The sequence below is a fragment of the Adiantum capillus-veneris genome, chromosome 11 (genome assembly GCF_014529385.1).
Source record: "Adiantum capillus-veneris isolate H3 chromosome 11, ASM1452938v2, whole genome shotgun sequence".
Classification (NCBI taxonomy): Eukaryota; Viridiplantae; Streptophyta; class Polypodiopsida; order Polypodiales; family Pteridaceae; genus Adiantum; species Adiantum capillus-veneris.
The window spans coordinates 133,236,979-133,525,336 of record NC_140941.1 but is presented as its reverse complement, the minus strand read 5'-3'; the positions used below and the strand labels follow the sequence as shown (position 1 = coordinate 133,525,336).

At 42.8% G+C, this 288,358-nt stretch overlaps 1 protein-coding gene and 1 pseudogene across 3 annotated transcripts; one reads left to right on the top strand and one right to left on the bottom strand.

Moving 5' to 3' along the window:
- Nucleotides 1–64,568: 64,568 nt before the first annotated feature.
- LOC147448039 (tRNAse Z TRZ4, mitochondrial-like) lies at nucleotides 64,569–211,245 on the bottom strand. Of its 3 annotated transcripts, XM_086523931.1 has the most exons (16): nucleotides 211,089–211,194; nucleotides 177,255–177,292; nucleotides 176,385–176,503; nucleotides 176,118–176,266; nucleotides 158,054–158,143; nucleotides 156,484–156,528; nucleotides 144,930–144,984; nucleotides 144,803–144,846; nucleotides 133,071–133,472; nucleotides 132,735–132,982; nucleotides 132,506–132,635; nucleotides 131,053–131,100; nucleotides 66,292–66,457; nucleotides 66,011–66,206; nucleotides 65,300–65,936; nucleotides 64,569–65,192 (listed from the first exon to the last, which is right to left on the bottom strand). In XM_086523931.1, the coding sequence occupies exons 2-16, from the start codon at nucleotides 177,284–177,286 to the stop codon at nucleotides 64,893–64,895; spliced, it is 2,661 nt and encodes an 886-aa protein (XP_086380057.1). In that variant the 5' UTR covers nucleotides 177,287–177,292; nucleotides 211,089–211,194; the 3' UTR covers nucleotides 64,569–64,892. The 3 variants fall into 3 exon arrangements, with proteins under 3 accessions (XP_086380057.1, XP_086380058.1, XP_086380059.1); XM_086523932.1 differs by lacking the exon at nucleotides 177,255–177,292 and having other exon boundaries at nucleotides 211,089–211,245; XM_086523933.1 differs by lacking the exon at nucleotides 211,089–211,194 and having other exon boundaries at nucleotides 177,190–177,292.
- On the top strand, nucleotides 121,231–130,107 carry LOC147448040 (uncharacterized; annotated as a pseudogene).
- Nucleotides 211,246–288,358: the final 77,113 nt, after the last annotated feature.

Here is a 288,358-nt window from a genome sequence, read left to right as displayed (position 1 = left end):
CGTGGCGGCCGACATTGAAGAATGAGATTTGAGCAGTGCTCCATGCTTGTGCATGACACATTGGCTGTACATGCTATGCTCGTCTCATTGGCACATGCTCATCTCACTGACTCCCACCACTTCGATCAGAGGGAGCATGTTGGGGAGATTTCTGTAATCAATCCTTTTTATAAGATGTGTACCACATATACCACATATTGGGGAGATTTGAGTAATCAATCCTTTTTATAAGATGTGTACCAAATATACCACATATTTGATAGCCTTCATATTTTCTTGCACCGAATCTTCCTCGATTCCTTCACTGTCTTTTGGCAGAGATGCACAACAAGAATACGATTGCTGCTCAGATTCGAGCTCAGGCAAGCCAGCTTCTCTTTGCGAGCACTAATCGCCTTGCCCATTCTCGTCCATTTGATTTCGTTGTCAACAGCCATCCCTCAATACTTTGAATTAAAAAATAATAATAATAAAAAAATCTTGCAACCCCTCTTGGCCCCTCATTTAATCGCATGGCAACTAACGGACTACATGCACACATAGAAGTAATTGACAGGCGACGTGAGGAGCACCAAAACTGACAGGCGGCGTGAGATGCAATTGGCACGATATACTCTTTTTTTCCTCCTTGTAAATCATAGGCACACAACACTGCATCTTCACAGTCTATATAATTGACAATTTAAAAAAAAAAAATTGTAGGCACATATTGGAGCCTAAAAAAAAAATAAAATTGTTTTGTATAGCGTGTTGACGAGCAGATTCTATATCGTCCTAAAATTGCTAGAACCAGTCCGCGCCAGTGCAAAATGGTTGCAACAGGTTTCAGTAGTGCATGTGCGCGCGTGCACACACACACACACACACACAACTACACGCATTGTTGGCCATGGTTGCTTATCTACCCTCTCCCCTCTGATTTGCCATGTAGTACGACTCTGACCGACATTACCGAGCTCTGAGGAGCTCAATTGCTCGTTTTTTCCTATGATAATTGTGCCTATGTATGCGATTAACCTGCTGGCTAAATATTATTAAATGTATAACTTGAATGCAAACTTTGAAGATTGCAAGCACACCGTCACTCTCTCTCTCTCTCTCTCTCTCTCTCTCAAACAGACATACACAGACACACGCGCATGCCCTCACACATTATTATATCTGACGTTTTCAACTTCCATCTCATAGCCGTTCTGCAAAGCTGGTGCTACTGGGTGCTCTAGTTATCGGATGGCATAGCTGGAGATTTAAATGAGGACCCATCATATAGCACCACTTTCTTCAACTGCCCAACTCAAGCAACCATCTAGAAACGTGCACGCACGCGCACTCGCACACACACAGAGGGCCCCGTTTACTCTACATCGTCGAACAGCTTGCTTTTGCCTATAACAAGGACACGAGAGAGAGAGAGAGAGAGAGAGAGAGAGAGAGAGAGTGTAAGTAGAATGGTAACATGACTATTGGTATAGATTATTCACGCCATATAAAGAAGGAAGTAGTAGTAGCAGGAGTTGGAGAAGATGGCGACTCAGGGTTTGGAACAAAGCATCTGGGACTTGAGTTTCAAACAGAAGAAGAAGAATGTTAGATTTGGATTATAATTGCCACAACCATCAGTAGAAAATTGAGTGAGAAAGTAAGAGAGCCCAGGCCATGCTCGTTCAAGATGTAGCCGGTCTCTCCCAATGTCAAAGAGGACAAAAACACATACACACATAGATCTCTCTCTTTGGGTGTGCCTGTGTGTACCACAAGTACATTAAAGTTGCAGTTTGCAAGTTAAGGGAAGTTGACTGCTCGTCCTGGCTCCCTCGATGGCGATTGCTAATAAATTTGGCCTACATGTCCCAGTAAAAAGAACATGCCCATTAGCCTCAAAAAAAGATCCATCATGTCAACCTGTAAAGCCTTTGAGGTTCTAACATGCAATGCTTTTTGGCACATTGCATATAGGCAAGGCCACCCCTTTATATAGAATAAGAGTCTTTTGAATTTCCAATTGCAAGAATTTTTTCATTTTCTACACCACTTTTTGAAAGATGTTTTGTTTTTTTCCAAATTGTGGAGACCTAATCACTTTGAAATTCTGACATTTGGTGAAGGGCTTTTATTGTCAATTTCTAACAAATCCACACACAACTTTGCACAAAGAAAAATAAATAATATTAACCAAGAAACATATAAAATATTAAAATATGTTGAAATACAAATTTGGAAAAAAACCAAAATATCCCTGAAATTTGTGGATTTTCTCAAAATACCCCTCAACTTTAAAAAATTCTCAATATACATTTGCATCCTTTTGGGATGGATTTGCCCTAATTTTTGCATAGTCTAATGTTTATAACAATGGAGATCTCTCCGTGAGCATCTTAGACAAAATTATTCACCAATGAGCTCACAAATAGAGGCACACATGTTAAAAAATGATGAACAATTTCATCTCTGAAGAGGCCTCAATACCATATGAAGTCCTAGTTCTATCATCTTCCATTGAGGAGAAGCAATCTTCCAATGACGAGTTGCAAAAAAGAAATGTTTTTAGAGATATTTGTGAGGTTAATTAGGGGCATTTTGGATTTTTTTTGCAAAATTGAAGGACATTTTGGGAATTTTTTGGCCAATATGAGGGGTACATTTTGGAATTTTTGAATTTTGATGGGTAGTTTGGGAATTTCCACAAATTTAGGGGTATTTTGGTAATTTTTCCTAAAAACTCAAAGTTTTTTATACTAAATATATTAAAATCTTTTGATGTTTTCCCTAGGTGCTCTCTATAAAGATGCTTTCTCTTTGCTCTTTGTCTCTCATTTGATATGAGAATGGAAGTATCCTATGATTTTTGGCTGTTCACTTAAAGTTTTTTTTTTTTTTTTTTGGCTTACCTAAGGCCTTAGCAAAGCGTTGAACTCTTCAAAGCAGCTATGGAGCATTGATAAAGCTTGTTGACTAGTGCAACATGCCAAGTTAAATCTTTATGATTGTAGTCACCATGTTCTACTTTATGCAGTCCATTTGTAAAACACCTTTGTACGATGTGTCTTTATGAGTGTATTGGTCATGTTCTACTTTATGCAGTCCATTTGTACCATTTGTACAATGTGTCTTTATGATTATTGTCGTCATGTTCTAGTTTTTGTAGTCCACTTATACCACACCTTTGTAACATGTGTCTTTATGAGTGTAGTCACCATGCTCTACTCTATGCATCCATTTTTACCACACCTTTGTATGAGGTATCTTTATGATTGTAGTCGGCATATCCTAGTTTATGCAGTTCACTTGTACCACACCTTTTGTATGATGTATCTTTATGAACAAAATATATCTGCACTATGTTGTCAAGTTCTTTTTTTCAAAGAGTGTTTTATAGTTTTGGTTGAGTTTCTCTCTTTTATTTTCATCTCCTAATAAAATAGTTCCAAAATTAACAATAAACCCACATGTTGCTGTGGCTAAGAAGAAGCAAAACCGAACTCTATGGAATAATCCTTCGTCAACTTCTCCCAAGGTGGAACATGTGCGACAAACATTCTCTATGCATCCATAAGGTAGTGCCAAGTATATTCTTGGATGCTTCATTATTAAATGCGATCATCTTCCAAAGCTTTGATAAGGAAATTCTAGCTAACTACCAATAGTGACATCTCGTGTAGAAGAATGGAGGAAATGGCACCTCTAAAAATACAATTTAATGAAGATCCACCTACCACATCAATCTTTTTACCTCATCCCTATAACTTTCTTGAAACATAAAGTAATTGATGAAGGATGACTACTTATGGAAGCATCCTAAACGAAGAGATAGAACACCGCTGCAGGTGGTATGCAATAAAGCTACTTAACAAGAGATTGTCAAGGAGTTCCATGAAATTTGATGGGCAGGACATTGAGGTGTATGTGAAACTTTTGCCAAAGTAAAAGAAAGGTATTGGTGGAAAGCGATGTATAATGATGTAGCTGAGTTTGTGGAGTCTTGTGTGACATGATAAATGTATTCAAATGTACGGCATTGTGATGGGCTACATCCTACTTATCCATTGGCCATACATTACAAATGGGTTGTGGGACTTTGTCACAATGCCTTTGGAACTTTGGCAAATGAGGTATTTGGTGCTTGCAAGAGAAGATTTGTCTAATCAAGTTGAAGGGAGTGCATTGCGGACAAAGGATACAGAAGTTGTATATAAATTTCTTCTTAAAGATGTGATTTGTCATTATGGATGCATCAAAATAATAACTGCAGATAGAGGAGAATTGGATGCTCATGAAGCAAAGGAATTCTTCTCTAGGATGGGCATCAACCTTGTGCTTATAACCAAGAGGTCAATGGAAAGAGTGAAAGAGGGCATCCTCCAATAACTAAAGTGTTGGCTAAGGCTTGTGAAGGTAAGCTTGGAGAGTGTCCAATGTTACTTCCATTTGTATTATGGTTGACCGTACGACACATAGTTCAGCCATTGGCTATATGCCTATTGAGTTGATGTATGGTCAAAAACCTGTGATGCCAATTGAAGATGTCGTTCTTCAATGGAATATATTGCTATAGGAAGATGGAATGAGTAGAGAAGACCTTCTTGCATTGCGCATATGAAAATTGGAAATAAGGCCTGCAGACATTGAGCTTGCAAAAGCTCGACTAAAGGATGCAAGGTTGAAAAACAAATACTGATTTGACAAGAGACATAGGCTCAGACCAAAAGCCATTGAAGAAGGTGATTGGGTATTGGTGTATGATAGTAACCTTGAAAAACAACACTCTACAATAAGGAATCTTGCAAAGATATTGTTTGGACTTGTTATGTTGTCAAGCATGTTCATGGAAATGGAACTTATACCTTGCGTGAGGTGGATGGGACATAAATGAAAAGTCCCATTGCAAGAAAAAGAGTTAACCGCTCAAAAGAAGAGGGAATAGTGATCCATTTTATGAAAGACCTAGTGAAGAGGATGAAAGGTCTAATTATATGAAAATTGAGGATGAAAGTGACGATGTGGTGTCTGACCATGAGTTTTAATGCATAACAAATACTATTGTGGCCCATACCGGAGAGTGTGCAAGTTCAAAGTGGGCGAATGTTGTGATGTAGCATGTGCAAATGTAAAATAAAAACATTCACCTCACTTTTGACACCTTTTAATGCTTGGAAATAAAAGTAGTCATGTACATATTCTTATATATGCTAAAGCAGCTACTGCGATTGCTATCATGTATGTATCTATTTGGGGAGTTGTGTCCCTAGATGTCTCACCGTTGGGGTGTTTTTCCACTTTTTAAGATGCCTAATTTGGTTTTATACAGTACATATTCCAAGTGTTTCATGGTGGCACACTCATCTTTCCTACAAAGATTGAAGGGAGCAAAAACTGCCAAACATAAGAACTAACGGGTGTTGTTGTAAAACTGCATGGAAAGTGACCCAAAATGGAATATTAATGAAAAATGACACATATCTATGCTTTTATGCTTATGCAAGTGATACCATAAATTTAGGGACTTTTTGACTGCGTTCGAGAATTTTCACATAAAAAATAGTCTTTTTTGGGTCAAAAGTGACCTGAAGTTTTGGTTAAAAGTAACAAAATGGCCCAAAAATTGACACATCAGCTCATCTTTTCGTGGGGGGGGGGGGAGAGAGAGAGAGAGAGAGAGAGAGAGAGAGAGAGAGAGAGAGGTATTTTTTAATGAAAAAACCTACAATTTTTTCCATGGGTAAGAGAGAAAAAACTTGCAATTTTTCCTTCTATGCAATTCACTTCATGGTTGCTCTATGAGTGTATAGTGTAATCTTGTCTCTCTGCTATCTTGCATCTGAGCTTGTGAGGGAGTGAATTAAGGTTTTCCTTCATCAAACTGGTGAGTGGGCTTCAATATGGAAGCTCTTAAATCTCTTCAAAAGTAGAAAATGGTTGTCGTGAAGGTGGAAGGTCGTGTATTCCCTTCGACTATTTGAAGTTATGACTATGTAATTGGGGGCGAAGCTACATGATTCCATGAAAGAGGTTTGGGTTTTGAATGGGATTTGTGCTTGTATGAGAGTTGGAATTTCATCTAGTGAAGAGGATAGAGAGAGGAGACTTGGTCTAGAAGAGCCCTTTGTGAGACTATGGCTAGTCGTGTTTGCATAGCTTTTTGTGAGGGTCGTTGCATGAGGTTCTTTTGAAGCCGAGCACTTGGGGCCAGGTTACCAAGTGTGAGTTGGATTAGGTTGTTGGAGATCCCCATTTGTGGCCTCACCATAGGACATGTATAGATAGTGCTTTGGCACCAAGTTGGCAATCTTTTGACAGTTTCTTTGAGTAGTATGTGCTAGTTGATGCCCTGTCAACACTCTGTTGGATTATGCACTATTTTTTGCTCAGTTTTGATTGAGATTTTAATGTCTGTATAGAGGGGACACTATCGGATATTTTCCACGAGTCCTCTAATTTGTCTACATTTCTCTTTTGCATTGGCATGGCAATGGTTTTTGTTGAGGTTCTAGGTGAGATTTTCATCTCTGAATAAAGAACACTCTAATATTTTTGAATTTTTTTCATAAGTTCTAGCATTGCTCTCTTGTAGTTAGCTCTTGCCAGTATGGCTAGATCTTCTAAGAAAGAATATTACTACATTAAGAAATTTAATGGCACAAATTTCACTATATGGAAGCAAAGAATGCTTGATGTGCTAGTAAAAAAAGGACTTGTAGTGCCATCAAACAAGCACAAAGAGGGTTTTTAAATTGATTATCAGTGGAAGAAGCTTGATGCTTGTGCCATGGAAACTATTAGGTTGCATCTTGGTTAGTCTATAATCTTCACAATTATGGACAAAACCAATGCTAAAGAACTGTGAGAGTCTTTATCCTCAGCATGGGATGGTAAGAGTGCATTGAACAAAGTGTTTTTGATGAAGAAGCTTATGTGTCTTAATAAGAAAGAAGGTAGCAATTTCAATTCACATATGAACGAGTTTAACAGTGTGTTTACTCATTTGAAATCAAAGGGGATTAATTTTGATGATGAAATGGAATCCATTTTCTTGCTATGTTCTTTGCCTGCATCATGGGATACATTTAACATTGCCATTAGTAAATATGTCCCTAAGGAGAATCTTGTTTGCAGTGATGTTACTAGTGCTTTGCTGACATAGAGATTCATTGTCAGCCTCTTGACACTGGTGGGCAGCATGGTGATGCGTATATGGCAAGTGGAAGTAGCCAGAGGAACAATCAAAGAAAGAGAGATCATAGTCGCAATCGCGGTCATTCTCAAGATCACAAGAATGCACGTAGCAAGAGCCATAGGCATGACATGAGGAACATTGAATGCTACCATTGTCACAAGAAAGGATACATAGAAAAGGATTTCTATTTGTTATAAAGAGAGAAGGGTAAAGCCATTGTCATAAGTTTTGCACCTCCTTAGAGCAGTGTGAAGATTCCGAAGCTCAGTGTCATTGAATTTCACATGCTGATGGTGTTCCTAACATGTCGAAACCATCAAATATACTAGAATTCACTTTTGATTTGAGTCCAAAGGCTTTGTTAGCTCTTGATGAATGCTATGCATAGAATTGGATTATTGACTCGCTAGTTTTCCTGTTACTCCTCACAAGGAATGGTTCTCTAGTTACGCTTCTACACATGGTTCAGTTAAGTTGGGCAATTCTCATCAGGTTGAGATAAGTGTCATTGAATATGTGAAGTTTTTAATGCATAAAGGTACCAAGTTCATGCTTCAAGGTGTTAGACATGCGCCAAAGCTAACTAAGAGCTTGGTATCAACAAGACTACTTGATGATCTTGGATACACTACAATGTTTGGCAATGGTTCTTGGATGATTAGAAAGGTGACTTGTTCATGCTCAAAGGCCAAAAGCATCACTCATTATATTCATTGTATGTCTCTTTTGTGGACAAGAATTCTATATATGTAGCCGAGTTGCCTTCTATTGTGTTGTGGCATAGTCCACTTGGTCATATGAGTCAGAAAGGAATGAAGCAGTTACAACATTTTGGCTATATCCTCGTGTTAAAAAATTATGATTTCAGTTTGTGTGAGCATTTCATATACAAGAAACAAACTATTCTTACCTCATCACCATTGGATAGGAAGTTGGGGAATCCACCATATTTGGTCCATACTGATCTATGTGGGCCTATGCCACATAAGTCCTAGGGGGGGCATTATATTTCTTGACTTTCATAGATGATTGTACTTGAAAGGTGTGGGTCTACCTCTTAAATAGGAAAGACAAAGTCTTTTGCGTCTTCCAAAAGTTCTAGGAGAGGTTGTTATGAAAGCGCTTCACATAATCAATAGGTTTCCTAGTACACCTTTGAACTACAAGATAATGTAGGAGATGTGGACAAGCGGGTAGGCTACTTATGACAAATTATGCGTGTTTGGGTGTGAGGAATTCTCACATGTGCCTAAAGATCTTAGAAAGAAGCTGGACCCCAAGTCACACAAATGCATTTTCATTGGCTATGGTGCAGATGGAGAGATGGGTTATCATCTCTAGCACTGTGGATCTTGAAGAGTTATTCATAGGTCACAAGTGATATTTAATGAATCAAAGATGCATAGACAACCCATGAAAGAGGTTATCATAAATTGAGATCTGAGGACGTAGCCTCCAGTCACACAAACAACTCAGTCTACTAGCAATGTAACTACCACTAATAGTGCTCTAGAGAGAGCTAGTAATTCTCCTAGGAGAGCAGAGTCCAGTAGTTAGGAAGTGATGAGATCTACATGTGTATCTTGTGCCCGTGACTGGTTTCAACCAAGATTAGACTATCTATTTGTCATTGACTGTGGAGAGCCTACCGGCTACCAAGAGGCTATTGAGATAGAAAATAGCATGAAATGGGAGCAGGCAATGCAATTTGAGAATAACTCTGTTATTATAAATGAAAGTTGGGAATTTAAAGAGTTGCTAAAGGGAAAACAAGCCTTGCCTTGAAAATGGGTGTAAAACAAGAAGTACACGATAGAGGATTTCGAGCCTAAGTATAAAGCTACATTGGTTGTTAAGGGATTCAAGTAGAACAAAAGAACGGACTTTAATGAGATTCTCCCTCTAGTAGTCAAGATGACTACATTGCATCTTGTGCATGGACTGGTAGCCATTGAGGACATGGAATTTGTCCAAATGGTTGTGTAGGCAACACAGAGGGATAGGAACGTGGAATACTAGAGTTGTCACAGGAAAAATATATCCACAAAGTCTTACAATGTTTTGAAATGCAAGGGGGAAGGCTACATTGAGTACCCCAATGTAGGCATATGCAAAACTTAGCAAGAAAGATAGCCTTGGCTTCTTTCATGTCTTGGACTCAAAGGAGTGTCATCATTTTTTGACAGTTGAACTATAGCTCAATCATTTCTAGGTTTTCTTTAATGTCAAATCCTTCTATGATACTCATCAACACCGCCTATATTCTTAGCTTAGGAGGGGACATCTCTCTTCAATTGGTCCTCTTGACTTTGGCAAGTCTCTACCTCTGTTTGTGTTTGGTGTTGCTTCTCAAGATATTCTTGCTCTTCCTCAAGGAGGTCTTGGTCTTCTCGCTCATCTTGAAATCCCTTTTCTGTTGATCAATAGGAGGTGGAGATGGTGGCTTTGGGGAGACTGTCTATCCTATTTTGTTTTCTACCTTGGTGGTTGTTGTTTCTTTAGATGTCTCCTCATGCTGAGACTGCTGACTGTGACCAAAATCCAAAATTGAATCTAATTTGGCTATTTTCTATCTCGTAGACTTCTCCTTTTCCCTTTCCTTAGCTTTCCACTTTAGTACTTTATGGATTATTTGTTGGGTGGATCCGGCCAATCTAACTTTGGCTTTAAGTTTATTTCTTCTTTCTTCTTTGAGATTCTCAATCCTTCCATCTAGCTCTGTATCATTTGACTCAGATGGAGAGGAAACCTTCTATGTGTCTTCTACTTTTCCTCAGCTCTCTTTGTCAGCCTCTCCTCTTTGAGCCACTAATATTCTTTCATACAACGTTGCACAAATAATGGGACTTCTACCTCCTCTTTTTTAGATTATTGATATTATGAGGGGATGTCCTCTCTCCTCTTGATTTCCTCGTGAAGTTGAAAATCTGACTCCGTAGGTTCACTATCAATTGTTGGTACTCCAAAGCTTGTGCCACGTGTTCTCAGCCAGCGTAACCGCAAAACATTTCAAGGCCGAAACGTTTCACCCTGAAACGTGGCGTTTCACCACGAAATGTTTCAGTCCAAAATGAGAGCACAGTGAAATGTGAGACCAAAACGTGCGTTTAGCGACTTTGAAACTAAAACTATGGTAACTTGTTGTTAGTGAAATGGCTTGTGTTTCACTTGGTGAGCAAAAAGTTTCATGGTGAAGCTATTCTCATCTTGGTGGGTATTGTCAAATCACTCCACATAGCTTTGATTTTGTGCTTTGCCTTATGGAAGAGATCCAGCTGTGACTCTGCATCTGGTAGGTCTTCAATCATAACTAGGGCCTGATAGGCAATTTGTGTGAACATGGGCTTGACAAGTTCATGTAAACTTTGTTCTCGTCATTTTTCTTTAGATTAGCTTCCACAAACTTCTCAAGGATGTAATTGCAAAGATCACACTTGATGTCCCGACGCTCTGCAAGCCCATTGCCATGACCACCGCTAGGTGTAATGATGGTTCTATGTAGCCGGGTGGCTTCTGTACCTAAAGGTGTTGAGAGGTTAGTCTTAGGGGTATCTCTATCGCTGAATATATCAACTCTTTGTAAGTCAACTTGTGCCCTTTTTTCTCGATGAAAGCTTTATCATTTTCTATGGACTTGTTCTTTAAGAGTAGGTTGTGTGGCGACTGCCACCTGGTAGATGGAGTACTTGTTGTCAAAATGATGGTGCTTGTTATCTTCACTTGTACAATGGCTCCATCTTTATCTGTTAGTGTTGCTTCACCATTGTATTGAATGCTTCTCATAGCTCATGAGTTCTCATGAAGTCTATTCCCCATGGCAATAGCCTAAAGAAACTATCCAACTGTAGGTGTCTGGCACTCTCTCCTCATTAGCTCATGAGTTCTTTGGAAGTCTATTCCCCATGGCGGTAGTCTGAAGAAACTATCTAGCCGTAGGTGTCTAGCACTATCTCTTACCTCTGGCTTTTGATGTAGGGTCTAGAGCTCTTAGGGAAGAATTGTAGCTTTCACCTTGGTGTTGTCGACTACTTGAAACTTGCCGATAAAGATATTGACAGGAATCTACTCTAGTTCCTCATCTATGACATTTGTCTTTTCATTGGATGAGATGTTGGCTACCTCATAGGGAGCTACTTCCCACTTCTTCTATAGATTTTAGTGAGGCATATGCTACCTAAATTTTTGCTTATTAGTGTCGAGAAATTGATCAAAACATTGTCAAAAAAGTTGCTTTAGTGCAAACTTGACCATAAATTGAAAAATGAGCATAACTTAAGCAAAAGAGATCCAAACTTGATAAAACTTCACTAGTGTGTCTAGGAAAACTATAAGCACTAGGGCAAATTAGTTTGAGTCAATTTTGGGCCAAAGGTACATGGATCGTGATCCATGTTAGAACACATTTTTGAGTGATCTTTGCACCACCTGATTCAACACGATCAAGGGATGCTATGGATGCAAGCTTTTGTGATTTGGATCTATGGTTTGATCATCAAGTCAATTTTTGCAATGTTTTTGTAGACTTAGAGAATTCGGGGCTCTCACAATGATCTTGGTGTTCAAATGGCTTGAAAATTTAGGTTGGACTTCATATGGCATGTGGGTCATGAGGGCTTGGTCCTGGTCCTAAAATCTAAAAAAGGTACATGGATCACCATCCATGTTGGGTCAGTTTGGGTTAAGACTTTATGGGTATGTTCCTATAGCCTATCCTAGTACATTGGTGGAATCTTTTCAAATTCAAATCTATATTTACTAAGTCAACCCAATTTCCCAGTTCATAACCTTTGTTTTCTCGACTTTGACCATATCTACTTTTTAATCCCACTTTGGAGCATTCTTGTAGTAAATAGATGTTGGTTTTTGTGATTTTGATGCTTGGATATTGATTAACACCTTTACTTCCACCTGTCCTTCAAATTTCATTGTCATCTTACTCTGAATGACCTTGGTGGCCTTGCCATCAAGTTTTGTGGCTTTTCCAAGCTTTATTTGGTTAGACTTTGACTCCTAGAGCATAAAAACATATCCAACTATAATTTAAGGTCTTTCCTCCCCTGAACTCTAACTTCTTGCACTTTAAGACTCTGAATTTGCAAATCTCTTGGAATTTGAACCAATCTTGCACAATTTCGTCATTACTCGATGCTTCTGGCACTCCAATATACTTGGGAACCAAAATCTAGCACTTTAGCATTTGGGAACCATGGATCACGATCCATGTTTGCAAAATTTGTGGGGAGGTATCTAGGCATAATCCTAAAGCATTTGTTCATCAACTTTTGAGGCTTTTGCAACATTTTCATTTCCTAGGTCAAAATGATCATTTGTAGAGTGACTTCTTTAGAATTCGGGATTTTTAGGTCTAATGGTGTCCATTTTGTGTCCATTTTCTTCCAAATTTGAGGGTTGACTTTCCCAAGCCTTGATCTAAGTGTGGGAAACTCATGGTTCCATTCTGAGATGTTGGGAACATGGATCGCGATCCATGTTGAAGAATTTATTGTATTTTTGAAAGTTAGTAGACATTGTCTTGGGCATGCTACAAGAGAAACCTTTTTGAATTTGGAGGTTGGGGAGCATGGATCACGATCCATATTCCACCACCAAATCACATTGTGATGGCATGGCCTGGAAGTCCTTGGCTTGAGGAGAATCTTGGCCGGATCTTTTACTTTTAACCCCTCTACTAGCCTTAGACAAATTGCAAAACTCTTGGATTGGATTTGACTCGTGTGTTTTTCCTGGTGGTTTTTGTGTTGTGTTGCTTGCATATATCTATTGAAGGAAGTAAGTAGATCATACCTGTCAAATTTGGTGCCAATTGGTAGCTCCGAGTGTCCGTAGCAAGCAAAAATACACCCATGCTCTAGGTTGCACAAATCTCTCTCTCTCTCTCTCTCTCTCTCTCTCTCTCTCTCTCTCTCAAATGCAAATGAGTCCTCTTTTGCCCTATTTTGTCTTTATGTATCTGACTTATCCAAAATCTCAAGTGCACTCTTATCTTCTTTACCTTGATTGCTCATGGTATATCACCTGCACCTCATCATTTGGACATCTAGTTTGCTGATTGTCCTCGATTCTATGAATTTGACCCTTTGTAAGTTGGCCAAAAACTGATTTGTATCAAATCTTTTGAAACTTGACATGCTGAAAGCTCTTGCTTTGTTGATTCAACAGTTGCTTTCAAAACTTAATTTTGGCTCTCTTGGTTAATTTTGTTAGTTTTTATCCTTATTAGTTAAAATTATTGAAAACTATGATTATTTAGCCAAAACTTAACCAAAATTATTCAGCACGATCATATATGCATGCTCTCCCTCTAGGAGTCATGTTTTTAGAAATCTATCAATATGACTCATTATAATGCCTGATAAGAGGTTAAAAAAGAAGAAGATAAAAAGCAAATAAAAAAGAAAAGTTTAAGCAAGAAAACACACTTTTTACACCATACACATGAATTATCATCATCTTGCAACTCATGATCTTGCAATATGTTGGGCTTATTCCACACACTCATATACACATACTCTCACTCTAGGCATCATGATTATCAAAATCTATCAACACGGCTCATTATCATGCTGATAAGAGGTAAAAAAAATATATGAAAAAGTAAATAAAAAGGTAAAAAATAAGCAAAAAAGATACACTATATACACTATACACATGAATTTTCATCATCTTCACTACAAGAGATCAATGGAATACCAACACATATTGCTGACATCGCTAGCGGACGTTGGTATATACATTGGTAAAACTGGAGGGAGTCTCAAATTGAAAGAAAAAATCAAATTTTAATATACGATCGTGTATATCGACGTTTATCCAATGTGTATATTGATGTTTTTACTGGACAAGTATTTTGACGTAAATATCGACGAGTGTTCCGATGCTTATACCGACGCTCTATTGTAAAATAGAACCCGTGGGCTCATTTTTGTGTTTTTCACTCATTTTTCTCCTCTTCTCTTTTGCATTTCTCCTCTACATCCTCCATACTCGAGGGTCTGTTGAGTTTTGCTTCACCCAACCTTGTATTGACGCTCATACACCCACTAGGGGAACATAGGTATGCTTTTTTTAAAACTTATGTTAGAGTGAAAGTGTGTGTGTGTTTTTGGGGGGGGGGAGGTAACAAATTGTGTCTTTGTTTTTTTTTTGCAGGTTTTGCTCCAATTCTAAAGGCTTTTTTTGCTCACATTATTCAATCCTTTTTTTGTCTGCATTCACACACACACACACACATAATCATACACATACACATGAACACAAATAAAAACACACACACACACACACATATGTACACATAAATTGTTATAATTAGCTATAAAATTTTAAATTAGATTCTTCATTTGTTAATTTTGACAAAAAAATTTACTTAAACAAAGTAATTTAAACTGGTTTAACGTGGATATTTAGTTAAGAAAGAAAAAAATATTGATTTGTTTATGTTTGGATTCATTTAAATTTTATTACTTTATATTGATTTGTTTATGTTTGGATTCATTTAAACTTAATTACTTTATATTTATGTTATTTTATTTAAGTTTAAGTTTGATCGAGTAGAGACATCAATAGTCATGTTAGGCGTAGATTTATGTTGAAGATTTATCATAACCAAATGTAAATTTAATGTTAATGTTAGTGTTAGTATGCTTTAGGTTAGAGATGGAGTTTTAGATTAGAGTGTTAGTAGTCCACTTAGAACTTGCTGCTTAGGGTTGGCCAGCTGTTTCATTCGGCTTAGAGGTAGCCGCTTATATAACTCTTTTGTTGTGTATATTTATAGTACATATCTGTATATACTTTCATATGTGAGTGTGTAGATATGTATCAACCATAAGATCTTCTACCTAAAAAACACCACTTCCTTTTCATATGGATTTAAATTTTGTAACCCAATTGTAACAATATTAGTAGGGTAAAAATCCCACAAATCAATAAGGTACCGGTCCACAAATACGGAAAATGCAATAACCTAGTCCTTATCAATAAATACCAGAAGCATCAAAGTGCCATGCCTTCATCTAGAAGCATCACTAGTAGATAAGATGTTTCAGATGTAAGTAGAGTACCTAAAGGTCGCCAAATTCAAGTACTAAGGCCCAACCAGCAGAAAGAAAATCAAAACATTGGTTTTTTTAAATCTATGAGACCTTACAAGATTGTTCACGATTGTGGGAGATGACATCATGTGGGAGTACTCTCCATGTTGGTTTATGTTGCACTCTTCCTCGCCTCCACATTGATTGGGAGATAGAGCATGGTTGTGTAGTATATGCCCACTTTTTATAGATTTCTAACCCTTGAGTTGTCCATATAGAATCTCTCTACCCTAGCATTCCCATTGAGCAAGGTCTGCTTGCTCTTTCCTCCTCTATACATCTTCACTTTTCCTCCCCCAAATCTAATCTCATCCTCTCCCTAGCCTCCCTCGTTCTTAACCACCACTACATCTCCTTTAATGATTCATGTTGGTATCAAATCAAAGGTACTGCAATGAGTTCAAACTTTGTTTTTGTCTATGCCTGTCTCTTTCTTTGTTACCTAGAAGACAGCATCAACCTTCCTTCCCATCCCTCACTCCTCTACTTCAAAAGGTTCATCGATGATGCCTTTGGCATATGGAATGATTCTCTTCCCAATCTTGAGAAAATCCTTAAACTTAACGATTCCCCACTACAAGAGCATATCAAAATTACCCCCGTCATCTCCTCTATAGAAGCCTCCATACTTGACATACATGAGTCTTCAAAGGAGCCTCTTTCTCTCTTTCAGGGATTTTAGACTCTCACTGCTTTCAAAAATACCTCAACTCTTATAGCTACATACCGTGGCAATCATGGAACCCCACCCACAAAAAAGTCTCTTTTATCATCTTAGAACTTAAAAGATATGTCATTAGAGAAAGCTCTCTAGAAGGCTTCCTTAACATTCGCTTAAATTTCTTCCAGAGACTAAGAGCACGAAGTTACCCCCAAGATCTACTTCAAGCTTGCTTTACCTTCATCTCCTACAATGAAAGACATTCCCCCCTAACCAACAAGCCCAAATCCAAACCCTCCCCCATGGTGGTCATAATACCCTTCTCACCTTTATGTGCAACCTCAATCTCTCTCTCACCATTAATAAACCTCTCTCTCTTTACCTTAAAAACACACCAAAATTTTCCCACCTTCCCAAACCTCTTGTCTGCTGGCTCAATGCACCCAATGTTGAAAACGTGCTAGCCTCCAATTTTTGCACCCCTCCTTAACCTTGGAACCCCCCTTAGCAAACCACCCCTCACCCCTCCCTTTTTATCAAAGAATGTTGTGACCTTCTCTAGCCAAAATTTTCTTTTGTGTCACCATTCTTTACTGTACTTTGACTTCTGCTTTTTTCTCCCCTCTTAAATATCTTTCCCCCAAAATTTTGCACCATATGCCTCTCTTATCTTGATGTTGCTCCCTCAAATTTGACACCTTTATGCCAAAGAAAGGACTCCCCTCTTAAATGTCTTTCCCACAAAATTATACACCATGTACATTCTAGCCTACTCTTATCTTGATGCTACTCACTCAAATTTTTCACCTTCATGCCAAAGAAAGGACTCTATTTATTGCTTTGTACCTAGATACCCCTCTTAATCCTCCCATTTTACCCTTCTTGGGTTTATAACACCCTACCCTCCATTTATAAACACACCCACCCCTTGCAAAAAGATGAGCACTATTGATGAGCTTAAACAAGTGAAGCGCGTTTAGTGTTTTCATCTTTGTGTCTCTGTCCTCCCCTCCCCTCCCCTCCTTGTTCTTTTCTCCTTTTGAATTGCTCACTTAATCTTCTAACAAAAACTATCCAAAAGTAGAGTGGAGTACTTAAGAGACTGAAAAAGGGCAGGGTATATTCTAAGCTTCACGTCTTGGGGAGGCCACATGTAAACAATTAAGTCTTTACAAATGGCATTACCAAACTCATACAACATCCTTGAAGCCTTTAAAAATGCATTCTATGAGGATACTTTGGTGCAACGTTTTAAAAATTAACAACGCGGTCTTATGTGTGATAATAAATGCAGTAATGTATGTGGTAATATTTGGCACTCTTAAAAACGAAAAAGAGCAAGGTATACATCATTTTTGGCATACCTTGCTCAAGTTTCAACACACCATCGCATATGCAAGCCGAAACAACAACATCTCTCTCTCAAGACCCCTCTCCCTTTCTCTCTCTCTCTCTCTCTCTCTCTCTCTCTCTCTCTCTCTCTCTCTCTCTCTCATACACACATACAGTCTAACTTGGAGGAGAATTATCTACAGGCGCTCATTGAAACATCACCGCAACGAAGGAAGGAAGCTCTGCTATCAAGGAAATCTCGACCGCAAGGAGAAGAAAGAAACAGATAAGTTTTTTCTACCCCCCCCCTTACCCTATTGTTTGAAAAGCGTACACACACACACGCACACGCACACGCACACGCACACGCACAAGAGTGAAAGTAAATTATATCTCTTGCATTTTTTCTCTTTTGCTAATCGATTTATTTATCCTTTTTGTGTTGCATTTGTTTGCTTGCTTTGCTCGCTTTCAATGTGTGATTAGAGTGAGAGAGCGAGGAAAAGAAAGAGAAAATAAGAGAGGAAAAGATTAATGTGTCACTAGTATGATTAGTGTGTGATTAGTATGATTAGTATGATTAGTGTAGGATTATTGTATGATTAGTGTGTGTGAGAGAAAAAGAATGCTTGATTAATGTATGTTTTTGTTTAATGATAAGTGTGAGGGAGAGGAAAAGAGAAATTGGAAAAGATTGTTTGACCAATATATGTTTATAGTTAATGGAATGAATGAGAGCTAAGTTTGAAAATAACTAAATTAGGTGAAAAAAATATGTGTAAATGAGAAAATGACCATAAATTGACTAATTGAGTGTAAAGAAAAATCAATCATTAAAAAGAATAACTAAATGATTTAAAAAAATATAAATTTTTGAGTAATTTAAAAGGGAAAAAATGTAGAGAGAGATATTGCAAAGAGAGAAAAGGTAGCAAAAGAACGTAGAGAGAGAGAGAGATGGATAGATTGAATTATCGTCCACGGAGGTCAGATATGACCTATGGGACCAAAAACAAACGGAGAGAGAGAGAGAGAGAGAGAGAGAGAGAGAGAGAGAGAGGGAGAGAAAGAGAGAACTAGAGAGACATAGAGAGAGAGTAGGTAGAGAGAGAGGGGGATAGTGAGGAGAAGAGCGATTGTAGATCGGGTGTATATAACTCTTTTGTTGTATATATTTATAGTACATATTTGTATATACTTGCATATGTGAGTGTGTAAATATGTATGCATGTATATATGTATCTAAACGAGTATGCATGTGTGTGTGCATGTATGTAGGCACTAAGTAATGGAGCATAGCACCCGATGGTTGAATCCTTCATCTTGGGTATAGTCCCTTTTTAATTATGGCATTGCGGTCCTTAATCCACTCATTTACGGATTACTGCAATGTGCCCTTGGTTTTAACATGATTGAGATTGTGATGATATCTAAAGAGGTATCACTAGACTATTGGCACTACTAGCCCCTACTTAGGTTTAATAGTATATGTGTATATGCATATGTATATATGAATCTATGTGACTATGTGTATATATGTATTGTTGCACATACATATCTATCTGAGTGTGTGTGTGTGTGTGTGTGTGTGTGTGTGTGTGTATACGTAATATAACTCTCTTTGTAGAATAGGTGTAGAAAGAGTGGTAGAAAGGTGGATAGAAATATGTCCACTATCTCTCTCTCTACACCTAGTCTACCTCTCTTTGAACGTCCTCTATCTCTACCTTGATTAAGTAGAGAAATAGAGGTCTATATATTAGGTGTAGAATAGGCATAGAAAGAGAGGTAGAAAGATGGATATAAAAATCTCTTTACCTCTGTCTCTACACCTATTCTACCTCTCTTTCTATGCCCTCTAGGATCTCTATCTACTTCGATTAGGTAAAAAAGTAGAGGTGTGTAGATTAGGTAACGTTAAGGTGTAGATAGGGACATGTATATTAGGTAAGAATTAGGTGGTGAGAGAGAATTAGGTTTATCTATAGCTAGCTTCTTGCGAGCATGAGTGTAGAATTTTTTTCTCCATCATTGGCAGATTCTGACATACAACGCACACTATCTTTACACGAGGAGTACCTACTTTCGACGTTGGGATTGTTTGGCCGCTACACTCGACTGCAGATCGTAGTCTATGGTCTTTAATAGTAGACCACACCATGGGGGAGTCAGGGAGGGCCTCCATACCCACTGTGGTCTCACAAGGATGGCATCGGCTTCTACCATACCTTCTTACCAACCCACCCCCCTTCCATCGCAAAAGCACCCATCCCCTTCCATCATAGGGATCCACACCATTCCATTGAACTCTTGCTTCAACTTAGCCGATTTGAATGTCTATACGTGGTCGGCAAACTTCTGTTAGCAGTGCACGATGGTGTTTGTCTTAGAATAGTGAACATCATGAGAGGTAGAGCGGCAAGGGCTCCTATTGGGACGCTTGTTTTGTGGTGGAGGAGAAATGAAGCCAGATGTTTTGAAGTGTGCTTCTCCAACCATAGAGGATGAGGATACTAATGTGTCCATGCCATACACATGCATGGATGCTAATACATGCTCAAGTATAGTGACGAGGTTGACTTTGATACTGCGCAAAGTAGGGCATTTAGGCGCCACGTACAGATTCTTATACACTCTATGTATAAGAACTGTCATATTAATTTCAAAGACCAAGTGCCCGATCATGCAATCTACGTCAAGAAAGTGTTGCATGCTCGATTTTCAAACGCCACCAATGAGAATTTCTAGACACAATGGTTGAAGGGGTATATCAAAATAAATTTTAAAAACAAACAATCAAGTTTACAGCATGCAATAGCCAACCAGGTTGCAAATCTAGAGAGGAGCTATTATGACAACAACATGGTAGATGTAGAGTGGGACTGGGCCATACAAGAAAAGGGCGAGGAAGTTGTAACGGGCTCATTCCACAATCAAGAGTGTACAAGTTTTGTTTAGAAGATATTTTAGCTTATGATTTTTTTTTGTTATTTTTAACTTGGAAAAATAATAGATATTATATGACACAACAAACCCTCATGATTTGTATATAAAACTCATTTGAAATTTTGGCTTTATCTTTAAGTATTTTTATTTTGTGCTTCAAATTATGAAGGTAAGGTGTGCCACAACATATAATTTACAAGTTTATTATTATTATTTTTGTATACTTCTCAAAATGCAATTGATATTTGATATGTTTTATGTAAGTCAAAAATAAAGATGTTGGTTTAAGCCACTCAAATTTGAGCAACCCAAATGAGCATCTTTATTTTTGAAAAGCAATATAGCGGCAATATATGCAGTAATTTGTGTCATCAAATGATTACCACATCCTTTGCAGCATCTATTACCGCTCACACAATTTTTTCTCTTTCTATTTTCCTTTGTTAATCTGCAACAATGCTAATAGTTCTAGATTTAGGCTCTTATAGTGAAAACTCAAACAATGGATGATGTAGCAATGGTCTCTATGCTACATCTTTCATGAAGATGTTTACAACACTACCCTTAGGACTGCATGACAAACAAAGACGGGCCAAAAGGATCAATACTCTTAAGATTATACACACAGGATTCTTAATAATTACAATGCAACTCTGATTGTCACACCAGACAAGTACCAAAGACTAAGCAGCCAATAACTCTCCTAACTGGAGGCTAAATCCATATGGCTTCAGTACAAGAAACATGCTATTCAACTTCCAAAGAGCAATCATGGGTTGCTCGTATGGACATTCAATAGGTTGCTTTCAAGTGCATGCCCAATGTCAACACTACATGGGTGATAGCATGTTTAGGTGGTACCACTTTTTTCACCTTTTGGTGGTACCACCAATAGCACATAGGTGGAGGGAAATTCAACGTTTTTCAAATTTGGGAAAAGAGGGAGAGGGAAATTCTAAATTTGCATGCAATATAATTTATGTATTTATAATCTGGATGCATGCGAGCCATTATGGGGTGGAATGGGTCCGCTTTTTTGAACTTACAGTCATCATGGCCTTTGTCCTCTTTCTCCTTTCCTCCCACACAACTAGCTTGTCACTCGGAATCCCGCTTGTACCTGTGTGCTTGCTCTACTCCCATAGCTCGTGCTCCCCCCATTGCATGTTGTAGCCATCACGCTTTGCCCCCCATTGCACCCGTCACGCTCTGTAATAGCCCTGGTGGATCTATGTCCCCATTGCCCCCGGCACGGAAGCATAAAGACTGCAGTAGCACCCTCTGCAGAGATGACTCCCAAGAGGAACACTCCGTCCAGGAAGCGTAAAAACCCGACTCAGAGCACGGAGTTGGTACAACATGAACCCCCTGCAATAAGCACCACAACACAACAAACCCCCACAACAGCCACCACACAACAGACCCTCGCAACACATGCAACATAAACACCTTCAACAACCATGACACAGCAGTCTCTTGTAACCAACACGACGCTATAGGCCCCAACAACAAACACAACCGTCGAAATTTCCTTCTCTAAATGCATCATTAGGAAAAATATGAACCCTTTAGGGACCCTTTGGGATTAAGGTTAATTAGAGGCCAGCCAATAGGAAGGAGTGGTGGACACACTCTGTTAATTATGGAGCCTTATTTGCCCATTGTAATTTTCTGTGGTAAAAACGCACATTTGTAAGGCCCTCATTATGAGGAGAAGCCATCGTGCGTGAAGAAAAATCACTCGCCGAAAATAAAAATCACTTGCCGGAAACCAAAATTTTTAATGCGGGAATATTCATTTTCGCCGGAATATTATGGCCGGACGGCGGCCGGAAAGTGGTCGAAAAACGACCGGTCAGTTGGCCGGTGGCCGGTAGTCAATGGCTGGTGGCCGAATTCAAAAGCAGACTTGTCTTCCCAAGGGCGGCCACACATGGGCGGATTGGAGGGTCGAATTTGGACTTATCTACACAAGGGCGGCTACACATGGCTGCCTCTTATGAGAGAGGGTAGCCCTTTTGGCCTATAAAAGGAAGCCATTTCTACACACATTACATAGTGTGAAGTTGATGCAACAAGGTGGGTGTGAGGTGGTGAGAGTGAAGCAAGGCGGGAGCTCTATTAAGGGTATAATCCCTTTGTAACCTACTTCTTGTTGAAAGTACTAAATCCATTAAGTGGCTGCTTTTCCGTGGATGTAGCCCACATTGGGTGAACCACGTACATTGTGTGTACTCTCTCTCTCTCTCTCTACTCTATAATCTCTTGTGTGTGTAAATTATCTCTCTCCATTAAGTAATCTACTCAAATATCTACTTAGCTACGTCATATTTCCTAACAACTGGTATCAGAGCAAGGTTTGCTCGTAGCTAAATTATCTCAAGGAAAGGATTCCTTGAATTGAGTGGGAGTTATGGCAGAGGAAGGGAAGCTCAAGATTGAGAATTTCAGCAGCAAAAACTACCAATTGGAAGATGTAGATTGAAGACTATCTCTACCAAAAGGACTTCTATTTGCCACTAGGCGGTCTTGCAAAGAAGCCCGCAACGATGATAGATGAAGCATGGATTGTCCTTGATTGAAAGTCACTCAGAACAATCCGGTTAAGCTTGGCGTCAATGGTGGCATTCAACGTTTCGGAGATGAAGACCACGGAGGACTTGATGAAGTTACTTGACGACTTCTACGAGAAACCATTGGCATCCAATAAGGTATTTCTCATGAAGCGCTTGTTCAATCTAAAGATGACAGAGAATGGTTTAGTTGCAGAACACCTAAATGACTTTAACACAAACATAAGTCAGCTTCGATCGGTGAAAATCAATTTCGATGACGAAGTGAGAGCTCTCCTTATACTATCATCTCTATCGGATAGTTGGGACAGCCTTGTGATGGCTGTAAGTAATTCTATCTCTAACACAAATACTCTTAAGTTTGATGATGTTGTGGGTGTTCTCCTAAGCGAGGAAATGCGAAGGAGAAGCACAGGAGAATCATCAAGTGCTTCATTGTGAGTGGAAACAAGAGGAAGGCCTAAGGAGAGGTTCAAAAACCAAAAGGGTCATGATCGCTTAAGACAGAGCAAGTCATGCACAAAGTCAGTTCTTGAAGGTTGGAAATGCGGCAAGAAGGGCCACGTCAAGAAGGATTGCTGGTCCAAGAAGAAGAAGGAGTCGGAGTCTCAAGACAACAAGCCAACATCGGAGGTCAATGTGGCAGGTAAAGTGGATCAAGATGCTCTAATTCTCTCATTAGACAATGTGTCTAATTCTTGGATAGTCAATTCTGGGGCTTCATTTCATGCGACACCACACAAGCAACATTTCCAAGATTACATCAAAGGTAATTTTGGGTATGTATACTTGGGAGATGATGAAGCTTGTGAAATTGTCGACAAAGGTACAGTTTGTGGCAAAACTACTAACGGAAATGAATGGAAGCTTAAAGATGTTAGGTATATTCCTTCTCTTTGCAAAAATTTGATCTCTCCAAGACAATTGGATGATGAAGGTCACAACATTGTATTCGAAAGCAAACGGTGGAAGATCTCAAAGGGATCTTTGGTGGTTGCCAAGGGAGAAAAGCTTTACTTGTGTATTGGTAATATGCAATCTTCAACTTGTGCAATAGCTACAGAAGTCGACAGTGCAGTGTGGCACTATCGACTTGGGCATATGAGTGCCAAAGGAATGCAAATCCTTCAAACAAAGAACCTTCTACCGGGTTTGAAAGAAGTGGACTTAGAGTTCTGTGAAGATTGTGTTTATGGTCAACAAAAGAGGGTAAAATTTCAAAAATCAAGAAATGAAAGAAAAATTCAAAAACTTGAGTTGGTTCATTCTGATGTCTGGGGTCTTGCAAGTACACCATCACTTGGTGGCTCATTGTACTATGTAACATTCATAGATGATGCGACTAGAAAAACATGGGTTTATTTCATGAAGAATAAGTCCGATGTGTTTTCCATATTTCAAAGGTGGAAAGCCTTTGTGGAGAATGAAGCAGGTACCAAGGTTAAGTGCTGTGGATCCGACAATGGAGGCGAATATTGCAGCCAAGCTTTTGAAAGCTTTTGTGCTAGCAATGGAATTCGGAGGCAAAGGACAACCCCAAGGACACCTCAACAAAATGGGATTTTGAAAAGGATGAACAAGACAATCATGGAGCGAGCACAAAGCATGTGGCTACATGCAGGCCTACTGCTTGAGCTTTGGGCGGAAGCAGTTAGTACGTCTGTGTACTTAATCAATCGATCACCCTCAACGGCATTGGATGGGGGAGTTCCAGAAGAGGCATGGACAGGTAAACCGGTGAACTATTCATTTCTCAAAGTGTTTGGGTACGAGGCTTTCATGCACATAGATAGAAGCCTAAGATCAAAGCTAGATGCAAAGTCCAAAAAGCTAGATGCAAAGTCCAACAAAATGGGATTTTGAAAAGGATGAACAAGACAATCATGGAGCGAGCACAAAGCATGTGGCTACATGCAGGCCTACTGCTTGAGCTTTGGGCGGAAGCAGTTAGTACGTCTGTGTACTTAATCAATCGATCACCCTCAACGGCATTGGATGGGGGAGTTCCAGAAGAGGCATGGACAGGTAAACCGGTGAACTATTCATTTCTCAAAGTGTTTGGGTACGAGGCTTTCATGCACATAGATAGAAGCCTAAGATCAAAGCTAGATGCAAAGTCCAAAAAGTGTTTCCTCATTGTCTATGGAGAAGGTGACTTTGGGTATCGCCTATGGAATCCTGAAGATGGTAAAATCTTTAGAAGTAGGGATGTAATTTTCAATGAACAAAATATGTACAAAGATTACTTGGAAAGAAAACAAACAAAAGAAACAAATGATGAGTACATGGAGCTTGAGGACGGTGAAGACTCAAGGAGTGCAAATGGTGACAACGTGCAACAACGTCAACCAAATGAGGAGCCTCAACCTATTCCCCGAAGATCCACAAGAGCAAGTAGACCTCCAAAAAGGTTTGTTCCTTCCTTCAACCATCTCTTGATCTTAGATTCTGGAGAGCCAGAATCATATGAAGAAGCTATACATCATGAATCCAAAGAAGAATGGATGAAGAGCATGCAAGTAGAGATGGACTCACTACATCGCAACCAAAGATGGGAGTTGGTTGAGCTGCCTAAAGGTAAGCGGGCACTTCAAAACAAATGGGTGTACAAGCCGAAGGAAGAAGAAGGTGGGAAGAAAAGGTACAAGTCTAGGCTTGTGGTAAAAGGGTTTTCTCAAAAGAAAGGTATTGACTTCAATGAAATACTTTTTCTTGTTGTAAAAATGAACTCAATTAGACTTGTCTTAAGCCTTGTGGCTGCTCATGATTTAAATCTCGAGCAAATGGATGTAAATATGGCATTTCTTCACAGTGACTTAGAGGAGGAAAATTTAAATGCTTCAACCAAAGGGGTATGAAGTAAAAGGTAAGGAGAAAATGGTTTGTAGATTAAAGAAGATCTTGTATGGTTCAAAGCAAGAATAAAGACAATGATACTTGAAGTTTGATCGATGGATGTTGGATCATGGATTCACAAGATGCAACTCGGATCACTGCATCTACAGGAAGAACTTGGGAAATGGGAAGTTCATCATCCCAATGTTGTATGTTGATGACATACTGATTGCAAGTGCGAACATGCAGGACATCAAAGACCTAAAAGAGGAGCTGTCTAAATCTTTTTCAATGAAATATTTAGGTGCTGCAAAGAGGATACTTGGTATGAAAATATCAAGGGACAGGACGAAGAAAAAAATAAAGCTATCTCAAGAGGATTACATCAAGAAGGTACTAGAAAGGTATGCAATGCAAAATGCAAAAATAGCTTCTACACCTTTGGCTGGTTACTTTAAACTAACCAAGGGTATGTGTCCAAAGACACAAGAGGAGATAACATATATGTCTAAAGTTCCATATGATGCAGCGGTAGGTTCTCTAATGTATGATATGGTCTGGACAAGGCCAGATATTGCACATGCAGTGGGAGTTGTGAGTAGGTTCATGGACAACATAGGTAAAGAGCATTGACAAGCTGTGAAGTGGATACTTAGGTATCTAAAAGGGACAACAACAAATGCTTTGTATTTTGGAGGAACTGATATTTCTCTAGAAGGGTATGCTGATGTAGATATGGCAGGTGACAAAGATACTTGAAGAAGCACTACTGGCTATGTCTTCACGGTTGGAGGCACAGCAGTAAGCTGGGCTTCAAAGCTCCAAAAAGTGGTTTCACTTTCTACCATGGAAGCAGAGTATGTCGCAATGACGGAGACAAGCAAAGAAATTCTGTGGCTTCACAGATTCTTAGAAGAGCTCGGATTCAAACAAGACAATTGTGTCTTGTATAGTGATAGCCAAAGCGCTATCCATCTCGCAAATAACTCATCCTTTCATTCAAGGACAAAGCACATTGAGGTGAGATATCACTTCATACGCACTCTTTTGGAAGAAGGACAGCTAAAGCTAGGAAAGGTGTATACAATCGAAAATCCAGTAGACATGTTTACAAAGGTGGTCAACAAGGAGAAGTTGAGATTTTGCTCATCTTCAATCGGCATTCAAGAAGGATAAGAAGCCAGGATGGAAAGCAGTCACAGGTTTGGTTTGGAGGTCAGTCTTCAAGTGGGAGATTGTTAAGTATGGAGTCTGATTTACCCCTTGTAAATTTTTGTGGTAAAAATACACATTTGTAAGGCCCCCATTATGAGGAGAAGCCATCGTGCGTTGTCGATAAATTTGAGGTCTTGCCAGGAAAGCACCGGGATTTTGGCTGTGAGAGTTTGTGAGAGAACTCCAGAAAACTATATGAAGGAGTTAAACCATATAGATGCCATGAAGACTAGGGTTTGAAAGGAAGTGCAATCAAAGAAGCCCCACTCTTTCTCTCTTGTACTCACACACAAGAAAGAACACAAAAGAGAATATCAAAACAACACAAAGATGAAAACATCAAGGCTATGGTCATATCGTATCATGGGTAATATGAAAGGGTTAATAGATGAGTTAATGGCGTTCAATCTTTGCCGACCAAACAGGCTACGAATTGTTCTTTGGAATTGTAAATTTGTGCTTACCATAATATATATGTTTTGTCTAGTGATGGGGATTAATTGTGTATACAAATCCTCTTGGTTCATAGCAAGATAACTACGCTTACATCAAAAGAAAAGTTATAGTCTATGAGAGGTAGTATGATGGGATCCGGTGATAGAAGTATTTCATTGAGCCTTTCTTGACCAAAGAGAAACACTATACGTTGTTGAAAGTGTATTTTACGACTAATCCATACATTAATTCCAATAGATCATACAGAGTGAAGCGATGGAAATTATCATCATGTGGATTATTCATCTAGGATAACTCTAGTATGTGCAAAATGTAGATATGAGAGAAGAGAAGGAAAGAAGAGAGTTTCCCTCCCAAGCCCTATTCTTGCCCGTAGGCAATAAGGATACTGCCGGGAGAGATGTACCTGTAGCAAGGAGAACCTAAAATTGTAGAGAGGATGAATTACTAAGAGTGAGAGAGATAGGTTTGGTTAAGGAGATAAGATTAGATATATATATATATGTTGGATTAGAGATGAAAAGGAAAACAACAAGAAATTAACAAAACATCAATGTAGAACACATCTTACTTGACGAACCCTTCGGCACCATTATTGATGGAGAGAGAAGAAGAGGGGAGAATTCAACTTTGAGTGATACGCCAAGTCCACAACCTTCTTTGATTAGAGTTGATCTTCCAAGGATACCATGCAAGAATGGCTAGTCTTCCTTTAGGAGAAAGTGTAGGCTTAGGCTTATGTTAATGGCCAAGTACAATTTGGCATTACTACTCACTCTCTCATGAATTCCTCTCATCAATGGCTTGAATGCTTGAGTGGTTTTCAAGGAAGAAGAGGTCCCCTTTTATAGGTGAAGGGAACCCCCAAGGATTTACACAAGAAGAGAGGAGCCAGTGTGAACAGAAATTGGAAAAGTTGGAAATGAGCTATCTCTGCATGATGTGGGCAGACTGGGGTCCAATACTTTGATCATATCTCCTCAACCGTGGCTCCAAATAAAAAAGTTTTAATATGGGTAGAAACTTTAGCTCATTACCTACGACTTCCTTTTTATATGCATTTTCCAATTCGGATTGGAACCTTGTGTAAAAAAATAATCAAAATATGGTACAGTTTTGGCAGCAAAAGTCTTCTTGTGGTTCCCTTAGCCTAGACTTTTATTTGATTCCAATGGACACTTCATGCCATATGAAAGCATGACATTGCTCCTTGACAAAGTTTTGTAATCATGCTTGCAATAATGCATTAAAATAAGTGTATCTTTGAAATCATGCCACCTAGTGTCCCACTAGGATTTGATTCTCTCCTAGTAGCTATTTAAAAAGAAATATAAGAAAAATATGAAAAATACATAGAATATATATAGATTGGAAATTACCCTAGATATAGGATCTAGATAGGGTGTGAGATAATAATCAGATGGTACAAAGAAAGAATCCATGCTTTTGGCCCCAAGTTAAAGAGGCGGAGCTATTGACGCTTTTCCCATAGTACTTTTTTTTATGGTAAAGTAAGAATACGTTACCCTTGAGATAAATAATAGGATGAGATAGAAAGATTATTGTTATTCTTACATATGCATATGTATATTATAGGAAATATAATTATGTATCTAAAAAGTTACAAGATAGATCTTGTAGCATGTGTTCCCACTATGTACGTGGCACAGCACGACATCCACCCCCTCTAAACTTGCACATCCTCCGGTATGTGCCACATTTTCTCTTTGTTGTAAGATCAGTCCTCTTGTACATCTTCCTTGATTTCTTCTTCACTAGATGATTCCAAAGATTCATCTTCACACGTGTTTTGCTCTTCCTCCTCGTCAACATTTTCTGGATCATTGTCACCTCTTCTCTTAAACATTTTGATCCTTTTTCCTGCAATGGAAATCTTTACTTCTGTACCATCTAGTTCAGACAAGCTGTAAGTAGCATTTTCATACACATGCTTTACAACATACGGTCCAAACCATCTTTTTGAGAACTTACACATGACTGTGTGCTGGTTATCAAGGCTACTATCATACACTAAAACCCAGTCACCTTTGTCAATTGCTTTGCTCCTGAGTCCATGTCGCTTATCAAAGTAGTCCTTGTTTTTCAACCTTGCATTTTTGAGTTGTTCTTTTACAGCTTCAATGTCTCCAGGTCTTCTCTCTAGGTGCCTTATACGTTGTGCAAGGAGATCTTCCCTGCTAAGCCCCTCTTGCCAAGGTAGTACATTCCATGTGGGAATTGTATCTTCAATCGGAATCACTGGCTTTTGACCATACATTAGCTCCGTAGGCATGTAGCCAGTTACTAATCTATGTGTTGTACGATCAGCCCATAAAGCATATGGTAACAATTTTGGCCACTCACCAACTCTTCCTTCGCAAGCCTTGGCCAAAGCTTTAATAATAGGAGGATGCCCTCTTTCACTCTTTCCATTGCCTTCAGGGTTGTAAGCTGTAGTAAGAGAAAGCTTGATTCCTAATCTAGAAAAGAACTCCCTTGCTTCTTCGGCATCCAGCTCACCTCTATCTGCAGTGATCTTTTCCACACAACCATAACGGAAAATCACCTCATCAAGAAGGAATTTGCACACAGCTTCTGTGGTTTTATCTCTTAATGCTCTTCCTTCAACCTGATTAGTTAGGTCCTCTCGTGCAAGAACCAAGTATCTCATTTGCCAGAGTCCTAAAGGCATTGTGACTAGATCCACAACCCATTTATAGTGCATGGCTAGTGGATATGTAGGGTGCAATCCATCACGATGTCGAACATTTGAATACATTTGACAAGTTACACATGACTCTACAAACTGAGATACATCTTTATACATACCCTTCCACGAGTATTTTTCTTTCAACTTGGAGAAGGTTGCCCATACACCCCTATGTCCAGCCCATAGACTCTCATGAAACTCTTGCATGAGCTTTACTTGAGTCTCTTTTTTACATATAACCCGTTGTGGTGTAGCACCCTTTTGTTTAGGATGCTTCCACAAGTAACCATCCCTTAAAAAGTACCCATATGCTTTCCTGCATATCCTCTTGAATTCTTGTTCAGACCAATCATCCTATTTTGTTAGAGTACTCAAGTAGCTTCCAATAGAAAGCCAATCACCTTCATAAAGATCTTTCAAGAACAATTCAAGTGAATTAGTCATGCAGAAATTGTTACCTTTGACATGAGAGATAGAATAGAACTTTGTGCCTACATCATCTCCCTCATCAATCATTTGTGACTCATCTTCATACCTTGCCCTTGATAACATATCTGCCACTGTATTGTCTTTACCTGCAATGTGCTTAAACTCGGGATTTAAGGACTTAATGTAGGGAATCCACCGCAACATAGCAATGTCTAGCGTTGAGCAGCTTGTAATCATCCCAAGAAGTGGTAGACAATCTATTTCTACAACTACACATGCACCAATTAGGTACTCTTTTCCACTTTTCAAGGCTGTAACCATACCCCATAACTCTCTCTTTATCTATGGATAGTTTCTTTGGCGAGCACTTAGTACCTTTGCTCCAGATCTTACCACATACCTGTGTCCTTCTTTGTCATCTTGCCCTATTGCCCATCCAATCCCTGTAGGACTGGTGTCTACTGTCACAATTACTGGCCTTTGACACTCATAGTCTACCTTTCTCAAAGTCGTTGCTGACTGGAGCAACTCCTTTAGCTTTTTCATGGATTTTACATGTGCTTCTGTCCATTTAAACTTTTGATTCTTTCTAAGCAGCTAATAAAGAGGATCAACTACATGTGCATAATGTGGAATCCAAATAACATAGAAGACACATGCTCCCAGAAACCTTCTGACCTCAGTGATGCTAGTGCACGTTTCTTTCATTCTTTGGATGGCATCTACCTTTGTTGGACAAGGTTTCCTACCATATGGCCCGCACATGTGTCCCACAATGAGCACTTCATTGACACCAAACATAGACTTTTTCCCTGACAATGTAAGATTCACTTCTTCCAACCTAGACAAAATTTTATCACAATCATTTATGTGATTTACCACAAACCTGCGACATCCCTTGAGATCCAAAGCTTCATCTTTGTCACTTTCTTCACATCCTTTGATAGGCAAATCATCAATGAAAGGCATTGTGGATTTGAGGAATAAAGTCACGCAAGACCTTATTCATCCCATTCATCATATGTGCAACCAAGTTGGTTGCTCCCTGTGGCAAGGTACACATCCTTACCAAACCCAAAGGTGTCCTCGTGGTTGTCAAGTCTCTGCTTTCGATTGCAAGCTGAAATTGATCATACCCTGAGTAGAGATCCCCCATTGAGTAGATTTCCCTCCCTGCAAACGCCTCTGCAAACTCATCCACAATTGGACCTGTACCTACATTTCTAATTGTCACCTTGTTCACTGGTTTCATATCTTCGATGAAGCGTAGAGAACCATTCTTCTTTGGAACTGTGAACCACCTGTTTGAGTATGGAGCACAAGAAGGCTCCAAGATTCCCATTTTGATTTTCTCATTCAGTAGCTCTACTAACTTTGGCAAATGAGCCTTTGGAACCGGAATAGGCCGCAGATTCCAAGGCACATGAGGTATTGTGAAAATTACCATAGGAGATACAATAGAAGGATCAACACATCCTATCCCATGTGGCTCAAATGCAAAAGCCTTACCATGCTTTGAAAGCATTTCTTTGAAGCACTTTGTCTCCTCCTGTCTTAGAAACACCTCGCGACCAATCTGCAACTCTTGGGAAGACTCATTTGTGAAGGTATGCCCAATATTTTTAGGATTCCTCAAACTTGGTTGTAAAGAAGCCTGCTCAATCTTTTCCCTGTTGTTGGGTGGTAAGGGTGAAGCTACTGGTTTCACCTTCTTTGCTACACTCTTGTATTTAGTTTCAACATGGAATTCTGGGCCAACTGTTTGGCTTTCTTTAAAGGCTTCTATTACTTGATACATTTCCATAGAGCAAACTTCCACAACTTCATTTTCAAGATGCAAACTAGACCCCATTATAGCATCAAGCTCATCCATAGTATCTACAAAAGAAACTTGTTCACACAAACCCAAAACATTTTCAGTAGGCTCTAGCAACCCACTCTTTTTCATGCCTATTTGTACATTATGCACATATTGCCTCTCACATCTCTTCAAATCTTCAAGTTTTGTAAAACATACTGATTCATTCCTTGTTACCAAGGAGCTCGTTGAGAAAGTTTCACCTATTTTTGGATCAAGCGAGATCCTTTTTCTTTCTGTACCACTGCAATCCCGCTTTACAATGGTACTTGGCCAAAACCCATCATTTCTCTATGATCATGAAACTCTTTGCTCACCTTTGGTAGAGGATGTTCTCTGAGGTTGTCATGATTTCTTTCATGGTTTACACAAACTGTGAAAAATTGGACAACTCGTTTACCATCTTTGCTACGTATCCTAGCATATGTTGAACCATCATCCATTACCTTTGTTTCCATTCGAACTCCCACAATGTAGGGCTGTCCAAGGATGAGATGATATGAAGATGTAACCTGTACAAAGAAGTTTTGGTCAATCTTTACATCACCTATTGTCACCTTCACACCTGGACATGCTGCATACAATTCACCGGATGAATTGTTTGCCACTCTTACCATCCAGCCATGATCTGTGTCCATCGGCCATTTGCACTTGTTGTAGAGACTCTTTGACATTATGTTTATTTTTGAACCATGGTCAATCAAGGCAACAAAGGGCTCTTCAAGATCACCTACCTTGACCAAAGTTTCTGTAGTAGCCCTTGCCCAGTGACTTCGTGAATAGTAGCTCCTAGGAATAGCTTCAACTTCTTCATCATCATTTGAGGGGGGGGGGGGGGGGGGGGGGGGGGACCACTTTGACCTCTTTTCCCTCACTTTTTGGCCCGGATTTAAAAATACACAAAAAAATTCAAATTTTCAAAAAAAAATTCAAATTTTCAAAAAAAATTTCAAATTTTCAAAAAAAAATTCAAATTTTAAATATTCCCTCCTTAAAAGATCCCCAAACATATTTCATGGTCAAAAAAGAATTTTTGACCTCTAAAAGTCAAAAAATTATTCTAAAAAATCCAAAAAAATGATTTTGAAAAAAAAACATTTTCCACCCTCCAAAGTCTTTACAAACCTATTCTAAAGCTAAAAAGTGATTTTCTCTCTCTACAAACCCTTTTCCAAGCTCTCCATTGCTACAACAACCACATGCAACCCCTATAGTCCAGCATTATCTCTGTGCTAGCTCTCTCCCACCTCCATTGTAGCACCAAGCAAGCTCCTCCCCCATCTCTTTCCCTTGACCACCACATAGTTTCACAACAAGCTAAATCCTCTCCCTTCTCTCACTTCCATTACAACATGAAACAAGATTCTCCTTCTTCTACTTTCATTCACTCAAACTACATGGAACCTCTACTCCTGAAGGTGGCAAAAGTATGAGCTCACTTGACTTACATACCACAACAGCAAGAGGTGCGAATAGTGCGTGGACATTGCAAGGGTTCATCTCCAACATAAAGATAGAATGGTAAGAAAACTACCCTTATAGCTTACATTCATAGCTTAACATCATCTCCATCTTTAAGTTTATCATGCTGGAGAGAATTAACCTCTTTATGGCTTTCAATGTTTAGGCTTCACACCTCATAACACTCGGTGGTGCTATTTTGTTGATGGCTGTGGTGCACCATCTATAGTTGTGTAGCATGTGATTGAGTCTCACAATGCAAGTAAGTTGTGTTATGTATGGGGAGTCATCAAAGATTTTCCTTCTAATTTATTCTTTGTATAGTTGTCATTAGCTTATTAGAATGATATCATTTTGTACTTTATAACTTTGTGCCCACATAATGTGTTGTTTACTTACAGTGTCAACTTGTTTTGAGAGGACATGAGTAAGAAACCATATGCAGAGATGAAAATCACTCTATTTTTGGTTCGTGAGGAACCTTTCACTACTATGTTAAAATATTTTGATAAGAATAGTAGGATTTTTGTAGAATCTTGAACCAATAGGTACTCCATTAGGAGAAATATGGGCCTTGCATGAGCCTTGTAAGGAATCCTAATTTTTAGGGATTAAGGCTAATGATGTGTAGGGTTAAGGGGACAATGACATTCAAGAAGCTAGTTTTGAGTAGGCTTTTCTAGCCTTTTTTTTAGACATATGTAGGATGTGGACCTAGGAGGTCACCTTCTCTCTCTAGCTTTTTGAAAGTGAAGGGAGTAAAGAGGTGTGGCCACATCATAAAAAACGTTGGTCACTAAGAGCCAAAATTTGACTTTTTTTTCAAAAAAGTTATTTTACTTCTTTTTGACTTAAAACTCCCCCCAACATATATTCATATCAAAAATTTATTTTTTGACCTTTTTTAAACCTACAAGCAATAAAAGTCCATTTTTTCAAAAAAATTCTGTCCCCCAAAAAAAAAAATCTTTGTTCTCTCTTCCTCCTCCCTCCTCTCTCCCTCTCCTCTCCCTCCCTACCCTCTTCTCTCCTCCTCCCCTCTCTCTCCCTCTCCCCCATTGCCCTCTTCTCTCCTCACATGTTCCTCCTTCTCCCTCCCTGCCCCCTTCTCTCCTCCTCCTCCCCTCTCTCTCTCTCTGTCTCTCTCCCCCACTGCCCCCTTCTCTCCTCCCATGTTCCTCCCTCTCCCTCCTCCCTCTCTCTTTTCATCCTTTGCTTCTTCACACAACAACTACCATGGTGCTCACGGACATCACAAATTGTATGCATACATATTTGCTTGTCCGCAATGTTTGCACGGAAGGCCGCATGTGAGGGTGAGCAGAGGTCATCCCACAAATGTCGTACCGTTGGTGAGACGAATGTTGATGGTTCTTCAATATCTAGCCAATAACATCACATATTTAAATAAAACACCCCTTGTGCAAGGTAACAATATACTTCTTACTTTTGGTTGTGTTCTTCTTATCATATACTTTGAAGTCTAAGGTGTTGCCTCTACTTGTTTTGTAGTGCTTGGCACAAAGGTTGCTTTTGTGCACAAATAGTGAAAGGTTGTAGGTTTGAGAGGCAAAGTGTCACCACTTTTTCTCTAAAACAGTCTTCTTTGTTACATCTTGCAGGTAGGTGATTCAAATCCATGCTTATTAGAGGTATCTCATCCTAATGTATATTTTATGATTGTTTATTCCCAGTTGGATGGAAATACTTGCAAATTTGTACAACGTATACTTAACAAGTGTCTTTATTATACAGCTTGCAAATGTTGAATTCATACATAGTTTTGTTACAAGGTGACCTCTTAATATGCTAGTTGAGTGGCGTTGTTTGCAAGAATGGCTTAAGGAACTGGCATAACATGAAGCTTTTACGGTGGCACAAAGCTCTCCTCAGTGTGGCTCCCACTACACCAAAAATCATTATGCTAACATGGAGAGATCCCTAGTAGGACAATGCAACAACTTTTCATCAGTAGCAACGCACCCTTTCCTAACATGAGGGCACTCCTACCAAAGATATTTTTATGTGATAGGTCACCCCATGAGCATACCATGTCATGGAATGGATGTAAGAATTATGACCGCACTACTCTTTGGAAGTTGTTCACAAATGTATGTTTATCAAAGTTAATGAGAAGAAATTTGGACTTTTTTGTTTGTTGATGTGTAATAGCACTCTAGGTCTACCATATTTTAGATTGTTTGATAAGTTAAATAAGATTTGTAGTCATTCAAAGTGTAAATTTGCTTTTCTTTGGTAAGATTGTACATGAGAAGACGTAATAAAGTATAAGAGATCTTGACGGAATAAACCTCGATTAGATTCCTACCATGCACTTGTTTTAACCCTTTGATTTCTATCCCTGTGGGAAGTCCAAGGGTGGTCTATTTTCAAATTTTTAGCAATACCTTTTTTAAAAAGAAAAACTTGGTTATTTTAAAGTTTGTTCACAATCTAGGAGTTCATTTTGGTTGTTTTCCTTCAGTTTCAATTTTTGATCTAGGGCACTCCTTGGAATCCACTTTTGAAGGTGTTAGGGTGAAAATTGGAGAAAGTTTTTTATGTGGGAAATACAGTCCTTAATACAATAAAAAACATTGGTTCTTTGAGTATTTTCACATTCCATGGTTTTAATGCTCGTTCGAGCCCGTAGATTAAGGAAAAAGTAAGAAATATTTGTTTTACATCATTTTTAAAGAAATTGCCAACTTGCACTTTGATTTTTGGAGAATCCAAGTAGGATATGATTTTTTCGCATCACACGATGGTCGAAGAGCGTATTGAGATGAACAAATTTATGTGAGATAAGCCCAGAGAGATTCGGAGCCGATTGGAAACTAGAAGCTCTTGAAAACAGCCTAAAAGTTCAACACTTGAATCATGGCCATGCATTAAAAAAAACTTGAATCATGGCCATCAACACTTGAATCATGGCCATCAAAACTTACCACTTGAATCATGGCCATGCATTAAAAAAAAGCTTGTACTCGCCATTTTAAGGCCCCAGGCACCCTCAACAAGAGGGGCCACAAGGACGCGCAAATTGGCCATCCAATAAAAATTGGATGGCCAATTTGCGCGTCCTTGTGGCCCCTCTTGTTGAGGGTCCCTGGGGCCTTAAAATGGCAAGTATAGGCTTTTTTTATGCATGGCCATGAGATAGAACTGGGCAGTTTAATGCGTTCATAGCAAACTCCCCTCCCCCCTCCAATGGCAAATACCTATACCTTGTATCATGCTTATCAACCATTTTTTACTTCCTTGTGTCCATCCCCTGTTCTTGGAAATATCTTGGTCCCTATTTGTCCCTGGATGGCTATTATGTGCACCCTCTTGTTGAGGGTCCCTAGGGCTTTAAAATGACAAATAGGGGCTTTGTTTTAATGTATGGCCATGAGATAGAGGTGTAGTGCTTGATGTACAAAGTATTTACTAAGTAAAATTTTCCTATATCATGTGCGTTCACCACAATGGATTGAAAGTACCCCTTATAGGCCTTACCTACACATGTTTTTGTAGCTTTATAAGAATATAAATTCCCTTCTGTTGAACACATGTGCTATGTTACATATACTTTAGTGAACTCCCCAGGTCAAAGGCCTCACAAATTTTTTCACTAAACATTTAGCACTAGAAATCAACCAAACAAGGAGCCAATTTTTACTTCCTTGTGTTCACCTCGTGTTCTTGGGAATATTTTGGTTAAGCCATTTCTGGTATTTGAAACCACATGTGACCCCTATTGTTATAGTATCCAACCAAAGGTTTCTTGATTAGCAGTTTACATAGGCTCGAGTGATACATATCTTCTATGTTAACAATGAATGTATCTATAATTTATGTTTACACTTTCTCTACCTAAATAAGCTAGATAGTAAAAATCAAATCTGCAATTTAACAATTAAGTTCACAAGGTGATAGCTATTGGTATGATCTTTAGCAATACCAAAGATATAACTACCAATAGCAACGATGAATAGGGATATTTAACAAGAATTGATACCAAAAACTTGTCAACACTACTCAAAAAGGTGGAAACCCAAAGGCTTTACAATATATGTATGATGAAACACGAATCAATAATAAGTCACCCCTATATATCTACACCTCCATCTCAAGTTGTCATTTCTCTAACTAAGTCAAGCTTGGGATAGGCATAATATGGAAACATTAACATGTTGGAAAGTAAGGATTTAGCTTTCTCAACTTGTGAAATGTTGTTAATGATATATTTCAACATCCCCAAATGAGGACATCTTGACAAAGGTTATGATCCATTTTGAGAGGAGCTATCCTAGTGTGAAACTATGTGGTGGACAAGAGGAAGAGATGTGGGAGAAGCTTGATTGGTGCTACAATGGAGATGGGAGAAAGCTAGCAGAGAGATAATGTTGGACTATAGGGGGTGCATGTGATTGTTGTAGCCATGGAGAGCTTGGAAAAGGGTTTGTAGAGAGAGAAAATCACTTTTTAGCTATAGAATAGGTTTGGAAAGACTTTAGAGGGTGGAAAATGATGTTTTGAAATTTTTTGGAATTTTTAGTGCACGTTTATGACTTTTGGAGGTCAAAAATACTTTTTTGACAATGAAATAGGTTAGAGGACCTTTTAAGGAGGAAAATTTTGAAATTTGATTTTTTTTTAAAATTTAAAATTTTTAGTGTATTTTTAAATCCGGGCCAAAAAGTGGGGGAAAAGAGGTCAAAGTGGTCCCCCCCCCTCCCCCCCATCCCTTTCCCCTAGCCACCTCCCTTACCTTCTCACTAGGTAAGAGACCATTAAGAGGTGTAAGGCTACCTTGTCCCTCTACTTTTTTGAGGTATAGAGTGTGTCCACCACCCTCTCCCTATTGGTTGGCCTCTAATTAACCTTAATCCCAAAGGACCCCTAGAGGGTTCATATTTTTCCTAATGTCTCTAGGATATCTTAGAAAAGCCATAGTACTACTATTTTTCCTAGAGTCATAGACACACAAATACTCAAGTGTAGATGAATCTCTAGATGAGGAAGACAAATACTTGTAAGAGAAGCATAACAACAACAACATTGTCTCTATTTGTAATTATTTTCATGAGGCTGGATTCCTCTATAAATGCAATATAAATATGTTTTTTTGTTAAATGGTGTCGCATTGAGTGAGTATTTAATTTAGATTACTGGAGTTTCATACAGATTTGAGAAATATTGTTGACCTTTATGGAAGACACTTGTTAAGTATATGTTGTACAAATTTGCAAGTATTTCCATCTACCAGCTGGGAATAACAAAAAGCTAGGAAAGCCTACTTAAAACTAGCTTCTTGAATGCCCTTGTCTCCTTAACCCTACACAACATTAGCATTAATCCCTAAAAAATAGGATTCCTTTTACAAGGCCCACGCAAAGTCCATATTTCTCCTAATGTGTTGTCGGTTGAAAAATATGCTCGAAAAGATGAGTTCTACATCGCGTTTTGGTCGTGTCTATGCGCCTCATGGCAATGCATGGCCAAAAATCTTATTTTTTCGTATTGGTTGCAAATCATTTTTCTCCATGGCTTTGCTTGCAACGTCGGTGGAGTATCCGGTACTTTCCAGGTTTTGATGTTCTGAATTGCAATTGCATGAGGAATATGGACTGAGCATGGAGGGCAAGCTGCCCAAGGGTTTAACAGACAAGGACCTGCCACCTGAATAATGGTAAAAAATGTTCAAGATGCCAGAGAAGAAGAAGATTAAGATCTTCCTCTACCAGGTGCATGACCACCTTTACGATACATGTAGACTTCTGTATCAGAAGGTCTACCAGGCTGCCCCCTTTAATGGTGAGCTCATGACGAGGTTTCCGAGAGGGTTTGCATATGAATACTGTGATGCTGCCAAAGCAGACCCCAACAACCATAAGATTGCATGGGCTTTGGTTGGGGATCAAGTATTAGAGAATGTCAAGAGCCAGAAAAGGGGGCTCAATCAGAAAATACAAAAGTTCATGTCCAATTACGGCATGAAGGAAGCCCCCACATTTGAAGGACTGATAGAGAATGTTGTGGACGATCTTACGGCGTCCAGCCACCCTCTACAACACATGTGGATAGCTTCTCAGCCCCTCTACACAACATGGGTGGATAATCTTGCCGATGACCTTGAGCAGCAGGTAGAGGTAGAAGAGAAGGTGAAGTTTGCAAAGACTGTCCTGGCTACAAAGCAAGACTTATGGTTGCTCAATGAAGATACCTCTTCAGCTTGTGCACCCATCACTTCAGAGGTGGAGAGCCTTAGAGAGGAGGTGGAGAAACTGAAAGCCTCTCTAACAGAAAACGTAGCTGCGGGTGCCAACAAGGAGGTTGAAATCGGAGCCCTTACAAGGGTACTCTCCAAGTCCTTTGGATTCAATGATGTCGCAAGGATGAAGGGGGAGGTGTCAGCCATGCAGGTACTCCAATCTTCTCTGTCTTTAAAGTGTATAAAGTACTAGAAAGTGCTAAAAGTGGTTGAGAGTGCTCACCTTTTAAGCACTTGCAAGTACTTTCAGCCACCTACAGGCTCTTTTAAGCACATGCAAACATCTAGAAATGCATGCAAGTGCTTACAGGTGCATAAAAGTGGTTAAAAGTGCTTGCAAGTGCTAAAAAATGCTTGACTAGTTAGCACTTGCAAACACCTTAACCACCTGCAAGCACTTCCAAGCAAACACCTAAAAATACCTGCAAGTGCTAAAAAGTGCTTAACTTTTATGCACTTGCAAGCACTTTGAACAACAATTTGGCACATTAAAGCACTTTGAAGCACTTTCAACCACTTGGAAACTCTTGCAAGTGCTTGAAGAAGATTCAAAGTGGTTAAAACTGCTTCAAAATGCTTTCAAAGTGATTAAAAGTGTTTTTTGCAATCACTTCAGAGCACTTTTAACCACTTTAAAGAAAGAAGCAATTTTAAACCTTGCAAGCACTTGCAAGTAGTTGAAAGTGCTTCAAAGTGATAAAAAGAGCTTCAAATTGCTAGCAAGTGCCTTTCAAAGTGCTGCAAGTGGACAGATTGAGCACCTGCAAGCACTTCCAAGTACTTTCAAACACCTACAAATGCCAGCAAGTGCTAAAAAGTGCCTAATTTTTATGCACTTGCAAGCACTTTGAACCACCTGCAAGGATATTAAAGCACTTTCAACCACTTGCAAAGTCCTGCAAGTGCTTGAAGGTGCTTCAAAGTGCTTAAAATTGCTTCAAAATTCTTTCAAAGTGCTTAAAAGTTTATTTTGCAATCACTTCAGAGCACTTTGAGGCCACTTCTAAGACCTTGCCAGCATTTGCAAGTGGGTGAAAGTGCTTCAAAGTGCTAAAAAGAGCTTCCAAGGGCTAGCAAGTGCCTTTCAAAGTGCTGCAAGTGGACATATAGAGCACTTGCAGGCACTTGCAAGTGTCTACAAGTACTTGAATGTTCCAGCAAGTGCTCCAAGGTGCTTGCAAGTGTCTACTACTAGGGCCTGCATGTCCCCCATTATGGTTGGTTATGCAATAATCTTCCTTTGTTTTTAATTTTGTACATAAAATAGTTCAGGAAATGGCCACGGAGCTTGGTGAGTTCAGAAGGCATGCCTCCTTCAAGAAGGGGTCTAGCAAGTTCATGAAAAGAGAGGGCAGGGCCCTTCTAGTACCTACTCCAGCATCCAAGTCTAAATTTAGTGTGGATATTGTTTTATTGTCTAGAAATTGTGTGGCCAACAAAAATGCATTTGACAGTCTTATCATCCAATTTTTTGTGTTGTGTTTGTGGCATCAAAGAGTGTGCTAAACAACCAAAAACGTGTCTGTGATCAATAGGTGGCTTTCTATCATGCCATGCTTCATATGGAGTCATAGACTGCAAATCTTTTGTAGGACACTTGTTGAGTACATAAGTGGCACACATGATTCCCTCAGGATGTGGCAAAGCTTGACCCTTGACCATACATCTTTCCATCTCCATATGCAACTTGTTCTTCCTTTTAGCTACACAATTTTTTTGAGGCGTATATGGCACTATACATTGGTGTTTTATCCCACAACTAGCCAGAAATGCATTAAATTCATGAGACATATACTTCCCCCCTCGATCGGAATGGAGGGTACCTATAGTACATTTAGAGATATTTTTAGCCATAGCCAAAAATTGCTTGAAGCACATAAACACCTCGGACTTAGATTTAAGCATCATTAGGAGATTTCGGAGGTCTTTTAGAGGGCCTTATTGAGGAGAGAGAAAAGGAGGCGCATCCAATGAGTAGCAAGGCAACATAACGTAGAAAATAGAAGAAATAAATCAAGAAATACAAAAAAATGACGAAACGGGGGTAATATCTTGTTTTTACAAATTTTACGGCATCCATATGTGGACCCGTTGTAAACGGAGTCTGCTAGTTGTAAAGGTACTGAAAGACAGCTACAAAAATATATCATACTCCCACCACCAAAATCTCTTGCTCCGTTAAGAAAGCGTTCAAAACTGAAATTCCCTCCATTGCAAGCAAGTTCAAGCTTTCTTCTTCCACTTAGTAAGAGCCATGGCTTCTTCTTCTTCCTGTCCTAATAGCTCTAGGGATTGTTGTACTCTCTCCCCAGCTAGCCTTACCATTAGTCTGCCAAGGAGGCCAAGTAGCACCATATGCTCTATCACCATCTCAAACACCATCAATATAGATAGTCAATGGAAACAACAAACGATATCCAAAGGTTCTTGGGTTCTTATGCAACTAAGAAGGAGGAAAAGATCCTCTACAGCAATCTATTTTTTTCAACATGGAAAGAAAGAGTGCTAGATTTCAAAGTGGAGGTCCGCAAGAAAACTGTTAAGAAAGTTTGGTTCGGCATGTCTACAGTCACTCTGACGTGATTGCAAATGGCAGAGATGTCTCATTGGTTTATCATCCATGATGCAACTATAAGTGCTTTCTTAGCCTTCCTTTTGTATTCTTCCTTTCAGACCTGGTTGTTCTCTTACTTTCTTAGAACTATATTAAATGAGGTAGATCTATTTCTCTAAAGTATTCCTAAATTTTGTTCAATTGTTAGAATAAGTGGTCTCCTACTTTTGGTTATTGCAATTGCAAATGTCTATCCTTCATCATACAAGGAATAGGAGCCAGTGGTGTGTATTGTAGGTCTCATATCTGTAATCCACACTCACATTGGTGTTTTACATTATGTTGGAAGAACTAGCAAGAACCTTGCAAATGAGGGGATTTTCTTCTACAAGCACTTCTACCAGCTCAACCAGAGAAATCAAAAAGGTACTTTGGTTAAACTCCATCTCCCTACAAGTTGGAGTTGTATTGACTGACCCGTCCTGAACACCACAATGTGTGAAGCTCTCCGAAGCAAGCTGACTAGGGATGTGTAGAGGTCCCTACGAAATTTTCTACCCACCAAATTGGTAAGATGGCTAATTTATATTCTATAAGTCTATTTGTGGAACTATTTCACACATGCTATATACATGTTGCAAAGACAATATTAGTATGTAAATCTCTAGACACTTGCTTTTGTGACAAGCTTCTTGATAGAGGGTGGTATATTAAAGAGGTGGACGACATACATGCATTGTCCACTCTGGTGGACAAGTACATGATCGGCACACAGTCACTTCTCATCTCCTTCTGGTGTGTGTGTGTGTGTGTGTGTGTGAGAGAGAGAGAGAGAGAGAGAGGAGAGAGAGAGAGAGAGCTAACCAAATAGATGACCTCTGCAACCTCCGAGAAGACCTCTACAACCAAGGTGCAAAGCTAATATTGCTAAAGACTCCTTCAAGCGTTTTCAACCAATTGAAGGCATCACATAGGACCATTTCTATCCACGAAGAGAGGTATTTCTAGAGTGTTTGTTGATGTAGTGGGGAGAGAGAGAGAGATAGTGTTTTTGAGTGTTTATTGTGTTTGAAAGAGGAAGACACACACACACACACACACACACACAGAGAGAGAGAGAGAGAGAGAGAGAGAGAGAGAGAGAGAGAGAGAGAGAGAGAGAGAGAGAGAGAGAGAGAGAGAGATTGAGAGATAGTGTTTTTGAGTGTTTGTTGTGTTTGAAAGAGGAAGACACACACACACATACACAGAGAGGGAATACCTAGATCATAGCACGACGCACGATAGACTATGTTCTTTACTCAATATTGAGCCCACGCGCCGTGATACACACACACACACACACACACACACACACACACACACACACACACACACACACACACACAATACAAGATCATTGGACCAAGGCACGTGATAGCCTTTGTTCACTTTTCAATTTTCAGTCTTCGTGCCGTGATCCAGAGAGAGAGGGGGGGGGATAGAAGAATTCGAGCACGGCGCACGATTAAGTGTTTGTCCTCCTCAAATTCCAGCCCGCGCGCCGTGATCCACACAATGAGAGAGAGAGAGAGAGAGAGAGAGAGAGAGAGAGAGAGAGAGAGAGAGAGAGATGATTTTTTCTCATACAGTGGAATTGCAAGAACAAAGGCAACAGCAAGGAAGGCATGCAAAGGACCAAGGCTTGCAAAGAAAGCATGTGGAAGGTCTTAGTAAGAAGAAAAGACCAGGTAAACCAATGAAGATATAGAAGGGACCAAGAATGAAGAATATTCAGAGAAACATGGGTTTATTTAGAGGGATGAGAAAAGCTTATAAATGTATCGAGCTTTGTGTCCCTAGCTACAGTAAGGCAAATTTGCGAGGAGGCATGTGATGGTACAATGAGATGGAAGGCTGTTGCCCTGCTCTGTCTTCAAGAAGCAGCAGAAGATTTTTTACTAGAGTGCTTTAATGATATCACCATTGTTGTTGCTCATGCTCACCGTGTCACAATAATGGACAAGGACAGTGAGACGCTCAGGAGAGTACGTTAGAGATACGATAAGCTCCTCATCCCTAATGAGTTTATTGATCCTAAAATGAAGGATATATTGCTAATACCACCAGGCCGACGGGAGCAAGGGGTTAAGATTCATGAGGTTACTCATGATGTGAACACTAGAGATAGAGCTGAGCAAGAAGAAAGACGTTACCTTGAAGCAGAGAAATTAAAGAGGATACAGACTGCTGCTGCTAATAAAGAGGCACAGAGGAGAAATTATGGACTAGTTACCACACTTAAATGAAAGAAACAAGGATATTTTATATTCCATGAAAGAAGGAATGTTAGCAACCATTCCCCTTGTGTTGGGTATAAAGCCCAATGTGGTCGCCCAGGTAAGTGGGTGGGCCGCCAGGTATGTACACATATTATTTTGTAAAAAACCTAATAAGAACTCACTATGCTTTGTACATTACAATAGAGAGAGTTAACCATATCGTCGTGCTCTTCTTCTCACACTCTCTCGCGTCGCACTTTCGCTTGTACTCCTTCAACTGGTATCAGAGTTCAGATCGAGGCTCGGGGCAGCACTGCAGGAAGCTAGAGTCACCTGCTTAGATTGGAGTAAGATTCAACAGGCGAAGACATGGCCCCAATCCTGTGGGATAGCCCAAAGGGCTTGGTGCTCTCAGAATTTCATTCTGAGGTCATCTCGACCACCGTTCGGCTTCGACAAAGTTCTGCGTAGGCCATTTTTGACTATGTGGTCTCGACGGGTGCAGATCCGACTCTACAAATTTGGGGTTTCGGCCTACCACTGCAGGTGCTGAGGATATCGTCACTCCCAGAGTGCTGATTTGTGGTTGTCTACACATCGAAGGACGGCTCACAGTTCTTGGAGGCATGTCACATACAACATGGGTGCATCTACACACAGACTGTAGGCGACATCCACTAGTTCATCAGGTAGCTTGTGTTTGCTGCTTGATATTTCAGATTTCATCCTGACATTGCAGGTACTTCCACATGGGATGTATTGTCAGAGATGATGTATGTCTGTTGAGGGTTTGCTGGCTGTGAGTCACGCAGCAAACAACCGTCGCAGCGGTTACAGCATACAGTGGGAAATTTGTGGATGTATGACTTTGTGGGAAGTCTATGTATTGTCAGATTTACTGCAGCCTTTGTTGAGGGTCGAGTGAGGTTTTATTGAGCTAGGGGATTCTCGAATGTTGAGATCCTTTCGGTGATACAGGTTCTGGAGCGATCCCTTGAGCACCCTTAGATAGGCAGCTAGGATGTATTGACTGTGAGTTAGACAGTTGGGATTCCATCTTTGCTTTACTGCCGTTGAGGCATTGTCGTAGTCTATGCTTACAAGACAGTGAGAGACAGTACATGTGCAGGACAGGTTTACCCACAGCTTACAGTGTTAGAGAGACAGTGTTTTTTTGAGCTGTTTTTTGGTCTGTTTTTTGAGTACACCAGAGCCATTTTACAAAGGAGACTCTGCTGAAATTTCTGCAAAACCTGAAGCTTTCTTGGTTCATTTGACAGGTTGATATTGGTTCAGAGGTCAGTTTACAAGGGAAACTCTGCCGAATTTTTCCCAGGAAAGTAAACTACTGTGAAGCGTAGCTATGGCTGGATCACAGGACACTGCTCTTTACAATATCAAGAAGTTGGATGGAACCAATTTCCCATTGTGGAAGAAGCAGATTTGGCACGTGTTGGTACAAAAGAAGCAGATAAAACCTATAAAGCTCAAGGGGATAAAACCACAAGATATGGACGAAGATGAATGGAGCGAAATGGATGAATTGGCACTTTCTACCATTATGATGACTTTGACAGAAAGCGTTTACTTCAATGTAGCAGACCAGCTGTCGGCTTATGAAGCATGGACAAAGCCGAGTGATCTTTATGAGAAGCAGAGTGTAGCTTCACAGGTATACTGGCTTAAAAAGCTTGTTGACTTGAAGATGAAAGAAGTGACACCTATGTCCAATCATCTGAATGAATTCAACACCATCTACAGTCAATTGTCAGCTCAAGGTGTCAAGTTTGATGAACCTGTTAGAGCTATGTTCCTATTGATCACATTGTCGGAAAGTTGGGACACTTTTCGCACAGCTTTGAGTAATTCTACACCTCCAGATGGTTTGACCATAGCAGGTATAGAAGGCAGTCTGCTTACTGAAGAAACCAACAGAAAGACAATGGACAAAGGCAAAGGAACAACCTTAGTTGTCAGGGGAAGGACCAAAGAAAAGTACAAAGGTGGAAAGAGGAATCAGTCTCGTAGCAAGTCTCGCAGTGCTAAAGGCAAGAGTGACATAGAATGCTACCATTGTGGCAAGAAGGGTCACATGAAAAGAGACTGCAGAGAATGGAAAGCAGAAAAAGGCAAAGAGAAAGCTGAAGACCATGGTGAGAAGAACAAGTCCTCAGTGAAGATTCAAGAAATAAATGTGACAAACACTGTTGCAGATGATGACAGTCTAGTGTCAGGAGACATCTACTTCTTGAAGAATACAATGGACTCAGCTCTTCTTACAGCATCTGATAGACATGCACTGAGTGACTGGATTATAGACTCAGGGGCATCACTTCATGTGTCTCCAAACAAGGAGCGGTTTACCTCTTATGTGACCACTACAGATCATGTTCGGCTAGGCAATGGGCAGACATGTGAGATCTTAGGTGTTGGAGATGTTCAATTGAAGTTTCAGAATGGCTCTTCTTTCACGCTGAAGAATGTGAGACATGCTCCCGCAATTACAAAGAGCTTGATCAACACAGGTTTACTTGATGATGCTGGCTACGTCATCACTTTTGGACAGAACATGTGGAGGATATCCAAGGGTTCTATGATAGTAGCACATGGAGTAAAGTCTGGAGGACTTTACATGATTTATGTATCAAATGTCTCTAAAAATGTAATCAATGTAACCGAGCAGCCGAACGTTTCTTTGTGACATAGCCGGTTAGGACACATGTCCAAGAAGGGAATGGAAATCTTGTCTCGTTCTGGTTATTTGCTTGGCTTTTCATTTAATGATTTTGAATTCTGTGAACATTGTCTGTATGGTAAGCAAACACAGCAGCCACATAAGCATAGAAGCAGTAGAAGAGATACACAGTTGGCACTTGTTCATAGTGATTTGTGTGGACCTATGCCTAACCTATCTCTAGGGGGAGCTTCTTACTTTATGACATTTATAGATGATTACTCGAGGAAAGTATGGGTTTACTTTCTCAAGCACAAGGATGAAGCGTTTAGTGTTTTCAAAACGTTTGTGACACTTGTGGAGAATCAGAGTGGCAAGAAGCTTAAATGCTTACGCACTGACAATGGTGGAGAGTATGTTTCAAAGGCCTTTCAGGACTTTTGTGAGTCAAAAGGTATAAAACGCGAACTTACTGCTCCTTACAATCCTCCTCAAAATGGTGTTGCTGAGAGGATGAATAGAACCATACAAGAGAAGGTCAGAAGTATGTTGTCTAATGCACAGCTGCCAAATGGGTTTTGGGCTGAAGCTGTATCAACAACTGTTCATCTTATAAATAGATCTCCTAGCAAGGTTTTGCAGAAGGATTCAGTGGTGGCAGAGATGGTATGGTCAGGCAAGGTGCCCTCATACAAGCATCTCAGAGTCTTTGGCTGTGAGGCATATACTCACGTTCCAAAGGAATTTAGGAACAAACTTGAGCCAAAGAGTAGAAAGTGCATCTTTCTAGGCTATGGTAATTCTGGTGAGATGGGGTACAGACTTTGGGATCCCGAATCCAGAAAGATTATCCGCAGCAATGATGTTCACTTTAATGAAGCCAAATATCATTCTAAACCAGAGAGGGTTGAGGAGATTAGAAGAGTTGTCTTCCAAGAAGATGGACCTGCACGTGCAAGACAAAATGTCAGGGCTCAAGAGGAGCAAGGACAGGATAGAGTGGAACCACAAGTTGTGGCTGAGTCTGAGCCACCTATTTTGCATAGATCAGGACGTATCACGCGACCTCCTGATAGGTTTGTTCCATCTATGAACTATGTCATATTGACTGATTGCAATGAGCCTTCATGTTACAAGGAAGCAGTGCAAATGAAAGACTCTGGGAATTGGCAATTGGCCATGCAGTCAGAGATGACAGCTCTGCATAAAAACCAGACATGGAAGCTAGTTAAATTACCACAGGGCAAAAAGGCTCTACCTTGTAAATGGGTTTACAGGTATAAGATCACCGCTCATGATAGTCAGCCAAAGTACAAAGCAAGGCTTGTTGCCAAGGGCTTTAAGCAAGAACAAGGCATTGACTTTGATGAAGTCTTCTCTTCGGTGGTCAAGATGACTACATTGAGATGCTTTCTTGCATTGGTTGCCATATTAGATTTTGTGTTGCACCAAATGGATGTCAAGACAGCGTTCTTGCATGGTGATTTAGATGTGGAAATTTACATGCAACAGCCAGAAGGGTTTGTTGAGAAAGGCAAGGAAGATTTGGTATGCCAGTTGTTAAACAGTCGTTATGGCTTGAAGCAATCACCAAGGGCATGGTACCATAAGTTCCACAAGTTTATGCTTTCTCGAGGCTACAAACGTAGTGAGTTCGATCACTGTCTATATACAAAGAAGGCTAAGGATGGCAGTTGGCTGATCCTTATTTTGTATGTGGATGACATGTTGATTGCTGGCAAGCACTTGGAAGAAATTTCAGCTTTGAAGTCAAAGATGGCAAAATCGTTTGACATGAAAGACATGGGTGATGCAAATCATATACTTGGTATGCGCATTGAGAGAGACAGATCAAAGAAATTGATTTGGTCATCTCAAACAGAGTATATTGACAAGGTTTTGCAACGTTTCAATATGGAGAAGGGAAAGGCATTGAGTGTTCCATTGCCACCATATGTGAAACTTAGCAAACACGATTGTCCTGTGTTTGAGGAAGAACAGGCTGAAATGGATAAGATTCCATATGCGTCCGCAGTGGGTAGTTTGATGTATGCAATGATTGCTACTCGCCCAGACATTGCATTTGCACTGGGAGTAGTAAGTCGATACATGTCAAACCCAGGCAAGAAACATTGGGAGGCAGTGAAAGGAATATTGAGATACCTGAAAGCTAAAAAGAGTATGCGTATATGCTATGGGAGTCAGGAGCTAAGTGTAAAGGGTTTTACAGACTCAGATTATGCACGTGACTTAGACAACCGAAGGTCTACGTCAGGGTATGTCTTTACATTGGCTGGTGGAGCAGTATCATGGCGTTCTAGATTACAAGATTGTGTTACTCAGTCTACTACAGAGGCTGAATATGTTGCAGCATCAGAGGCATGCAAAGAATCAATTTGGCTTAATCAACTAGTAACAGATTTGGGAATCAAAGAAGAGATGCATGTGTTATATTGTGATAGTCACAGTGCTATACAATTGGCTCGCAATTCAGTTTATCACTCAAAGACAAAGCATGTGGATGTGAAGTATCATTTCATCAGGGAAATGCTCAAGGATAAGCAAATTCAGCTTGTCAAAGTTCACACCACAGAAAATCCTGCTGATCTACTTACAAAAGGACTTCCCTCAGAGAGCTTTGCGCATTTTTGCAAGCAGTTAGGTGTAGGGTAGTACATCACTTCTCTACATCTCTTGTATATTAGCTTGTATAGTAGATTCTCTCACACTTAAAGTACCACATTGGACTTAAAGTGGGAGGTTGTTGGGGTATAAAGCCCAATGTGGTCGCCCAGGTAAGTGGGCGGGCCGCCAGGTATGTACACATATTCTTTTGTAAAAAACCTAATAAGAACTCACTATGCTTTGTACATTACAACAGAGAGAGTTCACCATATCGTCGTGCTCTTCTTCTCGCACTCTCTCTCGCGTCGCACTTCCGCTCGTACTCCTTCACCTTGTTGATGGTACTCGGCAATTAGCTCTGGATTCTGTTGATATTGGGATTTTGAAAGATCCCAATGCACAAATTACACTCTATTGTTTATTTATGCTTAAAGTAAGTGCCCTTCTCTACCTTTAAGATCTTTTACTTTTGTATTTGGACTCTAACTAAATCCTTGTTATTGATTGTAGCTTAATAAAGAGCCAACTCCCTCAACAAACACATGTTGAAATACATGTTTTAGATCCACAGTTGTTTGTGCCACTCCGAATAAAAAACACACCTCATGGCACATTAGAGAGATGGTTTGTCCACTGTCCAATGCTTCAAGTCACAACTCTGGTGTTCCATACGAATCAAATAATCATTGGAGCCTTATATGCATTGAACTGGATAAACAAGTGGTATGGACTATCAACTCCATACGAGGAACACATTCAGGGATAATAGTGTGAGTGTTGTCATAACCTTGAGTGTTTATTTGGGCTATGGATGATGACCTCAATATTGTTAATAACAAATAACTTTCACTACTCATAGATGTGTAAAAAGATTACTTCACGTCTATGGAAAACTTTGTGGAAATCATGAACTCTACAGGGCAACCTTTAAAGTTGTCGAAGTGCCTAATCAAACAGATCAAAATTCCTGTGGTTGGAGATGTCTTCTCCACGTAGAGTACATACTACAAAGTTTTTTTGCTTTGAATACATTTATGTCTAAGGTATTCCTTGCTATGGTTTAGAACAACTTGGTGCTATTATTAATTGAAGTATTGACCAAAAGTTAATCTAATTTTGCAGAATGCTGTGGAAAATTATACCTTGGAATATCTACAAAGGTACCGCGCATCAATTATTCAACATCTACTATCTCTTTCAATTCCAAGAGTTTTAGATGCAGAAGACAGTTTTGTCGATGACCATATAATAACTTTAACACAATGACCGGTGATGAGGAAGTCATGCCAGTTTCACCACTGGAAACCAAATCCCTAAAACTGACCCAATATTAGAGGAACAAACATCGGTTAGCTTTGCAGTGGGAGCGACTGAAACAATTGAAAATGCTGATGTAAAATGCTCTTCAGAGCCGAGGAATGCAACAGAGGGTCTAGGCTAAGTAGAGGAGGATAAGGGAGTGCCTATTATTGTGGCACAACATGGGGCACATGATCAATATGAAGGAGTACAAGCTCCAATAATTGCTGATGTGAAGAGCTCTTCAGAACCTAGAGAAGATACAGACCATGCACAGGAGGAGGCCAACGTTGCAAATGAAAGCCAGGAATAGACAATAGAACAAGTTAACCATTCGGCCTTGGAAACACAAGTCTTGTACTGCACAACCACAAGAGGTGGATACCATTGGCAATACAGAAGGGAAAATCGACAATCAACAACAGAATGTCAACATTAGAAATGACCAGTATGGACTCTTGCTTCAAGTAGATATGGTTGTTCCGGTAATATCCATTGTACTTAAATAATATACTCTTTTTTGTTTCTAAATACTTATATGTATGCACACAATGGTTGCAGAGACTAATTATTTTGGATCTCAATGGATTGCTGATGCTACGATAGCCGTACAGTGTACATTCAGAGATCTCCGATTTACGTAGTTTCCGCTTGGCAAATGTCATAGTAGTAATTCGACATGCACAAAGGAATTTTTTAAATTTTTGATTCCACGGTTTAGGGTTGTTTTCTGGTCTTCAATGTAGCCCCAAAACTTGAATCCCCTTGTATTCGTAGTTTGCAGTTTGGCTGGAATTCACAGATCGGATTTTTATTTTGTGTATAGTCAAAGAAATTGTAATACCATAGTGGGACATTTCCACCCAACTAAGGCTAATGTACCACTTTTCTACAAGCCCTTTGAACAGATCAATGTGCCTTATGATGCTCTCAATACTTTGTTGATTGATGACACGCCACATAAGGGTTTACTTAATCCACCCGGCACTACTATTTTCCCACCTTCATTTGAAGGACATCTTCACAATTTTTATCTAGAGGACATTTTGGTCCCATACCTGCAAGGAATGTACTTAAGCCCATTGAGCACATCGGAATTTGTACTTAAAAATGTACTTAGTAATTCATTGTTTATACATTAAATTGATATTGTCTACCTGTCTATGTGTTTTGAATACTGAGAGAGAGAGAGAGAGAGAGAGAGAGAGAGAGAGAGAGAGAGAGAGAGAGAGAGAGAGAGAGAGAGAGAGAGAGAGAGAGAGAGAGTTGTGAGCAAACACTTGATATTAAGATTAAACTAGTCAAAAAAGTCACATTTTGTTGAAACCATTCAGGCTAGATTACATGGGCACAAATTGAATACGGCAAAAAGATCTCCACACAGACAATGCTTCCCCCTTCGTTGCATTACTCTTCGTCCGCCCAACAAGAAATAAACGTTTACGGAGTCAATGTCGGCAGTCTCCTCCACTATGTCATGTCAAAGTTGCAAAAGATTGCATTGCTACCTTGTTGTGATTACTATCATAAGATTTAGGTCTTTGTCCACCACTTCCATGTCTATGAAAACATTGTTTGCCAAACTTGTTGCCTCTTGATCCATAGGCACAGCAACCTTCAACAATGTGATAATGCTTGTCCCAAAAGGAAATTATTAATGTCTGTGTCGCAAGCATATACTTGACAATGAAAGTGTCAAGATTGAATCTCGCAAGATATGCCATTTGTTTCTTTCACAGACACCCTCGATCAAGAAGCTTATCACACAAGAGGGAATCAAATGATTTGCATAGCAGCATAGTTTTAGCAACATGTACATTGCAGGTATGAAATAACTCAACAAAGAGAACAACAGGACAAAAATTTGCAAGTTTCACCAATTTAGTGGGTACAAAGTTTCGGAGAGACCTTTGAACATCCCTATAGAGCCTGCTCCTCAATACCTTACTCATTGTTGTGTCGAGAACGGACCAATCCACGGAGTTCCAGTTGGTTGGTAGTGAAATCTCCTTCACCAACAAACCTCTCTGGTTTGTTGGTGAAGGAGGTAGAAATAGTCATAGAAGAAAATACCCTCATCTGCAAGGATTTTGCTAGTTCTGCCCGCATATTGCAAGACCTCCTTTGATTGAGTTGGTAGAAATAGTCATAGAAGAAAATACCCTCATCTGCAAGGCTTTTGCTAGTTCTGCCCGCATACTGCAAGACCCCAATATGAGCATGGGTAATAGAGATGAGACCTATAATGTACTCCAGTGGCTCCCATTCCTCATATGAGGAAGGATAAACATCTGTGAATGTAAAAGAATAGAAATAAATACAAACATAGGTATAACCTAATTAAATATTTGTAATAAGAGAAGAAAAAAACAGATTCACATTTGAAATGTAAGATAACATTTATAGAGGAGTGCTAAATAATTAACTCAGAGTTGCACCGGGGATTATGCACCATGGAGACATCGCCGCCATTAGCAATCACATCAAAGTGAGTGAAAACATGCTGAACAAAGACCTCTTTCACAATCTTCTTACCAACCTCGACTTTGAAATCCAAAATTCTTGCTTTCCATGCAGAACGAAACATATTTGTTGCCTTCGAGCTTTTTCTCTTTCTTGATTGCATAAGAACCCAAGAACCTTTGCTTATCCTCTGCTCTTGCCACCTATTATTTGTAGTGAGAGAGTTTGAGATTGCGATAGTGCTTATGCTACTACATGGTCTTCTTGGCACACTAATGGTGAGGTTAGTTGGGGACAGTGTAGAGCAACCTCTAGAACTTCTTGGACGGGAAGAAGACGAAGCCATATCTATAATAGAGGGAGAATGAGTTTTGAAAGCATTTCATAAAGGTAGTGGATATCTTTTGATGAAGGGAGAGAGTTAGCTATCAATCAGTAGTCAGGTCTCACCAACTTGATGGCTACTGGTAGTGGGCCCTACTTTGTGAGAAGAGGAAGTTACCTTACGAAAATGGGACAAATCTCAATATTTTAAAATGCTTTCTTTCATTTTTGTGATATTTTCGATGCATTTCTACGTTACGTAAGGTTGCTGCTCATTGGTTGCACCTTCTTTTCTCTCTCTTCAATAAGGACCTCCAAATGACCTCCAAAATTTCATAATGGATGTCCTAATGATACTTGTTAGCCTGCCTTGAATAAGATTCTTCAGCCTTGCTATGCAAAAACTTCACTCTTAATAATCTCTTCCAAGGACTCTCTCTCAACATTGGCATCACTTGATCGTTTGACCAACCAAGTCATCAATGGCTGAAACAGATGACCAAAAGGTGCCTCATATGGAGTCCAACCATTTGCAGTAGAATAGATTACATTAAAGGGAGATGTTGTTCCCACTTGGACTGTTGATCATGCACATATGAAACCAAGACATTGAAGGCTAACCAATGGTAGATTTCAATTTGGTTTGTTAGACTTTGGATGGAGGGCATACAAGCCTTCTAGATTTGTGCCAGAAATTTTTAAGTAATGTATGCCAAAGCAATGAAGTAGAATTTTCATCTCCACTAGAACAATGAAATTGGTAACTCATGTAGTGGATACAAATGCTTAATGAGAAAATGTGCAACATATTGTGTAGTGACATTGGCCTTACACGGTAGATAGCTACAGTAAGCATGTAAATCTTACTATAGCTATCTACAATGTTAAGACATTGAGTGTTATGTAGTACAAAGCTAGGAGGTAGATTAGTACCAACTCCATTGAGATGTCTTCAAATGGATCCTCGAGAATAGACAACGGCATCAAAAGGCTATGTTGATTACCCCAATTATCTTTGACATTTTGACGAACAAAACATCTTGATAAACATGTAAATGCAAGCACCATTGCTTATTACCAAAATTTTAATATGCATGTTAATGCTTCATACTATTAAACAATACTCCCTAAATGGGGAATGTGGATCTTAACTCAATGGCCAAGATCTTTCCTTTGCAACTTAATGAATTTGCAACTAGATTTGATTTGCCTAGAATCTATTCATTCATACCCCCAGATTTATTAAAACCTATGACCATCATGCTTGACTAGCACTACAATGAGCATTAGACATAAATTGAACCCACTTCATGGATAGATGATTTAGTACAAACAAGAAGATTATGTCCATAGAAAAAGTTCTTCCTATACTTGAGTGCATAAATGGCTGACAAAAGTTTTTTAACATGAATCCAATAATTCTTTTCTCCATTGTCCATGTTCAAATTATGCAACCAGACAACTATTTTCTCTACATCAATCTCAAGTTGTCCATTGTGGCTACAAAAATGATCATGACCTTAACACTAGATAGGTAACTTACTAGGACAAAAAAATTGTCTTGTTAGGGTTGTCAAAATAAAAATAAAAATTTCATAAGAAAAATGTTCATGTTGAAAATATTTTCTTTTTTGGCAAATCAAATTCATAAGACACATGTCATTTTGAAAATCTTTTCTTTTTTTGCAAAATCTTTTCTTAACCCTGATGTTAAGAGGATCCTACTTTGGGCACAATGGGTAACCCTCGAAATTCCTCAATTTCTATCATGGTAAACCTTTAAAGTTCAAGCACCACTTCATTTTTCTAAAAGCAACGATTTCTTATACAAGATTGCATACTAGGAAGGCTAGCAACTTTTAAAGACCAAACGTTAAATTCTTTAATAGTTTGGGCATCAAACCATACGGTCAAATGAGCCTCACAATGTTGTTCTGGGACATTTAATTAGTTGCAAAAGTGTTGAATATTTTCCATTTTGCTGACATATCATCTAAATTTATAGAGCCATGCTCGTCATTACCACCATTGAGTACTTAGAGTACTTATTTTCTTAGGGTCCTCGACACCTTTTATGTTTCATAGCCACGTGAGCCTCGATCCAAGAGCTCCTCCTTTACAATAGAGATGGTCAAAAGGGCCATCCGCCACCTATACATCCATGATGAGTTGACCATATAGGGACATCGAGTGAGAACAATTCTTCTATAACTGGCACCACAAAACTATTGATTGCACATGTCTTGAAGTTGAAAAAGAGTTGAATATTTGCCATTTTTTAACATATCATCTAAATTTATGCAGCCATGCTTGTCTTATTACCACCACTGAGTACTTAGAGTACTTATTTTTTTAGGGTCCTCGGCACCTTTTATGTTTCACAACCACCTAAGCCTTGATCCAAAAGCTCCTCCTTTACAATAGAGATGGTCAAAAGGGCCATCCACTACCTATACATCCATGATTAGCTGACCATATAGGGACATCGAGTGAGAACAATTCTTCTATAACTGGCACCATAGAACTACTAATTGCACATGTCTTGAATTGGGATATAGGAGAGGTCTTTTTAGACAAGTGGTCTTGACACACTATCATGCCAATCCACAAATGTGGCAACATCATCAATCCAGGGATGTATGAGGCTATCATGGTTGGCCATACAATGGCCTATTTTGAGTTGTGATAGGCTTTTTTGTCACCTCCAAATCCTAGTATGGCCATGCATGCTCTATATGAGCCGGTGACAAGGTGAGTTCATTATCCACGTGTGTTTTAGAGTTTATTGCTAGCACCATGGTTGTCACAAAAAAGCTTTCATGTAATAAATTATTGCATCCTCTAGGTCTAATTAATTCCACTAATACATCATTAAGTAGCAACCCTTAATCTCATTTCATTTAAGAACAAGCTCCGTGCTTAGTTGCGTTAATGCCTTGGGGATGTACCTTGGGTACTACCCTTCATTAATCAAGGAGTTTTTTTGGGGGATAGCTAGATTTAGTGAATATCTAGGTGTAAGTACTTTATTCCATCCTTCTCTAGCCCAAAGGCAAAACTTAAGGGAAGAGCATCATGGATATGCAACTCCTTGTACATTTCACTCACTTCCAACTTCAAAGTTGAAGCCAAGCTTAGGGCATAGCCCCCCATTGCAACAATCAAGCCAATTAAAATGCTAGAAGATTCAATTTTTGCCCGTTTGTCAATTCATCCCAGGTTCAATAGAGAGCCCGCATCCATCCTATCTTATTGAAGATCTATTTCTTGAAGAGGGATCTTGCCATGCTAAGGACATCACACATAAAATTTGGTGCGGTTCCATCAAGTACACTACACGTTAGTTGCGTTTTTTAGCCGCTACTTGTAGAGGCTCGTTCACTCATATGATGTACCTTCATTTGATATGCAATCAGCATCAAAGATGCAACATCCCTACTTGGAGCCCACCCCCTCAATACATCACACTGGTCAATTGATGAAACCAAGCACCGATTTAGCTCAATTAAGCGGCGTAGCAACCTACTATTCACTCAGATTGCGCATTTGGGTAGATGGGTGAAATTGAACGCAATTCCTCTAGTGGGTAGATTTTCCCTAGTGAGAGCTACATGCCCACCAAATTTCACATAAAGTGGTGCACTACCTTGCACAACACTTCTTTCTTGTTGCAAAGTCCTTCAAGTGGAAGATTCAACACTAATAGGAGAATAAATATTTCATTCAAAAAATAATCTTTCTACAATTGATTCTTTTGCAAAGTTTGGGGTAAATTCTTCAAGTGTTTTGGAGTCCTCGATTTTAACATGCTTTTAAGCTCATGAGTCAACCCATGGATAAACCCTTGTACCTGGTGCAAGTCATCTAAACCCTCCACTTTGAGGATAACAACTGTATAATGTGAGATATATTCAAGAAGTGTCTTATGGTGCCTCATAGAACACTTATCTAAGTTGTTCAGTTTCTATCCTTCTTATTAGTGGAAATAAATTTCTTATGGAATATGTTCGCGAAAGAAATCCATGTATGTGGTACATTGTCCTTCACCTCGAGAGACATCCACCATTTATAGGCTTTGCCTTCTAGTGTCAAGCTAATCTGCAGTACCTTGACCGCATCCGAAGTACGACAAAGTTGGTGAATAGCTTCCCATTTACTAAGAAAAATGTTTATGGTGTTTTTGTTCCGTTCTTTCTCCTCACCTTGAAAGATTGGTGATTTTGTGTTTTTCAACAACTCATCCACCTCTTTTTGAGTAGAGACTGCAATAGATCCGGCTTCGAGCCTTGCTTTGGCATGCCACGATTAGAATTTTCAGGCATTGAGCCGAAAAAATTCTTGGGCGGCTCATTTGTAATTCCCTTGGCCTATTGATTCATGAATTGCACTCGTAGATCAGACAATTTGGTGACATTGTCATTTAGATGCACAAAATTTGCTTTTAACACAAACATGCGTGATTGCAATGCCCTAAATTCATGAAGTTCAAGTAGCTCAATCTAGTTGTCCGTGCCAATTTTCGTGTGGGTATTCTCCATGTGAGTATCCTACTGGGGGGTAACGGTAGACCTAATGGGTGACATATGCTCAAAATCAAAAGTATGATGCATATTGATGTTTGAATCCATGGTACAACACAATTGTTACTGGAAAAAAAATTACCTCATTAAAAATATGCCTTGTGAAATCGTAACCTCCTCGTTGATGGCTTGAAATTTCTAGTCAAGGATAACATACGATTGCTTTAATTTTCCAAACCTGTGAGTTAGCCCACTTCAAATTTGCGAGATTGAAGTCCTTGAGGCTTCAAGATTCAACGCCTCAAATTGATTCCGCAATTTGCAACCTGCTTAAGCTTGGTAATCCTTGAGAGTTTGAAGTGTGGCTTCTCTTGAGGCGAGAGAAGACCTTGTAGTGCATCCAATTCTCGAGACTTGAGGGTCTAAAGCCTTGCCGATCTTGAGGGCCAAGCTTTGGGACCCCTTGAAAGCTTCCAAGGTTAATTGTTGTTAGTGCCAAGCTTGTAATTTTGAACTTGTAATTCAAAAATTGTGAAGCCTTCAAGGATCCAAGGTGGGAATCACTTATGAGGTTGAATGGTGAGAACCCACCCTTATGAAGAGACAAGGCAATTTGTCCTTGGATACGAACCTAAGGCTCCAAAGCTATGGTGATGGTGGCACAAGACGCGCGTGCGCGTGCGAGAGAGAGAGAGAGAGAGAGAGAGAGAGAGAGAGAGAGAGAGAGTTTTTTAACGTCGCATGGCCATCAACCTTGAACCACCCATGGACAAAATTTTGGGGAACCCTTACATCAAGATTCACAACCTTAAACATTGTTTTCCTCACAACAACAATGTTTTCCTTTCCTACTTAATGTGCTTCAATTTCTAACTTTGTTAAACCTATCTCAAGACTATGTTACTTTGCACCAACTTTAGTCCATGCACATTAATATGTTCAGTTTGTTAATGAAAAATGTTTGTTTATGTGAGTGAAGTTTAAAACTTTTGCTATCAACCTATAATTACTGTAGACATATCCCTCAAACCAACCATCACTCAAACCAACCATCAGGACTGAATTGCACTTGCATTTTGTACTAAAGCAAATTCTTTCTAACGTGGCACGTATGCTACATCAACAAGATGCTCCACCTTGCCATCGTACACAAGGGCGAATGCATGTTCTTGACATGAGCATTGGGGTGACCCTTATCATCATTGAGCTCAACAAAATAATATTATAGGGTCATGCACATCCTAAAACCATCCCCATATCTGCTCATGTGATTCAACACATAGTGATCCTCACATTTTGCTACATCCTGAAGCCCAAGTTCAATGCACATCTTTATACCAAATAACCTTTCATTATCCTTATTTACTTCACTTGGGAATGCATAAATATTTCTGCCACTTTTCTTTCTAGGTGTCATTTGGTTCTACACAAGAAATTTTGGATAAACTCTCACAATAATTCCCACATTGTGACTTACCTCAACGTCATGAGCTTCTGTGAGGGAGGCACCACATACCTAGCTAGGTACGATTGGGGGCAAGGGATTGCCGGCCCGGTGGTCCCCTGACCCCAATCATACCTAGCTAAGTATACGGTGCCTCTCGAGCAGAAGCTCATGATGTTATGCATTGTATGAAAAACATTGAAAAAGACTGTTTTCCTACATGAGAAAATTTCTAAATCTTCTTGTGCTACCAATCATCATGTACATCCTTAGGCTTACCATACTAGTAACAATTATGCGTGGCATTTGTTGCCTTCGACTACCATGACCTCTACGATTCCCTATACCTTAGTTTTCGTCCAGTAGTCTAGTGTGTGTTACTAACCTCTTCCACCTATGTGTCTTCTTGACTCTCAGATGGATGTTGCTGATCATTTTCTATTGGGCGACCATTTTGGCCAATGATTGCAACCTCTACTTGAGCCTCTACTTGCATTTGAATGAAAGACCTACTGATAGATCTACAAAAATGAATCTTTTGCAAGATTAGTCTTCTTCATAATCGAGAGGGGTGCTTATTGTGTGAGTGGATAGCCACCAAAAGCTAACATTAGACATCCCTCTCTAAATCAAACACAACCTTCTCAACAAAAGCAAAAAATGGCTAGTTCACAATGCAAACGGACACGAAATCAAATAAAAATTGAGAGGAAAGATTGAGAAGCTCACATGTCTAACTTCATGTACATGTTGTAAAGAAGGATCTTATGGTGATTGTGGGCATGTCACCTAAATATTATTTATCATTGTAAACTCACAAGTCATGATCAAAACATCTTTAAAAAGCAAAGAGACTTTGTGCTCAATTCATTAAAAAAATGGCATCAAGTTTATTGAAATTAATAGAGAATGACATACAATCAATATGCAGGCAATGGATGGACCGTGAATACTCACAATTTAGAGTAAGAAAAGGCATGAGCTCTTTTTGAGCAGTCACGGATCTCATTTGGGTAAGTGATCAACAATGCTCACATTGATACCTAGGGCTTCTGATCTGTTTGTCTTTCTTTCCTTACCACAAGTGTTTTTGATACCATGGAGAGAAACAAATACCGATCACCACTATAAGAGAAATAGATCAGAAGCATAAACCAGGATAATAATAAGTGATAAAATCACGAGGCCCACCCTGTAAAGTATCATGAACCCAACAAAATTCACGTAATCTCTACTAGTCATAGTAACTGCCAAAGTGCAGGACCCTATTGTAAGATCATTGTTGTGCTATATTTAGTAGCTTTTGTGAGTAATACACTGAGCACACTGGGAAGAGCTGTGCTTACTCCAAATGGGAAAACGGTAGAAGCTTCTTGTGACATAAAATATGCATGCACTACATGAAGCCAATGAGAAAGAGTCTATTTTTGTAGATGAGAAAATGCTTGAAACTTCTTATGTTTGTGTGGTAATAGCTCATTGCATGCCCAAGTCCAGTGGCAAAGGCTTGTCAGCAGTATAAAAGTGGTTTGACTGGCAATTGCCTTCCCACAACTCTAGCAATGTAGTGACCCCATACACAATATCTACAGCTTAAACCTTTAAGCAATAGCCATGTAGCCTTTGAAATCGAGATCCAATAGGCCATGGTCCATACCGTAGTGTGAGAATTTGAGAATTTTGACACCAGATTTTTAACGGCCACAAAGCCCTCTAAGGTCAGTACCCCGGTGGACTCTAATAGGATTGAGATTTGGCACATAGGAAGATAAAATGAATTGGTATAAGGTTTTGAAACTCTTCTTGATCTTCGTGTCACTACTTAAGTAGTGGAACTTTTGCTGGCATTCAACCAGTGCAATACCCATTTCAGCTAGCAACAGACTAGGATGCTTTAGCCCACATTTTGAGGTCAGTAGCTACGGGCCTGCTTGAAAAGTGCCCATCTTGTACTCTGAGTTGTCCTGTCTAAGTGTAGAGCTTGGCTCGTTTGTAGAAATTGATCACCACACATCGCATAAGAAGCTCTTGCATTGAATGAAGCTCACGAGGCAAGTTGCACCTTGCAATGCACAGTGAGTGCAGCACTGATGCAGATTGTGCAAAAGCGCCTGGCCGGTTCCCCAGCCATAACACATGACTTAAAAGCCTCCAAGAGATCTGCATTGCTCAATCATGAGAAGCTGATCTACAACCCCACCTGGTATAGTAATTATGACAATCCTCTTCATCATCGCCATCGCCTTCTAGATGCAGCTTGTCTAGACTACCATAGGGTAGGCTTAAACTGGATGAACTTCAAAAGAATAGTTTCAACTCCAGATTGAAGCAGAAGCCCCAAACCCGCATAATGTAAAACTCAAAGGTTTGACGGTCTGAATATTATATACACAATCAAAGCCTAGACGTAGTTCACTAACAAGGCCTCTTACTAACCTGCAAAAGTAATTTGTGTACCAGGAATCGGGTTCTTTTATCAATAGAAGAGCACTACTAACATCAATGTGCATGCAGTGAAAAATTCAAACTGCATACTGTGTGACTCAACTCTGTACTAAAAAGCTTTTGAGCATTACATCATCTGGCTTTGAATAATATGCAGATAGAGTGCTAAATGCAAGTGGGCGCTTTTTTAATGATTGCATCCACCTCCTCTCGTTTCCATGAAGTGAGATGGTTGCAATGGAGGGTGCGAAGGAGTCGAGGATGTAAGCAATGGCACCCCCCTAAGGCCAAGGCACCTCCAACATACCCTTTGCACTAGTTCGCAGAGTGTAACCAGCAGCTAGGGCGCCTGCAACAATGGCAACACATGTGGCATAGCGGGCAGTAGCTAGCAAATCTTGCAAGACATGGTGAAGTCCGGAGAGCTGCTTCTCCCCTCTAAAAATGCTGCTTGTGATTATTGTGTCGCCTTCTTTCAAAGGCGTTCATCTCGCTCTGCAGCCGCAGATCAGCAACACACAAGAGACGGGACTCTGCGGGTCAAAGTGGGAAGACGGGGGCGAATAGGGGAGAGAACCACTAAGCTTGTAGCAGCAGAAGGCACGCCAGTAGGTGCATGGCTCATCACAGCTTGAGCACATGCTGTTGATTTGTATGCAGTTGCGGTGCAAATAGGCGGCTGGTTTGAGACATGCAGCCGCAATACAACGGGGAAGAGGTGTGCACATTAGAGCAAGGTGAGAAAGGGCAGCAAATTAGGTGTATAGATGAGTTCTCTTCTTTGAGGGAGAGAGGCTGCTGTTCATGCACTTCATGGGCAATGAACTGAGCTCATATCAGTTCACGAGATCATGCTCTGGGATTTTTGGGAAACTGAGGGCAAGCCGAGAGCTTGACAAGTGGCGCAAAGAGTATACGAGTGAAGGAAAAGAGGGGGACAGAAAGCCTAGGGTCCATGCAGATGAGGCGACGTCACACTCAAGGACCTGCAAGAGCAACTGTATTCAAATTTCACACTGCGAAATTCGAATCAGCTGGAAGCAAATCGGTCCTGCCAAGCTACCAGCAAAACAGCTGTGCCAGATTGAACTGCTGCAGAGTGTAATAAGACTAAGAAGACTGCCACTGCTCAGTGGGTTCGAAAAATAGAGCCCTCGCATTCTCACGAATCAGCTGAAGCCACCATGAAGGCACGCCTCTGCACATCGCTGAATAGACCTCTTTTCATGATTGAGAGCTGAAGTGAATATATATTGTTTGTCTTTATAATGGGTACCTTCCATGCTTTCATCCAATTAAAAATTTGTGCAATTAAAAAAAAAAAAGACCTCCCCTTTTACATTAGCAAAAAGGGGAGGCATCACTAAGGCCTCACCCCTTTTGAGGTAGGCCAAAAAGGCTCTAAAAGGTTGCTCAATTCTTGCATTGGTTTAGAAGTGGCTTGAGGGTACGACTTCATACTGGCATGCTAGAAAGATCCTGTGAAATTTGTTGTTTAGAAAGATCGTTGAGCCCATCCGGCAATTTGTCTGTGTAAGATGAGAGACTCGCTATGATAGAATTTGATATCCATCTACCCTTCTTAACGCAATTTTTCTATCGTATGAAGGTCAAAATCTTCATGGGTCTGTCAATATAAGGCTTGTTCCAAAATTTCCCTTCTATAAGAAAGGGGAACAAAACTGGATACCTACGCTGTAAGGGGAGTACATTAAAACGCTCATTAATTTAGAACACATGTAAAATAGGAGTCTCAATTAGTGTTCACTTGCTTACAAAATTCTTATGGATTAGTGTTTTGACCCACACTAAGGCTTGTAAGTTGTAAATAGAAATTCTACTAATGTTGTCCACCAGGCGCACACTCCCTTGTATTATTCACCAAAAATGTCGCTAAATTACAAAAATTGATGTGTAATTTTTGTGAGATTTTGTCCTTAAAAAGGCAATATGAAATTACGGCCTTTTATTCATTGCCTATCTTTTGGGAAAATAGGGAGCCCTTCAAGTACTTACATGAACCATAGAGAGAATTTCATGATTGTGGATGAAGAGTGAAACTTCAGATAGGCAGAAAGCCACTGTTGGAGCTGATGTTAGCGAACAAGAAAAACTTTGCGGAGGCTGTGTTGGTTAGACAAAGAAAGTCCGCAAGTAGCAGCAAACTTGCAGCTTTTCATACTCGACCCTTGTGAACAAAATTCGAGTGTGACGCTGAAGACTTCATTAATCAGGGCTATTTCTCATAGCCAATAAGAAGGGAAAATCAATCAATTGAATCATCTTCATCCTCAAGTAACATCTCATCTTGGAAAAGCGTTTTAAGAGCAGGTAACAGCCTTGGCAGCAATAGCAAGTCTGCCAAGTTAACACTCATCATATCAAAGGCAATACATGTCTTGTTGGTGTAGCTCTCATCAAACACTGGAATTTTTGGGTAACGTTGACTAAAATGTGTCAGAATAATTCGATATACTCCAGCTGACATTCCAACCTCTATAGCCTCTTTGGTGATACTGTGATTCTTACTAATGGCTTCCATGGGCATGCTATCATCAAAAGTTGCCTGCCATTAAAAACCATTTGACTGGATTACAAAAGCTTTCATGTTTTTCTCACATGATAAAACTTGCATGGTTTTGATGAATGGAAAAAGACAAATGTTTCACTCACCTCATGAATTAAAACAGTAGCACCATAGGAAGCATCGACTAGTGCCTGGCAAGGCCTTGTATCACCCGAATAAACTAGCTTCCAACCTGGCCTTAAATTGCCCTGTTGATTTCTCTTGGATTCGGAGACAATAACTATTCCAAAAGCGTTGTGGCAATGCACCACCTCTACACTTTGCAAACTTTGAAGCCCTGTACAGCGCAGCATGTCTCTCAAGGTACTCCGTCCTGTAGCATCCACCCCTTTCTGGAAGTGCATGCCTCCCTCTTTTAATGGCTTGTCAGTTTGCTCTGTGGTGGTTACCCCATCGTTCATGGTCGTCGAAGAATCCATAATACCATCTGCTGTTCCGTTGCTCTCACTTAAGGCTTCAGCAGCAGCCTCTGCCGCAGCAGTAGTCTGGCTGCTATCTAAGAACACCATTGCAAGCTCCTCTACCATCTCATAAGCATGTAAGACTGCTCTTAATGGTTTGGGACCAATCACAAGTATAGGTCTATCTGCAGGACTCCCCGCTACAAGCCTCTTCCGCTCTGAAAGCAGGCGAGGAAGTCCTGCATGGTGGTCAGCATGAATGTGCGAGATCCAGACACAATTCAAGTTGCGCAATATGTCATCAGCAGCTTCTGAACCATACCTGACAGAAAAGAATTAGTATTAGAAGCAGTTTTGTAAAGCATGCGGAATAGATGTCGAAAGAAAAAAGCATACCGTCTCTTCAATTGTGCATATGTGCCCTCACCACAGTCCAAAAGGATGCCTCCCTGCTTGAAAAGATGCAAGTATATGCCACTCACGTTTCGGTATTTCGATGGCTGAGAAGAACCAGTCCCAAGAAAAACAATTTCCAGTTCATCCCTTTCACCTTGCAGTACACATTCGGGGACCATTTCTGATTTGCACATACCTTGCATACATGACAAGATAGGTTACACATTCACACAAAGTAGTCTAGTATACAGAACAGCATGGAAACAGAAAGCAATTGCTACCTGAATCCTCTTCCTCGGTCCTGTTCCATACCCGGGAGACAAATTCTTTTGCTTCTAACACATTTTTACAATCCCTTGCAAACTCCTCCCTTGCAGTCAGCACACTAAAATTTTCTGGCACAGAAGAGCTGTCTAAGCCAAGTGCTGAAATAGGCCTTAGACGAAACTGACATAGGAGACCAACACATAGACATTCAGTTCCTTTTACTTGCTGAAGAAAAAAGCCTGAGCCAACAATTTGTAGGGCCACTGAACAAAATGCTCGCTTGCAAAATCAACTTTTACAGTTTGGATTATTCACGAGATTAAGAGGAGAACTGAAAGCAAGATTCACACGTAGATAATCGATAATCCTGCATCGATAAGAATGTTCCGAAGGAGAGTGTTAAAGAAGGCCTGTGCCATTGTAAGTGATAGTATCACTAAAATAACTAGGTTGGTAACTCTAGAGGTCATAAAAAGATCCTTTCAAGGTTTGAAAAAACCCAAATAACTGAAGGGTGTGTAGTTATGAAAGCCTTTAAAAATTCTTATGAAAGGCAAAGAGTTTCAAAGGCTCAAAACCACCATTTTACCAATGGGATAACAACGTCTATGTTTCAGGTATCTCTATCGACCATAGTATGTATGTAAGGTATTTTGAACGGCTTCAAAAAATATATATTCACTACCTACATAGTAACATAGTGCAAGGACACTTTAAAGAGAAAAAAACACTAAAGGAAAAATAAAGGAGAAACACAAATGACGTCTTTATATGGACATAAAAAGTCTTCACCTTCATGTGTCTTTTCATTTCCTAAACTCACCCTTCACTTACGCACTTACAATGTTTTGAAAGGCTTTTTATTTTTCCGAGATTGGGGAGACCTAATCGACCGCAAAATAAGATACATGCTCTAAAGATGATAAGTGCTGCTTCACCATAGGTTGAAATACTAAATAGTAGAATTAAAAACAGCCCTTCATGTAGAGATAGCAATGCCCCTATAAGATAAGAGAGTGCTAAAACTACGCACACAAACAATTGCCTCAAATAATTGTGGCCCCTTAAACCGTTCAATAAAAATCCAAATTTATGAGAAATCGGGCATTTGTGTGACAAAGTGAACAAATTCTTTTCTCATGTTTATATTAGCATGATCTTAACATATAAGATGGGAGTCATAATCACGGTGGTACGACCTATTAGGTGCCACATATACAATACAAGCAAAAAGGTTCTTTTGTATATAAACACTCCTAAGCTCTCAACAATTTTATTTTATCATATAGTAACTTTATAAAAGCATATAACCTCGCTACAGAGAAATGAAATGATATATTAACGTCTACAAAAGGCCAAAATGACCTATGAGACCAAGAAGTTACAAACTGGTGAATCTAATACAAAGTCTGTGTTCTGAAACAAAGACTACCATCCTAAACAAAATGTTGTAGCGAAAGTGAAAGTGGAGGAAAGACTAGAAACTCTCTAGTCAATACATAGGTACAAAATGATGAGGGATGCAACAAACTTAAGCTACTAGGGTAAAGGGGCCAGCTTAGATCAGTAGAAAATAGATGCCAGCATGCTACACTATTTTGGGACTGGATGGGCGAGATCTGAAGAGAGCAGCACCGCCTATCTCCCTTAGAAATCACGCTGCGAACAGAGCTCCGACAGCGATACACGATGGTGACAAAAAATTTGCATGTAACAAAAGTGGTCATGAATGGGAAGCCACACCAAGGGGGTGTAATGGGACATTGCAGCTAGCAAGGCTTGAACCCAAATCCAACGGCATAGATTGCACCCCCCATTGGGCTAACCACCTCACCAAGAGGCTTTTTGTGTCTCGCCTTTGGACCTTTAAGGTCATAAAGTTGGGGGCGTAGGGGTCCCTTCACAGGGACCAAGTTTTTTATTGGCCCCTTTTACCCTAAGAAGGGGATAATCCTCCAGCTCAGAGAAAATCCAGCATTGATCGGTGTCGGATCTCCTCGATGTCCTCCATGGTCAAAAACTTGACTAGGTATCGTGCGTGGCGCGCAAAAATAATTTGAATCCTCCTCTATAATCTCTGTCTATGTTGGGATGCCCTCTGTAATCGTGGACGCCTCAATCTCCCTAGGCCCATCGCACAGTCAATCAGTGTGCCTCTAGAGCAGGTGCGATTCAAACTCTGTTGCAGAACCTGTCTGTCTACTAGCTGTCTAATGGTAGTGGCTGGACTGAATTAGTCCATAACCTGCCACTGAGTCCGTCTCTCTGGTTGAAGCCATGCGCCGTGAACCAGCAAGTCCTATCCCTCCTAATCCTACGACCCATTTTCACAGCTCGAGGTGCCCCTGTGCATTGCCCACTACCCATCCACGCCCTTGCGCTGCTACTCTGGCAATTGGCTGTGTGCTGCAGCTTATACCCAGCCTTGCAAACTCACCCTGCACGTGTCTCCCCCCTTCAGCTCTCATCCTTCAGCCTCGCCCTCGCAACCTCTTCGTCAGCCATCCTGTCGCTATCCCCTGCTTTTTCTCCCCCTCTGGCTCCTGTCACCTGCGACCCTGACCTCGTCTCCCCCGCAGCTGGCTGTTGCCCACCTGCCACCTTGGTTGGGCACCTCGACATCCCGCGTGCTTGGCTACATCAGATGGCCTCAACCGTCCCTTGCTTTGTAGAGGAGACCACTTGGAGGGGCTCCCCGGGCCCACAACAAGCATTACAAGCAAAGGTGCCATACATGTAGTGGTGTTTGTTGGTCCTCTTGGTAATGCTATTGGGTGGGACTGCTCTTTCTTTTGTTTACTCGTTTGCATTTTTTATTTCTTTTCGCTTGCAACTTCTTGCTCTAGTTTATGTGTGCGCACGCACGCCACTACTTCGAATGTCTCTTTAGATGTTGTGAAGACTCGTTGTCAACTTTTGCAATTTGACCCATTCTCTCTCTCGCTGATGCTATGGCGTTAGAGGGACCTTTTATAGAAGAGGAGATAAAGAAAGCCTTGCGTTCGATGGGCAAATGGAAACAGCCTGGCTGGGATGGTTTGACATTGGAATTTTTATTGCTTTCTAGCCCCTTTTAAAAAACCGTTTTTTTAATGATCAATAAAGCATGGGAAGATGAATGCATTCCAGTTTCTTGGAAGCAAGCATTGGTCAAGCTTTCCCCCAAGAAGCATCTATGTGAATCATTTTTGAATTGGCGCCATATCACTGTCATGCTAGTTATTTATAAAGATGTTGGCTAATAGAATTATGGGCTTCTTTCTTAAGGAAAAGTCTGAAGTGTTTCTGTGCTTCCAACACTTTTCGTAAATGGTTGAAAATGTATTTGGTTGTACTATGGGTTCTGATTCAGGAAGGGAGTATATGTCTCAAGAGTTCACTGCGTTTCTTGCAAGTCCTGTGATAAACACCAATGTACAATACCATTTACCCCAAGAAGAGTGGTGTTACTAGAAGGAAGCTTTTCCATTTGTGTTTCTCATTCCGGAATCCCCAAGCCTAGGCCGAAGCATCCTTGCTCCTTCTCCAAGATGGAGAACCTGCAAAACACAAACACGAAAGCAATGAATCGTAGACTGTACGTACAAATTTCACATGTCGCTCCAAGTACGGAAAAGCAACCTCCGTGCTCTGGATTCTCGCGGTCGCTTGGGACTCCGACACAGCAGAGTTCCCTTGTGCTAGCGCTGGTAAAACTGGGAGGCAAGAGAACGCTAGCGATTCTTTTTTAGGCTCCTAGCTGCGGCATGAAGAAAAAGTGAATTTCTCCTAACAATAGCAGGGGCCAAGGGGCGCTGAATTAGTAGGCAGAGGAGAGAGAAAGCTGGCAGCAGCATCTAGAGAGAGGAGACAAAGAGAGAGCTTGTTGTTTTCAGTCTGAAAGGGGCTGCCCACTTATTAAGTGGGTGGCTGTTCACTAAATGAAAAAAATGTTAACCTGTTTAAAAACTGAAAACGTATGCTACATAGCACTCCCCGCGCGTCCTTGGATGCAACCACATGCACAAATGCAATGCAAACATAGGTTTCTTCACAAGAAAGCATCTGCTTTCCCCGAAAGCACTTAAAAAATATCCTCCTTTTTAGAAAAAGCTTCTCAGAACCCATCTTTATTCTTGTGCACTTTTATACATAATGTTTTACCCGGTTTTGATTTCCTACCAGACCAATGGAATATTCCCTATCCGATGTTTTCCATCACCCATCCTGTGACCATCGGGAATACCCATTTTCCAGTCTCTCCCACCGAACTCACGGAATAACACTTTCACAATGCTTAATGTTACCCATCATATGACACATCAGAGTCGTCCGTTCTTGATGGCTTTTATCAGTTCCAGTAGATATACCGTTCCGAACTTTAACAGTTCAAGTGTACACATATAAATATCCTAATTTCCTTAATAGAAATTACTTTGAAAAATAAGAAAATAGTCCATTTAGCAACATTTTGTCCCCTGCTTTTAGTTTTTCCTATTTTCCCATGTGGCTAGTTGTATGGACTTTTTTAGTTCTCAGTTGTTGCCTTCGGGCTAGCTTTGTAACCAATGATGTACTTGCCCTCAGAATTGGCACCATTTGGGCATTCTGAAGGGTTTTTTTAAGTGATAGGAATCAACCTCTTTCTTTCCAAAAAGAAAAAAAAGTATATAGCCTCACTTGTGCCTTGAATAAAAGTTCTATTTTTCCCATTTATTTGTCATTACATGGGTTACAAGTTACTCCAGCTGAATACCAAGCGCCACACATATTCAACCTAAGGTTTCACAAGACTCATGCCTCCACTTGCATGTTGATTGAACTAGCTCGCCACGTGAACTAATGTGCCTCTTGAAACTATGCATTTGCAGATGCTTTCAATGATGATTTAAATCAAAGGGTCAATAGGAAGGGGGAGCAGAAAATCATCTCTTGTAAAAAAACATTTGTTAGCTCTCAAAGTGAACTATGCTCAAATTAGCATGATCTTGAAATATAAGATGGGAGTCATAACCTCGATGGTATGATGTATTAGTTTCCATATATACAATACAAACAGAAAGCTCTCATATTTTGTGTAAAATAGAAAGGCTAAGTTTTTTTTTTCTATGGGGCCATAACTCGTAGCATGACCAAAATAGTTCCTCAAAAAACAAAAATCAAAATCGGACTTCACTATATAGAAGCCTATAGCCTCACTTGTGCCTTGAATAGAAGTTCTGTTTTTCCCGTTTATTGTCTTTACATGTGTTTACAAGTTACTCTACCTGAGCTTCTCCCAAGCTATACAGCGTATTCAACCTAAGGCATAGTTACTAGGAATGGCCATTTTTAGGTCTCCGTTTCCCATTCCCATTCCAACTTCCCGTTCCGAGTCCCCGTTTTGTGTTTCAGACATGAGTATTCGTAACAGGGAATGGCATTCAATGCTTGATTCCATTCGACATCCCGAGTTCCAGGTAATTATGACCTAAGGTTTCCCACATCTCTCCTTGGCAAGCATCCATGTGCTATGAAGGCTCCTCCATTAACAAGAGGGCACTATACAAAGTTATAGCAATCTCCCTAATCTCCTTCACCTCTTAAGCTAGCAAAACCTAGTTTAGGAGTGCACAAGACCAATGATCTCAAAAAGCTCACCTAACACTAGATCCCCACCCTCGGACCAGCAAGGTTGTTGGGGTGAAGGCGGTATGCTTCACCCGGGAGGCCAGAAACTGTGTCCAACTGCCCACTTATCTCATACCTTATTCATTGTAAATATATACAAAACAAACTTTAAGCACTTCAAAACAATTGAATGAAAATAGCTGCATGACACACGAGACACAGAGTTGGCAGAGTTCCACCCCAAGAGAGCACTAGCCCCAAACAGTGGCGCCCCTTTCGATATCCTTATATTGCTTCAGCACAATACATCACCAGTGGCTCTGCTCTACATCTGCTCCGAGAGAGAGATTACCCTTCATATTTAAAGACCCATGGCCATTCCAAAAGCAATACATGAAAAGCTACAAGTCTAAAAGCATCTGATCTCCAAAATCCAGCACTAAAAGTAGCCAGTGCATGATTCGAAAATTTGTACACTTGCCACGTCAACAACCTGTCAACGCAATTTGTGGGCGTCCATATAGTCTGCTGCATCATCAACCAACGGACTTTACAGAACGTCCGTACAGTAGCCACGTCGGAGATTATGTGTGTATGTGGGTGCTTTTATTTTTAGGCCCTGTCAAATGGGGTACCATAAGCTGGAAAAACTTTTAATATTTGGCCCACTCAATGAGGATCTGTAAGTTGGCTAAAGTTAGGCTCGGGGATCCCTAACACGGTCGGATCTTCAATGGCTTGACACGTCAACAATTTGTGACTTCCCCCCTTCTTGAAAGAAGAGTAATCGTACGTGATTACAGTATAAACAACTCAAGTTAACTCAAAAATATCCGAGGGTCATTCTGAGGGACAGCCGATTCTCATTCCATATAGGAGCTCTTGATATTCTGGCGTAGCAAAATTAGCCATCACACCTAGACCACGCTGTTCTGTATCGGGTGTCACGATGCACTAAAATTACATACCCAGTCAATCTCACCCAATTAAGAATATTCAGTGGTTGACACATCACAATGCAACACATATGCATGTTACAAGACACAACGAAGGCCGCTGCTAAGCACTCCTCCTAGACAGACGGTCTTTAGGCATGAAGCTACTCAACGACTACCTCCTCGTTTCCCCGGCAAATAACCTACAAAAGTCCATGCCATGAGCTGAAAGGATTGATACAACCAAACGCTCCCCAGATGCGTCGCTGGAAGGTTTCAAGCATACAACTAAACGCTCCCCAATAGACATCCGGTCTGTGTCGTTTAGAGGTTTTCCAGCATACAACAAAACGCTCCCCAGACACCCGATCTGCGTCGTGCTGAGGTTTCAGATATCATCAAACATCAATTCTTCTCTTCACTACTCCGCCCGAGAGTAATTCACAAATTATTGAAACCAGAATTAAACAATTGTCAAATCAGCACCAAGTCAGGTTTAAAACAAATTCCATTTTAAACAAAATTCGAAAAGTACTTTCTCAAACAAAGTTCAAAAGGTATCTAAATACAAAGAAATTAGAAAATTCATTCAAGGTTTTGGTCAGATAGTCGAACTTTCAAGACAACTGGCTTTGTCCTTCTGCATCAAGGTAATCGTATCGTTTCAGATTAGAGTGTCGCGTCATTCTTGTTGTACCAAGGTATGCCCAAGAGAGCGTAGCAATTGCCCAACGTCATGATGTTGAAATCTGCTTTTTCCTAGTATCCTTGGATGGTCACCACCAGAGCGGTACCACCTTCTAAGTTTGCCCAATGGCTAGCTCGGCCTCTAGTTTTCCACCCTGTGAGTCATAGTCAAAATACATCTGCTTGAGGAGTCGGGATGGATGAAATTCTCAGTAGCTTCCGGATCAAAGAAAATTAGGGCTTTCAAGCCGTTGATTTTTCCATAAGCTCTACGCCATTCATTCAAACTTTCGAGATAAATGTCATAAATATCCAAGACAAGTCCAATGGCAGTTCTAGCTTTCTTAGCCGGAGGAGGTCCTGCGGGTCTATCTGCTCTCAGAGCTGGAGGTTGCTCTGAGGATGTCTTCACTCTCTGACGACAAGTATTGTACGTATGCCTCGTGTGTAAAACATTCAAGACATCGGCCTTCTTGTAACAGGGTTTCTTGTTGACGCTGTGTCAAACGAGCCCTTTGAGGTTGACTTTCATGAGATTCCCGAGGATTTGTTCGTTGTTGACGAGAGTTTCGAGTGTTTGCCATAGTTTCTTCTATAGTAAACTCTAGCTTCATAAGCTTGTAGCCGGCCGCAGCATGGTCCATAAGTTCTTGCACTATTGATTCTTGCTTGGAAAGACAATACTCCTGTAACGGTGATGACAGTCCAATTGTGTATCGCTCGCACCGGTCCTCCAAGGGAATCATCTTGGGAAGGTAGACATTGAGAAGCTTTTGGTTGTAGTCTTCCATGGTCTCCGTGACAAGCATTTTCAAGTTGCCCCATTCTGACAAAGTTTGGACTTCAATCAAGGTTGTCATGTAACTGCGTGTAAAAATAGTCTTGAAGGCTTGCCAAGTCCTTGGAGCATGCGGTTGGGTCGCGGTTGAACTCCACCATTGCATAACATTATCTTTAAGAAATCTTTAATTCTTCTGTATAGTTCCCCAAAGCATAGATGTTGTCGAATTGTTGAAGGAATTGCAAGGCTTTCTTCCAATCTCACAATCCGAAAAAGTGAAAAATTTTACTGTCGTGTTGCCATCCTTGAAATCCTTTGGTTAATTACCCCAGGATGTGGATAAGAGGGATATCCATACGGGCTCCAACCATTGTATCCAAGGGGCAATGGTGGTGGAAGACGTGGTGGCAACGGCGGTGGTAGAGGCCGTGGTACTGTGGATCAAGGTCAGACAGCTGCACCATGTTCCTAAAAAGTCCCGCAATTGGAATAGAAGGTTGCCGGTAAGAGGCTCTTGCACTTTCTGGTGTCGAATGAGGGGGTACCACCTGGGGCATCAGAGGGGGCAATTGTTGAAAACTTTACAACATGGGGAGATTCTGCTGAGCATGCTGCAAAAGTATGTCGCGAAGCTCATCAAGAAGAAACTGCAAGTACTCTGTGGAATCCAGAAACATCATGTTGCAAAAGTATGTCACGAAGCTCATCAAGAAGAAACTACAGGTACTCTGTGGAATCCAGAAACAGCATGATGCTCCCTCTGTTCTTAGTATGATGCTCCCTCTGTTCTTGGTAGGGCCAGTATGCTTTTAGAAAAGCACACGAAGGGAGCTCTAATACCACTATAACGGGACGGCACCACATGCCAACGGAAAAGAATAGATGGAACAAATTTTAAGCACTTCAAAACAACTGAACATAAAGAGATGCACGACACACAAGACACGGAGTGGCGGAGTTCCACCCCAAGAGAGCGATGGCCCCAAATGATGGCAGCCCTTTCAATATTTCTTTATAATGCTTCAACACAGTACAACACCGGTGGCTTTGCTTTGCATTTGCTCCCGCAATAATGCAAGAGAGAGAGTCCACCCTTCATATTTAAAGGCCCATGGCCATTCCAAAAGCAATACATAAAAAGCTACAAGTCTAAAAGAATCTAATCTCCAAAAGCCAGTGCTAAAAGCAGCTAGCAGCGGACATTTGTACCCTCGCCATGTCAACAGCCTCTCAGTGCAATTTGTGGGCGTCCATACAGTCAACCACGTCACCAATTTTTACGCAAGAGATTATGTGTGTGTGGGGGGGGGTGCTTGTATTTTAAGGCCCCATCACATGGGGTACCTTAAGTTGGTAAAAATTTTCATATTTGGCCCACTCGACGAGGATCTATAGGTTGGTTAGAAGTTCATCTTTTTCTGCTTCTTCTAGGATTTAGGCCCCTCAGCCAAGATCTGCAGGTTAGGCTCGAGGAGCCGTGACCCGGTCAGATCTTCAATGGCTTGACATGCCAATAGTTTATGACACTCGGCGCGTGTAGCCCCTTCAAGAGGTGGCTAAGGTTCACTCTGAGTAGAGAATAATGTTTGTGTGAGTGGATAAATAGAGCAAATTGAACAGGTCGCTCAAATTTTGGCAGCTTGACAGCGGTTCAGTATCTTTCCATAACTTGAGGAAGCTCCAATTTAAAAGTTTTTAAATGTGGGTGGAGCTGATTTTGCGATCCATAACTATGTAGAAGAAGTCGACACTTGATTTGAATTGCAGGTGGGCCGAAAATGCAAAACATAGAGACTAATTTTTTCAAGACAGTTTTGTGCACTCTTTTTGCCGGGGGGGGGGGGGGGAGAGATGAAATGAAATGAAATGATATATTAATGTCTTCATAAGGCCAATGACCTATGAGACCATCAGATACAAAGTGGTGAATCTAATACAATGTCTGAAGTACAAGTACAAAAAGTACTGAATGTATAAAATGAAAACTGGAAATGAAGTGTGAAATGTGAAATGTGAAATGTGAAAATGTAGAATAGGCCCTCAATGACACTCTGGTTGTCGTGCTAGGATGCCTCTGATCCTCTGCTGGAGTCTCCGTCGATGGAGTGTGCTCCTGTGTCTCGGTCGTGGTCGTCTCGATCTCCCAAGCTCACTCGCCCTGTCAACGAGGGTGCCTCTGGTATGAATGTGGGTACAACCCTGTGCTGGTGGTTGGTCTCCTGGCTCCCTCGATCCAAAGAAGTCTGTGATCTATCTCTTTGACTGTCGTACTCCATGTCTCCTCAGCAGACTATCTCTATGTCAGTGTAGCTCAAGTATATATAAGCCAAGGCATCTCTAATCCTGATACCTCATGACTCTATCTAGGGGTCCAAAACCCTCCCTGAATAAGCAATGGAAGCGCCCTTGTATCTCATAATACACAGTGCAGTGGCATATGTAGTGTAGCTCTGTCTCTGGCTCTCTATCGCATAGTTGGCATATCCTAGACTCCGGTGGTATCCCTCTGAATCTACCCGTCTCAATCTCCAGCTGGTGTGAGCATGTGCGAATCTGACCAATAGCACATCGCAGACCATGAGACAAATGAGTGTCTATGTAGCTTGGACGAATCACAAACCCATCTCCCGAAAGTTGAAGAAGATGCTCTTTGTAGAAAGCCATCTTCGTGCCCAACTCCTGCATCGGCTCTACCCATGTTCTCCTAATGTCCAACTGTATAAGATCCTGACGCATGAGTCTAGTGATCTCCGTCCGTGTGACTGGCAGGGAGGGTGCATCCAGGGAATACTGAAAAGGAGGCAATCTATCCATGCTGAAACCATGAGGTCATCTGCGCATACCAACATGATGCGTCTCCATGCATCGCTAACTGTCGAGAGGACTCAAGAGCCAATCTAGTATCTCTGCCTCTATGTGTATCCCATAGACTGTGCATAAAGGACACTGATCTGGTAAGAGCCTCAATCTCTATAGGAGAGTCGGCTACCTCCGCTCGAATAATCGCATGTGGTACGGAGGCCTTGGCTCTAATCATCCCGGATATCATAAATACCAAGGGTCTCTCCATGCTCCTCTTTCATGATTCACAGATGGTCCCCAAACCTAGACCCCATAAAGCATAGCTGAAGCAACCAAAGTATCAAAGAGCCATAGCTTTGTTCGTGGTTCTTGAAACTGAACCTGCGAACACATCCTCTCTAGCCCTCCCAATGCCGCATAGGCTCTGGACAGTCTAGTCTCTGCTGCTCTCCTCAGAGTAAACCTCGGTCCCGTGAATACCACCCCCAGATATGTATATTCATCTGTGTACTCCACAGTGTCCTTACCTTATACGAGTGTAGGTGCCGATCTCTTGACACACTGTGGTGTGGTGTCAAACACCATAACCTTGGTTTTACCAAGGTTTACAGACAATCCACTATCCTCTGCAAAGTTGTGCAATGCATCCAACTGTCTCCGCATGCCCTCTGGTGACTCTGATATCAACACAATATCATCAGCATATAATAATAAAGGGATCCATGTCCGTGCTAGCTGAGCGCCTCTGTCGCCTTCTCTGTCAATGTAGTCAGAGACCTCATCTACATACATACCAAAATGTGTAGGGGACAAAGGACACCCCTGTTTCACTCCAATAGTGGAATGAACAATGTTAGAAATCCCCTCAAGAGTGCGTACCCGACCAGTCACTGAGCCGTATAAGCCATGATCCCCCATATGATCTCTGTGGGTACTCCCAACTTCAGTAGCCTACGCATCAATCTGGCCCTCGGCACTGTGTCAAATGCTTTGCGGAAGTCCACAAAGCAACAATACATCCGTCTCCCATGTGCCCGACCCTCCTCAATAATGGCGCTGAGTGTAAGAATATGGTCCAAAGTGGAGAAAGCCCTCCTGAATCCAGCCTGTCCTGTTGCTCGTATGCCCTCATTTTTTGCCCATTTACTCAGTTGCTGTTTAAGAATGGATGCATACAACCGTGCCAATGTGTGCCCTATCATAATAGTACGTTAGTTCCCTGGCACCGTGGGGTCCCCTGCCTTGAAGAGAGGTACAATAGTAGATAATCTCCAAGACTCGGGTAGTCCCTCACACATGACACGGTTAAACAACCGCGCAAGAACCTCTGACAGTAAATCTCTAGCATGTATCAAGTGCTCTGCTACCAAACCATCATATGCTCTCCTAGTCCTCATCCTGTCCATGGCGTCCTTCACCATCTCAATGGTAAAGAAGGTACTAGTGGCTGGACATGGCTCTAGAGGGTCTAATAATGGTGGTTGCCCAGGTACTGTATATAATGATGCTGCATACTGACCCCAAATCTCGGGAGAGGTAATCACTGGAGGAGGTGAGTGCTCATGGAAGAGACGACAGGCCTCACCTGAATCTCGACTCAAAAAGAGCTAATACAAATCACGTTCCATATGGGCTAAAAAGGCCCGCTTCTTCCGTCGCACTAAACACCGAAGGGCAATCCGAGACTGTCTATATGTAATGACTCCAAGTATAAGCTCGCTCTGAATCTGGACTCTCATCTCTCTGCACTTCTCATCATACCAACTATTCTGAGGCATGTTCCCAGAACGTCTTCTCTAATCTGGTTGAGTGTGTGGGTATGCCTCTGCTGCTGCCCCATGCAAGATCTCCGTTAATAGAGTGGTGATCTCCTCCACAGTATATACAGGCTCGGCTGCCCACATCCGCCTGTAAATCTCCTCCACATAAACTGAGTCCGTCTCTAGTGTAAAAGTATATCGTGTGTGTGCAATCCTCCGTGGTGTCTGAGAGGCACTATACTGGAAAGAGACTGAAAAAGTCAGGAGAGCATGGTCCACTGCTACTCCAACCGGTTTAGGTCCCACACTGAGATCCTGAATACTAGAGATGAAGCTCGGTGAAGTCATGACATAGTCCATTGTACTGGCCCCATGTCTGTGTGGAAAGCATGTGAATCCCCCAGACAAAGGAAAAATCTCTAGACCATTAAGTATGGCCAAACCATGCGTAGTCGTCATCTCCATGAGATATCTCCCATACTCTGTGTGCTCTCTATCCTGTGAGTGTCTGTCAAGCCCCATCTCCGATATATCCATCTCTCTAAGCATCTCCTCCGAGGTATCATAAAATACCATTTGGGAGTTGGCCGTCCTGGCATTAAAGTCTCCCAAGAGAATAATATCTCCATCTCTAGAGAACTCCCATATGTCATCATCAAGTATAGAGAAAGGGGATTGCCCTCTAGGTGAGGTATAGACTGATGTGCTAGGGGGAAAGTAGCATATAGCAATGTATAAGAATCTGCCCGTCTCAGCTCTTAGTCTCCCCCACATGTATCTCGCCTGGTCATCTCTACGGACAATCTGTAATAGCGGCTGCAACTCCTCCCTGAATAAGACTGCTACCCCTCCTGAACCTCGACTCCCATGCTGGGATCTAGTGTCTGGCCGACAAGCTGTCTCCCATGAATAACCAGTCACACTTGGCATCAACTGTCAAGATTTCTGATGTGTCTCTGAGTAAAAGACATTGTCTCTATCTCTGAAGCTATCCTCAAAGGCACCCACATCCAGCCTATATGATCCATTACAATTCCATGCCGCCATTCGGAGTGTGGTCCCATATGTCTCGCACCGTCATGTTGTGCGTCTTTCCAAAACCACTACTTTCCCTCCTCTATAAAAGGCAATTTTTCCCTTCTCCCTTGCTGCCTTGATCTTTGGCATCAACTCTTGCATATGTGCTATTTGTGCTAAAGTAAGGTCATCCCCCATAAATATCCCAGTTTTCTTAAGTGCTGGTCTCTTCTTCAGGAATTCTTTCCTTGTTTCCAAAGTCGGGAAACGCAAAATAAGTGCTCTCTCTTTGACGTTTCCCTTCTCATCCACTCCCTTCTTTCCTACTCTCCAAGCACCTGTGTGCATAGGTTCCGCGATGCCCATGCCCTGCAAGAGTTCCTTCACTTCTTCTTCTACATTTTTGGTGTCTTTGATACCAGTAATACGCACATGGAGGGCTCTATTCCTCCTCTTCTGTTCCTCCTCAATGGTCATATTGATGATGGTAGAAGTCTGTGCGGCTTCTGGCATCTGGGCCTTCCCTTTCTTTGCACCTTCAATCCATTTTTCTGCTTCGTCAACCTTCTCCTGTGTTTTAAAAAGGCGCTCCGCCAATGAGGAAGCCTCTTTCGAGTTTTCTTCTTCCCCTTCGCGCAGAGTTTTCACCTGCTCCTTAATTTCTTCGAGCTCCTTTAACATCGAGGGCTGATTTCCCCCCTCCATTTTGGGCATAATTTTGCAAGCTGCAAGTTCCCCTTTAAGCTCTTCAATCACTGCATCCTTTTCCTTCATGCACTTTTCCACATTGGTTTTCCAAGATTCAAAGCTTGCAATTGCCTCATCCAACTTTTTCTGCATATACATTCCATTACATTCACTTCTGCCCGCATTAGAGCCTGCATCTCCCCTTTCACAGATAGATACATCTCATCATGCTTACCAAGCATCGCTTTATCCAATTCTTTCCTCATATCTGCATACATAGAATTCTTATAACTCTCTGCATTTGCGTACATCTCCTTCCTGATGTCATCTCTCATAAAGCTGAGCTCCGATTTAATCATCACTTGAACCCTCTCCATCATTAAATCATCTTGGACTCTGACGGTTTTCCCTTCCCGTAGAGAGCTTGGCGAGAGTATACTATCTCTGTTCCTCCGCTTGAATGTCGCTTTCATTTTTTGTGGGGTGGTGAAGCCACTTGCATCACCATCCTTGGCTGGTTGGTCCATCCGAGAGAGAAGAACAAAGCGAGCATTGAGTCAAGGCCCTCACTAGCTGCCACTGGTGTTGATGTGACAGAGCAATGTAAGTTGCTGCAGAGACACAATGGGCCTGCTAGCTGCCGTAACAGCCCTGCTTGCTTTCCATGTAGTGTTGTTTGCTGTTCGAGTAGCCTCTACCCGCTGCCTCCAAGCCCTCGCCCTCGCCCTCGCCTTGCTGAGATCTCGCCCTCACCCTCGCCCTGGCTGGCCTCGCCCTCGCCACCAAGCCCTCGCCCTCGCCCTCGCCCTCGCCCTCGCCCTCGCCCTGGCTGGCTGCCGGTGATTGCACACACAGAGAGAGAGAGAGAGAGAGAGAGAGAGAGAGAGAGAGAGAGAGAGAGAGAGAGAGAGAGAGAGAGAGCTTCATCTCATCTCCAGCATTGCTGGCCTTTGACAGACACTCCTCGGTTTCAATTTTCCCTTCGCCATTTACTACGACGGCATCGGATTTTTTGGGCACGTCGCTCGGAGGTAAAGATTTCTACATCGAGCTTACAGGCGGTGAGCGTTGGATCATCGGCCCCCCACGGATACACTTCCGGTCGAGGTTATATGCGTGTGCGTTTCTTGGTTTTCTACTAACAGATAGACTCCTGCAACACAGGTTTTGACTATGGTTTTGTCAGAGAGGCTTATACACATGGTTTTTTGTGCAATTCGGTCATGTATGACTTATGAGGATATAGGTTAAGCTCTTCCATTCGAATTTGGCCGGTTCATAAGTGTACAAGGATATTTTGGATAGGTACAACTATCCATAGAGCCGCTCATTCGGGAGTGAGCCACGTTGCCATGGTTTTGGCGGTTTGTGTATGCTGTATGTGGATCTGTTTTTGAGAAACTGAGTGTTTGTTAATGGTTTATGCGTTTTGGATTGCCAATAGATTGTCTTACTTCTCTTCGTGGGTTTCATAGAGCCATATGTTTAGGTTTTGACCAGGTGTATGAGCTCTGTAGATGAGAGACTAAGTACTTGTTTTTGTGCATAGCTTAGTTGGCTTTATACACGTTTGTGTATGCCACTTGTTGTATGCCAATTGTTTTGGTGATTTTCATTTGAGATTTTGCTCAAATTACAAGAGAAACTCCGTCGGATTTTTGTAGAGACAATCTATGAGGCTCGAGAGGATTTGATCACCATTGAGGAGCGGTGCCATGAGTTTGCCAGGCGGGCGACAGAGTTACTTGAGAGTTTTATGAGATGGTGGGTTCCCATGTACAGACCGGTGTTCGCTAGTTGAGGAGACTGGATGGGACGGTTGCCACAAAGACTGAGGACATACGGACGGTAGCTAGTGACTTTTAACGGTAGCTTCTCTCAGTTGAGCCGTAGTCAGAGCGCAAGATGCATGGAGAGATCAGGTGAAACCGGCCTGTTCAATCCGAAAAGGGCGGTAGACTTTACTTTAAACCTTGATTTAGCTTTCACCCATTATTAGTCGTCTATTTTACCTGTACTTTCAAGACACAACAAAGGGGAGAGGGATACATGCTGCTAGATTGCACCTGTATGAGTAGACGGACACCAGATTGGCCCCTAACTTAGGCGCCCCTTTCGGTATTTCTTTATTTTTCAAAAGAGGGAATAAACGCTGTGGTTCCCTACAAGCTGCCCCGCACAAACTCGGCTGAATTTCCACTGTTCCAGCCCGATTTCGGCAACATAACTGTACTAGAACCCTTCACAGTCAGTATTCCCACGCATTGGCCGACTTTCCCGACGCATACGGGCACTTTGCAAAACCTGGCGAGAATCTGCAGCACGTTGAATTCTCTGTTTTAAGCCCCGAAAATGCACCAGATCACCTGTACAACAGCGGTCCCCTTGCGTCCCCGAACCTCCTGGGGGTATTAGGGTCCGTTTAGGGCCAAAACCCTAAACCTGCAAAAATACACAGCAGGCTGTAATTTACTGCTTTGGGCTCCGTTTCGCGTGCCGGTCGCACCCGTAGCAAGTCCTCGAGCTCCCGCAACTGTAGGGCTACTTGCCCTTTGAATCGGACGAGATTTCTGGCGTGAAACCTCTCCGAATTCACCTGTACCTGCGGGGGATTAGCCGCTAGCTAATCCAGTACCTGTACAAGAGGCTCTTGCCTCGGCAATCGCGCATGAACCCACACAACTGTACATTGGTCAATTGAAGAGCCCACTAGAGGGGCATAACATACTGCCAAAGGGGAGAGAGAGGGCAGTGCGTAGCGTGCAGGGCATCACTCCTGGCACCGCACTGTACATAGGAGGGAAAGCAAGCACTCCATAGCTCTTAACCTGTGACAAAAACTGAAAATGAGGCTCTCCCCCTCCTAAATTCAGCGCCACTTCTTGTTGCATGAGGCAAGTGCACCAGAAGGTGCCACTTGTCACATTTATAAGCATTTTTCCGTTTCGGGGTTGCCGCCTAAAAATCTCCCAACCGGCTGCCCAGTTGACTTCACGGCAAAGTAAGAAAATGTTCCCTTTGTCATTCCGGAGGTAATGACGTCAACACATTTTCAGGTCCCAAAATAGCAGTTCCCTAAATTTTAGGAGATGCTGCCATTGTATCTTTCTAGGTCATCCGACCATCTTTGTACACTGCAGCCACACCCAAAACTGTAATGTAGCCTCTGTAGCAAAGGATTCCACTTTGGCTAGTCAATGACCCCACTTGGCTAACCATAGTCCTTGTCCAACCTTAGTGCTCTCTTGCCCTCAGGCCTGGACTCCCTCTGGACAGTTCCACACTAGCTATGCAATGCAGGGCAGTTAGATTTCCTGAGGGGTGTTTCCAAAAAGTGAAAGTAAATAGATAATAAGAAAGAAATCAACAAAAAGGATAGATAGTAGTCGCACGCTGGTGACATACCCCCCTCTTGAAATCTCAAACGTGCTCATTTGCATCTATGTCGTACATGCTTACTGTCAACACTGATGTATTCAACACCTGTCGACACATATACGACACATACATGCTCATTGTCAACCCTGGTGTATTCAACACCTCGTCGACTCATGTATTGCCTGCGTGTGAACCCTGTCCCAATGACATAGTGGTAGCTTCGCATTGTGCCATTGCTTTGAGTCACTAACTTTCCAATGACAAAATGGTAGCTGCACATTTTGCCACTGTCTTATAGTACACGTTGGATCCCGTAACACTTTCGAGCATACCCAAACCGATAGTTTAAGAATGCAGTTACACATGTACTCTTCAATAGAAGCAATCACTGTATCCTTGACAAATTGACAAGAAATACCCACTTCTATAGCACCAACCAATTTTTTGGACATTCCATAAGAGCAATTGCCAAACTGACAATCTGTACAGCTCTAACATTCATGTAACAGGTATTTGATTTGAGCTCACTTTAAATACCATGTACATCATTTGTTTCAGAAGCCATTGTCACACTGACAATCCATGTAGCTTTGAAACTCAAGGGGTCAAGGTAGGTTGCAAATCGAAGGCTTCCAGGTAAAGTGATAACACAGTTGGTGACTCTGCAAGTTCACCTTCTTCCATCCACTTAGCATCCATTGGTGGATAGTTTCTGAACTTTACCAAGTAACGCCTAGCAACCTTGCCTTTCACTTTCCTTTCTTTGTGTGCCAAAATCTGTTCAGGGACCAAGATCTCGTCAAGTTCCTCGACTTCCGGCTGATCTTCAGCTGGCATATCTTCTGGCACATCACCCACATAGGGTCTGAGAAGACTCACATGAAACGCATTGTGAATCTTCCAACTGTCAGGCAATTTCAGCCTATATGCAACATCACTGATTATGTCGCACACTTGAAAAGGCCCATAGTAACGCATGCTGAGCTTTGGAAACAGTCTTTCCTTGCCCTTCATCTTCTTTAACCTTGCCTTTTCAAAGCATAAAAGCACCCAATCACCAAGTGAATATACCACTTCACGACGGTGACGATCAGCTGCTTTCTTTATCTTTGCCTGAGTCCTTTCTAAGGTCACTTTGACCTTCTTGTACATTTCATCCATGTCCTAAACATACTTATCTGCTTCAAATATCTTGTCCTTTGTATGCAGTATGGGAGGAACTTTCTTGCCACCTTCAACTATCTCAAAAGGTGCCTTGCCAGTTGATGAATGCACTGTATTATTGTATGCATACTCCACCAATGGCAAATACTGCTCCCACTTTCCTTTATGCTCTGACACATAGCACTTCAGCAGATCTAGGACAGTAGAATTTGCCTCTTCTGACCGCCCATCTGTTTGAGGATGAAATGACGAAGAGAATTTGAGCGTGGTGCCCATATTCTCAAACAAACCTCTCCAGAACAAACTTGTCATGCGTGGATCACAGTCGCTAACAATCGACTGTGGCATGCCATGATACTTGAAAATATTGCTCATAAACAAGCGTGCCATCTGATTTGGCTTTATCTTCTTCCTGACAGGATTAAAATGAGCCTGTTTGCTGAATCTGCAAATAATGGTCCAAATACCATCGTTTCCTATCTGCGTTCTCGGAAGATCAAAGATAAAATCCATAGCAATACTTTCCCATGGTTTATCTGGAATAGGTAGTGGTTGCAATAACCCTGGTGCCTTTTGCCTGTCAAACTTGACCTTTTGGCATATTAGGCATTCTCGCACAAAGGCATCCACATCCCTTCTCAATGTAGGCCAATAGAAGAATGTCTCAACCGCTTTAACTGTAGCATCGATACCACGATGCCCTGCATACGGTGGGACATGACTCTCTTCCATAACTTTGCGTCTCAATGGCTTTGTGACACACAATCTGCCATGCATCATCATGAACCCGTCTCTAAGAAGATAGTGTTCATGACGTTGTCCATCCATTAGTTGCTCGAAGACCCTTGCAAAATCTTCATCATTTGCATACTGTTCTCTCATATCATCAAGTTCATGATGATAAGGAATTGACACAGCTGAAATTTGTGGCTTCCTTGACAAGGCATCAGCCACAACGTTCTTCTTGCCTTCCACATGCACAATCTGAAAATGGAACATGGACAAGATATTTGCCCATCGCATATGCTTCTCAGATAACTTTGTCTGTGTCAAGAAGTATCGCAAGGTCTGATGGTCCGTTTGGACAACAAAGTCTGCACCTAGCAGGTAGTGTTTCCAACTTAAGAGCGCATGAATCATAGCCAGTAACTCTTTCTCATAGACCTGCATGGTCATCTCTGGCCCTTGCAAAATTCTGCTCTCATAGGCTACTACCCTGCCATCTTGCATTAGCACTGCACCAATGCTACTACCGCAGGCATCACACTGGACCACAAATGACTTCCTAAGATCTGGCAACACAATGACTGGATCTGAAGTCATCTTTTCCTTTAAGAGATTAAAAGCTGAAATCTCTTTTTGTGTCCATCTAAAGGTGACTGCCTTCTTTTGAAGAGCATGTAAAGGTGAAGCAATCTCAGCGAAATTTCGGATAAACCGTCTGTAATAGGAGCATAGTCCCAAAAAGCTTCGGACGTCATGCACCGTCTTCAAATTTGGCCATGACTTGATCGCTTCAACTTTTGCAGGATCCATTCTGACACCATCCTTTGAGACAATGTGTCCCAGAAAGTGAATCTCTTCCAGAAAAAACTCACTTTTCTTTGCATTGATGAGCAACCTATGACTGCGTAGCTCTTTGAACACAATGGCCAAGTGATGCCTATGCTCCTCTTCATTCTTTGAGTAGACTATCATGTCATCAAAGAATGTACCAACAAACTGCTGGTGTGGACGGAAAATTCTGTCCATCATCCTATTGAACGTAGCAGGAGCATTTGTGAGACCAAAGGGCATCACTAAAAATTCGTAAAGGCCAAACGTTGTTCTAAAAGCAGTCTTGTGCACATCCTCTGATCTAATGCGGATCTGATGGTACCCACTCTTTAGATCTATCCTGCTAAACATAGCTACTCCTTCTAATTTGTCCATAATATCATCAATTCTAGGTATAGGGAACCTATTCTTGATGGTATTCTTGTTCAGTGCACGGTAGTCGATGCACATATGCCATGAGCCATCCTTTTTCTGCACCAACAACACTGGAGAACAGAATGGAGATGAACTGGGCTGAATCAGCCCCTTTTCTAACAACTCCTGTACTTGGCCCATTATCTCTTTCTGTTGAGCCGCACTAACTCTGTACGGAGGCTTATTTGGTGGGCTACTGCCTGGCACCAAATCTATCGCATGGTCCTCGGGTCTCTCTGGCGGTAATTGAGACGGTAATGAATTGGAAAAACAGTCACTATACTGTTGTAAAAACATTGACCTTTCTTTATCTAGCACAGATAAATTTGATTCATCACAATCTGACACTTCACGTGCAAAAACCAAGTACGCAGAAAGATGCTTTTTCATTACAGAAGTAATAGCAGAAGCTGATACAGTAGGAATAGACTCTCCTTTAAGCTTTACATCCAGAATGTGAGTCTTTCCCCTGCTCTGTACAGTGATCTTTTTGTTGTAGGCATCCATGATTCCCTGTACACGAAACAACCAAGGAATACCTAGCAACACATCACATCCGTCCAGTGGCATGATATAAAATTCTTCAGCATCTACATAGGACTGGATATATAGACGCAACTTTCCAATGATGGGTGTCACAGCCTCTGTATGGCCAGGACATGCCAAACCTGCCTCTGCTGTATACCCCATCTCTTCAGGTCTGATTCCCAACTTTGAAGCCAATTCTGGGGAAATGAAGTTGGCTTTAGCACCTGGATCAAAGAAGATAAGCACTGTTTGATCCCTGACCTTTCCCCATGCTCTGCAAAGCTCACTTGCATCGGTATTTGGCTTGTCGCCCACCATATCTGGCACTAGACCAGCCATGGGCTTCTTTCCTTTCTTGTCTTCCTTGTCATCAGAATCAACTGGCCTTTTCTTTGTAGGACAATTGTAAGCAATGTGGCCAGGCTGCTCACATATAAAGCATTTGTTCTCTGTCCTCAGGACCTTCTTTTGCTCTTCTGACTTGCGAGGAAAACGTTTTTTCCATTTCTTTGCTGGTCCTTTTTTTGATTCAACCGTAGCTTTGTCTTTCCCTGCGTTGGCTGACTCCTGAGTCCCTTTAGGAGCCTCATTGGGAACGTGCTTCTTGGCTGAATTTTTCTTGCCTGATCCTGCCTTGACGCCAGTGTTAAATTCACAATCTTCTCCCTTGAGCAAACCATTGCCAGTGTTTGCTACCTCGATGAGCTGCGTCAAAGTAGTGACTTTTGTCTTCGTGCAGTATTTTCTCAATCCTTTGGGTAGGCCACAACAGTATTTTTCAATCTGTTCTGTCAATGGCACAAACCTATAGGAAGTTACTGGAAGTAGAGCTTTCCAAAACTTCCGATTGTAATCATCCAGATTTCTGCAAGTGGCAGCATTTAGCTGGTGCCATTCTGTCATGACATCTGCTTCAAAGTCATCAGATAACCATGCTGCTGCAAAAATCTGCTTGAAGTAAATCCATGTGGACCGAGCTTGCCCTTGAAGCAATAAAGTTGTCCACCATTGTCCCGCATTCCCTGTCAAGAAAGTGGCTGCCTTGGGGACCTTTGAAGCCTCTGTAAAGTTTCCCCCTGCATAGGCCTTGTCAAACTGCTGGAGGAATGAGAGAGCCTTCTTCCTGTCATCAAACCCTGTGAAAGTCGTGAATGACACACCTTTGCCACCTTCTTTGTACGGAGTTGGCCTCTCCAACGGCGTTAAATTGTCATATGGAAGTGACTGAAACATGGGAACACTATTAGGGTTCATCTGTGTTCCTTGGCCGCTATTAACTTGACCTGGAAATGCCATATTTGGCTGCTGATTTGTAATTCCAGCCATACCAAAATTTGCTTATGGCATCCCAAATTGGCCCTGAGTGCTCTGAAACCCTGGTTGCATACCCATGACACTGTACATGGGGTTAGGCATCATCGTTTGAGCACCCCCAAACACTGTTCCTGGCGTGTAAAACTGATTTCCAGGTGCATGACCAGCCATGCTCTGGAATACGGATCCACCTCCAAAATAGCCAGGGTGTACTGAAGGTGGTGGGAAGACCTGTTGCATAGCCTGTAGGTTGCTTCCCTGCCCATTAGAACCAGCTATAGGCTGCTGAAAGGTGGCGGGCTGAACTGGTACAGCTTGAAAGACTGGCATCTCAGCCACCTGTTCTTGCACCTTAGGCATAGGTTGTGGAGACTGCATGTTCTCCGTCAAGTGTACAGGTGTTTCCATTGACTGTGCGGTATGAATCACCTGTGCTCGAGCCTTAACAGGCTTTTGAGTATGATCCAGTGACCCAACTTGCTGAGACAGAAGAGAAGGTTGCAGAAAGGCTAAAAACCTCGGATTCTGCATTACTTGTGTGAACCTAGCCACAGCAATAGCCAACTGGGTCCTGAATATATCGTCATCTGTCTGTGGTGGTCTTGAGGACTAACCCACTTCATGTGTCTGTTGACCCTGTGAAGAGGAAACCTCTTCAGTCACATCATCTGGTCTGTCAGCCATAATTACAATTCCTTGTGTCTGGTCTATGATCCCCTGTGTCTTCAAGCCCAAAACTGACCAAGGCTCACTTCTATGGGAAAAAGTGATTTAATCCCGTCGATGGAACCATGAAACCGGCCTGATCAATCCGAAAAGGGCGGTAGACTTTACTTTAAACCTTGATTTAGTTTTCACCCATTATTAGTCGTCTATTTTACCTGTACTTTCAAGACACAACAAAGGGGAGAGGGATACAGGCTGCTAGATTGCACCTGTATGAGTAGACGGACACCAGATTGGCCCCTAACTTAGGCGCCCCTTTCGGTATTTCTTTATTTTTCAAAAGAGGGAATAAACGCTGTGGTTCCCTACAAGTTGCCCCGCACAAACTCGGCTGAATTTCCACTGTTCCAGCCCGATTTCGGCAACATAACTCTACTAGAACCCTTCACAGTCAGTATTCCCACGCATTGGCCGACTTTCCCGACGCATACGGGCACTTTGCAAAACCTGGCGAGAATCTGCAGCACGCTGAATTCTCTGTTTTCAGCCCCGAAAATGCGCCAGATCACCTGTACAACGGTCCCCTTGCGTCCCCGAACCTCCTGGGGGTATTAGGGTCTGTTTAGGGCCAAAACCCTAAACCTGCAAAAATACACAGCAGGCTGTAATTTACTGCTTTGGGCTCCGTTTCGCGTGCCGGTCGCACCCGTAGCAAGTCCTCGAGCTCCCGCAACTGTAGGGCTACTTGCCCTTTGAATCGGACGAGATTTTTGGCGTGAAACCTCTCCGAATTCACCTGTACCTGCGAGGGATTAGCCGCTAGCTAATCCAGTACCTGTACAAGAGGCTCTTGCCTCGGCAATCGCGCATGAACCCACACAACTGTACATTGGTCAATTGAAGAGCCCACTAGAGGGGCATAACATACTGCCAAAGGGGAGAGAGAGGGCAGTGCGTAGCGTGCAGGGCATCACTCCTGGCACCGCACTGTACATAGGAGGGAAAGCAAGCACTCCATAGCTCTTAACCTGTGACAAAAACTGAAAATGAGGCTCTCCCCCTCCTAAATTCAGCGCCACTTCTTGTTGCATGAGGCAAGTGCACCAGAAGGTGCCACTTGGCACATTTATAAGCATTTTCCCGTTTCGGGGTTGCCGCCTAAAAATCTCCCAACCGGCTGCCCAGTTGACTTCACGGCAGAGTAAGAAAATGTTCCCTTTGTCATTCCGGAGGTAATGACGTCAACACATTTTCAGGTCCCAAAATAGCAGTTCCCTAAATTTTAGGAGATGCTGCCATTGTATCTTTCTAGGTCATCCGACCATCTTTGTACACTGTAGCCACACCCAAAACTGTAATGTAGCCTCTGTAGCAAAGGATTCCACTTTGGTTAGTCAATGACCCCACTTGGCTAACCATAGTCCTTGTCCAACCTTAGTGCTCTCTTGCCCTCAGGCCTGGACTCCCTCTGGACAGTTCCACACTAGCTATGCAATGCAGGGCAGTTAGATTTCCCGAGGGGTATTTCCAAAAAGTGAAAGTAAATAGATAATAAGAAAGAAATCAACAAAAAGGATAGATAGTAGTCACAGGCTGGTGACAGCAGGTGTGGGCACAGATGCCTTGCCTCATCACTAAGGAGATGCGTCAAATGCTTGAGAGCCCTCTCCTGCCAGAGGACCTTCAGGAGGCTCTTAGAACACTCCCTCGTGGTAGTTGCCCAGGAGAGGATGGTTTGACTCCCAACTTTTTCTTGGAGTACTGGGAGGTGCTTGGACAGGACCTATGTAGTGCATCCCAGCACATTTTGCACATTGGGGAGATGCCTCACAGCATGAGCGAGGGTTTGATCTACCTCATCCCCAAGGAGGTGGGATCTCTTGAGGAGATTCGGCAGTGGCGACCCATTACCATTGTCAACTCAACCTACAAAATTCTTGCAAAGGATGTGAGTTTGAGAATTCAGCGACTACTTGAGAGCATCATACATGAGACTTGGACGGGTTTTTCCAAGGAGCGAAGTGTCCTTGACAACATCTTCACCTCTTGGGAGGCGATTGCCCTCGCCCGCCTGCGAAGAGAGGACCTTGTGGTGCTCTTTCTTGACTTTGAGAAGGCCTACGATTGTCGACAGAGTTGATTGGGACTTCTTGGAGGGCACTTTACGTAGGATGAGTTTTTCAGATGCATGGATCAGAGGGGTGTTTGCTCTTTACAGGTGTGCTCAAAATCAGGTGTTGCTAACAGGGAGGCGAGGGGAATGCTTCATGCTTACACACTCATTACGGCAGGGCTGTTCTCTTGCCCCCTTCGTGTTTCTTTTCTAAACAGAGGCAATGAGCACGCCTTTAACTTCGCAGAAGGTTGGTTTGTGTGGCCTATAGTTACCCATTCAGGGAGAGGAGCTTCTTGACGCTGAGTTTTCTGATGACTCGGGCATGGTTTTGGAGGGCTGTGAGGCCAACTTGCACAGGTGTGAGCAATCTTTGGAGGTGTTTTGTTGTGCATCGGGAGCATTGATCAATTGGTGAAAGAGAATTGCTTTTGGGGTTGGTGATGCTCTCACGCCTGAATGGATGCGTACAGAGGGCTTTCGTTGGGTCCCTCCAAGGGCGCCCCTTTGCTACTTGGGCTGTCAGGTTGGCTTGGACTTGTCACCAGAGCAGTAGATTGCTCCCCTCCTCTTAGCGATTAGGAGGAAGCTGTTTCATTGGAGATCGGCGAGGCTTTCTATAGCTGGAAGGGCTGTTGTGGCCAACCAGGTGCTTTTGGCCTCCATGTGGTACACCACTTCTTGTTGGATCTTCTCAAGGTCTGGTATCAGGCAACTAGAGAGGCTGATCAGGAACTTTTTTTGGACAAGGAGAGGCACGCAGTCGCCTGGGGCCAAAGTCTCGTAGCAGGTCATCACCTTACACCTTGCTCTCAGGGGGGTTGGGTATCATCGCTGCAGCATGGCAGAGTAGAGCCCTCCTTGGGACGCTCATTGTTGGGGGTCTTCTTCCAAGGGGAGGGCCCTGTAAAGAGCTCTTGCTACATCGGATCAGAGGCCAAGTTCCACAGACGGGTGGACCTTGGAGCCCCTTCACTCATTACATAGAGATGCGTAGAGTGGGTCTGAGTAGGAGATGGGAGGACCGTTTCGCGTTTAGCTTACTTCGGTCTTGGGAGCAGCTGAGGGGGGGACAAGCAGGACTAGCCCACTTGCATTGAGGAGCGCTTGAGGCAGCCTCTTACATGGAACCCTTTGGTCAGTGCGCAGCGAGGTCACATGGTTGGCAGTAGACCCCATGTCTCTTGGGGTCCCATGGCAGAGGGTCCAGCCCGCACATTGGGACACCGGTTGCAGTTTACAAAACTTCCAAAGGAGAGTCAAAGCATCCAGCTATGCGGCATGAGGGAGCTATAGAGCATGTGTCAGGACATAGTCGAGGCTATAACAGCAGAGTGGCACACGCCTTTTGAGCTGGAAGCTCCTAGCTGGATGGGGGCCTTTACTCGCCTTGAGGTCCTCATCACAATTCGGGCCTGCTCCGACTTAGGTCCGCATGTTCTTTGAGGTTCAGTGAGAGGGTCGCCTCCACAAAGTTGCTACTGAGGCACCAAAGGTAGCAGAGTGTTGCTTTCAAAAAATTCAAATTGTGGGCATGAGAGGAGGATTTGTGTGCTTGATCCCCGAACTGACAGACTGAGATCAAACTCTATCTCATTTAAGAAACTTAAAGCACATAACATAGCGTATATGATGCACCACTAGGCACAATGACAAGCATACATCTCTTGCTCCTACAATGTCAAACATCGAACCATCGGCTAAACCACTCACGACATGATGTAATGTGGAAGATTGCATCCTCATCTAGCAACCAATGGGAAGAAATGTCACCTGGGCCAGACATAAGCAAAACGAGCACTAAAGGCAAACGTGACATCAGCGTCACTGACGTACGAAACCGTCTCTCTAGCATGTGCCAAAACCGTCTCTACATCTCTTAGATGTCTCCGTTGTTGTCTCATACGTATGAAGCGACGACGCGTAACGTGCTTTGTGTGACCACAATGTCATTGCATAAATCGGCATGATTGAGATCGCCGTCTCGCATGAGTCGTCACTATCGATTCGTCACAAATGATGTCAAATCAATGAATACGCATATGCATCAAAATGGGAGATCACTCGACCACTACACAGCTCATAAAAAAAATGGCAGCAGATGCAATTTGTAGCTCAGTGTAGGTCTACCAAGAAGTTTATAGAAGTAGTGTCCAAAATCCTTTGATAAACCAAGCAAAAACCGTGCATACGCAAGTGCAAAGAGATAATGCAAACACAAGCGGTATCACTATAAGTAACACAACATAAAATGCATAACCATATGCATAAGTAGAGAGCAAACGCAATGCTCACTACGCATCCCTCAAATCTGTGTACAAAATCAGACAACTATAAGTGACTTGTACCTATAGAACAAAAACGTGTGATTTTCTGTGTATCTATAGCCACAACCAGAGTACAACAATCTTTCCTGCTGCGAGAGTAGATACAAGAACACCAAGCCATGTCTGAAGCTAAAAAAACCTATCAAATTAATAATCAAAACTCAATCACTATCAAAGTGGGAGTAATACTTGACCACTATAGTAAAATGCATCAGGTCCTCCATCCAGGGACTACTTGGGTGCCGCTCTTGCATCCTCTGTAGGGAGGCAATGCCTTGACTGTGGCGTGTGTCGGGGCAAATGAAGCACTGGTTCGAGAGGCCCAAATACTCCACACTCTGTCTGATCCAACCACCACTCACCCGAGGCAGCAAAACCACCTTCCGGAGAGTATGTGTCTCTAACAAGAACCCGCACATTGGGTAACCTTGTGCCTTGGCCACAACTAAAGTGGAGGTGTGAGGGGTCTCCAAGACCGTTCCAAACATGGAGCCAATCTTAGAGAGTAAGGGAAGATACTCCCGCCTCAATCCTGGATAGTCTTCGAAAGCAAACTAAAATGGGAAGGTCTTCCTCCTCCAATACACGTCAAGCCGCCCGAATAACCAGCACGCTCATCGAGATCACTTTAGTTGCCATCTCTGGAGACTTGAACTCTGGTAGTAGCCTCTCCCGAGAATCTGCACATTGACGATCTTGCCTACTTGCGTGAGGAGTCGGGCCTCTAGCAGGTCCCGACCCTCGCCGTTGGTGAGTCTCGTGTCAACAATCTTGCAAATGGCCGAGGTGGCTTAGAGCCGTTCCACCTCGGCCATCCTCTTCTAGTGAAAGAGCAACTTGAAGGGTTGGCTCCGCGGCGTCGGACAGGGGGGCTTTTGTGGAGTCCCTCTGAGGTGGAGCAAGGGCCACCATTCTGTGTCTACTGCTGAAAAGAGGAAGGCAAACGCGATGATGAGTGCTACCGAAGTGTTGAGGGCATCCAACCAACTACTGGCCGCGGGGGGGGGTGTTTCTACGGGGTGCAGCCTGTAACTATGTCAGACTTTGTAAATAATTAATGTATTTACGAGAAAAGAATTATCTTATTAGTTGTGTACACATCAGAATAGATTTAGCACTTCTAGGGCCTCAGGTGCGCCCAAGTTTGGGCCAGTGCACCTCAGGGAGACCCTAGCAGGAAATACCCTGAAGCCCTAGTAATAGGGAAATCGGGTCTTCAATGAAGGGGTAGATAGTAGCCTCAAATTTCAGGCTCAAAAAATTACTCGCGCTAGTGCAAGCACAGGAATGAGATGGGGTCCTTAGAATAATAACCATAAGGCCTAAATTATTTTACGGCCTTAGGATAACTTAGTTAAAGTATTTTTAAATTGTTTATGCCGGACCAAATGACCGGACGAGTGCGAACAGGTAATGCCAGAGCAGTACTAGTACAACATTGCGCTAGGGAGCAGGTAACGGTTTCATTGGATTGCATCTATGTGTGCAGTTGTGGTTCAATTTGTACATTTCATTAATAGTTTGTGAACTTTTAAAAGTGAAAGTTGAAGGGGTTTTAAGTTATTAAGTGTGCCAAGTGGCACACTTACCAATGCAAACTAACTCTCTCTCACTCTCACTCTCACCCTCTCTCTTCCTAGCGCCCCCTCTCCCTAATGGCTATTTAGGAGCCCCCCCTCCCCCATTTTCAGTGTTGGCACTGCTCCTACCCCCCCTATTGTGAGTATGCTCTACGCATTGGAGCCCTCCATGGAAGCTTGAGAGCAGCCCCTTGCGACATATGTGGTGGCCTCGAGCTCCCATTGTCTAGAACAAGGTTTCTCATAGCCATAGCCAGGTTTTGGTGAAGTTTCATCGCGAGAAGTTGCAGTAGGCACTCTCTTCGTAGAGTGTGGTGGCTGTAAATTCTTTGTTTTTCAGCCCTTAATCACCTCCTTTAGGGTGAATTTCAGCAAAATACATATAGAATCTAGTTCTTCTCTACCTACACTACGCGTACACAAAGTTTCGTGCAATTACATCGCAGAAACGGTCTCTATTTCGGCTTTGGAAGGTGCTCAAGTAACATTTTCAGGTTATCTGCAGAAAATTACAGCAAGCATGTGTGCGTGCATTTTGCGTGTTTCTCCCTTGTTTTTGTTGCAGGAATGATTATGCATAAAGGGACTCAGTTAGCGGAAAGTAGACTCTCATTTTCGAGAGCTTCCGTTGAGTTTTGTGGAAGATAGACTCTCGTTTTCGAGAGCTTCCCAAAATCTCATAGCAGAGGGAAAATCCTCTCAGTATTCAGAGAGTAGCTTTCGCACTCTCTCAGTCAAAAGCTTATTATCGGCCTCTATTCTTATTATCGGCGTTTCATTCGAGCCTTTGCCGCTATAGCAGGTCCCCTTCATGACCTGACAAAGAAGCAGATTCCATTCCATTGGGGGTCTGGACAAAAACAAGCTTTTGAAAAGCTTAAGTATCTACTCAACCATGGACCTGTTCTCACCGTCCCTGATCTTCGCAAACCTTTCGAGGTATACTGCGATGCATCTGGAAATTGTGTAGGAGCAGTTTTGAACCAAGAGGGTCACGCCATAGCCTACGAAAGTCGGCGCTTTGAAGATGCAGAGTTGCATGTCTCCATATACGAGAAAGAGCTAATAGCAGTAATTCATGCTCTTTCCATTTGCAAACACTTTCTATTAGGAGCTGATTTTATTATCAACACAAATCATCAAAGCCTTCGCTACTTTCTCACACAGAGAAAGTTATCAGAAAAGCAGATGAGATGGGCCAACTTTCTTTCAATGTTCCATTTTCAGATTTTACACACTTCTGGAACAAAGAATGCAGTTGCAGATGCTCTCTCCAGGCGTCCAAAGATCAAGGCACTAACAACAATTTATCATGAGGAACTAGATTCTCTCAGCGAGATGTATCCTCAAGATCCAGACTTCGCTACAATTTGGGCAGATCTTCAAGCTGGTCACTCAAGGCCACCTTATTCCATTAGGGATAATACGCTCTATCGTCAACAAGCAATATGCATAGCTCAGCCCTTACGTTAGAAGGTGATGGATGAAGCACATAATTCTCCTTATGCCGGGCATCGGGGAATTGCTGCTACTACTAGTGCCCTCGAAAGGTATTTCTTTTGGCCAACACTCCGTGCGGACATTGAAAAACATGTACGTGAGTGTTTAGTCTGCCAAAAAGTAAAATATGACAGACATAAAGTTTATGGCAAGCTTCCGCCACTCCCTGTGCCTAACAGGCCATGGGAAAGTATTGGCATGGATTTTATCACGGATCTTCCTAGATCCAAGAATGGAAATAATGCAATCTGCACTATAGTAGACAGATTCACTAAGCAAGCACATTTCCTTCAGTTAAAGAAGACGATCAAAGCTGATCACATGGCTAGAATATTTCTAGCTCAAATTTTTAAACACCATGGATTGCCAAAGACTATTGTCAGCGATAGAGATCCTCGCATGACTAGTCTATTTTGGCAAGCATTGTTCGAAAACTTGGGAACTAACCTTGATTTTTCATCAGCTTATCATACTCAAACAGATGGTCAAAGCGAAATCGCTAATGCCACTATTTTAGATCTCCTCAAGTGCTATGTTTCGGAACGACAATCCGAATGGGAACAGTACTTATCGATAGTTGAGTTTGTGTATAATAATACCAGCCATTCCTCAACTGGTAAAGCTCCCTTTGAAATTATTTATGGGAAGCCACTCTTACTTCCTATTATGGTTACCAAAGAAAGCATCTTTGCCGCAGATGAATTTGTACGCAATATTGATATTGCCCATCAACAAGTAACGCAAGCGATTCTTCGTACTCAAGAGCAACAGAAGAGAAAAGCAGACAAGCAAAGAAGGAATCTCACTCTTGAAAAAGGACAATATGTCCTGCTTCGGTTTGAGAAATCTAGATTGAAAAAGCACGTCGGAAAAGGGAAAGTTGTCAAACTTTCTCATAGATTTTACGGCCCTTTCAAAATTACAGATAAAGTCAATGATGTGACTTTCAGATTGGATTTGCCCTCTCACTGGCGCATCCATAATGCTTTTCATGTCAGTCTCCTCCGACCATATGTTGGACCTTCTCCAGTGGCGCCAGTACAAGAAGATCCTCCAGCAGTCGAAGAGACTGAGGAAATCTTTCAACCTGAACATATAATACACCACTAGGAGAGACAACCAAAGTCAGGGAGCCTACATCGAAAGTATTTAGTCAAGTTCAAGAATTACACCCCTTTAGATGCAAAGTGGATGACTGAGTCTGATCTTAAGGACTACCGAGACATCTTGCACAGTTATGTTGACGCTCTACAGTTGAGGTCAACTGTTTAGAACCAAGAGGGATGTAACTATGTCAGACTTTGTAAATAATTAATGTATTTACGAGAAAAGAATTATCTTATTAGTTGTGTATACATCAGAATAGATTTAGCAATTCTGGGGCCTCAGGTGCGCCCAAGTTTGGGCCAGTGCACCTCAGGGAAACCCTAGCAGAAAATACCCTGAAGCCCTAGTGATTGGGAAATCGGGTCTTCAATGAAGGGGTAGATAGTAGCCTCAGATTTCAGGCTCAGAAAATTACGCACGCTAGTGCAAGCACAGGAATGAGATGGGGTCCTTAGAATAATAACCCCAAGGCCTAAATTATTTTACGACCTTAGGATAACTTAGTTAAAGTATTTTTAAATTGTTTATGCCGAACCAAATGATCGGACGAGTGCGAAAAGGTAATGCCAGAGCAGTGCTGGTACAATATTGCGCTGGGCAGCAGGTAACAATTTCATTGGATTGCATCTATGTGTGCAGTTGTGGTTCAATTTGTACATTTCATTAATAGTTTGTGAACTTTTAAAAGTGAAAGTTGAAGGGGTTTTAAGTTATTAAGTAAGTGTGCCAAGTGGCACACTTACCAATGCAAACTAACTCTCTCTCAGTCTCTCTCACCCTCTCTCTCTTCCTAGCGCCCCCTCTCCCTGATGGCTATTTAGGAGCCCCCCCTCCCCCATTTTCAGTGTTGGCACTGCTCCTACCCCCCCTATTGTGAGTATGCTCTACGCATTGGAGCCCTCCATGGAAGCTTGAGAGCAGCCCCTTGCGACATATGTGGTGGCCTCGTGCTCCCATTGTCTAGAACAAGGGTTCTCATAGCCATAGCCAGGTTTTGGTGAAGTTTCATCGCGAGAAGTTACAGTAGGCACTCTCTTCGTAGAGTGTGGTGGCTGTAAATTCTCTGTGTTCAGCCCTTAATCACCTCCTTTTGGGTGAATTTCAGCAAAATACATATAGAATCTAGTTCTTCTCTACCTACACTACGCGTACACAAAGTTTCGTGCAATTCCATTGCGGAAACGGTCTCTATTTCGGCTTTGGAAGGTGCACAGGTAACATTTTCAGGTTATGTGCAGCAAATTACAGCAAGCATGGCCAAGGAGTATATATTGGGAGACCTGGATGTTCTGGGCTGAATGCTGCTCGCTGCTGCTCCTGCGCGTTCTCCTCCCCCCCCCACATGCTCCTGCTCCCCCGCGCCATAGCCCCCCCCTTCGCCCTCGCCCTCGCGCTGCCCTCTGCCTGCGTGCTGTCTGTCCGCGCGCGCAACTGAGCTTACACCCAGCCTGCGCGCAGCCCAGCCAGAGTGCAGCCCAACCTGCTGCCCCCCCTCTTGTTCGCTGCCCGCTGCCCTCGCCGCTCCAGCCCCTTATCCTCACGCTCCCCCCCCCCCCCCCCCTCCTCCGAAGGCCTCGTTTGAATTGCTTGGCAGTGGATTCTCAGTTGGTTTCTCCTTGCCGAGCTCTCAAGCGTTAGCCTTCTCGTCCGCCCTTCCCCTTCAGAGCAACAGACACTAATGGAGGCTCATGCTCCACCCCAGAGGGACTCCTCCGAAGCCCCCTCGCCCGACACCGCTGAGCCCACCATTCGACTTGCTCTCTCACCGATAGAGCAAGCGAGCCTAGCCGCAGAGGTAGAGCGTCTGCAAGCGACCTCGGTCATTTGCAAGATTCTCGACACCCGACCCAGCAGAGGAGAGCTGCGTGACCTTCTCCAGGCCCGCCTTCTCGCAGAGGTGGGCAAGATCTTGGATGTCCAGATTCTCGGACAGGGGTACTACCAGATCGAGTTCGAGACCTCCGAGATGGCTTCCAAGGTCATAGCTATGAGTCCACTGGCCATTCGAGCATCACGCGCCCACTTTCGACAGGGGCGACATGGTTTTGACCTGACTTCGGATGTGCTAGTAGAGGAGGCAGACATTCCCATCTGAGTCTGCTTTCCGGGTTTACGGAGGGAGTACCTACCACTTCTCTCCAGGATTGGCTCCGCCAACGGGACTGTCCTGGAGACACCTCGTACGGCAGCATCAGTAGTTGCCAAGGCAGCTAGCATCCCCTCAGTTCGAGTTTTGGTCAGAGATACCCACACGCTTCCGAAGGTCATCCTTTTGCCTCGGGTGAGTGGGGGTTGGTTTAGACAGAGTTTGGAGTACTCGGGTCTTCCGAACCAGTGCTTCATTTGCATACAGATGGGCCACCTAGCGAAGGCCTGTCCACGGAGGAGGCCACGACCTGCACCTCAGCCTCAGCCCCAGCCTGCCAAGGCTGGGCCACAGCCACAGCCAACGGCACAGCGCACAGATTCAGGGTCACCCTCCGAGCCTCGGGCTCCAGCGGAGGAGGGGTGGCAGCAGGCCCGTGGCCGTCGACGCCAGAGGCTACAACGACAGCCTGACACTCAGAGTGGCCCTCAGGTGCCTACTCAGCAGCAGTGGGTTCCCACGGGGAACCGCTTTGGTCCTCTTGAGCAGGAGGAGCCCCCTACGCCAGCCTCCACCTCCGCTTCACCCTCGCCAGCCCCCCCCCTTTCAGAGTTCCCCTCCTCCTCCTCATCCCCCCCCCCCCCTCCGCCCTCTGCTCCCGTCCACTCCCCACCTCACCACTCTACCTCTTTCGCCCCACCCCGCTTCCCCCCCCCCGCTCCCTTCAGCTCCTTACCCCCCCCCCCCCTACTCCAGTTCCACAGTCGACTCACGAGATTGGTCCCTCGCCGGCGGCTAGGAGATCTCTTGGCAGCACCTTTGCCACGAGTCGCCTAGCGAGAGAGGGCCAGCTCTTCTCACGGCCCCCTCTGCAGATTCAGACATCTTCCCTTGTAGCTATCCCTCGTGGTCTGACAAGCATTGACCTCCGACGCCGCTGGGATTTCTTCGACTACGGGTTCACTCGCTTTCTCGGCGATTCCGCAGAAGACCACGAGGCAACATGCTTCAGGGTCCACGCTTTGTTCCTCGCCGCTAGGGGGACAGAGGCCTTGGACTCGACAGTTGGTTTCTCATTCCCCCTCTGTGGTAGGACCCAGTCAGAGTGGTCCCTCGACTCAGGGGTGGGATGGTTGCATACACAGATTCTCGAGTTCTCTCACCACATGGGAGAACTTGGAGTTACAGATTTACTGCAGACGTTCCGGCCACTGGCCAAGTTTGCGGTGACACCCCCAGACTCAGCGGGATGTAGGCACATTGTGGTGTACTTTTTTGCTGATACGCAGTGTTTGCCTTGCTATGTATACATTCATGAGGACTCCTGGACAGAGAAGGTTGCTTTACGCACGGCTCGCTCTACTTAGGCTTGGACTAGGCACTCACTACAGTCTCGCCTATCTAGAGGACGCTCGGATGCGGATTACTCCCCATCCAAGCCAGCCTCGAAGATAGCCCGTCTTGCTGCTGCGGCAGCATCTGTTCTCTCGCTCCCCATGAGGATCGTCTCGTGGAACGTGCAGGGACTAGGTGGGCCCCAGTTTCAGCGACATCGTGGCCGATTGAGTCAGGAGCTTCAAGGTTGCCTTGTGGGAGGAGAGATTGATCTCCTTATGCTACAGGAGCACCATGTGTCTGAGAGCCGCATTCGGCGATGTGGTCAGATTTTGCGTGGACGATATGATACCTTTTGGTCAGCTGCTTTTGGACCTGGAGGCATCCAGGGTGGGGTATGTATGACTATTGCGGACTCATTGCAACAGGCCATTGTGGGCAGAGGGATTAGTGTGCCAGGCAGGGCTCAGTGGATTACTATGCAAGTTCAGGGTGGCCTTGTGGGCTTCCTGACCATCTATGCGCCCAATGTGGCGAGTGCTCGTGCAAAGTTTTGGTCATAGATTGTTGAGTCTTTGCCACAGGCTGACCATTGGTGTGTAGGGGGGGACTTCAACATGTTGGAAGACCCTTCTGACAGGATTGGAGGCAGCCATGCTACTGTGCATGGAGTCGAGTTAGCAACTTGGGAGAGGTTGTGTATGACTTTGAGGGTCTCGGATACATGGCAGCACTCTGGCTTTGTGAGGCCTCCAGAGAGTCTTGCCTTCTCTAGGTCGGACCGCAGAGTGGGTGGAGTGAATCTATCGCGGATAGATCGCTTCTACACTAGTGACCACTTCAGTGACTTGGGGGGATCAGTGGGCATCCTGGCAGGGACATCCTTCTCGGACCATGCACCAGTGATCCTCACAGTGGCAGACAGGCAGAGGAGTGGGAGCACGATGCTTCGCATCCCAGAGCGGGTCTTGTTGGGCTCGGCACTCAGAGAGAGGGTAGAGGCTCTTTGGACAGAGGGCATGGACAGCCAGGCTCTACCTGCAGACAGAGTGGCCTTAGGCCTAGCTCAGCTTAGCCACTTTTTTCTCCAGAAGTCTCTGGCTCGACGGGCTGCAGCGAGAGAGGAGGAGCAGCGTCTCAGACGAGGCATTGCTTCACTACAGAGGATGCAGGAGCAACATCCAGACAGTCCATGGTTGGAGGAGCAGTTACAGCAGGCTCGACAAGAGCTTGCTTGCACAGAGGAGAGGCGTCATGAGTTTGCCTTTCACCGACAGGCATCTCAGTGGACTCAGGTGGGTGACAGAGTGACGGGTGTTTTTTTTGAGACAGTGGGACCTCGGCACTCGCATGCCAGGGTCAATCAGTTGAGGAGACCCGATGGGTCAGTTGTTTGTGAGCCAAAGGATATGCGTGCAGTTGCTACTGACTTTTACCTTGAGTTACTGTCGCCTGAGCCCCAGTTAGAGCGGCAGGATGCATGCAGAGAGCAGGTTTGGGCACAGATGCCTTGTCTTGTGACTGAGGAGATGCGCCAGAGACTAGGGATGCCTCTTCAGCTTGAGGAGCTGCACACGGCTCTTAGGGCCCTACCTCGTGGTAGCTGTCCAGGTGAGGATGGGCTGACTCCCAGTTTCTTCTTGAGGTACTGGGACCTGCTTGGCCCAAATCTTTGTAGTGCCTTTCAGTACATTCTGCACACAGGAGTGATGCTAGATAGCATGAGTGAGGACTTGATTTACCTCATTCCAAAGGAGGGTGGCTCCTTGGATGAGATTCGACAGTGGCACCCCATCACCATCCTCAACTCAGCCTACAAAATTCTTGCCAAGGCTCTGAGTTTGAGGATTCAGCCACTTTTGGAGAGCCTTATACATGGGACTCAAACAGGTTTTGTCAAGAAACGCAGTATCCTTGACAACATCTTCACTTTCTGGGAGGCTTCTGCCCTGGCACAGCTCCGTGGGGAGGACCTTGTGATTCTTCTTCTCGATTTTGAGAAGGCATACGACAGAGTTGACTGGGACTTTCTAGAGGGCACTCTACACAGGATGGGTTTCTAAGATGCTTGGATCAGAGGGGTGTCAGCTTTGTACAGACAGGCTCACAGTTAGGGGCTTTTGGCAAGAGGTAGAGGTGAGCGCTTCATGCTCACACGATCTGTCAGACAGGGTTGCCCTCTTGCCCCCTTTCTCTTTCTGTTCTATGCGGAGGCGATGAGCAGATTTTTGGTGTCATAGCAGGTTGGTCTGAGGGGCTTAGCACTCCCTATACAGGGGGATGATCTTTTGGATGCTGAGTTTGCCGACGACTCAGCCTTGTACTTAGAGGGCCAAGAGGCCAATCTACACAGATGTGCGCAGGCTTTGGAGACCTTCTGTTGTGCATCGGGCGCACTGATCAACTGGAGAAAGACAGTGGCTTTCTCGGTTGGCAGTGCTCCTGTGCCAGATTGGATGCCAGGAGAGGGTTTCAGGTGGATTCCCCCAGGGACTGCAGTTCGGTACTTGGGTTGTCAGGTTGGTTTGGACTTGTCCCCCGAGCAGCAGATTGCTCCTCTTCTCCTGTCCATCATGAGAAAGTTGTTACATTGGAGCTCAGCACGACTTTCGCTGGCTGGCAGAGTAGTAGTTGCCAACCAGGTGTTGTTGGCGACTATGTGGTACATCACTTCTTGTTGGATCTTCTCGAGTTCTTGTATCAGCCAGGTAGAGAGGCTGATCAGGAACTTCCTTTGGTTAGGTCGTGACACTCAGATTGCCCGAGCCAAGGTGGCTTGGTCGGTGATCACACTTCCTTGTTCTCAGGGAGGGCTTGGGATCATTGATCCAGCACAGCAGAGCAGAGCCCTTCTTGGGAAGTTCATCGTCAAAGGACTTCTTCTAGGCGAGGAGCCCTGGAAGGAGTTCTTGCTGCAAAGGCTTCGTGCCAGGGTGCCTCAGTCAAGAGGCCCTTGGCAACCTTCGACCAGATGGATCTTTACAGAGCTGCGCCGAGTTGGTTTGAGAAGGAGACTGGAGGACCTATTCGCTGTGAGTCTACTTCGATCTTGGGAGCTCTTCCGGCGTGGCCTAGAGCAGAGACAGCCAACGTGCACGGAGGAGCGCCTACGGCAGCCCCTTGTCTGGAACCCCATGGTTAGCACTCAGAGAGGCTACTTGGTTGGGAGTCGGCCTCATGTTTCTTGGGGTCCCATGGGAGCACGTCCAACGCGTTCTGTAGGTGACTGGCTTGAGTTCACAGGTTTGTCTGAGGAGGTACAGGGTGTCCAGCTACAGGGCATGAGAGGGGTGCAGAGCATGTGTCAGCCTCTCGAGCCAGAAGCACCCCGGTGGATGGAAGCCTTCACACGACTAGAGGTTCTTATTTCAGTCAGGGCCTGCTCAGAGACTGTCCCAGCCCTGTTCTTCGAGCTTCAAGGTGGGGGACGATTACAGCGAGTTGCAGTAGAGGCCCCGCAGGTAGCAGAGTGCTGTTTCCAGAGGATCCGAGTTGTGGGCATCTGTGGGAGGACTTGCGTCATAGACCCTGACCCAACAGCTCTTGAGACTGGACACTGGAGGCTATGGGCTTGGGAGTGTTGTCCACTGGCACGAGTACAAAGAGATCCTGGTGAGTGGCTATAGGGACCCTTTCTCTTCTGCAGACCGCCCAGAGTCCCCTGCTTTGAGTACACTGTTCGGCTTGGACATCATATACTTGCAGCACAGAGAGAGGCCCGCCCCGCTGCAGCACGTCATTGGCAGGAGGAGGGCCTCACACTCGAGTTCTTGGTAGCCTTTTGGCAGAGGCTGTGGGACTCCAGACAGCCGAGGCGCGTCATTTTGTTCCAATGGCTGGTTGCACACAGAGCCACAGCAGTAGGGAGCTGGCTTGTGCATAGTGGTCTCTCGGCCGCATGTGCAGCCTGTGACCAGTTGGTGGAGAGTCAGCGTCACTGTCTTTGGGACTGTCCCTCGGCCCAGCAGGTGTGGCTACGAGTTCTTCGGCTGATGCCTGCCCTCTCCACGGCTCGACAGTACACTTGGGGGCCTGCACTCCAGCCTACTACTACAGCTTACTCCACAGGAGTGGTGCAGTGAGAGAGAGGAGTGTTGGGAGCTCATCAGTGGCCTAGCTCTCTGGTTCATCTGGCGGGCCCGCTGTTTCCGCATCTTTGAGGCTCGCCGTGTGCCACCAGCAGAGACTGTTCGTGACTTTTGGCTAGAGCTAATCCATACTCTCATAGGACAGCTTGAGGGACTACAGGGCAGCTCCGACCGCATGCGGGAGCACCGCGAGGCTTTCCTTCGACTCTGGTGCCCTGGTCCTTTCTACACCATAGTCCAGGGGGGGGCCAGATGGCACTACTGTCCACCTGTGTGGCTCTTCCCTTCTCCCATCTCTTGATTTAGCCTCATTGTATATATGCTGTTTTTTCATTGGGAGAGTCTCCCCATCATGCTTGTTGTAGCCCTCTTTTGCAGAGGTGGATGTAGCCCTATGGGCAGTTTTCAGTAACTAATAGAAGGATCTTTTTCTCGGAAAAAAAAAAATTTACAGCAAGCATGTGTGTGTGCATTTTGCGTGTTTCTCCCTTGTTTTTGTTGCAAGAATGATTATGCATAAAGGGACTCAGTTACCGGAAGGTATACTCTCATTTTCAAGAGCTTTCGTTGAGTTTTGTGGAAGATAGACTCTCGTTTTCGAGAGCTTCCCAAAATCTCATAGCAGAGGGAAAATCCTCTCAGTATTCAAAGAGTAGCTTTCGCACTCTCTCAGTCAGAAGCAGAAAAGAAAGAATAGAGGACGGGCTATTGCCCCGTTCCTGTGCTTGTAAAGATTCTCCCTTAGTAATAAAGATAATCTCTTTATGGGGGGGGACCAACCCATCTTCTGGTCCCCAATGAAGTGTCGAGCTTTTTCTCTCTTGCTCTAATTCTCTTGAGTATTTGAAGTACAATTAAAAGTCAGTTTACGCTTCTGTATTTTTGTGATAGTCTGAGGCAGGGCACTGGTTGGGGTGGGCGAGGGTTGGGGTTGGGCACAGTAGGGCAAGGGCTGGGAGCCCGGGGGGGAGGGGCCATAGAAACAGGGGACGGGGGGGCGCGGCCCAAATCTACAGGGACGTGGCGAGTGTCACAAGACGGGCACCACGTGCCAATAGGAAAGAACAAATTGAACAGACTTTTAACACTTCAATAACAACTGAACTGAGAGAGAGAGAGAGAGATGACATGCGACACGGAGTGGCAGAATTCCACCACAGAGAGTGTTGGCCCCAAACCTTGGCGCCCCTTTCGGTATTTCTTTATATTGCATCAACACAGTACAAGCCGGTACTCGAGACTTTGCACCTTCGCCAGGAAGCATGCCAAAGAATGAGCCCTAACCTCATATTTAAAGGCCCTTGGCCTGAAAAGCAGTTACAGTGAAAAGCCTTTAAAACTCAAAAGCTTCTAGTCCAAAAAGCAATGCCAAAAGCTGCCAGCGTAAAATCTAGAATTCCGTACAACTGCCACGTCAGCAACAGTGAGCGCAAAACGCGGAAATCCGTATAGCATGCCATGTCATCTGTCAGCGTGATTTTCGAAAATCTGCCACGTCATCAACCAACTTCACAATTTCTAGTCCTGCTTTATTTTAATTCTTTATGTCACTTGGGGCCCCATCGGACAGGGTCCCCATAAGTTGGTATGACTTCTTCTTCTTCTTCTGCTACTTGTTCTTCTTAGGGTTTAGGCCACTCGGTCGGCATCTATAAGATGGCTCCATTCTTTAGGCTTTGACACATCAGCAGTTTGTGACATCTCCCCTTCTTGAAAGAGAGTAATTGTCCGCGATTACAGCATATCTGCAAAACAACTCAAGTAGCTTAAAAATTTCAGCGGGTCATTTCGAGGGACAATCTAGAGTTTGTACCTTTTCCAGGAAGCATGCCAAAGAATGAGACCTAACCTCATATTTAAAGGCCCTTGGCCTGAAAAGCAGTTATAGTGAAAAGCCTTCAAAACTCAAAAGCTCCTGGTCCAAAAAGCAATACCAAAAGCTGCCATCGTAATTTGCGAAAATCCGTACAGCCTGCCACGTCATCAGCCAACGCAAAACACGGAATTCCATACAGCATACCACGTTATCAACCAACGTGATTTTTGAAAATCTGCCACGTCATCAGCAGCTACGCAATTTTCCATGTGGGTGTATGGGTCTTGCTTTATTTTAATCCTTTATGTCACTCGGGGCCCCATCGGACGGGGTCCCCACAAGTTGGTAGGACTTCTTCTGCTACTTGTTCTTCTTCGGGTTTAGGCCCCTTGGCCAGCATCTATAAGTTGGCTCCATTCTTCAGGGCTTTGACACGTCAACAGTTTGTTACATCTTCCCTTCTTGAAAGAGAGTAATCGTCCGCGATTACAGCATATCTGCAAACAACTCAAGTTAGCTCAAAAATTTCCGAGGGTCATTCCGAGGGACAATCAATTTGCTCTTTTTTTTTGTTGAGGAGATAGCTTCTCCTTTCGGCTCTTTTGATCAAGGAGTTAGCTTTTCCTTTCGTCCAGATCAGAACTCTTGATTTCCGGCGTAGTAAAATTAGCCATCACACCCAAACCGTACTGATCTTCCATGGGAGTCTTGATGCATTAAAATTACATACCCAGGCAATCTCATCTAATTAGGAATATTCAGTGGTTGGCACATCACAATGCAACACAAATGCTCACATATGCATGTTACAAGACATAGAAACATAAAGTCGCCGATGAACACTCCTCCCGCATAACCTAACAAGGTCCGGGCCGGGAGATATTCAACGACTCCCTCATCACTTCTCCCGCATAACCTAAAAAGGTCCGGGCCGGGAGATATAGAGGCCTTTTACAACCAAACGCCCCCCAGACCGGAGCCTGCATCGTTTGGAGGTGCTGAGAGTAACCACTGCTCAGACTTCTTAATACTCCTCTCGCATAACCATCCAGGTCCGGGCCAGGAGTCACAACAACAATTATTTTACAAGCATATAACCAAACGCTCCCCAGACATCCCGTCTGCGTCGTTCGGAGGTTCAAACAATAACAAAACAACATTTCTCACTACTCCACCCGAGAGTAAAATCACCGATCATTGAAACCAATATTAAAACCAGAGTCAAACATCTCAAATCGGCACCAAAATAAGTTCAAAACAGATACTTTCCATTTCAAACAAATTTCAAACAAATTTTCAAACATTGCTTTCTAGCTATAAAGAAAAACAAAGAGAGAGAGTTCATTCGAGGTTTTGTTCGGACAACCGAACTTTGAGGACGACTGGCTTGTCCTTCTGCATCATGGTGATGGTTCGGTTCCGAACCTAGAGAATCGCATCATCCTTGTCGTGCCAAGGCATGCCCAAGAGAACGTCGCAATTGCCCAACTTCATGATGTGGAAATCAGCTTTTCCATGATAATCTTGAATAGTCACTGGAAGAGCACCAATGAGCGGTACTAATTTCTAAGTTTGCCCCATTGGTAGCTCAGCTTCAATTTCTCCACCCTCTGCATCATAATCAAAATGCATCTGCTTTAAAAATTCTGGATGGATGAAGTTCTTTGTAGCTCCGGGATCAAAGAAAATAAGGGCTTTGAAGCCATTGACTTTGCCATATGCTCGACACAATTCAATTGTACTCTCAAGGCGTATGCCATAGATATCAGGAACTAGTCCAATAGCGGGTCTAGCTCTCTTAGCAGGAGGTGGCGCTGGGGTTCTGTCGATCGTTGGTGTGGGCGTCGGCTCCTCTGGTCTATCAGTGCATTTGGGACAATTAGAATGATTATGCCCTGTTTGAAAGCATCCAAAGCATCGGCCTTCTTGTAGTAAGGTGTCTCGTTGTTGAGGCGTCAAACGAGGCCTTTGCGGTTGATTTTCACGAGACTCTCGAGAATTTGTTCGTTGTTGCCGAGAGTTGTGGTTAGCGGCCGGAGATTCTTCTGTGGTAAACTCTAGCTTTCCCTTCATCAGTTTGTAGCCAACCGCGGCATGGTCCATAAGTTCTTGCATGGTAGAGACTTGCTTGAATAGACAATATTCCTGCAATGGTGATGGTAGTCCAATGGTGTATCGCTCGCACTGGGCCTCCAAGGAAACAGATATAAAGGACACTGGAAGGTACACGTCGAGAAACCTTCGGTTATATTCGTCCATGGTTTCGATGGCAATCATTTTCAAGTTGCCCCACTCTGCCAAAATCCGGACTTCAAACATCGAAGTCATGTAGCTACGTGCAAAAACTATCTTGAAAGCTTGCCAGGTCCTTGGAGCATGTTGTTGTGTCACGATTGAACTCCAGCATTGCATAGCATTATCTTTAAGAAATCCCGCTGCTCGAGAAATCTTGGATTCTTCTGTATAGTTCCCCAAAGCATAGATGTTGTCGAATTGCTGTAGGAACTGCAATGCTTTCTTGCGATCTCTCACCCCGGAAAAAGTGAAAAATTTGACTGTCGTGCCACCATCTTTGAAATTTTTGGGTTGGTTAGGCGCATATCCCGGGTATGGATAATAAGGGTATCCATATGGCCTCCAACCATTGTAGCCTGGTCGCAGTGGTGGTGGAGGTGGGGGCAACGGCGGTGGCAAAGGCGGTTGCACTGGATCAGGGTCAAATGGTTGCACCATAATTCTGAAGACTCCCCCGATCGGAACAGATGGCTAAGAAAGTTTCTGGTTGGAAGCTCTCGTACTTTCTGGTGCCGGAGGAGGAGGTACCACCTGGGGCATCAGAGGGGGTAACATGTAGTTCAAAAATTGTTGAAAACTTTGCAGCATCGGAAGATTCTGCTGAGGATGCCGCGAAAGAATGTCGTGAAGCTCATTGAGCAGGAACTGCAAATATTCTGTTGAATCCATGAATTCCAAGTATTGGGTTCTTTATGACTTATGCCCTGTAAGACACTGTGATGAAGACGGGAGCGCGCCCGATGCACGATGAAGTAAGGGTGGGAGTGGCTAATAAGTCCGGGTTGGAGTGCGAAGATACCTCAAATAAAATTCCAAAAAGCTATGTCTACTCTTTTGTAGGACCGGTATGCTTTCAGAAAAGCACAAGCTTGATGCTTTGATACCACTATCACAAGACGGGCACCACGTGCCAATAGGAAAGAACAGACTGAACAAACTTTTAACACTTCAATAACAACTAAACTGAGAGAGAGAGAGAGAGAGAGAGAGACGACACACGACACGGAGTAAAATTCCTGACCTTCGAGGCCTTTGTAAAATTCCCTCCCGCATAAGCTGTATCAAACTGCTGGAGGAAAGTGAGTGCCTTTGTCTTGTCCTCGAAACCACTGAAGGTACTGAACTTTACTGCTGCACCACCCTCTTTGTAAGCCTTCGGCTTCTCTAGTGCCCCCAAATTGTCATACGGAATGGTCTGCAACATGGGCACTGTACTAGGCATGATCGGCACGTGTTGGCCATTCACATTTTGCGTAAGAGGTGCGATATCTGGCTGCTGTCCAGAAAAACCAGCCATGCCAAAATGACCCTGTGGCACCCCAAACTGGCCCTGGTTGCCGTGGAAACCTTGCTGCATGCCGATAGTACCATACATGGGGTTGGGCATGATGCCTTGCATACCCCCGAACACTGTTCCTGGCATGTACGGCTGACTTCCAGGCGCATAACCAGCCATACTTTGGAACACTGATCCACCCCCGAAATACCCAGGATGTACCGTGGGTGGTGGAAAAACTGAGTGCATAGCCTGGTATCCAGCTCCCTGTCCATTCAAGACAGCATGCTGGCTCTGAAAGGTGGCGGGCTGAACTGGCATAACCTGTGGAATAGGCGTTCTAGCCACCTGTTCAAGCACGGGAGGAACCTGCTTTGGAGCCCCCGACTCCGCAACATGCGAGTGTTCCCTTTCCTCCTGCGCCTCATGAAGTACCTGGGTGTACACGGCGTAGGTTGCCTATTTTGCTGTTGCACTGGTGGCGCTTGTAAGAATTCCATAAACCTCGGATTCTGAACCAGCTGCGAAAAGACATTCACCGCGGCAACTAACTGAGTCTTAAACGCATCATCCTCAAGTTGCCCTGTCATAAAGCCCTGTACTACTGGAGGGACATTCACGTTGACAGGAGGTACAGACTGACGTGGCCGTGAGCTCTCGCCAATCTCAAAAACCATAGGAATCTCCTGCCTGTCCTTTGGAGAGGAACCCTCTTCCATAATTCCCTTCCCCTTGTCGGCCATAGTGTAATCCCCGTGTTCTTGCACTGTGTGTCTTTACCCTGAACAACCCAGGCTCACTCTTTGAGGAAAAAGTGATTGATATCCCGGCGATGGAACCATGAAACCGGCCCGTAGGGCGGTAGGCGTTGGCTTTCACCCGAAATTCTTTACTTTAAACACACACACAGAGCACTTTGCAAAGAGAACCTGCGACGGGAGTTAACACTTGATCACACACACGGCTCGGAAGCTAGAATGCTCCGAGCAGACGCCGACAACCTGTAGGCCCCAAAATTGGCGCCCCTTTCGGTATTTCTTTATTCTTTAGGAGGGTAAATTACAAGGTAAGGTCCTGGGAATCCTTCACGTGTATCCACCTAGATACCATTTGATTTGGCCAAATTTCGGCAGCGTAACAACCCCAAAACTTGCGCGAAACCAATTCCCCTGCTGGAACTCGCTTGCACTGTCGTATACCCTCTGATTCCTGTCCAAAAACAGTAAATTCAGCACGCTGTATTTACTGGTTTTTGCCCTGTTTTCAGCCCCAAACAGTCCCCTAACTGTCCTTTGCCAGTGGGGCACGATTCCCAATGATCCTGGCGTCCGTATGGCTGAAAAACAGTCAAATTACAGCGCATACACAGCGCTGATTTTGCACCTGTACGGTGAGGTTATGACCCTCACCAGTGCCTGCTTTGGAGTAGCAGTTAGCTACCCCTGTTCCTGCTCAAGGAGGCTCTTGCCTCAGCACAAAAGCATGAACCCACACAACTGTACATCAGTCAAATGAGTAGCCCTCTTGTGGGGCATCACATAACTGCACGTAGGGGAGAAAGAGAGCAGTATGTAGCGTGCGGGGCATCACTCCCGTCACCATACTGTGCATAGAGGGCAAGGTAAGCATTCCATAGCTTTTGTACCTGTTGCAATCCGCCTGTCGCTGAAAATGGCGCCCCCTTTGATGATATGCAGCTCGTTTTTGCCTCCCAGAGTGGCAGAATCGCTCACAAGCTGACACGTCGCCCAGTTTCTGAGTTTGGGCTTTCCCTGCTAAAAATATCTCAACTGGTGCGTCAGTTGACTTCGCGGCAGAGTTGTAAAGTGTTCCCCTAGTCATACCGAAGGTAATGACGCGAACACATTTCGTGGCCCAAAATAGCAGTTCCCTAAATTTTAGGAGATGCTTCCGTTGGGCTCCCACTGGTCTTCTGACCATCTATCCTCATTGGGACCGCATCCAAAAATGCAATGTGGCCCAACTGTCGGATACTTTTGGTTGGTAGTCCCACCTTGACTTTACGCCTTAATTGAGTTCACTTCCTAGTATCCACCAACTTGCTAAGTGCGACGGGAGGACCTATATGATCTTGCTCTGAGCCTAGACATCTTCTTACCATACGAATTCCAGTGCCGACCACTTCCCGTCTGCGGGTGAATCTACCGTTCACATTGGCCATACAATGTCCGACCGTTTGCTACTTCAAGAAGAGGGTCTTAAACAAATAAAATAAACCCCATTGGAAAGAAACCAACAACCAAGGTTAGCAGTTGCCACATCTCTGTGACATGGTTAATAACTGCCACGTCCTCGTGACATACCCCCCTCTTGAAATCGCAAACGTCCTCGATTGCATACCATAAATACACGCCACTGATGATCTTGTGCTATTAACACTCTTTTATCATCGCATGTATCCGCAAGAAAGGTCGTAACATACATAGATACAAATGACTTAATGAGGCCTTCATACTTTTGCCATTTCCATCTATGGCACTGAATTCATATGTACATTTGATGTACTAGCTCTATCATTACCCCTCCTTTGCACACGTTGGGTTGGGGCATAAGTAGGCTGTAACCCAAAGGCTTCAAGGTAAAGCTGCAATACATTTGGTGACTCTGACAGTTCATGCTCTTCCATCCACTTTGCATCCATAGGCGGATAGTTCTTGAACTTCACCAAATAGCGTCTTGCAACTTGTCCTTTAACTTTTCTGTCCTTATGTGCCAAAACTTGCTCAGGTACCAGGATCTCATCAAGTTCCTCAACTTCTGGCTGATCCTCAACTGGCATATCTTCTGGCACATCACCCACGAAGGGTCTTAGAAGACTCACGTGAAACGCATTATGAATCTTCCACGCATCAGGCAATTTCAGCCTGTAAGCCACATCGCTGATCTTGTCAAGCACTTGAAAAGGCCCATAGTAACGCATGCTGAGCTTAGGAAACAGCCGTTCCTTACCCTTCATCTTCTTTAACCTTGCCTTTTCGAACCTTAAAAGAACCCAATCACCAGGTGATAGTAGCAATTCACGACGGTGACGATCAGCAGCCTTTTTCTGTTTTGCCTGAGTCTTCTCCAAGGCAACTTTAATCTTCTTATACATCTCATCCAAGTTCTCAACATATCGATCTGCCTCAAAGATCTTGTCCTTTGTATGCAAAATGGGAGGAACCTTTTTGCCGCCTTCAACAATTTCAAAAGGTGCTTTGCCAGTAGACGAATGCACTGTATTATTGTACGCATACTCAAGCATAGGCAAATACTGTTCCCACTTGCCCTTATTATCTGACACATAGCATTTCAGCAGATCTAAGACAGTAGAATTGGCCTCTTCTGACTGTCCATCAGTTTGTGGATGAAACGAAGACGAGAACTTGAGCGTAGTACCCATGTTCTCAAACAATCCTCTCCAGAACAAACTGGTCATGCGAGGATCACGATCACTGATAATCGATTGTGGCATACCATGGTACTTAAACACATTGTACATGAACAAGCGTGCCATCTGATCAGATTTTATCTTCTTCCTGACAGGGATAAAATGGGCCTGCTTGCTGAACCTGCAGATAATGGTCCATATACCATCATTCCCTGTTGGCGTCCTTGGAAGATCAAAGATAAAGTCCATAGCAATGCTTTCCCATGGCTTATCCGGAATCGGCAGTGGTTGTAACAACCCTGGTGCCTTTTGCCTGTCAAACTTGACCTTTTGGCAAACTATGCATGCTCGCACAAAGGCATCCACATCTCTCCTCAAGGTAGGCCAATAGAAGAACGTCTCTACCGCTTTAACTGTTGCATCAATGCCACGATGCCCTGCATACGGTGGGACATGACTCTCTTCCATGACCTTATGTCGCAGTGGCCTAGTGACACAAAGTCTGCCATGCATCATCATAAAACCATCTCTGAGGAGGTAGTGCTCGTGATGTTGCCCCTCTTGTAACTGTTCAAAGATCCTTGCAAAATCTTCATCAACAGTATACTGTTCCTTCATGTCATCTAACTCATGATGATAAGGAATTGACACAGCTGAAATTTGTGGCTTTCTTGATAACGCATCAGCCACAACATTCTTCTTGCCTTCCACATGCATAATCTGGAAGTGGAACATGGAAAGAATGTTTGCCCATCGCATATGCTTTTCGGATAACTTTGACTGTGTCAAGAAGTATCGCAAGGTCTGATGATCTGTTTGGACAACAAAATCAGCACCTAAGAGGTAGTGCTTCCAACTAGAAAGCGCATGAATCACGGCCAAGAGCTCTTTCTCATAGACTTGCATAGTCCTCTCTGGCCCTTGCAAAATTCGGCTTTCATAGGCTACTACCCGTCCATCTTGCATTAGCACTGCTCCGATGCTACTGCCACACGCGTCACACTGGACCACAAATGACTTCCTGAGATCTGGCAAAACAATAACTGGATCTGAAGTCAACTTTTCCTTTAAGAGACTAAAAGCTGAAATCTCTTTTTGGGTCCATCTGAAAGTGACCTCTTTCTTTTGCAATGCGTGAAGAGGCGATGCTATCTCTGCAAAATTTCTGATAAACCTTCTATAGTAGGAACACAATCCCAAGAAGCTTCTGACATCGTGCACAGTCTTCAAGTCTGGCCATGTCTTGATAGCTTCGACCTTTGCGGGATCCATTCTTACACCATCCTTTGAGACTATGTGGCCCAGAAAGTGGATCTCTTCAAGGAAGAATTCACTTTTCTTAGGATTGACAAGCAACCTGTGACTGCGCAGCTCTTCGAACACAATGGTCAAGTGACGCCTATGCTCCTCTTCATTCTTCGAATACACAATCATGTCATCGAAGAATGTTCCAACAAACTGTTGATGCGAGCGGAAAATCCGGTCCATCATTCTGTTGAACGTGGCTGGAGCATTTGTTAGCCCAAACGGCATCACTAGAAACTCATAAAGACCAAATGTCGTTCTAAACGCAGTCTTGTGCACATCCTCTGGGCTTATACGAATCTGATGGTACCCACTCTTCAGGTCTATCCTGCTGAAAATTGCAGCACCCTCTAAACGATCGAGAATATCATCAATGCGAGGAATAGGAAACCTATTCTTGATGGTATTCTTATTCAACGCACGGTAATCAATACACATGCGCCATGAGCCATCCTTCTTCTGCACTAGGAGCACTGGGGAGCAAAAGGGTGAAGAACTAGGCTGAATCAGCCCCTTCTCTAATAACTCCTCAACCTGGCCCATAATCTCTTTCTGCTGCGCCGCACTAACCCTGTAGGGAGGTCTATTTGGTGGGCTACACCCTGGCACCAAATCTATCCGATGGTCCTCAGGTCTCTCTGGCGGTAATTGCGACGGTAATGAATCAGAAAAACAGTCACTAAACTTTTGCAAAAATGCTGACCTTTCTTTATCTAACACAGATAAATTTGACTGATCACTATCTGAGACATCACGTGCAAAAATCAAGTACACAGAAAGATGATTCTTTATTACAGAAGTGATAGCAGAAGCAGATACAATAGGGACTGACTCTCCTTTAAGCTTTACATCCAAGATGTGAGTTTTGCCCCTATGCTGTACAGTGATCTTTTTGTTGTAGGTATCCAAGACTCCATGCACTCGGAACATCCACGGGATCCCCAACAAGGCGTCACAACCTTCCAGCGGCATGATGTAAAACTCTTCAGTGTCCACATACGACTGAATATGCAGACGCAGTTTTCCAATGATGGGAGTAACACACTCTGAGTGGCCAGGACATGCCAACCCTGCCTCTGCGGTGTACCCCATCTCTTCAGCTTTGATGCCGAGCTTCATAGCCAACTCTGGTGAGATAAAGTTGGCTTTGGCACCTGGATCAAAGAAGATGAGTGCCGTCTGATCTCTAACTTTACCCCATGCCCTGCATAACTCACTGGCATCTGTGCTGGGCCTGTCACCCACCATGTCTGGCACTAAACCTGCCGTGGGTTTAGGCTTCTTGCCTTTCTGGTCTTCTTTATCCTCTGAGTCAGCTGGCCTTTTCCTTTGTGGACAATTGATAGAAAAGTGACCAGGCTGCTCGCATATAAAGCATTTGTTCTCAGCCATTAGAACCTTCTTTTCCTCGAGCGACTTGCGCACAAAAGGCTTCCTTTTCTGTTTCTTTGCCTGCGCTCCAGAAGTCCCAGCTGAATCCTTATCTTTGGTGGCCTGTTCTGACCCCTGTGACGCATCAGGAGCCGTCTTCACAAAGGGCTTCTTCGCTGAATTTTTCTTTTGCTGCCCTCCTTTATCACTGCTCGGAAATCCACTGTCCTCTCCTTTCAACAGGGCAAGACCAGTGTTCGCAACTTCCATAAGCTGAGTAAGGGTAGCCACTCTATTCTTTGTACAGTAATCGCGAAGCCCTTTAGGCAACCCACAACAATACTTCTCTATCTGCTCTGTCAGTGGCACAAATCTGTAGGAGGTCACTGAGAGTAATGCTTTACAAAACCTCCTATTGTACTCCAGCAAGCTCTTGCACGAAGCTGCCGTAAGCTGGTGCCAATCTGTCAAGACATCGGCTTCAAATTCATTTGATAGCCAAGCAGATGCAAACATTTGCTTGAAGTAAACCCAAGTGGCGGGTGCCTGTCCTTGCATTAACAATGTCGTCCACCAGGTAAGCGCATTGTCCTTTAAGAAAGTGGCAGCTTTCCTTACCTTCGAGGCCTCTGTAAAATTCCCTCCCGCATAAGCTGTATCAAACTGCTGGAGGAAAGTGAGTGCCTTTGTCTTGTCCTCGAAACCACTGAAGGTACTGAACTTTACTGCTGCACCACCCTCTTTGTAAGCCTTCGGCTTCTCTAGTGCCCCCAAATTGTCATACGGAATGGTCTGCAACATGGGCACTGTACTAGGCATGATCGGCACGTGTTGGCCATTCACATTTTGCGTAAGAGGTGCGATATCTGGCTGCTGTCCAGAAAAACCAGCCATGCCAAAATGACCCTGTGGCACCCCAAACTGGCCCTGGTTGCCGTGGAAACCTTGCTGCATGCCGATAGTACCATACATGGGGTTGGGCATGATGCTTTGCATACCCCCCAACACTGTTCCTGGCATGTACGGCTGACTTCCAGACGCATAACCAGCCATACTTTGGAACACTGATCCACCCCCGAAATACCCAGGATGTACCGTGGGTGGTGGAAAAACTGAGTGCATAGCCTGGTATCCAGCTCCCTGTCCATTCAAGACAGCATGCTGGCTCTGAAAGGTGGCGGGCTCAACTGGCATAACCTGTGGAATAGGCGTTCTAGCCACCTGTTCAAGCACGGGAGGAACCTGCTTTGGAGCCCCCGACTCCGCAACATGCGAGTGTTCCCTTTCCTCCTGCGCCTCATGAAGTACCTGGGCTTGAGCTTCAACAAGCTCTGTACACGACGTAGGTTGCCTATTTTGCTGTTGCACTGGTGGCGCTTGTAAGAATTCCATAAACCTCGGATTCTGAACCAGCTGCGAAAAGACATTCACCGCGGCAACTAACTGAGTCTTAAACGCATCATCCTCAAGTTGCCCTGTCATAAAGCCCTGTACTACTGGAGGGACATTCACGTTGACAGGAGGTACAGACTGACGTGGCCGTGAGCTCTCGCCAATCTCAAAAACCATAGGAATCTCCTGCCTGTCCTTTGGAGAGGAACCCTCTTCCATAATTCCCTTCCCCTTGTCGGCCATAGTGTAATCCCCGTGTTCTTGCACTGTGTGTCTTTATCCTGAACAATCCAGGCTCACTCTTTGAGGAAAAAGTGACTGATATCCCGGCGATGGAACCATGAAACCGGCCCGTAGGGCGGTAGGCGTTGGCTTTCACCCGAAATTCTTTACTTTAAACACACACACAGAGCACTTTGCAAAGAGAACCTGCGACGGGAGTTAACACTTGATCACACACACGGCTCGGAAGCTAGAATGCTCCGAGCAGACGCCGACAACCTGTAGGCCCCAAAATTGGCGCCCCTTTCGGTATTTCTTTATTCTTTAGGAGGGTAAATTACAAGGTAAGGTCCTGGGAATCCTTCACGTGTATCCACCTAGATACCATTTGATTTGGCCAAATTTCGGCAGCATAACAGCCCCAAAACTTGCGCGAAACCAATTCCCCTGCTGGAACTCGCTTGCACTGTCGTATACCCTCTGATTCCTGTCCAAAAACAGTAAATTCAGCACGCTGTATTTACTGGTTTTTGCCCTGTTTTCAGCCCCAAACAGTCCCCTAACTGTCCTTTGCCAGTGGGGCACGATTCCCAATGATCCTGGCGTCCGTATGGCTGAAAAACAGTCAAATTACAGCGCATACACAGCGCTGATTTTGCACCTGTACGGTGAGGTTATGACCCTCACCAGTGCCTGCTTTGGAGTAGCAGTTAGCTATCCCTGTTCCTGCTCAAGGAGGCTCTTGCCTCAGCACAAAAGCATGAACCCACACAACTGTACATCAGTCAAATGAGTAGCCCTCTTGTGGGGCATCACATAACTGCACGTAGGGGAGAAAGAGAGCAGTATGTAGCGTGCGGGGCATCACTCCCGTCACCATACTGTGCATAGAGGGCAAGGTAAGCATTCCATAGCTTCTGTACCTGTTGCAATCCGCCTGTCGCTGGAAATGGCGCCCCCTTTGATGATATGCAGCTCGTTTTTGCCTCCCAGAGTGGCAGAATCGCTCACAAGCTGACACGTCGCCCAGTTTCCGAGTTTGGGCTTTCCCTGCTAAAAATATCTCAACTGGTGCGTCAGTTGACTTCGCGGCAGAGTTGTAAAGTGTTCCCCTAGTCATACCGAAGGTAATGACGCGAACACATTTCGTGGCCCAAAATAGCAGTTCCCTAAATTTTAGGAGATGCTTCCGTTGGGCTCCCATTGGTCTTCTGACCATCTATCCTCATTGGGACCGCATCCAAAAATGCAATGTGGCCCAACTGTCGGATACTTTTGGTTGGTAGTCCCACCTTGACTTTACGCCTTAATTGAGTTCACTTCCTAGTATCCACCAACTTGCTAAGTGCGACGGGAGGACCTATATGATCTTGCTCTGAGCCTAGACATCTTCTTACCATACGAATTCCAGTGCCGACCACTTCCCGTCTGCGGGTGAATCTACCGTTCACATTGGCCATACAATGTCCGACCGTTTGCTACTTCAAGAAGAGGGTCTTAAACAAATAAAATAAACCCCATTGGAAAGAAACCAACAACCAAGGTTAGCAGTTGCCACATCTCTGTGACATGGTTAATAACTGCCACGTCCTCGTGACAGGAGGCATGCCAGAGAATGAGCCCTAACCTCATATTCAAAGGCCCTTGGCCTGAAAAGCAGTTACAATGAAAGCAATGCCAAAAGCTGCCAGCATAAAATCCGGAATTCCGTACAGTTGCCACGTCAGCAGTCAACGCAAAACGCCGAAATTCGTACAGCATGCCACGTCATTAGCCATTGTGATTTTTGGAAATCTGCCACGTCATCAGCCAGCTTTGCAATTTCTAGTCCTGCTTTATTTTAATTCTTTATGTCACTTGGGGCCCCACCGGACAGGGTCCCCATAAGTTGGTAGGACTTCTTCTTCTTCTTCTGCTACTTGTTCTTCGTAGGGTTTAGGCCCCTCGGCCGGCATTTGTAAGTTGGCTCCATTCTTTAGGCTTTGACACGTCAGCAGTTTGTGACAGCGGGGGACGTTGGGACGGGGACGGGGACGGGGATACATTTTTGAGACGGGGGGGAGGGGGGGTGTCCCTCACAGGGACGAAGGGCGGGACACGTCTCGGGACGCACGTCCCCGGTGACACAGCCGGATGGGACGCGGGCAGGGGGCGGGTGGACAGCGGCGGGAGATTCAAATTTTAAATTCAAATTTGAAACGTCCATTTTGGGGGGAGGCTTTACTATTTCAGAGAACCCAAGGCTCATACCCACCTCAAGGCAACTTCCCAAGTTCCCATTGCCCAACCCTTGCAACTTTGCAAGAGCCAAGTTGCCCTCCTCCCCCCTTGAGTCTCTCGACTCTCAAGTCTCCTTCTCCTCTCTCCCTCTCTCTCCCATCTCCCTCCTCTCCAAGTTGAAGGCTATAGCCTTGAAGCCTACCCCTCTTTCCTTCTTCGAGCTTTCTCTAATATCTAATATCTATCATCAATGGCATCCCAAGATGGATCCGAAGCTTCTCTGAGCCCTCCTGCTTCTCCTTTCTCCGGCCCCACCGCGGCTTCTCAAGCCCCTTCCTCCGCCGACTTCACATGGACATGGTGGAATGAGGTGATTGCTCCCAAGTCCGATGTTGGAGGTGGAAGCAAGCCATGGAAGTGCCGCCGTTGTGGCTACGAGCGCAATGGTTCCGTGAGGAAGGTGCATGTCCACTCCCTTCATGAAAAAGGACATCAAGTTCAATTTTGCCCGCAAACCAACTCGGAAGAGGAGAAGCAAAAGCTCCTAAACCTTGAGAAGTCTCTTGAGGATATAAAAGAAGCCAAGAAGAATCGTACCAAGCGTCGCACGGTGAATCCCAAGGAGATGGCCACAGCGGCTTTCATCCGAGCATCGGCGTCCCCTTCTTCGGCATCATTTTGTGCATCAACCGACACCGACGGCAACCGCCCACCTCCACTCTCTACCAACCCTTCATCGTCATCTTTCCCTCATTCTCGTCCACCCAAGCGGCAAGCAACTCTTGTAGATAGTTGGAAACCGGCTTGGAAAGAGGAGGTAGATGTCGCCGTAGCAAGATTTTTCTACCATGACCATAATGCTTTCAATGCGGCAAGGTAAGCTCTATAGACTTTAACTTCTAAGGCTTGAGCTTTAATTTTTAGTTTATACAATGTATATCACTCATGTACACTTTTTTTTACATAAAAGGTCTCCATATTTTAAAGAAATGGCACGGAAGATCGGAGAGTTTGGACCCACATATGTCCCTCCCTCTTCGGAGAGCTTGCGCACCACTCTTCTTGACAAGGAGAAAATCATGGTGGAGATGGCATGTGCATCCACAAGGGCTTCATGGAAGAAGAATGGGGTATCCCTCATTGTGGATGGGTGGAGTGATACCCGTCACCGCTCCATTCATGGTGTGGTGGCATATTCTCAGGGGGGGGATGTATTTCATTGACTCCCATGATGCATCGGGGACCAAGAAGAGTGCGCAAGTACTTGCATCGGAGTGGGCGCTTACCATTGAGAAGGTAGGAAAGCATGATGTCATTGCCATCGTCACGGATGGAGAAAATAGCAATCGTGCCGCCGGAGCCATCATCGAATTCCTTTATCCTAAAACCACGGTCACATATTGCATGGCTCATTGCCTCAACAATCTTCTCAAAGATATAGGCACCTTGGAATGGATTTCCCCCGTCATTGAGCATGCGAATTCAATGGTTACTTTTGTCAATAATCATCAAAAGGTAACCATTAAGTGTTAACCAATCTCATTTCAATTCGAATCTAATTTTAATATGGATTTGAATGTTGAAACTTGATTTTTCTAAATAGGTGACGGGTGAATTTTCAAAGAGGTCAAAGCATGCTCTTCTTAAATACTTGCAGACTCGCTTCGCCTTAACTTCATTATGCTCCATTGCTTGAGTTCATGTAGTGGGGCATTGAGAGGACTTTTCATTAGTGATAAGTTTTTGGCAATGCCCGAGTCAAAAAGTGTCAATGGAGTGGTATGCCGAGCACGGGCCGAGATGCCGGAATGGTGGGAGTGTAACAGACTTGGACACTCCAAGTCAAGAATCAACCGCGACAGCACCAAATAACCACTTCAAAACAATTCACAGATCACAATAGATTTGCATTGGCCCGGCGGAGTTCCGTGCCTAGAGATATTGGCCCCAAAGACTGGCGCCCCTTTCGGTATTTCTTTTTGTATTAATCAATCATCAAAGTACAAGAGAGCGGTAGGGTTTCACTCTCAGACTCTGCGTCCAGATGCCCCTGAGAAGTGAGGCCCTCACCACTAATTTAAAGGTTACAAGGGATGCCCAAAAGCAGAACCCCAAAAGCTTCAAATCAAAAGCAATTGCTCTCTCTCTCTCACAGAGAGTCAAAACATGAAAGCAAAAGCATTCTCTCTCTCTTTCTCATTTAAGTAGAGAAAAAGCGAAATTTGCGTCGCTCATCATTTTCCAAAAAACAAAAAAAATCCGCCTCCGCAATTTCCGGAAATAAGGGTTTCTGGCAAAAATTAGGGTTTGCAGGAATTTTAGGGTTTTTGGCAAAAATTAGGGTTTCTGTTGTCCGCCACGTCATCACTTTGTGACATACCCCTCTCTTGAAAGCATTGTAATCGACCGCGATTACGCCTGCAAAACCGACAAAAGCCATAAACCGTCTTAGCAAACACTGACTGTTAGTACCTACGTACTAGGAACACACATCTAGCACATGTACAAAATCGACAGTCACATCACATGACATCACCAGACATCACAGGACATCACATGACATTCAACATTCATTCGGATCTTAGACCATGATTTATCGGCAATGTAGCTAGCAATCACATCTAGGTCCAATCGGGACCTCATCGATGTCCGATTGACTAACCCCTATTGCAACCATGTCTATTCGAGATCAATCAGACCAAAATGCTGCAGTCATTTCGGCTATCAGTTCCTGCACTCACAAGAAGTCAAGAACAAATCAGTATCATAATCAGGAATTCCATTTCATAAAGTCATCCAGCAGAATACTATCAGCTCTCAGTATCCCTGAAGCTCAAAGAGACATCAGTGACTTTAGTATCAAAATCGAGGCATCTGTTGACAAAGGAGTGGAGTGACTCTCCTCTTGTGCATCCCACTGCACCAGATCTCCGGCCAAGCTGAATTCTGGGTTCCGTTTGGAGTAGACTATGCTAAACCAAAACATCGAGGTAAAGTTTCACAATCCGAGGAGTATCTGCTAGGTCCTCCTCCTCCATCCACTTCGCATCAAATGCAGAGAAGTTCTTGAACTTAACCAAGAACCCGCCTTCGGACTTTACCTTTCTTCGTATCATTATGTGCCAAAATCTGTTTAGGAACAAGGATCTCCTCGTTTTCTTCCACTTTGGTTTGCTCATCAGGCTCCCCATCATCAGGCACATCACCCTTAACAGGTTTCAAGAGACTCACATGCAATGCATTGTGAATCCTCCAAGTATCTGGCAGTTCCAATCGGAAGGAGACATCATTTATCTTGTCAGTGATCTGGAAAGGTCCGTAGTATCACATACTAAGCTTTGGAAAAAGCCTCTCCTTTCCCTTTTTCTTTCGCACGCGTGCCTTCTCAAAAGTAAGAGCACCCAATCATCCTCCTTCAGTTTCCAGTCGCGACGATGGCGATCTGCTGCCTTTTTCTGTCGTTCTTGAGACTCCTGCAAAGTCTCGCGAACCTTGGCAAAAGCCGTATCCAAGTCTCGCGAATATTCATCCGCTTCAAATATCTAATCTTTCGTGCTCAGGGAGGATGGAACCTTCGCAGCACTTTCAACAATCTCACATGGCGTCTTCCCCGTCGAAGAGTGTATCGTGTTATTGTAGGCAAATTCCACCAAAGGTAAGTTCTTTTCCCATTGAGTCTTCTGATGCGAGATACAAGACTTCAATAAATCTAAAATCACTGAATTGGCAATCTCAGATTGCCCGTCAGTCTGCAAGTGGAACGATGACGAGAACCGCAACCGCGTGCCAATGTTCTCCCAAATTGCCTTCCAAAACAAACTCATAAATCTGGGGTCTCTGTCAGAGACAATCGTCTCAGGCATGCCATGTAATCGGAAAATCATCGTGATCATTCTGTATTCTCGGGAGATAAAAAAAAATGAAATCCATTTCAATATTTTCCCAGGGGCGGGTGGGTATGGGTAAAGGCAGTAACAATCCCTGTGCCTTATGCCTGTAAAACTTGACCTTCTGGCATACCAAGCAACTGCGCACAAACTCTTCCACATCCTTCTTCAGTCTCCGCCAAAAGAAATCTCTCTCTACCCCTTTCATGGTGGTAGCAATGCCGCGGTGACCCGTAAAAGGTGGACAGTGGCAATCAGTCATAACCTTTTCCCTCAACGGCTGTGTAACGCACAACATAGTCTTTTTTATCAAGTAGCCTTCCCGAAGGGAGTATCCAGCCACTGTCTCCCCATCCCGTATCCGTGTGAAAATATCAGCAAAATCTGTATCTGTGGCACACTGATCGACCATATCCTCGAAGCTCCTATGATGTATCGTGGAAATAGCCAGAACCAACGGTTTTCGAGACAAAGCATCTGCCACCACATTCTTCTGTCCCTACACATGGACAATCTGGAAGTGGAACTGTGACAAGATGTTCACCCACCGCATCTGCTTTTCCGAAAGCTGCTTCTGTGACAAGAAGTAGCGCAGACTCTGATGGTCTGTAAAGACAGTAAAATCCGCTAGGTAATGCCGCCACTGAGTAAGAGCGTGGATAACCGCCAAAAGCTCTTTCCCATAGATCTGTGCTGTCATCTCCGGCCTAGAAAACAAACGGCTCTCGTAAGCTATGACATGGCCTTCTTGCATCAAGACCGCACCCAGACTACGACCACAAGCATCACAATATACTTCAAATGACTTCTGCAAGTCCGGCAAAGTCAAAATAGGTCCCGTAGTCAATTTCTCTTTCAATGTCCGACAGGCAGTCACCTCTGTGGGTCCCCACGAAAAAGGTACTCCTTTCTGTGTCAAGGTATGCAAAGGGGAAGCAACCTCTGCAAACTTTTGTATGAACCGCCTGTAGTACGAACACAGTCCCAAGAAGCTTCTAGCTTCATGGACATTCCTCAAATCGGGCCAATCACGGATAGTCTCTATCTTGGCCGGGTTCATTTGCACTCCTGCTGTTGACACAATGTGTCCCAAAAAATGTATCTCTGGTAGGAAAAATTCACTTTTCTTAGCATTAATCACTAATGTGTGATCTCGTAATGCCTGAAAGACTTGAAGCAGATGATCTCTATGTTCTGCCTCATTCTTGGAGAAAACAATGATGTCGTCAAAGAAAGTGCCAACAAATAGCCTGTACTCTCGAAAAATCCTGTCCATCATCCGGTTAAATGTCGCAAGAGCATTGGTTAAGCCAAAAGGCATCACCAAAAACTCAAATAACCCAAAAGTCGTGCGAAAAGCTGTCTTGTAGACATCTCCTGGCGCTATCCTAATCTGATGATATCCTCTCTTCAAGTCAATCCTGCTAAAGCACGAGGATCCTTGTAACCTGTCGAGTATATCATCGATCCTAGGAATCGGAAATTTGTTCTTGATGGTGATTTCGTTGAGAGTGCTATAATCGATGCACATTCTCCAAGATCCGTCTTTCTTCAAAACCAACAACACTAGAGAGCAATACGGTGAAGTACTAGGCTGGACAAGACCCTTTTCCAAGAGGTCTTTCACTGGGTTCATAATCTTTTCATTCTGTACTCGGCTCACACGATAAGGTGGCCCATTCGGTGGCGTGCTTCCAGATATCATATCAATGGTATGATCTTCAGGCCCTCTCAAAAGCAATCGGCATGAGCGTGGAGAAAAAATCTTGGCGTTCTTTTCTTCAGGTCAAAACATATTCAACCTTTATCCATCGTTCAGTTCTCCCAATAGAATGAGTAAGAAAACTGATGTTCATCAAGTACAATCTCTAAGCCCTTCATTTATCAAAGTCGCTTTCTCGGCCCGGTAGTCAACCACGGCGTAGTTCTTGTGGTACCAAGGGATCCCGAGTAGAACGTCACTCGCGTGCCCTGAACACCCCTGTCATTGCAAACGAAGTTTGCCAATGCTCGGTGTAATGGCAACATCCCATCCGGGTGCCAGTCGAACTACCTCCGCCTGTGGCGTCAGTCTGTCGGGCGTAGTTCCAAATCGAGCCGCCAATTCAAGTGAAAAGAAGTTGGCCTTAGCTCCTTGAAAAGAGCTTCCTGATCCTTCACTTTGCCCCGAAAGCGGCAAAGTTTGTACTTTCATTCATTAGATTCGGTGCAGGTCCCACGCCATGTGGTACCAGTTCTGCTTTCCTATCTGCTTTTCCATGTTCCCCGCATTCAAAGCACTTCCCCTCTCTGATGAAGCGAGCTCTCTCCTCAGGAGTAAGCTTGGGTCGTGCATCCTTTTTTTTCTCTGGGTTGCTCTTTTTCATTCTACTTTCATTCCCAGAAGTCTGTTCGGCTCGTTGTGTCATGGCCTCATCTGTGGGGTAGGTCAGACTGCCAGAGTGAATGGCAAAGCCCCGCTTCGCATGACTCATCAACTCCTGAATAGAAGCTGACTTCTGTTCCAAGCAGTGATCTCGGATCTCTGTAGGTAGACCCAAGGTAAACCGCTCAATCTGTTCTCTAAACGAGATCTTCTTGAATGAAGAGGCGGGTAGAAAAGAGCTCCAGAATCTTTCACAATAAGAATTCACTGTATTGCTCTTGGTCATTCGGAGATGGTTCCAAGCAGCTCGTATATCTCGCTCAAACTCTTGAGTCAACCAAGAAGAAATAAAAAGCCTCTTGAATTTCAGCCATGTAGCTGGCACAGTCTTGCTTAATAGAAGCGTGGACCACCAAGTACGAGCATTCCCCTTAAAGTAAGAGGCAGCTCTCCGAATCTTGGAGTGCTCTGAATAGCGTCCTCCCGCGAAAGCGATGTCAAACTGCTGTATAAAAGACAAAGCCTTCGAAGCATCTGAGTATCCTGAAAAGTATCAAACTTGATCGAGTGGCCACCTTCCTTAAACTCTCGGACTTTCTTGCTTTTATCTTCGAGAAAGTCATACTGGTTGGCTTTGTAAAAATTCTTCTTGTTCGTATAAAACTTTCCGTCATCGGAATCTGAGCTGTTTGTAGACGAGTCCTCAGTAGAACTGTCAGTCTCTGGGCGAGATGTAGCCTTCTTTGCCTTTCTCTTGCCCTTTCCAAAGCGTTGCTTCTTGCTTCGCTTTTTACCTTTTCTGTCTTCTTCGCTCGAATCCGAGGAGCTAGAAGAACTGTCAAAAGAAGAAGAAGAAGAACTGGGTAGGTCTTCAAACTTGACGCGCTTCTTCAATTTCTTTGCCTTGTCAAATGTCGACCGACGACCCAAATATGCCGGGAAGTCAGTGCCTTTCTTCTGCTTTTTGCCGTGCTTTTTGGCTTTCTTTTGCATGTCAAAAAGCTGAGCAATCCGTGCATCAACCACGTTCTCCAGTTCCTTCTCCGTATATTTCTTGAAGGCAGAAGGTTTCTTGAGAGCGGGTTTCGGGAGTGGTGTTGTGGTTCTCTGCCACTCCATCTGTACCTCTTTCAAAGAGGTCTGGTTCATATATCTTCGGGTCCTTGGCAAAATTGAGCATCATCTTTGTTGCATCGCCAATCAATTGACGACGCTCCATCTCTCTTTGCTCCGCCTGAGTAGGCCGAGGCGGGCCATACTCTCTGTCTGAATCTTCGTCGTGATCCCAGCCCGCATCTCCAGATGCAGAGGGAGTCGACTAATCATTGCCTGAAGCCATAGGTGCCGCGGAAAAAAAAATTCGAGGATCGGATTTCCCGTAGAAGAGAAATCGGCCGTGATCTGATACCACTGTAACAAACTTGGACACTCCAAGTCAAGAATCAACCGCGACAGCACCAAATAACCACTTCAAAACAATTCACAGATCACAATAGATTTGCACTGGCCCGGCGGAGTTCCGTGCCTAGAGATATTGGCCCCAAAGACTGGCGTCCCTTTCGGTATTTCTTTTTGTATTAATCAATCATCAAAGTACAAGAGAGCGGTAGGGTTTCACTCTCAGACTCTGCATCCAGATGCCCCTGAGAAGTGAGGCCCTCACCACTAATTTAAAGGTTACAAGGGATGCCCAAAAGCAGAGCCCCAAAAGCTTCAAATCAAAAGCAATTGCTCTCTCTCTCTCACAGAGAGTCAAAACATGAAAGCAAAAGCATTCTCTCTCTCTTTCTCATTTAAGTAGAGAAAAAGCGAAATTTGCGTCGCTCATCATTTTCCAAAAAAATAAATAAATAATCCGCCTCCGCGATTTCCGGAAATTAGGGTTTTTGGCAAAAATTAGGGTTTGCAAGAATTTTAGGGTTTCTGGCAGAAATTAGGGTTTCTGCTGTCCGCCACGTTATCACTTTGTGACAGGGAGGAAGTGAAGACAATCTCCAAAATGATGAAGTCTATCATCCACCTCTTGCGGGTGTTGGATTCTGTGAAGCCTTGCATCGGCAAGATATATGAGGCCATGGACACCATGATTGACTCTCTTGAAAACCTTGTGACTGACCCCGATAGGTATTCACATCGCATGAGTCACTTTTAAGTTTTCCCTATGCTTTACAAGTTTACTCTCTTGAGTTTGTAACTTTGTTTTGAATCTTGATAACGTAGGTACGAGGAGATCCAAGAATTGTGTGTGTCAAGGTGGAATGCCTACCATTCTCCTCTTCATGCGGCCGCTTATGTAGTGGATCATCCACAATTCCAACAAGGGAACCAATGGAAGGACAAAGAGGTGATGAATGGTTGGCAAACCATCCTTGCGCGCCTTGTGCCCGACCCAAAGGAAAGGACCGAGATTCGGAGGCAAATCAATGTCTACAGGAATGGAAAGGGAGAAATTTGTCACATGCCTGATACACAAGCATCTCGCTTGATTGGGAGTGCTCTTTGGTGGGAGGAGTTTGGGGCGGGATTGGGCGGTTTACAGGACTTGGCTATTCGCATTCTTAGCCAAGCATGCACTACGAGTTGCTTGGAGCAACTTTGGAGTGTGTATGCTCATGTAGCCTCAAAGAAGAGGAATTGTCTTTATGTGCAGAGAGCCAATGATCTGATAATGTCTCATCAAATTGGAAGATGCTTTCCAAGTCAGACCAAAGTGATGATTTCGCATAGTGGGCACTTGCACAGGATGATCCTATCCCAGAGACAGATAGATGCAGAGGGAGAGATTGAGACAACACCACTTGAGGATGATTCTTTGGATCAAATGGACTATGCAGAGCCAATTGACATCCAGTTGGCACCATGGGCCAACATGTAGAGTCTAAAGTCTAGACCTCTTGAGTCTTGAGTTTTGACTCTTGACTCGAGTCCTTTCCTTTTGGACTCCCATTTATGCTAAACTCTACTTATCCACTCTTCACTTGTTTATCATTATGTTTTGCCCTTTGGCGAGGATGATTGATGCTTGATCACCACACCAACGGTGTACCGTGTCGCGCACGCTACCGCCCTTTGTTATATTTTGGTATTATGTAATATGAGTTCAAAACCCACTTTTTCTTTGCAATCTTGTGCTCTTAGTGTTCACTGTTGTCTCGGTATTGAATTTGCAAAGAACTAGTGTTTTTTAAAGCGCGTTCCCCGTCCCCTGTTTTGCCACGTCCCCGTCCCCATGTGACTATGGGAGGGGGGCTACGGGATGCGGGCTGAGGTAGGGCACTAGTTGGGGTGGGCGAGAGTTGGGCGCAGTAGGGCAAGGGCCCGGGGGGGGGGGGGGGTTCCCCCCCAGGCAGCAACGAGCATTCAGCCGGGTGTTGAATTGAGCCAAATATTACACTATTTGATTATTTTAACTGACAGACACTAGCTAAATGTTCACATACTTTTAAGTATTATTGCAGAAATTGCAAATCACACAACCACTGAGGGAGGGCTTCAGGATGGTTTACACAAGAAAATGTTTTGCCATAATTTCTTGATCAACATTTGTTAGTAGTAGACCATCAAGCTTTCTTTTAAGCCTGATTCAAACCCAACAAAAGATAACAGTGTGCACCTTGAAGTTGTGTTGTCGTATTTCAGACATTTTGTAATCGCTCTCTTGTATCGAAAGCATTATGTTCAGTACAACACCTACCAGATGTATAAGTGACCTAGAATCTTTAAAGCTCCTCTCATAGGATAAAGAAACTGAAACCAGGACTTCCTTGTCTACATATATCAAAAAGACTAAAAGTGACTTAGACAACGATAATCGGATTACCTTAAGTAAATTTTCAGCAGAAACTGCTTTATCCATCTTGCATAAAGACTGCATAAACAGGAAATTTGCGGTAAACAAACAAAGCCCTTCCTCCAGAAATTTATTCATTTAGAAAGGAACTTCAAACTTGAAAGTTCAGAAATAATAAATGAAAATGCAGCAACCAAAATCTTGAAGTTCACACACAGAGTATAGCTCTTTCTGTGATCTCAAAAACAAAAAGTTGCAAATGGAGCTATTTATCACAGGAAACTTGATGTTAATGTCCTGACTAATTTCAAGCCAGTACACTACATTTGTAGGCAATTACTTAAAAGTTATATGCTGCAAGGTCACCACATTTTCCACAACTAAAGCTTTTTAACATGATACAAATCTTTTGTAAAGATCTTCAAAGCTAAGAAAAAGACATGAGGTTCAGCTATTACAATGAAAGAAGAGATATTTCAAGCTATCTCCTTCATCAAGCAATTTAAAGTTGTCTTTATGAATGGTGCTAACCAAACTAACTATGGTAAAACATGGTTAAAAAATCTAAAAGATAGAGCAAGAAATTGGCGTCTTTGAAGAAGCAAGCTTACGGCATGGAACATTGGAAAATTACTGTCAGAAAAGTCTGAACATAAATATTTTAAGGTGGCTAAAAACTTGCACAAAATACAAAATCAAGGCACACAAAGTAATTAGTATGTGTGTTTGCCTGGTGATAAATTCTGTCGCCTTATTTATCGCTTGTCTGGCTATAGCCTACGATGCACTTCATCAAATTGTGTTGTGTGTATGCATTAAGTAAAATGAAAGATGAGACAATCCTTGTTAGGCTAATATACATGTCTTTTCCATAAAGATTATGAAGGCAGTTACTACCAAGGGAGCTAAGTACAGTAAAAGATTAGCCTTGAGTCATGAGTGGCACCTGGTGTCAAAAGGACTAAGATTTAGCACATCAATGCAAGCGTTGGGCCACGGTAAGAGTGATAGACAAAACTTCCTCGCAACAGTTATAAAATCATAAAATCAACTACGTGATAGGATTAGTGTTAAGGGGGGTGTGTATTAGTACCGTTCATGGGCAATTAGTATAATGGATTTAATAACAAGGTAAATAACAAGCGAGCTCGATGTAAATGCAAATGAAAAACAATGCATTAGATTAGAAGGAACAAGATACATAGTGCTTTTATAGCCCAAGGAATTAGGCTTCTAAAGGATAGAGATCATGGACTTTATTTAATGCAGTCTTCATGTGTCATGGATGTATGTATGCCTCATGGAAGGAGGTAAAAGGGAAATCCCATGGCTAGGATTATCCCTACATTACGGGCAAAAGCACTTTTCCCATGATACGAAGTATTTGCGAGGACCACACTTACTAAGTGCAATGAAATATTATTACAAGATCCAATTATAAATTATGGAAATGCTTATGTATTTCAAAGAAGACACAACTTACTTGCTGGACTGTCAGATTCTGATGCTCTGCTTCAAGAAAGCCCGATATTGGAAAAACATCAGGGCAGACGTAATTCAGTTTGGATAATTGGTATGCACTTGACTTGAGAATAGGGAGCCCAGGGTTCTTCCTGTACAAAAGCCACAATTATTGCTCTGAGGAAAAACAGTCAAGGCAAACAGCTCGATACAAAAGGCAGAATCAAGGCAAACAGGCTTGTGTGTAGTACCCATGTCGTCCTGCCATCAAATGATGGGCATCATTGAACTTCAACATCCACTCTTGATAGTGTTCATCATTCGTAACAGAAGGGGGGCTTAAATGCACAATACAGTTTACGGTCTTGCCAGATCCAGAATAATATAGTTGCAAACTTGGTAATGAAAGGAGTGCATGTAAAAAGTTAATGTCTGGACAGTCAACAAGCATTATAATGGGGCCAGGGCTTGCAGGACCCAGAACGTCTTCGGGGTTTACCTGCATTGAAAAGTAGATGAGGTGGAGTGAGTGAGTTTCAATCTGCCAGTGACACTTTCTTCTAAGAGTGGTCTTCAAAGATAAATACCTTTTGCTGGCCATCATCTGACATAACACTCTCTCCTCTCTGTAGTTTCCCATACTTGGGGCCAGGGTTCAGGCCTTTGGCAAGAGCCTTCTTTGGATCAAACTTCCCAAGTACTTCCGTTAGCTCACAGATATATATCACGGACACTCTAGTACTTCCCTTCACTTTAGGCACATCACTGCCGCCATTTGGATGTAAAATGACAGCAGAAATTTTGACCAACTCATTCTCTAGCAGCGCGATCGGAGTTAATGCACCTGCCACTGTATTGACCATTTCCTTGCCACCTATCTCATCTAGTTCACCACCAAAACTGTGTGTATGTAACATTGCAGCGTTTGGAACAAAGCGTCGAATGGCATTTACCAGGTTCTGAAATTCTCCTGGGCCCCAAATTTGGGCCTACATTACTCCAAAAGAGAGTTTTGTGTTAATGTCAGAAAGAAGAGTACACAATTCAACAAAAAAAAAGGATTCCCTCAATTTGTTAAGCATTGAAATCTTTCTGATATGACAACATTCATAAAGGGCATGGTGGTTATCAGTGCTTCATGAAGTTAAAATAGTCAAAAAAACCAAGAAACAAGATGCACAAGAATCGTCAAGTGACAAGTGACAACTAATGTAATGCGAAAAATGCACACACAAGACACATTCAGTCGCACGTGCATGAGTTCAGAGAGGAGAGAGAAGAAAGGAAAAAGAAAGCATTTATTAACCTTTATTGGAGGCCAAAATTGACCTATAGGACAGATCAGATACATCATCATTATGATCCACTTCGGGTATCATGCCAGAGGCATACAAAGGAAAAAAGAAACTAGATTCCCTTGAGCTCTTATGAGTCATAAGGGCTTTTCATTACAAGATACTAATCACCATTTTTATGTGTGTAGTGAGATAAGCTGAGGGAAAGAGCGAGGTCAACAAAAGTGCCCAAGTGCCCTCCTGTTTGCCTATGATTTTGTGCAAGGTTCACTCCAGTTGACATCCTATTCCAACGCCTCTGCTCTTGTGCCAAGGGCTACTGCCCTCTCAAAAGGGTTGCTCATTGTTTCCTACTCTATTTGGTATGTATGTTGATGAGGTGTCTGATTACATTGACAGAGGATGATAGAGGTGCCCAGCTAGCAGGGACGTGGATCCCATTGTTGTTATATGCTGATGATATTGTGTTGATCTCTGACTCACCAGAGGGTATGCAGCGACAGTAGGATGCATTACACAATTTTGCAGAGGATAGTGGATTGTCTGTAAACCTTGGTAAAACCAAGGTTATGGTGTTTAACACCACACCTTAGTGGATCAGGAGATCAGCACCGACTTTCACATATGGTCAGGAGATTGTAGAGTGTACAGATGCATACACTTACCTTGGGTTGTCTTCACTGGGCCGAGGTTTTCTTTGGGGAGAGCAGCAGAGACTAGAATGACTAGAGCTTTTGCGGCCTTGGGAGGCTTGGAGAGGATGTGTTCGCAGGTACATTTCTAGGAACCTTGGACAAAGTTATGCCTCGTTGATACTTTAGTAGCCTCAGCTATGTTGTATGGGGTGCAGATATGGGGACCTTCTGTAGGCCAGGATGGTTGGAGACGTATGGAGAGGCCTTTGGTATCTATGATCTCTCGACTGATGAGAGCCAAGGCCTCTATACCCCACACATCATTCGAGCAGAGCTAGCTGCCCCTCCTATGGAGATTGAGGCGCTTACCAGATCAGTCTCCACTAGAGATAGATATGCTAGACTGGCCCTTGAGTCTTCCAAATAGATAGCTCTTCAAGGGGACACTTCATACTGGTATGCACAGATGGCATCATGGTTTCAGATGCATGGCTCCACCATGGACAGGCTGCCCCCTTTCCAGTACTCTCTTCATGCACCCTCAATGTCTCTTACACGGGTGGAGATTACTAGACTCAGTCGTCAGGACCTGATCCAGTTGGATACCAGGAGGACATGGATAGAGCCACCACAAGAGTTGGGGATGAAGATGGCTTTCTATAGAGAGCATCTTCTCCACCTCACACGAGATGGGTTTGTGATTCGACCCAGCTACATGGACACACATATGTCTCATGGATTGCGATGTGCCATTGGTCAGATACGCACATCCTCACATCAGCGGGAGATTGAGACTGGTAGATTCAGAGGGATACCAGCAAACACCAGGATATGCCGCTTATGCCAGCTAGAGCCAGAGACAGAGCTACATTACATATGTCATTGCACAGTGTACTATAAGATACAGGGCCATTTCCACTGCTTATTCAGAGAGGGTTTCGGTCCTTTCTCTAGGGTCATGAGTTATGAGGATCAGAGATTTCTTGGGCTATATCTACTTGAGTTACACAGATATAGAGACACTTTACTTGGGAGAGATAGAGAGAGACAATCCTAGAGACAGATTACAAATTTCTTTTGACTAGATATGGGACAGCCAGAGGAGCAGCCATCACTGTAGAGCTCGGCCCACACTCATTCGACCACTACCGGCACTCTCATTGACCGAGCACTAGAGCTACGGAGATCCAGACGGCCACGATTGAGGAGAGGGGCTACACAACATCGACGGAGACTACAGCAGAGGATTCGAGCCATACTGTTTCGACATCTAGAGTGCAGATGAGGATGGATTCTAGTAGTAGTATCTTTGTTCTAGTTCTTTTGTACGCAGACATGGTATTAGATTCACCATTTTGTAACAGGTTGGTCTCATAGTTCATTCTGGCCTTTTGAAGACGTTAATATAACATTTCATTTCATTTCTCCCTCTGTGATTGTGTGAATCCTGTCCTAGGCTTATGCCATTGCCAAAGAAAGAGCACATCTTTCTTCTATTGTAACTAGGTCAGACTTTGTAAATAATTAATGTATTTACGAGAAAAGAATTATCTAATTAGTTGTGTAAACATCATAATAGCTCTAGGAGTTCTCGGGCCTGAGGTGCGCCCAAGTTTGGGCCAGTGCACCTCAGGGAGACTCTAGCAGAAAATACCCTGAAGGCTGAAGCCCTAGTGATTGGGAAATCGGGTCTTCAATAAATGGATAGATAGTAGCCTCAGATTTCAGGCTCAGAAAATTACGCGTGCTAGTGCAAGTACAGGAATGAGATGGGGTCCTTAGAATAATAACCCTAAGGCCTAAATTATTTTACGCCTTAGGATAACTTAGCTAAAGTATTTTTAAATTGTTTATGACGGACCAAATGACCAGACGAGTGCGACCAAGTAATGCAAGAGCAGTGCTGGTACGACATTGCGTTGGGGAGCAGGTAACAATTTCATTGGATTGCATCTATGTGTGCAGTTCTCGTTCAATTTGCACATTTCATTAATAGTTTGTCAACTTTTAAAAGTGAAAGTTAAAGGGTTTTTTAGTTATTAAGTGTGTCAAGTGGCACACTTACCAATGCAAACTAACTCTCACTCTCACCCTCTCTCTCTTCCTAGCGTCCCCTCTCCCTAATGGTTATTTAGGAGCCCCCCCCTCCCTCATTTTCAGTGTTGGCAGTGCTCCTACCCCTCCCTATTGTGAGTATGCTCTACGCATTGGAGCCCTCCATGGAAGCTTGAGAGCAGCCCCTTGCGACATATGTGGTTGCCTCGTGCTCCAATTGTTTAGAACAAGGTTTCTCATAGCCATAGCCAGATTTTGATGAAGTTTCATCGCGAGAAGTTGCAGTAGGCACTCTCTTCGTAGAGTATGGTGGCTGTAAATTCTTTGTTTTTCAGCCCTTAATCACCTCCTTTAGGGTGAATTTCAGCAAAATACATATAGAATCTAGTTCTTCTCTACCTACACTACGCGTACACAAAGTTTCGTGCAATTCCATCGCGGAAAAGGTCTCTATTTCGGCTTTGGAAGGTGCTCAGGTAACATTTTCAGGTTATGTGCAGAAAATTACAGCAAGCATGTGTGCGTGCATTTTACGTGTTTCTCCCTTGTTTTTGTTGCAGGAATGATTATGCATAAAGGGACTCAGTTAGTGGAAGGTAGACTCTCATTTTCGAGAGCTTCCGTTGAGTTTTGTGGAAGATAGACTCTCGTTTTGAGAGCTTCCCAAAATCTCAAAGCAGAGGGCAAATCCTCTCAGTATTCAGAGAGTAGCTTTCACACTCTCTCAGTCAGAAGCAAAACAGAAAGAATAGAGGACGGGCTATTGCCCCGTTCTTGTGCTTGTAAAGATTCTCTCTTAGTAATAAAGATAATCTCATGAAGTGTAAAGCTCTCTCTCTCTCTCTCTCTCTCTCTCTCTCTCTCTCTCTCTCTCTCATTCTCTTGAGTATTTGAAGTACAATTAAAAGTCAGTTTACGCTTCCGTATTTTTGTGACAGTGGTATCAGAGCAAGGTCATCTCTCTCTTCCTTAAGGGATTGACGACTCTTAACAGATTGCAGAAATGAAAGGACGCGAGATAGAGTTCTCTCTCCTTCAACAGCAGGTGGAAGAGTTGCAAAAAGCTCTCTCCCATCCAGAAGTCCAAAAGATTCTCCTTACTCTTGAGAAAGGGAAGGAGAAAATGCCGATGGGGTCGGGAGAAATCCCGCAGAACCCAAAGGCATCAGAACCAAGGAAAGATCCTTTGATTGGAACCTCCCGCATGCACGAGAGGCAAAGGAAACCTCCAGAACGTCATGTGCGGTTTAATCCAAAGGTTCAAGAGCAGGATCCCCCTGATTCCCCTCAGTACTGTTTCATGAAGGATTTGGGTGACATAGTTGCTCCGGAAGATATGTTTCTTGACGATCCGTCGCAGCAAGAAGTGCATTCAAGGGAAAGGACTCCTGTCCAAGCATAGAAAGAAGGAGCACCATAAGAAGAAGCACCACAGGCAGAAAACATTCAAGTCGGGAGACAAAGATGTGAAATTCGACACCTACAAGGGACGGCGTGATAATGACAAAGAGTTGACTTTCATCCGCCAAGTCAAAGTTGCATTTGCTGAAGGGAATTTTAAAGAAAGATCCAAGCTTCGCCATGTCCGTATGTACCTGAAAGGCACCGCAAGCAGTTGGTGGTTAACCCTTATCCTGGAAGATCGCAAACCCCAAGATTGGACTGCTTTCAAGAAGGAGTTCTACACACAGTTCCTTCCTCCCGACTATGAGGAAGAGGTAAAGAAAGAATGGGATCGACTTTCACAGTCGAAGAACGAAACTGTTCCACGCTATGTGGATAGGTTTTGGGACGTTCTCTTGAAAGTCACTCCATTCAAGAAGATTGACGATTCGGAAAAGATGCGCAAGTTTGAAGCAAGATTGCATGAAGCCTTGCAAAAGGCTTCATGCAATCCTTGCAAAAGGCTATGAAGCTTTACTCTCGGGGTAACTTGCAGATACTTATGGAATCAGCCCGCATAGCTGATGGAATACATGACAAGGGTACTCCCAAGAAGATGGAGCAAAGCACTTACCATGCCAACCAGAAGGCTCTCCATGAGCAGCCTACCTCTACTTCTTCTTCTCAAAAGAGGAAAAGAACCGCCTCCAAAGCAGAAGCAAAGCCAAATCAGCCCAAGAAAGGGAGATATCTCTCTCCTGCTGAGTTGCGAACCTACATTATTGAAGGAAGATGCTTCAAATATTGACAAGTTGGTCATATGAAGGGTGATTGTCCTACCAAACCTCTGCAACCACCCTCTTCCAATGCAGTCGTAGATGTACAGGGAAATACAACCAAGGATGGAAAAGAAAGAGCTCTTCTCCAAGCATGGGGTAGCATCAACAACCCACGGGCTCTTATACTGTTTGACCCTGGCAATACAGACAACTTCATCTCTACAAAGCTAGCTGATAACCTGAACTTACAGCCCAATCGTTTTGGAGTTTCTATTCAAGCACAATCTGCTTTCAAAGGGCAGAACTCTAACTCTACTTCAATCATAGGGAAGTTGAATTTCAAGGTCGACAACTACAAAGATCAAGAGTCTTTCTTACTAGCTTCACTTGAAGGATGCGATGTTATCTTGGGAATGCCTTGGCACTACAAGATGCATCCCATTCTTGACTATGTTCAGAAAACCTTATCCTTTGCTCATAAAGGAAAGGAGTATCTTGTACTTGCAGATCCAGGTGATTGGCGATATTGGCGTATCCCTATCGCCAATCACATTGCCATCAAGAAAGTAATGAAAAAGTGTGTTTCAGTGTACTTGACTTTTGCAAGAGAGAGAGATGTGTCTGTTTCACAACTTTCTTCCTCTTTAGAGGAAAAAAGACTTATGTTATTAGAAAGTTATAAAGATTGTTTTGCAGATGAACTTCCAAATGAACTCCCACCTTCGCGACCTGAGGATTATACAATTGATTTGATCCCAGGAAGTTCTCCTCCAAATCAGCCCCCTTATCGAGTTAGTCTAATGCAGCAAGAGGAAATTCTCAAGCAAGTTAACAAACTTTTGGAGAAGGGCTTAATAAGACCTAGTACTTCTCCATATTGTTCACCTGTCTTGCTAGTACAGGAAAAGGATGGCACATTCCGCATGTGCATAAACTATAGATCTCTAAACAAGATCACCATCAAGAATCGATTTCCAATCCCTCGGATTGATGACATTCTTGATAAGTTACAAGGAGCAAGTGTCTTTAGTCGTATAGACTTGAAGACCGGTTATCATCAAATCCGCATAGCTCCTCAGGATGTGCATAAGACTTCATTTAGAACAACCTTCGGGTTGTATGAATTTTTAGTGATGCCTTTTGGACTCACTAATGCACCAGCTAGATTCAATAGAATGATGGATAGAATCTTCAACTCATATAGAAGCTTTACAGGTGTTTTCTTTGATGACGTCTTAATCTTCTTAGAAATGGAAGACGAACACTATAAGCATCTCGAATTAGTGTTTGAAGAATTACGCAAACACAAATTATTTGTGAATGCTAAGAAGAGTGAGTTCTTTTAAAAAGAAATCCACTATTTGGGCCATATTGTATCTCTCAACCAGGTGAGAATGGACCCTGATAAGATTCAAGCAGTTGTAGAATGGCCTACGCCAACTACAGTACATGATGTACAAAGTTTCCTTGGCCTCTGTTCCTATTATCAACGTTTCATTGGAGCTTTTGCTGCGATAGCAGGTCCCCTCCATGACCTGACAAAGAAGCGGATTCCATTGGGGGTCTGGACAAAAACAAGCTTTTGAAAAGCTTAAGTATCTACTCAGTCACGGACCTGTTCTCAACGTCCCTGATCTTCGCAAACCTTTCGAGGTATACTGCGATGCATCTGGAAATTGTGTAGGAGCAGTTTTGAACCAAGAGGGTCACGCCATAGCCTACGAAAGTCGGCGCCTTGAAGATGCAGAGTTGCATGTCTCCATATACGAAAAAGAGCTAATGGCAGTAATTCATGCTCTTTCCATTTGCAAACACTTTCTATTAGGAGCTGATTTTATTATCAACACAAATCATCAAAGCCTTCGCTACTTTCTCACACAGAGAAAGTTATCAGAAAAGCAGATGAGATGGGCCAACTTTCTTTCAATGTTCCATTTTCAGATTTTACACACTTCTGGAACAAAGAATGCAGTTGTAGATGCTCTCTCCAGGCGTCCAAAGATCAAGGCACTAACAACAATTTATCATGAGGAACTAGAATCTCTCAGCGAGATGTATCCTCAAGATCCAGACTTCGCTACAATTTGGGCAGATCTTCAAGCTGGTCACTCAAGGCCACCTTATTCCATTAGGGATAATATGCTCTATCGTCAACAAGCAATATGCATAGCTCAGCCCTTACGACAGAAGGTGATGGATGAAGCACATAATTCTCCTTATGTCGGGCATCGAGGAATTGCTGCTACTACTAGTGCCCTCGAAAGGTATTTCTTTTGGCCAACACTCCGTGCGGACATTGAAAAGCATGTACGTGAGTGTTTAGTCTGCCAAAAAGTAAAATATGACAGACATAAAGTTTATGGCAAGCTTCAACCACTCCCTGTGCCTAACACGCCATGGGAAAGTATTGCCATGGATTTTATTACAGATCTTCCTAGATCCAAGAATGGAAATGATGCAATCTGCACTATAGTAGACAGATTCAGTAAGCAAGCACATTTCCTTCCAGTAAAGAAGACGATCAAAGCTGATCACATGGCTAGAATATTTCTAGCTCATATTTTTAAACACCGTGAATTGCCAAAGACTATTGTCAGCGATAGAGATCCCCGCCCGACTAGTCTATTTTGGCAAGCATTGTTCGAAAACTTGGGAACTAAGCTTGATTTTTCATCAGCTTATCATCCTCGAACAGATGGTCAAAGCGAAATCGCTAATGCCACTGTTTTAGATCTCCTCGAGTGCTATGTTTCGGAACGACAATCCGAATGGGAACAGTACTTACCAATAGTTGAGTTTGCGTATAATAATACCATACATTCCTCAACTGCTAAAGCTCCCTTCGAAATTATTTATGGGAAGCCACTCTTACTTCCTATTATGGTTACAAATAAAACATCTTCGCCGCAGATGAATTTGTACGCAATATTGATATTGCCCATCAACAAGTAAAGCAAGCGATTGTTCGTACTCAAGAGCAACAGAAGAGAAAAGAAGACAAGCACAGAAGGAATCTCAATCTTGAAAAAGGACAATATGTCCTACTTCAGTTTGAGAAAGCTAGATTGAAAAAGCGGGCTAGAAAAGGGAAAGTTGTCAAACTTTCCCATAGATTTTACGGCCCTTTCAAAATTACAGATAAAGTCAATGATGTGACTTTCAGATTGGATTTGCCCTCTTACTGGCGCATCCATAATGCTTTTCATGTCAATCTCCTCCGACCATATGTTGGACCTCCTCCAGTGGCGCCAGTACAAGAAGATCCTCCAACAGTCGAAGAGACTGAGGAAATCCTTCAACCTGAACAGATAATACACCACTCGGAGAGACAACTAAAGTCGGGGAGCCTACATCGAAAGTATTTGGTCAAGTTCAAGAATTACACCCCTTTAGATGCAAAGTGGATGACTGAGTCCGATCTTAAGGACTACCCAGACATCTTGCACAGTTATGTTGACGCTGTACAGTTGAGGTCAACTGTTTAGAACCAAGAGGCATGTAACTCTGTGAGACTTTGTAAATAATTAATTTATTTTACAAGAAAAGAATTATCTAATTAGTTGTGTACACATCAGAATAGTTCTAGCAGTTCTGGGGCCTCAAGTGCGCCAAGTTTAGGCCAATGCACCTCAAGGAGACCCTAGCAAAAAATACCCTGAAGCCCTAGTGATTGGGAAATCGGGTCTTCAATAAAGGGGTAGATAGTAGCCTCAGATTTTAGGCTCAGAAAATTATGCGCGCTAGTGCAAGCACAGGAATGAGATGGGGTCCTTAGAATAATAACCCTAAGACCAAATGACCATACGAGTGCGAACAAGTAATGCCAGAGCAATGCTGGTACAGGCATTGCGTTGGGGAGCAAGATACAGTTTCATTGGATTGCATCTATGTGTGCAGTTGTGGTTCAATTTGTACATTTCATTAATAGTTTGTGAACTTTTAAAAGTGAAAGTTGAAGGGTTTTTAAGTTATTAAGTAAGTGTGCTAGGTGGCACACTTACCAATGCAAACTAACTCTCTCACTCTCACTCTCACCCTCTCTCTCTTCCTAGCGCCCCCTCTTCCTGATGGCTATTTAGGAGCCGCCCCTTCCCCATTTTCAGTGTTGGCAGTGCTCCCACCCCCCCTTTTGTGAGTATGCTCTACGCATTGGAGCCCTCCATGGAAGCTTGACAGCAGCCCCTTGCGACATATGTGGTGGCTTCGTGCTCCCATTGTCTAAAACAAGGGTTCTCATAACCATAGCCAGCTTTTGGTGAAGTTTCATCGCGAGAAGTTGCAGCAGGCACTCTCTTCGTAGAGTGTGGTGGCTGTAAATTCTTTGTTTTCAGCCCTTAATCACCTCCTTTAGGGTGAATTTCAGCAAAATACATATAGAATCTAGTTCTTCTCTACCTACACTACGCGTACACAAAGTTTCGTGCAATTCCATCGCGGAAAAGGTCTCTATTTCGGCTTTGGAAGGTGCTCGGGTAACATTTTCAGGTTATGTGCAGAAAATTACAGCAAGCATGTGTGCGTGCATTTTGCGTGTTTCGCCCTTGTTTTTGTTGCAGGAATGATTATGCATAAAGGGACTCAGTTAGCGGAAGGTAGACTTTCATTTTCGAGAGCTTCCGTTGAGTTTTGTGGAAGATAGACTCTCGTTTTCGAGAGCTTCCCAAAATCTCATAAAAAAGGGAAAATCCTCTCAGTATTCAGAGAGTAGCTTTCGCACTCTCTCAGTCAAAAGCGGAACAGAAAGAATAGAGGACGGGCTATTGCCCCGTTTTTGTGCTTGTAAAGATTCTCCCTTAGTAATAAAGATAATCTCATGAAGTGTCAAGCTTTCTCTCTCTCTCTCTCTCTCTCTCTCTCTCTCTCTCTCTCTCTCTCTCTCTCTCTCTCTCTCTCTCTCTCTCTCTCTCTACTGGCACTCTCATCGACCGAGCATTGGAGCTACAGAGATACAGACGACCGCGACTGAGGAGAGGAGCTACACAGCATCGACGGAGACTACAACAGAAGATTCGAGCCATACTCTCTCGACATCCAGAGTGCAGATGAGGATGGATCCTCACCATTTCTTCCATCTTTGTTTCACACACTGTTACATCCAGTTTACCGGGTACCTATTGTATCAGCTGCTACACCCACGTAGTTTTAGATTGTAGTAGTAGTAGTAGTATTTTGTTCCACTTCTAGTTCTTTTCTAGTTCTTTTCTAGTTCTTTTGTACCCAGACATGGTATTAGATTCACTATTTTGTAACTGATTGGTCTCATAGGTCATTTTGGCCTTTTGAAGACGTTAATATAACATTTCATTTCATTTCATTTCTAATTCTCTTGAGTATTTGAAGTACAATTAAAAGTCAGTTTACGCTTCCGTATTTTTGTGACATCTATCTTGGAGCACACCTAGCAAAAGGTACAACATAAATGGCAGCAAGGTCCATGAACAGATCGTGTCTAAGCACTGAATTACCCACCAAAGCTCACGAGCTCATCATCATGAAGGATCTCAAGCTGTTCGGACCGTGCACCAAGAACCCCTAATACCTCAATACCAAAACATACCTAATAGGCTAGTGCCAAACCAAATGGATTTCACAAGGCTCTCAAACAAAAAGGCCCTCTATGAACCCAAGGTTGTGGGCACATAGGAGGAAGAGGGGACCCATTTGTTAGAGTTACAAAAATGTCTTCCTCTTCATCTCTTCTGTGCTAGATAGTGAATTAGCTTAAGATGGCTTTTTCTCTCCTGGGTACAATGCACTTTCCAATAGACTAAGTGAAATTATACAAAGATGTCACAATCTTCATTAAGTAAGAAAGTTCAGATAACATGATCATACAAAAATTTCTTCCTGTTCATTTCTTCCGTGCTAGAGTAGTCAATTCTCTTATGACAGCCTTTCCTCGTCTGTCCAACTCTATGTACAGCCCACTTTCTGGCAGCCAGGCGAAGACAAGAAAGCTAGAGTAGTCAATTCTCTTATGACAAGCCTTTCCTCGTCTGTCCAACTCTATATACAGCCCACTTTCTGGCAGCCAGGCGAAGTCAAGAAATCTATCATTCAAACATGCTATTGCAAAACATACAAACATTGCAGTCAACTGATACAGATGCGTGTGAATCAACATGCAATTGTCAGTACACTCTGCAGACATTTACTGACCAGATTAACTTACAGTCATGCCAATTTCATTGATTCCTGCCAAAGTCAGGAGAAGTCCTGCATTTAGAAAGTCAATGACCAGAATGTGATCAAAAAAGTAAAAAGATCGACAGCCTCCTAATGTCATCTTAAAAGCATACCAGGAAGTCCACCAGCAGTTTCAGCACAAATGCGAGTAAGGAAAATGTGATCAATCTGCAGATAACAAAAGAAAGACATTTAGCTGGTCATATGATGTTTTTCTTGGTGCTTAGATAGACAGTTAATCCAGTGTTAAAAAGGAAGAAAAGCAAGTACAAAAAACCTGTGGGTTTAAAGAGAAAATACATCACAGGCTATATTGGTTAAAACTAAAAATGCAGGTAACATTGAATGAACAAGGAGAGCACTCTTAATAGAAGCTTGTATATGTTTCCAAGAGCACTTTGATGCATCTGAACATGTCAAAAATAGACATACCACCTATATACCTAGAGAAATCCAAGATAAGCCCAGATTCACCCTTAAAGGAAAGTGCAAGGTATAGACCCATGGTAGTCACCCACAAGACAATATAACCATCAGGTCCATCATGCATAGTACTGAAAATACCACGACATCCACTAACGTCGCCAGTGCCCAATAGTGGGTGTAGAACTAGGTACGAACGTATGCTCCCAAATACAGCACACACCACACACGCGCACACTTTTTTTTTGTAAATTTGATTAATTTACAAGTGGGAAGCCTCAAAATGAGGAAAACCAACCATAAAGATGAGATACAAAGGGAGGAACATAGAAGTGTTCTGTAATGTGAAAGCTCTAAAAGCAAACATAGAAGAGCTGTAGGATATGTCCAGGGATATGTCCCCGACATCAAAGGCAAAATGTAAAGATTGCCTAAGAGAAATTCTGAAAGAAGGAAAGGGGTCCGCATCATGCTCATGGAACATGCGTAAATTACATTGGCCCCACAAAGACCATAGTGAAGAAAATCTGATCCATGTGAAGAAGACCGCAAATTGTTGAAGGGAATTTGGGAGAATGTCAAAAGCCCAGAATCGTTTGTAGAAAACTGCCGAGGGAAAGCGGAGGTGCACACATGCTGATATGCGGTGAAGAAAAGCCCTGGTGAAGCGGCAACCTCAAAGCAGAGTCTAACAGTCTCATCATAGGCTGAACATCTGACACAACGAGAAGAGCTGATGTGATGCACACTAAGGAGAGTTCCAACCGGGAGAACAAGACTCATGCCGGAGAAACGCATAAATGTTGCGGGCAGAAATGGCAGCAAGAGGAGTGTCCCATAAAGTCCAATCCGACATATGGCATCCACTGGCCAGTGGCAGAATGGGCAGAAAACAGAGAACATATGCTCAAGCGCACTACAAATCTGACGATAATCGACGCCCAACCCAAAGCGTGCAGCTGCTTGAGAAAAAAGAAGCATATTTCTAGACGTATCAACCACATCATCCACCGTGCGTATGCCTCGGCAAGAAAGGAAGTATGCCTGGCGAGGCGACCGGTCAACAAGAGTAAGAGAGGATACCCTCCTCCAATGAATGCTTTCTAAGTGCAACGAATTCCCATCTGGTTGTCGTTTGCCATGCCATGAAAGATGAGACGTAACAGTTTTCCAAGCAAAGAGTAAACTAGAGGTGACCGAGCAACCAAGGATATGGCCAACCATCTTGCCAAACACATTCTCCTAAAGGGAAGTCTGCCAATGACCAAAGGTAGAAGTAGTAACAAGTTGACATAGTGGGGCAATCATGACTGTCCATGGTTGAGACTACTATGCAAGAGTAGGCAAAAACATGGCCTTCCCTGCTAAAGCGTGGCAACGAAGGTCCAAATTATTCAAATCCCCAAAACGCTTCGGAGTGCAAAGTTTCTCCATTGATAACAACCAGAGCCTTTTCTTTCGAGAATTAGTGCACCACAAATGAGATAAAATATCAGACATAAGCGGCGTGAGGCGAGGACAAGGCCAATGCAGCAATGGCAAGTAAACTGAACATATGCTATCATTATGCACTGGACATGTAAAGGCCATGTGGACAGTTTCCAATAATTCAATTTGACATTCAGGCGTTGCATAACCCAATCCACTTGTCGAGTATTGGTTACCCACTAGCCAATAGGATACCCCAAGTGTCTGACAACCACATGTAGATCAAGAATATCTATGGGCCACAAAAGATGATGCCAGTCATGTGCATTAAGTGGCAAGAGTTTTGATTTTTGGAAATTGACCTTAAGGCCTACCGCAAGACCAAATGTACCCAATGCCTGCATAATCTCTTGCACATCATCCTGATTATTGCGAGGCATGAACGACGAGTCACCAACATAAACCTGCTCAATAAAGTCAGTCCCAAAGGGTAATTGCAACCCATGAAGACGACCAAGCAAAGTCAAGTGATCCAAATGCAACGACAAGGGGTAAGTGACAATAGCATACAACAAGGAACTCCTTGCTTGACAGAGCATCCAAGAGGCCAAGGGTCAATCAGCTCACCATCAAGAAGGCTAGAAGACGTACTATGAGCATACAAGAAATATACAACATTGAATCCAAGGGCGAGCATTGTGTCAGTGATGAAATACCAGTGCATTGTATCAAAGACCTTTTCAATGTCTACCTACATCACGAGTACATTGTCACGATTGTGACTATGTTCCAGTATTACATACACTCCTAGTTGCAGATACGCGAAGTGCCATGCCAAGGAGGACCCCTGCGCTTGGATGGTCACACCCCTTCGCCCAAGAGACGTGCCTCTTCGCCAAAAGCCACACTCCTTCGACGACTGGTCACACCCCTTCGCTCTACGGGTGCAACTCTTCGCCCAATGGTTGCAGCTCTTCGCCGAAAGGATGTGTCTTTACGTTTGCAGTCATGTCTCTTCACCATGAGACATGTCTTTTCATTTGTGTCTCTTCGTCTCCTATATAAGGAGCCTATTGTACTCAGTACCAAGCAGTCATCAATCAATCAAACACAAAGTCTTCTGAGTCTTTCTTTGAGTTCAGTTCAGTTTCTTAAGTCTTAATCATGAGTTTAAGTACTTAATTAAGGATTAGTACCTAAAATCCTTACAATGGTCTCAAAGCAAATTTTTTCCCGGGACTTGAAGGTTGTGAGCCTCTCACCCTCGCCGCTACCCTCTTCCCCCCTTCCGAGAGTTGCATGGAAGCAAAAGAAAGGTCGTACACATGTGCATACGAGCATGAGGTAACTTGAAATTTTTTCTGTTCCAATTCTATAAGTAAAGACAGAATAAAGATGTGTGTGCGCGGCGGACCCAGAGAACTTCATGCACCCTTTCATGCAAAAGGGCATTGACCCGACAGAAGGCCACCCAACTCTCCCTTGCTCGCACCTTTTCCCAAGGCGATAATCCTGTGGATGGTGTGGAACATCTACAGACGCGCAAGTCTCGTCTTCTCCCACACTTCGAGTACATCCATAGGCGGTACCCTACTCCCTGACAAAGTGCAAATTGGACGTAGTCAACAACATTATCTTCCTCGAGTCCCTGGTGCGTGTTTACAGCAAGCTCCTAGTTCCCGGATTACACACCTTTGTCACCCGCTCCAGTGGAGACACCTCCTATCGACGAGGTCAAGATCTCTATGTCGACATCCCAAAGAGAAGATGATCAGCAAGCGCAGATGTTTGCCCTTCTCAAAGCCCAAATGGAAGCTATGCAACAGACTTTCTCAGCAAGTCTTGCTTGCATCAACAATTGCTTGGACCAGTTACAGATGCAAAGCTTTGAACCGACCAAATCGGAGGTTTTGCAGTCCAAATTTTCTCACCCAAAGCATGGTTTCTCAGAGACAACTAGACGCAAAGTACCTTCGTGCGAGCAAAAGTCTCGGCATGAATATTCTTGGAAATGCTACAGTTCTAAGCAACCAACTTCTTATCGAAATCATCGGCAACAAAAGCAGCAATATGAAGCTTCCAAAGGATCATCAGTGATATCAAGATGGGCTTACTTAGTGGCACATATATCCGACCCTAGTCGAGTACTCGGTCGCGAATGCTGCGACGCTGGACAAGTTCCCCCTCGCGAGCCATGTCCTACATTTAAGTCTTTCTTATCTGATGGTGGTAAAGTTGAAGATTTATTGATCCTTTCCTTGTGCAAGAGGATCCTTCAAAGGTCTAAGAGGCAACAACTTCCTCAACCTCCCCCTTGTCAATTGGAAGCCTTAATACCCGCTGAGAAAGCTGAAGATTCAGAAGATTCCAGTTCTTATGTGACAACCAACAAGCACATAACCCTTCTTTCGCCGTGATCCAGGCAAGAAAATTCGCCTCGTCACCGCCCTTGCAGAATATAGTCTTTGTCTCTAAACAGATACCAGATGCTATGGTGAATGATAATTCTTCAAACTTGAAGAATGAGACTTAACAGAAAGAGCTTTGGATGCAGAAGCACAAGAACGATACATTTCTTTCTCCCAGAGTTTCTACAACTACCCTGGGTTTTATTTAAAGAGGGAGGGAATGTCACGATTGTGACTATGTTGCACTATTACATACACTCCTAGTTGCAAATACGCGAAGTGCCATGCCAAGGAGGACCACTGCGCTTGGATGGTCACACCCCTTCGCCCAAGAGATGTGCCTCTTCGCCAAAAGCCACACTCCTTCGACGACTGGTCACACCCCTTCGCTCTACGGGTGCAACTCTTCGCCCAATGGTTGCAGCTCTTCGCCGAAAGGATATGTCTTTACGTCTAAAGTCATGTCTCTTCACCATGAGACAGTGTCTTTTCATTTGTGTCTATTCGTCTCCTATATAAGGAGCCTATTGTACTCAGTACCAAGCAGTCATCAATCAATCAAACACAAAGTCTTTTGAGTCTTTCTTTGAGTTCAGTCCAGTTTCTTAAGTCTTAATCATGAGTTTAAGTACTTAATTAAGGATTAGTACCTAGAATCCTTACATACATCCTGTTGGGTTCATTTAGCACATTCCAATCTAAACATTATATTAGCCAAATTATCCAAGATTTGGCGTCGAGCCGAAAGGATACCCTCAATAAGAGGCTTCTTAAATACGATGTACAATCATTTTAGCTAAGATTTTGAATATAACCGACATAGGTGTAATCGGCGGCCAATGAGAGGATTGCTCACAAAGCGCTTGTTTAAAAAACAATTTCAGCAAGCCCTCTTTCCACGATAATGGCAAATTTTGATTAGACCGCGCAGCAATCATCATGAAGAGTAAAGGCTCTTTTAATCGCTCCCAAAAGGAGATAAAAAATTCCATAGTGCGTCCATCCCAACCACGGGAACGCCATCGGCCGAAAGCAAATAACGTTGAGTGCAATTCATTTTCAATGAAATCCACCTCCATTGCTAGAGCATCTTGAGGCAAGAGAATTGAATGCAACATAGATAACAAAAATTCACATGCATGAAGAATTTTAGCATGAGCCAGAGCAGCAAAGACATTCCCAAAGTGGGAAGCCATGGCATCAGCAAGCTCACGTTTTGAGGCTATCCAAGAGCCTGATCGGAGCATAACCCTCTTGATGGTTTGAGAAGCCCTTGAGTGGCGTAGGTGCTTAAAAAAATGTTTTGAGGCACATCCCTTATCCACAAACACTGACTTCGAGCGTGAGTTTGCCATTTATCTACTTTGCGTTTATCATTATGCTGCAAACATACACGAGCCTAGCAAAGAGTTGTCAATTCACGTTCAGACAATAAACGTGTGTAAGCCAAGAGTTGGAGCTCTTGATAAACATGTTTGGCATCCTCAACATCCCCATGTAACTAAAGCATGTGGTGCTTGCCATAATCCTGAGTCACACATTGCATGTAACGGGGACGGGCACCACGTGCCAATGGAAAAGAATAGATTGAACAAATTTAAGCACTTCAAATAACACTGAATTGAAAGAGATGCACAACATACGAAATGGGGAGTGGCAAAGTTCCACCACAAGAGAACACTGGCCCCAAACGTTGGCCCCCCTTTCGGTATTTTCTTTATAGCTTCGACGTGGTACAACTCCCGTGGCTTTGCTCTGCATCTCCCCCAGGTAGACTACCAAAGTGAGCTCCCATGGGTCACATTTAAAGGCCCTGGGACTCTAAAAGCAGTTTACATGAAAAGCTTCAAGTTCGAAAAGCATCTAGTCCCAAAAGCATTGGCGCCAAAAGCTGCCAATGCGTTTCACGAAAATCCGTACATCTGCTACGTCATCCACGTAAAGCGCGGCAATCCGTACAATATGCCACATCAACAAACCAACGAAAATTACGGGCAGTTCCGTACATGGTGCCACATCAGCAGTTCTTCACGCAAGGGTTATTTGTATGAAGGTCTTGCTTTACTTAACTGTCTTTGGATCACCTGGGGCCCATCAGACGAGGTCCCATAAGTTGGTGGGAACTCCTTTAAAGTTAGGCCCACTCAGCGAGGACTTGTAAGTTGGTGAAAACTTCTTTTGCTGCTGCTTCTTCTTAGGGTTTAGGCCCCTCAACCGGGATCTACAGGTTGGCTCCGTTCGTCAGTGGCTTGACACATAAGCAGTTTGTGACATCCCTCCTTCTTGAAAGAAAGTAATCGTCCACAATTACGGCATATCTACAAAACAACTCAAAGTTAGCTCAACAAATTATGAGGGTCATTCTGAGGGACAATCAGTTTTCTCATTTCAACTTGGAGCTCTAGATTCATAGGTCGTTGGCTTTCTAGAAAATCTCATCCAATAAGGAGTATATTTTCATTCCAAAACGGAGCTCTTGATATTTTGGCGTAACAAAATTAGCCATCACATCCAGACCATGCTAATCTCTACGGGTGTCTTCATGCACTAAAATTACATACCAAGGCAATCTCATCTAATTAGGAATATGCAATGGTTGGCACATCACAATGCAACACAAATGCTCACATATGCATGTTACAAGACACAAAGAACAACGCCTCGAGACAGACGGCCTACGGTATGAAGCTACTCAACGACTACCTCGTCACTCCCCTTCCAAATAACCTAAAAAGATCCGGGACATGAGCTCTGAGGACTGATACAACCAAATGCTCCCCAGACTGTAGCCTGCGTCGCTTGGAGGTTTCAAGCATACAACCAAACGCTCCCCAGACATCCCTTCTACGTCCTTCGAAGGTTTTCCATCATACAACGAAACGCTCCCCAGACATCCCCTCTACGTCGTTCCAAGGTTCAGACAGTAGCAAAACAACATTTCCCACTACACCACCCGAGAGTAAATCACCAAGATGTCTGCGTCGTTCCAAGGTTCAGACAATACCAAAACAACATTTCTCACTACTCCACCCGGGAGTAAATCACCAAGCATTGAAACTAGTATTATAACCAAAGTCAAGCATTCCAAATCCGCATCAAGACAGGCTTAAAACACATACCATCCATTTCAAACAATACTTCCTCAAACAGAGTTCAAAAGTATATAAAACAACTAGATAATTCATTCAGGTTTTTGTTTGGACAGCCGAACTTTGAGGAAGATTGGCTTTGTCCTTTTGCATGGTTCGGTTCCGGATCTAGAGAGTCGCATCATCCTTGTCGTGCCAAGGTATGCCCAAGAGAACATCGCAATTGCCCAAGTTCATAATGTGGAAATCGGCTTTTCCTTGATATCCTTGGATGGTCATTGGAAGAGCACCAATGAGACGTACCACCTTCTGGGTCTAACCAGTGGCTAACTCAACTTCAATTTCGCCACCCTATGGACCATAATCAAAGTCCATTTGCTTCAGAAATTCTGGATGGATAAAGTTTTCGGTAGCTCCTGGATCAAAGAAAACTAGGGCTTGCCGTTGACTTTGCCATATGCTCGACACAATTCATTTGTTTTTTCAAGGCGTATGCCATACATAAATATCTTAGCAAGAGGTGGCCCTGGGGATCTTTCTATTGTGGGAGCAAAAGGTTGCTCTAAAGACGTTGAGGCTCGCTGAGGACATGTAGTGAACCTATGCCCTCTTTGAAAACATTCAAAGCATTGGCCTTCTTGTAAAAGGGTTTCTCATTGACGCTGTGTCAGACGAGGCCTTTGAGGTTGGGTTTCACGAGACTCCCGAGAATTTATTCGTTGTTGCCGAGAGTTCTGGTTAAAGGCCGGAGTTGCTTCTGTGGTAAGCTCCAGCTTTCCCTTCATCAGTTTGTACCCGCCCGCAGCATGGTCCATAAGCTCTTGCATGGTTGAGACTTACTTGGACAGACAATATTCTTGCAATGGTGATGGTAGTTCAATGGAGTATCGCTCACACTGGTCCTCCAAGGGAATGAACTTAAAGAAGGCCACTGGGAGGTAACGTCAAGAAACCTTTGGTTATAGTTGTCCATGGTCTCTGTGGCAAGCATTTTCAAGTTGCCCCATTCTAAGAAGATCCGGACTTCAAAGAGAGAGGTCATATAGCAACCTACAAATATTGTCTTGAAAGCTTGCCAGGTCCTTGGAGCATGCGATTCTGTCGCGATTGAACTTCACCACTGCATAGCATTATCTATAAGAAATCCCGCTGCTCGAGAAATCTTGGATTCTTCTATATAATTCCCCAAAGCATAGATGTTGTTGAATTGATATAGGAACTGCAATTCTTTCTTCCAATCTTTCACCCTGGAAAAGGTGAAAAATCTGACTGTCGTGCCGTCATCCTTGCAATCTTTCCATTGGTTAGGCACATATCCCGGGTACGGATAATACGGGTATCCATACAGCCTCCAAACATTGTAGCCTAGTGGCGGTGGTGGTGGGGGCAACGACGATTGCATTGGATCAGGGTCAAATGGCTGCACCATATTCTTGAAGACTCCCTTGATCGGAACAGACGGCTGGGAAGGTTGCCGGTTGGAAGCTCTTGTACTTTCTGGTGCAGAGGTACCACCTGGGCTTGTCGAAAAGAAACTGCACGTACCCTGCCAAATACATGAATGCCATGTGGTCTTGGGTTTTTTATGGCTTATGCCCAGTCAGACAGAGCAATGAAGACGGGAGCGCGTTCGATGCGCGATGGACTAGGGGTGGGAGTGGCTAGTAAGTCCAAGATCGAACACAAAGATTCTTTATAAAATTTCGTGTAAACTTTGGAAGCGCCAACTTGCTCTGTCTACTCTTAGGTAGGACCGGTATGCTTTCCAAAAAGCACACGCCTAAAGCTCTGATACCATTATACCAGGGAAGGGAACCATGTGCCAACGGAAAAGAACAGACTAAACAACTTTAAGCACTTCAAATAACACTGAACTGGAAGAGATGCATGACACACAAGACAGAAGTGGTCAATATTTCTTTATATCACTTCAACATGGTACAACTCCCATGGCTCTACTTTGCATCTCCTATGGGTAGATTGTTAGAGTGAGAGCCCATGGGTCATATTTAAAGGCCCTCGGTTCTTAAAAGAGCTAGTAAACAGATAGTTCCTTGTTGGGACAAAATGTGGCAAAGAGTGAAAGTAATCTCACAGTAACAGTAAAAATGTTTTAAATAACGCTCTATTAATTATTAAGCTGCTCATTATGTATAAGTACATAATCTTCATAGACTTAACAGCATCTAGCATGTGTTCTGTCACTTTTACCAGTGTGAATTACTTACATAATGACAACAAACATGCGAAATCACTAATCCATGTCAATTGCAAACCTGATAGGAGCAAGCGAAAGATTCACAGAATATTGCTCATGAAATATTAAACCAGGAAACTTATTCTGAGGAGCCTCTCATACAAGACCGCAAACTCAATAGGAAATGATCTGCTAGCCTCACCCTTCCCTAACCTCAAACAAGTCGACTGATTTGTGCTTTCAGGTGCACATGAGCCCAAGAATTCCCAAATAATTTCTCGCAATATTTATGCTCCTCCATGTTGAGCTAGGCCGCCACCCTCTAACAGAAGCGCCCCCTTTTCCAAAGCCTAGACAAAGGCTTCTCTGAGCACATAGCAACACATGGAAGTACACTCGCTTTCTCTGGAATAAGAGATCTGGAATTCAAGAGTCGTCCTGATAGATCTATGAGGTCTCTCTTCAGAATGTTCCGCCAACCTTAAAACTGTGGAGGACTACACAGCATCGCCGGAGGCTGCATCAGAGGATTCGGGCCACTTTGGCCCGACATGCACACCGCACGGTCAAACTACTGACCATGGAGGAGATTGATGAGATCCGCCACCGACCGATGATGGATCTCTTGTGATTTAGCTCTTTTGAGGATTGTACACCCTGCTCATCTTGTACCACACACATACCCACAGTGTGTTATATTAGCTTTCATCCACTCCCCTACTCAGATCCCACACAGTTCCATTTCTGTACCTTTTCTTTTTATTTTTGGTACTCAGACATTGTATCAGATTCACCGTGTTGTAACTTTTTTCAGACATTGTATCAGATTCACCGTGTTGTAACTTTTTGGTCTCATAGGTCATTTTGGCCTTTTGAAGGCATTAATATAACATTTCATTTTCTTTCTCAATCGTTCGGAGACGTGTACAACACCAAACACACCTTCTCGTACTGTGTAAGAGCAATCATCCACCTACTTTCACTGCTCCAAAAGGGTCCTCCTCCCTTCCACAACTACCATGGTTGAGTTCCATTACAAAAGGGTGGGATTTTGAGCCATTTCCATCGGCGATAATTTTAGCTCGACAAATGGAAAGAGAAATAGATGCGTCAGAGGTAGATCTATGGTTGAAGTGGCTGATCCAATGAGGATGTCAGAGGGCTGCAATTACACAAATTGATGAATGCCTTGGAATGGCCACAAAAACACAGCCTATAAAGGCTAATGATGGGGCTGAGTAAAGCACAGATGAATGTGCTGTTCTGGGCGCCTATAACTGAGAGGAGATCACCTATGATAGCTTGTCAAAAAGCAATAAGACCAGCTGAATGCCGACCAGTTCTAGTAAGGATTGGAGCCTAGGGATCGGTTGTGGGGTGATGGGAGGGAGAGAGGGCTGATGCAAAGTGACTCCAGAAATCAGATGAGGCTCCTTTGGCCACTTGCTCTAATGGCTGCCGGGCCCCCTCCGTAGGTATCATAGCCCCAAAGTGATTATTCACATCTTACCTTCGGTAAAGGGTAGCACAAAACTGTAACACATATGTGTGCAACAATATCTGTTGACCCGATCGCAGAGACGTGGTATTTGCATGCTCTAATCCACATGATGACGTAGCAGATGGCCACGAATATGTAACAACACCTTTCTATCTTCAAGGAAAAGAGAGCTATGCATGGTTGGGAACCAACTAATGGATCCATTCCGTCATGTTGTTCCAAGCATGCTCACAAAAGATGCCCGACTAAAATTGCCTATGCTCTTCCAGACTCACCTAGGCTATGTAGAAGGCACAAGCATGTCCACAAGGTACCCTCAATCAAAGCCTTCTTTTGTGTAATCGAAGTTATGAATGCCTCCATTCATAATGTTGGCCACGTGCGATGAACCTTCATTCTTGAGCCGATCAGTAAAAAAACGAGGAAGGCACCTGGCTCCAAAAAGTGGAAGGGACAGAGTGTCCACCTCTGTTTAGCTTTCGAAAAGGAGGCACTTCTGTTGGCAAACCAACACACTGAGGGGAGCAAGAGCGCCACCAAATCAAAGCATACGACTGAAAACTAAAACTAAAGAAACAAACTCTAATCAGATATCGTCTCAATACAAGCAAGATATACCACCTTGGATAGCTTAATTCGATATTCTGTACAAAATCGTTGTAGCCCCTGAAATATCAGTTTAGTAACATCGTAAGCATTAAAATCCAATTATCTTTATTAAATATGGTAACAAGCTAAAAACTCAAAGAAGAGTGCAAAACAACCGATACAACCCAAGGTTGTGCTTTCACCAAAACCAGAAACAACAGAAATCCTTGCATGCTTCTGTTTTCCTGCTGTCTACAGGCATTTTCAAATATCAATTAAAGCTTCCTGTCTGGGGCTTCAAACCCATGCAGAGCCCCAACGTGTCCTGGTCCCTCACTTATCTTTTCAATAGCTCAAGTTTTATTGAACCCGAATAAACAAGGTGAGGACTATTTAGCTAGAGCCACACCGCATGTCTACTGAGAGACTTTCCTTCTAGTTTAAGCTGATTGGCATCTCAAGTGGCTAGTAACTTCATTATATGAATGAAAATTTCTAAAACATGTTTTAATTGCATTGATCCTTTCTGCCTTGTTGTTCAAAGAACCAGAAATTGAAAAAACTTGAAGTGTAGATCCACAAGTTTTGATATCCCGTAATTGTGTGTATAGGTGAAATCCCTGCCCTAAACTAGTTTCTCCAAGACTGTCTGCAGTTTGAATAAGTCAAATGTCTAAAATCACATGTTCAACCGTACTTTAACCCAAAAAAACAAACAAACAAACAAAAACGTATTTAAACGTAAATAATAATGCACATATGATTAGTCCTCCATCCTGCTGCTCAAGCCTTAAATCATGTGCATGTCTAAGCATTTGTAGTAAGGACGTTTATACATCTGGAAACCTTCTAACATTATCCAATAGGAGCTCTTGGAAAGAGTCGCTAGGATTCATGCAAGCACCCTACAGTCTAATTTTTATAAACATTTGTGCCTTAATAGTCATCTACCTAGGTGAATGCAGCATGAGCCCAGATATACGTTTAATTCAAGTGTAAGTTCTGTACTCACACAGTCATCCACAAGGCAATATAGCCAACACTCCATCATACAAAAAATCATGCACTAACATCATCAGTTCCCAATATCGGGTTTTAAACTAGGTATCAACATATATTACCGCACACAGAGACACAAGCATACATTAATACAAAGTTTTGCGTCCTGAATTTACATAATGGCTCTAGAGATGCAAGGAAGACTCAGCCATAATGAAGCCTTCATCTTTGCTACTCATCTTTTTAAAGAAGTGATTTCCTTTAAAGCATCATTTCTTTTTAGGATGATTCATAGACCAACTCTGATTTTAAGATCACTAAAGGATCTATGAAAGCACATTAAAAAAAAAATTGACAGGCCAAGCTAGCCCGACACAATAGTACACCCTTCAATCTAAACTTCTCCAATAAAAGACAACATGCAGAGAGCTAGACAAAGACACAACCTACACACGATACACCCTCACACAATCTCACTTTCCAAGGGAAACGGATGCCTAAATGTCTACACCCTTTGTAGACGTCCCTTTCAGATTTAGAAATGTCTGTGAGATAAAAGGAAAGACCCTTGCATTGTAAGTGAATTTGATATAAAGATGCAAACCTCTCCAACATTAAAAACAAACCGTTGCTGATCAAAAAACAGCAGCACAGTCGCAACCGTCTCACCGGTGTCAGATCCAGTACCATATATCTGCCAGTATCAAATTAAAACAAAAAATTTAGTAATAAGATTATCCTTAAAACCAAAAGGAACCAACAAACCAAACAGTTAAAGCTGGAAATACCAAAAGGGAGGCTCAAAGCAAGAAATTCCAGAACTCCAAAAAATAATGACAAGAAAACCCGTGCTTGCATGGTCAACAAGAGATATCACGAGCGTAAATGACCAAATATATGCAATTATTTATTTGTTTATTTATTATTTATTGTACTTTCTTCCATTTCCTCTTCATACATATGATATCCATTCATACTTGGCGTATTGCAAACCCCCTAGCTAATAAAATATAAAATCAAACACAAAGACTATTTCTTGTCACATCTAAGAGATGGAAAATTCTCCTCACACTCTGCAATCAACACAACAAGAGGAATCTCATCTCTCTTTGCATTACATGTAGGAATAGCTGTAATAGACCAGTATGATTATTCATTTTTGTAATTTCTTCATGGAGTTAGTGTTTCAAGTCATGTTTTAGGATGCCTAGAGTCCATAGGCAAAGTTTGTTGGGATGAAAAAATTTCCTAAAGTTTTCCACCTTGTTGAACACCTGTTTTCCGGGAAGGTTTCAAGCACTTTGCAGTAAAAATTTGGATAAGTTTTGTATGAGCAAAATGTTTGTTTTGTTAGTAGAAAAGTTTGCCTCTTTGAGCGTTTTCTGTTCTATCATTTTGATGCTCGTCTGGTACTCTGTTGAATGGATTAATGTACTTGTAGGCCACTTTACAACTATTTGAAATTGTAGGCTAGATTCTGAGAAAAGGATCATGATTTTGTTTGTAAAGTGTCTCACTGTAGTTGTTAAGTTTCCAACGATAAACGTTTGATACCTCACACGTTAATTCAATTTTCTTTCGTTTCTGAGTTACAAATCTTCGAAAAGGCCATTTTCCATCGCCTTTCATAAAATTAAAAAACCCAACATTATTTTCTCCTCATGTATGTTATTTGTGTCTTGCGCATGTATTTCGGTTAACTTTGGCCAATGATTGGCACGGAGTTAACGATCCTATTTATAGGCTATTTTTGGAGTTCAAAAGTTCCCTGCTTTTCGCTTAACACCCAAGCCGCCTATTCTTGGCAAGGCTAACGTGATTATGATGGTTTTTGAGAGCGAGATCAAGATTGTGATTGAGATCGAGATCGAGATCAAGATAGTGATGAGGAGCCTCCGTCACCTACTCCTCCTGTGTTGTGCTTCCCTTTTCCTAACTCTCCCTACCTCTGACCTTTTAGTCCATGTATTTACCTATGTCTACCTCTCATCACCATCTATCTATCATGTATGCTCTGGACACAATGTGCATCTCATTGGTATCCATCATTGCACCATCTACACTTGATTCGTAAATTTTGCTAATCAGTTCATTGGTGTTGTCTGCGCAATATAATTTTGTGTCTATGATGTTGCTCTTTATAAGTGACACATGTGTAACTTAAAACTTGTCCGTCTCTTTGCCTTTTTTGCACTAACCCGTTCCCTCACTTATGCCGACCCCGACAACCCGTTCCCTATCCCTGTTCCCATTCTTATGCAACTAGACCTCTTCTAGAATTTCTAGAAATTTGACCGTAACCGCTAGACCCTTGCCAAGGCTAGCCAAATCCATCTCGTTTCCAATACGATCTGCAAAAATCCAAAGGACTCCATGCAAGAGCTAAGCTAGATTGGTCTCATCTCACCTTGGACCCTTAACCACCTCCCTTCGAAGAAGAGACAATCGCAATCCTGGGAACAAGTGTCACAAGACGGGCACCACGTGCCAATAGAAAATAACAAATTGAACTAACTTTTAGCACTTCAATAACAAATGCACTGAAAGAGAGAGACGACACACGACACGAAGTGGCGGAATTCCACCCCAGAGAGTATTGGCACCAAACCTTGGCGCCCTTTTCGGTATATCTTTATATTGCATCAACACAGTACAAGCCGGTACTCCACGCTCTTCACCTTCTCCCAAGAAGAGTGCCAGAGAATGAGCCCTAGCCTCATATTTAAAGGCCCAAAAGCAGTTTACATGAAAAGCCTTAAGCTCAAAAGAAACTGGTCCAAAAAGCTGTCAACGTGATTTACAGAATCCGTACAATTGCCACATCAGCACAGCCAATGCAATTTGCAAAAATCCATACAGTTTGCCACATCAGCAACGCAAAATCCGGAAATCCATACAATTCTGCCACGTCATTAGCTCCACGCGCGCGCGCGTGTGTGTGTGTGTGTGGGTCCTGCTTTATTTATATGCCTTTATGTCACTTAGGCCCCATCGAATAGGGTCCCATAAGTTGGTGGGAACTTCAACTTCTTCTACTTCTTAGGGTTTAGGCCTCTGCAAGTTGGCTCAGGTCACATCAGCAGTTTGTGATTACCGTATATCTACAAAACACTTCAAGTTAGCTAAAAAGAAAATCCCGAGGGTCATTCCAAGGGACAATCCGTTTGCTCTTTTTTTTGTTGAGGAGTTGGCTTCTCCTTTCCGCTCCTGTGATCAAGGAGTTGGCTTCTCCTTTCCTCCAGATCGAAACTCTTGATATTCCAGCGTAGTAAAATTAGCCATCACACCCAGACCGCATTGATCTTCCAAGGGTGTCTTGATGCACTAAAATTACATACCCATGCAATCTGATCCAATTAGGAATATTCAGTGGTTGGCACATCACAATGCAACAAGAATGCTTACATATGCATGTTACAAGACACAACAAACAACGCAGGTGACCACTCCCCCAAGACGAACGGTCTGCGGTATGAAGCTACTCAACGACTACCTCGTCACTTCCCCCGCAAATAACCTAAAAAGGTCCGGGCCATGAGCTCAGAAGATTGTACAACCAAACGCTCCCTAAATTGCTACCTGCGTCGTTTGGAGGTTCCAGCATACAACCAAACGCTCCCCAAACATAGATCTGCATCGTTCAGAGGTTTTCTAGCATGCAACGAAACGCTCCCCAAACATCCCGCCTGCGTCGTTCCGAGGTTCAAACAATATCAAAACAGCATTTCTCACTACTCCACTAGGGAGTAAAACCAACAATCATTGAAACCAATATTAAAATCAGAGTCAAACATTTTAAATCGGCACCAAGACAGGTTCAAAACAGATATCATTCATTTCAAACAAATTCCAAATAGGATCATCAAACAAGTACTCAAACACATTCTCAAACAAAATTCAAACTTAAAAAGCGAGTAAGCATCTGCTTTCTTAGAAAGCACTTACAAACATTCTACTTTTATCCAAAGCTTCTCACAACACATCTTTATTCATGTGCTTGCATCTTTACGCGTAATTCTTACTCAACTTGAATTTCCTCCAAGACCAACAGAGCATTTCCTATCCGATGCTCCCATCATCTATCCTATGACGCATCGGGAATATCCATTACCCGGTATCTCCCACCGAATTATGGAACGACTACTTCGCGATGCTTAATGTCACCCATCATATGACACATCCATTTTATACAAATTCCAAACAGTATTCTCAAACAAAATTTCAAGCTCACGATTCTCGTTGCGAAAGAGTGGATACGCAGCTCTATGCTCCCAAATGCATGTTCCTCGCCCCCCTGTTATGTACAAACAAATAGCAAGAGCTTCCAAAAACATTAATTTTACACATGCTGAAATTTTTCTGCAAACACCCTAATTTGCTACTGAAAACCCTTTTTTTTTCAAAATTGTCAAAATCAAAATTTTGGTCGTGTCAATGTGTAGAGCTCATCGAGAGGATCAACTTTGTCTTCTTCCTCATATCCAAATTCTTTGTTGTTGATGAGATTTTTAGAGGCCTTTGCAACACAAAAAAGCGCCAAAAAGCATGTTTTTTTGTGCTTTTTAGGACAAAAACGAACTCGTGTTTCTTTCCCTCCTCCTCCTCCTGTTGTTTTTTCTGCATCCAGCTCCATAACTTCCGTTTGTAGGTTCATGTAGGACCGATTCTCTCTTGAGAAAAGAGAAAAAAATTTGTTTAGAATGTGAAAGCATCATCTTGCTCTATCTGCTCTTGGTAGGACCTGTATGCTTTCAGATAAAGCCACTACTAAAGCTTTGATACCACTGTAACGAGTCGGGCACCAGGTGCCAATGGAAAAGAACACACTTTACTCTCTCTCTCTCTCTCTCTCTCTCTCTCTCTCTCTCTCTCTCTCTCTCTCTCTCTATTTTGCACCCCCCCCCGCCCACTGCTGCCCCTGTGCTCCCGCTTCCTCTCGCCCCCCGCTGCTGCCCTTGCTCAGGTGAATCTCTCCCTCTCCCACCCCGCACCCGCACCCCCTTCGCACCCGCTCCCTCTCTCTCTCTCCCTCTCCCCCTGTTCTGCACCCACCCCCCCTGCTCGCAACTGCTCTGCACCCGCCCTCCCGCGCTCTGCAACCCGCTCCCCGAAACCCTAACCTTTGCTTCCCCCCCCCCCCCCCCCCCCCCCCGCGTAGAGAGAGAATGGCCCCTTTTGCACGAGCGTAGAGAGAGGAGGGAGTTGTAGCGTAGAGAGAGAGAGAGTGGTCTTTCCTAGCGTAGAGAGAGAAAGAAGTTTAGACGTAGAGAGAGAGTGGATGGATTTGAGGGGTAGAGAGAGAATGCGTAGAGAGAGAAAATCCGAGAGCATAGAGAGAGAGAAAGAGAATAGGTCTATCCGCGTAGAGAGAGGAAAAAAAAAGGGGCATAGAGAGAGAAAACCCGCAACTCTGTCCGCGTAGAGAGAGGGAAAAAAAAAAACCGCGACTCTTCCTCTCTCCGGTACCCCCTCCCCCCCCCCCCCCCCCCCCCCCTTGTCGCGGCCTCTCAATCATGAGAAAGCCGAATAGCAAGGATGACCCGGTGGAGGATGCCATCCAAAAATGCAAAGAAGAACTGAGCGAGTCCATCTGCAAGATCAACCGCCACGTCTTAGGTCCTATTAACGGCCTCGACGCACGCGTGGCAACACAGGAAAGCACGATACGTACACTCGAAGATCGCGTGAAGGCCCAAGATGAGGAAATCGCACTACTCAAGAAAGAGCTTGCAAAGGTGCGATCGCAGAATGTCCTTGAAGAGGGAGAACTTCAACCCTTTGTCATTGAAGAGCTTAACACGATCAAGGAACAAGTACGGGCCATCAAAGAAGGTGGGGAGCAACAAAAAGAAATGACGACCTCGTGGGTAGATGTCATCACAAAGACCCAGCAGAAAGCAGAAAAGGCCGAAAAATGGATCGAGATTGTCAAGAAAGGGAAAGGCAAGGAAATAACTCCCACTCCCACACCAACCATCATCAACCTGACACTCGAAGAGGAGCAAAGGAGACGTGTGCGAGCCTTACACGTAAGGGTATGTGGCCTCAGAGACCAAGATAATGTAGACAAAGAGGTGAAAGAACTCATGACCTTGGTGGGGGTCAACGAGCAGACGCATACAAGGGCTTGGAGAGTGGGCACTAAGAAAAGTGGGAGCAACGGAGAAACCTCGAAGGAAAGGGCACTCATTCTCCGCTTCGAAGTGAAGAAAGACTTCTTGAAGAAGAGAGCGACTCTAAAGAAGACGGGCATCTTTCTTGGAGATGACCTCACCCTCTCGCAGATTGCTCATATGCAAGAAGTAATGCCGGAAATAAGAGCAGCAAGGGAAAAGGGGAAGAGTGCCTTTTACAGGGATGGAGGGAAGGTGGTGATATTGGAGCGACGCCCCACATGACGGTGCGAGACCTATGGGACCACACTAAAGATGGCAACCTGGAATTGTGTAACGGGTCACTCCGTCTTGATGTAGGGGCCTTTAAGGATAGCTTTATGGGGAGAGAGATCATTTTCTACTCTGAGACGCATCAAGCACCGAGACAATCCATGCCACAGGTGAGCGGATATAGATGGGAGACAGCCTGCAGACAAGAGACCAGATCGGAGCATCAAGGACGGGGCTCAGGGGGAGTGGTAGTTCTATTCAGGGAGGAACTGCAGCCAATGATATATATAGCACGCAAGGATGAACAGGCTAGGTACATGTGGGTGAGGCTCAGGGCAAAGACGGGCAGATACCTCTCCATTGCTATTTGTTACTTTCCTCCTAGTACGTCAGTATATGCATCACCTAGAGGACAATCCCCCTTTGCTATTTTGGATAATGACATATGGGAGTTTTCCAAGGATGGTGACATTATCATACTAGGGGATTTCAATGCCAGGACTGCCCACCACCAGACAATATTTTATGATACTTCCGAAGAGATGCTCAGGGAGCTGGACGTCACATAGATGGGTCTATCAAGACTATCACAAGATAAGGAATACACTGAGTATGGTAGATACTTGATAGATATGGGGACCGCACACAGATTGGCCATTGTGAATGGCCTACAAAGATTTTCGACAACCGGAGCTTTTACTTGCTTTCCACACCGACATGGTGCAAGCACAATGGATTATGTTATGGCCCAGCCAGGTCTCATCCCATTCTTTCAGGATTTCATGGTGGGCACTAGGCCAGTTGGAGTAGCAGTTGATCATGCTATCGTGTCTTTCACCCTGACCTTTCAGTTCAGCACAGCTCCATTAGGTGGGGTCCCCATACACACTTGGTATACCTTCATGAGGGAGACGGATTCTGTGTATATGGATGAGATATACAGGCAGCTATGCACCCAGGAGCCGGGACGGCCACTAGATGAACTCACTCAGATTTTGACAGAGACGCTCCATGATGCAACATCAGAGGCATACCCCCACAGCCAGCCCACACGGAGACGATCTGGGAACATGCCCCATAACAGTTGGTATGATGAGGAGTGCAAAGAGACGAGGATCAAACTACAGAGGGAAGTGCTCACGGGTATTACCACACATCGACAGTCACAGATTATCTTTCGCCGCTGCCTAGTGCGACGAAAGAAAAGGGCCTATCTATCTCAGCTAGAGCGGGATCTATATCAGCTATTTATAAGTCAGGTCTCAGGCGAAGCATGGAGGCTATTCCACGAGCATTCACCACCACCCGCAATCACCTCCACTGAGACATGGGGGGAATATGCCACATCTCTCTACACAGCATCAAGGCAACCACCTCTGCCGGACTCACTAGAGACATGCCCAGAGACATGTTCTTTCTTTACTGCCGAGAGGGTAAGGAAAGCCATTGACAGGATGAAGACAAGGAGAGCGCATGATCATGATGGTCTGGTAGCAAAGCACTTCATCCATGCCAAGGATATGCTTGTAGAGCTCCTGGCTATGATGTTTAATCGAGCCATGTATGAAGGCTTCCCGGAGACCTGGAGTATGTCTACGATTGTGCCTATTTTCAAGTCAGGAGATCCCATGATTGCCGCAAATTATCGCACCATCATGGTTGGCCACACATTAGCTAGGTTGTATGCATCCGTCCTTGAGCAAGAGCTGAGTAGATGGGCAGAGCGAGAGGGAATAAGAGCACCAGGGCAAGCAGGTTTCAGGAGAGGTTTCTCCACTCTTGACCAGATTCTGACACTCAGAGCTATTATTGAGGAGGGTAGACACCATGGCAAGAGAATCTATTGTAGCTTTGTGGATTTCCACAAAGCTTTTGACACAGTGCCGAGAGCCAGACTTATACACAGACTACAGGACATGGGTGTGCCTACAGAGCTGATATGGGGTATTCTGGCTCTATACAGGACAGTGATGGGACGGGTACGCACTACTGAGGGAATGTCTGACATGGTCCACTCCACTATTGGAGTAAAGCAGGGATGCCCACTATCCCCGACTCTTTTTGGGATGTATGTGGATGAGTTTTCAGACTATGTAGAGCGGTAGGGAGACAGGGGGGCTCAGCTAGCAGGGACATGGATTCCGCTGTTACTATATGCTGATGATATTGTGCTGATTTCAGACACCCCAGACGGGATGCAGCGTCATTTGGATGCTCTGCATACATTTGCTCGTGACAGCGGATTGTCGGTCAATCTGGGAAAAACCAAGGTTATGGTGTTCAACACCACACCACAGTGGGTCAGGAGGTCGGCACCCACATTTATGTATGGCCAAGAGACTGTGGAGTACACAGATGCATATACCTATCTTGGGGTAGTATTCAGTGGACCGGTGTTTCACTAAGAAGAGCATCAGAGACTAGACTGACGAGAGCATATGCAGCTTTGGGAGGACTGGAGAGGATGTGTTCGTAGGTTCAGTTTCAGGAACCGCGAACAAAGCTATGGCTCTTTGACACTCTAGTGACTCCAGCTATGCTCTATGGAGTTCAGGTATGGGGACCCTCAGTAGACCACCATGGGAGATCTGGTAATACAGATGGATGGAGATGTATGGAGAGGCCTCTAGTCTCTATGATCGCTCGGATGATTCGGGCTAAGGCCTCAGTACCACATGAGATTATCCGAGCTAAGCTAGCCGCCCCCCCCCCTCATGGTGGAGGCACTGACGAGATCAGTTTCCTTTATGCACAGTTTATGGGATCTCCCCAGAGACAGATAAGCTCGGCTTGCCCTGGAGTCATCTCGACAACTAGCTCTACAAGGCGATACAGCATGTTGGTATGGACAGATGGCATCATGGTTCCAGTCGCATGGTCTCAATATGGATAGATTACCTCCGCTTCAATACTCCTTGGATGCACCCTCCTTGTCTCTCACACGGACAGAGATCACCTGGCTCATACGTCAGGATCTGATTCAACTAAACACCAGGAGCACATGGATACAACCGACACAGGAGTTGGGCACAAAGATGGCCTTCTACACAGAGCATCTTCTCCAACTCACGGAGGACGGCTTTGTGACTAGGCCACCATACATGGATACACACTTATCTCATGGGATAAATGCGCTATTGGACAGATACGCACATCCTCACATCAGCTCTAGATCGAGACTGGCCGATTCCAAGGGGTGCCGGCAGGAGCCAAGATATGTCACCTATGTAACTTAGAGCCAGAGACAGAACTGCACTACACATGCCACTGCCCGGCATACTATGAGATACGCGGACGCTTCCACTGCTTGTTCAGAGAAGGGTTTGGACCTTTTTCTAGAGTCATGAGATACAAGGATCAGCAGTGTCTCGAATTGTTCCCGCTAGAGCTGCGCAGACTTAGAGAGAGCTTGCTGAGGACATCATGGGAAAGAGTCTCTCAGAGACGAATCACAGAGTTCTTTACACCAGACAGAGGAGAGCAAACGGAGCAGTCATTACAGCCTACTCATACTAGAGGTACACTGCTTGACAAAGCCACTGAACTTGGCAGATCCAGACGTCCACGACCTCGGGGGGTCTCCCACTATCGACGAAGGTTGCAACAGAAGATACAGATCACTCTAGCTCGACATGCAAGACGCCCAACCAGAGTTCTGACCATGGAGGAAGTCGATGAGATCCGACAGCGACCGATGAGAGATTTCATCTAAACCCACAAACCCCCCTCCCTCCCCCCCCTTATTCCCTTTCTCCTTAGTGCCTTAGTGTTTTAGTGTTAGTTCTTTGTAACTTGGTAACTTTGTAACTTAGTATTTCTGTACTCACTGCTCAGACATGGTATCAGATTCACCAATTGTAACTTTTTGGTCTCATAGGTCATTTTGGCCTTTTGAAGACGTTAATATAACATTTCATTTCATTTCATCTCTCTCTCTCTCTCTCTCTCTCTCTCTCTCTCTCTCTCTCTCTCTCTCTCTCTCTCTCTCTCTCTCTCTCTCTCTCTCTCTCTCTCTCTCAATGGTAAAACCAAGGTTATGGTGTTTAACACCACACCACCGAGTCACGCCCGCTCGCTGCTATTGTTTCCCCTTCGCTGCGCCATCGCCCCCCCCCCCCCCCCCCCCCCCCCCCCCCCCCCCAGCGCTGCCTGCCTGCCCTCTCTGCCCCCCTTGCTGCCCTGCTTGTCCGCGCGCTTCCCCACCCCTGCTGTAGCAGCTCGCGACACTGCCGCAGCTGCAGCCCCGCCCGCCCCTGCCGCCACTGCCATCCACTGCCGACCCCCTGTTGCAACCGCTCCCACCATTGCCGCCCCCGCCCGCTGCTGCTAGCGCTCCCGCACTAGCCGTCCCCGCCCGTTGCCCCCCACGCCCGGCCCGCCTGCTCTTTTTCCTCCCAATTGCATCCTGCAAATCGGTACATACAGCATTGACTCCGTTTTGGGGCAATGCTTTGCATGCCAAGTTGCAGATTCCGCCCGCCATCCTCTTCTTACGCCACAGCAGTAGACACAGATGGAGGCTCCAGCTTCGCCACACAGGGACTCGCCTGAAGCCCCCTCGCTCGACCCCGCTGAGCCCACCATTCGACTTGCTCTTTCGCCGACAGAGCAAGCGAGCCTTGCCGCAGAGGTAGAGCGTTTGCAGGCGACTTCGGTCATCTGCAAGGTTCTCAGCACCCGACCTAGCACAGGACAGCTGCGAGACCTTCTCCAGGCCCGCCTTCTCGCAGAGGTGGGCAAGATCTTGGATGTCCAGATTCTCGGACGGGGGTACTACCAGATCGAGTTCGAGACCTCCGAGATGGCCTCCAAGGTCATAGCTATGAGTCCATTGGCCCTCCGAGCATCACGCGTCCACTTTCGACAGTGGCGACATGGTTTTGACCCGACTTCGGATGTGCTAGTAGAGGAGGCAGACATCCCCATCTCACTCTGCTTTCCGGGTTTACGGATGGAGTACCTTCCACTTCTCTCCAAGATTGGCTCCGCCATCGAGACTGTCCTGGAGACACCTCGTACGACAGCATCAGTAGTTGCCGTACGAGGTGTCTCCTCGTACGACAGCATCAATAGCTGCCAAGGCGGCTGGCATCCCTTCAGTTCGAGTTTTGGTCAGAGATACCCACACGCTCCCGAAGGTCATCCTTCTGCCTCGGGTGAGTGGGGCTTGGTTTAGACAGAGTGTGCAGTACTCGGGTCTCCCGAACCAGTGCTTCATTTGCAGACAGATGGGCCACCTAGCAAAGGCCTGTCCACGGAGGAGGCCACGACCTGCACCTCAGCCTCAACCCCAGCCTGCCAAGGCTGGGCCGCAGCCACAGCCAACGGCACAACGCACAGATTCAGAGCCACCCTCTGAGCCTGGGGCTCCAGCGGAGGAGGGGTGGCAGCAGGCCCGTGGCCGTCGACGCCAGGGGCCACAGCGACAGCCTGGCACTCAGAGTGGCCCTCAAGTGCCTACTCAGCAGCAGTGGGTTCCCACGGGGAAACGCTTTGGTCCTCTTGAGCAGGAGGAGCCCCCTACGCCAACCTCCACCTCCGCTTCACCCTCGCCAGCCGCCCCACCTTCAGATTTCCCCTCCTCCTCCTCATCCTCCCCCTTGCCTCTGTCGCCCCACCCCGCTTCTCTTCCCCTCCGCCCCCCCCCCCCCCCCCCCCCCAGCTCCTTCTCCCCCTCCTCCTGCTTCAGTACCACAGTCGACTCAGGAAATTGGTCCCTCGCCGGCGGCTAGGAGATCTCTTGGCAGCGCCTTTGCCACGAGTCGCCTAGCGAGAGAGGGTCAGCCCTTCTTGCAGCCCCCTCTGCAGATTCAGACATCTTCCCTTACAGCTATCCCTCGTGGTCTGACGAGCATTGACCTCCGACGCCGCTGGGATTTCTTCGATTACGGGTTCACTCGCTTTCTCGGCGATTCCGCAGCAGACCACGAGGCAGCCTGCTTCAGGGTCCACGCTTTGTTCCTCGCCGCTAGGGGGACAGAGGCCTTGGACTCAGCAGTTGGTTTCTCATTCCCCCTCTGTGGTAGGACCCAGTCAGAGTGGTCCCTCGACTCAGGGGTGGGATGGTTGCATACACAGGTTCTCGAGTTCTCTCACCACATGGGAGAACTTGGAGTTACAGATTTGCTGCAGACTTTGTGGCCACTTGCCAAGTTTGCGGTGACACCCCCAGACTCAGCAGGATGTAGGAACATTGTGGTGTACTTTTTTGCTGATACGCAGTGTTTGCCTTGCTATGTATACATTCATGAGGACTCCTGGACAGAGGAGGTTGCTTTACGCACAACTCGCGCTGCTTGGGCTTGGGCTAGGCACTCACTGCAGTCTCGCCTATCTAGAGGACGCTCGGACACAGATTACTCCCCATCCAAGCCAGCCTTGAAGATAGCCCGTCTTGCTGCTGCGGCAGCATCTGTTCTCTCTTGCTCCCCATGAGGATCGTCTCGTGGAACGTGCAGGGACTAGGTGGGCCCCAGTTTCAGCGACAGCGAGGCCGATTGCGTCGGGAGCTTCAGCGTTGCCTTGTGGGAGGACAGATTGATCTCCTTATGCTTCAGGAGCACCATTTGTCTGAGAGCCGCATTCGGCGATATGGTCAGATTTGCGTGGATGATATGATACCTTTTGGTCAACTGCTTTTGGACCTGGAGGCATCCAGGGTGGGGTATGTATGACTATTGCGGACTCATTGCAGTAGGCCATTGTGGACAGAGGGATTATTGTGCCAGGCAGGGCTCAGTGGATTACTATGCAAGTTCAGGGTGGCCTTGTGGGCTTCCTGAACATCTATGAGCCCAATGTGGCGAGTGCTCGTGCAGAGTTTTGGTCACAGATTGTTGAGTCTTTGCCACAAGTTGACCATTGGTGTGTAGGAGGGGACTTCAACATGTTGGAGGACCCTTCTGACAGGATCGGAGACAGCCATGCTACTGTGCATGGAGTCGAGTTAGCAGCTTGGGAGAGGTTGTGTATGACTTTGAGGGTCTCGGATACATGGCAGCATTCTGGCTTTGTGAGGCCTCCAGAGAGTCTTGCCTTCTCTAGATCGGACCGCAGAGTGGGAGGAGTGAATCTATCGCGGATAGATCGCTTCTACACTAGTGACCACTTCAGTGACTTGGGGGGATCAGTGGGCATCCTGGCAGAGACATCCTTCTTGGACCATGCACCACTGATCCTCACAGTGGCAGACAGGCAGAGGAGTGGGAGCACGATGCTTCGCATCCCAGAGCGGGTCTTGTTGGACTCAGCACTCAGAGAGAGGGTAGCGGCTCTCTGGACAGAGGGCACAGACAGCCAGGCTCTACCTGCAGACAGAGTGGCCTTAGGCCTAGCTCAGCTTAGCCACTTTTTTCTCCAAGAGTCTCTGGCTCGACGGGCTGCAGCGAGAGAGGAGGAGCAGCGTCTCAGACGAGGCATTGCTTCACTACAGAGGATGCAGCAGCAGCATCCAGACAGTCCATGGTTGGAGGAGCAGTTACAGCAGGCTCGACAGGAGCTTGCTTGCACAGAGGAGAGGCGTCATGAGTTTGCCTTTCACCGACAGGCATCTCAGTGGACTCAGGTGGGTGACACAGTGACGGGTGTTTTTTTTGAGACAGTGGGACTCAGACAGGTTTTGTCAAGGAACGCAGTATCCTTGACAACATCTTCACTTTCTGGGAGGCTTCTGCCCTGGCACGGCTCCGTGGGGAGAACCTTGTGATTCTTCTTCTAGTTTGAGAAGGCATACGACAAAGTTGACTAGGACTTTCTAGAGGGCACTCTACGCAGGATGGGCTTCTCAGATGCTTGGATCAGAGGGGTGTCAGCTTTGTACAGACAGGCTCACAATCAGGTGCTTTTGGCAGGAGGTAGAGGTGAGCGCTTCATGCTCACACGATCGGTCAGAAAGGGTTGTCCTCTTGCCCCCTTTCTCTTTTTGTTCTATGCGGAGGCGATGAGCAGATTTTTGGTGTCACAGCAGGTTGGTCTGAGGGGCTTCGCACTCCCTATACGGGGGGATGAGCTTTTGGATGCTGAGTTTGCCGACGAATCAGCCTTGTACTTAGAGGGCCAAGAGGCCAATCTACACAGATGTGAGTAGGCTTTGGAGACCTTCTGTTGTGCATCGGGCACACTGATCAACTGGAGAAAGACAGTGGCTTTCTCGGTTGGCAGTGATCCTGTGCCAGATTGGATGCCTGGAGAGGGTTTCAGGTGGATTCCCCCAGGGACTGCAGTTCGGTACTTGGGTTGTCAGGTTGGTTTGGACTTCTCCCCCGAGCAGCAGATTGCTCCTCTTCTCCTGTCCATCAGGAGAAAGCTATTACATTGGAGCTCAGCACGACTTTCGCTGGCTGGTAGAGTAGTAGTTGCCAACCAGGTGCTGTTGGCGACTATGTGGTACATCACTTCTTGCTGGATCTTCTCGAGTTCTTGTCTCAGCCAGGTTGAGAGGCTGATCAGGAACTTCCTTTCGTCAGGTCGTGACACTCAAATTGCCCGAGCCAAGGTGGCTTGGTCGGTCATCACACATCCTTGTTCTCAGGGAGGGCTTGGGATCATTGATCCAGCACAGCAAAGCAAAGCCCTTCTTGGGAAGTTCGTCGTCAAAGGACTTCTTCCAGGCGAGGAGCCCTAGAAGGAGTTCTTGCAGCACTGGCTTCGTGCCAGGGTGCCTCAGTCAGGAGGCCCTTGGCAACCTTCGACCATATGGATCTTTACAGAGTTGCGCCGAGTTGGTTTGAGCGGGAGACTGGAGGACCGATTCGTTGTGAGTCTGCTTCGATCTTGGGAGCTCTTACGGTGTGGCCTAGAGCAGAGACAGCCGACGTGCACGGAGGAGCGCCTACGGCAACCCCTCGTCTGGAACCCCATGGTTAGCACTCAGAGAGGCCACTTGGTTGGGAGTCGGCCTCATGTTTCTTGGGGTCCCATGGCAGCAGGTCCAGCGCGCTCTCTAGGTGACTGGCTACAGTTCGAAGGTTTGTCAGAGGAGGTGCAGGGTTTCCAGCTACAGGGCATGAGAGGGGTGCAGAGCATGTGTCATGACATCCCAGAGTCAGTTCCAGCTGAGTGGCTCACGCCTCTCAAGCCAGTAGCACCCCGGTGGATGGGAGCCTTCACACGACGGGAGGTTCTCAGTTCAGTCAGGGCCTGCTCAGAGACTGTCCCAACCCTGTTCTTCGAGATTCAGAGTGGGGGACGATTACAGCGAGTTGCAGTAGAGGCCCCGCAGGTAGCAGAGTGCTGTTTCCAGAGGATCCAAGTTGTGGGCATCTGTGGGAGGACTTGCGTCATAGACCCTGACCCAGCAGCTCTTGAGACTGGACACTGGAGGCTATGGGCTTGGGAGTGTTGTCCACTGGCACGAGTACAGTGGGATCCTGGTGAGTGGCTATGGAGGGACCCCCTCTCTTCTGCAGATCGCCCAGGAGTCCCCTTCTTTCAGTACACTGTTCGCTTGGACGTCATATACTTGCAGCACAGAGAGAGGCCCGCCCCGCTGCAGCACGTCATTGGCAGGAGGAGGGCCTCACAGTCGAGTTCTTGGCAGCCTTTTGGCAGAGGCTGTGGGACTCCAAACAGCCGAGGCGCGTCACTTTGTTTCAGAGGTTGGTTGCACACAGAGCCACGGCAGTAGGGAGTTGGCTTGTGCATAGTGGTCTCTCGGCCGCATGTGCAGCCTGTGACCAGTTGGTGGAGAGTTAGCGTCATTGTCTTTGGGACTGTCCCTCGGCCCAGCAGGTGTGGCTACGAGTTCTTCGGCTGATGCCTGCTCTCTCCACGGCTCGACAGTACACTTGGGGGGCAGCGGCCTGGTCCACACTCACCAGCCCGGCACTTCAGCTTGAGCTATCTTCCACCAGCAGGATGATAGTGATGCAGTGGGGGCGACCTACACTCCAGCCTGCCATAGCTTATTCCACAGGAGTGGTGCAGTGAGAGAGAGGACTGTTGGGAGCTCATCAGTGGCCTGACACTATGGTTCATCTGGCGGGCCCGCTGTTTCCGCATCTTTGAGGCTCGCCCTGTGCCACCAGCAGAGACTGTTCGTGACTTTTGGCTAGAGCTGATCCATACTCTCAGAGGACAGCTTGAGGGACTACAGGGTAGCTCCGACCGCATGTGGGAGCGCCGCGAGGCTTTCCTTCGACTCTGGCGCCCTGGGCCTTTCTACACCATAGTCCAAGGGGTGCTCAGATGGCACTATTGTCCACCTGTGTGGCTCTTCCCTCCTCCCATCTCTTGATTTAGCCTCATTGTATATATGCTGTTTTTTCATTGGGAGAGTCTCCCCATCATGCTTGTTGTAGCCCTCTCTTGCAGAGGAGGATGTAGCCCTATGGGCAGTTTTCATTAACTAATAGAAGGATCTCTTTTTCAGAAAAAAAAAAAAAACACCACACCACAGTGGGTCAAGAGATCGGCACCTACACTCGTATATGGTCAGGACATTGTGGAGTACACAGATGCATATACATATCTGGGGGTGGTATTCACGGGACCGAGGTTTACTCTGAGGAGAGCAGCAGAGACTAGACCGTCCAAAGCCTATGCGGCATTGGGAGGGCTAGAGAGGATGTGTTCGCAGGTTCAGTTTCAAGAACCACGAACAAAGCTATGGCTCTTTGATACTTTGGTTGCTTCAACTATGCTTTATAGGGTCCAGGTTTGGGGACCATCTGTGAATCATGACAGTTGGAGGAGCATGGAGAGACCCTTGGTATTTATGATATCCCGGATGATTAGAGCCAAGGCCTCCGTACCACATGCGATTATTCGAGCGGAGGTAGCCGCCCCTCCTATAGAGATTGAGGCTCTTACAAGATCAGTGTCCTTTACGCACAATCTATGGGATACACATAGAGGCAGATATACTAGATTGGCTCTTGAGTCCTCTAGACAGTTAGCGATGCAGGGAGACGCATCATGTTGGTATGCGCAGATGACCACATGGTTTCAGAGGCATGGTCTCAGCATGGATAGATTGCCTCCTTTTCAGTATTCCCTGGATGCACCCTCCCTGCCAGTCACACGGACGGAGATCACTAGACTCATTCGTCAGGATCTTATACGTTGGACACCAGGAGGACATGGGTAGAGCCGATGCAGGAGTTGGGCACGAAGATCGCTTTCTACAAAGAGCACCTTCTCCATCTTTCGGGAGATGGGTTTGTGACTCGTCCGAGCTACATGGACACTCATTTGTCTCATGGTCTACGATGTGCTATTGGTCAGATTCGCACATCCTCACACCAGCTGGAGATTGAGACGGGTAGATTCAGAGGGATACCACCAGAGTCTAGGATATGTCAACTATGCGATAGAGAGCCAGAGATAGAGCTACACTACATATGCCACTGCACTGTGTATTATGAGATACGAGGGCGCTTCCATTGCTTATTCAGGGAGGGTTTTGGACCCCCTAGATAGAGTCTTGAGGTATCACGATCAGAGATGCCTTGGCTTATATCTACTTGAGCTACACCGACATAGAGATAGTCTGTTGAGGAGACATGGAGTACGACAGTCGCAGAGACATATCACAGACTTCTTTGGATCGAGGGAGCCAAGAGACCAACCACCAGCACAGGGTTGTACCCGCATTCATACCAGAGGCACCCTCATTGACAGGGCGACTGAGCTCGGGAGATCGAGACGACCACGACCGAGACACAGGAGCACACTCCATCGACGGAGACTCCACCAGAGGATCAGAGGCATTCTAGCACGACACCCAGATTGTCATTGAGAGCCTGCTCTACATTTTCACATTTCACATGTCACATTTCACACTTCATTTTCAGTTTTCATTGTTTACTTTCGGTACTTTTTGTACTTGTACTTCAGACATTGTATTAGATTCACCACTTTGCATCTGATGGTCTCATAGGTCATTTTGACCTTTTGAAGACGTTAATATATCATTTCATTTCATCTCTCTCTCTCTCTCTCTCTCTCTCTCTCTCTCTCTCTCTCTCTCTCTCTCTCTCTCTCTCTCTCTCTCTCTCTCTCTCTCTCTCTCTCTCTCTCTCTCTCTCTCTCTCTCTCTCTCTCTCTCTCTCTCTCTCTCTCTCTCTCTCTCTCTCTCTCTCTCTCTCTCTCTCTCTCTCTCTCTCTCTCTCTCTCTCTCTCTCTCTCTCTCATGTAAACACAAAACAGCAAAGAACATGTATGTAGAAAGCAGCTTGTATTGCATATGTGATAACAACTTGCTTTATTGTGCATGCTCTACAAAAGCAACCATTCCCCATGTATCATGAATTGTAAACAGCCAAATTCTTTAAGTAAGATAACCTGCAAAAAGCAATTGTTGCTAGATTGATTGGGAACTGTATGTCTAATGGGCAAATGATGCAATTTCCTTCCAGTTGAGTTCCTTTGTGCACCACAGCTTTTGTGCTCCATATGGAGAGAAGGATCATTTTTGCAAGCTACATAGTCCTCTGGCACAACCAAGAAAATCAAATTAGCCGCCTAGTTACTATTCTTGTCAACGAGAAAAGTTGTCAAGTTGCCCTACAATAGTCATAAGATTGGAAAAAAAGAAAAATTAGCACTTACCTTTAAGACGCTTGGCATCATGTGCCATTGGGGTGGACATTGAGATGATATTTGTAAGTGAGCGGCGCGCAAGCTTCGGACAAACACTAGAAGACGTCTCTGCATACACAGTAAAAAGCCTACAAAACAAAAAAAAACCCTTTCATAAGTACTTCTGCTTCATTAAACGAGATAACAATGAGTAAGGTAGCCTCTATCACATGCCTTGTTAAAAATAACGATGAAAATTGTCAAAAAACAGAGTTTGTAGTCACAAAGATCAATGAAAGAACCTTAAAGAAAAGAGCTTTTTGTGCAGCAAAAGTTGCAAACGATGAATAAAAGGGTACTCTTTAAAACTGGTTGACAATAAACTGCTGTAAAGGTGAAAAACTATTGTTTGCTTGAAAAAGTTAGTCATCCTGATTTAAATTAGCTTAAGCATATGAGCGTAAGTTTGGAAAAATTATTCCAAAGACTAGCGATTCAAATTAAAGAGGTCAAAAGTTGTAATTGATTGGCCTGTGCACAAACATTTTACAGATGCTGTGTAATGTGAGACAAATTAATACCTTGTGTTCATCTGTATTAGAAATTATCACACCAAACTGCACATCATGGCGGACAAGAGAATAATACTTCCATAGAAGATTTGAAAACAATGCTTTAATCCAACAAGACCCAATTGACCTTTAACTAAAGTAAAATCATGGATAGAAAAAACAGAGAGGCAGATTTCAAACGCCGCCTCCAAGACAACAGGTTGTAAAAGATTCTTGTAGCCATTTAGCCTATATGCAAACTATAATATATTTGCAAATCTTACCAATGTGAGGTTTCCTACAACAGTGCTTTAGCCTGCCAAAATTAGCCAAGCTTTTGTTCACTTACTGATGACAATGTTGCCAAGAATGCCGGAACATTTAGTCCTAGCAGCAACATTGCAAAGTTAAAAATTATACATGGTCATACATAAATAACAATGGAAAAAACATTTTCGTCTTGACAAAAATGCATCTAGGAAATTTTGCAAGACAAAAAGCTTCGCCCTCCTACTCTAGAGTCTACTCAAAACTGAATGAATGTTACAACACAAATTGTAGGTCACTTTGTGCACTTTTACCCGTTGAAACATGCGAGCATGACGACAAAAATGGCAACAGTTATGCTGGAACTGGTGTGCTGATCTCCACCCAACCATATCCTCTATAGGCCCTCCACCCATCTTTAGGGACCCCTAAACATACACACCTAGCCAGCCGTACCTAGGACCTTGTCCGACCTAGTCTACCACTGTATGGACCAGGGGGAATTGGCGTGCTGATCTCCACCCAACTCTATCCTCTTATAGACCCTCAGCCCATCTTTAGCAACCCTTGAACACACACACCTAGCCGGCCATGCCTAGGACCTTGTCTGCCCTGGTCTTACCCTTATCTTTACCAGCTGCTTGTGTGCTTGATGCAGCCAAGTGGAGCAAACTTCTTCGGTAGAATTTATCCAACAGGATAAACACCGCCAGAAAGAAGACAAGATTGAGGCTACCTGCTTCACAGAGGCTTTAGCAAACACACACATTTTTAGAGTTTCATGAACTTCGACACACCTATTATGCTTCCCTTGACATAACCCCATGCAATAAAAGGGTACAAAAAAAACCACTATGTATATGTTCGCACTTCAGTCTCCAACTAAAATATTGTTGCATGACTACATCTCTTATAATACCATGATATGGTAGTGATGTTTTGGAGACACTTAGGGCCGTCGGGGCATTTTTTTCCCAAAGTAAGAGGCTTTTTTCCTCTTGACTTGGACACATGCCCATAGCCCTAGCGCATCTCTTATCTTTGTATTGTACATAGTAATACGACTTCCCATGTCATGTGTCCTTGGGCTTCTCCTACTTTTCCAAGCTTTATATGTGCATTCTTGCAACCCTAAATCCAACATTGGTATCAAAGCAGGTTTCAGCATCCCGGGCAACTTGGCCAATACCCTCCTATTGCACCTTCTTTGATTGAGGTGACCTTTAATGAGCGTTCGCAAGGGACATGATCTTTGGGAAATCTCATAGCGCTAGGAGTTCCCACAAAATTATCGAGGTTCATTTGTAGTCTTCTATGGGAAAATAGTACAATGTTACAAACTGCTGACATGTCAAACACGAAAGACGAAGCCAACCTATAGATCCCAACCGAGGGGCCTAAACCCTAGCAAAAGCAGAAGAAGAAGGAGGAGTTATTAACTGAGTGGCCTAAAAAACAGACTCGGTTAGGATTTAAAAATCCTAACCCTAACAACTTACGGGAACTAAGGCCAAGGGGCCTAAACCCTGAAAAAGAGCAGCGCACACACAGTCAAATTTGCGTAGCAGAATGATGATGTGGCATGCTATACGAATCAATCCGTGTTTTGCAGGATTGCATGCTTATGTGGCAACATTGTACGGATAGCCCTATGGTGCCTACTTTTGGACCCACATGACTTTAGAAGTTGTGATTTTCATGTAAACTGCTTTTGGATGGGCTTGGGGCCTTTAAATAAGCCATATGGGCTCTCATTCTCGCATTCTACCCACGGAAGATGCAGAGCAGAGCCACAAAGTTGTACCGTGTTGAACCAATAAAAAGAAACACCAAAAGGGGCACCACAGTTTGGGGTCATTGTAGTCTTGGCATAAAACTCCACCACTCCGTGTCTCATGTATATTCTTTCTCTTTCAGTTCAGTTGTTTTGAAGTGCCTAAAATCTATTCAGTCTATTCTTTTCTGTTGGCACCCAGTGCCCAACCCATTACAGTGGTATCAAAGCTTTAGTAATGTGTTTATCTGAAAGCATACCAGTCCTACCAAAAGCAAACAGAGCAAGATGACGCTTCCACATTCTAAAGAAAAAAAAAATCCCTTTTCTCGAGAGAAAATCAATCCTACATGAACATACAAATGGAAGCTATGGAGTTGGATGAAGAAAAAACAACAAGAGAAGGAGGAAAAGAAGAAACACGAGTTTGTTTTTCCCCTAAAAAGCACAAAAGGACATGCTTTTTGGTCCTTTTTTGTGCTGCAGAGGCTTGTAAAAATCTCATCAACACCAAAGATGACACGTCTGAATTTTGATTCCCACAATTTTGAAAAAAAAAATTAGGGTTTTCAACAACAAATTAGGGTGTCTACAGAAAAATTTCAACATGTGTAAAATTAAGGTTTTTGGATGCTCTTGTTATTTGTTTGTAAATAACAAGGGAGCGAGGAACCTGCATCTGGAAGCATTTGGGAGCATAGAGTTGAACATCCACTCTTCTGCAACGAGGAGAACTAATTTTGTTTAAGAATACCGTTTGGAATTTGATCTATTTTGAACTTGTCTTGGCCAATTTGACATTGCTTGATTCTAGTTGTGATACTGGTTTAAACGATTTTGAGGAAAACCTTTTGGATTACTCATGGCTCAGGTTTCTCAGGAGGAGTATCAAGAGAGAGTTGTGATTTACTCATGGCTCCAGCTTTCCTAGGAATATTGCAGAGGAACAAAAAAACATGTGCTTAATAATGCCTGAATATCTCATTGCTCAGGCTTTCCTAGGAGTATTCATGTTAGTTGTAGACCCTCTAAACCTTACATGCTACGATCAGGAGAACGTTTAATTGAACTCGTTGAACTTCCAAGTGTCGCAAGCTATGGTCTAGGGAGCATTTGGTTGTAACAGACCTCTATATCTCATGTTTTTAGGTTATTTGCGGGGAGAGTGTTCATCAGTGACTATATGTTTTTTTGTCTTGTAACATGCAACTGTAAGTATCTGTGTTGCATTGTGATGTAAGAACTAAATATATTCCTCATTGGGTGAGATGGCCTTAGTATGTGACTTTAGTGCATCGAGACACCCCTTTGAAGATCAGCGCGGTCTCGGTGTGATGGCTAATTTTGCTACGGCATAGATGCGAAATCTGAACAACCCTCGAGATTCCCTCGTAATGACCCTCATATATTTTTAATCTAACTTGATTCTGTTTTGCAAATATAATCGCGAATGGTTACTCTTCTTTCAAAAGGGGATATGTCACAAATTGCTTACGTGTCAAACATTAAAGGAGAACCCACCCTGCAGATCTCAACCAAGGGGCCTAAACCCTAGTAGAAGTAGGAATTATGGACTTATTGAAGATCGACCGAGTGGCCTAAAGACAAAATGGGTTGGGATTAAAAATCTTAACTTCAACTTGTTACACGAACTATGGCCGAGGGCCTAAACCCTAAAATAAAGCAACAAACACACACACAGTCAAATTTGTGTAGCAAAATGTTGACCTGGCATGTTGTACCAATCAGTCCTCCTTTTGCGGAATTGCATACTCACGTGGCAGCACTCTACGGACAGCCTATGGCACCTACTTTTAGACTAGATGATTTTAGAAGTTTTATGCTATTGGATGGGCCTTGGGCCTTTGAATAAGCCATGTGGGCTCCCACTCTGGCATTCTGCCTGTGGGAGATGCAGAGCAAAACCACATAGTTGTACCGTGTTAAGCAATATAAAGAAATACCAAAAGGGACGCCACAGTTTCGGGTCATTGCAGTCTTGGGGTGAACTCCACCACTTTGTGTCTCATGTCAATTCTCTTGCTAAGTTGACTATTTTCTTTCTTTTCCTAAGTAATTTCTATTTGATGAAATTAGGATATTTGAATATGTGCACTTGAATTGTTAAATTAGGAACTGTATATCTACAGTAACTCATAAAAGCCATCAGGAATTGACATCTATGATGTGTCATATGACGGGTGACATTAAGCATCGCGAAGTAGTTGTTCCGTAATTCGGTGGGAGAGACCAAGGAATGGATATTCCCAATGCGTCCCAAGATGGGTGACGGGAGCATCGGATGGGGAATGCTCTGTTGGTCATGGGAGGAAATTCGAGTTGGGTAAGAATTACGCGTAAAGATGCAAGCACATGAATAAAGATGGCTTCTGAGAAGCTTTGGATAAAAGCAGGATATTTGTAAGTGCTTTCGAGGAAAGCAGATCTTTCCCGCGAGGAAATCTATGTTTGCATTGCATCTGTGCATGAGGTTGCATCTGGGGATGCCTGGGAAGTGTTGTGTAAGCATCTCTTTTCAGCTCACAAGTTTTTATTGAGATTTGAACAGGTTCACACTTTTTTAGTAAGTGGTTGACTATCCACTTAATAAGTGGAGCCACTTATTAAAAATAATGCAAATAAAAGGAGGCGCCCCTTAGCTAGCTGAAAACAGTGATCTCTCTCTCCCCTCTCTAGAAAATTGGCCGCCAGCTCTCCCTCTCTCTCCTCCTGCTATTCCAGTGTCCCATTGTATCTGCTATTGTTGGGAGAAGAGCACCGGCTATTTCTGCCACCTCCCGGAACAGATAAAAGCAACTAGGGCGCCTCCACTTCAGCATGATGCGCCTGCACTAGGAGGGGGAGGTTCTGCCACTACAAACCTTGAAGTGCTCGCAACAAGTTGGAGTATGGAGGTTGTTTTTCCGTACTAGGAGTGACAAGTGAAGTTTGTGCATACGCTCTATGATTCTTCACTATTGTATTTGTGTTTTTGCACGAACTCCATCTCAGAGAAGGACCAAGGAGGATTCGGTTCAGCCTATGCTAAAGGATTTCAAAAACGGAATCCATGATGGTCTGCGGATCTCAATGCTTTGAGTGCAGACCAGAAGGTGTCTGAGTGGAGAGCTAGTCTCTCGGGTTCCCCTAACGGAAAGGAAACGACCATCGAGTCTAAGATATAGAACGAAGGGGTTACTCCGGTTCTTGTGCTTGTAAAAAAGATTCTCCTTGAATAAAGATTCTCTCTAAGGGCGGACCAACTCATCTTCTCGTCCCCAATATTGTGTCGATCTTCTCCCTTCTCTCCTTCGGTCAAATTTTATTTATTTTCCGCAATAATTTGCTTGTGTATGCTCCCATTTGTGACATTGGTATCAGAGCTCAATTCCCTCTCTTTTTTAGCAAAGTAGGAAGATTCTGAGAAGGAATAGGAAGAACCATGGCAAGTCATGGGAGAACCACTGAAGAAGAACTTCTACAAGTTCGAATTCAACTCGCATAGCTACAACAACTTCTCATGCTGCTTGCTGTCTAGAAGATTTTGGATGGACTCAAGAAACCGCAAGGAATAGACGACGTTGGGCATCAAGAAAACATTGCCGGTGGTAACAACCCGCAAAGGAAAACGCAAAAAGAAGTGCCATAGTGCACAAGGGATTTCCATATCGGAACAACGGTCTACAAAGAGCAAGGGTCAAGAAAAAGAACTCTCTGTTGAACAAAAGTAAAGATGTTTCAATCTCTTCGTCGTCATACTCTCCTGACTATACTACCTCTACTTCTCATATATTATTTAAAAGACTACACTCTCTTCTAGGAGGAGAATGCCTACTACTTCTTTACATAACACCAAAGATAAGCTCAAGTTCAAAAAGGACAACCGCAAGCATCACCACAAGATGCGGGTTTTCAAATCTAATGACAAGGATGTCAAGTTTGACAATTACACAGGACGTAGAGATATCTCCAAGTCGCTGTAGACAGTTGAAGTTACTTTTGCAAATGGAAACTTCATGGAAAAATCAAAGTTGCATCATGTTGGGATGTATCTCGAGGAGACAGGAAGGAACTCGTGGTTAGCAAAGATTTTGGAAGGTACTCAAGCCAAAACATGGACTTAGTTCAAAGCTGAATTTTATAAACAATTCCTTCCACCTAACTTTGAGGACGACATGCCGAAGGAATGGGACTAGCTCGCCCTTTGATGCGGAAAACGATGTTGTGTGACACATAGTCTTTGAGGGAAAAGGTTTTGACAGAGTGCCATTGTCCACCTTTTTCGGCCACCGCAACATAGATACCACCTTGAAGGGTGTTGAATGTTACTTTTACTGGCAGAGGCTCAAAAAGGATGTGAACAAGTTTGTTTGCAATTGTTTAGTATGCCAAAAGGTCAAGTTTGACAGGCATAAGGCACATAGACTTCTACAACCTTTACCGATACCCTCCCAATGGATTTCATTTTTTAAAAAAAATTCCCACGACCCAAAGTGGGCATGATGGAATTTGGACAGTCATTGACAGATTTAGCAAGCAGGCCCACTTTATTCCCATAAAGAAGACAGTTAAGCTCGATCATTTGGCGAAATTGTTTGTCTCACAGATTTTCTAATTACATGGCATGCCTAAGTCCATTGCTTCGAATAGAGATCCATGGTTTACTAGTTTGTTTTGGAGGGCAATCTGGGAGAACCTTGGCACACGGTTGCAGTTCTCGTCCTCGTTCCACCCGTAGACACATGGGCAATTTGAGATAGCCATTTCAATGGTTTTGGATTTGTTGAAGTCTTATATTTTGGATCAAAAGACTCAATGAGAAAAGTATTTGCCTTGGTGGAGTTTGCCTACAACAACACAGTTCATTCATTGACGGGGAAGGTGCCATTTGAGGTGTCGAGGGTGCTACGAAGGTCCCACCATTTCTGAGCACCAAAGACAAGATAATTTTTGAAGCAAAGTAAAAGCAAGAAAAGCAGATTTTTGAGAAAGTCTAGACGACACGGAAGGCCATCTAGCAATTCAGAGGAGGAGAGCTCGTCTTATTCTGACAGTTACCAGATGAGCAAGATGTCACGTGACACATTCAACCCTATGTGTCCATGGACAAGCTACAGCACGACAAGGGTTCAGTCAGTCCAGTCAGTCTAGATTAGCAGTGATATGGCACCATTGTGAGTCTGTTCACAGACAGTGCATGCCCAGACACTTAGTGTAGATGCATATCCTCTGGTTGCACACAGCATGATCATAAGCATTCCCATTAGAATCCATCAGAATCCTTCAGGGGAATTTTCCAGTGTATTTAGCCTATTTTCCCTATTTTTGACATTTTTCACTTATTATTTTTAAGTGACTTTTGTTGGAAAGTAGGTAGGGCAAATTGAGTAAGTTTGTATATAAGCAAACCTAGACCAGCACTAAATGGCAGAAGAGGCAGCAGGAGCACACGCTCAACCTTCTCAACAGAACCCCCAAGAGGCCTAGAGTTTTTGCATCACAGCAGAAGAGCTAGCGTTTTTGGACAAGAACCGAGATCAGCCAACGTTTTTGCATTTGCATCATCCTAGCGACAGCAGAGGAGAATTCAGCCCTAGCGTTAGCAGTTGCATCAGCAGATCCATAGCAGATTTCTCCAGACAGCAGAATTCAGCCCCAGCGTTTTTGGTTTGCAGATCAACCTCAGAGTTTTTGCAGATCTTCGCGACGGAATCAGCCCTAGACCAGCAGTAGAACCCACAAACCTTGCAGATCTCACCTTCCCGCAACAGATCCTCGCCGCACGGTCAGATCCCGCGAAGTTTGCAGATTCAGCCCGGAAAACGCAGATTTCAGCATCTGCGGTCTCAGCGCGTCGTTGTCGTACCGTCGTCTTCGACATCGTCATCGACATAGAGTCAGAATTCAACAGATAAAGATTTGCAGATTTCAGCCCTTAGCATTTTCAGATTTCATCCCGTCTCGTCGTCGTCCTCATCGTTGTCGACATCGTCGGCAAGTCCAAGCATTGTAGAGATTTGTGCAATCAATAGTAGACCGCTCTCGCCATAGAGAGTGGGGCCTTCGGAGGAGGGTTTGACAACATTCTGGTGTAGTATTCTTCTCTCTCTATCTCTCAGTCTCGGCATCTTCATTCACAGTGTTCATCCACTTTGCTTGTGATCACTTGCACTCTCTCACTAAAGGAACGGAAGGCTCTCCCTTCCCTAAGTAAAAGGAACCTTGAGCACAGTTCGGAGCACTCATCTTGAGCAAAGTTCAACATTCATTCCGCTGCACCTTACATTGGTATCAGACCTTTGGCAGTGTTCTGTATCACTCAAGGAAAGAACCACAAGAACCACATAATTTTTTTTGCTTGTTGAGATCGCACGAACCCAAGTTCACTTGGGCGTGTCGATTCCTAATCGTGTTTTTGAAGAGTGACAGGAATCCCAGGAAAGAAGGGCTTGTCCAGCCTCCCCTTGTGCCTCTTTTCACTCATTGAGAGTGGACCGTGCACTTAGCAGCCGGCCAATCGACGTGAGGTGGGAAAAAGCAACCTTGGTGTGAGCGCAAGGCCGCCAAGGGGTGCGCCCGCGGAAAAGAGTAGAACTCGGGTGAAGAGAAGATCCTTCTCAAACACAGATTGCAAGCGAAAAAAAACCCTCAAGAACCCAAGTTCCTCGTGAACTTAAGAACCCAAGACCACAAGAACCCATGACTTCAGTGGATGGTCATCACTCGAAGCGGAATGGATACTTCGCTTGGAGGTGATGAGCATGAGAGAGGCGAAGAAGAATTTTCCCTACCAGGAGGTTTTTCTGACCCTCCCCCTTCCCCATCTACGTCAAGGATTGCACTAACTCCTATGGAGGAGTTGGAGCAGATGTTTATGGAAAGGAAGTTAGAACACGAAGTAAGAAATGCAGAAAGAATGGCAGAAATGAATCGCAGACACGTAGAAAGAAAAGCAGAAAGAAAGGCAGCCACAAAGCGTGAGCATGAGCAAGCACGACACGTGCAAGAGTTGTTGCCACTCTTTTCTCAAGTGCAGGTGTAACAGACTTGGACACTCCAAGTCAAGAATCAACCGCGACAGCACCAAATAACCACTTCAAAACAATTCACAGATCACAATAGATTTGCACTGGCCCGGCGGAGTTCCGTGCCTAGAGATATTGGCCCCAAAGACTGGCGTCCCTTTCGGTATTTCTTTTTATATTAATCAAATCAAAGTACAAGAGAGCGGTTAGGGTTTCACTCTCAGACTCTGCGTCCAGATGCTCCGAGAAGTGAAGCCCTCACCACTTATTTAAAGGTTACAAGGGATGCCCAAAAGCAGAGCCCCCAAAAGCTTTTAAAATCAAAAGCAGATCCTCTCTCTCTCAATGAGAATCAGTAAAAAGCAAGTTCTCTTTTTCTCTTTCTTTCTCCCAAATCAAAGCGAAAAGCTGAGATTTGCGTCGCTCAAAATTTCCCCAAAATATATATATATATATATATATATATATATATATTCCGCCTCCGCGATTTCCGGAAATTAGGGTTTCTCGCAGAAATTAGGGTTTGCAGGAATTTCAGGGTTTTTGGCAGAAATTAGGGTTTCTGTTGTCCACCACATCATCACTTTGTGACAGCAGGCACAGATGCAAGAGATTCAGGAAAAGGAGACTCTCTCAGTCTCTTCTTCTCCCAAGCATGACACACAGGATTTGCATGATTATGAGAAGCATGATGAATTGAATGATAATGATGAGCATGATGATTTGAATGCCAATGATTTGCATGATGATTTGGTTGGCAATGACAAGCATGATGATTTCTATGATGATCAAGATGTGATTTCTCACAAGCATGATGAGTTGCATGAAGAAGATGTGATTGTTTACAAGAAGGATGATGTGTTAGTTGATACTTTCTCTAGTGAAGCTAACCTCATTGCAGAGACGATCAATCACAAAGACCCGATCTTGGTCCTCGAGCCTTGGTCCAATGAATCCTCACAGGAAGTATTATGTGTTCGCATGATTGATACGCACGCATTGTTCGAGTGTTTCATTCGTGATCGTTTCCTGTATATTAGTTAGCGTCTTTATGTGATCCCTTTTACTAGGCATGACATATTGTACGTTGAGCACGTTTCACTCATAAATGAGCACGAATGTATGCGGATTGTTCATGAAAAGCTGAAAAGTATGCATTCAAGGACGTCACATTCCATGTCTCTTCCTTGGCATTACACATTCGTAGATAGAGCACATGAAAGTATGAGCACCAAGCATGGGCATTTCTGTAGTGAATTGCCAAAGTTGATTGCTCTAGATCAAAAGAGAAAGATTCGATCTCATTGTTTGCGTGTGTGTGGTGAACGGTTTGGCACTCCGTCTATTTGTTCATCTACATTGCATGCACAATCTTTGAGGAAGACAAGATTTTTTCCACTCACCTTACATGGAATAGGTATGTTCATGGTTTTGTGTTGGAAATGGTTTCAGGAATTTTCAGCCATGGAGATTCTTGAAGAAGAAAGAAGCATGACTCTCGACAAAGTTGAAGCATCGAAGGAGCCACAGAAGACTTTGTCGCTTTCGGCGCGGCCCAAAGAAGCAAGCATTGCAGACCTTTATGAAGTTCAAGTACCGCACGACCCACACATCAGAGTGGGCCGGCGAAGAGTCCCTTCCAGGATTCCGGATGCTATTGGCGATCTCCCTCGACGCCATACAGTTTAGTACCAGTACCTCACTTTGAAAAGGAGGGGATGTCACGTGACACATCCAACCCTATGTGTTCGTGGACAAGCTACAGCATGACAAGGGTTCAGTCAGTCTAGATTAGAAGTGATCTGGTACCATTGTGAGTCTGTTCGCAGACCGTGCATGCCCAGACACTTAGTGTAGATGCATATCCTTTGGTTGCACACAGCATGATCATAAGCATTCCCATCAGAATCCATCAAAATCTTGCAGGGGAATTTTCCAGTGCATTTAGCTTATTTTCCCTATTTTTGACATTTTTCACTTATTATTTTTAAGTGACTTTTGTTGGAAAGTAGGTAGGGCAAATTGAGTAAGTTTGTATATAAGCAAACCTAGACTAGCACTAATTGGCAGAAGAGGCAGCAGGAGCACACGCTGAACAGGCAACTTCTCAGCAGAACCCCCAAGAGGCCTAGCATTTTTGCATCACAACAGAAGAGCTAATGTTTTTGGACAAGAACCGAGATCAGCAAGCGTTTTTGCATCTGCATCATCTTGGCGACAGCATAGGAGAATTCAGCCCTAGCGTTAGCAGTTGCATCAGCAGATCCATAGCAGATTCCTCAAGACAGCAGAATTCAGCCCTAGCGTTTTTGGTTTGCAGATCAACCTCAGCATTTTTGCAGATCTTCGCGACAGAGTCAGCCCTAGACTCAGCCTTTTCAGTTTTCAACGTTCAGTACCCGCAGTAGAACCCCCGAACCTCGCAGATCTCACCTTCCCGCAACAGATCCACGCCGCACGGTCAGATCCCGCGAAGTTTGCAGATTCAGCCCGGAAAACGCAGATTTCAGCATCTGCGTTTTCAGCGCGTCGTCGTTGTACCGTCGTCTTCGACATAGAGTCAAAATTCAGCAGATAAAGATTTGCAGATTTCAGCCCTTAGCATTTTCAGAGTTCATCCCGTCTCATCGTCGTCCTCATCGTCGGCAAGTCCAAGCATTGTAGAGATTTGTGCAATCAATAATAGACCGCTATCGCCATAGAGAGAGTGGGGCCTTCGGAGGAGGGTTTGACAACATTCTGGTGTCCTATTCTTCTCTCTCTATCTCTCAGTCTCAGCACCTTCATTCACACTGTTCATCCACTTGTTTGTGATCACTTGCACTCTCTCACTAAAGAAACGGAAGGCCCTCCCTTCCCTAAGTAAAAGGAACCTTGAGCACAGTTCGGAGCACTCATCTTGAGCAAAGTTCAACATTCATTTCGCTGCACCTTACACAAGAAGACCAAGGAGTTCAAGGAAGAGAGTCACGCCGTCAGGTTTGAGACGTTTTCAAGCTACCACAACACCCATCGAGCCCCTGAGTTTGTACAACAGTTTGACGTCGCCTTCTCTGGAGGTCGGTTCACAGAACACTCCAAGGTGTGAAGGGCGGCATCTTACTTGAAGGGAACTACATAGACATGGGGGTCTACTCTGTTGTTACGCACAGAAGCACCTGCGATGTGGTTAAAATTCAAGAAAATTTTCACGTCAACTTGGATATCATATGAATATGAAAGAGATGTCCTCATGGCTTGACATCACTTGAGAATGACTAAGAAAGATACATTGGATGACTACTGCCAGAGGTTTTGGGATACTTATTTGCCAGAGAGACCAGATTGAGCGGTTTTGTTGTGGTTTGCCAAAAGAGATTCGAGACTATTTTCTAAACTAGAAGTATGACTCCATTCAAAGACTCATGGGACATGATAAGAAACGATTTAAAACGCATGCCGGCTCATTGACTTATTCTATAGACAGCATGTATCCACCTTAGTAGGGCAAGAGTCTGCCAGTGAAAAGAATGAATCAGGGGAACCGGATGACAACTCATCACAAGATTCTGGAAAAAAATCAGATGGTAGCACATCCGAAGGTTCCGACAAACTAAGGGAACTTAGATGCAAGTTATTCAGAGGATTTCGGAGAGAAGGAATCACATGATAGTGCATCTCAAGATTCCGATGATTCAAACTGAGGTGCCAATGGACAGGGGAAGCTACCGAAGCTACCCACAGGTCCCAGGGCACAAGGAAAGAAAGGAGAAGGGAATCAGCTGTTAGATCAAAGAATTCCCCAAACCAAGGATAAGATTTTTGAAGCGGATGAGTATAAGAGAGATTTAAACACTGCTTTTGCCAAGGTTCGCGAGGCGCTTGAGAAGTCTCAAGCACGGCATAAGAAGGCAGCTAATAGACATCAACGCGACTTGCAGTTAAAGGAAGATGATTGGGTGCTCTTACGGCTTGAGAAGGCACGCCAAAGAAAACGAAAGGGAAAGGAGCGGATTTTTCCAAAGCTAAGAATGCGGTACTGAGAAGATAAATGATATATCCTTCAGACTGAAGTTGCCAGATACTTGGAAGATTCACAATGCTTTTCATGTGAGTCTCTTGGAACCTTTCAACGGTGAGGTGCCAGTAGACAGGGAGCTTGAGGAGCAACCTGAAGTAGAAGAGAGCGAGGAGATTCTCGTTCCGGAACAGATACTGGCTCACAAGGAAAGGAAAGAGAAAGGTAAAGTGAACGGCGGTTCTTAGTTAAGAACTACCCGGCATTTAATGCAAAGTGGGGAGGAGGACCTAGCAGATACTCCTCAGATATTGGAACTTTACCTTGAGGCTTTTGATCTAGCTTTGACTATTCCAAGAGATCCCGGAGATTAGCTGGGTTGAATCTGGTGTAGACGGGACTCCAAAAGAGGGGAGTCACTCTGCTCCTTGTCACAGGTTACCCAGATGGAATAAAGTCACAAATTTTCCTTTGAATTTCAAGGATACTGATGGGCCAACAGTATTCTGTTGGATGACTTTATGAAAGAAGTACTTCGACATGGGAATTCCCAAAAATGAATCTAATTTATGTGCTCACTCATGTGATTGTGTTGAGTGCAGGTTTGAAAGACGAGTTGACTGCAGCATTTTGGTCTTGAGATTCTATAAACAGGATCGCAATAAGAATTAGTTAATCCAACATTAGTGAGGTCCGGTGTGGATCTAGATGCAATTGCTAAACACGTTGCCAGGAATCATGGTCCTAGATCTCGATGGATTCTATGTGATTTGCTATGAATGTGATTTGATGTTCAATGACTGTCGTCTTTGTGCAAGTGCTTGATTTGAGTCGTATAGTGCGTCGGTACTTAGAGTCAGTGTCTATTGAACTGGTTTATGGCTTATGTCTGATTTTGCAGGCGTAATTGAGGGCGATTACAATTCTTTCAAGAGGGGGGTATGCCACAGAGTGATATGTGGCATGACCATCAGGCAAAGAAATGGCCAAGTGGACAAGAGAAACTGAACGGACTAACTTGAAGAACTTATGAAGCATCGGCCGTTGGGTCCGAAACCCTAAAAGACAAAAGCTTGAATCCTAAAAGGGGTTTCCGTAAAATGTGCTGACATGACATGTCAACGAGTGCTAGCTCAGTTGATAGAGCAAGAGCCTCTTGTGTCTAAGGTATTGGGTTCAAACCTCCTTGACAACTCGTGTGACATGAAGCCCTTAGGGGCTGTTCCCATGGTCCATATGATGGGTTGGCCACCCTTATCCGGCTGGCATGCTCCACCTCACGGAGTCGGGTGTGTGAGTTGTAATTTCAAGTTCCTACTCTCTCTATAAAAATTTTTATTTTTATTTTTTAAAAATGTGCTGACATGCCGAGACGGACGTGGCAAAGCCGTATGAAATTTCTGCGATTTGCGCTGCAGGTGCCACGTGGCACGCTGTACAGATTTCCGCAGCTGGCTGCTTTTTGGGAATCTCCAACGCTAGCTTTTGGGGAACAGAGTTTTTGGGGGAAAGTGCTTTTGAATTGAATGCTTCTAGGACTTTGCTTTTTGGGCATCCATGTACTGTTTATAAGAGCCCTTGGGGCCTCACTCTAGAGAGCATCTGGACGTAGAGTCTGAGAGTAGAGGTCCCTTGGGAGTTGTACTTTGCAATGATTGATAATAAAGAAATACCGAAAGGGGCGCCAAACTTTGGGACCAATACCTTGGGCACGGAACTACGTCGGGCCGTGTCGACTCTCTCTCTCTCTCTCTCTCTCTCTCTCAAAGTTCAGTGGTTTTGAAGTTTCTATTCGTGTGTTGCTATTGATTTCTAGCTTGGCGTCTCCAAGCTTCTTACACTATGCCTTTTAGACTTTTTCAAAAATCTGTCTTTCTTGCTTTTTCTCCGCTCCTTCCGCTTTTTCTCATCCTCTCTGGCACTAGAGGACGACAAACTGTCGGGACACTTTGAAGACGAAGAAAAATTTGGATCATCCTCAAAACGAACACACTTCTTCAATCTGCTTACCACCTCGCAAGTCAACATCCAACCTAAATAATCGGGGAAATACGCTGATTTCTTCTTCTTCCGGAAGTGCTTTAAGCTTTTCATCAATTGGTTTGTCTTCTTTTCAAGAGCTTGGCCAAATTCTTTCTGCGAGTACAATTTTTGCTTTTCTACACTCAGCTTTTCTTTCAACTTCCTTACTCTCTTAAGAGGAAAATGGACGACCTCTCGCCATCTCGAGTGAAGCTCATCAATCGGGCAATTCCTTAGGTGATTCACATATTTCAGGTCTTTAGAGTACTTAATCAATCTTTTCACACATGTATCAACCTGCAATTGACGTTTGTACTCCGCTCTGTCAAGATTCCCTGTCGAAAAGTTGCAAAAATCTCTGTTAGTTTCTTATGTTCCCATGTTGGGCCTCAGCTTTTTTTCATCTCCCCACAGACCAAAGGTCAAAGGGGTGTCGTCTCTGTCAAATTCTCCACGAGAACCCATGTGTATTGCGGAAAGGATCGGATCCTCCGTGGAAGAAGAATCATTATGAGCTCTGATACCACTATTACACACTTTGACCCTCCAAGCAAGAAATCAATAGCAACACACGAAGAAAATCTGCAAACAACTGAACTTGAATAGAGAGAGAGAGAGAGTTGACACGGCTATTGATTTCTCGCTTGGACACTCCAAGCAAGAAATCAATAGCAAACACACGAACAAAATCTGCAAATAATTGAACTTGAATAGAGAGAGAGAAGAGGAGAGTCGACACGGCACGGCAAAGTTCCGTCCCTAGATACATTGGCTCCAATGATTGGCGCCCCTTTTTATATTTCATTATTATTGCTTCGCAAAAATACAATTCCCAAGGGTCCACCTCTCTCCGAGACTCTACGTCAGGATGCTCTCTCAAAAGTGGCCCTCTGGGATCTTATAAACGTACAAGGGATGCCCAAGAGCAGAGCCCAAAAGCACTTGATCCCAAAAGCACTAATCTCCAAAAGCAATGGATCCAAAAGTTAGCACCCAAATCTGCCAAAAACAACAGCAGAAATCCTTACACAGTGTAATGTGGCAGCAGCCAGCACAATTCGCGGATTTCATCTACATCTCTTACGCTTTTTATCAGTAGATTTTAGGCACCTCCGCCCATGCTCCATAAGTTGGTAGGGGTTAGGATTTTAATCCCTTGGGCCTCTCGACCCATCTTCTGGGTTTATTTCCTTGTCCTTTAGGCCAGTTCCTTGGGTACGCTACATCATCACTTTGTAACAGAGGGCGTAAAATCACTGCAACAATCACCGAACTAAACTGACACAGCGAACGCTTGTACTGGAAAGAGAGAACACCCCACAATATACAATAGATACGGAGTGGCGAAGTTCCACTACCGCAAGCACTGGTCCCAAAGTCCGGCACCCCTTTCAATACTTCTTTTTATATTATATAATCCATACAGTGTAACTGCCAGGGAGCCACCCCGCAGATGTGCAACCATGCACTAATCTACCAGAGCTGACCGCCAAGGCTCATATTCAAGGCCCTTGGCCGAAAAGCATCAAATGCAAAAGCTAGCGCCAAGTCTAAAAGCAACTGCTATACATAACTTACGCCCAAAAGCATCTGCTAAAATCTGGAGCACCAAGAATGGGTTCACGCTGTCCAACTTGCCACGTGGCACTTGAGTAAGTTGCACCGCGTTTTACGGCCACTACCATGTCAGCACTTTTCGATCTCTCTTTCTGCCCCAATCAACGGGTCTTGTGCCACGTCATCACTTTTGTGACAATTCTCATAAGGAGCCTACTATGATACAATTTCATTCAATCAATCAATCTTACAATTCACCTAAGTTCCCTCTCACGGTCTGAATAAAGTTTTATCTGCAAGTTTTGAGATTCAAGTCATGAAGCACTAATAAAACACAAAAAATAACCTAAATCCTCACATAAATCACATCCAGAAGCAACAAAACCACTCATGCCTTGACTCTCCTTTCTTCTACAGCTTTCTCGTCCTTTCCAATCAAGCACCGTGCAAAAATATGTCCTTGTTCGTTGCAAGTGAAACACTTCTTTTGCTTAAACGATTCAAATCTTCATATGCATGCAAGTACTTACTATTATTGTATCCTATGGGAAGCAGCTAGCATAGTAAAATGCAACCTTTGTGTTGCCATCACCAATACTATCTATGGCAAATGCATATCGGTTGTGGGAAACTAGAAAAATCCTATGAAGGTTGTTTATGCCCAGCACTGTGTATGCAATTGTGCCCTCCCACAAAGTCCATGCTATCACAAGGACGTGACAACTCCTAACCTTAGTTGTTGATTTCTTTCCAACGATTTTTATTTAATTTTTGGGACCCGCTTTTGAAGTTGCAAATGGCATGACATTGTGTGGCCAGTGTCAACAGCCGATGGCAGAGAGTTTCGCTCGCAAACGAGAAGGCCTTGTCGCCACAAGTTAGTATGGCCGACCGGCATTGGAATCCGAGCAATAAAAGGGTGTCTAGGCTCAGTTCAAAGTCATTTAGGCCCCTCGCTACACTTATAAGTCGGTGGGTACTAGGAAATTAACTCAAAAGAGGCTTAGTGGACACTTGGCCTCAAAAGGTCAAACTCTGCCACCTCAGTCAAGAATTGGTGCAAAATCCACTTTGAGGGTTGCCTCTCTCTCTCATTGTGAGTTACAGTGAGTGTGTGAGTAGTTGATGCAGGTGTTGAAGCTTTAATGAAAAGCTTGCCTTCTCCCTTGCACTATGTAGCGCGATGATTCTGCTCTCGCACATCTCTCTCCCCTTTTGAATACAAAAACGTGATGCCCCGCTCGAGGGCTTTTCATTTGTATGTACAATTGTGTGGGTTCATGCGCGATTGCCGAGGCAAGAGCCTCTTGCACAGGTACTGGATTAGCTAGTTGCTAATCCCCCGCAGGTACATGTGAATTTGGAGAGATTTCGGGCGAGAAATCTCGTCCGATTCAAAAGGCAAGTAGCCCTATAGTCGAGGACTTGCTACGGATGCAACCGGCTCGCGAAACGGAGCCCAAAACAGGGAAATACAACCTGTTGTGTATTTTTGCAGGTTTAGGGTTTCCGCCCTAAACGGTCCCTAATACCCCCAGGAGGTTCGGGGACCCCAAGGGACCGCTGTGCAGGTGATCTGGCACATTTTCAGGGCAGAAAACAGAGAATTCAGCGTGCTACAAATTCTCGCCAAGTTTTGTAAAGTGTCCGTATGCGCCGGGAAAGTCACTTATTGCGTGCGAATACTGTCTGTGAAGCGTCCTAGTATAGTTATACTGCCGAAATCGGGCCACAAGTCATTTTCAGCCCAAATTATGTGGGACAGCTCGTAAGAAATCACAGGTTTTATTCCCTCTTTAAATGCGATAAAGAAATACCGAAAGGGGCGCCAGTCTTTGGGGCTAATAGGTGTCGGCGTCTGCTTGGTAGCGCTCTAGCTTCCAAGCCGTATGTGTTTAAAGTGTTAATTCCAACAACAGATTTTTATTTGCAATGTTTCTCTGTGTCCTAAAGTCTAAAGTAAAGTTTCGGGTGAAAGCCTGCGTGTACCACCCCACGGGCCGGTTTCATGGTTCCGTCACCGAGACAGAATCATGAAGTGAGCCTCGGTTGGTTTTTTGCGAAGACACAAAGTACAGGAACGCGGGATTACACTATGGCCGACAAAGGGAAAGGCATTATGAAAGAGGGTTCCTCTTCATAGGATAGGCAGGCAATTCCTACAATGTTTGAGGTTAGCGAGAGTTCACGGCCACGCTTATCTGTACCTCTTGTTGATGTGAATGCTCCACCAGTGCAGGGCTTTATGACTCGACAACTTGAAGATGATGCGTTGACGACTCAGTTGGTTGCCGCTGTGAATGTGTTTTCTCGACTGATGCAGAACCCAAGGTTTATGGAGTTTGCAAGCGCCACCAATGCCACAGCAAACGCAACAACTCAGACAACAGCCAGTAGAGCCCAATGACGCTCAAGCCAGGTACTTCATGTGTCCCAGCAGGATAGGGAGCACTCGCACGTTGCAGAGTCGAGGGCTCCAAGACAAGTTCCTTTCGTCCATGGACAGGTGGTTAGGACGTCAATTCCACACGTTTTGCCAGTTCAGCCCGCCACCTTTCAGAATCCACATGTTGCATTAAATGGACAGGGAACCAGTTTCCAGGCAATGCATCAGGTTTTTCCACCACCCACGGTACATCCTGGGTATTTCGGGGGTGGATTTGTGTTCCAAAGTATGGCTGGTTATGCACCTAGAAACCAGCAATATATGCCAAGAACAATGTTTGGGGGTATGTAAGGCATGATGCCAAACCCCATGTATGGCAATATCAACATGCAGCAAGGCTTTCACGGCAATCAGGGCCAGTTTGGGGTGCCACTGGGCAATTTTGACATGGCTGGTTTTTCTAGACAACATCCAGATATGGCACTTATGACTCAAAATGTCAATGGCCAAGGAATGTTGATGATCCCTACTACAGTGCCCATGTTGCACACGATTCCTTATGACAATGTGGGGCCACTGGAAAACCAAAAGCTTTCAAAGAAGGTGGTGCAGCTATAAAGTTTAACACTTTCAATGGCTTTGAGGACAAGGCAAAGGCTCTTACTTTCCTCCAACAGTTTGATACAGCTTATGCAGGAGGGAATTTTACACGGGCCTCTAAGGTCAAGAAAGCTGCCACTTTCTTGAAAGACAATGCACTTACATGGCGGACGACATTGTTGATGCAAGGATAGGCACCCGCCACATGGATATACTTCAAGCAAATGTTTGCATCTGCATGGCTGTCAAATGAATTTGAAGCCGATGTCATGACGGATTGGCACCAACTCACTGCGGCTACTTGCAAGAGCCTACAGGAGTACAATAGGAGGTTAAGCATTGCTCTCAGTAACCTCCTACAGGTTTGTGCCACTGATAGAGCAGATTGAGAAGCATTGTTGTGGGCTGCCTAGAGGGCTTCGAGATTATTGTACAAAGCACAGAGTGGCTACCCCCACTCAGCTTATGGAAGTTGCCAACATTGGTCTTGCCTTGTTGAAGGGAGGATAGTGGGTTTCCGAGCAACGTGAAAGGGGGTCAGCAAAAGAAAAATTCAGCAAAGAAGCCCTTCGTGAAAACGGCTCTTGAAGCGTCACCACAGGGGTCAGAAAAGGTCAACAAGGACAAGAACTCAGCCAGGACTTCTAGAGCGCAAGCAAAGAAACAAAAAAGGAAGACTTTTGTGCGAAAGTCGCTCAAGGAAAAGAAGGTCTTGATGGCTGAGAATAAATGCTTTATATGCGAGCAACCTGGTCACTTTCCTACAGGGGCCCAAAAAGGAAAAGACCGGCTAACTCAGATGATAAAGAGGACAAAAAAGGAAAGAAGCCCAAACCCACAGCAAGTTTAGTGCCAGACATGGTGGGTGACAGGCCAAGCGGATGCCAACGAGTTATGTAGAGCATGGGGTAGAGACCAGACGGCACTTATTTGATCCAGGTGCCAAAGCAAACTTTATCTCACCAGAGTTAGCTATGAAGCTGAGCATCAGAGTTGAAGAGCTAGGGTACACGGCAAAGGCAGGGTTGGCATGTCCTAGCCACTCAGAGTGTGTTACTCCCATCATTGGAAAGTTGAGTCTACATATTCAGTCATATGTGGACACAGAAGAGTTATATATCGTGCCATTAGAAGGGTGCGATGCGATGTTAAGAATCCCGTGGATGTTCTGTATACATGAAGTGTTGGATGTCTTCAACAAAAAGATCACCCTTCAGCTAGGGGCAAAACTCATGTTTTGGATGTAAAGGTCAAAGGGGAGTCTGTCCCTATGTATCTGCTTCGGCTATCACTTCTGTAATTAAGAATCATCTTTTTGTGTACTTGATTTTTGCATGTGATGTTTCACATAATTGTCAGTCAAATTTATCTGCGTTTAATAAAAAAAGGTCAGCATTTTTGCAAGAGTTTAATGACTGTTTTTCCGATTCATTACCGTCACAATTGCCGTCGAAGAGGCCTGGGGACCATGCAATAGATTTGGTACCAGGGTGTAATTAAGAATCATCTTTCTGTGTACTTGATTTTTGCACATGATGTTTCAAATAATTGTCAGTCAAATTTATTTGTGTTAGATAAAGAAAGGTCAGCATTTTTGCGAGAGTTTAATGACTGTTTTTCCGAGTCATTACCGTCACAATTGCCACCGGAGAGGCCTGAGGATCATGCGATAGATTTGGTGCCAGAGTGTAGCCCACCAAAAAGACCTCCCTACAGGGTTAGTGCAGCTCAGCAGAAAGAGATTATGGGCGAGGTCAAGGAGCTTTTAGAGAAGGGTCTGATTCAACCTAGTTCTTTACCTTTTTGCTCCCCATTGCTCCTAGTGCAGAAGAAAAATGGCTCTTGGTGCATGTGTATTGACTACCGTGTGTTGAATAAGAATACCATCAAGAACAGGTTCCAATCCCAGGGATTAATGATATTCTTGACCATTTAGAGGGTGCAATTTTCAGCAGGATAGACCTTAAGAGTGGGTACCATCAAATTCGTGTAAGGCCAACGCTTTGCAAAGGACAGAGATCACTTTCAGATGGACCCAAAAAGAGATTTCAGCTTTCCATCTCTTAAAGAAAAAGTTGACTTCAGATGCCGTGATTGTTTTACCAGATCTCACAAAGTCATTTGTGGTCCAGTGTGACACGTGTGGCAATAGCATCGGAGCTATGCTAATGCAAGATGGTCGGGTAGTAGCTTACAAGAGCAGAATCTTGCAAGGGCCAGAAAAGACTATGCAAATCTACGAGAAAGAGCTTTTGGCCGTGATTCATGTACTTTCTAGTTGGAAGCACTACCTGCTTTCAGTCTCTTAAAGAAAAAGTTGACTTCAGATGCCGTGATTGTTTTACCAGATCTCAAAGAAAGTCATTTGTGGCCCAGTGTGACACGTGTGGCAATAGCATCAGAGCTATGCTAATGCAAGATGGTCGGGTAGTAGCTTACAAGAACAAAATCTTGCAAGGGCCAGAAAATACTATGCAAATCTACGAGAAAGACCTTTTGGCCGTGATTCGTGTACTTTCTAGTTGGAAGCACTTCCTCTTAGGTGTTGATTTTGTTGTCCAGACAGACCATCAGATCTTGCGATACTTCTTGACACAGTCAAAGTTATCCGAAAAGCATATGCGATGGGCAAACATTCTTTCTATGTTCCACATCCAGATTATGCATGTGAAAGGCAAGAAGAATGTTGTGGTCGATGCGTTATCAAGAGAGCCACAAATTTCAGCTATGTCAATTCCTTATCATCATGAGCTTGATGACATGAAGGAACAATATGCTACTGATGAAGATTTTGCAAGGATCTTTGAAAAATTGCAAGATGGGCAACGTCATGAGCACTACCTCCTCACATACGGTTTTATGATGAGGCATGGCAGACTTTGTGTCACTAGGCCATTGCGACATAAGGTCATGGTAGAAAGTCATGTTTCACCGTATGCAGGGCATCGTGGAATTGATGCGACAGTGAAAGCGGTAGACATTCTTTTATTGGCCTACTTTGAGGAGAGATGTGGATGCCTTTGTGCGAGTATGCGTGATTTGCCAAAAGGTCAAGTTTGACAGGCAAAAGACACCAGGGTTATTACAGCCACTGCCAATTCCAGATAAGCCATGGGAAAGCATTGCTACAGATTTTATCTTTGATCTTCCAAGAATGCCGACAAGCAATGATGATATATGGACCATTATTTGTAGGTTCAGCAAGCAAGCCCATTTTATTCCTATCAGGAAGAAGATAAAATCTGACCACATGGTACGGTTGTTCATGTACAATGTGTTTAAGTACCATGGTATGCCACAATCGATTGTCAGTGATCGTGATCCTCGCATGATAAGTTTGTTTTAGAGAGGATTATTTGAGAACATGGGCACTACGCTCAAGTTCTCGTCTTTGTTTCATCCACAAACTGATGGACAGTCACAAGAGGCTAATTCTATTGTCTTGGATCTGCCGAAATGTTATGTGTCAGATAATAAGAGCAAGTGGGAACAGTATTTACCTATGCTTGAGTATACGTACAACAATACGGTGCATTTGTCCACAAGCAAGGCATCTTTTGAGATTGTTGAGGTGGCAAAAAGGTTCCTCCCATTTTGCATACACAGGACCAGATCTTTGAGGCAGATCGATATGTTGAGAACATGGATAAATTGTATAAGAAAATCAAAGTTTCCTTGGAGAAGACTTAGGCAAAGCAGAAAAGGACTGCTGATCGTCACCAACGTGAACACTTGTTTTCACCTGGTGATTGGGTACTTTTACGGTTTGAAAAGGCAAGGTTAAAGAAGATGAAGAACAAGGAAAGGCTGTTTCCGAATGTCACATACTGCTGACGTGTCAAGCCCTGAAGAATGGAGCCAACTTGCAGATCCCAACCAAGGGACCGAAACCCTAAGAAGACAAGCAACAGCAGAAAAAGAAGTCCTACCAACTTATGGGACCCCGTCCGATGGGGCCCAAGTGACATGAAAGCATTTAGAATAAAGTTGGACCCTCACACATACATAGCATGGAACTCATGATGTGGCAACTGTACGGAGGCTCTGGAAATTATGTTGACGGTGCTGACGTGGCAAGCTGCACCGATTTCTACGTTTTGCGTTGACTGCTGACGTGGCAGTTGTACGGAATTCCATGATATACGCTGGCAGCTTTTTGGCATTGCTTTTGAGTTTGAAGGCTTTTCATGTAAAATTGCTTTTGGGGCCTAGGGCCTTTAAATATGAGGCCATGGGCTCATTCTCTTGCATGCTTCTTGGAGAAGGTACAGAGTCTGGAGTACTGGCTTGTACTGTGTTGATGCAATATAAAGAAATACCGAAAGGGGCGCCAAGGTTTGGGGCCAATATCTCTAGGGTGGAATTCCACCACTCCGTGTCGCGTGTTGTCTCTCTCTCTCTCTCAGTTCAATTGTTATTGAAGTGCTAAAAGTCTGTTCAGTCTGTTCTTTTCTATTGGCACGTAGTGCTCGTGTTCTGACACCGAAGCTCAGCATGCATTACTATGGGCCTTTTCAAGTGCTTGATAAGATCAACGATGTTGCTTATAGGCTAAAATTGCCTGACACTCAGGCAATTTCAGAAGATATGCCACAGGAAGATCAGCCAAAAGTCGATGAACTTGATGAGATCTTGGCACATAAAGAAAGAAAAGTTAAGGGACAGGTTGCAAGACGCTATTTGGTGAAGTTCAAGAACTGTCAAAGTCACCAAATGTATTGTAGCTTTATCTTGAGGCCTTTCGGTTATAGCCATGTATGCCGCAACCCAACGTGTGCAAAGGAGGGGTAATGATGGAGCTAGCACATCAAATGTACATTCGGATTCAATGCAAAAGAAGTGTGCATCGCTCTTCAAGTGTTAAAGGTATTATGCTCACTTCTATCATAGGTGGAAATGACAAAAGTATGAAGGTCTCATTAAGTCATTTGTATCTATGTGTTAGGACCTTTCTTGCGTGTACATGCGATGATAAACGCGTGCTAACAACACAAGATCATCAATGGCATGTATATATGGCATGCAATCGAGGACGTTTGTGATTTCAAGGGGGGGGGTATGTCACGAGGACGTGACAACTGCTAACCTTAGTTGTTGATTTCTTTCCAATGATTTTCTTTAATCTTTGGGACCCTCTTTTTGAAGTTATAAATGGTCGGACATTGTGTGGCCAGTGTAAAACGACCGATGGCCAAGAGTTTCGCCCGCCGACGGGAAGGCCTTGTCGCCACGAGTTGGTTGGGCCAACCGGCACTGGAATCCGAGCAGTAAAAGGGTGTCTAGGCTCAGTTCAAAGTCATTTAGGCCCCTCGCTACACTTATTAAGTCGGTGGGTACTAGGAAATTAACTCAAAAGAGGCATAGTGGATACTTGGCAGCACCACAAGCCTCAAAAGGTCAAACTCTGCCACCTCAGTCAAGAATTGGCACAAAATCCACTTGAGGGCTGCCTCTCTCTCTCATTGTGACTTATAGTGAGTGTGTGAGTAGTTGATGCAGGTGTTGAAGCTTTAATGGAAAGCTTGCTTCTCCCTTGCACTATGTAGCACGATGATTCTGCTCTCGTGCACCTCTCTCCCCTTTTGAATACAAAAACGTGATGCCCCGCTCGAGGGCTTTTCATTTGTATGTACAGTTGTGTGGGTTCATGCGCAATTGCCGAGGCAAGAGCCTCTTGCACAGGTATTGGATTAGCTAGTTGCTAATCCCCCGCAAGTACAAGTGAATTCGGAGAGATTACACGCGAGAAATCTTGTCCGATTCAAAGGGCAAGTAGCCCTGCAAGTGCCGGAGCTCAAGGACTTGCTACGGATGCGACCGGCTAGCGAAACAGAGCCCAAAACAGGGAAATACAGCCTGCTGTGTATTTCTGCAGGTTTAGGGTTTCGGCCCTAAACGGTCCCTAATACTCCCAGGAGGTCCAAGGACACGAGGGACTGCTGTGCGGGTGATCTGGCACATTTTCAGGGCAAAAAACAGAGAACTCATCATGCTACAGATTCTCGCCAGGTTTGTAAATTGTCCCTATGCGCCGAGAAAGTCACTTATTGCGTGAGGATACTGTCTATGAAGCGTTCTAGTATAGTTATGCTACCGAAATTGGCCCAAAACAGGTCATTTTCAGCCCGGATTATGCGGGACAAATCGTAGGAAATCGCAAGTTTTATTCCCTCTTTGAATGCAATAAAGAAATACCAAAAGGGGCGCCAATCTTTGGGGCCAACAGGTGTCTGCGTCTAGCACGTCTTTTGACAGGCGACTCTATGCACACGCTGCTTCTAGCATTTGCGCACGATTTTTGGACCCCAAGTCTTCAATTGTTGCAGCAACAGGATAGACAATGTAGGAAAAATTCTTGCTACCAAGAGAAGGTCAACCAATGGCTACTTTTTGAACCAACCATGAGAGTGTTTTCAATGTGTCAACTAGCAGTCGAGAAGGAGCAGCCCTCTCGAGAAGGAGCAACCCTCTTATCTCTATTATTCAAGGAGTTGTGCAAGGCTTTCAAGATGCCCCATCTTGTATAGTTTCTTTGGCATTAGGAAGCTCCAAGTTCCAATACACTACCACGAATCCAAAGGATTCTACAAGGAGGGAAGACTCACGTTGGCATTTTAAAACCAAACTACTCATGCTTGGTCGGCCTTCTCCTAGTCACGACGCATACAAATCTTGGCATCAAAAACTTATTGTGAAGAAAACATGACAATGTGCTTAAAGTAATTTGCAGCAAGTGAGATCGAAATGTACAACTAAAAGTAGACTATTGGTAAGCGAGAAACTGTCTTGTCCGACTGTGCGAGGCTGAAGAACAAGCTACAACACAAAGCATGAGCCTAGTTGAACTTGTCATCGCGACATGAGAAATGACACAAACTACAGACCACAGAGTGCAAGATATGCAAAAGTGCCATACGGAAGTATGGTAAAGAGTTGGCATTGTCTCTCCAAATATTATAAAGAATAAAAGCCGTGCCCCTACCCCATAGTCTAGCGTGCAATCGAAGCAAATTCATAGATCTCAAAATTTGGATGCTAATAATTGACTTTTATGAGTTATCAATGGAAAGATTTGTTGGTCACTTTAAAGACATTGCCGCTGTCCAATTTGCAAAGCATGTCATGAATGTAGTGAATGTTTTCGTTGGCACATAAGACGAGAGGTCAAGATTAGAACCAAACAAGGAAGTAACATTATACCGCACTCCTGTTTTTGGTATAGGATCCTCCCAAGAACAATTCAAATCCTTTGCGATGGAATCAAGCATAGTCCTTTGGTGTTGCTCCAATTGTCTCCTCTCTTTGGCTAAATCAAATTGTGTCATTATAGGTCTTTGAAATCACAACGATCTCGATTGCTTATAATTTCACAGGTGACACATAAATGACGCACCTTGCTTGCCCTCTTAAGAAGATTGGTTCATCCTCATTGAGCTCAATTTCAAGCTCCTCTTCAATGCCTTCGTCTTGATACAAGAGTCTGGATCCTCACCAACATAATTGGGCTAATCCTCAAATCCAAGCCTCCTAAAGATATTAGTGTCATGTGACACATCCAACCCTATGTGTCCGTGGACAAGCTACAGCATACAGGGTTTAGTCAGTCCAGCCAGTCTAGATTAGAAATGATCTGGCACTTTTGTGAGTCTATTCGTAGACCGTGCATGCCCAATCACTTAGTGTAGATGCATATCCTCCGGTTGCACACAACATGATCATCGGAATTCCCATCAGAATCCATTAGCATCAGTTAGGGGAATTTTCCAGTGCATTTAGCCTATTTTCCTATTTATTGGTATTTTCAATTATTATTTTAAGTGACTTTCCAACAAAAGTAGGTAGGGCAATTTTGCTAAGTTAATATAGAAGCAAACCCAAGATAGCACTTTCTGGCAGAAGAGGCAGCAGGAGCTTCCCGCTCAACGAGCAACTTCTCAGCAATACCCCCCAGCACCCCCAGCGTTTATGGACTCCATCCTCGCCGGGCAGTCCCCATCCTCAACATCAGCCATCGCCATAGAAGCTTCCCTTTCTTGGCGGTTTTCCCCCAACATGTAGCATCGTCAAAAGGCATCAAAGTCTAGCGTTTTCCTCCTGACCACATCAGCGTTTTTCAGCATTTACTAACGCTAGCCAACAGCAACAGATTCCAGCGTTTTCATTAGCTTCCAGCCTTGGTAAAAACGCAGCCATAACAGGTTTTACAACAGAGGATTCAGCCCATAAAAACGCAGCCTTGACCTCAGATCCTCAGCGTTTTTAGCCTGCGAAAACAGCCCATAAAAACGCAGCCTTGAACTTGGTTGTTCCAGCGTTTTATTCAGCCCTAAGTCCCTCGCCAAAACAGGGATTTTCAGCCGTGTGAAGCAACCCCAATACTACTCAGAACCTCAGCAGTTTTCCCCCTTTGGACAGCAGATAGAAGTCGACCAATTCAGCCCCGAAACAGTCCAAGAATTCAGCATATAGAAGATCCCAGATTTCAGCCATTAAGTCGTCGTCGTCACCACTGTCGTCGTCGTCAGCATAGTCCCATTGCATCAGTCCATTGCATCCGCATTGTACACCTTTGTGCAATCAAAGTAGACCACTCTCGCCGACGAGAGTGGGGCCTTCGGAGGAGGGTTTTACAACCTCTCGGTGTCGTATCTCTTCTCTCTCCTTCTCTCAGTCTCATTCACTTGCACGCACAATATCCACTCACTTTGTTCGTGATCATAGCACTCTCCATAAGACGGAAAGCTCTCTCTTTCCCTAAGAACTAAAAGGAACCTTGAGCAATAAAGATCACTAATCTTGAGAAAATACAACATTCATTCTGTTGCACCTAACATTGGTATCAGAGCTTTGGAAGTGTTCTGCATTACTCAAGGAAAGAACCACAAGAAATTTTTTTGCTTGTTGCGATCGCACGAACCCAAGTTTACTTGGGCGTGGCGATTCCTAATCGTGTTTTGTTGAAGAGTGACAGGAATCCCAAGAAAGAAGGGCTTGTCCAGCCTCCCCTTGTGTCTCTTTTCACTCATTGAGAGCGGACCGTGCACTTAGCGGCCGGCCAATCGACGTGAGGTGGGAAAAAGAAACCTTAGTGTGAGCGCAAGGCCGCCAAGGGGTGCGCCCGCAGAAAAGGGTAGAACTCGGGTGAAGAGAAGATCCTTCTCCAACGCGATTTGCAAGCAAAAGAAACCCTCAAGAACCTCAAGAACCCAAGAACTCAAGAACCTCAAGACCCTCAAGAACCAAGTTCCTCGTGAACTTAAGAACCAAAGATCCTAGTGCATGGTCATCACCCAAAGCGGCATGGATACTTCGCATTCAAGTGATGAGCATGAGAGAGGCGACGAAGGATTCTCCCCACCGGGAGATTTTTCCAACCCTCCCCCTTCGCCATCTACGCCACGAGTTGTCCTCACTCCTATGGAGATGATGGTCAAGTCGATGTTGGACATGATGGCACAACAACAAGAAACGAATCGAGTTGCATTGGCACAACTCACAAGCAAAGCAGAAGAACAAGCAGCAAAGAAACGTGCACAAGAAGCCAAGGACCGCGAGCGCGATGAAAGAAACGCCACACTTGCTACAAGACAAGAAGAAATCGCCTTGCTCAGGAACGTGAGCGCATTGCTCTTGCCGCAAAACAAGAAGAACATCAACTTGCTCTCGAACGCGAGCGCGCTGAACGAAAAGAACGCAAAGCAGAAAGGGACGCCGAGCGAGAAGCTCAAAGGGAGATTCGTAATCAAGAATTTATTTCCCAAGTCCTAGCCTCGAAGACCGAACCACCCAAAGATCGTGGGAGTTCGTCAAGTGACGCAAGCCACGATGCGGATTCGCACAATCCAGTCACAGAGAAGTTTACTTTTAGTAAGTATGACGATAAGATGGATGCTACTATTATTCATTCTTGGTTGCATCAATTTAATGCTTATTTTGCGACAACTAAGAAAACAGGCAATAGCAAAGTTTTGACAGCAACTATGTACCTTGCCGGTGATGCCATAAATTGGTACCCGGCATGGCAAGAGGCACAGCTAGCCGCGCACCTAGAGGCAGCTGACAATTTCACGCCCCTCTCTTTTAGTTGGGCTGATTTCTAAGACAAGCTCAAGGCGCGGTTTATGCCACCTCAATACCTTGCACGACTGAAGGACGATTGGCGAGCTCTCAAGCAAAACGGTATGCCGGTTATGTCTTTCTCTAATCGGGTTTTGCAGCTCGACACTCAATTACGCAAATCGGATGCGAAGCGCAAGGAGGCATTTCTTTACGGATTGGACGAGTATATCAAGTATGATGTCGAGGTACTCGATCCAATCGATCTCAACAAAGCGGTAGCAATTGCTCTCGCCCACGAGATGAAGCACAACAAGGAAAAGCCTAAGGAGAACAAGACTTCCACAAGTACCTCGCAGACTTCTCAGAACCCTCAGAACGGTAAGAACGGTAAAAATGATAACTCTTCTAACCAATCTTCCAACAGTCTCTCATCAAAGAATTCTTCCAATGAATCTAAGGGTAAGGCTAACACAACTGCTAAACCTACGCTTACTCCAGATGAAAAGGTAGCACAAGGAATTGTAGGAGGTTACATCACTTCGCAAGAACAAAGCACTTATACTAAGAAAGGTCGTTGTTTTCATTGTCACATTAAGGGTCACATAAAAAGAACATGTCCTAAGCTTTAATCGAATGAATCTAAAGACCCCACAGCACCTACTACATCTGTCAATGCAATGAATGATAACACGATTGTGCCCAAAGTTTCTCAGGACCCTCCCATTGATGATTCTCTCATTAAATGTTATGGTCGTACGTCGGGGCACCGTTTTGTCATATTGTTTGACCCAGGTAGTATGCATGATGTGATCAGCCCCTCTCTTGTTGAGAGAGTCCGCCTCGAAGTTAGTCCGAGATCTCCTATCGAGGTCTCTGGCTTTTGTCCCGGTATGGACGCTCTCATCATGAAGGAGTGCCTTGATGTGTTGTTTGCAATTCAACAGACTTCCTTCACTAGAAGATTTGTTGTTTCTCCTCTCTCAGGATGTGATATGATTTTAGGCATGAAATGGTTTCGTGAAATAAACCCTCTCGTTGATTGGGAGGCTAACACTTTAACTCTCAATGCCAAAAGTGATTCTCCTACTATCTTTCATAGAGTGGATACTTCTCCTTCTCCATCTCTCATTGCTAATATGCAGGACAAGATTGAAAGAATTCGGGATAAGGAGATTCTCTCCGTCTCTCTTTCTCCACAGCATGACACACAGGATTTGCATGATTGTGTGAACCATGATGATGATTTGAATGATAATGATTTACATGATGATTTGGATGAAAAAGACAAGCATGATGAATTGCATGAAGATGATGTGATTGTTCACAAGGATGATGTGTTAGTGGATGCTTTTTCTAGCGAACCTAACCTCGTTATAGATTCGATCAATCACGAAGAACCGATCTTGGCTTTCGAGTCGAGGTCCAAAGAACCCCCACAAGACGATTCGATCATTTAGGAAGAAGAGATCTTGGCTCTCGAGCCTAGGTCCAAAGAACCCTCACAAGAAGTATTATTTGTTCGCATGATTGATACGCACACATTGTTCGAATGTTTCATTCGTGATCGTTTCCTGTATTTTAGTCAGCATCGTTATGTGATCCCTTTTACTAGGCATGACATATTGTATGTTGAGCACATTTCTCTCATGGATGAGCACGAATGTATGCGGATTTTTCATGAAATGCTGAAAAGTATGCATTCAAGGAAGTCACATTCCATGTCTCTTCCTTGGCATGACACAGTTTCCGAATGAGCACATGAAAGTTTGAGCACCAAGCGTGGCATTTCCATTGTGTTTTGCCACAGTTGATTGATTTCAATCAAACAGGAAAGATTCAATCTCATTGTTTGCATGTGTTTGATGAACGGGTTATCACTCCGTCTATTGGTTCATCTACATTGCATGCACAGTCTTTGAGGAAGACGAGATTTTTTCCACTCACTTTACATGGAATAGGTATGTTCATGTTTTTGTGTTGGAAGTGGTTTCAGGAATTTTCAGCCATGGAGATTCTTAAAGAAGGAAGAAGCAAGTCTCTAGACGAAGTTGAAGCAAGGAAGGAGCCACAGAAGACTTTGTGTCGCTTTCGACGCGGCCCAAAAAAGTAAGCGTTGCAGACCTTTATGAAGTTCAAGTATCGCACAACCCACACATCAGAGTGGGCCGGCGAAGAGTCCCTTCTAGGATTCCGGATGCTATTGGCGATCTCCCTCGACGCCATACAGTTCAGTATCAGTACCTCACTTTGAAAAGGAGGGGATGTCACGTGACACATCCAACCCTATGTGTCCGTGGACAAGCTACAGCATAACAGGGTTCAGTCAGTCCAGCCAGTCTAGATTAGAAATGATCTGGCACTTTTGTGAGTCTATTCGTAGACCGTGCATGCCCAATCACTTAGTGTAGATGCATATCCTCCAGTTGCACACAGCATAATCATCGAAATTCCCATCAAAATCCATTAGCATCAGTTAGGGAAATTTTCCAGTGCATTTAGCCTATTTTCCTATTTATTGGTATTTTCACTTATTATTTTAAGTGACTTTCCAACAAAAGTAGGTAGGGCAATTTTGCTAAGTTAATATATAAGCAAACCCAAGTTAGCACTTTCTGGCAGAAGAGGCAGCACGAGCTTCCCGCTCAACAGGCAACTTCTCAGTACCTCCCAGCACCCCCAGCGTTTATGGACTCCATCCTCGCCGGGCAGTCCCCATCCTCAGCATCAGCCATCACCATAGAAGCTTCCCTTTCTTGGCGGTTTTCCCCCAGCATGTAGCATCGTCAGAAGGCATCAAAGTCTAGCGTTTTTCTCCTGACCACATCAACATTTTTCAGCATTTACTAACGCTAGCCAACAGCAACAGATTCCAGCGTTTTCATCAGCTTCCAGCCTTGGTAAAAACGCAGCCATAACAAGTTTTACAGCAGAGGATCCAGCCCATAAAAATGCAGCCTTGACCTCAGATCCTCAGCGTTTTTAGCCTGCGAAAACAGCCCATAAAAACGCAGCCTTGAACTTGGTTGTTCAAGGCGTTTTATTCAGCCCTAAGTCCCTCGCCAAAACAGGGATTTTCAGCCGTGTGAAGCAACCCCAATACTACTCAGAACCTCAGCAGTTTTCCCCCTTTGGACAGCAGATAGAAGTCGACCAATTCAGCCCCGAAACAATCCAATAATTCAGCATATAGAAGATCCCAGATTTCAACCATTAAGTCGTCGTCGTCACCACCGTCGTCGTTGTCGGCATAGTCCCATTGCATCAATCCATTGCATCCGCATTGTACACCTTTGCGCAATCAAAGTAGACCACTCTCGTCTCTCGCCGACGAGAGTGGGGCCTTCGGAGGAGGGTTTTACAACCTCTCAGTGTCGTATCTCTTCTCTCTCGTTCTCTCAGTCTCATTCACTTGCACGCACAATATCCACTCACTTTGTTCGTGATCATAGCACTCTCCATAAGACGGAAAGCTCTCTCTTTCCCTAAGAACTAAAAGGAACCTTGAGCAATAAAGATCACTAATCTTGAGAAAATACAACATTCATTCCGCTGCACCTTACAATTAGCTACTTAGCTTCCTATCTCTCAAGTGAACTCTTTCTCTTTAGTGGTCGCCTAGAAGAGCCATTTTCATGCTCCTCTGTGAAACCCTACCTCGGTAAACATTGAACAGCTCAAGCTCCTTTGGTTGATGCCCTTTTGAAGAGCTAGGACTTCTATCATCTTGATCTCTCCTCCTCGTTTATCTGCATTCACTATTGTCGTCACTGCCAACATGTTTATTATATCTATCCCTGTGAACATCATGCTATTTGTGAGTCCTTCCATCACCATCCATTTGGCTACAATCCCTTCTATATTTATCCTCTCTATCATGGTCTCTTCGTCTTTCATACTTCTCTCATGTAGATCATGTCTACTGGGATCTTCACCATCGTGGTTGATCATGTCTACTACGATCTTCTTCTCATTTGGGACTTTTGCCATCCTATAAACTGTCACGTTCACTTTTGTTATTGTGTCTATTGCAATCATCATCTCTTCTATGACTTATGCCATCACGTCGACTATCACGTTCACTTTTCTATCATGTTCACCATCACCACCACTTTTGTGTTCCTCTTCTTTCAACAGAGCTCATGATTGTAGATCTTTGATTCTCCCTCCGCTCTCTCAAACGCATCACAAGGTCGGCTTAGTTGTCACAGTCAGTTGGGCATAAATCAAAGTCCAAGAGGCAGGCCTTCAAGTTGCAAGCGTAGGTAAATGCCTTTTGGAGGAAGGCCTTGGCCCTTCCCTTCAGCCCAGATCTTCCTTGCTACAACACTTCATGTGTGTGAGAGAGAGAGAGAGAGAGAGAGAGAGAGGGGGGGGGGGGGGGGGGGGGGGGGGGGGGGGGGGGGGGGGGATGCTTTATTCAATTCATCTCCCTTTGAGCCAGCCACGTCTCGTGCTGTGTGTGTTTGTGTGAGAGAGAGAGAGAGAGAGAGAGTAACCTGGAGTTGCAGTAGGTACTTTATTCAATTCCTCTCCATTTGCGATGGTGTGGCTGGGTCAAGCCGCATGACATTCATCCCGCTGCTTTAGCATAGACTTTAGTTCAAACGCTCTAAACCAAAGAGTTTGGTGCAGAACATTTAGGGTGTGTTTGATTTAATTCAAAGGCACTTTCACTCTTTGGTCTAGACTTGTGTTTATTACTTGGGTTGAGAGTTATGAGAGGATTGACAAAGATCGAATCTATTCGTCGTTGACGAGTCATATCGTGATGCTACTTTCAGGATTTTGTGAAGGCATTTGTCACATATTGACACGCTAGGTCGCATTGCCACGCAGTGGGGTATGTTAGCCAAAGACAAGAGACAATTGGGAACAAGGTTTATCTTTTAACATTTTTTAAGGTTGCAAAGTCCTTTAAGGTCAGTTTTTGAACATTTTTTAAGGTTGCAAAGCCCTTCAAGGTCAGTTTTTCCCTTTAAGAGAAGTGGCAAAATTTTGAGGATTTTCTTACAAAGGGCTATTTTTAAAATTTATCCTTCTTATGGAAAGGTAGACCAAAGACAATGTTGTCTTTGAAGGGCTTTTCTTTTTTTTTTTAATTGTTACATATACATGTGTATTATGTAGCATAATACGATGATCTTCTTCCAAGAGTGAGAGGTTGGAGTTCCTAAGGTTGCTCTTTTATCTATGTGACTAAATACATTTGTGTTTTGAGTTCGGCAATAAAAATTAACTATAGATTTGGCAATTTCTTATTTTCAAGGGCACGAAAAAATGTATGTATCATTTGAAGGGCAAGTTTTTAAAAGTGTCCTTCATAAAGAAGGCCATGTTCTAAGCTAGACCTTCTATAGAAAGTAGAAGGTCACCTTGCGAAAATGAAGGTTGGTTGCATAATTGAGCTTAGTGAGGGTGAATTGGCCTTCTTATGAGGAAACCCATGATACTCCTTTGACGTTTCACTTGTGAACATTGTAGAAGATTTTGAAGATTGGTTCACTTTAAAGAGTTTCATTGACACAAACTGCTTTAGCCAAAGAGAGGAGACATTTGCGAGAGCGGCAACAAAGCAACATGCTTGATTTCATTCTAAAGGATTTGAATCGCCCTTGGGAAGATTGCATGATAGAAGAGTGCCATCACAATTGGTTTGGATCTCTCGATGTATGACATAACGGAGTGAAAGATACATGCATTTTGTAAGGGTCTTCTAAGATAATGAAAATCACTCTTCTAAGCAACCACTAATGAGAATGCATCCAGCTTAGAGGTGGAACGCTAAGCATCTAATAGCAAGAAGGGTCTTAGATGTGAGGAATTATCCCTATTTGATGTTGATGGATCCAGACTCTAATGTCAAAACGAAGGCATTGAAGAGGGGCTTGAAATTGAGTTCAGTGAGGATGAATAAGCCTTCTTATGTGGACAAACATGGTACTCCATTGATGTATGACCTGTGAAAATCATAAGAAATTTAAATGGTTGGTTCATGTCAAAGAGTTGCAATGACACAATTTGCTTTGGCCAAAGAGAGGAGGAATGGTAGTAGATGAGCATGCTTGACTCCATCCGAAAGGAATTGAATCGCCCTTAGGAAAGATTGCATGGCAGAACATTGTCATCTCGATCAGTCTAGGTCTCTCGATGTACGTCATAATGGAATGGAAGACAGATGCGTTTCATAAGGCTTTTCTAGGATGATGAAAATGTCCCTTCTAGGAAACCACTAATGAGAATGCATTCAGCTGAGAGGTGCAAATCTATGCAACTAATAGTGAGAAGGGTCTTGGATGTGATGAATTACCCCTCCTTTGATGTTGATGGACCGGACTATGTTAATGGCCTCTGATGTCCAAGTGTGCTCTTTTCTCATTGTTGACACCAACAATGTGCGCACAGTTCTACTTTTTGTCTTGCACACTAGTGTCTTACAGAGACAACCACGTTCAGGTGGTCTTCTCGCCACCCAACAGATGCTGTCGTATCTTGCACCATTCCATAATTATTAAAGGACAAACAACCACAAACACACCTTTGTCATCGGCTATTGCCAATGCAAGTAAAGCGAGTTGTCTGAAATGGCATGCTTCCATCTTGTTTCAATCAGGGACTTCTAAATCGGATAACCCATATACATGCACATTGGATGGTAGGAAAAGAATAGAAGCGTTCACTGAGGAATCGGTTGTCGACCCATCTCACAATGGCCATAGACACTTCTCCACAACATGTGGTCTGACATTGCTCAACAAATCATTCTTCAAGTCACCTTCTGTATTCTCCCAGTCAAGATGCAGAATCTCGATACACTCACCATCGCTAGCTGCAACAAAACCTTGAACTAAGTAAACAATTTCTCGAAACAACTTGAATAACCATTTAGCCAGTTTTGGAACTTACCAGTTGACGGTATTGTAACTAGTGGTAGGTCTAAGACATGCAATATTTATGTTTCCAAACTCTTGGTGAAGTCAATCACCTCCTCTGCAGACATCTCACTTCTTTTTCCTAAATAGCAAGACACTATCAATAAGAGAGACAATTAAGCTTCTTATTCTTATGAATATCGATAGAACTCACGTTTTTATTTCATTGAAGCCTCTCATTGTGAACCGGAAGCTTCACCGAAGTGTTCTATCTTCACAACAAAACTGAATTGCTTCGTGAACATTTACCGGTACAACGGTGCTCACAAAAGACCCCTTTGAAACCACTTTCTCTGGTACCTGTGAAGTCGTATCAAATCCCTCCCCTCGAGGCATTTGCATACTTGACTTTGCAACTGTGAACATTTGTGTACCTCCATGTGCTCTCTCTTCTCTATCCCTCACTGCATCGTTGTGTGATTTTTCTTCGCTCACAAGGAAGCATCCCTCATCATACTCCAAGAACCAAGGTAGATCCTAGTAAACTCTCCCCTTGAAGTTGCAGGCCATTGTTGGGTTAAGCATGTTTATTTTAGAATGAGGTATCCAACTTTGATCAAGAGAAGTAAATGTGGTGGCCACCTCATTTGTAAGAATAGCTTGTGCTCGATAAATGCAATGAACGGGCAGCCAAATGAGACTTCTTGGACAGGGAAATTGCTAACATCAATTGCATCAGTCGGTATGTTGAGCACCGAAAATGGAACACTTTGTTGCTTCCATTGTGGCAGCAAACCAATTCTTCTTCGAGAGTGTCCATGCATTGTATATTACTCGCACGCTGAATACAACTGTACTCGATTGTTTATCCACCTCAAAAGGCATAATCACCCCGTTGCAAAGGGAGTTTTGTGATCGGTGATTAGACAAACGAGAGAACTTGTCTCGCGTGTGCTATCTGAAACACCATTGGCTGGACCTAGGCATTTGCAATTGAATCTCGCAAAGTAGATGGTTATGGGGGTGGTGGTACGAGAAAATGGAGAGTAGCTAAATAGCAATGAGCTCCTCTCTATACTGGAGGAGATGGAGCCATTGATTCATACACAAAGGTATTGAATTGTTGTCTGATATATGTAGCAATTTTTCTCCCTCCACGAGGTCTAACCTACATATGTTGTTTAAAACTCAGATTCAAACATTGGATGCGAGAAGCCACTACTACATGGATTGGTGTCAATGCAAAGTTCCAATTGATTCAGCTGAAAAACAATTGCAACTACAAGTTTTTCCACGGTTTGCTTTTTTAAAGACAATCCACAGATCATAGCAAAAAATGTCATGTGTTCAAAATGTCAGTCAATGGCCCGGGAATCTGTTGTCAAGCTTGTGAATAGAATACGACAAGAAAAAAGTGGACACCTCCAAAAAAGTTGGGTTTGCTTTGATCACGTCTGTAGGGTAGTAGGGGGAACAACAATGGCAGCCCATTTCTATGACTCTGTGTAAGGCCTACTGGCATATCGTCACTCTACTTTTGCATTTGTTCGTAACATTGGTTAATCATGACAATTTGCAAGATCCAAGAAATACAGAAAATAGCCATCTACGAGATGAAGAAAGAAGACACACAAGCGCAAATCATGTTTTGGGAAATGATGAATTTGGCGTTGTTGGAAAGCGGACACCATCCAACTGATTTTAGAGGATTCATGGCAGATGAGGCTGGGGCAAATTGGAAAGCTATTCAAACTCTATTCAATGGAAAGCTATTCAAACTGTATTCAATGGAGGACCTGACAATACTATGGAGGCAAGAGGACGCTCTTGCTTCTTTCATTGGGAGCAAAGCTTGCACATTCACATCATGCAATACGTGCATAAAAATTTCCAAGATGAGCACAAGCGTATTGTGAACTATGGCAATGTGCAAGGAGCGAGGAGGAGGCAACAAATTTGTATATGACTATTCAAGCTTGGTGGGCTACTGAAAAAGTTTATCGACGGTAACTTGTCACAAATGGATTGTTGGCTCAGCATATGAGACGTGCGTTACCCTCGCTGGCAAAAGCACTTCATTGGGGTAAAACTATGCAAGGCTCTATTTGAGTGGAATATATGTTTAATTCCTTCAATGCATCTACAAGATTCCTATATGTTGCAGGAAGGGCTACACTTGGCAGGCAAGTATGATCTAAGTCTATCTAAGTTACTTTAAGTGTGAGCATGGCTCTACGCAAATAAGTAACTACTAACTTAAGTTTAACTTTCTATTTATTGCTAAAATAGACTTTATTTCTAATCAATAGCTCAATGAACAAAATATATATATATATTTGGGTTTTAGAAATCACCTTTGAGGTGAACTCAAGGCAAACTTTTCACTAAAGATGCCCATAATGGTAAAAGGCTTGCGGAGGATGACTGTATATAGAACATTTTTTTAAATCAAACTATATTTATATTTTGATTGAATTGCTAAGAAATTACATGGAACGATGATTTGGTGGCACCGTATAATATGTCTTTTTAATTGGGAGGGTTATATTGATACATCCAATTAAAGAGTATTATATTTACCCTGTATAACATACAATGCAACATAGTTGAAAATTATAAGAAATTTAATTGTTTTGCCTCAACCAGCTGCAATGACACAATCTGCCTTAGCCAAATAGATGAAAGAGTCATGAGACAAAGATCTACAAAAGAAGCTTGAGCATGAGGCTAAGTTGAAAGAAGAGGAATAATAGAGAAGCAGTCGTGATGGTAGACATGCTAGCAAAAGCAAACATGAAAATCGACACGATGGTGGAAGTTGCAGAAGAGATGATGATGGAGATTATAATAGACATAGAACAAAAGTGAATGCGGCAGGTGACATTATGCAAGAAGTCGCAAAAGAGATGATGATCCACTTTGGGTATTAGAGCTTGTGGACAACATGACTTTTGACATGAAATTTTCTACAAGCTTCTTGGTAGTATTTTAGGTCTTGTTGTGCACTAGGTTTTGAGAATTTTCCTTCAAATTATCTAGATTCTTCTTTCAACACTATGCATGCAAAACATAAAGTAGATGATACATATAATTGTTGATAAGGTAGGGGCATCTTCTACAAAAATGTGCATCTTGCATTCAAAATTGACGTAGATAATTGTCAAAGCTCCTTGGGCCAAATTACTGACCTCAAGAACTTTATATATTTGTCCTTTGTAGTGAATTTCATTTCTACCATGTGCTCCTTGTAAGCATGGTCGTTAAAGGCTAACATTGTTGTTCACCTACACCTTTTATGCCCACTTCTTTGGATTGTGAAATGTGAATCCTAGAATCCTTGATTCATATCTGGTCGCTATCTTTTGTCTCCATACCTTTTCTTTTTTCTCCTCCTTTAAGGGGTTTATATATATACATATATATAAAGAAGATATATATACATATAGATACACACACACACACATACGCGCGCGCACACACACACACACACACACACACACACACACAGAAGGGAGAAAACTCCCTCCTTAAGCTCTCTCCATGAGGGATCTTTCTAGGAAGATTTTTTTATTTTTGGTAGTGCAAGTAAAAATATTAAAAAAGCTCCCTCAAAAAGCTCTCTCCATACCTCTACTCCCTCAAGAGAAACATCCATAAACTAAGAAAAGGCATACCTCAAAAGCTTCCTTGAGCCCAACATTGGGTAGGAAGGTCCTACTAGTTCCTCATCTGGACATCCTCAACCAAAACACCGGATCTGTGTGTAGATCCCAAGGAAAACTCATTAATTGCAACAACTTAGATCACATCAAAGCATTCGAGCACCTATTGAATTCCTCTTATATAACTCATTAGAAGCCGAATTCTGGTGTAGTAAAGCCAAAATTCATTCGGAATGGATTTTTTGCAGCCCAAGGATCCAATTACCTTGCACATCAACAAATTTTCCAACTATTGTATTGCTTTTCCCTTTTGATGAAACTCAAAACACGCGGATCCCACACACCTTTTTAATTAATTGGACAAATATTGGATGTTTTTAGCCTTATTGAAATGCCATAAAGCACACTGTGTAACCCATGTTAGAAGCTATCAAGAAAAACCGTGGCAGATTGAAATCAATCACTTGGGCATGCATCCCAATGCTGTTGGGGTAAAGGCGCTACGCCTTTTGCTCGGGCCGGACGTCCAGTGTCTGCCTGCCTGCCCACATGTGTACACACCCTTATTCTTCATATGAAACGAAAGGGTATGTACACATGTGGGCGGGCGGGCGGACACTGGACGTTTGGCCCGAGCAAAAGGCGTATTGCCTTTACCCCAACAAAAGCCATCCCAAAGACAACAGACACGATCCTTGGAAAATATAAAACTGGTCATAAAGTTCTCATCCGGAATCTGATTGAGATCACTTTAAGTACAAAACTTTCAGCCCATAAACATGCATTTTGGAAGCATCTTCATATCCTAGATCATAGGCATTAAAACTCACCAAATGGTCCCAAATCCAAATTTAGCAGAGACATTCTAATATTTTGATGCCATAGAAAAATCCTCGCATTAGCATAAGGTTAGAAAAATCATAAAATGCATCCAGATCCTAATCTTGCACCCCGTGCCCACAAAGCGGCACAACATCCACCACCCCTGCACATCTTTTGGCATGTGCAAGATGTGTATTTATCAATCCCATAGCATAAGCCATAGACATAGACTTATCTATGTGCAATTACTCTATTTGGTCTTTTGCAAAGATATCTGTGCGAATTGGAAGCCCATATTTGCTTTGTAATACTTGCACGATTCCCATGAGTAGGGGTATCACCCCATGTTGAACCATATGCATGTAAATCACATAGGAAAGCATCAATGATACCATCATCATCTTGTTTTTTCTCTTGCTCATATGTATTTATGGTATCCTATGTAGTTCTATGGTAGCATGTGTAGTTATTAATTCATATCAAGCATCTCTTTTTTGACTCAAACTCTTTACATACCTATATACAATCCACAGACATGGTAGTCCTTTGTGAGCCCATCATAAAACAATGGGCATCTTCATTAAGCTTTGCCTGGGTTGCTAGGGACACATCCATTAGCTTTAGGTATTTCTTAAAAATATTCTTTGGTTTCAATTTTTGGACCTTTAATTTGTGTGACATCTCCCAAAGCATCAATCCTCTTCCCTTGCTTTGATTTGATGGCTCCTTCTTCTTCCTTTTTGTCTTCTCCTTATAGCCTTTCCTCCGCTTCTTGAGATTCCGAGAGAGACAAAGAGCACAAGAGGGATTGTGTCCTTCCTCCCTTTGTTGGTAAGAAGAGAAAGATTTTCCCTCAAAAAAAAAAACTTCTTCCTTTCCTCTAATTTGTATAAAAAACCTCTATTCCAATGTGTAAAAAGAACTCCCCACAAAGCTTTAAAAAATTCCCCCTCTCACTCTCTATTTGATTGTCTCCTCCCAAAAAAGTCACGTGAAAAGTTGTTCTCCTCCCCATTTTAGTTTGATGCTCAACCACTTTAATGTGAGCCACCCTTTCAAGTACAACCACAAACTGAAATGAGCCTCTCAGCCTCTCTGAGTCTACACCCCTTGTAAGTGGCCAAATGGCCGTGGGAAACTTCCCTTAGCCTTTAAGTCAAAATTCTTAGTTTAGACAAAAAGGATATCATTAGCTTGAAAGAGTTTTCAATGTCCACTGTGAGAAGCCTCTTGCTGCTACAAGTTGAAATCCACTTTTCTCCTAGACTGGTAATTAGAATTTATTTCCGAATAACACATTGTGTTCTTTGTCTCTTGCTCTAGAATTTAAGTATAACCATTCTCAATTCTGTTGTGGTTCATGACGCATTGTTTGTGAGTTGAATGCATTGATTTGAAGGTTTAAATGGTTGTTTTTTGATGTTTTGACCATGGATAAGTGTTTCTATGCTTAAGGGGGACCTTTCCGTATAATTCTGTTTCAATTTTCTGCACATTTTTAGTGATGGATCGTGATTTATGTACCTTCCTAGATGGTTGCAAAACTTGGTAGGATTGTGCCCCTAGTTGTTGTAGTACCTCTCCTTAAATTTCGTTGCATTTTGAATCGTTTGGATGCCAAAAAGGTGTGATGACCTAGATTGGACGCATACTAAGTCTCTCACTAGGAAGTGGTTGATTTGCTTTTGTCGTAGTATGAGTAGCTCTCCGAGTTCACTTTGGTGAGATTGACACTCTCATCAAGTCTCTGTGACCCATCCCGAGTCGCTTCCTTGCATATTGACATTATGTTAGTAAAAAAAAGCTATGTTGTAGACGTCCGTCGATCGCGGCGACCCGCTAACATTGGTGCCGTTGCTGTCGGGGAAGTCGATTCTTAGGTGGTGAGTGACTCAGTGTACGAAAAAATCCCATCCAAAGCTTTTGACACCCAATCCGTTTACATATAGACAGTAAAGCAGCTAGGCGTAGGTTTAGTGCTTAGTAGAGACTGGAGTCCGAGACTAGCCAATGCTACTCCTTATGAGCAAAGAAAGTTGTGAGTGAAGTACAAGAGAGTATTTTGTTCTTTGATTTTCCCATGCTTGAAAACGATTGTTCCACCACACACTTCGTTGTCGTTTTTATATTGTTAAATTCATTTATGTTTGTGGATTTATTTCAGTTTATAGGAGTAGGTTAAGTAACAATTTGCATCATCATTCAGGGCCAAAAGGATTGAGAAAAAAACTGTCCAAAACCTTATTTTGGTGTCGAAGACCATAACTCTAAAAAGTTGAAAAATTGATGGTCAGAGCTTCAAAATTGAACCAAACCCAACAAAACCTTCAAAAAGGGGATAGACTAGCTTGTTAGAGACAGACTGTGCAAAAAAAATCCAATTTGCCTGTCCAACATGGATCGTGATCCATGTACCTTTCTGGCAAAATGTGCTAAAACTGTTTCCTTTGCTTAGAACGGGCTCTCAAGCACCAGAACCTGGAGTTTGGTCAGAAATAGAGTGCTAAAAGATCATTTCAATCAAGAAATTTGGTTGAGCAGAGCAAAACCTTGGAAATTGAGAAAAAATGAAAAAAACCAAACTTTTACTTGTACAAATTCAAAAAGGGAAGAGAATTAGGATCAGCTAGAAGCAAGGAACCAGCAGAACCAGAAATCATGGCCAGAGACTTCTCAACATGGATCGCGATCCATGTACTAGGTAGACATTTGACACTGAAATTTGACCAGTGCACAACTTTTCCAAAAGGAGCCATAGCCAAAAAGTGAAAAAACCTGATCAAAATACTAAATACGGAGTTGCTTGCAAAAAATTGTAAAGCAGACACAATATCTTGCTTTTGACTTTAAAAAAGTGGATCAAATCCAAAAAGATTTGGGGAAGAGCATCAATATACCCTTAGTCACCAAGTCACAAGAAAAACATTCCAAAATCTTGCCAAACATGGATCGCGATCCATGTACCTTTTTGGAATTTTGAGCTGATATTGGGCAAGTAGAAAAGTAATAACATTTGAAGTACTTTCTCCTAAGGAACCCTTATCAAAAAAGTTCAAAAAGAGGTCCAAAGGGGCAAAAATCATATCAAGGGGAAAACCACTGGAACAGACCCTAAAACTGACTTTTGGTTGTCCTAAAAAACTCCAAAATACTCAAAAACCATATAGCCAGCATCAGTAGGCCAAGGACTAGCTGTGAGTCAAGTTTCAGTACATTATGGCACTAAGGTACATGAATCGCAATCCATGTTCCTCTGACACATTTTGATAGAAAAATTGCTCCATAGCTAGAGGGCAGCACAGAGAGTCTAGTGGTTTTTCAAAGTTAAATTTGGATACACAAAACCATATCAAAAGCCCAAAACTGGCAGGAACTGTGACAAAGTGACAGAATTGACCTGACTTCCAATCGAGAGGTTCATTTCTAAAAACATCGATACCATAAGACCTCCTAATCATGATGAACTTTATGGTATCAAGAAAAGTCCATTTGGCTTCCCAACATGAATGTGATCCATGTTCCTCTGAGTCAGAACAGAAGCAGAATTTCACTACACAAAGAGATAGTCCACAGGACCGTGGTGGATCTTTCAAAATTTAAATTAGACCCAAATTGTTGATGTTGTGTGTGGAATTGTGTGCTATTGAAAAACCTAGTAAAATTTTGTCGATTAAAAGCCAGAACTAACAGGAACAGCTGTAAGCTCACAACTATCAAGCATTTTTTGACAGATTGCAGGTACTAGAGGATACTACCCACCAAATAGGATGAAACAGGGAATTCAAACCAGCTAATAAGGTAACTTGGTTTGGATTCCTGCAATACCAATTCTTCATTTCGATCAGGAAGATTGTACCATAATAGGAATCCCAGCGTCTTGGACCAAGGGAGCAATCACTCAACTGAAGAAAGCATGAATCAAAGACCACTTCAGCCTTTAGAATCCATTTTAGAGGAGAGCTTCTCTGACACTTCGTTATAAAGATCATACAGCCTCATGACTGAGGATTCTAACAAGTTGAACCCTAAGGGAACAGCTTCCATGGGGGCAGGTCCGCATATGATGTAAAACTACTGTATTTGAACTTTCAATTTGAAAATGTGCTTAAGGCCAAAATCTATAAGGATGGAATGGACCGCTACTGTGTTAAGTTGGAAAATAAGCCGAGCGAGTTTAGAGACCTGTAGATGTTGATTATGACGGGGATAGATATTTCGACAGAGAGGGAATGATGTACCTAGTGGTTCATAACCCTTTTATTAGGGATAAATGGGGGAAGACTGGCACCAAGGACAAGGTAGATCAAGAGCTGGCAGATGAGCCACCCAAGATGGATAGGCAAAACACGATGCTAGCGTCTTAATACAGACAACACGTATGTGGGGCTATAATGGAGACAAACACTCTATTATAGATGTGATGAATCCCACATCAAGGAACTGACTGGCCGTAAAAAACTATATGTTTTTACATACACGGAGGGGAGAAGTATTCAAGCGGTCATAATAGACAAGTATGGCCAAAAGTACTCTCCTATGGATCGTAAGGAGTTAGAGAGATATACATATTTTGGGGGACCACTCCACCAATACTATGTAAATCCAGAAGAGGTGAAAACCACGACTATCACACGAGATCTAAGACTAAGCATGTGAGTCCAGGAGAACTAGAGTGGAAGATTCTTTTGAACATGAACGAGTTCCAAACACAGGGCTTTTAGGATCAACTGGGTCTAGGGCTTCCATGAACACACATAGGGGTAGTACTACTCCTAACGTGACTTACACCACCAGAATCCCTTCGACTATTACACGAGATCGTATAGCAACTAGGATACCACTTGTAGTGCCAAGAGGAGATTATGAACCTAGAGAAATCACACCAGGAGGACCAGGGGTTCTAAGGATGGTTGCGGAAGCCAAACATATGCGACCATCTCAAGTGGCAAAATGTGTATCAGGAGATCCGTATGCTCATGTTTCGATCTTCAACAAGTGTTGAAAGTGGAACTGGTAGCTAGTTTTTATACTCAATATGAAGGTTTTGGGTTGACGTTAGAAGGGACTGCTTTGACCTGGTTCCAACCTTTAAACAACTTGGAATTCTCAAGTATTGAGCAACTTCTCCGAAAGTTCGCTGACAAATTCTCAAAGAGAGGAATCAAGCATGACACTGTCTCCCAGATCTATGCATTTAGACAAAAGGAAGGAAAAAGTGAAGGAAGCATCACTTCATTTCAAGCAATACATAGAAAGATGCCCTGCTCGAGAACTACCTTAGGATGAAAGACTGTCAGTCCTTTTCATAGAAGGATTGCAAAATGACACTCTCAAAAAGGACTTGCACTTAAAGGCATGTGTACTTTTGAGCAAGTCACGAAAGAGGCGTTGTATCTGGTAGATAACTGCAAGGTATATGGAGAGGTGACTAGAGACATATATCAGGGAACAAGTAGTACCTCTTCAACCACTAGTGAGTCCACGATGAAATTGGGTGGGCAAAACCCAAATGTGCCGGACATCAATCCAATGATCGAGGAAGTGATCAGAAGGATAAACCAAGGAAAGAGGACGAACCCAAACATACGACAACCGCCCACCCAAAAATGTGACACTTGTGGAGGAGATCATCCAACCCAATGGTGCAACCTTCAACAAAGGCCAGGAGTAAACATACCGTGAGTAATGAAGTGGTGTGCTACTGAACAAAAATGGACAAACCATGAAACACACGAATGTTTCTATAATCGAAACTATGTTAGAGAGAGACAATACGGACCACATGGAGGGCAACAATTTCCACCTCTTCCAAGATACCAAGTAGGGCCAAGTAACGCAATCCAAGGGCATGAAAAACCTCAACCTGTGTTAGGGCATCAATCTCCTTTACCCCAGGAAAATAGGGCCATGGTACGGATTTCTCAACCTGTAGAAACGCCTTTTGATCAGAGTATGGTCCAGGTAGTTTCATACCAAGAAGATTTAGACAAGATCTACGAAGGGGGTTTGATGGGAATGCATATGCTCCGGAGGGACAAATTCCATGGATAATTCCTAAAGAAATGCCCGAGCCCTCATACATAGCACAACCAACGAAAAACCATTACTTGGTCGATGAAAATATGCTTATGTTCATGGCAAACCAGAACTACAAACCTAGGGGGTATCCTCCTAGAGCAGGACAATCGATGGGGGCTCCGCAAGCTTATCCACCACCTGTAGGACCATGCTATGAATGCAGTAATGATCATTGGGCAAGGATTTGTCCACACAAAGTGGAACAAATCAAACTTTTTGGGTTCTGTGAAGGATCTACAACTGACCATCTCATTCACATTGTCCAAAAAACCCTGATAACAAAGGGAAGGCAACCCTGAGCAAAATCGGAATTGTGCCAAACTCAAGTGGATCAGACACAGAACCAGCTTTAATGATCGATTAGTTATCTGTTTATAAACACATTGTGAAGTCATGAATTGGGAGTGCAGGATTACTTAACCAACTAAACTGGCTTGATAGCATTATGTCCTCAGTGTTACCATATACATGTGGTAGTGATGTGTGTGAACACACTAGGACCGCCGGGGCATTTTTTCCCTCTTTAGGAGGTTTTTTCCCCTGTGCATTGTATATACGCCCATCACTCTAGGGCTGTCTATCTTTCCATTGCACACTAAGTAACACACTCTCTATTGTGTGCCTGGAGCTTCCTTCGTCTTCTCCAAGCTGTGTGCGTCTTCTCCAAGCTGTGTGCGTTTCTCTACAACCCTAATTCCAACACTTAGTTTTTAACTATTACTAGGCAGATTATTGTATGGCTTTCAAATGTCAAAAAGGATTTTTGAGCCTTCTACATTAGGAAAAAAAACATTACTGATGGTCATCAGTTAAAAACAACTTGGGAATTTTACTCTTGTCGTGATTGATGATACACATAGTTTTTGGATTTAACCTTTTGTCCTATTAGTACTCAAATAATAAATATTCTAGAAAGGATATTGTCCTATGAGGACTTACATACATAGAACAGGTTATTAACCGATTACAATCTAGTTTTATGACTAATTGTTTAGCTTATGATACTTTGTTTGTGTGGTTGGCTACCATCTTTGAATGACTTAATGTATCTACAAATTAGTGTATGCAATTGCTTTGATGGAATTATTTTCCTTCTTATTCTAACTTATAAAGGTAAATATACACTCGTAACCTAATGGGACTCAAAACAAAAAAGTAGTTTGTGAAGCTATCTGATAAATGCAAGGTTAAACTATCCTCAACATCTTGAGCTTGTGTGGGAATTCACTCATTATGAAGGTAAGTGAGTCAATTCTGGGAAATCACTTTGAATATTTTATCATGCTGAAAAATCATCCTTATCTAATAATTGTACGATTAAACTATTCTCAACATTTGAGCTTGGGCAGGAACTCCTTCATTTTGAAGGTAAGTATACATTGATGGGAATGAAATCTTGAATATTTGGCTTTTGAAATCATTTCTTATTGGCAATTTAAGAGCCTTAATCCTCATGTGAGGGTCTCAGTTGAGATGGCAATAGATTGGTTTTTTTGAAAATTGGTTCAAATTACAAAAGAGATGATGTCCATTTTTTTCTAAAAAAACAATGATGTAAACATAGTAGAAAATATGGAATCAACGATTAACATAATACTCGATCTATGCTAAGTTGTTAGTTTTTGTTGTAATTTTTGACACCGATAACAAGGGGAGGATGTCTTGACACTTGTCTTCCCAATTAATACCAAGTACTGATAAACTTGTGTGTTTCTTGGATGGTGACAGGTAAGAGGTTTCCTCCTTGGGATTACGACGACAACTGCAACAACAAGGGTTAATTTTATTTGCGAGTTAATCCATTCGTGTTTTTTTGCTACAGGTGATGCTTTTTCGAGTTTATAGAAGCATGGATTCCACTCATATGTATGTTCTCTAAGGTGGCGTTGTGGTATGTTAAATAAGTACGAGGGAAGGAGAGAGAAGAAGGATTAGACGGAGAGAGAAAAACATACTTGTGAAATAGAGATAGGATCGGGGTGTGAGAGTACCGACAACGAGAGAGAGAGAGAGAGAGAGAGAGAGAGAGAGAGAGAGAGAGAGAGAGAGAGCCTGAGAGTGGGAGATGAGGGGGAGAGAGGAAAGATAGGTTCAAAATGAAAAAAGTCCGGCTAAAGTTTGGGCAAGAAGGTTCTCAAGCCGGTTCAAATTATTTCATTTAGTAACTTGGTATAGAATTGTTTATGTGTTGGTTTAATGTATATATTTTATAAATATCCTACATTTTAATTAAGATGAAAGTGGAGTTAGTAAAAGTGGAGTTTTGTTGTGAAGAAGGAGGTTGTGTGTACGTTTTCTACTCACATGTGTGTGTGTGTGTGTGTGTGTGTGTGTGTGCGTGCGTGTGTGTGTGTGTGTGTGTGAGAGAGAGAGAGAGAGAGAGAGTGGGAGATGAGGGGGAGAGAGGAAAGATAGGTTCAAAATAAAAAAAGTCCGGCTCAAGTTTGGGCAAGAAGGTTCTCAAGCCGGTTCAAATTATTTCATTTAGTATCTTAGTATAGAATTGTTTATGTGTTGGTTTAATTTATATATTTTATAAATATCCCACATTTTAATTGAGATGAAAGTGGAGTTTTGTTGTGAAGAAGGAGGTTGTGTGCACGTTTTCTACTCACGTGTGTGTGTGTGTGTGTGTGTGTGTGTGTGTGTGTGTGTGTGTGTGTGTGTGTGTGTGTGTGTGTGTGTGTGTGTGTGAGAGAGAGAGAGAGAGAGAGAGAGAGAGAGAGAGAGAGAGAGCTTTCCTGTTCATATGCGTGTGAAAAGGTTCCAAAGTCGGGTCCACAAATAATGTTTTCCAAGCCCTTAGAGAGGCAGTTTGTGGTGGTTACTCATTGCACTATTATATGCCTATAGTATTCATAGAAGAATAATAATCATAGTGTTTCCCGAGCCCTTAGAGAGGCAGTTAGTGTTGTCTACTCATTGCACTTTTAGATGCTTATAAATCTTATAGGGGAATAATAATCATAGTGACAAATCATGCATATTTTATTGCACACCCCACTTTAAAAGTTAGTGGTGGAGTAGTAGACGATTATAATATTCATATTGACAAATCATGCATATATTATTGCACGTTCCAATTTAGCAGTTAGCATATGCTGCGTGGGACCCCTCATGTCACTAACACATGCCACTCTTCCATCACTATCAATGCTTTTTGAGAGCATGGTGCTTTAGCCTATATAAATGTTACAAGGCAAGCACCATATGCTGCACAAGTGAATCGGAGGTGCTAATCAAGAGAGATTTTTTCATTTTCCCTGTACTTATACAATGCCTATAGGATATGCTAGTACTGGTAATGAGGTAGTTGCAAAAATCCATGAAGAGCTTCACAAACTCCCCCCCAACGCACCCCTTGAAGAAAAGAAGACGTTTACACAAAGAGAGCGTGACACAAACAAGGCGATCCGGATGTTCAACCACCTTAATCACGCTTGCAACACCGGAGACCGGGAACTCAATGATGGCTTTGAGACAATGCGAGAAGCTCTGGGCAAGTGGGAGACATGGGGGTACATAGATAGCTCTCGAAGGGACGCTTTACAGGCGGAGATTGACCATTTGCTTGTCTGCAAACGCACAATCAACCTGGTCGACATCTCTGGCTCTAATGTGGTAGAAGATTGAGGCAAGATTTAAATAATTATGCACTAAATAATATAGTTAAATAAATATGCACTAGCACATGATAAATTGTACTAGTGTGATGCAAGTTGTACTGTGTGTGTGTGTGTGTGTGCAAGTTTGATTCCCTACGTAATCATGTAAACAACTTATTTTAATCATATGATGCTTATTTTAACTATATGATGGTGTTCCACTCTTCAATGCCTTGGCGAGAATAATTCATATGTCTCTGTCTGACTTATTATTATTGAAGTAGCTGTGATACTTTTAATCGGCCTGGTCTACTAACACATCTTCAAGATCTGTCATAATTTAGGGTATTGTTGATATCTTGTAGCTAAACTGAACCGTCAAATGTAACTACAAGCTATTTGAAAGCCAAAAATGTAAAGAAAATCTATGTGAGTTTTTTATATAATGCAAGAAAAAGATGAGCATGTCTTTAGTATTTACCCTACTTTTAGTAGAATATACTTTCCTGTCCATGTAGGTGTTGTTGCAAACAAGGATGAATGCCTAATAAGCCAATTTGAAACTAGGAATCTAAAAAATATTGATGGTTGTACTTGTTTGGGCGAAGACCTCAAAGTAATGAAACACGCATAGACTCTTGCATATAAAATAGTAATTAAGAACACTTTACTGAGTTGAAGAACTGCATACGTACATAAACACACACGTATAAATAACTATATATATTGTATAAACAAGTACTTAAAAACACTTTACCGAGTTGAAGATCTCCTTACGTACATAAACACACACATATAAATAAATAAATAAAAAGATATTATATATATAATATAAATATTATATATAAAACTATATATATTCTTAGACCGATAGTGTAAAGAAATGCTGACAAGCAAATGAAATTTTGACAGCATAACAACGTGAAAAATAAAAATAAAACCATTCCATACTTGCTTCTGTGAAAGCTTGTCTAACTTTTGTTAAGCTTTCCTATTCTATACTTGCTTCCGTGAAGCTTGCCTAACTTTTGTGTATACATGAAACCATGATTATGTTTCTAAACATGAACAAAAAGCATGATTATATTCACAAGCAATCAAAATTTCGACAGCATAACGGCGCGAAAATACAAACAAATTTTTTTTCCATTCCATACTTGCTTCCTTGAAGCTTGACTAACTTTTCTGTATACGTGAAATCATGATTATGTTCTCAAACATGAACAAAAAGCATGATGATATTGATAAGCAATCAAAATTTCGGTAGCATAACGGTATGAAAATTCAAACTAAAAAAATTCCCATTCCATACTTGCTTCCATGCAGCAGCGAATGCTCACGAGAAGAAGAAATTACATAAGCAAAAAAGCATATGTTGGTATATTACAATGTAGGTGTGCTCCGCAGTAAATGTCCGCACAAGGCAGCTAAAAAAAGCAAAAATATGTGTATTTTTACTTTATGTAACATAGTCCAATAACGCATAGTAGGAAGCATATATTCTTACCGAAAGAAGTCAAGGCTACGCTCGGCGGCACCTCTAAGAGCGTGTCCTCCAATGTACTCTCCGTCGACGCGCTCCACCAGTATTCCGGACTTGGCATCGAAAGAGTTGTTGTCCACGCTCTCTCCATCTCGTCGATCGTAGATACGACGTTGACCCTTACGATAAAACAATCCTAGCAAAAGTGTTTCCACCTACAAATTACAACTAGAATGTGATCTAATTGAAGAAAACTACAAGCATGCTTTTCAATCAACAAATAAATTTACTTACTCTCTCAATCTCAATGGTCTTTCGCACATAACCATCAGGGATCAAAATAAGGATGGTGTGCATCATTTTGAATCCCATCTCGATGGCATGGCTAGACACAATGTCAAAGTGATCAATGGAGCTTAGGGTGATGTACCACCCATTGTCTGCCACATACTTTGAAGCTATTACGGCCACTTTCTTACTTAATTTTCGAGAGAATTGATTCCATGGAGGGACCTGCATAATACGCATTGTTAATTTAATTAAAGTTCCAAAACTATCATAGACTGTCCATTGTGGTTTTGAAGGATGCATACCTCGTTCTCTAAAAAAATTTCAACTTTAAAGTTTGTTGGAAAATCCGCAAACAAAAGAGAGGCCACTTCATTGCTCTTTTCCCCATCAACATGGGCTGAATGAAGAAAATCCAAGATCCTGCATACGATCAAATAAATGTATTTCAAACATTCACAACACACACCACACATAGTTAGTCTTTCTTTTCACATGTGTTTACCATTTCTCATTATCGAGAGAAATTTTGTAAACATCGAGCATGTTCCCAATAACGTTCACATCACAATCTATGGAAGGCACTGCATAATCAGAAAATAAAATATTTCATCAAGAATTGTTGAGTAGAAAGAAAGTGACAGCTAGATATCTATACAAGCAAGTTTACCTGTGGAGCCTTGAGCACCTTTTTGGTTCTTTTTGGGAGACTTCTTGGGCTTCTTGGATCTAACAAAATCCAATCGTTTCTTTATAGAGGAGATTGTACTATTGTTTACTCTTTTCGAAGAGGTGGCTTTCTTGGAAGCTGAGCCAATCTCCTCAATACCATTTTCATTTGTTTCAAGAACATGCTCTAAAGCAAACAAAAATATATTTCTCACAAACATAATCTAAATAGTATGAGCACTTTAACAATTTTGTAGTTTTTATAAATGCCAAAAATAACCTTTATATAAGTTTCCTTCATCACGTGGGTAGGTGCCTCGAGTGTAATCTAGCCACCAAGGGCAATACTCAATTTCCCAAGCAATCAAACCATAATCTCTCATCCATAGTGGATACATACACTCCTCACAAGAGAGGACCCTCCAACTTTCAACAGCAATTGGCAACTTCTCCAACAAAGTTTGATCGTAAAGCTGAATTAGCCATCTACATAAAATGCAGTTAACTTTATTTGAGCTCCTTTCCTAAGTGACTTATTTATTATACAAACTCTAAGTAAAAATAGAATAACAACCATAAAGATATCAATTGTATTACCTGAATAATACTCTCCTTGAAGATTCCATAAGCTCTGGAATTTTTTCATCCGACTCTTTTGTGTTGAGCTTACTCCAAAGCTCCACAAAAACTTTATCAATGTGGTCCCTCAATTGGTGATGAAACCATGCTTCAAAGCCCTCCGGCATTTCTTCAATCATTTTCCCTTTGATCCTCAAGCATTGCTTCAAGATACTTCCCCAATACCACTCTTTACGCAAGTACATTCTAAATTTCATTGCACTAATATAACGCTCAGAAGTAACATCATCTACACGGCAATGCATCAAAGAGTGCAATATTTCCTTTTTCCTATAGAGCAAACAATAAACAAACCATAAATGCATTGATTCATTTGATGATTTCATGTGTATTTTTTATCCAAAAATTATTACCTCTCTGGTGATATTTTAGAAGTTGCCAAAGAGTGGACTATGTCTCTTGTAAGGCCCACTTGATCCTTTTCTCTTATCCAATTGAAGTTAAATAATAAAGAGAAGAACCCTTGGCCATTGGCGGGGTTAGCAATGGCCAACATCTATGTTACATTAGCACGAGATCAAATCAAATCAATTTTTCAATCAAATATATCAAATTCAAATGACATGTCAACTTACAATTTTGTAGAAATTCAAACATAAACGGGGAGAAGAGAAAGTGTTTACCTTATAAGCTCTTTCTTTGAATATTTTTTCTACGCTTCCTCGAGCAACCATTTTCTTTTCTGGCAGTGAAATCGAGGGATCATTGATCTCTTGCATCTCTTTGATAAGAGACAAGTCAAAGTCTTCCTTTTGTAGAGCAAATGAAAAAAAAAGTAAGATTTTACAAAATAATGTCAAGCTTTAGAAATTACATAAAAAGTGTACTTTAAGGCAAAAAAATATACCTTCCATATGAGCATTGCTAATAAAAGAGCAGGAGCGTTGTACCAACTCCCTTTAGATGCCTTCTTCTCACAAGCAAGCTCTACCTCTATCCATCGAATCCAATCTTGGGGAAAGTCTTTCATTAAAGAATCTTTGCTTGCCACAGCCTGTTTTTGGAACAAGAAGATCTCCTGCCCAAAATTTGTGCTCACAGTGGTTCTACCAATCCTAAACCACAATATCTTAAATTAAATGGCAGTAGAATGACATCGATAAAGTAATAGCAATAACGTTCAAAACAACAAATGTGCTTACTCATTTTGAGAGCGCAAAGCTAGCATAAGCTCCCCCTCTGCACTTCTATCAACAAAGACAAATTGACATTTCACAGAACAATGTCTCCACTTTATCATTGAAAATTCTACAACAACAAAAAAGAAAATTAGAAAGCATAGAGTAATACAAGTCAACTTTACATTAAACAAAAAAGAAATCACTTACGTGTTTTTATTAAGCGCATCCAAGTTTTCAAACGGTGATTACCATCCTTAACGATAAATTTTTTTCCCCTTAAGTCTTCCCACTCAAGGGGAAGGGAATTATCAAAATCATCGCTTATTTCTCGCCAAATAGGCCCCCATTCATCTTTGTCTAAGTTGGAAACATAATTTTGATCATGGCCTGGCTTCTTAAATGACACAAGAAATGGAGCTCCAAGCACATTGTATCCAGACATCTCAAACCTTTTCACCAAGCCCTCAGTGCCTGGACCCACCGCTCTAATGGCTTCATTTTCCATCAATCTACAAAGAGGAATTCGAGGAGGTTCCCCACCTCTCTTTACAATAAAACCCTCTACAATCTCCTCTAATATTCGACCATGAACATCCTTTCCAAATACTGTTGGATGATCGGGAGGTTTAGTAACAATTGTTGTTGCTTCAGACACGCTGTGAGCCACCAATTCACCTTGTGTAGCATGAATATATATGAACACCTCTTCTTCATGCACATCACTCAATATATCCTCTTCTTCATGCACATCACCCAAAATATCCTCCTTTCGATGGACATTGGAAGAAGCAATGGAAGATCGTGCATTGGCCCTATGCCCTGTAGTGCCATACCTTAATGTGTATCCTACTCCTACAAGCAAAAAACAATAAGAACACAAATAGTTTAGTGAATGTAAGTGTAATATGTGTGTGTCTTTATGCATGATTGTGTATGTGTTTGTGCTATGTATGCAAGTGTGTTGATGTTGTGAATGCAAGTGTTTATATATGTGTATGTGTGTATGTATGCAAGTGTGTTGATGTTTTGAATGCAAGTGTTTATATATGTGGGTGTATGTATGTATGTATGTGTGTGTATGCAAGTGGATGTGTGCATGATTATGTGTGTGTGACTGTAAGTGTAATATGTGTGTGTATGCAAGTGTGTTGATGTTGTGAATAAAAGTGTTTATATATGTGTATGTGTGTATATGCTTGACAATACAAATATAAAATTCTAAATTTCGGCAGCATAACGACGTAAAATGCAAATTACAAAAAAAACCATTCTCAACTTGCTCATGGCAAGGAAAAATACAAATCCACTTTGACATTTGTATACCTCTTCTCTACAACGACCTGTTCTTACATCATTGTAATTGTTACTCTAAGTGTGTTTAATATGTGTGTATGCAAGTGTGTTGATGTGTGTGAATGCAAGTGTTTATGTGTGTGTGTGTGTGTGTGTGGATGTATGCATGATTGTGTGTGTGTGAATGTAAGTGTAATATGTGTGTGTCTGTATGCATGATTGTGTGTGTGTTTGTGCTATGTATGCAAGTGTGTTGATGTTGTGAATGCAAGTGTTTATATGTGTATGTGTGTATGTATGCAAGTGTGTTGATGTTGTGAATGCAAGTGTTTATATATGTGGGTGTATGTATGTATGTATGTGTGTGTATGCAAGTGTAATGTGTGTGCGTATACATGACTGTGTATGTGCTTGTGCTATGTGTGCAAGTGTTTTGATGTGTGTGTATCACTGTGTGTGTGAGTGTGTGTGTGTGTGTGCTTACCTGGACACGCTCGCCTGATCCATCGGAGGAGGTCCAATGGAAGCTCCATTGGAGCTCCTATTGGAGCTCTTGAAAGGCATGGTGAGAAGGCAGCGCGCGCATTGGACCTCCTCCGGTGGATCGGGCGAGCGTGCGCAAGTAAGCACACACACACACACACACACACACACATACTCTCTCTCTCTCTCTCTCTCTCACACACACACACACACACACACACACACACACACACGTGAGTAGAAAATCTACACACACACACACACACAGTACCTTGTCTTCTCTTACTCCTTCTTCTTCACAGCAAAACTCCACTTTCTCTTCACTCCACTTTCATCTCCTTCTTCACAGAAAAACTTCACTTTCACTTCAATCTCAATTAAAACTCCATTTAAACTTCACTCCACTTTCATCTGAACTACTACTTTTTTCACACACACCATATATTACAAAAATGATATTGTGGTATAAACACTCACACACACACATTCATTTATATATATATATGTATATACACACACAAAGATATACACAAAATGGATTCATATATATAGTTTTACTAAAAAAATACTATGTTTTTTACACACACACACACACAACCATATATTTTAAAAAATGATTGTATGTGTTTGTGTGTATAAAAAACGTAGCATTCTTAAAGTTAAGTCATGCACACACACACACACACACACACACACACACAAAATGTAAAAACTATGTGCACAGTTAAATATCTTATGTGCACATACACTCAACTTAAATATCTTAACTTAAAAAAATGCACATACACTCAACTTAAAAATATCTTAACTTAAACTATGTGCACATACACTTAACTTAAATATCTTAACTTAATAAAATGCTACGTTGTTTACACACACCCACAAAATCATTTATACACATGCACAGTAATGTATATAACTTAACTAAAATAATTATATATACACACTACCAAAAACACACACACATATATATAAAATGGCAAGATGGAATCATATATATAACTTAACTAAAAAAATTGCTACGTTTTTTATACAAAGTCAGTCATATAGAATGTTACGTTTTTTATACACACACTCACACAATCATATATATATATATATATATATATATATATATACACACACACACACACACACATACACAAAAGATGAAGACACTATTAGACTGCATTAAATGCAGTCCTTGAACCACCATTTAGAAATTAAATGGCCCCTCAAATTTGATGACATATTCCACTGCACATACATTCAGAACCGTCATATATTAAATGCACTTCTTCAATTATGATTTTCATTATTCTTTGAGCCGTCACAAGATCTTATGCAACTGTCTTTTCGTCTACCTACCAATCTTTCACTTTCAGTAACCTTCACATCTTTCATTAGCTTTCACCAGTTTCATTAACCTTCACTTTATCTTTAACTTTCATTAACCTTCACCACCTTCACTTAATCCACCACAGTTTTCTCGCATCTCCACCCTGTAATCTGTTGCTTGAGAGAATATGTCCAACATGAAAGTAACAATAACTTGGAAGGTTGGTGGTCAGATAGTCAACCGCGACATTCAGTTGAAGGGAAACTCATTGTTGCTTAGTGCTTACTATTTGCAGAGTTTGTTGCCTCCATCTTGCCATTTTCAGTCACTATCTGCTCTTATTGAAAGTGATTGTGGCCTAACAAAAGTCTTGCTGCAACCACAGTGGGATATAGAAGGTCATCAGCATTTCTTAATAGATGGTTCTTTTTCGAGCTTGTTTGAGATGCTTCATTCAGACACATTTATACAGGCAATGAGAAAGGAAATGACAAAGAGATATCTGAAGATGTTTTAAGCATTGTGCATCTTGAAAGTAGTGGTGACGATATAGGACAGCTCAAAACTCAGTCAATCGTCATTTGGATTCAACAAAATCCAGGGGAAAAAAAGTTAAATGATCTGTTAACATTATGTGGAGCTCCTTTGCAAGTTGCTGAACTTCCACAACATTATGATGGAAATTTGTGTTTTGAGTTACCTGCGACTCGGGATAAAACAAAACGAATGACAGGGATGGAACAACGCTTTGATGGTCACTTGTGGACTCGCCCATCTGTGACAACCATGGCAATAGCATGCACAATTCGTCTAAGCCACTGTTTGGGATTCATGCAGTGTAATTATTCAACATGTCCTCATTATATTAAGGAACAAAAATTCAATAATAGAGTTTTTCATGGATATTTGGACAGACAGGTGAAAAAGGACTACCTTGCAATGGAAGAGAATACAACAATAACTTGTCATTATTGTCAGAAGGTTGTTACTTGTGTTGCTGCTTGTCCCTGCAAAATCTATTATGTTTTGCCTAGAGATGGTACAATGTCGCGACTGGCAATACATGTTGGTAAACATTGTCATAATGTTAAGGCAGGAACCTCTAGGGCTGCTATTTCAAGAGTGCGAAAACTGGTAGGTGCAGTACTAAAAATAGAAAAGGGTGGCCCAAGAAAAATTCAAATGTTGGTGGCTCAACAACTTATTCTTCACTCCTTGATTGGTGAGGAAGCTGAAGCTACATCCGATGTACAATTCAATGATTTTTTGGAAGAAATGATGCCACTGGTTCAAACCAAAGGGTAAGAAAACTCAATTTGGTTCCTTGAATTTGTTAATTTTTTAACTATTATAAATTTAGCCTTCTTGTGATGCATCGTGTAGGTTTTCTTCAATTGTTTCAAAGGAGAGAAAGAGTCAAGGTGCTGTTATTGGGGATGGATATGATAATATTTTATTGCTTCAAAAAAAGTGCATGTTTCCTTTTTTTCATGGGAGTAGATTTCCTGGACAGGGTGAAGAGGATGACAAGTGCTTCCTATTTAAAATGTCCACTAAAGGACCAGGTTCTGGGATTGATCTAGTAAATCGGATGAAAAGAACTGAAATTGGTGACTTGAGAAATGCGTGGGTACATTTTGATTTTACCCATAGAATAGATGGATGGGCAACAATGTCATGCTCAGTTTATGATTCAAGGTAATCTTTAAGTATTTAAATATCTCGTATTTTTTTATCATTAAATAAAAGAAATGTGTGAAAATGTTTATGTTGAATATCTTGCAGCATACGATCACTACAAATAATTGCTATATGTGAAACTAAAGAGGAGGATGCAAAGACTCAAGTTATTTTTTGGGAGAGCCTTAATTCAACAATGGAAAAGTACGGACATGGTGCAACTGACTTTGCAGGTTTTATGTCTGATGAAGCTGGTGCAAATTGGAATGCTATTCGAACAGTCTTCAATGGCGGGCCAGATAATATCATGGAGGGACGTGAACGATCATGCCTATTTCATTGGGAGCAGAGTCTCCACAAATATGCTAAAAAGTGGATACCTCAACATCTAACAAATCAACACATTGATATGTGTGAGGACTGGAGAGCTTGTAAGACCATTGTGCTTGCATCTCAAAAGGCACTTTCAATTCAAAAGTGGTGGAGACAACATCTATCTACAGAGAGCATCACAAGAGTGAGCAGATGGTTTAAATGGTGGGAGCAACGAATTTCACAGTAGGGAGGAATTGGAACAGATGTAAGTACCTTTATGACAATCTATATTTTTAGAAAAATTTCTTTTCATACATGAAATTTATAAATTTTAATTCATGTTTTTTTGCATTTCATAGAGTGGTCTAAGTCCATGGGAGCGGGCACAAATTCCCAATGTTAATTTATCAGAAAGTGTACATGCCAGTTGGTTAGCAGGTGAAGGTGGAAAGGAAAAAATATCCTTGTATGATGCATGTGTAACAGATGTTATAAACTCATATATTCAATGTGCAAAGCGTTTGGGATATACTACTGGGCATTAATAGGAACGGGTCCCACAATGGAGACCTTGCTTTCTCGAGTTGAATCTCAGCAAACTCCAACTCCAACCAACGTGGCCCATCTATTACACGAGGCTATTGCAGGGACTCCCATGTATGCGCAGCCAATTTTGCATGGAGACAAAGAAACAGTACAACACAAAAAGAGGGGCAGAACAGGAACAAGTAGCTCCCATCGTCCGGAATATGTCATGGAATCTAAGCAACGAAACCATCGCGGTCGACCAAAAAAAATCAAGTTTGATTCCCAAGGACCAGGTATTTCTAACATTCCGCTGCAAATTAGTGACAATGATGATGATATTGGATCTCAAAAAGAAACAACCACACCTTTGTCATCTAAAACAAACAATGTGTTTGAGAGTGATGTGCCACGCACTCAGTGGGCCCTCAAGAGAATGCCCATTCAAAGTCAAAGAAAATGTTTTGGAACAGTAGGGAGAAAAAATTGTGACAATATCTTGCATAGTAGCTCAATTGGTCTTGTTGCTCCATGTATATGGTCCGAAAGAATGTTCAAGGTTAAAACAATCGAGCAATGGTTATGGTTTTGTAATCATGATATTTTGCATACCCAATCAATCAAAAGACAAGTCAAAGATTTACCTCCTGCTCCAAATGTTTGGCCAGTAGCAAGAGGGACAGATATCTCCACACAGGAACTTGCCGCGCTGCATCAGAGTGGATTTCGGACAGAGAATTCAATGGTAAATCCACAACCTCTTGCTGGCGACTGCAAAGAAGGTGGTGGCAGCTCGAGGAAGAAAAAGTGGAGGCATGGAATCTCTAAAGAGGCCATGAAAAAATTGGAAGCATATAATAGTATGTCAATTATATTTTTGGATGAAGTGAAAAGGTCTCAAGAGCATGTAATTTTCCGAGTTCTCAGTGAAAATAGTTATGAGATTCATATAAAACAGAGTCCAGCATGCACGTGTCCGGATTTTCAGAAGCGAGAGAATACCAACAAATCCTTTTTGGCATGCAAACATATGTACTATGTGTACACAAAAGTGCTCGGACTTGAACCTAAGGAGCACATGATTATTCATCAGCCAACCCTCTCACCAATGGACATCGCTTTTATTCTTGGACAACCAAGGATGATTTCTCCCTCCATTTAATTACAACTGGTTTGGTATGCTTCTTTCACTCAACTAGAATATTGATCTATGATATGAAAGTGTTTTTCTGTATTTATTTTGGTTTATTATACTTGTGATTATTTATCTTGAAAAAACATTGTTTATGCAGCAAAGGATTTCAAATTTCAAGCAAAAGATATGAAGCATCTTGCAAGCTATTTGGGAGCAAATTACTTGCCTTTTAGAGTGACCATTACATTTATGGCGACTATCCTTTTTTGTACTCTAATTTTGATCTTATCCTGTGGTAGTTTTGCGAATGTACTTATCCTCAAACTTATGTTGTTTCAAAAAGCAATTGCTTAGGAAAATTAGTATTGTCTCTATCTGGCATTATTTTTGACTTCATCACATTTATATATGCTGTGGATTATATTTAACTCTGAAATTAGTGTTGTCTCTATTCTGCATGATGTTTTACTTTATCGCATGTTTATATGCTGTGGATTATTTGACTCTGATCACATGCATTGCGAGCATATTTGACTCTAATGGCATGAGTTGTGAAATGGTGATTTTATTTGTTTACATTTTTTCCATCATTATGCCCTCTCGGTCTCTCTCTCTCTCTCTCTCTCTCTCTCTCTCTTTCTCTGCGTAGTGATATACAACTCTATGATTTAACTTTCTCTCTCTAGAAGAGAAGTCACTATCTCTCTCTCTCAAGGATTTATGATCTCTTCTTCCAATGGTAACTCGCATAAATACTATCTCTCTAGAATTTATACTTTCTCTCTCCGTCAACCACACATATATGGAGTCTTATGACGATTGAAAATTACATTAAATAGATACTTTATGCTATGACACATATTTGGTTAAAAAAACTCTAAAGATTGCTAAAATTGTCAAAAAAACTTGAAATGAAAAACTCGCAAATGTTAAATCCCCCAACAACAACATATGATCACCCAGTGTTCAGCTATTTGTATAATTGATTGATAGCCCTTGTATATGCTTCTTTGATAATTTTAGATATTAACAAATAACACTGTATATTTCAATATCTAGTCTATATGTCAAATGTAGTCTTATCTCTGTCATGTTTAAAGACTACTTCTTATCTAATGTAGACATAGTTCTTAGCTATTATATACATTTTGTTTGGTTTCTAGTCCCATTGTGTGGTTCAATAGTTTGTGAATTCAAACTATTGTTAGATAATCGTTCTTAAAACACACACACACACACACATGTTGTTGTTGTTAATACAAGGATTAAACTCCCTCTGGATATAGGAGTGGTTTGTTGCCACGGCCTCGGTGTAATTAACTGGGGATTAACCTCAATATCTTGTATTGACCTAGGAAATCTCTTGGTAGAAAAAGGGGCTTTGTATTTACGAGGTGAAATTCGTAATAAGAAATTTGTGGGTGGTTGGGTAATATATTGTACCTAACACCTAGTGCGTGAAGAAATATAATGGGTTTTTACAAGCTGGCCTAAGTCTATACAACGTGTCCTCATATGCTTGATGACGTGGTGGCTCCCTCTTGAGCGGCATTGGCTCTACAGTGCATCTCTCTCTCTCTCTCTCTCTCTCTCTCTCTCTCTCTCTCTCTCTCTCTCTCTCTCTCTCTCTCTCTCTATGTCTTTCTCACACACTCTCTCTATATACGAGGCGGCGTTGTTGGTTCTTCCCCCTCTTGAAGACGGACCTACCTTGCCCTCTTGAAGACGAACCCGCCTTGCGGCTATGAATGGAATGTGGCTAATGGCAACAAAGCCTATAAAAGGTGAGCGTCCATGCTCACTTAGCATTGGTACAGGTGTGCATCTGTGGTTTGTGTATGTACTAGTGATAGGTTGTATGTACCTTAAGATTGTGAGGATTTAACTCGCAAGGGGGGGGCGGGGTGTTTTTGGCTCTATGGGAGAAGTCAAAGACAAGAAAGCTATTGTGGAGCTAACTACTCCGACCCAATCTTAGGCGACTTGGTCTCCAATATGGACTACTGCCCAAGCTGCTTGGTTCTGTTGTCATTCACCTTTGATATGGTAGTAGAACTCATGCATGTTCTTAACTATACTAAGTCGATGTATGACTGTTACGGGAATAGTTGGCTATTTCTTCAGACCCTTGGTGAGGGTTACCTTCTCAACTATGGTTTTCAATGTTCCATGACTTGAAGAGGGCAGACTTTTATATCTTCAGGCTCTTGATTTTAATACTTGTGTATAAAGACTATTTTGTACTATGAATGGGAATTATACCACCTTTTCATTGACATAGTTTCTAGCGTCTTTTGTAATTTGAAAGGATTCTTTGGTGTATAAGTACTAGTATATCGGTACCAGTATACCAGTACTGCTAGAACCTTTTTTGGGGGCAGCTGTTGTGGTTATATTTCTTTGATGTGGTGCCTCTAAGGTTTGGTATTAAGCTTACCTATCTTACTCAAGTACGGTCTATACTTGTTGATCGTTATGTGACAGATGATGGGCAAAGCTGCTCATGTAGCCGAATATAGTTGTGAATGATAATTGGTTAATAATGGTTATGGCCGAATATGGTTATGATTATGGTGGTGAACGGTGTGAAATGTGGCCGACTATGGTTGTGCATGGTACCTTAAGGTTACCCATGTGGTGGAATATGGTTGCTACAGCTGGATATGGATGCTCATATGGTTAAGAAGGGTTGTGGCTGAATATGGTTGTGAATATGGTTACCAAGTATGGTTGTACATGGTACCTTATGGCTGCTCATATGGCCGAATATGGTCGCTTATTGCATCATTTTCATATTATGTAATGGGCATTGATGATACACTCCCTTGGCGTATGGAACAACTAAGGGACTCTGGAATGTCTCACCGTTATGGGTTTATGGTAAAGGGGATTGAGCATTCAAACTTTCTATCTTTCATATGGTTTTTTGACTCCATCTAGGTGTAGTACACAATTACTAACATTTCTTTGTGTTACAAGTGACTCCAAAGTATAGTTTGACTACACGCATGAGAACTATTATTGAACTAGAAAAAATAGTGACAATTAATCCAAGCTTTCTAAAGTTAAGAAACGTGTATATGTGGCTCATTTCGGGGCTAAAAAACCTCATAAAACTCGTCTCCAATATTATCTCATGAGAACTTGCAAAGCAAAAAGGGCTCCATTTGGTTTCCTTGCAACAACTTGTAAATAAAATTATCTTTGAATATATGTTATGGTTTTTACTATTTGTCTTTGAAAGCAATGTAGTTGGGTGACATCTTTAACACATGGGATACCCATGCATCACCTGCATACGGTGCCAATGCTAACTATGTGTTGTGTTGTTTCCATGGGTGCAGGTGAGGGTTACCTTCTCAACTCTGGTTTTCAAAGTTCCTTAGCTTGAAGATGGCGGACTATTATATCTTCTGACCCTTGATTTCAACACTTGTGTATAAAGATAGTTCTGTACTATGAATGGGAATTATACCATCTTTTCATTGACATAGTTTCTAGCATCTTTTGTAATTTGAAAGGATTCTTGGGTGTATATGTTATATTGTTATTGGAACACACACACATACACACACACACACACACACACACACACACACACACACACACACACACACATTTCCCACTTGAATAACATGTATCGAGTTCAACTCTCCTTGAATGTCTATGAGATTCCATAAGAGTGAACATTAATATTCCACCTACCCCGTCCCTCTCCAACCCCCTCCTCCTTCCTTAGCCCGCTTGAGCACCTCTCCAAAACCACTTCAATGCACTATAGAGCAGACTCTTTTATGGGTACTCAAACACTACTTTGTAGCTAGTCTCTTCTTTTTATGAACTCCATTGAATCTTTCCAACATGTACTCTCTAAATCCAAAAATATCCACATCATTCTTGAAGCATATTCTTGATAAAAGCTAATGCGCGAAAGAGGCTACACACTCCTGAATGAGCCGTGGGTTCTCGTAGATGGAAGAGACTGCAACAATGATATCTGTAATGGCTATGGAAGCTGTGCAACACAAACTACCAAAAGAGGGCTAAAAATTTCAGCTTCTGAACTGTAGCTTGATTGGGGTTTTTGATGGCTCGAATGGCTCCGAAAGTGGGGTAAAACACGAGGACATCTGATGGAAACGCTCTTGAAAAGCTAAATTTGTAGATGTCAAAATCGGAATCCTGTTTGCGCTCTTGAAAGTGCGCACGCGCGTGGAAACAATTTTGGGAATGAGATGGCTCTGATACCAAATGAAGGGGAGGAGCTGGAAGCACAGCGAAAGAGGAATACGCACGCACACACTCACACACACACACACATACTCACACACACACAAACACCACCATAGCCACACACACAGGTTGGAGGGGGAGAGCCAACACGTACTGTGTGCCCCCTTTCTTTCTTCTCTACCTTATTCACTAAGGCACAATACACATTGTACTTAGTGTTAGTGGCTCACACAAGTGTATAGCTGTACACTTAGGGTTAGTAGCAATTAGTGATGGGCGATCGATCACATGGCTATTAAACACCATTGCCACACACAGAGGTTTGAGGGGGAGATCCAACACGTACTGTGTGCCCCCTTTCTTTTTTCTCTACCTTATGCACTAAGGCACAATATACATTGTACTTAGTGTTAATGGCTCACACAAGTGTATAGCTATACACTTAGGGTTAGTAGCAGTTAGTGATGGGCGGTCGGCCACATGGCCATTAAAGCTAACACTTCCTGTAGGCCTTTACTATTAGGCGCATAACTTAATCGAGGCATCTTCCCTGGTTACCTCGGTTGACAACTTGACCTATTGGGAGACCTAAAATAAATTTCATAAGTTAAAAGATGCTTTGAATCCCACAACTAATAACTAAGCAAAGGCAAATGTGAATGCAGCAAGCCCGTCGCGCGCGCACGCGCGCACGAGAGAGAGAGAGAGAGAGAGAGAGAGAGAGAGAGAGAGATTGATCATTCAATCTTGCAAGCAGCTTGCACACGGGAGAGAGACAAAGCGAGTGAGCATGCTGGGGGGGAAAGAGACAAAGGGAGAGAGCACTCTGACTCCCTGCAACAGTCATCACCGATGAGAGAGAGAGAGAGAGAGAGAGAGAGAGAGAGAGAGAGAGAGAGAGAGAGAGAGAGAGAGAGAGAGAGAGAGAGAGAGAGAGAGAGAGTGTAGCTTGCACGTGGCCTATCCCTTCTTGGCCCTTCCCTTTTTCCTCATCTCTTGCCCTTCCCTTTTCGCCCTTCCACTAATGAGCCATTTTTTATTTTCCCAATTAGTACCCCCTACATTCCTAATGGGTTTGAAAAAAATTAAAAGGTATTCTAATTCAAAGATTCCCTCAACAAAAAAAAACGATACGCTTGTCTATAGCACATAGCAACGGGCAATGACGAAGCACGTAGATTTGCAATAGTATTAGCTCGGAAGGATGGATACAACACAGAGAGAGAGAGAGAGAGAGAGAGAGAGAGAGAGAGAGAGAGAGAGAGAGAGAGAGAGAGAGAGAGAGAGAGAGCAAGTAAAACGCTAAAGAGAAGAGAAGAAAACGCTAAAGGAAAAATGAAGGAGAAGAGAAACAGCTCTTTATATGGACATAAAAGGTCTTTTGAATTTTCACCTTCATCTGTCTTTTGACTTTCCACCTTCATCTGTCTTTTGACTTTCCACCCTCGTCCATCTTTTCATTTCCTAAGCTCACCCTTCAATTATGCACTTAATATGTTTTGAAATAATTTTTATTTTATTGAGATTGGGAGACCTAATATACGTCATCTTATGAGAAGTTGAAACCCCTTCAAATCAGTCAGTCCATGGCGACGCGGATTGATTTGGGGGGTAGCAAGTAGGTGGTCCAAATGATTCAGTAGCAAGAATCTGAGAAAAACAATCCCGACGAATGCTGCGTGGAGGGGAGAGAGGGACACATGATGTGAGCAACAAAGTGTTAGGTTTAATGGCCATGTGGCCGACCGTCCATCACTAACTGCTACTAATCCTAAGTGTAAATCTATACACTTGTGTGAGCCACTAACACAAAGTAGAGTGCATATTGTGCCTAAGAGCATAAGATAGAGAAGATAGGACGGGGGCACACAGTGTGTGTCCACTCTCTCCCTCCAACCTATGTGTGTGGCTATGGTGTGTGTGTGAGTGTGTGTGCATATTCATCTTCCTCTTCCACTATGCTCCCGACTTCTTTCCTTCATCTGGTATCAGAACTATTTCATTCCCAAAATTGCTTTCACACGCACGCACACTTTCAAGAGTGCAAACAAGGTTCTGACTTTGACATCGGCAAATTTAGCATTCCGAGAGCGTTTCCAGCAGGTGTCCTACTGTTTTAACCCCCTTTCGGATCCATTCGTGCGATCAGAAAGCTCATTCAAGCTATGGTTTAGGAGCTATATTTTTCAGTTCTCTTTTGGTAGTTTGTGTTGAAGAGCTTCCATAGCCATTACAAGTACCATTGTTGCACTCTTTCCCATCGACGAGAGTCCACGGCTCATTTGGGAGTGTGTAGCCTCTTTCGGAGTGGCCTCATACACACACATAGAGTGGGAGTTTGATGGCATTGTCTTCTTCGACTACAGGTACATGTACAGGTAAAGGTACATAGAGTGGCTTGGTTAGCTTCTTCTGTGCTTCTTGGCCTCAAGTTCAGCTTCGGCTACGGCATGGGCATCGACTCACAGGCTACAGGTTTTAGTGCTTTTGATATTCTGGTTCCAGTGGGAGCAATTTTTTATGCGTACATGCATATGTTGGCACTTTTGACAGTGTTTGAACTCTTTTGAGAGCAATTTGACTCCCCACAGGGATATTTCTTTGCATGCACATGCTTTTGGCACATGTTTGAGCATCGTGACATACTTTTACGTCTTTGTGGATACTGCCATTGTACAATTTTGTGGAGCCATCTTTTGGCTAGTATGATAGTCCCGGCCATTTTTGAGACTTAGCTATACATTTTGTTGTATAACCTACATTATTGAGGTTTTCATTGAGCTGGGGTATTCTCAAATGTGGAGATACCTTCGGTGATACAGGTAGCTGGAACATCCCTTATGAGGCCTCGCCATATGACATGTATAGAGTGGTATAGGTGCTTTTGACGTCGAGTTGGCGGTCTATGGTCAGTTTGATAGTTTAGGTGCCTCAGTTGGTCTCTATACAATGTGCTTTTGAGAGGCATTTCCCTCTTTTATTCTTTGTGAGTGACATACTTGGTCATTTTGTCTCGTATTTTGGTTGACATAGTCCCAAATACAAAGGAGACTCTGCCGAAATTTTCCCAAAATCTTTTGATAGTTTTGTCACAATGTCTACTAGCAAAGACTGTGACATTTATGACATAGTGAAGTTTGATGGCACTAATTTTTAGCTTTGGAAGAACCAAATGTATAATGTGCTTGTCCAAAAGAATCAAAAGTTGCCTATTTCCTATGCGGCTAGAACTAAAGATATGCACAGAATGTGAGACTGCTCATGTTTTATGGCAGAAATTATGTGACACATACAAAAAGGATACGGCTAGCAATAAGGTTTTCATGATGCGAAAACTTTTCGACCTTTGTATGAAGGAGTCAGCTAGCGTTGTCAGCCATATTAATGATTTTGATTCTCTTTTTGCCCAGATTCGTGCACAACACATGACCATTGATGATGAGATGAAAGCAATCTTTTTGCTTTGTTCGTTGCCACCCTCTTGGTATATCTTTTGCAAAACTGTTAGTAACTCTACTCCTAATGGTACGTTAAAATACTATGATGTTACTAGTGCACTTTTGTCAGAGAAGATGCGTCGGAGGACTATGACTAGAGGACTATGACTAGCTCGCATTATGGCGAAGCTCATTATGTGCAAAGGGATGATAAGCAATGTAAGGGCCATTCTTTGCAACTGAGTCCAAGAAAGAGGGCAATAGAGATGCATCAAAGGGTAGATCAAAGTCTCATGCTCGCTACAATTTTCAATGTCATTATTGTGATAAGTTTGGTCACATAAAATAGGATTGTTATGCTTGCAAGCACGACAAAGAGAAGGGAAAAGGTAAAAGCAAAGATCATGATGATAAAGAGGAGAAACCAAAGAGTTCGGTTAAGATTGGAGAACTGAACATAGTTCAGGATAAGAGTGATGTGCAAGACATTAATATGTGGATTGAAAATAATGATGTCTTTTATGATGTACAGGAAACTCTATCTTTGCAGGATTCAATGCCAGTTGAACTCCTTGTTAGTGGTGAAGTATCCCATACATGGATTCTCGATTCAGGTGCTTCGTTGCATGTCACACCTCATAGGCATTGGTTTACTACATACAAGGAAACCATTGGCTCTGTTACACTTAGTGATAGAACTTTACTATTATGACATTGTTGGCATAGGTGATATTGCCATGGTTATGAAGTTTATCATCCATAATGTGCGTATGTTCTAGCCTTGACACACAATCTGATTTTGGTTGGACGTCTTGATGACTTGGGTTACAAAGTCACTTTTCATCAGCAGTCTTGGTGTGTTGTGAAGGGTCATCTTATTATAGCCCATGGTTTTAAAGTTGGTTCAATTTATCCTCTTTATGTATCTGATAAAAATAGTGTTCTTTCTGTAACTGAGCTACCAACCGTTGCTTTGTGGCATAGCCAATTAGGACATTTGTCAAAGAAGGGAATGGAGACACTCTCTTGTTTGGGCTACTTACCGTCCTTGTCATTTTTTGATTTCCCCTTTTGTGAGCACTGTCAATATGGAAAGCAAACACGGACACATCGTACACATTCTTTTGACAAAGAAAGAAAACCCTTAGAGCTTGTACACAGTGATTTATGTGGGCCTATGCCTTCTAAATCCCATGATGGTGCATTCTATTATGTTACATTCATTGAAAATGCAACACGGCATGTTTGGGTCTACACCATGAAGTCTAAAGATGAGACCTTTTCTTGCTTCAAGAAGTTCTTATCTAGTGTTGACACTCAGTCTGAACATAAGTTGAAAGATTTGCGCTCAGACAATGATGGAGAATATGTCTCCAAAGAGTTGACAGACTTTTGTTCAAGTAGGGGAACTAAACATGAGTTTACAGCTCCTTATACCCCTACACAAAATGGTGTTGCGGAACGAATGAATAGGACCATCCAAGAGCGGATTATGTATATGATATCAGAGGCTAATTTACCGCAAGCATTTTGGGCTGAAGCATTATACACAACCACGTACTTGATCAATAGATCACCACATGCTTCATTACAGTTTTGTGTACCTTGGAGTTATGGTCAGGACATAAATTGTCTTATGAAAAACTCCGCACATTTGATTGTGAAGCTTATGCACATGTACCCAAGGAGTTGCCTGCTAAGCTAGATCCTAAACCCTGGAAATGCATCTTCATTGGCTATGGTGTAGATGGTCAATTTGGCTATCGTTTATGGGATCCGAAAAGTTGATTAGTGATCCATAGCAATAATGTTGTCTTTAATGAGGCTAAGATGCATAGACAGCCAGTGAAAGAGGTTGAATTCTAGAAAGTGACGTTTTTTGATGTATCACTCCTCTCTAGATAGCTCTCAAGCCACTTACTACACAGGCTAGTACGAGTTGTGATTAGTCGTGGAGATCTCAAAGAGTCTCACATCCACCAGAAGGTTTTGTTCAAGGTGTGGATTTTGTTTTGTTGACAGATATGGTGAGCCTTCTTGTTACAAAGAGGCTATGCTAGCCAATGATAAGGTTCAGTGGGGAACATGCTATGAAGAGGGAGTTGTCCAGTATTGCAAAGAACAAAACATAGTAACTTGTTCCGTTGCCAAAAGGTAGGAAAGCATTGCCTTGTAAATGGGTTTACAAGAAGAAGATTGACAATTACAAAGCTCATTTAGTGGCCAAAGGTTTCAAGCAAGAATTTGGTGGCAATTTCCAAGGAATCTTTTCACCAGTGGTCAAGATGACCACACTCAGAATGTTGCTTGCTTTGGTTGCCACTAAAGATATGGAGCTTGATCAAATGGATGTCATTACAGTTTTCATACATGGTGACCTCAAGGAAGAGATTTATATGCAGCAACCTGAAGGGTTTGTGCTAAAGGGTAAGGAACATTTAGTCTATAAGCTTTTGAAAAGTCTCTATGGCTTGAAGCAATCATCTAAACAATGGTATCAAAAGTTTGATGCATTTATGCATTCCCTAGGCTATAAGCGCAGTAATGAGGATCCATGTCTTTACATGAAAAGACAACCCAATGGACAACTTATTATGCTTATCCTTTATGTAGATGACATGCTTATTGCTGGTCATTCCAAGAAGGACATTGCTGACTTGAAAACCAAGCTGAAAAGTCAACTTGACATGAAAGATTTGGGTGAAGCCAATCACATTTTGGGTATGCGCATTACTTGTGACCGTAAGAAGAGGTTTTTGTACCTTTCTAAAAAAGAGTATGTGCACAAGGTTCTTGATTGTTTCAACATGCAGAAGGGGAAGGCTTTGAGTACTCCATTGCCTGCATATTTGAAACTTAGCAAGAACGATTGCCTTAAATCTGTTGAGGAAAAAGCTGCAATGGCTAAGGTTCCTTATGCTTCAGCTTGTGGTAGTCTCATGTATCCCATGGTGGCTACAAGACCTAACATTGAACACGCAATGGGAGTTGTCTCAGTAGATTTATGTCTAACCCGAGTAAAAAGCATTGGGATGCTAGCAAGTTGATTCTCAGATACTTGAGTGGCACTGCAAATAGACAATCAGACTATGGTCGTGGAGAGTCATCGATTCAAGGATTTGTAGACAGTGATTATGCAGGTTATGTTGACATTTGTAAATCAACAATAGGTTGGATTTACACATTTGTTGGTTTTGTTATTTCTTGGAGACTCTTTCTTCAAGACTGTACGCCCATTTCGACCACAGAGGCAGATTATGCGTTGCATTGAGTGAGGCATGGAAAGAAGCTCTGCGGCTTGCTCGCCTAGTGAAAGATCTTGGATTGGAGCAGTGTACAACAGTTATTCGTTGTGACAGTAAGAGTGTTATTGCCTTGGCTAACAATCTAGTGTTTCATTCCAGAAACAAACACATTGACTTCAGTCATGAATGTCGGGCAAATAAGAGCCTTGATTTAGTAAAGATTCCTAGGTCAACGAACACAGCGGATGCACTCACTAAAAGTCTCTCCAGACATCAGTTTCAGCACTGTCGTGAGTTGATGGGCATTGGGTGGAGCGTGGTTCTCTTCCATTCTTATGATCTCTCACCTTGGCCATCAAGTGCGAGAATCTTAGGTTTAATGGCCATGTGTCCGGCACTAACTGCTACTAACCCTTCTGTGAGCCATTTCCCCTTCCAACCTGTGTGTGGCTATGATGTGTGTGTGAGTGTGTGTGCATATTCATCTTCCTCTTTCATTGTGCTCCCATTTCCTCTTCTTCACAAAGAAGGGACGAGCGCTACGAGATCTATAGCAGTCTCAGTCTCTGTCACCTGATCGTAGCAGGCACGGAAGATTTTACGCTCCAGAGAAGGAGCGAGGATAGCAGATTTGCACAAGATTTCAAGTGCATCATGTCGACTACAGTGCATAATACCAAGAGGTAGCCTGTTAGGCTACTGCAGGTGGAAAAGTTCCTAGATTTTTTGTTACGGGGGATACCAATAGGGTAGGTTCTGGACACCTGCTTGCACTTGGACCTGCAGTTAGGAAAGAGGGTGCCACATGAAATGGGGAGAAAATAGGTTTTGGTCCGATTGCAATCGCAAGCATGCAAGGCATTGAGTGATGCGATGCTAGGTGGTGGACAATGAGATCACTACAACTTATATCACCTTTTGAGAAGCTAGAACCCCTTCAAATCGACACAGCTTGATTGGGGGGCTTCTAGATCCCACATTTTAAAGCAAAGTAGGCAGGTGGTGAGGCGAGGAAGGCATGGCAATAGATGATCGATGCTGATTGCTAGCAGAGACAGACACTCAAAGGCGGGGGATTATTCAAAGGGGGTGCGTAGCTAGTCAGGTGGAGAGCCGAGTTGGCAGGCGAGAGAAAAATGTGAGAGCAGGGAAGAGGAATATTATTTTTATATAGGCAACTACTACCTCTAGTTGCAAGTACCTATGCACATTTACTCTTCTCTCAATGAGGAGGTGATGAGTCGATTGTTGTGACGCAGCTTGTGCTGTGATGAGGTAGCTCAAAAGGGTAGCTTGGAAGATTTGAAAACACTCAAAAATTGTTTAAATTTGAAGCCAAAAACAATGAAAATTGTGGGAATTGAAAGAGAAAGTGAGGGACTTGAGGTGAGGGAAGAGGATGCAAAACCTTAGAGAATAGTAAGGGTATATTGTGTCTTTCAAGGAGAAGTGAGATACAATGCAAATAGCACAAATAAGTGGTTCAATTTTGTTTGATTAGTCTGGATCTGGTCTAGCAAAGTGGATGAAAATGGGGAACAAAAGGAAATTCAAAGGCTTCATCATGTGGTGCAGGCAGGTCGCGGACAAGCACACAAAGAAGAAGATGTCACGGCACCTAGAAAGGACATTGCGTGGGAGCAAGTCGGCAAGAGGAGGCCAACTAGCTGGTGAGACACGTCCACGTGGTTGTAGGAGGACATAGAGACTGGGGAGGATATACGAAACTTTTTAAAGTATCATGACTAAGTGACAAGCTCACCACGTTGACTGACTTTTGTGGTGCAAGCCATGTCGCCTCTCTCTCTGGTGCTTGTCTGCATGACCAGTACCAACATAGCAAAGTGCATTCTCTCTCTCTCTCTCTATAATGGTAGATGTAGTGACCATGGAGATGATAATGACAAGTTTCTCTCTCTCTCTCTCTCTCTCTCTCTCTCTCTCTCTCTCTCTCTCTCTCTCTCTCTCTCTCTCTCTCTCTCTCTCTCTCTCTCTCTCTCATTTGGCTATTGTGGTAGATGCAGCGACCGTGGAGATGATGATGACAAGGCATTGTGCTAGAGTAGATTGTCCTGCAAGTGATGGTGATTAAGTGACGAGCGGGATGGGAGATAGTTCATTCTGCTGGTGATGGTGAGGAGTGTTGAGCGGAGGACTACACCTATACATTTTTGCTCACACTCATATTTTTGTAAACACTTATTGTAATAAATGTCTTTCCAACATTTCATTTTTTCATGGAACCGATTCATTGTAATTAGTGGGACTCAATTGAGTTTCCAGCTTGTATTCCCCAAGTAGTTTCACCTGCTTATGTAATTAGATTAGAGATTTGTTCACACCTCGAAGGCTGAGGTATAAGAGCCAATTATTGTAAACCTAAGGACAGTTTTTTTGAATCATTAATCAAGATAAGTTTTGAAGCGCCGTGACTGGGTCTGAGAGAGAGAGAGAGAGAGAGAGAGAGAGAGAGAGAGAGAGAGAGAGAGAGAGAGAGAGAGAGAGTCTATCCTCTTGCTACGCGAGCTATGGAGCCACCATTGGAGAAGTGACACCGCCATTGTGTTAGCAACGGCGCGAGCTACGCACCGATACCAAGTGTGCGCACATTCGGCTTCTACGCGAGGTGAGCTCCCACGAGCTTCTATGTGAGTTTTCTCCCTACCTGTGTGTCGGAATTGAGCGCGCCATATATCTACAGAACCACAGTGAGTAGAGCTACACATTAGTACCATCGGAGTCAAAATTTGGTCACCTGAATTTTTCGGCCTGTCTTCATACGCGTTTACCGCACGGAGTGGTTACAGGTTGAAATTGTATTGTAGATTCATAGGGTATCGTCCTTACTTAGTGTAGAGACCCCCCTTTGAGTTTGAGGCTGATTTGATGACTTTAGATCATGTTTCGGATAGCATTTGTTTGTAGTACGAATTTCAATCATTTGCGTATTTGAGAACTTAGGTTTGATTTCCTTGGTAGTGATTGTCCTTAGAAGGTCGAGTAGGTGATTTGACACCCACCTATTTGTTTCCATGCGCCTACGGGTCAAGCTCCATCCTCGTCTGAAATTCTTGTTTGTCGATTGAGTTCTCGCTATCATAGCCACCGCTAGCGGCGTAACCGCCCAACATTTGGCGCCGTTGCCGGGGACGAGAGCCCTAAGTAGGTGACCTTAGACTAATCCTACGAGGTGAATTGTTTCATTTACTTTGTATATTTTAGTTAGAAAGGTCTAGGAGTGGTGGACTCCGAGGATCTTTGAGAGGTACTAGGAAACTTGTAGATTCCTAAGTATTTCGTGTTTGACAAATTTTTAGTTTAGATTAGATTGATTTTTGTTGGTGTTGAGTGGTTGTTGAGATTAAGGTATTTACTAGTCCGTGTGTGGCAGTGAATCTCTTTATACTCACAATTGCAAAAACCCATTTTATGATTAGAAGTAGCTTAGGTAGGACTTGATTTGATCCTGATCTAGAGCTATTAATCAATGATTTATTTGCTTGATGTGTTTGTTTGCATGTTGGATCACTAAATCGTTGATTTGGTAGTGAAACTTGCATAAACAAAGTGTAGAGAGATTTTCTATGAAACTGAGTGTTGTTGAGCACTTAAGAGAGCTCTTGGAAGAGTTCTGTGCCAAAAAACTGGAATTTTGCAACTTTAAACATCATACGTGTATGATGTCTTAGGGGCTAAATAGAGACCAAAACAAAAAATTTGACATTACCAGAGTGTTTAGAAAGGGGGTTTTACCTTGAGATCAACATAAAACAAGGGTTTTAACACTTCTAGAAACTCAAAATACCAAGTTAGAGTGCAAAAAAATGCAAAGAATAGGGAAAATTGATTCAGAGCTCATTTTTGCATTCAAACTTGATAAAAACACTTGAAACTCAAAGATAAATACTTGGAGAAGCTTAAAATAGAAAATTGGGCAAATCTGTGAAAAAAGACATCATACGCGTATAATGTCTTTTTGCACTTGCTGATGTGATTTTTGAATTTTGACTTGACAAAATTGCTGCAAATATAGTGAATAGCTTAAATATCAAGTTTGGACCAAAATTGTTGCAAATATAGTGAATAGCTTAAATATCAAGTTTGGACCAAAATTGGACAAAAAGACATCATACGTGTATGATGTCTCCAACCTAATTCTGGGCAAATTTTGACATTTTCCTATCACAGATCCTTTGTACTAGTTGTCTAGAGCTTGTATTTCAAGTTTCATGTCATTTGGATCACATTTGACCCCAAGTAAGTCAAAAATCGGGAAATTGCCCAGAAAAGCCTAATCTGACCATAACTTGCACAACCAGAGTTCAAATTGAATTTTGTGAGTGGACAGAGCATAAGCGTGCTACTGGGAGTGAGCAAAGCAAAAATATCCAAAATCTGTGAAAAAAGACATCATACGCGTATAATGTCTTTTTGAGCAAATCTGATACAAAATTTTCACTTGAGATAACAGAAGTCTTCCAATTGACAAAACAAACCATTTGACCAAGTATCATTCAGTTTGGACCACTTTTGATCACAGAAACGGGGATAAAACAAACTGCCGACACTGAAAAGTTAGATTCCTCTAGGGGGATTGATGAATTTGAGATCCGGTAGATATCTCCAGAATAACTAACCGAGACAAAGAGAACAAGCGAGTGTTATATCAACCGAGGAGAGTGTAAACCAAAGTGTAGTGCAACCGTTCGAGCCGATCCTTGAAGGAAGTATTTCCGATACTTCTTCAGAGAGATCTTACGAGATTTTCACTGAACACTTAGGATACTTGAACTTAAACGAAAGAGAAAACATGGCAACAGGACCATCAAACCCTTCGGCCACAATGAAGCTATTGTTTATCAAGTATCAATATGACAACAAGCAAGGTGCCAAGATCTACAAAGATGGTATGGACCAAGTGAATTCAAGGACTTAGTGCCAGTGAGCTATAGCGGAGATAGGTACCTAGATGATGAAGGTATCATGTACTTGGTAGTCCTGAATCCTAACATTGTGGACAAGTGGGGATTGATGGGCACGAAAGCCAAAGTAGATGAAGAACCCGAAGAGAAAGCACCAACAATGAGCTTCCCTAATGCTAGATTAAGATGAGAAAATGAAACTTTGAGAACCAACACAGACAACGTCTATGTGGGGTTATACAAGTATGATAATGGAGAGGAAGATCTCTATTATAGATGCGAGGAAACCTACGTCGATGAGTTGACAGAGCGGAAAAGACTTTATGTCTTTACCTACACAGAGGGATCAGAAACGAAGATTGTCGCATATGACAAGTATGGAAGACGATATGGAGCAATCGATAAAAAGGAGTTGGAAGGATACACATACTTTGGGGGACCACTCCACCATTATTATGTCACTCCAAGCCCACTGAGACCAGCACCTACAACTGTCATGCCAGACCCAATGGCAACAGGTAGCGAGAGGACTCATGTAACTGAATCTTTCAGTCGACCTCATTATTCTATGCCAAGCCCAATGGGAACATTACATTCTAGAGAGTCAATGGCTACGAATTGAGGTAGTGCAGTTCCATACTCAACACATACTACAGTAGGTCCGATGTTTGCAGCAGCACCATCACATTTGCCTCCTAGTGGTAGATTCGTGGCAAGGGAGCCAACTAGAGCAGCCCATGGAGTCCATGACACAAGAGACAGTTTTAGTCGGGATAAAGGAGCAATGAGATTCGTGGCAGACAATAGACGCATGAGACCATCTCAAGTGGCCAAGTGTATGTCGAAGAAGTATAGTGGCTCAGGAGATCCATATGCACATGTCTCACTCTTTAATCAAGTCTTAAGAGCTGAGCAGATAACAGATTTCCACACACAATACGAAGGATTTGGTCTTACTTTAGAAGGGATGGCATTGACATGGTTTCAACCACTGAATGGTGGAGGTTTCCATGACATTGACCACTTGCTGCGAGAGTTTGCCGAGGAATTTTCGAAAAAGAGGGATCAAACACAACACGGTATCCCAAATATATGCTTTCAAACAGAAGGAGCAAGAAAAGGTGAAGGAAGCTTCGCTTCGCTTCAAACAATACATAGAGAGATGTCCAGTACGGAAACGTCCGCAAGATGACAGACTACTTGTCCTCTTTATAGAAGGGCTGAGAAATGACACTCTCAAGAAAGACTTGCACCTGAAAGCTTGTACAAGTTTTGAGCAAGTGACGAGAGAAGCATTGTACTTAGTGGATAACTGTGTTGTGTATGGAGAGGTGACAATGGATACGGATGTCGCATCCAGTAGCTCATCATCCGTAGCTAGCGAGACCACCACTAAGAAGAGTGTCCAAACAACAACAGTGCCGAACATGGAACAAATGATAGAAGATGCTATAAGGAGATTAGCACCATACCCTAAACCAATGCCAAAACTAACGAAATGGTGTGCAATCGAACAAAAATGGATGAATCACTCAACAGAGGAGTGCTATTACAACAAGGGTTATGTGAAGGAGCGTCAATATGCACCTCCAGCTCAAATAGCACCACCTCAGGTACATCCAGTACCTAGATACCCAACGGGAAACGTACTAGGACCTATGGGGATAGAAAGACCACAGCCGGTAATGGGGCAACAACCACCCTTATCAGGAGTGAGACTAGTGGGCATTAGATATGCACCCACCCTAGAGAGTAAGGAAGAACGAGATTTAGTGCATGTTCAGACTTATTACAAAGATTCCGATGCACCCATGGCTCCTACTGTGTATTACCCACCTGAAGAACCAAAACAACCAGAACCTTGGAGCATGATAGGAAATGTTGGACCACCAACAACCGCACATGCCTCAGATGAAGAGAGGTATAACTTGGACGCAAGAACACTTATGTTCATAGCTGATGGAGGGTTGTCAGGCCAAAGACCAGCCTACCCACAAAGAGCAAATCAAGGGACACCAAAACCTGCATTGGGACCCTGTTATAAGTGTGGAGGTCACCATTTGATAAATGTTTGTCCACACATAGAGATCATTAGAATAAATGCATATTGCACAGAGTGTGGTGTCACTCACTTCATTGAGGATTGTTCAAAGAATCCCAACAAAGTGCAAAAGACGACATTGAACATGCTAGAGTCGATTCCTACTAGCAGTGGGTTTGAAAATGAAACCAAGATACCAACACAAGTTGTGACTAGAGCTCAAGCAAAGAAAACCAATAGAGAACCAGAGAATGGAAAGCCAGAGACGGAATTGGCAAGTCAAGGATGATGAAGCCATAAAAACACATGGAAAGCTAGGAAAGCACGCATGAAGCTGAAAAAAGAACAGCAAGACGCGATTCTAGCTAAGGAATTAAAACAAACAAAAGACAGATTAGAGAAACTTGAGAGTCAAAACAGAATACGGGAAATGGACTCTGAAAAGTCGAAACTAAAGAGAGTCAAAGAGACAATGAGTGTGAGCTCAGGGGGATCAATGTTAGTCGACAAAGTACACGAACCATTGGATGCACTGATGAGAGCTTACGAAGCGAGATTAAAGAGCAACCAAACACAAGAACAATGGTGGTTGACTTATCCAAACGAGGAACTGGAAAAGCAGAGACTCGAAATGTGTCAGAGAATGATCGAGACTGCACAAGCCTTGTTAGAACCACCTAGAGAACCAATGAATTGTGGAGCAGAAAACCCAATTCATCAAGAGACTATCCTCTCACGGGTAGTTGAAAAGCCTAACAGTGCACAAAAGCTTGGAAAAATGCATGGGGATGAACGTATAGTGATGAACACCACAGATCAAGAAATAGAGAGTTTTCATCCTGTGATACAGAGGTCTTACGGAAGAGAGGAGGATTACAATGAGTTTTGGAAACAAGTGAGAGAGGCAAACTTTGCAAACGAGTTGAGTTGTCAAGCTAATCAGACTAATGGGGAAAAGGACGCCAGGAATCCTCCCATAGAGGAATTTGAGGCAGGATCTCAAGTGGACTTAGATATGCATTCTTACTGGGAGATGGAGGCTCTGTTAGAACAATAGAGAGTAAACCTCATTCGCTGAAAACCTTGCCTTCATACTTAGGAGAATACGAAGCAAAATCTGAGATTAGAGCGCTTCCCTCACGAGGAATCTCTTCAGAAAAAGTTATAGACTCGCAAGGATTGATAGAGATTTTGTCAACACAGTAACACGCACTATCACCCTAGCTGAGCTTTTGAGACTACGACCAAACATGTGGGCAACTGTAGGAAAATGTTTGGAAAAATTTGGGATAAAAGACCCAACTGCAAAACTGCAAGAGGGCATACGAGAGCTGAGTATGCCCCAAAAAAACGATAAGCCTGTACCTTTGAACAAGGTCGGAGAGTATTGAGAAGGCGAAGAGGGGAATACAACCTTACCAGTTGAATTCCAGGGAGTTAACACGATGGCAATACTTGACAGCGGAGCTGCAGTATTGCTACGAAAGAAATCTGGAAAAAATGGAAAAAACCGGTGATAAGAAAAACGAGGTTGAAACTCCAACTAGCGGATGGACATATGGAGAGACCTTTGGGACTATTAGAGAAAGTTGTCGTGACTTCTTGCGGAATTAAATACGAGCATACATTTGCTATTGTTGACTTTGGCAAGGAGAGTAACTATGATATTATACTTGGGAGACCGTTCATGAGACAGTTGAAAATGGTCCAGGATTGGGGTTACGACCACATATACTTGAGACATATGGAAACCACTACTCGCGTGAACCTAAAAGACCATAGCTACAAGGATGTGAACCAAACACCAGTTGAAGAGTTTGATTCAGCTACTTTGGTAGGATCAGAGTTTCCAGCTTGGTTAGGCAAACCTAAAGAGTTATGGATGTGTGGGGCTTCGAACTGTGGAAGTCTGAAGCACGAACAATATGTTTTAGAAAGGGCAATTGAAGACAAAAATTATATAGGTGAACCCTTTACAGAGGATGCACTTGAACCATTAGAATGGACACACATTCTAGCAACCCTAGATGTTTGTGCAATTCAAGACGGTCCCACAACGAAGTTCTGTGATAAAGATGGATATGATGTGGTTTCGTACTTCATGATGAGAGCTGTACGCGAAAAGGAGACTGAAAAGATTGATACACCAGACAACAGAGATGAAGAGGAGATGTTTCACGACATTCCCGATCATCCAGAATGGGAAAATGAAGCTGACAACGAGTCCAAAGACAACTCAAGCGAGAACGAGGAAACCATAAAGGATGTCAGATTCTACGACTTCCCAAATCAGACTGAAAAACGCCAGAAACGCTACAGAGAAAAGAGAAAAACGAAAGGGGTTAGAAACACTCCGATGCCTAGGATAAGAGGGAAAAACCAATTCCTAATGCTAGTAAAGGCAGAAGATTGTGTCCAGGACAAGATTTCCAGAAGAATGAGAGGAAATGTGGAAATAAGCTCACGGAAAGTCAAACGAAGCTCAAGAAATCGAGTTCAACCCAGTGGAACGAAAACCGAAATAGATAAAGCGGAAAAGAACATTAGAAACAAGGAAAACAAAGAGTCCAAATTAGAACGCCGAAACAAGTACAGAGAGTTAATGAAAACTCTGAAAGAAGTTTGGACGACTGAAATTGAGAGTGGTGAGGATGAAAATGCCAATGTTAAGGGAAACATGGATGTTCCCTCTCACTACAGGAAATTTACGATAGACGATAGGAAGGTGATATTAACCCAGCCTATCAGAGAAAGAAAGGAGAATGAATCCTATGAAGGACCGGAGGACGCTAAAAAGGTTGATTTAGCAGCTCCAGGAGAGGAACCGAGACCGGTATACATAGCTACAGATTTGTCTGAGAAAGAAGAAGAGAGACTTTTGAGTCTTCTCAGAGAATACGGGGATGTGTTTGCATGGTCGTACAAGGACTTGAAAGGAGTCAATCCATCAATATGCCAACATACAATTCCTTTAAAACAAGACGTTAAGTCTAGCAGACAGAGACCGTACACGTATAATGACACGTTTGCTAAGAGAATCAAAGAGGAAACAGACAAGCTAATGGAAGCTGAATTCATATATGAGATTGAACACACAGACTGGGTATCTCCGATTGTGGTAGTGCCTAAGAAAAATGGGAAACTCCGAGTGTGTGTCAATTTGAAGAAAGTAAATGCTACGACAATCAAGGATAATTATCCCTTGCCGATAACTGATCATGTTCTAGAATGTGTATTGGGGAAAAGAGCATATTTCTTTCTAGATGGATTTTTTGGATATAATCAGCTTGCCATTGCGCCAGAGGATCAACACAAAACAGCTTTTGCAACGGAGTGGGAAATTTATGCGTATCGAGTTATGTCGTTTGGTTTAACTAATGCTCCTGCAACATTCCAAAGGCTGATGACTCATGCTTTCAAAGAGTACTTGAGGTTGTTTCTAGAAATATACATGGATGATTTGTGTGTACACTCTCTTCTAAGAGATGAGCATCTAGAACACCTAAGAAAGGTATTCGAGAAATGTAGGACATATCGCATTTGTCTCAATCCTGAGAAGTTTGTGTTTATGGTCCGATAAGGCAGAATTCTAGGACATATTGTCTCACATAACGGAACATCCATGGATATGGAAAAGATAAAAGTAATAGTGGATATGCCTAGACCAGCCAACACGAAACAAGTGTAGAGCTTTATGGGACATTGTGGATATTATAGACGATTCATTTACATATACGCTATAATAGGCCAACCACTTTACACGCTAATAGTGAATTACGAATGGACAGAGGAGCGTGAGGAATCCTTCAAGAAACTGAAAGAGGCACTCATCACTGCTCTTGTCTTGAAATCACCAGATTGGGAGAAGATATTCCATGTGCATATAGATGCTTCGGCATATGCAATAGGATGCATCCTGGCTCAGCCAGAAGAAGGAAACATGGATTTTCCAATCTGCTATGCTAGTCGACAACTCAACAATGCTGAAAGGAATTACACAACAACAGAGCGAGAGGGATTAGGAATGATTTATGCTGTGAAGAAATTTCGGCATTATCTTCTAGCCGATAAGTTTGTGTTTTTCACAGATCATCAAGCCTTGCTCTACCTAGTGAACAAACCATGCAATATGGGACGGATAGTAAGATGGTTCATCATCTTATTTGAATTCGACTTCACGGTAGTAGTAAAGAAAGGAAAGACACATCTCATAGCTGATCACCTTTCAAGGTTGACGAATGGAGAAGACCCTATAGGTGTAGATGACGACATGCCAGATGCGTACTTATTCAACATAGAAATGATACCAAAGTGGTCTCAGGATGTTGTTAATCTATTAACGTATGAAGGAGAGTTTGATAGAAAAGAATACAACCAGAAACAAGTTATTATTCAGCAATCCAAAAATCTTCAGTTGATTGCAGGAAGGTTGTATCACTTAGGAACCGATAACATTTTAAGGTTATGCATCAATCCTGAAGAATATAACATATATCTGCGAGAAGCACATGTTCACGAATGTGCATTTCATTGTTCAAGAAGAAACACGTACAGGAATCTGTTACAACTGGGAGTCTACTGGCCAGGAATGAAAGACAGTGTACATTAATATGTCATGGTATGTATTACATGTTCGTCAAAACCGCCAACTAAGTATTCAACATTGTATCAGATAATGATTGCTCCTGAATGGAGTCATTATATTGTTGAATATCTCACAAATAGAACTTTTCCAGAGGGAACCTCAAAAGCGCGTCAGAGAGCTGTACAGACAGAAGCGCGAGATTACACTTTAATAGGAAATCAACTCTATAAGAGAGGAAAGGACAACCAGCTTAGGATATGCGCATCAGAGTGAGAGTATGTGATAATCCTAGAGCAGGCTCATGGAGGAGTAGGTGGAGGCCATTTCTCAAGTGATAAGACAACAAAAATTGTCTTAGCTGCAGGAATATGGTGGCCGACATTACACATGGACGCTGAGGAATACGTAAAACGATGTGATGACTATCAGCGGACAAAAGTACCACTGAAAAGAGATGATATGCCGCTTAGACCAATGATGGGAGCAAGAGCCTTTGCAAAATGGGGGATTGATTATGTTGGACCTATCTCACCTCCTGCATATAGGATTAATGCACAATACATCATTGTGGCGACGGACTATCTAACAAAGTGAGTTGAGGCAAAAGCAACTCAAAAAGCAGATGCTAGGACCACGGCACAATTTCTGTATGAATACGTCTTTGTACAATATGGATTACCAATAGAAATTGTGAGTGATCGAGGCACACACTTCATAAATGAAGTGATATAGATCCTTCTAGATGTATTCATGGTAATACATCGCAAATCAACTCCATATCATCCACAAGCCAATGGACAAACTGAAGCGACGAACAAAACCATATGCACGGTCCTTACAAAGATTGTATCAGAATCGAGAACTGATTGGGACCAAAAATTGCATTCGACACTATGGGCTTATAGGGTAGCATATAAAACATCCATAGGAACAACCCCATATAAAACATCCATAGGAGCGAGGGATGGGACCTCTTGTGATTAAAGATCTAACACCAAGCGGGGCCGTCAAGCTTGCTACATTAGACGGAGAAGAAATGCCAAACTGGATTAGTGGACGCAGATTGAAGAAGTATCATTTGCCACTAACCCAAGACATGCTTCTCAAAATACATCAAGATAAACTGCGACTTCAGAAAAAGAAAAAGGTTGTTGAAGAAGCGCAAGCGGAAGCAAAAGAAAGAATGGAGAAAAGAAGACTACTGCGTCAGCGACAACGCGATGAAGGAGCCTTACGAATAAACGTAGTTAGTGTATCAGAAATGGGTGAAGACAAAGTAGAGCCCATCATCGAGGTCAAAGTGGGGCCAAACCAGATTAAAGCCAGAGCACTATTGGATTCAGGAGCACAAGCTAACCTGCTTTCAGTCAGTTTGTACAAACAATTGAAACATGACACTAAGTTGAAGAGTTATTCCGCACACTCAATTAAAGCAATCGGATGCACAGTATTGTACGTACAGATAAATCAATATGTGTATCCACATATGTTTTATGTGGTCGAAGACAAAGCTACGCAACATCCGTTGTTACTAGGACAACCATGGCAAAAGCAGTACAATGCGATGATTAATTGGAGCTCAAATTCAGTTAACATCAAATATGAGGAGGAAAGTTAATCCATTCCGTTCTCCAAAGCAACCGTACAGGTGCAAGCCGAAGAATCCAATGACAAGGGTAAACGACCTAAAGAGGTGAAGAAGGAGCGATGGCAACCAAAAGCCACTTCTACACAACCGGAATGCTCCTCAAAGAAGAAATCTCAGACATGGGTAGAGAAGACAAAAAATACACGCACTGCTCAACCTTGGATAAAGACAGACTCAAAGTTGGTATGGGGGCCAAAGAAGGTTGTGCGAGAGAGAACAAAGGTGAAAAACAAAGTCTTCAACACCAGACAACAGAGTGATTTTGAGACAATCAAATTCAGTGAAACTGATCTGGATTCCAAAGAAGTTGATGACAGTACAAAGCCATAGCAAGGAAATTTGGATTCCAAAGATTTGTAAGCAGGAACTCCCTTCAGTACAATCAACAGAGAATCCTCAGTATTCAAGGATAAAGACATCACAACATAAAGTCAAGCAGATTTGGGTAGCAAAGAGTTTGTGGCAAGCACATGCAAATCAGAAGCAGATTTGGATTATCAAAAAGGACACAAATGTAAACCAGAACCCATGTACTGATTCTACAACACAAGTGCTACAGACAACCCAAATATTGCCCAAAAACCTAACAATCAAACAAAGAGCGGCATTATTTCAAATATTGCTATTTCATCGCTCTACAATTGAATTCACCAGGCATGACCACAACAACTACAATGCTTCACCCTCAGACACTTCATAGTCATTCGGGAGGACTCAGACTAGGAGGGGGGGAGGTATACAGGTATACAGGAACTACAAGCAATAAGGACAAAGAAATGATATTACGAGGGTAGTGTCTTACATGATTTCGAATTTTTATGTTTGATTGCGGATATTGATAATATTTATGCCCTTATATACTTTGTTTTGCAATAATAAGAGATCAAATGATGAATTTGAGTCTCTAAGTTTTTAAATATGACTAAATATGCGTGTTTTTGGAGCCAAAAAGTGAAAAAAAGTGGTAATCCAAGCCGAGAAACCACAAATAAGTGTATATACATATACATGGGGTTACGAGCTAATTATTGTGTATTTTTGGAATTTTTTAGTTTCAATTTGCTATTTTTCTTTGTTTTTTAGGATTTTCTTAATAAAAGTAAAAGAAAAATAAAAAAATAGGTGAAACAAGATCAGAAAAAAGAAAAGATTAGAAGATGATAATCCTAATGACAAGAGCAACCCATGGTAAAAATTGGGCACAATTTGGGAAAAGTTGCGGAAAGCCCAAAATGGCAGAATTTTGGCAAAGTGGACAAATTTTTCAGAAACAAGTCAAACGGAATCCAAATTGAGAAATTTCAAATCCTAAAGTGCATTTCACGACGAGATAGGAGCACATGTCAAATTTGGTTACAAGTGAGCCGGGAAGTCCAGAGTTAAGTATTTTTTACTTCACTTACAAGCTCATTTGTACTATTACCCACTTGGAGAGAGCAAAGAGCACACAGGAGCATCCGACCTTCTACAGCCTTCTACGACCGCTACGAGAGCTCAGAGGACTCCAGATATGAGAGGTAGACTCGTTGCCATAAGCTTTTGATGCTTATCACTAACTTTTGTCGCGAAAACTAACCAAACAAGGAAACAAGAGCAGACGGGGAAATGGGTAGAATGCTAGGTAGAGGCACAATCACCTAACCAAACCATGCAAGAACCAATAGGTGGCTTACCCTAGTGTAGAAGATGAGTTCCTAACTCTCAAAGTACGAGAAAGACCAACTGAAAAAACCCTAGGTCAATAGAGCCTGCAAGCGGCAAACAGGAAAAAGTTGTCAAAACGACACAAAACTTCACAAGAAGCTTGACAACATCGAGGACAATGCAACCATGGAGTATCTCCAGGTTTGGACCACCAAAAGTGGGTCAAAACAATCGATTCAGCAGCAAACACACAAAGCGTCATTTTGGCATAACGGCCAAAATTGACGACCGACTGCCATGAAACTTCACAAGCAACTTCAAATAGTCATCAATGACACATGTGTACAAGGAAAACCCAAAAGAAAGCCATTTCACTTACCAGTGGTGAAAAAGACGCTTTCGGGCAATGAAATGGCTAAAGGTGGAAAAGAAGGAATCAAAGTCGAGTCCAACCACATAGACGACTTCCCAACACCTCAAATGAGTCGGGATGCAACTCTCGAGGAGAAAGATCGAGGAAAATCAACTCCAACACCAAAAGACGACTTCGAAGACTCAAATGCCTACAAAGGGGGCTTTTAACTAAACTGATGATTTTTAAGGTTGAAAACTAGTTAGCAGGACTTAGGGCACTAGCACAAACCATGCTTTTCACAAAAAAACACTTTTATCAAGAATAGACATTATACGCGTATGATGTCTCACAGCATGATTTTCACATCATCTTGAACACATGAATGCATAGCCTCTTTGTATATGCTAACAACATCAAATGTACAAAGTATCATGAGATTTGGAGTTGAAAAACCAATTGGAAACTAAAAAGACGCAAAGTAGGGCAAAACACCGACTTATGGCTCTAAATTTGCCAAAATAGCTCCAAACTCAATGAAACTTTGTAGGGATGTTGTTCAATACATGCACAAGCTATCTGGGATCAAAAAGTACCATTTTGGCCAAAAAGACATCATACGCGTATGATGGCACTTTGCACATAGAGCCAAAATTGATCATTTTTCATCATATATCCATTATATATATCAAATACATGCCACATATGGAGTTTGGTACCATTTGGTCAAGGGGATCACTATATTAGCCCAACCAGCGGAAAATCCTCTGTTTAAAGCCTGATCTTGCCAAAATTCATCATACTCAACTTCAAGTCCAGATTTGAGTACACACAGTCCTTTACTATCATATGAGGAGCCCACAGAACCAATCTCATGAAAAAATGACACAAAAGACATCATACGCGTATGATGTCTCCAGGACCAATTTTGGTCCAAACTATATCCAGATTTCATAAAATCATTGTCTAAGCCTATATAAAGCCAAATCCAAGCTTACAATGCAAAATGGTTCAAATTTACCCAAAAACACATCATATGCGTATGATGTCTCCCTACTTGATTTTTGCATTGCAGAGTTGCAACCACCACACAGAAGTGATCTACATGCCATTTGAGAGACAACCACCAAGTTTCATCCAATTTGGATCACAAAATCCAATTCCCTCTCAATATCTTGCAAAGAGCTTGACCAGGACTAGTTGACCAGGACTAGAATGACCATAACTTGACCAAATGGGACCCAAATTCAAATCAAGGCATATAGAATGGATGTATGCACTATCAGCTATAAGCACAACCAATATCAAGCCATTTTGACACAGAAGACATCATACGCGTATGATGTTTCCAGCATGATTTTACACCCAAATGTCATATTTTTCCATATGCATTGCATCCTTAGGCCCTAAATAGCTTATGTTTCAATTTTTAAGTCATTTGGATAGTTAAAAGCTTAATTTTGGCTTTCAGTACTGAAAAAGACGCTAACTTCTGAAAGTGGAGTTACAGGATCCATGGATTCGGGGAAGTCGTCAGCAAAGAGAAAGAGATCGACACTCAGGGAAGCAATTGAGCCATTTTCTATTCCCCCAGAGACTCTCAAGCCCACAAAGACTTGGATAGAAGAAGCGGTGTTAGAAGAACAGGGGATAAAGATATACCAAGGTACTTTCAGAGACCCACGGGGACAAATAGTGGATATCCCAATGATTCCCCAAGAGCTGGTGGACTACAGCAGAACAGAGGAGATAAGCAGATACCTGGAAAGGGCAGATCTCCGCAGTTTTTTTACTTCCAGACCATCAGGAGTAGACGCTCAAAGAGTGTATGAGTTGGTAACCACCATACAGAAAGACGGAATGGCTACACTCACAGCCTGGGACGGGGAAAAATTTGAAGTGGTTATCACTCCTCATCTCATTGCAGATGCTCTGAAGTTGCACAACAAAGGAAGCTCAGTCAAAGAAAGACGAGAAGCTATAGAAGTGTATGGGCCAAAGAAACAAAATGCCACCTATGAAGACATGGCAGATCCGAGAGCGGCAAAGCTTTGACGACTGTACCACCAATTCTTACACATATGCAGCAAACGGCCACAAAAGTATACCACACCACCACATGCTATTGCCACAACAATCACTTGGGCAATAAAGAGCAACATCCCGAAGGAAGTCAATTATGCTCAGCACATTCATGAGCAAGTAATTGCTTTGCAGAACGAGAAGCCAAAGTACATTGGGGGAGCTGAAGTGTTGACTAAGATAGCTTATGAAGCTATCAGAGCAAGGGACCAATGGCCAAAGGCTCCCTCGCAAAACCAATGGCTAAAAGAGATAGATGAAGATGAAGACCAGTCAGAGGTCACCAAGAGAGTGTCAACAAGGGCAAGGTAGAAGCTAGAGATTGTTTCTGAGCCAGAAGAAGAAGCAAACGAGCCCCTCAAGAAGAAGACCAAGAAGAAACCCGCTCCCAAGCAAACTAAGAGCCAGAAAGCCGCCAGAATGGAGAGGCTGATTGAACAGTTTAGAGCCGAGCCAGCTTTAAAAGGAGATTTTGAGAAAAAGTGGGTACCAGACCCAACTAAAGTCGGAGTCAGCTCAACCAGACCCCATATTGATTAGTACGATCAATATATCAAGGCTTATGAAGAATCAGAAGCTATATTGGAGTAGCAACCAGTAGAGCCATACACCGAAGCAGAAGTTCAGCACCTTAAAGCTGAATTAAAAGGAGGTGACAAGGGCAAAGGCAAGGTAGAAGAGTCTAGTCCTGAAGGAGAGGAAAAGATAGTGGAGGAAACGACTACTGAAGTGGAGGTGGATGTGCCAGAAAAGCCTGAAATACATCAAGAGGAGAAGGCAACGGATCAATTCAAGAGAAGAAAGAGCAATATGATGCTCTAATAGACACAGGATATACTCAAGAAGAGGCCCTCAAGGTTGTGTATGGCATTGCCTTAACACAGGAAGAACGGAGAGGAACGGAGAGAAGGACCAAGAATCGATTCGACAGAGAGCAGAGGTTGGTACCTGAGAAGGCAGAGGATGAACTCGAAGATGAGGATGAAAGAGATATCCAGAAAGTGCATCAACTATTGTATCAGATCAAAGCCCCCCAGATCAAAGCCCGATCAAAGACAATGAGGGACAGCAAAGAAGAAGCGGAAAAGAGAGAAGATGAGATGGAAACAAAATATGAGAGTGCACTAGAAGATTCAGAGTAACTCAAGGCATCTCTCTTGGAAGCAGAAAATGAAAGAGATGGACTAATCCTCCAACTTGCTGATGCTTCAAGAGAGGTGGCCAGTGCACAAGAAGCCAAAGAAATAATTAATGAGGAATTGGAAGCTGCAAAGGACGAGCTCATTGAGCTACGAGAAAGGATGGAGCTGCAGGATAGAACAATCCTAAGGCTTAGATCCACACCAAAAGCTAGCAGAGTAGGAATAGAGCCAGAGGGAGCAATAATCCCCGGTCTGGAAGATCAAGTCCGGAGCTTGCAAAGAGAATTGCGGTTAGAGCAAGTGCAGAGATTACACATTGCAGATAGCTCATTGGCTGCAGAAGAACGACTGACATCAAAGACCCAAGCACTGAGAGCGGAGAATGAGGCCCTCCGAAAGCAACTCCAAGATCTGCAAGACAAAATGATAAAAGATACAGAGGATCAGCAAGAAGAAACAGGCGGGGCAACCGTGGAGCTACCAGAGACTGGGGAAGCCACAACAAGTGAAGATCCAACCCCTACACAAGACGAGACCGCAACGTCAAGACTTACCGAGGATGAGGAAAAAGATTGCACAAGCAGATAGAGAAGGCAACAGAGGAGCGTGCAAAGGCTGCCATGGACTGGGAAAGAAGACTCTTGTCATCCATTGGACTTCAAGGGGTGGATACTAAGGTGCTGCAAGAACAGTGGATGCAACCTACATTGCCCCTCCCTCTACTAAAGTTTGAAGTGCTGAAAACAAAGAAAAGGATAGAAGAAGAGCAGTATGTCGCGGTATACGAAGGCAACATCACAAAAGAGAAGGAATCAAAGAAGATAGTAGACTCCCAGCCGAGATGGAGGAAAGGGTGGTTGACAAAGTATCTAACCTACCTAATCTATTTGGTGGAGGCACCCAAGGAAGTTAGAGAAGATGCAACATTCTGTCCAGTGCCACGAGTCAGGAGTTGGCAAGAACATGACAGAATCACAGCAAAGAAGCCGAATTGGCTTAATTACCCCAGGATGCCAGGACCGAAGGTGGGAGAGAGAATAAGTAAGGCCTACATGGTGAAAACCCTAACGGGCACCATTAAGCTCCTTACTGGCTCTCCTGACCTTTTGTGTCAAATGCTCAAAAAGATTTGCAAAACATTATTGGCTTGCATTGAAGTGTTCGCACCGAATAAAGCTACCAGCTCAACATTGTTGTCAACGGCTGACACAGTGATAGATATGATGTATGATCTAGCCTTGCAGTCATCTCCAAAAGTATTACACCTCTTTAATCAGAGAATTATGTTTATGCCGAGTTTCCACATGCAAGCCTTTGAGGAGGCATTCTATATTGGTTTCTTTACTCATGAAAGTAAGATATTCGGCCCTACACTGACCATTGGAAACCTGAGATACGAGTCACATCTTCAGATCCGGAAATCGACTGGACTCCACTAAAGACAAAGCAAGGATGTCATGTCAGGGACGACATGAACGCGGAGGGGGGGAGTGTTGAGCGGAGGACTACACCTATACATTTTTGCTCACACTCATATTTTTGTAAACACTTATTGTACTAAATGTCTTTCCAACATTGCATTTTTTCATGGAACCGATTCATTGTAATTAGTGGGACTCAATTGAGTTTCCAGCTTGTATTCCCCAAGTAGTTTCACCTGCTTATGTAATTAGATTAGAGATGTGTTCACACCTCGAAGGCTGAGGTATAAGAGCCAATTATTGTAAACCTAAGGACAGTTTTTTTGAATCATTAATCAAGATAAGTTTTGAAGCGCTGTGACTGTGTGTGTGTGTGTGTGTGTGTGTGTGTGTGTGTGTGTGTGTGTGTGTGTGTGTGTGTGTGTGTGTGTGTGTGTGTGTGTGTGTGTGTGTGTGTGTGTGTGTGTGAGAGAGAGAGAGAGAGAGAGAGAGAGGGAGAGAGAGAGAGAGAGAGTATATCCTCTTGCTACGCGAGCTACGGAGCCGCCATTGGAGAAGCGACACCGCCATTGTGTTAGCAACGGCGAGAGCTACGCACCGATACCAAGTGTGCGTGCATTCGGCTTCTACGCAAGGTGAGCTCCCACGAGTTTCTATGTGAGTTTTCTCCCTAAATGTGTGTCGGAATTGAGCGTGCCATATATCTATAGAACCACAGCGAGTAGAGCTACAAATTAGTACCATCGGAGTCGAAATTCGGTCACCTGAATTTTTCGGCCTGTCTTCATACGCGGTTACTGCACGGAGTGGTTACAGGTTGAGATTGTATTGTAGATTCATAGGGTATCGTCCTTACTTAGTGTAGAGACTCCCCTTTGAGTTTGAGGCTGATTCGATGACTTTAGATCATATTTCGGATAGCATTTGTTTGTAGTACGGATTTCAGCCATTTGCGTATTTGAGAACTTAGGTTTGATTTCCTTGGTAGTGATTGTCATTAGAAGGTCGAGTAGGTGATTTGACACCCACCTATTTGTTTCCATGCACCTGCGGGTCAAGCTCCGTCCTCATCTGACATTCTTATTTGTTGGTTGAGTTCTCGCTATCATAGCCACCGCTAGCGGCGTAACCGCCCAACAAGGAGTCACATTTCTCTCAGAGCAGGCGATGGAGGTGGGACATGGAAAGGGTAAAAACATTTTTGAGGTGCTTTTATTAGTAAGAATCTACAAATATGTTCACAGCTTGGCCAAGAGAAAAAGCTAGAGGATGGCACATGGGGTGTGTGTGTGTGTGTGTGTGGGGGGGGGGGGGGGGGGGAAGATGTCATCTATGATGATGAGGCAAGAGGCAGAGAGATGGTTTTTTTAATCATGGTCTATTGTTGACTTTCTCTTTCTATTTGATGCACTATGGCTTATGGGTTTTTGGTATGTGCTTGGTCTATCGAATATGGCAGTTGTGCTTAGTATGTCGCAATGCTATCGTGAGATGGCCATTGCCCTATGGCTGCGCGTTTCCATCCCATGCAAGAGCACTAATGCATGGCACATATAGCATTGAAGGATGCACACTATGGCGCAAGTAGGGTTACACAATGAGGGAATGAAAAGGGAAGAGATCTGCGCTAAGATGGAAATGGTGAGAGGGGGAAGGGGCATTCAAGTAATATTTCTAAAGTTTCTTATTTGTAAAATTTTTGACCAAATAAATTACACCCTTTTTCTATTCAATCTATAAATTTTTTTCCCAATTTCATTTTATTGTGTCCTTTTGTAAGTGAGATTGTGTAAAAAAGTTGGAATTAAATCACCCTTTCTCTTGTACTCACATTATGATCATATAATTATAATGAGATTAATTCACCCTTTTGTAAGTGAGTTTAAATCACCCTTTCTCTTGTACTCACATTATAATCATATAATTATTAAGTTCCTCCCCGGTGCAGGTTTTTGGGGATTTGTATTAGAGAGTTTGTGACCTCATATATGGACACAATCATGTTCTCATTATCATTCTTGCATTTCATGGCCCTCGGTATTGCCAATATCATTTTCCCTACATTATTTATATTACTAACTCTCTTTGTGGGCTCATTTTTCATATTTGAGTTATGTCGTGATAGATCTTACTACACTTTGTTAATTATTTGTTCACTTCAATGCCTAAGTAAGAAAGAATGCACGATATTGTGTTGCTCCCACTTGCCTCTCTTCTTTCTCATCACTGGTCAAAAGATTTCACTAAAAAAAGTTGGCTTTTTTGCTAGTTGTTGCAGTGCAAGACGATGTGCATAAACACCTCTAGAATTTGTGAGCTAGATTGTTATTTTTGTTATATTGAATTGTGTGTGTGTGTGTGTGTGTGTGTAGTGAAGGTCATGCTCAGTTTTTTTGACTTGCTCAAAAAACCTCACTCGGTGAATGATAACACTCAGCACTAGAGAAACTACAAGAAGAGGCACTAGATGAACCACCACCTCTTTTGGTTGTAGCACCATCAAGAGAATGGATGAGTCGTCTGAGGAGACATGTAGCTCAACCCAAGAACTACTAGATAGAGAGGACGATAGCAAATATTACAATTCCAAATCACTCAAGACTCTTCCAAATTATGTTGAACTGCATGAAGAAGATTTCATGGTAGTTCTGTGAGTATAAAATCTGAGGGAAAACCCAGCAAGGGGAAGGATGTGGCAATAATGCAGATTGTTGATGTCTACTCTAGTGAATTGCATAGACCATACCACTAGCAGATCTCTTAGAGTTTAGAGCTAAATTATAGAAAGCATTGCAAGCTTAATCAAGGTCAAGGACCTCTACACAAAGCGTGAAATCATCAGAGAGATTCCAAAATTAGAAGCCTATCTCGATCAACAAGGTTAGCTTTGATGGGAAAAGCACGGACAAGGGAAACTTAACCCTACCAATAAAACTCAATGACTATAAAACTCTAGCTATCCTAGAAACGATTGCTAGAGTAAGCATAGCTCCAAACTCAGTATTATGGGGGAAAATGGGAAAAGCTAGCCTTAAAAAAGACAAGAATGGTTGTTTAGTTGTCAAATGGGAAGATATCATGTCCATTAGGACTCTTTGAATATGTGCAAATCACAAGGTGTGGCTTTAGAAAAATGACATGATTTTTAGCTATTGGATGATCTTAGGAAGACCATTCATGAGAGAGTTTATGATAGTTCAGAATTGGGGCTACAATTATGTGCACCTCAAACATGACGGAGTAATGAAAAAAGTGAATCTCAACTCCCACGAGTACAAGGATGTGGCTAAGTTTTTGATTGCTAGTTTTGAATCCGCAACTAGTACCCCTTTGGACTCAAATAATGTTGATTATAAGCAGAAAGACAACTTTTTGCTTTTTAAAATTTTAAATGAGGATCACCTAGCAAAGTGCACCAAGAAGATTGAACAAGAAATATACAATGAGTAGCACTATTTTCCTTAGGAATTTTTGGATGCTACAAATCCGTTGCAAGAATGGATGCAAGTGGTAGAAACCATAGACACTAGCACAATCTTTCCTTGTAATCAGTGTTGCAATGAGCCTATGGGTAGTACTTAATGCAACTAAGCGTACTCACTCCGTTATACATGGTAGAAGAAGATGAGGCTGAGCTAAGTAGGGCTGAAATTTCCAAAGGTACATTTTGAGAAAGAATCCAATTAGTATTTTGAGGAAGGTTCTAGGACAATGAGATTGTACTGAAGAACATCTATAGAAAATTTGAGAGCTTCTTAGCAATATGGCTAGAGAAAAGTAGAAAATCTCAAAAGAGTTGGCAAGCCAAGGACATTGTTTACTTAAAAAACAAGACCAACTTATTGTTTTATGTCAAAGCATAAGATTGTATCACAATTAAACAACAATTGAACAACAATGGAACAAGAGTTAGAATTCAAAATTGTGGAAGATTTGGCTCAGATGAAGCATGTGAAATAAAAAATCAACCCTAAATGGAGACGCATGTGAAGCCTCTGAGGTGTGTGTCAATCTAAATGTATCTATCACACAATTCCACTCAAGGAAGGAGCCAAGCCTAGGAAACAGAGGTCATACATGTACAATAAAACCTTCTTCAAAAAGCATAAGGAAGAGATTGATATGCTTCTAGATGCAAAGTCATGTTTGAATCTCCACAAAGAGAACCAAGAGTAGGAGGAGATTGGTGCGGGAATGCTAAGCAAATAGATCTTACAAACTAGGGAGACATCCCTAAGATGGTGTGGACAACCATCTTACCAAAGGGAAAGAGACTCTTTTTATCTCTTATATCAAGGAATATCATGACATATTTACATGATTTTATAGGACCTTAAAGGTGTTAGTAGTCCCATTGTATGCCATCACACTATTTCGTTGAAGGAAGGAGCCAAGCCTGGGAATCAAAGGTCATTTGCATACAATGAAAACTTTGCAAAAAAGATGAGGAGAGAGATTTATACCTTCTAAACACTGAATTAATAATCAAATATAACGCACTGAGTGATTTTCACCTATTGTGGTTGTGCTTAAGAAGACCAAGAAGCTTAGAATTTGTGTTAACCTTAAGCAAGTGAATGCAGCCATAGTTTGAAATAATTTCCCTTTACCGATCATTGATCATGTGCTAGAAAGTGCAGCAACAAAGCAAGTTAGCTTACAAATTTCTAGATGGAATTTTTGGCAAGAACCAAGACTTGTCGATTGTTTTAGATGATTAATGTAACATTTAATGGCCTAGTAACTTGTGTGTAGCGGAAAATAGCATGAACATAGTGAGTATTTCATTAGAATAGATTCCTAATGAGAATAACAAGAGTGCTTGGGTGAAGAGAGCAACAAAAAGCATAACACCTAGTTAGATAGCATGAACAATACTTCAAAAGAGAGAGAAATTAAGCTATTGACAACAGTTGAGGACCGAATTTATATGGAGCCAGTTCCCCCTCCAAAAGGCTTTGTATTATAGGTTTCTCCCATCAAGAGAGACATTTTTACAATACATTACTTTGTGTTCCTTTAATGAAGATGGAAGCTTCAAGCACTAAGCAAAATACTTATCAAACACAACATCAATTCCCTCACAGCCTCAGACCCAAGACCTCACACACCTTTGAAGATGGTGAGAGCTAGCGGGGTATGAGAGTAGATTGAGAGGAAGAAGGAGTAGTCTTACGAGAAGGATGTACATTTCATCCCATAATCACTCATATTAGCATAGCATAGCTTAGTAATTAGCTTGGTAGAGGAGATGAGCATGCATTGAATCTTGGCTCTTGGTTGGATTTGATCACAAAGCCAAGAGTTGTTGGTGTAGGCCTCCCTTCTCACAAGCTTGGAGTAAGAGATAAGCTTTCCATTAAAGCTTGAGAAGGAGAGAGAGAGTCTTTTGACATGTGTCCCCTTCCAAGCTTCAATGCATGCTCATCTCCTCTACCAAGCTAATTACTAAGCTATGCTATGCTAATATGAGTGATTATGTGAGGAGATGCACATCTTTTTCGTAAGACTACTCCTTCTTCCTCTCAATCTACTCTCATACGCCGCTAGCTCTCACCATCTTTGAAGGTGTGTGAGGTATTGGGTCTGAGGCCATGAGGGAATTGATGTTGTGTTTGATAAGTGTTTTGCTTAGTGCTTGAAGCTTCCATCTTCATTGCACTAGCTAGTATTGAAGGAACACAAAGTATTGTATTGTAAAAATGTCTCTCTTGATGGGAGAAACCTATAATACAAAGTGTGTATGTTCAAGCTCTCAGCCAATCCACCTCCACATAGCACGCATGCTGTTTTTTAGCAGATTCACTGTTGAATAGCCATAGTCGAAATTGTACTGTGCCAGGGTGTATACGTGAGTGTATATACTCATGCTACAAGTGAAGTGCATGTATGTTGGCCAATCCTACACCATCCCAAAACCATCTATAAGCCAGTTATATTCGAGCCACGTGACACTGCATGCGTAATCGTGTCAACGAAAAAAGGGGGGTTTATGTGTAGGGAGAGAAACCGTTCAGCACATGTGCATGCTTGTGTACATAGAATTCCTCTACGCGAGGCTCGTCCATGCTTGGTGTGCATTGCGTGTGTGTGTGTGTGTGGGATGAGAGGGCTGTGCACCATGATGCATTGTGTGTGTGTGGGGATGAGAGGGTTGTGCGCCATGATGCAACATAAAACCAATTGCGAGTGTAAGGGAGTATTGTATAGGTTTATGCACGATATTCTCAGTAAGCGAGCATACGGTACCATAATACCATGCATGTTGTGTCATAACATCCCTTGTGTATAAATTTAAATGTTGTTCAACTGCCCATTACGCCAGCTCTTTATTAGGAGATTATCCCCCCCCCCTTTTTTTTAAACATACAGGTTTGTAAGGTCCACCAATGATATTCACACCAATGTTTACAAAGTGAGGGGACGTGAAGTATGACGTTAATCAATTTAGTGTTTCTTTTAGTTGAGAAGATCCGAGATATGCTAATTTTAGTGTGTAGTATGGTTGGTTATTGAAGTCCATAGTAACTAGATCGGACATCCCTTGTATTTTTTCAGATCTTAGATCGTCATTGAAGGACCCATTTTATGGGTATCTTTACTTAACGGTTACAATGAACCCATATATGATGGGCGATAATGTATACCATATACCATTATTAATTGATATTTTTCAAATATGCGAGACATACCCATCATTGAGGTGAAGAAAAGAATGCGTTAAAAATAGGCTAAATCAATACATGGGTATAGCTGGTAGTCGTAAGATTACACCTTAGTGGTTCATGGTATCTATGGTAGGACATCAATCTGTCCCATTTCCCAAAGAAGTGAAATTGTTGAAAAATTTGATACTTGCCAAAACTTGATTCTTTTACAATATAGATCCGTAGTCAATAGATTAGCAATGTATCAGCGTAAGGAGATCAAATGGTACCACTATGCTGTGTGGTCGAGATAACCATGGGAAAATATGTATATGAGACACCATGCCCTTTCTCTGGGTACTGGAAGAACCACAAAGGTACATCAATATCTAGGTGAGATTGGGGTACGAAGTTGCGAAAGGGAGTGAAACAAGTCACTATGTCTGAGATTATGGGCCACCAGTATATATCCATGTATGTGTGTGTGTGTGTGTGTGTGTAGCAGTTTTAAATCTATGTATATATACACAAACGAACACTAACTGTTCACAGACTAACATTCTAGAAAAGTATAGTGGCTTTGCACAATAATTTATTTGCAGTTGAAAATAAATTTTGTACAAGGTAATGAAGATATCAAGATACAGCTCAAGAATCCATAAACCCAAAGTCTGGGAAAATTTGCGTCATACTAAGAGATCCACCATTTGTTAAGAACTGGACATTTTAATCAAGGAAGGTAGCCCTCACTTGCACCCATAGCCACAAGAAAACTATTCGTTAGCACGTGACTGTACGCAGGTGATGCAAGGCATCCCAGTTGTTTTCCATGTCACCTTAAAAAAACACATAGTTCTTAACTAGTATATTGTTTATATTTGAAAAAACATTTCTTTGGCATTTTTGCCAATCTGATAAAGGAAAGTGAACACCCATAAAGCAGCTATGTATCTGTTTATTCCTCAATTTTATATATATATCTTTTTTAAATTTTTTTAAAAAACTTTCTTTGCTACACTTAAGTTTTTAGGAAAAAGAAAAACTTCTTTTTTAATAAGATTGGAGAGAATTTCACTCTCTATTGGTAGGCATAGTTAATCTCAAGCCAGATCACAGCTCCATTAAGGACCACCTCATCCTTGTGGTTTGAAGTATAGAAAAAAACAATCTTTTAGAACAGATCCTACTACAAGAACCCTTTTTATAAGCACCTTGAGATATCTTCAAAAAGATCTTCTAGGAATTTACAAATTTATAAACATGAGCTCACTCCCTTTTTTTTTTTTACATTATTTCACAAGAAATATCTATGCTTATCATGTCATGTCTGACATACTATAGCCCAAGCCAGATATAAACTGTTTTTTTAAATATATCATAAAGCCCTAGATGAGTCAGTCCTTAGAACAGACTCAGACCTTGTCCGAGAAACATACGACAAAAGATTAACCAGCAAAGATCAGTTAAAGGGAATTATATGACTTTCCTTATAATACCAAGGCCTTTAAAACCAACTTCTAGAAGCATTTTTGTATATACTACAAGATGTTAGGTACGAATCAGTTCATATATACTTGAGTGAAATTAGGAAGCCAGCAGATGATGACAAGCAAATTCTATTGAATAGACGAGGTTCAAACCAACCAAGACCTTAGACCTCAGTCACTATTTTGAAGTAACGGTAAGTCACCGAACACTATCACTACACTTCATAGTATGTGATGTAAAAAAGATCAAGTAACTTTGAAACCAGCTTAATCAATCCGGTATGTGATGCCACTCTTTAGCTCTATAGACAATCCGGTATGTGTTGCCACTCTTAATCAATCCAGTATGTGTTGCCACTCTTAGCTTTATAAAGAATTAGAGAAAGAGCAACATATCAGAAGCTAGTACTAGGTAAATACAAAATAGTTTTTAGCCGACTCAGTGAGATAGGCATCTGCTCTAAAAAACAATTCGCTCTTACTAGTAGGTGATGTAATATGGTAAAAACGGTTAAGTCAATTTGCAAAACCAAAATTTACTCCTACACGTGGTTATGAGATACTACTTACTACCAACCAAATATCAGACGACAGGACACCATTTTCGAAACCTGTATTAAGTGCCCTCAGAATAATCTACAGCTGATTCAATAGAATAGGTACCAAAACTAGAAAGTGAATCAGTCAAGGGACTGTCCTCTTACTCAAAGGACCTCAGCAATGTAGTGTTACAATAAACCAAAATATCTTTTCAACCTTATAAGATCATTACGGCTCATTTTTTTGTGAATTTCTGGTTTTTTTTCCAATCCGCGTATCCCTTTCAAGAGTACATTACATCTATTGAGTAGTTTTTTAACAGAACATAACATCATCACCCATATATACAATTCCTTTCCTTTAAGTACCATACAATCCTCTTTCCTCAGCAGTCAAACTCCCTTATACCTGGCAGTCTCCCCATTTTTCTTTTTTTTTAATTACATATTATTCCTCAGAAAACCAGTTTTACAGCACTTTTTACGGCAACAAGACATATTACAACCATCATTCAGAAAAAATTAGGTAGTTCTTAGTTTAACTGAGCCATTCACACTTCTTCCCATAACAGTAAGAGTCAGTTTCCAGAACCAGGTTATATATCTATTTTTTTGTTTATTTTACGAAAACAAACACCATTAGTCAAAGAGGGTTACAATTTCCTATCTGTCCCAGAGCAGACATGTACTCCCACTAAAATTACTCCCATAAACCTGTAAGAACAGTTTCCGGAACAATTTTCCATTTTTAAATAAATCTATTATTGGTTTTTCAAGGCCTTTCAAAACTTTTTTCAGCATAGCTTCAAAAAAACAATTGCCAGTCTCTAGAGTAAGAGATATTTTCTGTTTGACATAAGAAAGGTCAGTATCCAATATGGTCAGCAAATCTTAAAACAGCCTTTCATTTATTCAAAGTCTCTTCATTCCAAAAATTCGGTACCAGTATTCTGAGTTTATTCAGCCTGAGGTCAGCACATGTACAAAATGTACTCCGACTCCTTAGTATTACAGTAGACATAGGTCTCCAACATTACATGCACACTATTTTTAGCTTATTTTTTAAGATATTTGTGAATTTCTGGCTCTATGCAAAGACCAGCTAGACATACATCAAACAATTGAAAAATCCCAGCTAACTTTACCTTTTCCAATGCAATCCGCTCCATAATCATGCCATTAGACATGCTCAAGTCATATTATTCCTTAGCCGACAGTGTCAGACTAATCCCCTCCAAAAAGGATAAAGCATACAAAACCAGTTTTTTATTTCCCCTTCCACTGATTTCACGGACCCGTACCACATAAGTCCATAACTTGCATCAATTCCTAAGTAAGCCAATCTTATATCTCCTCTTACACCCCTTACACAAGAAAGGTCAGTATCCGGAAACTAATTAACTGGGTTTTTAAAAAAAAACTTTATCAAAACAGTCTCAGCAAAGCTACACAGTATTTATAGAAATTCTCTAGAGCAAGACAGAAAATTTGTTTAACCTGTAGATTAGGAGACGACGAAGCTTCCACAATCTCCTTTCCATTCTTTTTCGGCATGATTGAGCACACAGTAGAAAATATCTTCTAACCCACACAGTATAGAATGCACACAAGTGAATACAGCACGATGCTAAGTGAGTAAGAGTACTCACTTTTTTAAGGGGTATTTATACTTTGCTGAAGCAAATTGGGAGCAGATCCGCCACAGACTCGGACCAACTACAGCATTAGACAGCGCCTATACGGGCTAGATACTCCGGGATAATCCCAGCTGAGGATCCGGTTTGATCTTGATCAACTCGCCCCAGCATTTGCTGCTACACTCACCTGCCACCTCAACCCTAGCGCAGGCAGTGGCGTGTTGCAGGCAGCCCGACTCAACAGAGAAGCTTTTAAAATACGCTACTGAGTGTATAGAGAGAGAGAACAATTATAGGTTCTCTTCACACAACAAATCTGTGAGCATTTTTTGGCAATGATAGCCTTTTAGTTCTAGTGGGAATTTTATGTGTATGGATTGTGCGTATATTGGCATGGATTTTGTGCTATGATCTTTGTTGAAAGCATTTTACTCCTCATAGGGAGCTGAATTTTGTGATTTTTGCTTGCATACTTGTTGGCACATGTTGAGAACTTTTTACTCCCCATAGGAGCTAAATTCTATGATTTTTACTTGCATACTCGTTGGCACCTATTTGAGTGCATACCCTAAATTTAGTAGTGCTTGCTGCCACTCTACGTGATACAGTCTTGGCAATTTTTAAGGCTCGATTTGAAAGAGCCTTTTCGGAGACTGTGGCTGCTCGTGTCTGCCAAACTTTTTGCTAGGATTGTTGCGTGAGGTTCTTTGAAGGCGAGCATTAGGGCCTGGGTTACCCAGTGTGAGGTGGATTAGGTTGCTGGAAATCCCCATTTGTGGCTCACCATAGGATATGTATAGAAGGGTACAGGTGCTTTGAGTCCATGTTGGCAGTCTTTTGATAGTTATGTTGAGCAATATATGCCAATGGATGCCCTACCACAACACTCTTATATAGTTTATGCTTTTTTTTTGGTTGAATTTTGCTTGAGATTTTGATCTATGTACAGAGGAGACTTTATAAATTCCTAGTTTCACTCTCTTGATTTTGATCTTTTTGTTATGGCTAGACCTTTTGAGAAAAAAGAGTATTATATCAAAAAGTTTGATGGCACAAACTTCATGATATGGAAGCAACATATGCTTGATTTTTGGTCAATAAGGGCATCTACACTGATAATTAGTGGGAGGATCTTGATGCTCGTGCTATGGAGACCATTCGTCTACACCTTGGTGAGTCCATCTTCTTTACCATTATGGGTAAGGTCACTCACAGGGATTATGGGAGTCATTATGCTTAGCTTGGGATTGCAAGAGTGTGTTGAAATAAAGTTTTTCTTATGAAAAATCTCATGCGTTTGAACATGAAAGAGGTCAGTAATGTCAGTTCACACCTAACCAAGTTCAATAACTTGTTTGTGTAACTTATAACTATGGGCCTGAATTTTGATGGTGAAATGAAAGCCATTTTCTTGCTATGTTCTCTGCTTGCATGGTGGGGCACGCTGGAGAGGGGGAATGGGGGACGACGCCCGGCACGACCAGAAGTGCCCCCTTTTTACCTTTCCATTTAGGCTACAATCAAGGGATTTTCAAGCACAGGTCGCATGTGGTCGGTGCTTCGTGCACTCGGGCTTGTCAAACATCCATCACGTCCATCCATTGGAATGCCATCCTGCCGGTTCGAAACCATGAGAAATTTTCTCGCACTTCAATCTTTTTCAAGGTCGTCAATCGAAACCGCCAAAAATGGAAACATATTTGTGACCGCCTCCCATTGACCTTGGCGTATCTAGCCGCCCATGATTCCGATTGGCAAGCCGTCAATTTTGACTCACTCCACACAGTGCATGCTATCTTGCTAAACCTGGTCGAGGCAAGAAAAACACCTAGTGGCACGCCTTTTAATGCGGACAACTTGGTACACACCCGGCCCCCGGAAAATTTTCAACTGGCCATAACTTTCCATCTAGGAGCCCGCTTCTCAATCCGAGAAGACCGGCATGCTCCACAAATCGAGCACTTCAAGCATATCAACTCGCATCATCTCTTGCCAACCACTGCACCCGCCCAATCCGGCGAGGATCTGCAATGCATCCCACTTCAAGGTGCCATATCTTTCACATCCGGGCTCTGTTTGACGAGCCGTCTAGACCTACTCGGAAAGCGCATCGAGCACCACATTCCGGCACACAAAACTATCATTTCGGGCATATGAGACCATTCTCCAATTTAGCGCCTGACAACACACCCATGGCCTAAAAAGCCGCATCAAGCATACACTTTCACCTGCCCTTGGCTGCAGCCGCACTTCACAGCTACACTATCACCTGGGCCCGCATCTGCTCGACCACATAGCCCCGCTTGTGCCCATTTCTATCGTCGACAGCATTTGGCTGTACCAACGCTTAACATTGCCATTAGTAACTCTGCCTCGAAGGGCAAGTTTGTTTTTAGTGATGTTACTAGTGCTTTGTTCATGGAAGAGATTAGATTAGATGTCAGTATCTTGACACTAGTGGGCACAACGATGCATATAGGGTTGGTGATGGTCATTCCAGGCAAAGAGGTCATAGCCGTATTGGTGGTCCGTCACAAAGTCGCAAGAATTCTCGTAGCAAGAGTCATGGACGTGACCAGCAAAATGTAGAATGCTATTATTGCCACAAGAAAGTCCATTTGAAGAAAAGTTGTTGCATTTTGCAAAGTGAAAAGAGTAAATCCATTGTAAAGTTTGATGCTCCTAAGAGCAGTGTGAAAATTGAGGAGATCAATGTAGTTGAGTCTCCACTAGATGAGGTTGTTCTTGATGTTCCATAGCTATCACATGTCTTGGTATTCACTACTTATTTGAGTCTAGATGCATAATTTGCTCTTGATGCATGTTATGCGCAAAACTGGATCGTTGACTTAGGTGCTAGTTTCCATGTTACTCCACAAAGGGAATGGTTCTCTAGTTATGCTCCTATGCATGGTTTTGTCAAGCTTGGTGACTTATATCAACATGACATGTGTGGCATTGGATATGTGAATTTATGTATGTGTAACGGCGCTACGTTTATGCTTCAAGGTGTCTGACATGCACCAAGGTGACTAACAGCTTAGTGTTAGCAGGTCAGCTTGATGATTTGGGATATACTACAATTTCTGGCATGTAATTGGTACAATGGGAATTTGCCATATTCACATCAAGGTCCTACATGAGGTTTTTTTTTGGAGATGGTGTAGGGAATGGTCTCTTATGACCATTCCCCGTAATCAGGGCGACTGACGGAGACCGGGAGCACTGATTACGGGAATGGTCACTAAGCGACCATTCCCGGCCTTCAAGTGTCGGGGGGAGGCCGCTTTCCATGCAGCTCCAGGCCATGATCAAGCCCTGTTACAGAGCACGCCTCCTGATCAGCACAGTGGCACACTGGACCAGGACAATGGCACGCCGCACCATGACCTCTTGTTGAGGTAATTCCTCCCCCCTTTTCATTGCATCGCCACCCCCTGACTCTGGCGCCGACGGCTCGATCGAGACAGCACAGCAACCTGCATAGCTGTGGTAGTCAATAGACCTGGCCAGCAAGCCAAGGAGGTGACAAGCCTGAAGGAGAGCATCCCACTCGCGATGCAGCTGCAACACCTGCAGAAGTCCGGACAATAGCACCAGAAGGATGGAATCTATATAGGACTGCACAGCGGCGTACATGCCATTATTATGGATGCTGAGTTGCCATGCAATGATTGGCAAACAAGATCGGCAATGATTGGAGGAGACAAGCCTGTCATTATTATGGATGATGAGTTGCCATGCAATGATTGGCAAACATGATCGACAATGATTGGAGGAGACAAGCCATTATGCCGTATGCTGAGCTGGAGAGCCCTTAGTGGCTATGGACTATCTCTGACATTATGAAGGCTGACTTGTCACACATCTGGAAGCTCTGCAGGCATATTCCGTTCAATAATGAGGTCCAGATAGACGGTCAGGATCGCCTATCCCCCGACCTTGAAGTACTAGGAATCACAATAAAGTTATGTTTCCTTTATTGAAAAATGTGTTGATCATACAAAACTGATCCTAATAAACTGGCTGATTCATAGCGGAGTTGATATTGTATCAATTTTGCAACGGCACAAGTTTTTAAATTATATTTCAATACACTAAGATTTGTGATTATTGTGATCAAGGATAGGATTTATCAATTAAAATTAGGGGTGATATCTAATACATGCACTAACGCTTCATAAGTCGCATGTCCTACGTGGAAGTAAAAAAAGAGGATGTCCTATTCTAAAAACCACATATTCCATAGCTCGAAAGCCATATGGAAGCAGTTAAAGCATAGAAGATGCACTCTTGCTATCATGGAGAGGCTTCGCACCTTTAGAAATGACCTCTGGCTCAAGCAATTTATAGAGTACATATTCAGTAGATGTAACCTTCAAAGCCCATCAATTTTTTTGCATACACACTAGTGTTCTCTCTCTGCGAACCCATCAGAGGATGCCTATCTCTCTCTCTCTCACACACACACATACAATGCGGATTTGGTACCTTGCCAATGGTGTGGCATCACCCTTGCAAGCAAAAAAAGAACCAACCGAGTGCAGGAAAGCATCTGTGACCAACATGAGTAAGTTTTTTAAAAAAAACAAGCATATGCACACAAGCATACGCATACACACACATCATAGGTATCCATATAATGAAACACATATTCATGCATTCAGCAATGCAAGCATATATAGTGTGTTCATTCTTCCTCACACAATTGTGCACAGGGATGTACACACACATACAAAAGCAAGGCAATACATATTGAATTTTGTTCACTTACGTACCCCACTATGTATGTAATCTCTTGAAGGGTAAGAGTTAGTATGGTTGAGAACAAACATCCACATGAAACATATTTACACTTATGTATAATATGTATACATAGTTATGGTCACACATAAGTACATAATGTCATAAGCATGGGTCGTATTCCCCGGCTGTCCACTAGGAAATATGTAAGATAGCACGTGCAAACAAAATAAGGGATTTATAGTTACGTACATTTACAAAAAAATGTACTTACATAAAGGGTTTTTTAATTGAGAAAGTGAAAACTTTCATACATAAGGGCTAGGTTTTTTACAAAAATGCATACATAAGGGGTACATCCACCAATGCTTGAAAATATATAGGTAATCGATTATATAAATACCTCTTCTTCGCACGTGCTCTATATTAAATTTTTACATAGTGGTCTCCCCAACGAATACATGCACCATCAGAAGACATGTGAATGCATTAATAAAGATACGAACACACAACTGTAAGCATGGGATACTTACATATGTTCTTGGTATGGCATAAACAGGTTTGATTGTCCAATAATTTAAATCATCAACGATTCAACAAAGCTTCAAGAAAGTAGGATGATGATGACAACCCCTACCCAGGTAAAACAATTTCACTTTGTTTTATAACATAAAAATTAGTCAGCTAGTTAAGAAAGCAATAAATTATAGCATCAAAAATTGTCAGTTAGTTAAGAAAGTAATAAAATATAGTGTTTAAATCCTCCTATGAGGGCTTTGATAGGAGTAGAATGCAAGTGTTTTTGTGAAAGTATCAAAATACTATCGAAATGTTGCACAAATGGATCAAAATTTGAACCAAAATCGAAAATGTAAGTAAGAAATGTGAAGAACATATATTATCCTCCTACTATGAGATCAAGTCAACAATTATCAGAGATATAATACTCTTCGATCAATCACATAGCCAAAGTGTGGATGTTTTCACTCACATCATAGCATATGTATTTGATATGGAGTAGATGTGAGTCCAAGAAACTTGTTTATGATTCAGTGTGTTTGACGTGTATGGTATATGATCAAATCCTCATGTGAGGTCTCTAGGAGTACAAGGTTTTTTTTTAACTGATCAAAATACAGTCAAGCCAAAAAAATTAAAATTTAAACTATAAGAAAAAAATTGAATACGACTTTAGGAGGTACAATTAAAATAACATATGGATCTTTAGAATGGTGGGATTGAAGATTGGCTTGAGTTCAGTTTGGAAAAAAAAAGGACAAATTAGCTCTAAAAAGTTCATAGCCAGGTAGTGAAACACTAACTTCTACATCTTATAGCAGGGATATCAATAGACAGCTCGGATGAGTGTTACCTAGGACCCATATAAGATGCTGATTATTCGTGACAAGCTTGATGTTGCACAAAAAAAAAAAAAAAAAAAAAACCCAAGAACAATGAAAATTCGGGACCCTATTACCAAACCCCACAAACCCATAAGGAATTTCAAGGATAGGCGTAGACCATATCTACATAGACTTACAAAAGAGAACATAGAGTATTACAAATTGGGAGGATGAGAGGGGTTTTTGGGATGTGAAAGCAATAACGAGTAGTGGGGGCTGCATGGATACTTGTCACCCATTATGTGAAATTAGTTTTAATTAAGTGTACTAATGGTTGGTTGGCAGGTAAAGGTCCACGATATTTTCATCTAGGAGGAGTTTCTACTAATCGTTCAAGTCCATGATGTAGAGAGTGTATCATTGCTATTGTATAACCATGATATCATTGTAATGCAATGTATTGATTGGCATTTCACACTGAAAAGTTGAAGTTTATGTTGCACATGGAATAGTGATTAAATTTAGTTTTCAACAATACCTAAGTGGTTCAATTTGATGGGATTGTTTAATTTGAAAACACACACACACACACACACACACACACACACACACACACACACACACACACACACACAGGAGCAAAGGATATTTCATGGCCCAAATCTTCTTTGTTATTTATGGGGGGAGTGTTCATCGGTGACTGTATGTTTTTATGTTTTGTAACATGCATTTGTAATCATTTGTGTTGCATTGTGATGTGTGAACCAATGAATCCATTCCTAATGGACTGAGATTGCCTGGGTATGTGATGGAAATTACACGACTCTAGAATATCAAGAACTCCAACATGGAATGAGAAAATTGATTGACCCTCAGAATGGCCCTCGAAAGGACCCTCGTGTCACTTTTTTATCTAATTGAGTTGTTTTGTAGATATAATTGCAGACAATTACTTTTCATTCAAGAGGGGGGTATGTCACAAATTGGTGATGTGGCAACCTCCAAGAAGTGGGCCTGGGCCAACCAGCAAATCCTGGCCAAGGGGCCTAAACCCTAATTGAAGCAGCGGAAGAAGGACTTACCAAGTCATGAAGTCTGATGAAAGGTTAGGATTAAAGATCCAACCCCCAACAATTTATGGTACCTTAGCGGAGGGGCCCAATTTATTAGGAACACACGTGCACACGCGTACACATGCATACGCACACATGTTGCCGAAATAATAAATGGGTTAGGATTAAAGATTTGAACCCCCAACAACTTATGGTACCTTGGATGAGGGGCCCAATTTATTAGGAACACATGTGCACGCACATGCACATGCATACACACACAGGGTTCTATCTTTTGAACCTGGATGCTTTTAGAATTGTAGCTTGTCATCCCACAACTTTTGATTTAGGCCTAGGCCTTCAAATATGTAACTAGGGATCTCTCTCTAGCATTTTTTATCATCTAGGAGTGGCACTCCGCCACTTCGTCTCTCTCTCTCTCTCTCTCTCTCTCTCTCTCTCATTCAAGTTGTTTTGAAGTACTTAAAGTGTTGCAAAGTTTTGTAGATTGCAATTATCTTTGTATTTTCTTTTGATCACGCGCCAAAAGTGATTACATTGACTCCCCATGGAGGCACCACAAAGTTGCAAACCATCTCTTGTCACAACACTAAATATGTAGGATTTGTGAGTGCGTGTGCATGCGTGCGTGCATGCACTATGTGTGTGGGGAAGGGGAGAAGCAAGAGACCGTGTGGGTGGAGCAGCCTCAGGAAGAAGATAGTGAGGAGCTCCTATCCTCATGTATATGAAGAATAAGTTTATGTACACATGTGGGCGGGCGGCCAGACACTAGACGTCGGGCAAAAGGCGGAGCGCCTTTACTCCAACAATCTCCCACTTAAAGGCGATGCACCAACAAGTGAGACCTACTATTTAAACTACTAGTATGTACAAGAAAACAGGTGAGAGACTCTCTCAACCTACGCTCACTGGCTCACCTTGTCGATCTACACGCAATCGTATCGACTCTGGTGGTAGGCTAGTGTGTGTACCCATGCTAGAGCCTGCATGTAAATCTCGCAGACTACTCTGTATAGTCTGCAAATCTCAACAAAGCATGTCAGTCACCGTACGACTGAATATCCCTGCTTCAAATGCTCCCACTTCAACTGCTAGATCGGGCCTCGACACTAACAAGTCAAACATGAGACACCCAAACATTGACAAAATTTGTGCAAACCTGGCTGTACTCGCCTCCTCTGGGCTATCTGCAATCACTGCATCATCAAGACTATCCATCACGTATGGATGTGTCAACACCTACACTAGGGAAGCTATGTCCCTCTCACCCATAGGCAAAATTGTGAGTCCTGGCACCAACTCATCAGCCTCTAACATGAGCATGTCAAAAAACTCCATATCTCTCATCTCTATATGTGTCTCTAGGGAGTAGACCTGCTCTACCTCTGACTCCACAAACTCTGACAACACCTGTTGTGTCTCACTAGAGCACTGCCGCTCTATCTCTGTCTCTAGAGAGTCTACTAGCACTTCCTGCATAGTTAAATGCTTTGTCTCATGAGCATGGTGGAGCTCACTTGAAAAAGAGACACGTATCATCTCTCACTAAAATCATGC

Excerpts from the sequence above, each read along its gene's own strand:
- LOC147448039 (XM_086523931.1), bottom strand. The coding sequence starts at position 177,286 with ATGTTCCGGCATTCTTGGCAACATTGTCATCA. Across the intron at positions 66,458-131,052 it reads CTGCTGAAAATTTACTTAAG|TTTCGTCTAAGGCCTATTTC; the intron begins GTAATCCGATTA and ends CTCCTATGTCAG. Across the intron at positions 66,207-66,291 it reads GACCGAGGAAGAGGATTCAG|GTATGTGCAAATCAGAAATG; the intron begins GTAGCAATTGCT and ends CATGTATGCAAG.